General features: G+C 53.7%; 12 protein-coding genes and 1 long non-coding RNA gene across 25 annotated transcripts; 5 read left to right on the forward strand and 8 right to left on the reverse strand.

Moving 5' to 3' along the window:
• Nucleotides 1-3,146: 3,146 nt before the first annotated feature.
• Nucleotides 3,147-16,338, reverse strand: ZFTRAF1 (zinc finger TRAF-type containing 1). Its single transcript, XM_021676008.2, has 4 exons — nucleotides 15,741-16,338; nucleotides 6,341-6,579; nucleotides 5,557-5,768; nucleotides 3,147-3,987 (listed from the first exon to the last, which is right to left on the reverse strand). The coding sequence occupies exons 1-4, from the start codon at nucleotides 16,122-16,124 to the stop codon at nucleotides 3,596-3,598; spliced, it is 1,227 nt and encodes a 408-aa protein (XP_021531683.2). The 5' UTR covers nucleotides 16,125-16,338; the 3' UTR covers nucleotides 3,147-3,595.
• A 931-nt stretch (nucleotides 16,339-17,269) lies between these two features.
• TMEM276 (transmembrane protein 276) lies at nucleotides 17,270-20,194 on the reverse strand. Of its 4 annotated transcripts, none has more exons than XM_012473362.3 (3): nucleotides 20,145-20,194; nucleotides 18,256-18,539; nucleotides 17,270-18,059 (listed from the first exon to the last, which is right to left on the reverse strand). In XM_012473362.3, the coding sequence occupies exons 2-3, from the start codon at nucleotides 18,346-18,348 to the stop codon at nucleotides 17,574-17,576; spliced, it is 579 nt and encodes a 192-aa protein (XP_012328785.1). In that variant the 5' UTR covers nucleotides 18,349-18,539; nucleotides 20,145-20,194; the 3' UTR covers nucleotides 17,270-17,573. The 4 variants fall into 4 exon arrangements, with proteins under 4 accessions (XP_012328785.1, XP_064240793.1, XP_012328783.1 ...); XM_064384723.1 differs by lacking the exon at nucleotides 20,145-20,194 and adding an exon at nucleotides 19,469-20,031; XM_012473360.3 differs by lacking the exon at nucleotides 20,145-20,194 and adding an exon at nucleotides 18,828-19,046.
• Nucleotides 19,072-27,108, forward strand: KIFC2 (kinesin family member C2). The gene is made up of 19 exons (XM_064384107.1): nucleotides 19,072-19,137; nucleotides 19,374-19,889; nucleotides 19,941-20,019; nucleotides 20,141-20,292; nucleotides 20,384-20,522; nucleotides 20,678-20,823; nucleotides 20,908-20,973; nucleotides 21,051-21,179; nucleotides 21,522-21,599; nucleotides 21,725-21,839; nucleotides 21,914-22,023; nucleotides 22,449-22,557; nucleotides 22,666-22,823; nucleotides 24,933-25,037; nucleotides 25,129-25,250; nucleotides 25,351-25,474; nucleotides 25,584-25,713; nucleotides 25,802-26,058; nucleotides 26,150-27,108. Exons 1-19 carry the CDS (start codon nucleotides 19,072-19,074, stop codon nucleotides 26,405-26,407), a joined length of 2,859 nt encoding a protein of 952 aa, XP_064240177.1. The 3' UTR covers nucleotides 26,408-27,108.
• FOXH1 (forkhead box H1) lies at nucleotides 26,591-30,493 on the reverse strand. The gene is made up of 4 exons (XM_012473359.3): nucleotides 29,809-30,493; nucleotides 28,581-28,788; nucleotides 28,139-28,243; nucleotides 26,591-28,051 (listed from the first exon to the last, which is right to left on the reverse strand). Exons 2-4 carry the CDS (start codon nucleotides 28,752-28,754, stop codon nucleotides 27,230-27,232), a joined length of 1,101 nt encoding a protein of 366 aa, XP_012328782.3. The 5' UTR covers nucleotides 28,755-28,788; nucleotides 29,809-30,493; the 3' UTR covers nucleotides 26,591-27,229.
• A 5,284-nt stretch (nucleotides 30,494-35,777) lies between these two features.
• Nucleotides 35,778-52,279, forward strand: PPP1R16A (protein phosphatase 1 regulatory subunit 16A). The gene is made up of 11 exons (XM_021676004.2): nucleotides 35,778-39,773; nucleotides 46,691-47,640; nucleotides 48,982-49,052; nucleotides 49,127-49,272; nucleotides 50,247-50,350; nucleotides 50,418-50,542; nucleotides 50,639-50,764; nucleotides 50,842-50,917; nucleotides 50,997-51,126; nucleotides 51,289-51,454; nucleotides 51,682-52,279. Exons 2-11 carry the CDS (start codon nucleotides 47,382-47,384, stop codon nucleotides 52,063-52,065), a joined length of 1,587 nt encoding a protein of 528 aa, XP_021531679.2. The 5' UTR covers nucleotides 35,778-39,773; nucleotides 46,691-47,381; the 3' UTR covers nucleotides 52,066-52,279.
• Nucleotides 47,396-55,730, reverse strand: LOC110569339 (uncharacterized). Its single transcript, XR_010345656.1, has 5 exons — nucleotides 55,409-55,730; nucleotides 49,633-49,722; nucleotides 48,964-49,421; nucleotides 48,140-48,327; nucleotides 47,396-47,630 (listed from the first exon to the last, which is right to left on the reverse strand). It is a non-coding gene; the product is annotated as an uncharacterized LOC110569339 (long non-coding RNA).
• GPT (glutamic--pyruvic transaminase) lies at nucleotides 53,226-57,380 on the forward strand. Of its 2 annotated transcripts, XM_012473356.3 has the most exons (12): nucleotides 53,226-53,274; nucleotides 54,434-54,599; nucleotides 54,737-54,826; nucleotides 54,908-55,016; nucleotides 55,444-55,577; nucleotides 55,691-55,934; nucleotides 56,060-56,139; nucleotides 56,208-56,344; nucleotides 56,451-56,625; nucleotides 56,731-56,886; nucleotides 56,961-57,073; nucleotides 57,140-57,380. In XM_012473356.3, the coding sequence occupies exons 2-12, from the start codon at nucleotides 54,438-54,440 to the stop codon at nucleotides 57,228-57,230; spliced, it is 1,491 nt and encodes a 496-aa protein (XP_012328779.1). In that variant the 5' UTR covers nucleotides 53,226-53,274; nucleotides 54,434-54,437; the 3' UTR covers nucleotides 57,231-57,380. The 2 variants fall into 2 exon arrangements, with proteins under 2 accessions (XP_012328779.1, XP_064240794.1); XM_064384724.1 differs by lacking the exons at nucleotides 53,226-53,274; nucleotides 56,731-56,886 and having other exon boundaries at nucleotides 54,291-54,599.
• Nucleotides 57,381-59,293: 1,913 nt separating this feature from the next.
• MFSD3 (major facilitator superfamily domain containing 3) lies at nucleotides 59,294-61,418 on the forward strand. The gene is made up of 5 exons (XM_012473355.2): nucleotides 59,294-60,235; nucleotides 60,570-60,717; nucleotides 60,809-60,933; nucleotides 61,009-61,118; nucleotides 61,198-61,418. The coding sequence occupies exons 1-5, from the start codon at nucleotides 59,554-59,556 to the stop codon at nucleotides 61,369-61,371; spliced, it is 1,239 nt and encodes a 412-aa protein (XP_012328778.1). The 5' UTR covers nucleotides 59,294-59,553; the 3' UTR covers nucleotides 61,372-61,418.
• A 244-nt stretch (nucleotides 61,419-61,662) lies between these two features.
• Nucleotides 61,663-68,084, reverse strand: RECQL4 (RecQ like helicase 4). Of its 3 annotated transcripts, none has more exons than XM_064384727.1 (21): nucleotides 68,001-68,084; nucleotides 67,902-67,935; nucleotides 67,712-67,812; nucleotides 67,348-67,488; nucleotides 66,297-67,064; nucleotides 66,078-66,204; nucleotides 65,626-65,757; nucleotides 65,451-65,543; nucleotides 65,237-65,373; nucleotides 64,756-64,839; nucleotides 64,503-64,676; nucleotides 64,242-64,421; nucleotides 63,918-64,059; nucleotides 63,764-63,828; nucleotides 63,204-63,492; nucleotides 63,000-63,129; nucleotides 62,751-62,920; nucleotides 62,497-62,677; nucleotides 62,260-62,422; nucleotides 62,015-62,123; nucleotides 61,663-61,925 (listed from the first exon to the last, which is right to left on the reverse strand). In XM_064384727.1, the coding sequence occupies exons 1-21, from the start codon at nucleotides 68,082-68,084 to the stop codon at nucleotides 61,801-61,803; spliced, it is 3,429 nt and encodes a 1,142-aa protein (XP_064240797.1). In that variant the 3' UTR covers nucleotides 61,663-61,800. The 3 variants fall into 3 exon arrangements, with proteins under 3 accessions (XP_064240797.1, XP_064240796.1, XP_064240795.1); XM_064384726.1 differs by having other exon boundaries at nucleotides 63,566-63,828; XM_064384725.1 differs by lacking the exons at nucleotides 67,348-67,488; nucleotides 67,712-67,812; nucleotides 67,902-67,935; nucleotides 68,001-68,084 and having other exon boundaries at nucleotides 66,297-66,396; nucleotides 66,475-67,340.
• A 211-nt stretch (nucleotides 68,085-68,295) lies between these two features.
• On the forward strand, nucleotides 68,296-72,668 carry LRRC14 (leucine rich repeat containing 14). 5 transcript variants are annotated; one of them, XM_012473385.2, is made up of 4 exons: nucleotides 68,296-68,337; nucleotides 69,914-70,353; nucleotides 70,547-71,131; nucleotides 71,220-72,668. In XM_012473385.2, exons 2-4 carry the CDS (start codon nucleotides 70,025-70,027, stop codon nucleotides 71,785-71,787), a joined length of 1,482 nt encoding a protein of 493 aa, XP_012328808.1. In that variant the 5' UTR covers nucleotides 68,296-68,337; nucleotides 69,914-70,024; the 3' UTR covers nucleotides 71,788-72,668. The 5 variants fall into 5 exon arrangements, with proteins under 5 accessions (XP_012328808.1, XP_012328810.1, XP_012328811.1 ...); XM_012473387.2 differs by having other exon boundaries at nucleotides 70,000-70,353; XM_012473388.2 differs by lacking the exon at nucleotides 68,296-68,337 and adding an exon at nucleotides 68,691-69,283 and having other exon boundaries at nucleotides 70,000-70,353.
• Nucleotides 72,669-72,694: 26 nt separating this feature from the next.
• On the reverse strand, nucleotides 72,695-77,764 carry LRRC24 (leucine rich repeat containing 24). The gene is made up of 5 exons (XM_021676024.2): nucleotides 77,691-77,764; nucleotides 75,109-75,344; nucleotides 74,734-75,012; nucleotides 74,403-74,571; nucleotides 72,695-73,718 (listed from the first exon to the last, which is right to left on the reverse strand). The coding sequence occupies exons 2-5, from the start codon at nucleotides 75,283-75,285 to the stop codon at nucleotides 72,784-72,786; spliced, it is 1,560 nt and encodes a 519-aa protein (XP_021531699.2). The 5' UTR covers nucleotides 75,286-75,344; nucleotides 77,691-77,764; the 3' UTR covers nucleotides 72,695-72,783.
• A 320-nt stretch (nucleotides 77,765-78,084) lies between these two features.
• CUNH8orf82 (chromosome unknown C8orf82 homolog) lies at nucleotides 78,085-79,522 on the reverse strand. Its single transcript, XM_012473383.3, has 3 exons — nucleotides 79,367-79,522; nucleotides 78,712-78,760; nucleotides 78,085-78,530 (listed from the first exon to the last, which is right to left on the reverse strand). Exons 1-3 carry the CDS (start codon nucleotides 79,520-79,522, stop codon nucleotides 78,085-78,087), a joined length of 651 nt encoding a protein of 216 aa, XP_012328806.1.
• A 1,308-nt stretch (nucleotides 79,523-80,830) lies between these two features.
• On the reverse strand, nucleotides 80,831-225,894 carry ARHGAP39 (Rho GTPase activating protein 39). Of its 3 annotated transcripts, XM_012473364.3 has the most exons (13): nucleotides 159,318-159,386; nucleotides 158,143-158,315; nucleotides 142,721-142,880; nucleotides 124,636-125,067; nucleotides 104,819-104,902; nucleotides 97,397-98,759; nucleotides 95,480-96,041; nucleotides 87,319-87,411; nucleotides 83,451-83,524; nucleotides 82,549-82,748; nucleotides 81,790-81,881; nucleotides 81,155-81,324; nucleotides 80,831-81,071 (listed from the first exon to the last, which is right to left on the reverse strand). In XM_012473364.3, exons 3-13 carry the CDS (start codon nucleotides 142,798-142,800, stop codon nucleotides 80,877-80,879), a joined length of 3,345 nt encoding a protein of 1,114 aa, XP_012328787.2. In that variant the 5' UTR covers nucleotides 142,801-142,880; nucleotides 158,143-158,315; nucleotides 159,318-159,386; the 3' UTR covers nucleotides 80,831-80,876. The 3 variants fall into 3 exon arrangements, with proteins under 3 accessions (XP_012328787.2, XP_064240799.1, XP_064240800.1); XM_064384729.1 differs by lacking the exons at nucleotides 158,143-158,315; nucleotides 159,318-159,386 and adding an exon at nucleotides 225,855-225,894; XM_064384730.1 differs by lacking the exons at nucleotides 87,319-87,411; nucleotides 158,143-158,315; nucleotides 159,318-159,386 and adding an exon at nucleotides 225,855-225,894.
• Nucleotides 225,895-248,363: the final 22,469 nt, after the last annotated feature.

Consider the following 248,363-nt stretch of genomic DNA (forward strand, 5'->3'; position numbering starts at 1 on the left):
TCGTGTTCCACCCGCCTGGACCTCCCAAAGTGCTGGGATTACAGGCATGAGCCACGGTACCCAGCTGACAACCCAATTTCTCCTATGCCTATTTCCCCCACTGACCAGACAAGATACACGTGTCAGGCAGTGCTGAGCAGGGCTGCGGGCCCGAAGTAGATTGCCACAGGCTGGGGGCAGCAGGGAGGCCAGCAGAGCCCCGAAGGCCCAGCCGTGGGTCTGTCTTCTGGTAAGGAAACACAGACAGAACATGGTTTGGAATATTTTTTTAAACTACAGTTGTTACATACAGAAAATATCCAAAGAGAACGCAGACCACAAAAGTGACACGTAAGTCATTTCCAACAATGATAAAAACACTTCTTGCTCTGCTCTTTAAAAAATTATTTTTGGCCGGGCATGGTGGCTCACGCATGTAATCCCAGCACTTTGGGAGGCCGAGGCAGGCGGATCACGAGGTCAGGAGATCAAGACCATCCTGGCCAACATGGTGAAACCCCCGTCTCTACTGAAAATACAAAAAAACTTAGCTGGGCGTGGTGGTGCACACCTGTAGTCCCAGCTACTTGGGAGGCTGAGGCAGGGGAATCCCTTGAACCCGGGAGGCGGAGGTTGCAGTGAGCCGAGATCGCATCACAGCACTGCAGCCTGGGTGACAATAATAATAAAATAATAATAATAATAAAATAATAAAATTAATAAAATAATAAAAATTTAAATAATTTTTGAGACGGAGTCTTGCACTGTCGCCCAGGCTGGATTGCAGTGGTGCGATCTCAACTCACTGCAATCTCCACCTCCCGGGTTCAAGCGATTCCCCTGCCTCAGCCTCCCAAGTAGCTGGGACTACAAGCGTGCACCACCACGCCCAGCTAACTTTTGTATTTTCAGTAGAGACGGGGGTTTCACCATGTTGGTCAGGCTGGTCTCTAACTCCTGACCTCGTGATCCACCCGCCTCGGCCTCCAAAAGTGCTGGGATTACAGGCGTGAGCCACTGTGCCCAGCTTATTTGTATTACTTTTGTAAATGTCTCACTCTGGGCAAACAGAGATGTGGTGCTCACCAAGGGGTGGGGGTGAGACAAGCGAGGGAGAAAGGTGGGGACTAGCTTAGGCTCTGCCCCCCACATCTGCCGTGTCTGGACCCCCACACCCCCATCCTCAGAGACGACAAAGAAGCAGGTAGGGATGCAGAGATGACATGGTCCTGGAGACAGCCTTGTGTGTGGCAGCCCCATCACATGTGGAAGCCTGTGCTCCAGTCCTTGGTGGCCAAGGACATGCTGTGGTCCTCCCAGGTGCCTGGCTCCCCCAGGCCATGAGGCTCAGCTGCTGTACATCATGGTCACAGGGCAGACGCCGTGCCGAGGACCCTGGGCCACATTCGCAGACTTGCACCTCGAAGGGCCTTGTGTGGGCACTGCCCTTGCCCTTAGGCCGGCCCCTCCTGTCCTGAACTCCCACAGGGGTGACTGCCCCAGGACCACCAAGGTGGGGCTGCAGGAGCTCAACCAGCCCTGGGTTTCCTTTCTCCATGTGGCCCCGCAACCACACAGGTACATTCACCTGCAGAGATCTGCTGCCTCCAGGCCCCCAGCATCCCAGCCTGGCTGTGCCCATGAAGAACAAGCGTTCCCCCAAGACATGCAGGGGCCTGACCCTCCGCTAAGTCAGTCTCTCACACACACACCCAAACACAGGTGGACAGGGCAAGCCTGCCCCACCTGTGCCCCCAACTTCATCACCTTGGACCCAGAAACACTACACAACAGGGTATCTGACTTCTAAAGACACGGAGATGCAGAGTCATAGCCCATCCCTCTGTGCATGTGGGTAGAGCATGGGGGTGGGCAGCCCCAAAGCACAGCAGGATTCACCCTGGTGGTCCCCGAGTCAGAGGCAGCTGCTCCCGGGGATTTGCTGGGGGCTGGCTGGGGTCTTTGTGGGCAGCAGAAAACCAAATGTGAGGCCTCCCATGCCCTTGGTGGCCAGGCCACAGCAGCTTTGCAGGAGAAAAGGCTCCAGCAGCAAGGCACTCCCAGCAGGCCACACGCCCTGGCCTGGGAGTAGAAACCCAACAGGATTCTCAGAAACAGCCCCAGAAAATTTTGGCCTGTGAGGGGCAGTGCGGCTGCCTGGGAGGGAAGAGCTCTCCCAGACTGGGTCATGCTGGGCTGTGCGTAGCCACGCTCAGCAGCCCGGATGACTGCGCTTGCGTTCTGCCCCCAGCTCCTCCTCTCCATTCCTCAGCCCTTGATCTGTGGCCAGGAAAGCACAGGACAATGGGGGACAGGCCCTGGCAGCCAGGCGGAGTGGGTGGTGCTGCTCTGAGGCACAGTATTGCACCTGACAGGAAACCAGTTCTTTGGTATTGAAGCAACAAAAAGCTATGACAGAAGAGCCACATCTCCTAAGCAAGGGTGGGGGAGTCAAGCGCTACCCTTCCCAGTAACCCTGAGGGTCCCAGGGGAAGAAAGAACCAGGGCTCACCCCTCCAGGCAGGGTTCCTTCCCACCCTGTTAGGCCAGCCCAGCTCAACCACTACAGGGAGCATGGGGGAGGCAGCCAGGGTGAGGATGGGAAGGGCCCACCTCTTCCAGGTGAGAAGCTGGGCTGCCCAACATCTGACCTCTGCAGTGAGCACTGGATGCAGCGTCAGCAGTAGACCCCGAGAGCAGCACGGGGGCACCCCTCAGACTCCCACCCAGCCAGGCACCCAAGCACTGACCCAAGCTTTCCACACAGCCTGGGGACACTGGGCCCTCAAGGCTGAATCTACAGTAAATAGACTCTTTCTCACTAAAATTGTGTGACTTATCGAAGAGCCTGCAAGGAGTTTAATCTTTTTCCTGGGAAGAGACAATTTCACCCTGCTTTCCGAAAATGTCTGCTGAGCCTTGGTGGCCGAGTCCTGTTCTCACTGGGAGCGGCCGGTTGGCCAGGACAGCCCCGACCCTACCTGGATCTCCCTGCCCAAGCCTCAGTCTCGAGACACCATGACAAAGTGTAAGGGGAGGCAGTGTCTCTGAGTCTCTCCTTGGGGGGCATGTGTGGGCACAGAAATGGGGATGGGGCGGGCTCTGACCCCCAGGTCAAACACGCTGTCCATTCACAGCCATGCCTTCACCTCGAACAAAAGAGAAAGTATGAAACAAGGCTGCCTTTTAATCGCAATCAGATATTCGGAAATGCCGTCTGATGTCAGCAAGGCCCCTGCGCCCAGCCAGAACCGTGCAGGGACAGAGCAACACCGCCGCCTGGCTGTGCAGAAGGGCTGGGACAGGGTCGCTGTGCCTCTCAGCGGCCTCCTTGCTGCCACCGGTCTCTGAGCCTTGGGGCGCCCGATGCACCCCCTCCTCTTTGGGTCAGCCCAGCTTCTAGTGCCCTGGGAAGGAAGGGAGGCAGGGCTGCAGAGGGGCGAGCCGGAGGCGGGCCATTGCACACACATGCAGTCTTTCCCAGTGTTTGGCTTCGTCTGTTCTCCTCCTCTGCTAAAATGATCAGATAGTCATGTGAAGCAGCTGCCAGCCAGGTGGACAGGGCAGCGGTGCTGGGATGCTGCCCTTCGGCTCCTGGGGATCCCGAGGCCCCGCCCTACTTCTGTATCTGGAACAGGAAGAGCCGCAGGTTGATGTTCTTGGCGGCCAGCAGCTTGTTGCACTCCACGGAGTCAATGATGGGCAGCGGCACGTAGTCCGTCTCGTTGCTCTCGTTGGTGAAGACGAAGTGGTAGATGACGGGGCTGATCCTCACGTCGTCGTAGGGGCCTTTAAGCAGCAGGAAGGAGCACTCCAGGGGTGCCGTGACCTTGCTCTTGAGCAGGAGCTGGAAGGAGAGCGTGCGCTTGCAGGACAGGTTGGGGTTGCGCTCCGAGTCATTGACGCGAGCCTTCAGGACCCACGTCTGGTTCAGCACCGTGAACCTGGGCGTCTCGTAGTACAGGCGCGTGATGAAGTCGTCTGTGCGGTACGGCCGGAACTGGACCTCTGTGGAGACAGACAGGACCGGAAAAAGCCGGCCGTTAGTGTGGGCAAGGCTGGGCAGTGACGCCTTTCCCGACCAGGCCGAGGGCAGGCTCAGCCGGAGAGGAAGGCAACTTACCCGGACACCGAGCTCTGCTTGTCACAAGCAAGCCAAATGCAACTATGGCAAATGGAGGCGCACACAAGCTTGGGGGACTACAAACGGAATCAACACAGATTAGCTGCAGAGTCCAGAGGCTGCGCGTGTTGGCTGCACGTGTCAGGCCACACCCCAGGCGTGCCCGACCCACACTGGCCTCCCTCGTCACCCTGAGCCCCGGGTGTCCCCCAGGGCGGGGTAAGCAGACACACAGACAGGATGCGGTTCCGAGAACAAGTGCACTTTATTGGTTCTGATACAGAGCTGCCAGAAAAGCCAGCAGGCAGCTGCGGCACCCAGCCCTGCCCGAGGGGAGTGCCAGGTCCTTGGACTCCAGGCCGGATTGGGGCTGCCAGTCAGCAGGCAACCTTGCCTGCACAGTCCTCTTGTGCAGCCCACAGCCCGTGGCTGGCAAGTCCCTCTGCGAGGCGTGGGCTCTCAGGTGGCCAGTCTTTCCTGCACGAATGGGGCTTCCCACCTGGCCACAGCTGCAGCTGACCTCCATGAGGTCCTGGTATCTCCAGGCAGCTAAGGCTGCTACTCACCACGGGCTGTGGCTGCCGTGGAGGCCCCTGGCCCCTGGCCTCTCTGGCCTACTGAGGCCCACACACCCCACTGGGCCCAGTCCAGGCAGCAGGGTGGGACTGGCTGCCCATGACCGCCCTGCCTGCGCCATGCCTGGTGCTCTGAGCCAGCTGCCTGGTGTGGGCTGAGAGTAGCGGGACGGAGCTTCCTCCAGCGGCCCCAGCATCAGCACGTGCTTCTCGCTGTCCTCTGGACCAGGCTCTGGCCTGGCTCCTGCTCCCCGACATGTTCAAAGGCGGTGGTAGTGGCTGAGAGCCACGAGATCCAGTGGGCCTGGGCCTGCGTCCAGCCTGTGCGTCTGTGGGTGTCCGCTCCCAGTTCTACAGCTTTGAGTCGGGCACCCTCAGCTTGTTCTGCAGCCCTGTCCCTGAATGGCTTCGTGCCAGCCTTGAGAGGCCCACAGCTGGGGCAGTGACTGCCTGCGGGCAGTCCTCACTCAACAGGGTGCTTGTCTCACCCCACGCTCCAAGGGGCGGGCCCCTAGCTCCCAGCCCCCTGAGACCTGCCCACTTTCTGGTTAGACCTTGAGTGTCTGGAGGCTCTGGAGCCCCACAGTGAGGATGCCACCTTGCTGGGGTGGTGGGGCCAGGGTGGGGAGGACAGGTGGGCAGGGCTGCTGAGAGAGCCACATAGGTGTGCACCTGGGGTCGGTCTCGGCCCCTCCTTCCGCTCAGTCTCCGGCCTGTCTTCTCGCCCGAGGTGTCCTCCTGTCCACTGGGAGCTTGTCCAGAGCCTGGCCGTCCGGCGCAGTCAGTGCCCAGTGCCCAGAGCCTCTGCCCCAGGCTCCTGGCTGCCAGCCCCCCATGCCCACGCCTGTGTGGCATGCAGCAGGCGGCGGGGCGCCTCACCTGTGTAGCCGATCTTCTCAAAGCTGAGCAGGCTGAAGATGCTGTTGTATAGCTGCATCTCCTTGCGGTGGCTCTGGTCCATCTCATCTAGGATCTCCATCAGCTCGTTGCCTGTCTTGGTCGGGTGGGCACAGGCAGCCTCGTGCACTGTCAGCTCGTGGAAGGGGCCATGCCAGGGGCAGCCGATGCGTTTGTACTTGCACTGGGTTACCCTAGGGGAGGCAGGCACATCAGTCACGAGCCCAGAACAGGCAGCTGTGACAAGCTGTCCTCTCATATGGCTTCCATCCAGCTAAGAACCCCTTTCTGGGACACACACAACTGTGAGCCCAGCACCTAGGACGGGGTCAGAGTGGCAGTGTGTGGAGAGGAAGAGTGTGCGTTTGAGCCTGCGTGCCCAGAACCACGGCTCTGGTTCCCTCCTGTGCTTGGCAGCTGTGGCCCTGCACAACCTCACTCCAGGAGACTTGGTAGCTGCCTCCAGTGGCTGGGTAGCCATGGGCTCTTGCCAGTGTAGCCTCACACCAAGCTCCCCGAGGTCCCACGCTGTCCTGGGCCCTTTGAGGGGCTTCCCCACAGACACAGAGCGCTGGAAGGCCAGGGTCATGTCCTGAACAACTGGGTGCGGCACCCTCCCTGGGACCGTCACTGGGCTGCACGGGTGGTACCCAAGGCCCAGGCGGCAGGCATGGCCAGTTCACTCTGCACGGGCCCTGCTGCACCAGGGTGGGCTTCTAGCAGTCCTGAGCCGCATGGTGAGGCTGAGCCCCTGACCCTCGGTTACCTGTCCTGGCATTCCTCTTTCTGGTGCCTCTCCAGGAGGGAGCGGGGAAACTGGCGCAGGCAGAAGCCACACTCTGAAGGCAGCTCGCTCACGGCTTTCTCCACGGCCAGGTTCCGGCAGCAGAGGCTCTTACTGATCTCACAACGACAATTGGGGCACGTGGCCTGCTCCTCCTTCAGCCGGGCATCTGCTAGTAGGTGGATAAAACAGCCAGCGCACATCAAGTGACCATTAGTACACTGCGAAGAAGGAAAGGGAGACGAAGCTCACAGACCTGCGGGCTCGTGCTCACACACCCGCCCACGCCTGCCAGCTCCGGCCAGGTGTCCCGAGGGACTGCAGCTGGTGCAGAGAGGCGCACGTGCCTGTCCCTGCGTCGTGCTGGAGTGTAGCCAACACTGAGAGCTGCTCCAGAGGGGTGGGCAGAGCCAGCTTGGGTTCTTGCAGAGATCAGAGGTCCAAAGAGCAAGACCTCACCAGCTCACACAGTTGACAGCTCTCTCTGGCAGTGACTGGTTCAATCACCTGGGGCTTAAAGCCAGGCTTCTCTCCCAGGGGCCAGCGACTGCCCTGACGCCCCTACAGATCCAGAGTTTGGGAGCCCTCCAGGAACACTAGGGTCTTGGTCAGCACTGTCTGGTGGGGAGTGGACGCTGCTCCCACACTGGGGCAGGCATACTCTCTGGGCCTTTGGCAAGGCCGTTCACGCTGGATTGAGGACCTGGCTCAGGGTGAGCCCAGCCTGGCCCTTCTACTCCAGCCTTCCCCAGGGAGCCCAGGTGGAAGGAGGCAGCTGCCCCTATCCAGGGAGGTCGGCTACCTATAGAGGCCTCCTGAGAGCTGGGAGGCAGGAGCCAAGTTGGTCCAGGACAAGGGCAGGTGGTCAAACAGGGAATGCCTGGGGAGTGGGAGTGGAGGCTCTGAGTGGGTGCCAAGCCTGCTGGGGTAACCGGGGTTGGCAGGAGCAGGGTACCTCCCACTGGGCTCCCTATGTGGGCTGCTAGCACGCCCAGTGGTCCCATCCTGGCTCTCTCACTCCCTTGACATAAACCTCGAGCATCCACTTGGTGCCACTGAGACACAAGGCAAGCTTCAGTCCCAGCCTGTGGGGGCTCAACAGTGTGGGAGGTGGGAAGCTCAGACCAGAACCAAGAGGCACAAGAGCAAAGCCTTGTGTAGCTGAGCAGACATAGCTGCCCACATCCCTGGCTGGAGTGGAATGTGCAGGGCTGAGGCATTCCAGGGCCAGGCAGGAGTGACAGGGATGGGACGTGCCTCCCACCTAGGGACTCTCACAGCTCTGAGGGGAGCAGTCAGCAGTCACTCCTGTCCTGATGCCTCTCCAGCAGCTGGCCCAGGCTTGCCAGCCATGCAAACCTCCAGAGAGCCACTGGGCCACAGGCTTCCTTTGGGACTTGGCACCGTCTTGAGAATAGGATGTGGTGCAGCAGAGGGGCCTGCCCTGGTCCAGCCTCTCTACCCAGATGTGTGTCAGGGAAGGGACATTCACAGGGCCCTGCCTGGCAGTACTGGGAGGCCACCCCTGCACACGTGGGGCCCTGGTAAGCCTGAGGTGCCATCCTAGTGCTTCAGCGGCCCATGCACCCCAAGCTAAGGAGCTGCCAGACGCTGAGGCTACTAACTCAGGCCTAGGGTCTGGTGAAAGGACCTACATGTGGAGAACCAACAGTGGGGACAAAGCCCTCTTTCATGGAATCCACATCCCCATGAATGCCACCCATTACCTACATTTGATTCTCAAGTTCTGAGTCTGGTTAAAAATTAAAATTACAGGCGGTGGCTCATGCCTGTAAACCCAGCACTTTGGGAGGCCAAGGCAGGCAGGTCACCTGAGGCCAGGAGTTTGAGACCAGCCTGGCCAACATGGTGAAACCCTCTCTACTAAAAATACACAAATTAGCCAGGCATGGTGGTAGATGCCTGTAGTCACAGCTATCTGGGAGGCTGAGGCAGGAGAACTGCTTGAACCCGGGAGGCGGAGGCTGCAGTGAGCCAAGACTACACCATAGCACGCCAGCTTGGGAGACAAAGCAAGAGCCTCAAAAATAAATAAATGAAAATTAAAACATACACAGCCACCTGAGGCAGGGAGTGAGGCTGGCTCTGACTGGGGTGGGGACAAGTTGAGGCCTGCCCCCAGGAGGTGTGAAAATCTGCCAGCCCTGTCCAGGGGTCAGCGGTGGGTGGACTGTGGGCAGGGAGTGAGCACAGATGGTGTTGAAGCAGCTGCCCCATGGGAGGCACAGAGGAAGGGCCCACAGCACCACTCTCTCACAGCCCCCTACCCTGGAGCCGTGCCACTCCATGTGGACTGCTTTAGACACTTCCTGGCGAGACTGCCCGGGGGCCTTGGAAGGGGTTCCGGGCCCAGCTCTGCACAGGTGCCTGAGCACAGGCACAACAGTCCTCTTCCTGGCTGTGGCCCAGCTCCCAAGGGAGTTCCAGGCAGGGCTGGAGCACCTGATCCCACCCACCAAGACCACCTGGCCTCTCCTCCTGGCTCTGGGTAGCTCAGGAAGACCGAGGTGGAGTCCTGGGTCCTCCCAAGGGGCACTGAGGCTGCCAAGCACATCGCCACTTACCTCCCAGCACTGCCAGCCTCTCACCCCGAAATCCACCCCAGCTCCTGGGCCAGCCCCTGGCCATAGGCCCCATTCTTTTGGGGTCCTCCAGACCCCAGCATGGGCTCATTCAATTCCATACCATGGAATTGGCTCCCTCTGCTCCCTCTGGGCCTCCAAGAGGGCCTGCAAGCTCTGAGACGCAGGGCCACTGCCCCTTCAGCCCAGTGTCCTCACTCAAGTCAGAACACAGTGAGTCCCTGGGGTGCCCTGGACACACTGGCAACACCCACCCACAGACCCTCCCACTGGTCAAGGGACGCGCTCTAGGTGCACGCCCAGGGCCGACCAACACTCAGCCCAGGAGGTCTGTCCACAGCAGGACAGTCACATGCTCCAGAGCCTTCCCTGCCATCTGGGCCTCCTCAACCTGAGCGAGACCCTGGCTCTACACCAAGACCAGGCCACGGGCAGCTGAATCCTCGGCTCTGGCAGCGTCTGGCCAGATGCACTTGATTCTGACTTGTGTCCACCACCCACCAGAAGCTGGGCCCTGGAGGGCTCTGCACAGTCCAGGAGATGGCATGGTCCAAGGCCCCAGCTGCTACAGCACCCAGTCCAGGCCGCCTCTCACCACCAGCTGGGAAGACCCCATGGGAGCGGAGGGTACCCCACAATCACAATCCCCCAAAACCAAGGATGGCATCACAGGGGATGACATTAAGGGGATGACATCATGGGGTGGCATTGCATGGATGACATCACAGGGGCATGATACCATGGAGATGACATCACGGGGGTGACTCATGGGAATGACATCACAGGGATGACAATGCAGGGGAATGACATCACAGGGACCACCACCACGGGATATCACAGGAGAATGACATCACAGGGGAATGACATCACAGGGATGACATCATGGGGATGACATAACAGGGAATACCACCAGGGGATGACATCACATGGGGAATGACATCACAGGGGAATGACATCATAGGGGGTGTCACATGGGTGACATCACAAGGAATGCCATCGCAGGGTGACATCATGGGGGAACGACATCACAAGGTGACATCATGGGGATGTCACACACATGACATCACTGGGAAAGGACATCATGGGGATGACATCACAGGGGAATGACATCATGGGGGAATGACATTGCAAGGGAATGACATCATAGGGGGATAACATCACATGGGTGACATCACAAAGGCCACAGCAGGGTGACATCACGGGGGAACAACATCACAGGGTGACATCATGGGAATGACATCATGGGGGATAACTTCACATGGGTGATATCACAAGGAATACCATCGCAGGGTGACATCACAGGGGAATGACATGACAGGGATGATGTCACACAGATGACCACTGGGTAAGAACATCACAGGGATGACATCACAGGTGGATGATGTCACAGGGAATACCATCGCAGGATGACAGCACAGGAGAATATCACGGGGAATTACATCATAGGGAATACCATCGTAGAATGACATCACAGGAGTATATCACGGGGGGATGGCATCATAGGGGATGATGTCACAGGGATGACATCACAAGGAATGCCACGGTGGGCTGACATCACGGGGGATGACATCACAGGGCTTCCCAGACTGTCCTAGGGCAGATGGGGGCTTGAAGCCACAGTGATGGACTCAGACTCCAGCCCACAGGTCACCAGTAGCATGACCTTAGGCTCACACCATCCCTCTCGGGGCCGCAGTTTCTTCACAGGCACAGGTGATGAGTACAGGACCAGCTCCATTCTGTGCTGATGAGGTGGATGGGACAGGATGGCACTGCCCCACACCCAGCAGGCACAGAGGAAACACCACCACTGTGGGCAGCCATGGCAGAGTCCCTGGGGCTGCCAAAGCCAGCAGCCAGACCCCAGGCCCCTCTGCAGATGCTGATACACGCAGGTGGCCCAAAAATGGCCATCTGCACCTGCATCCTTGAGACAGCACCCAGCACTCCCCTCTGCCGGGCTACAGGCAGCTCACGTGACCCCCAGCCTGTGCAGACCCAGGGTCTCCACCTGAGCTGCTTCTTCCCTGGGGTTAGTGGGAGCTAGATGAACTGAACAGGCTCAAGAAGGCTCTGACGCGACTGAGGGCCTCCATGACTTCCTGGTGGTCCTAAGTTGCCTATGGTCAGCTGGCCTTGTAGCACCCCTTTCAAGCCTGGACTGCATGGCTCTCTCAGGCCCTGAGGACCTCCTGTTTCCCACCAGAGGATGGCATGATGCCCAGAACCATGGAAGCAGTGTCCTTGCTCACCAGCTGTCAGGGATCCACAGGCCCTTGACAGAGGTTGTCAGAGCCAAAATGCAGCCAAAGGGCTTCCCTGCGGCACAAAGCCCAAGAGCACTGCCCAGCCGGCTGAGGTCCCCATTCCTCTGCCGTCCGCACGCAGGCGATGCTCAGCCGGCTGAGGTCCCCATTCCTCTGCCGTCCGCACACAGGCGATGCTCAGCTGGCTGAGGTCCCCATTCCTCTGCCGTCCGCATGCAGGTGATGCCCCAGCAGGGCCAGTGGTGCCTCAGGGCACACCCCACATGCTCAGCCCTGACCAAACATGGCCTGTTCTCAGGCCCCAGAACAAACATGCGCCTGAGAGGGACTGGCACGTTGTCCAAGGCCACGCAGCTACTAAGTGTGACAGCAGGACTCAAACCTTCAGCCCAGGCTGGATCTGAAGTCCCTCGCCTGCTGCTGCTGTCAGACCTCAAATGGGGGCCAGTCAGGTCCCAGAGTTGAGCTCACATTCAGAACAAGGCTGCTTACATCTAAAAGTAACTCAAACGACAACCACAACAGAAAACAAAAATTCTTACCTAGCCAGAGATTCCAGAAACTCTTTCTTGCTCCCGTAAGTTTTAGATACCTAAGCAAACATATTTATAAGGCTCTTTCCTGCTACTTTTCTCACCTCAAAGAGCTAATCAGCTGCAGTCCTGCACTGCTGCCCAGGAGGCTGGTGAGGAGGGGCCCAAAGCTCCCTGGACACATGGATGGGGACTCCACCCCCACAGGATGGCACACTGTTGGGCCGGTGGGGGTATGGGGCTTGGGCAGAGATGGAGCCATCTCTGCTTCCTGGGCTGTTATCAATGGGACTGTCAAGATGTGGCACAGAGACATGGGCACTACAGGTGGGAGGGCATAAGCAAGTGACATGTCAACAACTGCAACACACACACCCCACCCACAGGACAGAGTGAACACACTCTGGTCAGATGGGGCCGGAGGGCATCCTTGTAGCAAGGTGAGTATAGTCTCAAAGTGGGGCCCAAGAGGTGTGCAGGGGCGGGGAGGACACCTCAGGCAGGAAGGCACAGCAGTGGCAGGGCACTGTGCAGGACTGCACTTGAGGGGCAGCTGGACCACATCAGATGTAGCCTGGACCACATCTGTGAGAGGCCCCTGCCTGACCCTTACACCCCAGCGAGCTTGTTTTTGCCTTAAGAATGCCCCACGAGGGGTGCAATGATGCACAGTTCCTTCCTCCAGGTGCCATCACCAAGGCTCAGGGCTTCAGCTGACATCAGCAGGAAGGGGCAGGGCCAGGTCTGTGTTATGGAGGACCACACTGGGCCTCGTCTGAACGGCTGTGCCAAAACAGAGGAAGGGAGGTCCAGGATGAGGCTGCAGCCGCAACGTTCTGGGAATCACTGAGGCTGTGTCTTCCCAGAGGAGGTGCCCCACGGGCAGAGGTGTCCACAGGACACACTGCCCTCAGGCCACAGAGCAGGGAACCGGCAGAAGCGACCTGACCACCTGCTCGGCCTGGACTGGCCAGAAGCTCCTGCACGGGTATCCCCACTGCCCTGCCACCCACCTGAGACTCCAGAAGGTGGCTGCACACCTTGTCAGGCCAGTCACCCAAGACACACCTAACACCCACAGAGAGGACATCAAAGCCGGTCTGCTGTGCTGGCTGCAGCCCCAACCTGCCGTGATGTAGGACACGGCAGTGGCAGAAGCCGTTCATATGAGGGCCACAGTCTGATGCCCGAGGAGTTTTCCCAGCCTGTGAGGAGCCATCGTGCAGGCACAGGCCCATGGGTCAGCCAGCCCTGAAGGCCCAAGGGCTCAGACCCAGGGGCAGGTGGGTGAACTGCCTGTGGGGCCCACATCTGCTTTTACCACCACCTGAGGCTTTCCTGCCAGCACTGGTGGCATCTGCTATCTGGATGACAAACTCTCAAGTTACTGAGGACCCAGCCAACTCCAGAGGCCCACGGAGTTGTCCCCTACAGCCCCAGTCCCAGGGACAACACCGGGCTCAGCATGGCCACTCCCCTCTTCTCCTCACCAGAGTTGGGCACTGAGTCAGCCCCCAAGAGCACAGCTTGGCTGGTGCCCACCCTGAGCCATGTGTCCTGCTGGGGTCAGGAAAAATATTCTAGTAGAACAGAGGGCGGAACGTGCTGCATTCCTGACGTCGGCCGCTAGAGACGGCCAATTAACACGGCTACCAAAGAAGGCCAGTAGAATACAGTGGGCTGAGCGCAGGCTGGGGTGATGGCCAACATGGGCCCCAGGGACACACAGAAGGCAGCATGTGGGGGCCCACACCATCTGTGCCCAGATTCTCCAGGGAGCAGAGCAAGCAAGGGCCCAGGTCTCCAGGTCTGTGTTGACCTTCCAGGGGCACCACCCATAGAAGAGAGCCACCCCCGGAGGTGTTCTCGGCAGTATTCGGAGAGGTCAGTGCCCACAGCACTCCTTGCTCAGCTGCTCTGTTCCCAGGGAAGCCACTGAGCAGAGCCCCCAGGCCGGGGAGGGCCACCAGCTAGGGCAGCCCTAGTGCCTTCAGTCTCCATTACACCTGCTCAGCTCCCTGCCTCTGGCCGCCCCGGGTACAACTCTGCTCTGCATAGCGCAGGCCGGTTTGAACCAGCCAGGCTCAGACGCCTGGTCACCAGGAGCTCTGGTCAGAAGCACCCCACCCAGCTGGGAGACAGGGTGCACCAGGGACCCGTACCACGTGGCCCATAATCACACCAGGCCCAGCTCCAGCCCACCCACCAGTGGGGAGACAAGGAGACTTCCCAGTGCCCCTGTGATCTTGCACTATTGGCTTGGCTCCTTGGAGTCTCCCTCGAGGCCCAAGAAAGTAAGTTCTGGCCATGCACGGCGACTCACGCCTGTAATCCCAACACTTTGAGAGGCCAAGGTGGGTGGATCACCTGAGGTAAGGAGTTGAAGACCAGCCTGGCCAACATGGCGAAACTCCATCTCTACTAAAAAAATATAAAAATCAGCCAGGCATGGTGGCGGGCACCTGTAATCTCAGCTACTTCAGAGGCTTAGGCAGGGCGAATTGCTTGAACCCAGGAGGCAGAGGTTGCAGTGAGCTAAATCCTGCCACTTCACTCCAGCCTGGGTGACACAGTAAGACTCTGAAAAAACAAAAAGCAAACAACAACAACTTCCGCATGTGGATGGAAGGTCGTGAGCCAGGAAAAAGGAGCTGGAGAGTGGGCACGTCTTGGAAGCCGAGGCACCGCCAAAGCCAAGGGGTAACTGCTAACTCTGGGGGCCAGTGGCTGTGAAAAGCGCTCCCCTAGCTGTCCCTGGTGCCTGACACCCAGGAGGGTAGGTGAGAGCCAGTGCCCCCTCCCCACCGGGGTCCTCCCAACAAGGTCATGGCAGAGCAAGAAGGACTTAGAGATCCAGAATTTGGGGAAACGACAACCCACACTAGCCCTATACCACCTGTTACAAAAGTAGTCTCTCATCCAGGCCCCCCAGCTTAAATGCAAGCAGGGAAACAAAGCTCCATTAGCTACTTGCAGCTCCTATAAGTGTAAAAGCAGCTGACAGAGAACCTGCTTCATTTCTCAAAGGCACTGGGGAGTTGAAAGGGAGGGAAAGAAACAGGGAAGGTGGGGCACTGTACTCTGCCTCTGGGTGTCAATCAGTCTGTCCCTACTGCTGCCTGGGAAGGGGCATGTCAAACCCACCTGGGCCACGTACCCTCTCTAACAGCCTTAGGTTGCTTAAGGGCTGAGTCCAGCTGCCATGCTGGATGTGAAGGTGGGGGAGGAGGGGTGGACCGGCCTCCTGGAGCACTGGTTGCCAGGAAGCCTGGCCTGGCCTGGGTGAGGTGGACAGGAGCCTAGCGTGGGGCATGGCAGGTCCAGTTGGATGCGGGGTTCGGCTGGGACTCGAGAAGGTACCCAGACTGTGGGACTTGTTGCAAGTGTTTCATCCAGACCAACAGCAATCCCCTCTCTCCTTACTGTTTTTCAGAATGAAGTAGAAATGGACAAAGTAAAACAATTCTTCCACCCAGGAGAATAGAAAAGGAAACGTCCGTAGGATGTTCAGGAGTGGAGGGACAGGCTTGGGGGTGTGGCTGCCAGAAGAATGGGGAAGGAGCTCTCGAGCATAGGACTCAGTCCAGGGAGCTTGGGGAGGGGGAAGCAGTTGTGGGGTAAGGGTCAGTTTGAGGGTGTGGATTTGAGGGGAGAGTGTTGAGAGGATAGTGGAGAAGTCTGGAAAAGAGAAGGGAGAGGTAAGCGAAAGACACGCGATTGAGATCGGGAAGTAACCTGGGTCAGAACACAGAAAAGAGGGGTCCCGAGCAGAAAATAATGCCCGGAGAGAAAGACAGCGAGGAGCTTCGGAGCAAGCGCTGGAGCCCCGCTGGGCGAAGAAGTGGCTGTAAGGGTCGGAGAGGGTTCCCGGCCGCCGGGGCCCGCGGGCCTGGCCTCCGAGGACACGCAGATCCTGGGGCCCCGCGGCGGGGGCTACAGGCCCGGGCTGGGCCGGGTCGGGGTCGGCCGGCGGCCCTACCTGGTACACGGAGGCCTTGGGCAGGTCCAGGCACACGGTGCAGCACAGCACCGAGTAGAGCCGCTCCTCCAACTTCCCGCTGCCTGCCGCCGCCGCCGCCGCCGCCGCCTCGGCCGCCTCGGCCGCCCGCAGCCGCTTCTTGGGCGGCGCGTCGGGGTCGCCGGCCGCCTCCTGCAGCTGCAGCTGCCGGGCGCCCGCCAAGCCCGCCTCGTCTGGGAGCCCAGGCCCCGCCGCCTCGCCTAGTGCCGCCGCCGCCGCCGCCGCCTGCCCGGCGGCCGCCCCGGGCCCGGCTCCGACCCCGACCCCGACCCCGACCCCGGCCGGCACGGCGCCCGCGGGCCCCGCGGCCGGGCCGACCCCGCTGGCCTCCTCGGCGCCGGACATAGCGGCCGGCGGGCCCGGCTGGCGGATGCCGGCGCGCTCCCGCGGCTAGAAGTTAGGGGCGCCGCGCGCTCCCGCCGCTCTCCCGCCGCCGCCGCGACCCCGCAACTCCGCTCCCTGCGCCGCCGCCTCAGTGGGCCCGACCCGCGCGTCGCCCCGCAGCCACTGCGGCCACCGACTCCGACACGGCCGCCATCTTTGTTTTCGCTGTGAGCTTCCCCCCGCCCCGCCGCCACCGCCCCCTCGTCTTCCCCGTCACGTGAGCTCCGCGCGGGGCCAATGGAAGCGCCGCTTGGGGCGAGACGGCGCAGGGATCAGAACCAATGGGAGCGCGAAGGCCCCCCGAGGGCCCGCCCCTGCAGAAGGTGGGCAGGAAGGGGGCGGGGCCCGGGCGACCCACGGAGGGACGTGCACCTGGAGCTGGGGAGGCCCACGCGAGCTGCGGCGTCGGCGCAGCACCCACGCTCCACGAGCCAGCGGCGGCGGAGCGTGCCTGCGTCTTTGTCCCCCAAAACTCAGGCTCGTGTCTTCTTCCCAGAGGGGAAGGGCACAAATGAAAAACCCCGCCGGCCACCCTTCTCTGTTCCGTGAGGGATCCGATAGGTCTCCACAGGACGCAAGCGGAGGGACTTCCGGGGAGAAGGGACTCCAGACCCCTAACCCACCGGAATCTAATCCTCTGCTCATCCGAACCCCTCCTCCTAACCCTAGGGTTGGAGGCTGAAGGGGTCCACTGAGGAAAATGAAGGTCTTAGGGAACAGGGCTGGCTTCCACAGGCCAGAGGCACACAGGAGGGCAAATCAGCCCTGGGAGGATGTGCGTTTCTGGAAATGGCTGTGGTATAGCCGTCCCCTGCCTCCACCTTAGCCGTCAGTCTCTGAAGATCACTGCCCCAGAGGGCCACCTGCCAGGCCAGGCCAGGCCAGGATATCTAGAACTTCACCATGTCCCAGGAGAGTAAGGGCCCAGGGCTAAGTCTTCTCGGTCCAGGGGTCCCAGACAGTAGTCAAAAGGAGACCAGGCTGGATGAGGCCCCATGCTAGTTCCAGCATATACGCTGTCAGGGTAACCAGCTGCTGCCCTGATGGCCTTTAGGAAGCTCACTGAAGGATCCCTCAATCCCTCTCAAAAATGGGCAGATTCCGTATTCCTGCAAAATTCCTAAGATTTATTGGAGACTAGGCCTCTTCTCTGGATCCACAACCATGTCCAGCCCAGAATCAGGCCCCCCAAATGTATCTGGGACCCTGTCCCTTTCATTTTGGTCTAGACAAATCCCCACAGATGGCCAAAGGACAGCACCCAGACTCTGCCCCTGATCAGTCAATGTGCAGCAAGGCCATTTCAGTGGGCAGGAGAGTCTACCCCTAGGGGAGAAAAGCGCCAGGAGCTGGCAGGTGGGAGGAGAAGTGGTCGGCAGGGCAGAAACCCTGCCTTGCTGTATCCAGCTGTCACTCCCATTGCAGGCGCTGTGTATGCAGGGCCCGGCAGTAAGCCCAGCTGCCTGCAGCCAGGGCCCAGCGACAGACATCCTCTTTCGGTAGCAGCAGCAGCCTGTCCTCCTCCAGCCGGCTCAAGAGGCCTGCTACACCCAGCATCGCACCCCCCCACATCCCGTAAGTGTTGGCCGTGAAGACAGCCACAATGAGGATGGTCACCGCGACCACCAACAGCATTGCCTGACCAGCCACAGAGCGGCCCTCAGGGCCGAGATGGCCGCCAGCCACTGCTAGCACCATGCCCCCTCCCAGGAGCAGGTTGGCAGAGGAGCGGTCCCCATTCACCCAGTGGAAATCGAAGGCCAGAAGGGGCAGGCCTATGACGGTGGCTACCCAGGCTCCAGCAAGACAGTCTTCATGTGTGCTCAGCCCTGGGGCCAGCATGGTGGCGGCAGCCAAGACCTGGAGCAGGAAGCCAGCAGCAGCCCCTCGACTTGCCTGTCAACACAGAGAAGGGAGGACATGAAGGAAAAAGAGGCCGGGGCCACCCTTTTAAACAGGAGAGGGTTTGGGGCTTCCTTGGAGACCTGGTCTTAGATTGACTTCCCACCAACCTCACCCTAATCCAGGAAACTAGGTCCTTGGGATTTGGGAGGAATGGGGATGCGCCCGTGCTCAGACCCAGTGTACTCACCTGGGCTGTGCTCGCGGCTGCGTGCAGAGATACCACTCCCAGCACCAGATGGGACAGGGCTGTGCTCCACTCAACCCCCGGCTTGGGGGCCATGGCACCTCGGGCGGTAGTAAGTTTGAGGACGTAGATAGGAGATATTCAACTTTGGAGACGAAGAAAGCGCAGAAGCCAGCGCCCTGGAGCCGTAAGCGCGGCACTCTAGTAGCCCAGGTTCCGGGGCCCCATTGCTAGTTAGGAGAGATTCAGTCCTCAATTTTCCGGATCCCTGAGGGCACTGCACACACCTGTGGGGAAGAAGAACCTAATTCAGCCGGGAAACGGGAAAACGGCTTAGGTAGGCTGGGTGGGGGGCGTGAGTCCTGGGGCCCTGGAGCCCAAATCGGAGTGCCGGGCCCGGGGGAGGGGGAGCGGCGGCCTCGGCCTACTCCCTGCGCTCTGGGAGGCGCCGTCCTGGGAGCCCGGGCGCTGGAGGAGCGATGGCGCAGGACTCCCGGCGTTCTGCCGTGCGCAGTTACCGGGCTGCGCGGTCCCCACGCAGCGGCTAGCGGGAGGCCAGAGCCTGCCCAACGCACCGCCCCCTGCCGTGGGCCCTGCCTCCTCGGCCAGGCCTCCGGTTGCGAGAGCGAGCTTGGCCGGGACCTTCCACCACCGAGAGGAGCAGAGGCTAGAGCGGGCCGGGGCGGGACTAGAGTGACTAGGGGCGGGGCCTGGGGGGTCGGTTGGAGGCCCTAGAAGCGGGTGGGGTTGGAAGGAGCTCGGGAACCAGAAAATGCTGTTTGGGTCGGTGCGTGGGCACAGCGGTTTGGAAGGAGCGTGATGAGGGGAGAAGAGCCTCGGCGGGGCTGCGAGGGGCGGGGTCTGGGCGGGGCCGAGAGGGACGAGGTGTGGGCGGGGCTGAGAGCGGCGGGTTTGCGAGTGGAGAATAGGCGGGGCTGAGGCCTGGGCGGGGCTCTGGGGGCGGGGCCTGGGCGGGGCTGCGGGGAGAGGTGGGGGGGGTCTGGGCGGGGCTCCGGAGAAGGGAGGGTGATTCCCCGCGTGAAACCGGAGAGATGGGGAAGGATTCCGAGAGGAGGGTCGCGGGAGCTGTGGGCGCTCTCAGCTCGGTGTCCGCGGTGTAGGGTTTGGGGCGCGCGGGACGGCGCCGTGAGAAGCGGCCGCTGTGCAGGTGCGGACGCAGGCACCTGTTTCTGGGACCCCCCGTCCCCGTGCGCGCCCTGCAGCCGTGGGAGCCGGGCCGTGGGGGCGGCCGTCGCGAGCATGCGCACCGGCACTGCGGCGGGCGGGCGCCGAGTCGGGGCGCGGGGACGCGGGGCGGCGCGAAGCGGGGCCCTCAGCCGCCCCGCGCTCCCATGTACGCCTTCTACTCGCTGCTCATCTACATTTTCTACAGCCTCTTCCGCAGAGATGGTGGCGCCGCGGCGGCCGCGGACCCCGGGGACCCCGCCCAGGTGAGCGGGGCCGGCCGCGCAGCCTGTCGCCCCCGCTGCCCGCCCCACCCCCACGCCGAGGTCCCCGGGGCGGGGGCGGGCGCGGGGAGCGGGGCGCGGGGCCGTGCTGAGGACCCTCGGCTCCGCTCCGGTGCTGCAAGCGCAGACTTCGGCCCCTACCCTCCGGCCCGGTTCGCGGAGGGAAGGGTCCACAGGCTGCCTGCCCCCTCCTCAGCGGCGCCCCTGCTCCCTCCCTAGAGAGCCCGCAAGTCCCGGGGTCGCCGGCGCCCAGACCTGCCCGCGCCAGAGCTGTGGACCGAGCTGACCGGCCTGGCCGGTAGGTGCGGGCCGGGAGCCCAGCGGTGCGAGGGCGGTGCCGGGACCTCCCTGGGAGGGGCGGAGGCCCAGGCTCCAGCACGTTACCCGAAATGCGTCCCGCCCCACTCCCCGAACCGCAGGCACCTCCGAGACTGAGGATGGGTCGGAAGGCGGAGCCGAGGGCCGCGCGGCCGCGGTGTCCCTGGAGGAGGCCCTCCTGCGCCTGGCCGAGTTCCTCTCCGTCCAGTTGGGGGCGGAAGAGGGCTGCGGGAGCCCGGCCGACCTGGGCCAGGTGAGCGCGACGGGGGGGCTGCCGGCAGCTGCCGCCTGCGCCGGCCTTCCTGGCCCTCACAGCGCTGCTCCAATTCTTGTCTCCTCCGCAGTCCGGCGAGGTGCCCCCACTGTTGACAGTGACCAGCCAGCTCTTGGCCCTTCTGGCATGGCTTCGGAGCCCCAGGGGGAGGCAGGCCCTGCTCCAGGGGACTCAGCCAGCTCCTCGGGTCGGGCCCCCAATTCCAGACGGTAAGTGAAGGGCAGTAGGTTGAAGAAGGGCTCAGGAGGGAGCAAACCCCGTTAGAACCTGGACGGCCTGGAGTTCGGGGTCCCAAGGCCAGCCCCGTTCCGGAGGATTCAGACCAGAAACCTTTTCAGTGCTAACTGGGTCCTCCCTGCTGCAGGATCCACATCCCAAGAAGAAAGCTCTTCCCGCCTCGCTGCAGTCCCAGGCGAGCCCCCAGGGGATGAGGCGCAGGGGCAGCAGTCCCTCCAGTTGGAGGAGGACCACAGGGCGTGGCAGCGGCTGGAGCAGCTCATCCTGGGACAGGTGAGGGCCCCAGGAACCAGCAGGGATTGGGAGCTGGGGCGCCAGAAAAACGAAATCCACTCTATCTCTCTCACTTCTCCCCAGCTGGAGGAGCTGAAGCAGCAGCTGGAACAGCAGGAGGAGGAGCTGGGTCGCCTGCGCCTGGGCGTGGTGAGGCTGCGGGGGACCGGGCAGGGCGGGGCTTGGCGGGCGGTTTCAGGTGAGTGCCTAGGCTTCCTCTCCACCAGGGGGCGACAGACTCAGAGAAAAGGGTTCAGCATCTGACCCTGGAGAACGAGGCCCTGAAGCAGAGCCTGAGCCTGACAAGGGATCTCTTGCTGCACTGGGGCCCGGGGCCCCCCACCAGGGCTTCACAGGTACCCTGCTCCCGAGCTGCAGCCGTTCCTGCAGCCTGGGGCTCCTGCACACCTGACATACAGCCACAGTGCCCAAGCCTCCTCGGGACCTCCCGGCGTGGCCTGTGCTGGGCAGCCCCATCAGGGAGGCCGATGCCTGTGGGAAGACCCCCCTCTCCATGGCCACTCTGAGTGGCTGACCCCAGGAGAGCAGAGGGACGGTGGAAAGGAGCTCTGCGTGGAGTTGGGAGGCATGGGTTCACAGCCAGCTCTGCCCACTTCATGACTTGACTTTCCCATCTGTGAAACGGTACCGCAGAACGCCCCTCTCTGAGTCCCCTCCTGGCCCCCACCCTCCCGCAGGAGGAGGCGGAGGCATTGGTGGAGCTCCAGGGCCGGCTTCAGGAGGCCCAGGACACCACAGAAGCCCTCCGAGCCCAGGTGGGTGTGGGGCCCAGGGATCTGTGGCTTGGGTGAGGAGGGCTTGGGTGCTGGGAGGGGCTCATCTGAGGCAGGGCCTGGTAAGTGCCTGTTTCCTCAGTGACGGGTGGGGTTGGGCGGGGCAGCTGGGGGTGCAGGAGGTGCAGCTGCAGGGCCTTCAAGGGGCCCTTCAGCAGCTCCAGCAGGAGACAGAGCAGAACTGCAGGCGGGAGCTGCAGCAGATGCACGGGCAGCTGGCAGGTAAGGTCTGGGGCTTGGGCTCACAGGAGGCCCTGGAGGCGGGGCCTTCCCATCCAATAGACCTCCCTCTCCAGGACTTCGGGCACGGATGGCCAGCCTGCGTCAGGGCTGCGGGGACCTCCGAGGATTGGTCAGCACCTTTACCCAGAGCTGTCAGGGTTCGCTGAGTGAGGCCCGGGGCCAGGTCAGGTCCCCTCCCCACCTAGCTCCTCCTCTCTGGGCAGCCTGTTCACTCTTCTTTTGATGGGGGTGCTCCTGGGGAGCTGGCTGTGCTAGGAAGTGGGGCTCTGAAACCCAAACAGCTTCTGTGTGACCCAGAGTATGATTTCACTTCTGGGCCTTGTTTCCATCCTGTGCAAACCTGGTTGACAGTGAAACTCTCACAGCATTGCCCAGAATCACAGAGGAGACAGATGATGTGGTGGCCCTATTTGTTATTCCTGGGCTTTATCCTGGGCTAACTGAATGACGTCCCCAGGGGCCCAAAGCCAGTGAAAATTGTGGGTCAGCACAGCTGGGTGGTCCTGTGGGGGCTTCTTGCTACTCTCAGCACCCCTGATCCCCTACCTCTGCAGCTGCTTGGCTGACTGTACATCCCTGTTTCCTCAGGTGTCCTGGGCCTTGGGGGCACTGTCATCTGGAGGGCCTGGCACTCAGCTCCCTGAGGGGCAGCAAGGGCCCCCAGCCAGATGCCCAGGGCGGCTGCCAGAGCTCAAGGGTATGGCAGGCTTGGGAGCCTAGGGGCAGGGAGGGCGGCTGGAGGAAGTGCAGCCTCTCTGTGCTTTAGGGTCTCAGAGGCATCTCGCTGACCTGATCCCTACTGCAGGAAATATCCGTGTGCTATGTCGCCTGAGGCCAGGGACACCCTCCAGCCTAGTGAGCGTGGAGCCGGGTCCAGGGGGCACCGTCACCACCTGCTACCGGGGACGCCATCGTCGATTCCGCCTAGACTGGGTCTTCCCTCCAGATGCCAGCCAGGAGGAGGTGACAGCCTGCCTTTGAACCTGTGCTGACCCTTTCTCAGAGTCCCCTGAAGAACAGGAGAGGCTCCAGTTTCCCCTTTCCAGTCTAGCTGCCTGTCTGGAGGAGGGAGGGTGGCTGGGCTGTAGTCAGGACGGAAAGGGAACCGAGGAGGCTGGGAGGCAGGACAGGCAGCCCAGCTTGGTGTCTCCTCCTCCCAGGCTTCACTGCCTGCCCACTCCCCTTTGCTGGGGTCCAGGGCCTGCCCAGCTGTGAGGGCAGGTGCCCCTCATTGCTCTGTGGCCCCGAGGCCTGTGGTGGGTGGCCGTGGGTGAGCAGCTTCTTGCCTTACTGTGCTCTCTCTGCCCTGCCTGGATCCCACTCTCCTTCCCTACCCTTTTCCTGCCAGACACCTGTGGAAAAGCAGGGGCTCCAGCCCCAGCCCACTCCATCTTCGCAGGCGTCTTCCTCTGCATGCACCCTTTTCTGCTAGATCTCCCACAGCAGAGAGGATCTGTCACTCAGGTTGTCATCTCAAGGGCCTGGCACTCAGTTCCCTGAGGGGCAGCAAGGGCCCCTAGCCGGATGCCCGGAGTGGCTGCAAGAGCTCAAGGGTATGGCAGGCTTGGGAGTCCAGGGGGCAGGGAAGGTGGCTGGAGGAAGTGCAGTCTCTCTGTGGAGAAAGGAGATGGTGGCTCAGAGCCAGGGGAGACTAGGTAAGGGGCAGAATGGCAGCGACTCACCCCCAGGTTACCTGCCAGCCTCACGGACAGGGTGATGACTGCCCAGCAGGTGGCCAGGGTCACCCTGATTCCTTCTTTTCCAACCACCTATCTCGTCATCCCACACATCTCTCTGGCCAAACTACAGCTCTGCACAGGGCATGCCTTGTGCACTGTCCTCTGGACAGCTGTCCTGGACAGGGCCCTCTGATTCGATGTGTCTGAACCAAAGGCTTCTGTAGCCAAGCCCCTCACCTGCGTTCCCACTTCTGCAGTGGTGCCATGATGCGCCCTCTGAATGTCATCCACAGCACCACCTCCGTCCAGTCATGGAATCTCAGTGACCACACAGAACGCAGAATTCTAGATTCTGGCCTCATGGCAGTCTTCAAAGAGAGCTGACAGCCTACCCTGTTACCAGTGACCTTCTAGGCATAAAAGCCAGCCATGCTGTTGCTCAAAAGATTGTTGGTGTCCAGTGCCAACGGGGTGAATGTCCCAGTGCTGTCTCTCTCAGCTGCCTCTGCACCTGTCCCTGCCACCTAGGCTTAGCAGGCCTGGCTGGCCACCATCCCCACACCTGTAGGTCCTTCCTGGGCTCACGCTTTGTGAGCCAGGTACTGCTCTGGCCCTCTAGGTGCACTGCCATGGGCATTCACAGCAGGTACCACTGCAGCCCTTACTTCCCAGAGGGGGAAACTGAGGCACAGGAAAGCCAATGAGTAAACTCCAATCATACTGGAGTGTGAATCGGGCAGTCAAACCTCAACATCTAGGCTCTTTTAAAATCTTTTTTTAAAACACATATATATATATGCACCTTTTTTGTTTTTGACAGTGTCACACTTTACCTTCACGCTGGAGTGCAGTGGTGCGATCTCAGCTCACTGCAGCCTCTGTTTCCCACGCTCAAGAGTTCCACCTCAGCCCACCACAGATGTGCAACACCATGCCTGGCTAATATTTTGTAGTTTTTGCAGAGACAGGGTTTCACCATGTTGCCCAGGCTGGTCTCAAACGCCAGAGCTCAAGCAATCCACCCACCTTGGCCTCCCCGAATCCTGGGATTTTTGTTCATGTCGGCTTCCACGTAAAGGACACCACACCTGGGCTCTTAGCTGCTGCCCCAGGCTCCTTGGTGGCCTTCAGGACTCCAGATCCTCCACATAGGCTGTTCCCTCTTCTCATCACATCTTTTCCTTCTTTGCCTGGCAAAGTCTTGCAAGCACCAGCTTCTCTAGAGAGACAGCGGTTCTCAGTAGGACACTTCCTCCCCCGTAGTCCCTGAGAGCCATCCTCCCAGGGACTAGGCTCACACCCTGCCTTCATGGCACACCCCGCCCCACCAAATAGGTCACAAACAGGCAACAGTAAGGGGGACTCAGAAACACTTTCTCCCACCTCCCCCCAGGTCTTCAGAGAGCTGGAACCTGCGGTGCTGTCCTGCCTCCGAGGCTACAGCGTCTGCATCTTCACCTATGGCCAGACAGGGACCGGGAAGACCTACAGCATGGAGGTGGGACGGAGCCCGCGCCCCAGTTGGGGAGGCCCTGGGGGCTCTGCATGACTTGGATGTGAGCCCACTGTGCACCCCACCCCACCCTCAGGGCCCTCCTGAGGACCCCGGCATAGCTCCCAGGGCGCTGCAGTCGCTGTTCCGGGAGATGGGGGCTGGCAGGCCACACCGGGTGACACTCAGCATGGTGGAGATCTACAACGAGGCAGTCAGGTCGGCTGCTCCCCACGTTGGCCTCCTCCCCACCCTTGGCCCAGGGCCCTTCTGGATTTCCAGAAAACCCTGGAACTAAGCCCTTCCTCTTTCTCACCAGAGACCTCCTTGCCCCAGGGCCTCCTGAACGCCTGGCCGTGAGGCAGGGCCCAGAAGGCCAGGGCGGGATCCAGGTGGCTGGCCTCACCCACTGGGACGTGCCCAACCTGGAGACGTTGCACCAGGTAAGGCTGCGTTGCACCAGGTAAGGCTGCCCCGCCCTCCGGGACCCCCGTGCTTCCACTTGGGGGCGGGGACCCTGCACCAGACCAGCCCTGTTGCCTCCCCTTCCAGATGCTGAGACTGGGGAGGAGCAACCGGGCCACCGCTGCCACCGCCATGAACCAGCGTAGCTCCCGCTCGCACGCCCTGGTCACGCTGACGCTGCGCGCGGCGTCTCCACCGCGCGCTCCCAGCACCGCAGGTACCGCGGCCCGTGCCTGAGCCCTGCGGAGTGTGCAGCGCACCCGAGGCCCAGCCTCCCCCCATGTCAGGCTCGCTCGCCCCTCTAGGCACACTGCATCTGGTAGATCTGGCGGGATCCGAGCGCGCACGGAAGGCAGGGGAGGCCGGCCCGTCGCGGGGAGACCCAGACGGCGCCCGGCGCCTGCGGGAGGCCCAGACTATCAACCGCTCGCTGCTGGCGCTGGGAGGCGTGATGGCCGCACTGCGGGCCCACCGGCCACACGTGCCCTTCCGCGACTCGCAGCTCACGCGACTGCTGCAGCCGGCGCTGGGCCCCGGCACCACCGCTGTGCTGCTGCTGCAGGTGGGCGCCGGGGCGGCACAGGCGTGGGGCGGGGCTGTGCATCCCGGGCGCTGCCCACCCGGGCCCGCCCATCCGCGCCACTCACCCGCAGATATCCACGCGGCCGGAGGATCTTGGCGAGACAGTCTGCTCACTCAAGTTCGCCGAGCGAGTGGGTCAAGTGGAGCTGGGGCCAGCCCGGCGCCGCAGGGTCCCGCGCTCCTCCGGGACACCCTCCTCCCTCAGTACTGACACTCCGCTCACCGGGACTCCCTGCACCCCTACGCCGTCCCCTGGCAGCCCTCCAAGCCCCAGACCTGACAGCGGGTCCGGCTCGGCCCTTGCGCCCGCAGAGAGTCTGCCCCTGTAGCCTTGGGTCGCGGCCCTGCCCAAGGGGTCTCAGGCTAGGTCTCTGCTGGCAGAGGCGGTAGTAAAGTCCCTGCACCCCGTCTCCCAGGGCACAAGCTCCTTGGCCTCTTTGGGTCCACTGCCCCCCAACTCCCAGCCAGTACGGTGTGTTGTGCCTGGTGAAGTGACCACACCCCCGCCCCCAGCCCCGCATCTGGCAGTAGGCCTTCTTCCTCCTTATCACCATTTGCTGTTATCAGGGCACACAGCAGGGAATCCCGACCCCCCACCCCCACCCCAAGTGGTTATCCAGATCACCACTCCTGACCCAAAAATCAGGCATGGCATTAAAACGTTGCAAATTCCTTTACTGTTATCTTCCCCACCACCAGGATCACGGAGGGTCCAGTCTTTTTACTCCCTAACCCCTTTCCTGAAAAAGGTGCTACCTCCTTCCCAGACAGATGAGAGAGGGCAGATCCACCATTAGGCTCTCCCTCCCCCAGCCTGGAGCAAGGGAGGGAGGGGAAGTGATGGCCAGAGAGGATGGATGGGTGGTGGGCTGAGAAGAGGAAACTAGGAAGGGCTATTCCAGGCTCAGCCCTGCCCCTGCAGCTTTGCCTCTGGGTGTAGGGAAACAGGCATGAATGACTAGGGCGAGGCCTGTGCCCAGGTGGGCCATGGCCACGCATCAGGTAGTCCAATAAATGCCGTGGACGCCCAGCAAGGCTGCTGCCTGATGTTTTGAGGCTGCTGTGGTCGCAGACACCCCACTGGCCTTGGCTCCTTGTCAACAAGCCCAGGGTGGGAGCAGGAGGGAGGAGCAGCCCCTGCCTTAGGAGCCTCACAGGCTGCACCAAGAGAGCAGCCAGCCTGGGGCTGGGGCTGCCAGGTCTCGAGGGTGGCTGATCCAAACGTCATAGATGCTTTTGTTGGGTGGCACCCCCTGGAAGAGGGTGTCTAGATCCCAGAGCAGCCCTGGGGGCCCTCGGGTTTCAGGGGTCACACCCCAGTAGGCAGCGCTGGTTGACGGTGGACACTGGGGACAGGAGGTGGGCGGTGGTGCCAAAGGCATTACCACATTGGGAGTGTAGATAGGCAAATATGAGGTAGGCAGCTGCCCCCAGAGGGAGGCCCTGTGTCCCCCACTGGACAGCCCCCCAGGAACTGAGGTGCCCTGTAGTAAGTGGAGAGGCCAGGCCCTAGGCTCTGGGGAGAGGGTGGAGGGCCCGATGGCTCCCCCCTGGGAAGCCTCCCCCTCCACTCTCGTGGGGCCCGGAAGGGGGCAGAGGGGCCACAGAGGCCTCTCAGAGGAGGGCAGGGGTGGGGTGGGCACGGCCTCTTCCCCAGTATTCTCCATGCCTGTAGGAACTGGGCTGCTCTGTGGAGCTAGCCCCGGCCAGGGTGCCCCCTCCCGGGAGCCCCCTAGCAGGGACTTGATGCTGAAGCCCTCGCTGGGTGGCGGCGGGGGACTGGGAGGCCGATAGGGCCGGCCGTGCAGCACGTAGGGGCCCAGGTCCTTGGCGAAAGCTCCTCTTGCACCCCCGTTCTGCCAGCGCCTGCACAGGGCCGTGTTCTGCAGCCGTAGTGCCTCGGCTGGGATCAGGCTCACGTCGACCGCCCAGAAGTTGCCCTTGGCCTGGGGCTTTGCAGGGTCCTTGGGCACCTGGGTGTGGGGGTCAGACATGGGTGGGGCTGCCCGACCCCGGATGCTCAGGACTTCCGCGTGCGCCCCGCCCCCGCCCTGCCCCACCTTGCGGAAGCATCGGTTGGAGGAAAGGTTGTGGCGAATGGAGTCTTTCCAGCCCTCGTAGTCTTCCCTGAAGAAAGGGAACACCGCCTGGACCTGACGGATGATCTGAAACAGCCGGGTGACCGGCCAGCACGGTGAGCCCGGATGGGGAGGGGGCAGTGCCCCACCCCTCCCCCACTCCTGGGCTCAGAGGTGCACGGGTGTCGGCCCCCGTTCTTCCCAAAGAAGAACATTTTTGCACCAAAGGACGACAGAGGGGACAGGGGGCTCCCGGAGAAGGGTCGTGCCTCAAGGCCCTCAGTTCTCAGGACTGGTCCCACTGGCTGGGTGAGCTAGGAAGGGGTAGGGGCCAGGGCTTGAGCCTGGAAGTAGGTGGGGAACGGGTCTGGGGAAAGGTCCAGCCACGGAGTGGAAGGGAGAGTAGGGGCCAGGGCCATCTCACCTGGGCCAGCTTCAGCCTGCGGGAGGGTGCGGCCTGAATCACCAAGGCAATCATGGCCAAGTAGGTGTAGGGGGGCTTGTCATGTCGCAGGTACCTCTTCTTCCTCCTCTTGGGGGGCTGGGAGGGCGATTCTGCCTCTGGGGGCCGCAGGCGGGAGCCACTGCAGGGCCCCATGCAGGACTGTAGACAGCGTGGGCAGGGGCCTGGCCTGGTGGAGGGCGCAGGGCAGTGGGGCAGTGTGGGAGGCAGGGCCGGGGCCTGAGGCCGGGTGGGGGCTGGCTGGCTGGGCCCTTTATCATTCGGATGGAAAGGGGAGGGGAGGGAAGGGAGAAAGAGGCCGTGGGGGAGGGGAGCCTGCCGAGGGCTGCCACAATTAGCAGGTTTTGGTTAATCTGGAAGGGAGGGGCAGAGAGGATTCTAGTGGGTACTTCTCCTGAGGCCTTAGTCTCCACCCCTGAGCTGCCTTTGGGTGGCCAGGCTCCTCTTGGAAGGGTCTGCGATGACACATGACTACTTTATTCCATCTTCCCTGGCCGGGTCACAGGACCCCACTTAACAGATGGGGGAGTAATTAGCCCATGCTAAGCTCCCAAGGAAGGGTGTCCCTGGAGTTCAAGACCTAGCAGCTAGTAGGCCTTGGGCTATGGGGGCTGGATACCGACCCAGGACATGATCAGGTGGGGCTTTCGGGAGGAGAAGGCCACGAAGCCCCCACCCTAGGAACAAAAGCGAAACACATGGACCCAAGTGATTTCCTGGGAGCTGCTTCAGGAGTCCAGGTGGACCCGCCACCTCCTCCTCCCTAGCCATCTGATCAGCGTCTCTGCTCCTCCATCCAAGCAAGGCTGGTGTTAGGTACTCTGCCCCAAAGCCCGGGTTCTCCTCCCTCACGAGGGGCAAGTTTGCCCGAAAGGATAGTAGCTCTGGGCACTAGCAGCAGTGGTTGGTGCTGGCACCAGAGCTAAGGGCCTCCAGACACACAGGGGCCCAGGGACACGCTTTTGCTCTTTCTGAGAATTCAGCTTTTCTTGTACAGCCCCCACCATGATCACCTCAAAAGGCTGAAAATCTGCAGCATATGGTGGAGCCCATCACAACCCAAGGCGTGGAGGGGAGGGACAGGCAGCGGGTGTCCTGGAGGAGGAGGCTGGGCTGGACAGGACCTTGTCTGTGGGGTGCCACCCTGCTACTGCTCCTTTTCCGTCTCTCTCCGACACTCCCCTCACACCTCACGTGGTTTCCCGCAGGACTCCGGTCAGCACCTTGACGCTGAGGCCCTCTCTGGCATGTTCCCTCGGCTAAGGCTGCAGAGTCCTGTACCTCAGGAGGCTACGTACGTGACCTCTTACCCCATTCGGTCAGCAAGGCGTCATTCTTTCCCACAAGTCTTTGTTGTTGTTTTGAGACAAGCTGGGCTCAGTGCAGCCTCCACCCCCTGGGCTCAAGCGATCCTCCCGCCTAAGCCTCCCGGGACTGCAGGTGTGCACCATAGCGCCCGGCTGATTTCTCACTTTTTGGTAGGGACAAGGCCTCCCTACGTTGCCCAGGTTGGTCTCCTGGGCTCAAGCGACCCACCGGTCTCAGCCTCCTCCCAAAGTGCTGGGATCACAGACGTGAGCCACCGCGCTGGGCCTTTCCCTTAAGACTTAAGGCACCCCTCTCCACGGGGGTCTCCTTGGTGGGGCGCTGGAGGCTCTCCGAGTTCTGACCTCTCCTCTCTGACCGCAGTGTCCCGGGCCGAAACCACCCCCAAAGCTGCCACTCATTCCGCCGGCGTCCATTCGGTTGCCAACGATGACTCGGTTTTTTCCACCACCGTCCCAGGAGCCTTTGAGCACTCGCCGTCTCACCCAAGGCCCGAGGAGGTCGCAGCCGCAGAGGGATCGCTTGGCCGCCCGCAACCGACCCCGGCAGCCCCATCCCCTGACCGTCCCTCCTCAGGCCCCGCCCCCGATGTCCCGCCCCCGGCCCCGCCCCAGGTCCCGCCCCCGGCTCCCACGGGGCACTGCGGCTTCCGGCTGCAGGTAACGCGGGCCGGAAGTGTAGCGTTGCCATGGCGAGGGCCGGGCGCGGGGCCCGCCCCCGCAGCGCCTTTGGAAGCGCGGGGCCCAGTGACCCGCGGAAGCCAGCGGACCCAGTTGCGCGGCGGCCGGTGCGGGGCGCGAGGTGAGGCCCGGAGTCCTGGGTTCTGTGGCGAGAGCGGAGCGAGGGAGAGGGTGCCCGGCCGGGCACAGCGGTGGCTGGCCGGGGAAGAATGGGCACTGGGTCGACATCGAGAGAGGAGGCCGGGCCGGGGAAGGATGAGGCGCAGGGGAGGGAGGGAGGAGGCCGGGGAGGGGCCCTCGGGAGACGCGGCTGCCGGCACGCGGGCGCCCGGGGCTCAGGTCCCGCCTGGCCGCCTTGGGCGTTGCTGGCTGAGTCCCACGGCAGCAGGTGCCAAGGGTCAGGAAAGGCTGGGAGCCGGAGGCTGCCGGTGGGCGCTTCGCATTTTGTTCCAAGGTAAAAGTGTGTGGATTCTCCGCAGCCCGCCGGTCAAGTAGACAACTCCGGAATTATCTCCATTTTCAGTTGAGGAAATCAAGGCCGCAGAGAAGGGACTTACCCAAGCTTTGTGGGGGCTTTGGAGCTAGGCTGAACGAGAAAGTGGAGTCTCTCTGAAGGGAGTTCCTTCAACTTTCGGGGATTCCAGTGACCTCACTTGTAGTGCTGGGCGCCCGGACCACCCCTCAGGAAATGGGATCAGGGCAAGAATTAACTAGGCAAGCACCCCGCCTGGGAGGGAGTGCCCAGGACTGGCGTGGGCTCCTGTCTGTACCAGAGCGGAGGCCCCGGGCACGATGGGATTAATTTCCATGGGTGCAGAGAGGGGTGTGTACAGAGTCATTCTAGGCTTAGGGGAGCCAGAGCAAAGCTGGCCCTCCCCAAAGCTCTGTGCCTTCCTTTTAATCCTGGATCCCTACTTGGGGGTGGAAGTGGAGGCGGGGGTACCGCTGCCTTTTTCAAAGCGTGTCTACCTCAGCAGTGAGCCCTCCTGGGTGTCTTGGCGCCCCAGTTGCTTCCTGGTAATATTGGGCTTTCCCTGGGAAAAGTCTTGCCTGCAGTACCCTGGGCCTCCGGAAGAGGCCTTTGGCTGCGCTGCCTGATTCACCTCAGGGACCCAGAGCCACGACAGACCCAGAGAAGCTCTGGCGGCGTGGCGCTGGGTTGCCTGAGGGGCTGGGGGCTGCCTAGTGGACCTGCACACCGGCTGACTCCATGCTTGTCCCTGTGGTGGACCTTCAGAGCTCTGCAGGGCCAGCTGCCTGCTCCTGCCCCAAGTCCCCCAGCCTTGAGTTGGGATGGGGGAGGCTTTAGGGGTCCTTTCCCTTCCTGGTGTTTGAGCTGGATTTCCTCCCTATTGGTTGGGGCCATCCCTCCTGTCTCTTGATTGTCCTGGCCTGGCCTCATCCCTCACCTGCTTGGGATGTATCTGGACTCCACTTTGCCCCGAGGGTTGCCTGGGTTAGCAGGTACCTAGCAAGGGGGCTCCTCCTGTATGTCTTCACTTTGGGGGTCTATGTCCTGGGGATTTTTGAACCTCTGGTCTAAATGAACAGCCAATTGATACAACTCTCCACTGCATGCAGTTTAGGAACCTGTCTCAGCTGATCCCACAGACCACACCAGCCCCCCAGTTCCACCCTTGTTCTGCCTCCAGCGTGTCCTGTCCTGCCCTAGCACTGTGCCACATCTATTCGTTGGCCAAAATGAGAACTGGGTAGCAGTTCCAGGTTCTTCCCTCTCTCATGCCGAGGCTCTGCTGGCACTGGTGCACGCACACCTAAGTGAGGCCTTTTCATCAGACTTGCTCAGCCATGAGCTCAGAGCCTCCCATGTCACATCTGGTGCTGGGACCCCTGTGCCACAGGCTCCGTAGCTGTTCACCTGTTCAGCCCATTGCAGTTACTGAGTGTGAGTGCTTCCTATGAGTCAGGCACTGGCCACGTTCTGAGGATGCAGCAGGTAAACAAACAGTAAGTGACGTGTCAAGAATTAAAACAGGGCAATGAGGTAAGAGAATAACAAGGTAACCACAGAAGAACTCTGAGGAGGTCACACTTAATATGTGATCCGAGTCCCAAGAAGGAACATGCTATCCTAAGATCTGGTGGAAGAACTTTCCAGACAGAAGGAGCGGCTGATGAAGGTGGGGGTGATGATGAAGCTGGTAGCACCAAATAAATGTGCTAGATCAGGGGTTGGCCAGCTTTTTCTGTGAAGGGCTAGGTAGTAAACATTTTAGGCTTTGCTAACCATGTGGTTTCTGGTTTTTTGTTTGTTTGAGATGGAGGCTCATTCTGTTGCCCAGACTTGAGTGTAGTGGCGTGATCTCTGCTCACTGTAACCTCTGTCTCCCGGGTTCAAATGATTCTCCTGCCTCAGCCTCCCCAGTAACTGGGATTATAGGTGCATGCCACCATGCTAGCTAATTTTTTTTTTTTTTAAGACGGGGTTTCTCCATGTTGGTCAGCCTGTTCTCGAACTCCCGACCTCAGGTGATCTGCCCAACTCGGCCTCCCAAAGTGCTGGGATTACAGGCATGAGCCACACACCCAGTCTTTTTTTTTCGAGATGGAGTCTTCCTTTGTCTCCCAGGCTGGAGTCCGGTGGCGTGATCTTGGCTCACTGCAACCTCCAGCTCCGGGGTTGAAGTGATTTTTCTGCTTCAGCCTCCCCAGTAGCTGGGACTACAGGCACGTGCCACCATGCCCAGCTGATTTTTGTATTTTTAGTAGAGACAGGGTTTTGTCATATTGGCCAGGGCGATCTTGAACTCCTGGCCTTGTGATCCACCCTCCTCGGCCTCCCAAAGTGCTGGGGTTACAGGCGTGAGCCATGGCGTTTTTGTTTGTTTGTTTGTTTGTTTGTGTTTTAAGACAGAGTCTGTCTTGCCCAAGGTGGAGTGCAGTAGCGGGATCTCGGCTCACTACAACCTCCACCTCCTGGGTTCAATCGATTCTCCTGCCTCAGCCTCCCGATTCTCCTGCCTCAGTTGTGACTACAGGCGTGTGCCACCACGCCTGGCTAATTTTTGTATTTTTAGTAGAGAAAGGGTTTCACCATATTGGCCAGGCCAGTCTCGAGCTCCTGGCCTTGTGATCCGCCCACCTCGGCCTGCCAAACTGCTGGGATTACAGGCGTGAGCCACTGCACCTGTCCTGACCATGTGGTATCTATCAAAACTCCACAAATCTGCCGTTTTGTTAAAAGGCAGCCACAGATAATATGTAGGTGAAAGAACCATGTTGCAACAAGACTTTCTTTATGAACACTAAAATTTTTTTTTCTTTTGAGACAGAGTCTTGCTCTGTTGCCCAGAAGATCTCTGAGGATCTGGAGTGCAGTGGGACCCTCGGCTCGCTGCAGCTTCCACCTCCCAGGTCAGGTGATTCTCCAGCCTCAGCCTCCCGAGTAGCTGGGACTACAGGCACCTGCCACCATGCCAGGCTAATTTTGTATTTTTAGTACAAACAGGGTTTCACTATGTTGGCCGGGCTGGTCTCAAACTCCTGACCTCAGGTGATCCGCCCACCTCGGTCTCCCAAAGTGCTGCGATTATAGGCCCTAGCCACCGTGCCTGGCCTGACCGTGTGGTTTCTTTCAAAACTCCTCAACTCTGCCGTTATGTAAAACAGCCACAGGTATCTGAGTCACAGCACCAAAAAAAAACAAAACAAAACCGAGCCACAGATAATGTATAGGTGAAAGAGCTGTGTTGCAACAAAACTTTCTTTATGAACACTAAAATGTAATTTCATATCCTTTTCATGTGTCAGAAAGTATTCTTTTAGGTATATCTCACTCATTTAAAAATGTAAAAACCATTCTTCCCAGCACTTTAGGAGGCCAAGGCTGGGGACAGGGGCTGGATCATGAGGTCAGGAGTTAGAGACCAGCCTGGCCAATATGGTGAAACCCCGTCTTTACTAAAAATACAAAAATTAACCGGGTGTCGTGGCACATGCCTGTAATCCCAGCTACTCAGTAGGCTGAGGCAGAAGAATTGCTTTTACTCAGGAGGCAGAGGTGAGCTGAGATCATGCCATTGCACTCCAGCCTGGGCGACAGAGCGAGATTCTGTCTCAAAAAAAAAAAAATTACAGTGCAGGCTATAGTTTGCCCACCCCTGTGCTAGACATCAAAAATGCTATGCATATTAACTAATTTAATCCTCCCAGGAATTTAGACCAGGCACAGTGACTGACGCCTGTAATCCCAGCACTTTGGGAGGCCAAGGCCAGCGAATCACAAGATCAGGAGTTCAAGACCAGCCTGGCCAACGTGGTGAAACCCCGTCTCAACTAAATGTACTTAGCTGGGTGTGGCTACACGTGTCTGTAATCCCAGCTACTCGGGAGGCTGGGACAGGAGAATCACTTGAACCCAGGAGGTGGAGGTTGCAGTGTGCTGAGATTGCGCCACTGCACTCCAGCCTGGGCGACAGAGCGAGACTCCGTCTCAGAAAAAAAAAAAGTACAGTTTGATGGGTTTTGTAAACACAGTTATAATCCAAATATAGAACATTTCCATTACCCCCAAAAGTACTGTTATAAAAGTTCTTCCATAGTCAGCCATTTGCCACACCCAGCCCAGCAACAGTGGTCTGCTTTCTATTACTATAGGTTCGCTGTCCCTTTTTAATAATTTCACGTGGGCAGGTGAGGTGCCTCATGCCTGTAATCCCAGTGCTTTGGGAGGCCGAGGCAGGTGGATCACGAGGTCAGGAGATGGAGACCATCCTGGCTGACACACTGAAACCTCGTCTCTACTAAAAATACAGAAAATTAGCCCGGTGTGGGTGACACACGCGTGTAGTCCCAGCTACTCTGGAGGCTGAGGCAGGAGAATTGCTTGAAACTAAGAGGCGGAGGTTGCAGTGAGCCGAGATCGTGTCAGTGCATTCCAGCCTGGGCGATAGAGTGGGATTCTGTCTTAAAAAAAAAAAAGGAAAGTCGAGCCGGACACGGTGGCTCACGCCTGTAATCCCAGCACTTTGGGAGGCCGAGGCCGGTGGATCACGTGGTCAAGAGATCGAGACCATCCTGGTCAACAAGGTGAAACCCCGTCTCTACTAAAAATACAAAAATTAGCTGGGCGTGGTGGCGCACGCCTGTGGTCCCAGCTACTCGGGAGGCTGAGGTAGGAGAATTGCTTGAACTCAGGAGGCGGAGGTTGCGGTGAGCCAAGATGGCGCCATCGCACTCCAGCCTGGGTAACAAGAGCGAAACTCCATCTCAAAAAAAGAAAAAAAAAAGTCACATCAATGGAGTCATGGAATTAATACTTTTGGGTCTGATTTCTTTCACCAGATGACAATTCGAGATTCAGATGGTTATGTGTAACCGTAGTTGATTCTCTTTGTCTTTTTTTTTTTTTTTTTGAGATGGAGTCTCCCTCTGTCGCCCAGGCTGGAGTGCAGTGGTGTGATCTCAACTCACTTTTTTTTTTTCTCCTCACTTTTTTTTTTTTAAGTAGAGATGGGGTTTCACCATGTTGGCCAGGCTAGTCTCGAACTCCTGACCTCAAGTGATCTGCCTGCCTTGGCCTCCAAAAGTGTTGGGATCACAGGCGTGACCCACTGCTCCTGGCCAGTTTGTAGTTTTCTTTTCTTTTTTTTAGACAGTGTCTTGCACAGTTGCCCAGGCTGGAGTGCAATAGCACCATCTTGGCTCACTGCAACCTCTGCCTCCCGGGTTCAAGCGATTCCCCTGCCTCAGCCTCCCACATAGCTGGGATTACAGGCACCTGCCACCATGGCCAGCTAATTTTCTGTATTTTTTTTGTAGAGACAGGGTTTCACTGTTGGCCAGGATGGTCTCAAACCCCTGACCTTGTGATCCACCTGCTTCGACCTCCCAAAGTGTTGGGATTACAGACGTGAGCCACTGTTCCCGGCCAGTTTTCTTATTTTTTATATTTATTTATGTATTTATTTTGAGATGGAGTCTCGCTCTGTTGCCCAGGCTGGAGTGCAGTGGCACAATCTTGGCTCGCTACAACCTCCGCCTCCCAGGTTCAAGCAATTCTCCCTGCCTCAGCCTCCCGAGTAGCTGGGACTATAGGCACGTGCTACCGTGCCTGGCTATTTTTTTGCATTTTTAGTAGAGATGGGGTTTTGTCATTTTGACCAGGCTGGCCTTGAACTCCTGACTTCAGGTGATCCACCCCCCTCGACTCCCAAAGTGCTGGAATTACAGGTGTGAGCCACTGCACCTGGCCCAGTTTTCATTTATTTTTCATATGTACCCAGAAGTAGGATATGCCTTTATTTTTACGTTGTGTGGCTGTTGGACTTACATTCTGTCTGTAACCATAGTTCACATGTCAACCTTTCTATCTACAGAGCCAGATAGTGTGTGTAATCTAGGTTTCCTCATCTGTGGGTCCAGTGTCCCAACTCCTGCCCCCCCACAGATAACATTCTTGGCCAGCTTCAAGTTCAAAGGCTTTCCTCCTGTTTCGTGCATCATCAGTCTCCTTTATCATGTCGGGTTTTTTTTTTTAACTTTGTCATTCTATGTGTTGTGTCCTTCTGTTTTCTTTCTTTCCTTCTTTCTTTCTTTTCTTCTTTTCTTTCCTTCTTTCCTTCTTTTCTTCTTTCTTTTCTTTCTTGTCTCCCTCTGTCACCCATGCTGGAGTGCAGTGGCACGATCTTGGCTCACTGCAACCTCCGCTTCCTGGGTTCAAGCGATTCTCCTACCTTAGCCTCCTGAGTAGCTGGGACTACAGGTGCTGCCACAACTGGCTAATTTTTACATTTTTAGTAGCGACGTGTTCACCGTATTAGTCATGCTGGTCTTTAGCTCTTTACCTCAGGCCACTGCCTCCCAAAGTGCTGGGATTACAGGCATTAGCCACCAAGCCCGGCCTCTTTTTTTTTTTTTTTTTTTTTAAGAGAGAGTCTTGCTCTGAGGCTCAGGCTGGAGTGCAGTGGTGTGACCAGAACTCACTGCAGCCTCCAGCTCCTGAGTTCAAGCATTCCTCCTGCTCTGGCCTCCCAAATGCTGCGTACAGGTGTGAGCCGCCACGCTCAGCCCTTCTGTTTTTTTTTTTCTTTAGCCACCTTCCCCTGCTCATCTCTCTGCTCTGCCACCTCCTACCATTCTTCCTTCCAGCTCCCAGGAATGTGCTAGCTGGCTGTGCGCTCTCTTTCCTGGGGATGCCCTCCTCACTCTTGTCTTTGGTTTACAGGAGTCTCGGTGGCTTACCGTGGCACCTGTGCGCCCTCAATTGGTTGTCTAGACCCCACACTTCTCTTGTTCTAAGGCTGGGGACCCTCGTGGTCCCTGTGGTACCTCCTTCCATACTTGCAGGCCCTGTGCCACTGGCACACCCTGTCCGCAGGTCCCCTCCCCAGCACCCCACCAGACCAAGGGTCCGTGTCTCTGTCAGGGAGTGAATGCTGAGTCAGAGCAAACCCCCAGGTACACTGCTGACCCCTCCAAAGGGGTTTCCTCACCATTGTACTTGAGAGACCTTAGCTGCCATATCTGCTTAGTGGGGGCTGTGGCCTGTTAGTGCCGTGAAGCTAAATGAGGCTGTTCACAGGGAAGGGTGCCTATGGCCCTGGCTTCTAGAAAGGTGTGATTCGCAGGGGCAGCTGGAAGCCCTCCCTGCCCTCTCTTCCCTCTCTTTTGCTCTAGGGCTGGCTTTTATCTTAATTTTTCATTGAGTCTCTTTTCAAATGCAGGGGCCTCAGGCTGCCAGCTTCTTTCATTTAGGCATCTGGACCTTTGACACCTTGCTGTGAGTTAGTTTATTAGATTTATTTTGGAGCCAGGTGGCGAGGGGAAAGGAAATTGAAGAGGGAGGTGCAGTGCTTCCGCTGATTTCTGGGGAGAGGCCTTCCCCGATTCTCCAGCCCCGGACAGATATTGCGTGAGAGCTCACGGTTAGTGGGCCAGTCCCTGGTGGGTCCACAGGAATCTGCAGTCCCGGGCTGGAAGCATGATGTGTGCAAACATCCCAATCACCGGGTCTGCCCTCCCTCACAGCACTTGAACCAGGCACCTGTTAACGAGGTAAATAATGTTTCATGTTTGTAGATCAAAAATAGTGGAATCGCTTCAATGTCGTATGGTTCTGCTGCTAAGTGTTATGCAGGGGGAGGCTGAGGAGCATTGACATCACTGAGAAAGAAGCCGGGCGCGGTGGCACATGCCTGTCATCCCAGCACTTTGGGAGGCTGAGGAGGGCAGATCACCTGAGGTCAGGAGTTCCAGACCAGCCTTGCCAACATGGTGAAACCCCCTCTGTACTAAAAATGCAAATATTAGCTGGGTGTTGTGGCACATACCTGTAATCCCAGCTACTCAGGAGGCTGAGGCAGGAGAATCATTTGAACCCAGGAGGCTTAGGCTGCAGGTGCTTTGGGATGAACTTCCTAGGTTGGGCTGGGAGAAGGTGAGTACACATTGTGCCCTGGAGGACACTCATATCCTCCCTGCCTGACCCCATCACCACTCAGTCATCCAGCCACCAGTTCCCCTAAACTGCTGCTGCTTTGAAACAGTCCATTCCCTGTATGTAGGAAGCTTGCTGCTGGGGCCTCCCTCCCAGAGCTTCCTTTGGTTGCAGAGGCCCCTCCAGGGCCTCTTCTGCCCTGGGTGCCCCCATGCCTCCCGTGCTGACCGAAGGTGCTGATGCGCACCTGCAGCTCGGCTCCAGTCCCCAGACGCAGGCTGCGTAAGGGCAGGGTCTGCCTCCACTGCCCCTCCCCACGCGCAGCCAGACAAGCGCAAATAGAGCCTCCTCTCCAGAAGCCACTAACCCGCTTTGCGGCTGGTGCTGCCCTTGTCACATTTTGGGAGGTCTCTAGGCATTTGGCTTCTTTTCAGAATGGACCATGCAGGCCATAGGGAGCCTTGGGCCTGAGCTTGTCTACTCCTTGGCCACACTGAGCTGTGCCTGCCTTGCCAGCATCTGCCTGGCTGCCTCGGTCCTTCACAAAGACTCACGAAGGCCCCTCTTCCAGGTGCTGGCACACGGGCAAGGAGTCCTAGAAGAGAGGCCTGTGGACTCTGCTCTCAGCAAGCCCGTCGCCTAGCAGAAGAGACTGGCCGGAACACACACCCCCACGCGTGGATGCCGCTGTGGTTGGCGGCAGGGCTGGAGAGTGTGCTGTCAGGCACACGAATGGTCGAGTCTTCAAAGGTGAGCTGCTGGGGCTGGGTGCGGTGGCTCACGCCTGTAATCCCAGCTACTGGGAGGCTGAGGTGGGAGGGTGGCTGGAGCCCAGAAAGCTGAGGCTACAGTGAGCTGTGATTGCATCATTGCACTCCAGCCTGGGACGGAGCAAGACCCTGCCTCAGAAAGAAACACACAAAACAGAATCAAATAAATAAGTCTGTGTATGTAACACCTTTCACTGGGGTTCTGGCAGCCTCTGCACCACTGCCAACATGTCATAGCCCTTCTCCCATGGACATTGAGACCTACCTACTCTTGTTAGCAGATGTGTATGTATAGATGTTATTTATTAATTATTATTATTATTATTTTGAGACAGAGTTTCGCTCTTGTTACCCAGGCTGGAGTGCAATGGCGCGATCTCGGCTCACCGCAACATCTGCCTCCTGGGTTCAAACAATTCTCCTGCCTCAGCCTCCCGAGTAGCGGGGACTACAGGCATGTGCACCATGCCCAGCTAATTTTTGTATTTTTAGTGGAGATGGGGTTTAACCATGTTGACCAGGATGGTCTCAATCTCTTGACCTCATGATCCACCCCCCTCGGCCTCCCGAAGTGCTGGGATTACAGGCATGAGCCACCGCGCCTGGCCTGTTTATTTTTTGAGACAGGGTTTCACTCCTGTTGCCCAGGCTGGAGGGCAATGGGGTGATCTCGGCTCACCACAACCTCACCTACCGGGTTCAAGCAATTCTCCTGGCTCAGCTTCCCAAGTAGCTGGGATTACAGGCATGCACAACCATGCCCAGTTATTTTTGTATTTTTAGTAGAGACGGCATTTCTCCATGTTGGTCATGCTGGATTCGATCTCAGGTGATCCATCCACCTCACCCTCTCAAAGAGCAGGGATTACAGGCGTTAGCCACCACGCCCAGCTGTATAGATGTTATTTTACAGACTGGCGACATATTTGTTTCCCAGAACGATGGGCATCTAGGTAGTTTAGCATTTTTTTGCCCTGTATCTCAGATATTGCTACAAATAGAATCAAATCTGGCTGGGTGTGGTGGCTCATACCTGTAATCCGAGCACACGGATCGCTTAAGACCAAGAGTTCCAGCCCCGCCCAGGCAACATAGGGAAACACTGTCTCTACAAAACAAAAAGATTAGCCAGGTGTGGTCGTACCCACCTGTGGTCCCAGCTTGGGAGGCCAAGGTGGGAGGATAGCTTGACCTTGGGAGGTGCAGATTGCCTTAGCTATGATTGCACCACGGCACTCCAGCTTGGGCAACAGAGCGAGATCCTGTCTCTTGAAAAAATAGTAATAAAAGGCTGGGCACGGTGGCTCACGCCTATAATCCCAGCACTTTGGGAGGCTGAGGCGGGCGGATCACGGGATCAAGAGATCGAGACCATCCTGGTCAACAAGGTGAAACCCCGTCTCTACTAAAAATACAAAAATTAGCTGGGCGTGGTGGTGCGTGCCTGTAATCCCAGCTACTCGGGAGGCTGAGGCAGAAGAATTGCCTGAACCCAGGAGGCGGAGGTTGCGGTGAGCTGAGATTGCGCCATTGCACTCCAGCCTGGGTAACAAGAGCGAAACTCCGCCTCAAAAAAATAATAATAATAATAAAAGATAAAATAAACAACAATAAAACAACCAGGTCTTTTGGTTATAAGTTACAGGAACCAACTCCAGCAAGCCTAAGCATAACAGGGATGTAAAGCCCCTGGAACCAGCTGCAGGGCAGAGTGCAGGGGCGCCGGGCCAGCCTGGCACTGCTGGGGCTCCCGCGCTGACTGCCCGGTTGCTGCCCACTGCACTGTGGCACGGGGGCTTTCGCCCTGTGATGTGCAGCCAGAAGGCAGGCAGGCTCACTTCTCTCTGCCTCCACAGCACCCTCAGTCCCTCTGGCTGACTAGCCCTGGGGGTTTTAGTAGGGTGGGGTCCTAGAAGTGGGGCTGTCAGAAGATGCAGATTTTACGTTTGGAGGTGTGCCTTACTCAGGTGCACTGTACCTGTATGCCTGCGAGTGTGGGAGCCTGCGGCAGATCCCCGGCCCTCCGCTCTGCCTGCAGAAGCAAGCTTGCAGCTCCCCATCCTCTTTCTGCGTTTCTCTGAGACTCTTCCTTCCCCTGCCCCTTTCTTCTCTTTTCTTTCTCTGAATGGCATACAGCCTCTGCCTGTCCCTTGTCCTCGTCTCTGGGTGAATTGACTGACGCCACCCCTCAGGCTCTGGGCTCGTCTTCCTGTGGACGCTGGGAGGTGGGCACTGTGGGGGAGTAGTGACTGGACCAGCTCTGGGTTTAGGCTTGGCCTGGGTCTCCCCATGTGTAAGATGGGGGTGACGGCAGGGGGTGAAGGGCAAGGGTCATGGCTGTAGAGAGGGCACTGAGGCTCTCGGGTCTGGAGCTGCCCTCACGGGGGCTGCTGGGAGGTTTGGCTGGGCCTCTGTGTAGGGTCCAGCCCTACGGGGTTGTGAGTCCCTCCTGGCTGGTGCGGAGACAAGAAATTATAGAAATAAAAGGCACAAGACTCAGAGATCGAGAAAAGAGAGTTTGGGCCCAGGCGTCCACTGCTACCCAGATCGCGGAGACCAGCAGTGGCCCCCGAATGCCAGGACACTCTCAATAATTGAGTTGCAAATCTGGGGGTAGGGAAGGTAGGGCGTAGGTAGGGTGTGGCCTTGGTGGTTGGTGACTGGGGGCAGGGTAAAATAGGGCATGGCATACAGGTGGGGGCTCAGGAATTTTTGGCACCTGAAGTGAGGTAAGGAGCATAATGCATCAGCACTTTTTCCATACATATCAAGAAAGAACTAAAACATTAAGATTTATGTTACTATTACTGATTATCTTTTCTAAGAAAAAAGGAGCCAGGTGCAGAAGCAGAACATGAGAGTGGACATGGACCGTGACCGCTGAAGCACAGCATCACATAGAGACAGTTAAGCCCCTGATGTCTGTGGGCCTCCTGACAGCCGTCAGGCCTTACCTCAAGAGCTTGGAGAAGCGGAGTTTTCTCCTAACTTCCCCGTGAAGGAGACGTCTCAGCCATCTTGGACGTCTCCTTCCCTAGCTGGCTAAACAGCGGGACATTCCCAGCGCTGGCGCTGCCGCACAGCTGGGGCGCCCTCCAGCAGCCCTTATGCGGGCATGACAGAGGGCTTAGGGCAGCTTGCCTTAGGATCATTCCTTTCACAATGTCATCCCAGGTTCACACTTCCGACCTGAGAGGCGTTAGTAAAGGAATTAAGATCACCTATGAATAACTAAGATCACACATGAATAACTAAGATCACCTATGAATAACTAAGATCACACATGAATAACTAGAATCACATATGAATAACTAAGATCACACGTGAATAAGATCACCTATGAATAACTAAGATCACACGTGAATAACTAAGATCACACGTGAATAACTGAGATCACCTATGAATAACTAAGATCACCTATGAATAACTAAGATCACACGTGAATAACTAAGATCACACGTGAATAACTAAGATCACCTATGAATAACTAAGATCACCTATGAATAAGATCACATACGAATAACTAAGATCACACGTGAATAACTAAAATCACACGTGAATAAGATCACCTGTGAATAACTAAGATCACACGTGAATAACTAAGATCACACGTGAATAACTAAGATCACACATGAATAACTAAGATCACCTATGAATAACTAAGATCACACATGAATAAGATCACACGTGAATGACTAAGATCACACGTGAATAAGATCACATGAATAAGATCACCTATGAATAAGATCACACACGTATAACTAAGATCACACACGAATGGCTAAGATCACATATGAATAACATCACATATGAATAACTAATAACTACTACGGTTATGTTTCTAGTTACTTTCTTCTTCATTATTTATATAGACATAGTCTGAGGCTTTTTGCTCCTGCCTCAGTGCTTATGGGGTCTTTTCCCTACACCTCTGTGCCCTGTTGGGCCTCCCTTCCTGAAGCCACGTGGCCCAGGGGTATGCAGGCTGTGATGGGACAGTGGCCAGGATCCTGCATGGAGTTCCTCCCACCTGAGTCCCACATTCACATGCAGCTGGCCTGGTCTTTTAGCTGAGAACTGGAATGAACTGACCAGGTTATCTGTTTGACATTCCAGGGAGGCTTGGGGAAAGGTTTATGGAGTAGAGGGAGCCGCCCTGACCGGCCTCCTCAGCCTGGGTGTGTCCATCTGTTGGGACTACAGAGCCGGCCACCCAGCCTTCATGGCTCAGCCGAGGGGCAAGTCTTCTCAGCTCTGTTGGGCTGTTCTGTTCATGATTGTCTTATGGCAGGGAGGAGTGGACAAAGCTTGGTGAAGATTCAGGTAGGCGGGAGACAGCCTTTCCTCCTGGAGCCCTCAGGCCACCGCTGCATGCCTTCGGCAGGCCCCTTCCTTCTGAGGCTGGCTTCTGGGCAGGGAGGCCAGAGGGGTGGATGCTTAGGGGTCAGTTTGAGGGGAACTGGGCACTGGGATACCCCTTGGCATGGGGTACCCACTGTGGGGGGCCCTGGGACTTCTTGGGCTCACTTTGGGTACCTCATTTTCTCTTAGAGGAGGCAGTTGGGCCCTTGAGCAGGGCAGGAACCTGGCCAGGGTCCCACGGAGACTTTGGGCAGCTTCTAGCTAGGAAGGTGGGCCTGCCAGGGTGGGGGCCAAGTGCCCTGTGAGCCTTGGTGGGGTGGGGGAGGTAGAGCCTCCCAGCCTGTGAGCTTCCCTCTGCAGCCAGAGGGGCTGGGGGCGGGGGCTCCCATTGTCCAGATGCTGTTCTCTGACAAATTTTCACTGATGTGCCTCAGAATGAGAGAGACAGGCCTTCCGTCAGAAGCGCAGCCACTGTGCTCAGGCTTACTCTTCTGTAGGACACAGGCATCAGAACATCTTTTCTTCCTTTAAAAAATTTTTTTTTTTTCCTCTTACATTATTTTTTTTAATTTATTTTTTCTCTGACATTATTTTAATTATTTTTAAATAATATAAATTGAGATGGGGTCTTGCTATGTTTCCCAGGCTGGTCTTGAGTTCCTGGGCTCAGGTGACAAAGTGCTGGGATTACAGGTATGAGCCACCGTGCCCGGCACATCTTTTTTTCTATAAAATGCTGGGGACTGTAGGTCTGTTAAATCTTTTTTTTTTTTTTTAGACAGGATCTTGCTCTGTTTCCCAGGCTGGAGTGCAGTGGTATGATCTCAGCTCACTGTAGCCTGTACCTCCCAGGTTCAAGGGATCCTCCTACCTGACCCTCCCCATGAGCTGGGACCACAGGCGCACACCACCATATCCAGCTAATTTTTAAATTATTTTGTAGAGACAGGGTCTTACTCTGTTGCCCAAGCTAGTCTTCAACTCCTGGGTTCCAGTGATCTTACTACCTTGGCCTCCTAAAGTGCTGGCATGAGCCACTGTTCCCTGACTGTTAAATCTTCTTAATCTTTCCTTCCTATGGCTGGAGAGAGGCAGGGGGCCGGGCAAGGGCAGCCTCCATTGCTCTTGGCTTGTGATCGCTTTGAGTTGCGGTGGGGGTGAGTAGCTATTGCCCAGGTGGGTTCTTGGCAGGTCCAGAGATGCCAATGACAGAGAGGTGAGGATCTCACTTTGCCAGCCCTGTTGGTAAGAGGATGTGGGCTGTGGGTGGCTGGCAGGGAGGGATGGCTCCATGCCAGATGTGGTCTGCCTCCAGTCCTTATGGATGGGAGCCGGCAGGATGCCTGCAGGACTGGCTCTCCCGCCTCTCTGGTACCCATGCTGTGTCTCTAGAGGGCAAGGGGAAGACCTGGGAGCCTGGGCAGGGAGTCTGGCCAGTGTGTACGTGCTCTGGCCTCTGCAGTCTACAGATCTGGCCAGGATTGGGAGCAGCTTGCTCGGAGGGAGAGTCACTGCTTGGAGAAGTGCTTTACTGGCAGACAGGAAGCCAGGCTGGGGCTCCTGGCCTTATTGGCCATGTCCTTAGGAAGCCTTTGAGGCCAGGCTTGCAGAGGGGGACTGTGTCTAGACGGGGCTAAACCTGTTAAGTGGGGCTCCCAGATAAATTGGGGGCCCTTGAGCGGGAAGGACCTGACTGGCTTAATCTGACCTGGCCCAGGACAGTTCCCTTCCTGGAAAAAGGGGGCAGTCTCTCAACCCCCTGGCTGCAGGTCCAGCAGTGGAGTTGGGTCAGTGTGCGAATGGCAATGAGGCCTGGCTGGGTGGAGAACGCAACTCCCGGCAGGCATCCTGTGCAGAAGACGAACGCTTTCTGAGGTGCGGCCCATGGCCAGCCCAGCAGCCACACTTGGTGTATTGGGCAGGACTAGGGCCATAGCGGGTGCACAGGCAGGGTCGTGTCCCAGCCAAAGCTGCCTGCCTGCCTGTCCCCATAGGCATAAGCCAGGCACCCGGCGGGGGCTTTTACTGCAGCCCAGGACGGCTGAGGCATTGCGGGACCCCAGCGAGGAAGAGGTCTAGACGCAGGGCAGCGAGGCTGGGGTGCTGGTCAGGACAGGCTGAGGCCCGGGAGGCAGGGCCTGCACTTGAAGGCAGTAGCCTGCAGAACTCTCACGGTTGTCTCAGGAGACTCGCCCTGCCCAGCCTGAGGGCAGTGCCTGGCCCTGGAGGAGCAGCCTAGCAGTGACTGCCTTGCTGAGATGGGCAGCCCCTTCTGGAAAGGGTGGGTGGGAGGAGCCTGACATGCCCTTCCCCACCCCTCTGAGTGTGGGGCAGGATGGGGCAGAGCAGCTCCCAGTATCCCCAGGATTGTTGCCCTGCAGTGCTCTCTGCGGACAGAGGGTGGGCCTCACACAGGGCAGTGCCTGAGACGGCTGGAAGCCTGGTCTCACCTGAGGCCCAGGACAGGTGCTCCCCTGGGGCCGCCCTGCCCCTAGCTGGCCTTGATAATGTGCTTCCTTGTTCCCCACTTCCCAGGTGTGCAGCTGCCGGAAGGGGAGGTGCTCGTGAAGACGCTGTGGGCTGGCCCCTGGGCCCTGGGGCCAGAACTCCAGGACTCTGACCACCTGCCCTCCCGCGGCCTCATTAGCACTGATGCTAGTACTGATGCACTGATCTCGGGACACAGGGGACACAGGGGACACAGCCGGGAGGCGTTGCGGGGCTGGGCCATGGCTGCTCCCAGGCCCTACCCAGGCTCCTGAGCCTAGAAGGTGAAAATGGGGCTCTCAGGGGCTCGCTGCTGATTGGCCCTGCCCTCCCTTCCCCTCAGCAAGGTGCCAGGAAGCTGGAACTTTGTTATCTGGGTAATTAGCTTCAGACCCTGGACTGAGGCCGGCCAGGTCTCGGGGCCGCTTCCCACAGGCTGTGCACCCTGACCCCTGGAGGGAGGCGAGGCGCTGCTGGCTGACAGCTGGAGACCGGCCTGGGGATCAGGTTCGGGGTGCCCTCCCAAGCTGCCCTCCCTGCCCCGGCCCACACCCGCAGGGCTGCCTGGGCCTGGTTATCGTGTGGGGCCTCCTGACCCAGCCAAGAGCACGGAGCTTTGGGAAGGGGATGCTCCCGAGGGTGTCAATCCAGTCAGCTGCCCCACCCCTCAGGCCCAGCCTGGCCCCCAAGCTCCCCACTCTGGTGCCCCGAGCAGCCCCGTGGGCAATCAGCCCCCACCATGGCCGAGCACCTGGAGCTGCTGGCAGAGATGCCCATGGTGGGCAGGATGAGCACGCAGGAGCGGCTGAAGCACGCCCAGAAGCGCCGTGCCCAGCAGGTGAAGATGTGGGCCCAGGCTGAGAAGGAGGCCCAGGGCAAGAAGGGTCCTGGGGAGCGCCCCCGGAAGGAGGCAGCTGGCCGAGGGGCCCGGAAGCAGGTCCTCTTTCCTCCCAGTGTGGTCTTTCTGGAGGCTGCTGCCCGCAATGACCTAGAGGAAGGTGAGTGTGGTTGAGCCCCAGGGCAGCTCCCTGAGGGCAGCCTGCTCCCTGCCACCGGGTGCCATCTCACGCCAAGGCTGGGGGCTGGGCCCGTCCACAGCTCCTGGGCTCCAGCCCCCAGATCTTGCCTGGTCTCTTCAGGCTGGGTGGCCCAGGGTCCCCCTGTCAGGCAAGCAGTGGGCAGCCCCGAAGTCGGCCCGTGCTGAGACGGCTGTCTTTTAGGTGGGGGCTGCATGCAGAGGGGGTGAGGTGAGGTGAGCCAAGGCCATGGAGTGGAGCCCCAGGAGCCAGCAGAAGCCCCCAGTGTGGGCTCCAGCAGGAGCAGGGGTGGCCGGTAGTCATTACTGCCTCTTGCGAGGCTGCTGGGATGCTCAGGAGAGCCCTGGTCTCCACCACCCGCCTCTGGGTTAGAGAGCCAGGCCTGGGTAGGCACAGAGCCCATGCTGGTGGGCTCCCTCTCAACGCCTGCCCCAGGCTCTGCTTTTGACTCTGTCCTCACCTGTGTCCCACGCTTCTTGCAGCCCCAGCTGTGTGGGTTCCACTTCTGGTGCTGTGGGGTCTGGGAGGAAGAGGCACTGTGGTGGCCCTTGAGATGCCTTCCTGCCTCCCTCCAGGGCAGAGAATAAGGAGTAGCTGGCAGTTCCTGGCCTGCATCTTCCTATGTGGACAGGAGCCCTTCCGGGAGGCCTGGAGGCAGAGGGAAGAGGCAGAGGGGGCTGTGGTGCCACAGGGAGCCGTGGGAAGGCGCGGAGCCCTCCTACTGCACCCCAGGCACCGTCAGGGAGGACACTGGTGACTTGAGCGAGAGCCTGGGCCTGAGCTGGCATCTCTGAAGGGGATGGGAGCAAGAGCAGGCATGTGCTTTGGTGGTGGGGAGCCTCGGGTCAGGTCCTGGAGGACCGGGGGAGATGGCGAACACAGGGCTGGGCTGGTTGTTGGGGAAATGCCGAGGGAGCTACTGATTCATGTGAACGATGCCTCCCCAGCCCATGCACTGCCTGGCTGTGATAGCCTTGGGGCAGGGAGCCCTTCTCAGGTGGAAGGGAGGTGTGGAATTGTTGGGGGGGCTCCTCTCACACGGGAGGAAGGCCTGTTCTGGGGGTCGGAAGGTTGGAGCACGTCCACAAAGGGCCTGCAGGTGGTTGGAGGCAGAGGGCTTCTGGGAGTGCCACTGGCCTGGGGCAGACAGATGCCTGGTGCTCCTGCCCCACCCCGGGATCTGGTGGGCCTCCTGCCTTGTCCTTTCCCAGGTCCTGGGCTGAAGCGCAGCTGACTACGGTACTGTAGGCCCAGGCCTGACCAGGGACAGCACCCTGTCCTCACCTCGCCACCATTTTGCAGTCCGCCAGTTCCTTGAAAGTGGGGTCAGCCCTGACCTGGCCAATGAGGACGGCCTGACAGCCCTGCACCAGGTCAGCCCGCACTGGGGGTGAGCGGGGCAGGGGTGGCCCCAACGCTCCGGCCGCTCACGCCGCATGGTTTGCAGTGCTGCATCGACAACTTCCAAGAGATGGTGCAGCAGCTCCTGGACTCAGGGGCCAGCGTCAATGCCTGCGACAGCGAGTGCTGGACCCCTCTGCATGCTGCGGCCACCTGCGGCCACCTGCATCTGGTGGAGCTGCTCATCTCCAGGTGGGGCCGGCTGGCGCCTGTGGCACGGAGGGGCTTCTCTCAGATGGCAGCTCGGGGGACTCCTCTTGGGCAGTATTCTTGGCTCAGCCTCCTGTGTTCCCGCCTTCACTTTTGCTGACCCTGCCTGTGTCCTGCATGGAGAGCAAGGCCTGGGGCCCCAGGGAAATGAGCATGTGCCCGGGGTGGCGTTGCCTACCCAGCATGCGTCGTCCCGCAGAGAGGGCAGGCCTTGGGCCCCCACGGGGTGTGCACAGAGAAATGCTTTGGTCAGTGAGGAGGACAGAACTGGTAAGGAGGGAAAGGGAGTGAAGCCAGGTGGCTCGGGAGGAGAGGGCACATGGGCACAGGTAGGGCCTTTACCTTTAACACAGAGGGAGGCAGAGCAGGGAGGGTGGTGGCGTCACCGGGGTCCGCGAGCCTCCTTGCTTCCTTCCGCTTCACTCCAGGCTTCTGTAGTGGGAGAGAGGTAGGGGCTGCAGTCGCTCTCGAGCGTCCCTGTGGGGCAGGCGGGGATGTGGGCTGTGCACAGGCAGTCCTGTTCCTCCACTGCACACGGGCACGCCCTCAGTGTCCTGGGCTCCCGTTTGCCGCCCTCCTTCCCTAGGTCATGTTTCCTGCAGCTCTGCAGCCCCTCAATGTGGCTGCCTGGTCCTGTGCCCCCACCACTCTGTGCTCCCTAGGGTCCCTGCTCCCCCAACAGGCAGGCACATAGCGCCTGTTTACGTGGGCACTGCTGTCCCTGGAGGCGCCAGGAACCCGGAGGCCGGATGGGTACAGACTGCAGGAGGCCTGTCTAGGACTAAGGGGCAGCCGATGGGCTCCAAGGCCACCTCTCCCAGCAGCAGGTGGACCTGGTGCCTTCTCCACGGCTGCCCCATGCCTCCTGAGGGGCAGCCCTGGGGACCTCTCCAAGTGAAGAGCCTGGCGCATGGGGAAGGGCCCTGTGCCCAGCACTCCGTGCATCTTCCTTGCAGTGGTGCCGATCTCCTGGCAGTCAACACTGATGGGAACATGCCTTATGACCTGTGTGATGATGAGCAGACGCTGGACTGCCTGGAGACTGCCATGGCCGACCGTGGTAGGTGCGGCACTGTGGCTGCGGGAGGGTTCCCGGGCGCGCTCCCTCTGAGCCTGCCGCCTCGCAGGTATCACCCAGGACAGCATCGAGGCCGCCCGGGCCGTGCCGGAACTGCGCATGCTGGACGACATCCAGAGCCGGCTACAGGCCGGGGCAGACCTCCACGCCCCCCTGGACCATGGGGCCACACTGGTGAGGGCTGGGGGGTGAGGGGCGCAGGGGCCTGGGGGCCTTGCTACTTGGGAGTCGGGGCATGGGGCTGAATTCAGGCCGGGCACTTGCCTGCAGCTGCACATCGCAGCAGCCAACGGGTTCAGCGAGGCGGCTGCCCTGCTGCTGGAGCACCGAGCCAGCCTGCGCGCCAAGGACCAAGACGGCTGGGAGCCGCTGCACGCTGCGGCCTACTGGGGCCAGGTGAGTGCAGGCGGGAGCAGGTGGGAAGGGGCTTCCTGGAAGCGCAGCCTTCTCCAGCTCCCGCTGGCCCCCCACAGGTGCCCCTGGTGGAGCTCCTCGTGGCGCATGGGGCCGACCTGAACGCAAAGTCACTGATGGACGAGACACCCCTTGGTGAGCTTGTGGGGCCCATCTCCACCCGGGGGAGAGGACAGGCGGGGAGAGCGCCCTGACGCCTGCGCCCACTTCTCAGACGTGTGTGGGGACGAGGAGGTGCGGGCCAAGCTGCTGGAGCTGAAGCACAAGCATGACGCCCTCCTGCGCGCCCAGGGCCGCCAGCGCTCCTTGCTGCGCCGCCGCACCTCCAGCGCAGGCAGCCGCGGGTGAGCGCCGCCCCCAGCAGGCCCCGCCCCCAGCAGGCCTGTCCTCGAAGATGTCAGCCCCCCTGGGCGAGTGCCAGCTGAACTAGGGGCAGAGTCCAAGGGGGCAGGCAGGGCTCTCCCGGCACTCTCCCTCCCCTTACCCCCCTTCTCCCTTCTCCCCAGGAAGGTGGTGAGGCGGGTGAGCCTGACCCAGCGCACCGACCTGTACCGCAAGCAGCACGCCCAGGAGGCCATCGTGTGGCAGCAGCCGCCGCCCACCAGCCCGGAGCCGCCTGAAGACAACGATGACGGCCAGACTGACGCTGAGCTCAGGCCGCCGCCCCCAGAGGTGAGCGCCCGTCCCTGCTCTGCCCAACTCAGGGATGGGCCTGGCTCTGCCCTGGTTCTCTCTTGGGTTGTACGTGGGCCTCCTGCCTGTTAGGGATGGTGCCCTGCAGAGGCTAGCTCCTGCCCCACCTCTCCTCTGACCCTGCATGACCACACAGCCTGATCCCAAGGCAGGAAGGGGGAGGAGCCCCTGGTGGCCTCTGGGACCTTCACTGCCCCTGCCCGCAGGACGACAACCCCGAAGTGGCTAGGCCGCACAATGGCCAAGTAGGGGTTTCCCCAGCCCGGCATCTGTACTCCAAGCGACTGGACCGGATTGTCTCCTACCAGCTGAGCCCCCCAGACGGCGCCACCCCCCACACCCTAGTCCACAACAAGGCCCACCACACCCTGGCTGACCTGAAGCGCCAGCGAGCTGCTGCCAAGCTGCAACGAACCGCACCTGAGGGGCCCGAGAGCCCCAAGGCCACTGAGCCCGGCCTGCCTGGTGACACGGAGACCCCCCAGCCTGACTGTGGCTTCAGGGCAGGTGGGGACCCACCCCTGCTCAAGCTTACGGCTCCGGCGGTGGAGGCGCCTGTGGAGAGGAGGCCTTGCTGCCTGCTCATGTGAGGCCATCGCTCAGTGTGCAGGGGCCCTGTCCCAGGCACGGCCCAAGGCTGCCTCCCCACGGTGTGTGGCCCGGTGCTGCGGGAGGGCAGCACAGAGCCCCAGCTTCTGGGCAGGACACTGGCCGCTCTCAGGGCAGAAGACATGCCTGGGGGACATCTGGCTGCAAAGACTACTTTTATCCTGCAACTCTTGATAAAGGGCTGTTTGCCATGGAGCCTTGTTGCGTGTCTCAGTTGGGCCACGGTCCCACGGTGGGGAGTGGGTTGTGCTGTTTGGTTGGGGCGCCACCCGTGCTGTGAGCACAAGGCCTGTAGGTGCATGCCGGGGCATGTGGTAGCCCCAACCATGTGGGAGTGAGGCCCACGGCCACTGGGCCGGAAGCCCGGACCTCACCCACTCCCTCCCGTGCTCAGCCTCCTGGAGTCTTCTCCGTAACCCTTTGCTTTCCTGAGAGGAGCAAGGTGCTTTGAAGGAGCCTCCATGGTGGCCAGGGCCGAGGGTGTCTGTGCTAAGCGGGCAGAGGGTGGGGGTCCCAGGGACCATGGCCCGGAAAAGGAGGTGGTGTTTTCCACAAGACTCTTGTTCCAGAGCCAGGCGGGCAAAACAAGCACCAGGCTGCATCAGAAGCTCCCTGGGGGGAGGGGGTTGTGGGTCCCCAGCTCCTGGCATGCAGCCCTGATCCTGGGGCCTGGCTGCCAGCTTCCGCCTGAGCTGGCATAGGGGACATGCAGTTGGCCACTCTGGCTCTGAGCTGGCTGGGCACAACGTGTCAGGGTGAGGGGGGCCCTTAGGGGCCTCAAGCAGGAGGGCTGAGGGCACCACCAGCTAGTCTATTGGTGGGTGGCTTTGCGTGGCACCAGTGCTAGGTGGTGTGGGTTTGACCTGTTCTCTCTCCTGGCTCAGCACGGGCCCGAGAGCCCAGTGTCCTTCAGGCCTGCCCTTCCTGGAGCATCTCTGGTTGGAAGGGTGTCTGCACAGGGCTGTAGGACGGTGGGGCTGGCTGCTGGTTAAATTTAGTGTGGGGGGTGGGGCAGCTCCCCAAGGTCCACCTGCCATCAGGGCTGCCACTTGGGCTCCACTGCCAGGGGGCGGGCAGGGGCTGGCTCTGCCTGGGGCCAGGCCCATATTAACCTGTGCTCCAGCCTGGGGGCCAGAGGGCCAGGCCTGCGCCGGGGTGGCCGTTGTGGCAGTGGAGCAGAGAAGTGCAAGGTGAGAGGCCTGGGGGCCGGCTGTCCGGGGTTCCTTAAGGCTTTTCTCCCAGCCAGCAGGATCAGAGGAGCCAAGGCCCCCCTTGGGCCTGACCAGCTGCCCACAGCCCTGCTCAGAGGGCCAACTCCCTGACCCCCGTGGTTCAGGTTTCACTGTGGGCCGCTGGGGTGGGCCAGCGTTGAGCATGGCCTTTCAGCTCCGCAGGCCTGTGGGGGTGGGGCTCTGGCGGCCTATCACGACTGGCTTCCTACTCTCTCCTCCAATCGGGAACAAGAGGGACGGAGAACTCAGGTCACCCCTAGCCTGGGGTGTGTCCCAAGGGCAACCCCAGGCTGGTGCCTGGCAAAAGGGCATGACAGCAGCCACGGTGTGAGGTGTCACAGGGCCCAGGGCTAGACTGCCTGGCTCCAGCCCCTCCCCTAGCCCCTTACAGTGCTCATCAGGGACTAAGGTCCAGATACAGCCCTTGCTGCCTCTGGACCATGGCTGCCAGCCCTGCAGGGGCCAGATGGAACCCAGAGCCTGAACACCCCTCCCCTCCCCCAGCACCCCCTGGATTCCTGAGGTCTGGCTCAGTTACTAGGAGACAGGCCCGCAGGCCCAAGCAAAGATTCAGGTGCCACGAGGCCGAGGCCTCAGCCGAGTCCTGCTAGGGTAAATCCCAGCAGCCCAGGCTGCAGTCTTGCCTTGGGGGTACCTCCTTTCCAGCTCTGCCAGCCCCTTAGGGCTGCCAGGCACCCACTTCACCCCCTGAGCAACCCAGGCACTCCGCCTTCTCCCCTCCCCCCATGCCTTGTCCCTCGGAGCTGACGTCTGTACCTACCCCCCATGTGGGTCTCCTGCTCTCCCTTTGTGGGGACACTGGGCAGGCACTGGGCCTCGCCCCAAGCCCCGCCTGCCACCTCACCCACTGCCTCTGCCTCCCTGGGTGGGGCGGGGCCCAGACGGGTGGGGCGGGGCCCAACCGTCCCCAGCTCCTTCAGCCCTTCCTGTCCCTACCAGTGGGGCCAGCTGCGGTGAAGAGGGTGCCCTCTTGTCCAGAGTCCCCCTGCTACGGCTGCCCCTCCCAGCCCTGGCCCACTGAGCCGGACCCAGCTGTCCCCATTCCCACTTGTGGTCCTGCCATTGCCTGAGCTGCCCTCCCGCCTGGTCTGGGTAGAGTCATGGCCTCAAGCACAGTTGACCAGAGCCAAGTGGCAAGGAATGGGCTTCGGGAGAAGGTGCTGACGCTGAACAGCATGAACCCGAGAGTGCGGAGGGTGGAGTATGCAGTGCGTGGCCCCATAGTGCAGCGAGCCTTGGAGCTGGAGCAGGAACTGCGCCAGGTACGGCCCAGGGCCCCCGCTGCCCTCCAGGTCACACTGGTGGTGGGTTGGCCCAGCCCCACTGACACATGGGACCAGGGCTGAGGGCTTAGGTAGGGTACAGCCTCCCTGCCTCCTCCCCTCCCCTCTCCTCCCAGGGTGTGAAGAAGCCTTTCACCGAGGTCATCCGTGCCAACATCGGGGATGCACAGGCTATGGGGCAGAGGCCCATCACCTTCCTGCGCCAGGTGAGGCTCCTGCATTGCCTGACACCACCCCCCCAGCCCCGTCTGCCTATGTGCCCCTGCCTCAGCACTCCGTCCTCCCAGGTCCTGGCCCTCTGTGTCAACCCTGATCTTCTGAACAGCCCCAACTTCCCTGATGATGCCAAGAAAAGGGCGGAGCGCATCCTGCAGGCATGCGGGGGCCACAGCCTGGGTGAGAGCCAGGGCCAGAGGAAGCAGAGAGGGCAGATCTGCCCGCTGGAGGAGGGAAGTCCCTTGGGAGGGCTGAGGAGAACTTTTTTTTTGAGGAAGAGGAGTCTCACTCTGTCCCCAGGCTGCAGTGCAGTGGTGCGATCTCGGCTCACTGCAACCTCTGACTCCCTGGTTCAAGCGATTCTCCTGCCTCAGCCCCCTGAGTAGCTGGGGTTACAGGCATGCCCCACCACGCCCAGCTAATTTTTGTCTTTTTAGTAGAGATGAGGTTTCACCATGTTGGCCAGGATGGTCTCGATCTCCTGACCTCGTGGTCTGCCCGCCTCGGCCTTCCAAAATGCTGGGATTACAGGTGTGAGCCACCTTGCCCGGCCTGGCTGCAGAGAACCTCACCTGTGCCTCCCATCCTGCTCTGCCCCTGGGTTCAGGGGCCTACAGCATCAGCTCCGGCATCCAGCTGATCCGGGAGGATGTGGCGCAGTACATTGAGAGGCGAGACGGAGGCATCCCTGCTGATCCCAACAACGTCTTCCTGTCCACAGGGGCCAGCGATGCCATCGTGGTAGGCCGGACCAGGGCAGGAAGACGTGCCTGACACTACAGAGGGGGCACCCAGGGTGGGGGACGGGTGCAGCACTAGGCCCCGCCAACCCTGCCTTCCCCTCCTCCCTGCAGACGGTACTGAAGCTGCTGGTGGCTGGCGAGGGCCACACACGCACGGGCGTGCTCATCCCCATCCCCCAGTACCCACTCTACTCGGCCACACTGGCAGAGCTGGGCGCGGTGCAGGTGGACTACTACCTGGAGGAGGAGCGTGCCTGGGCGCTGGACGTGGCCGAGCTTCACCGCGCCCTGTGCCAGGCGCGTGACCACTGCCGCCCTCGCGCGCTCTGTGTCATCAACCCCGGCAACCCCACCGGTGCGTTCCCTGCCTCACCCTGCCCAGCTCTGCTCCTCTTGCACCCGTGCCGGCCCCTGGCTGCCCATTGGAGGGCAGCTCCCTCCCCGGGCTCATCCAGCCCCGCTGCATCCCCCGCACCCCAGGGCAGGTACAGACCCGTGAGTGCATCGAGGCCGTGATCCGCTTCGCCTTCCAAGAGCGGCTCTTTCTGCTGGCTGACGAGGTGCGTGCCATGGCGGGGGTGGGAAGCAGGGCAGCAGCTGGCCCCCGTGACGCCTCTCGCCCTTCCAGGTGTACCAGGACAACGTGTACGCGGTGGGCTCCCAGTTCCACTCCTTCAAGAAGGTGCTCATGGAGATGGGGCCGCCCTATGCTGTGCAGCAGGAGCTCGCCTCCTTCCACTCCACCTCCAAGGGCTACATGGGCGAGTGCGTGCAGGCGAGGCGGATGGGGGCCCCCGTGGCACGGCTTGGCCCACTTCATGCGCTGGGCCACCCCTCCCCGCCAAGCCTGGACATGCCCCTTGCCTGGCAGGTGTGGGTTCCGCGGCGGCTACGTGGAGGTGGTGAACATGGACCCTGCGGTGCAGCAGCAGATGCTGAAGCTGATGAGTGTGCGGCTGTGCCCGCCGGTGCCAGGCCAGGCCCTGCTGGACCTGGTGGTCAGCCCGCCTGCACCCACTGACCCCTCCTACATGCAGTTCCAGGCTGTGAGTTGCAGGCGCTAGGGGGTCCAGATGACCTAATGGGGGTGGGCTGCCGGGCCGGGGATGCCAAGTGCCCTGCCCTGATGGGCCCTCCCTCGGCGGCCACAGGAGAAACAGGCAGTGCTGGCAGAGCTGGCGGCCAAGGCCAGGCTCACCGAGCAGGTCTTCAGTGAGGCTCCTGGCATCAGCTGCAACCCGGTGCAGGGCGCCATGTACTCCTTCCCTCGAATGCAGCTGCCCCCGAGGGCGGTGCAGCGTGCTCAGGTCAGGCGGGGGCAGGGCCGTCGGGGCGGGCGGCGGGGGCTGGGTATTCCTCCCTGACAGCTGCCTGTCCCCAGGAGCTAGGCCTGGCCCCCGACATGTTCTTCTGCCTGTGCCTCCTGGAGGAGACCGGCATCTGTGTGGTGCCTGGGAGCGGCTTTGGGCAGCGGGAAGGCACCTACCACTTCCGGTGAGCCCTGGCCCTCACTGCCCGTCCCCCCACCCCGGCCCTTCGCTCACCGTCCACTCCTTTCAGGATGACCATTCTGCCCCCCTTGGAGAAGCTGCAGCTGCTGCTGGAGAAGCTGACCAGGTTCCATGCCAAGTTCACCGTCGAGTACTCCTGAGCGCCCCAGCTGGGGCCAGGCTGGGCTGCCCTGGACTGTGTGCTCAGGGCCCTGGGGGCCTTTGGAGCCCACTGTACTTGCTCTTGCTGCCTGTGGGGGCTGGGCCCCTGCCTCGCTGCAGGTCCCTAATAAAGCTGTGTGTTAGTCCGACTCTGGGGAGGCAGCACTGGCAGCCCGTGGTCCCCCCGACATGCCTACCCTTCTTGCCGGCCTGGGTCCCTGAGCAGACACTAGTGGCGTCTTCAGACAAGGGGCCTTCCACCGCTATCACCTACGTGTTCCTCCTAAACTACTACTGTGGGTAGGTCTTCCCCGCTGCCTCTGATTGTGGGGCAGAGCCTGTCATGATCACACAGAAATGGACTGAGAGTCCGGAGTGTGAGGAAAGCCAGGCCCTGCACCCCTTTGTGGAAGCCCCCAGAGCTACTGGGGTGGGGACGGGGCCCACCCGAGGAAACACAGCCTTTCCTGAGGAAGGCGCAGAGAGCTGCCTCCTTCCTGGCTCCCTTTCCAGTGCAGTCCGTCTTCCCTGGGGCGCGGGGAAATGCTACATCAGCATGGCGCTGGCTGGATGGGGTGACTGACAGCTCACGGAGGAAATCTTGGTTCTCTTTCACCTGAGGCAGCAGAGGTGGTGCCACTGTCTGGGGGGCCAGAGACCACCCTTGGTATCATTGTGTGGTGTGAGGCACGGCTGGGTGGAGTGGGAGGCAGAGGGAGACAACACTGCCAGGGGAGGGCTGGGGCTGGAGGAGGCAGGGGCAGGGCCGCGCGGCGGTGGGGAGTGCTGTGTCCTGGCCTGGGGAGCGTGGCCAAACAGCTACCAAGTGCAGACACTGCGGGGGGTCACTCACTCTGCACTGACGGTCTTTTGAGGTAGCCATGATAGTCCCCATTTGATAGATAAGAAAACCTGGGCCCTATGAATCTGCTGAGCTGATGACACACCCCCTCAGAGGCCTCAGCAGCTGGAAAAATGCATTGGGTCCAGTGCCCTCAAGTCCCCCAAAGACGGGGCTGGCTTTAGAGACTCACAGACTTGGAGATGGGACTGGCCAAGGGCCATTTTTGTTCATTCTGGAGATAGTTTTTACCACAGGCCACACTTCACAGCCTCATGTGGGCCTCGGGAGCCCCAGAGGGCACAGCTCTGGGCAGGGAACAGGCAGGTGGGCCCCTCCCTCGGCGGGGCGGGCTCGTGTCAGGCAGGGCGCTCCTAGTCCTGTTATCAGACACTGAAGGGCGTCACGGGCAGTGGCTGGCCGTGTCCCGGGCTGACCTGGGCCCTGACCTTTCACACTACCCTCCTGCCTTCCATGCCTCTGTGGCTGCCTTAGAGAGGGATTGAAGCCACAGACACAGCAAGGTGAGGGTCTGGTTTCAGAAGTAAGGAGTGGAAGACGGTGGAACTCTTAAGCGGACGCCTTCATGGGGGCGGCTGGAAAAGACGGGCTGGGCACTGTAGCAGCCAGACTCCAGGTCAGACACCAGGAAGGACGCACGCCTGGCGCAGATCCGAGATTCCTGGGAGGGATTAGGGCTGGCCGCGGGAGCAGGCTGCTTCTCACGTTCGAGGCCGGCCCAGCTCTGCAGCTTCCCTCTCCGGGCCTCTCACTCGCGCAGCCCCTCGGTGGGAGCGCGCACGTGGCGGGGCGGCCGCGGGCCCGAACCCGGATTGGCCACCGGGGGCGCCCGCGAGCCGACGCTCTGGCCCGCTACGGAATCTCTGGTCCGCCCGACCTTCCGGCCCAGCTGGTGGCCGCCGGACTCCGGCGACGCCGAGTCCGCGCACCGTGTGACCCGTACTCCGCTTTGTGGCTCCGAGGGGCCGAGAAGCTGCTGAGAGTCCGGCCCGGCAAGCTGCTGAGAGTCCGGCCCGGCCGGCGGTGCTGGGCGCGGGCAGAGGGCCACGGGAGGCAGCGGCCCCGCCCCATTCACCTGCGGCCGCGCAGAGCATGCTGGGAGCCGCGGGAGGCAGCGTCCCCGCCCCCTTTACCTGAGGCCGCGCAGAGCAGGCTGGGAGCCCCGGGAGGCAGTGGCCCTGGCCGCTTCCCCGAGGCCGCGCAGAGCATGCCGGGAGCCGCTGGCTGCCCATGTCCGGACCGCTCGTCCCCGTTTGGTTCCGGGTTCAGTTCTTCTGGGGTGTGGGTACCCCCAAGGCGTGAGAGCATGTGTCCAGACTCCAGCCTGCCTGTACGACGCTGACTCCGCCCGGTCCCAGAACCAAAGCCATGCCGGGGTGTAGCCCCTGACCCCACGCGGACGCCTTGCGGGACCCCACCTGGAACTCGACCTCCCGGCCTCGCAACCGGCCTGAGCCGCCATGCGCGGAAAGCTGCTGCCGCTGGCCGGCCTCTACTTGGTGCAGGGCCTGCCCTACGGGCTCCAGTCCGGCCTCCTGCCCCTGCTGCTGCGCGCCCGCGGCTTCTCTCTGACGCGAGTGGGGCTGGCCAAGGCTCTGTACGCTCCGTGGCTGCTCAAGTTGGCGTGGGCCCCGCTAGTGGACGCGCGGGGCTCGACGAGGGCCTGGCTGACGCGCAGCACAGCGGGCCTGGGGCTGGTGTGTGGGCTGCTGGCCGGGCTGCCCCCGCCTGGAGCTGGCCAGGCCGGGCTGCCGGCCGCCGTGGCGGGACTGCTGCTGCTGCTGAACCTGGGTGCCGCCGTGCAGGACGTGGCCCTGGACGCGCTGGCCGTGCAGCTGCTTGAGCCGGCAGAGCTGGGGCTGGGCAATACCGTGCAGGTGGTCGCGTACAAGCTGGGGGCCGCGCTAGCTGGGGGAGCTCTGCTGGCTCTCCTGCCCACCCTCTCGTGGACGGGGCTCTTTCTGCTCCTGGCTGCCACCTACTGGCTGGCCGCGGCCCTGGCCTGGGCTGCACCGGCCCTGCGGCGGCTCCCACGGCCGCCCCCCTCCGAGCAGCGTCCCCGCACCGTGCACCTTCTGCGGGACGTGCTGGCCGTGCCGGGGACTGTGTGGACTGCAGGCTTTGTGCTCACCTACAAGCTGGGTGAGTGAGGCCTCGAGCCAGGCAACAGCAGAGGTGGGGCTTCCCAGACAGCTCCAGGCGTGTCCCCGGGGGCCTGCAACCCATTACAGGTCCACTCTCTTTCTGGGGTTTGACCTATACGACCTGGCCCTGACATCGAGGGCTCTACAGCTGGGCCTTGGGTCGTGTCCTCCCCCAGCTCTAGCCACAGCCCTGAGGGCTCTCTCGGGCTGCTCCACTTCTCCAGCACCTGCAGCTCAGGAACACTGAGGGCAGGGCAGGACTGAGGCCCTAGTGGGGAGAAGAGAGGTAGATATAGGACCTCCCTTGCTCACGGCCCACCTCCGTACCCCAGGTGAGCAGGGTGCCAGCAGCCTGTTTCCTCTTCTCCTGCTGGACCGCGGCGTTTCTGCCCCAGAGCTGGGACTGTGGAATGGTGTGGGTGCCATGGTGTGCTCCATCGCTGGCTCCTCCCTGGGTGGGATATTGCTGGCCAAGCACTGGTGAGCCCTCCGCAGTGTGCCCCACCCACCCACTTGTATCCAGCCTGCCCCCAATCCCCTAAAGTGCCCAGTTTCCTCACCCCCACCCCAGGGAGCTGCTGCCTCTGTTGAAGTCGGTGTTGCGGCTCCGACTCGGGGGCTTGGCCTTCCAGACTGCCTTGCTCTTCCACCTGGATGCCCTGGGTGCCAGCTTGGGCCCTGGCACAATCTTGAGAGGTGAGGGGCTGGTCTTGGGGAGGGAGGAAGAGAGGGGCCAGGAGCCTGGGGCACTGCTGACCTCTGCTCTCCCAGGGGCAGCCTTGCTAAGCCTATGTCTGCAGCACTTCTTGGGAGGCCTGGTCACCACAGCCACCTTCACTGGGATGATGCGCTGCAGCCAGCTGGCCCCCAGGGTCCTGCAGGTGAGCATACGCAGCAAGGACACAGAGGGACTGCAGGACTGGGGGTGCGTGGGCCTGACCCTGACCTCCACACCCTCAGGCCACACATTACAGCCTTCTGGCCACTCTGGAGCTGCTGGGGAAGCTGCTGCTGGGTGCTCTGGCTGGAGCCCTGGCCGATGGGCTGGGGCCACATCCCTGCTTCTCCCTCCTGCTCATTCTCTCTGCCCTGCCCCTTCTGTACCTGGGCCTAGCACCCAGCACCTTGCTCTGAGCTGGGTGGCTGGACAGCTCAATAAAGCCACCTGTGCTTGTGACCCAGATGTCTCTCTGCCTGGAATATGTTAATGTGCGTGTCCCCAGGCTGTGGGGGCTGCCTCATTGGACAGGAGGGCCCATAAAAACAATGTAAGCAGCTGGGTGTGGTGGCTTGTGCCTGTAATCCCAGCTACTTGTGAGGCTGAGGTAGGAGAACTGCTTGAACCAAAACCTGGGAGGACAAGGTTGCAGTGAGCCGAGACCGCGCTCCAGCCTGCGCTACAGAGCAAGACTCCATCTCAAAAAAGAAAAAAAAGTAAGCACTTTTTATTCTGCTTTTTAAGCCTCCTCGTTCCATGCCCTGTGGCAGGTTTTACCCAGGGCGCAGTCATTGTCCTTGCCGCTGACAATCCCAGCTCTGCCCGACATCCTCCACGTGCTGCAGTCAGCGGCCCACCTGCAGCAGCTCTTCTGTGGCCAGGCGCGCCAGGGTGTGGAAGCTCAGGTGCAGGTATTTTCTCCAGAAGCGCCGGTCCTGCCCGAACACCTGGGCTGGGTAGCAGGGGCTTCCTGCAGTGGAGCCGACACAGTCATGAGGACCGCCCTGGCCCTGGCCCCCACCTCCGGCCTGTTATCAGGTGGAGCCCCCCAGTCCTCACCGATGCCGTGGAAGATGCGGGCCACAGCCCTGCCCGAGAATTTCTCCTCTGGCCTCAGGGATAGGAGCTGGCGGATGTCGCGGCGGACCTGGTCCTCCCAATCCTGGAGCTGTGCGTGGACAGGCACCTCAGGCTTCCTCTGAGCTCCTGTGGCACCGTGTCCACACAGCAAGCCCCATGTGGCCCAGGGAACCTACAGCTCTGGTGTGCCTGCATGTCCCCGCCTGGCCTCTCACAGCACTCACCCTGGCCTGCCCTGGCTCGGGCTCCTGTGTGTCCCCCATGCCCCCGGGCCCGTGTGCTTCCTCTTCCACCTCCTCAAAGTAGCGGCTGAGCAGATCTTTCAGCCTGGTGCTGCGCTCGTCATCCTGCTGCTCCAGGCAGGGCCCGCAGCTGGGGAAGGCTACGCTGTGGAGGGGAGCCTGTCACAACTGGCCACTGCAGGAGTGGATGGTCCCAGGCCATGCCCACCTCCTCCCAACCTGTGAAAGGCCTGGAAGGCTCTGTGCAGATGGGCCAAGGCCTGGTGCTCCCGGGCCTGTACACGGCCATACAGGAAGTCACAGATCTGGTCCTTCTCCTCAGCGGTCAGGTCACCTGGGCTGCGAAGGTGGAAGGCCAGCTCCCTGAACTCCACAAGCACCCCTGTGCTCTGCCACATACCTGCCGGCAAGAAATGTCAGATGCAGGCAGGCAGCATCCAGGGCGGGGTGGGGAGGGGTGGGGAGCGGTGTACCTGTCCGGGGTTCGTGGTCCCACTGCAGCTGGCAGAGAGCCCGCCGCACACAGGCCAGCTCCCAGCCCATGGAGTCCACCAGCTTGACCATGTCAAATTCTACTGAGCTGCTGCCTTGCCCTGGGTCCTCCGGCAGCTGCTGGGCCAAGCACACAGCCAAAGGGGGACACCTGTGCCAAAGACAAAGGAACATGTGGCCAGCAGCCCTGACTCTCCAACCTTATCCCTGCTCAAGGCAGGGCGTCTCACCTGTGGGCCAGGGCCTGGAGCTGGGCAGGGCCCCCAGAGCAGTGCAGATGGCAGTGGGTATATGTGGTCGCCAACAGCTCCAGCCAGTGCTGTGGGTGCAACTCCAGGTAGCACAGCAAAGTCTCGATGGCTGGGGGCAGAGCAGGGCTCAGGCGACGCGGGGCTGGCCCACCCACACCCCCTGGTTTACCCTGGGTTCCTCACCCTCCTCTGGCATGTCCAGGGCCTGCACGGTTGGCTGCACTGGGAGTGCCCGTTCGTGGCCTACGCAGGCCCTTCTAGGTCCTAGGGCTGCTTGGCAGCCAGCGAGCTGCTCTGCCTCTTGAGGGGGGGACCCGGCCACAGGCATCTCCCCACCCCTGGCCCCCTCCTGTTCTGGGGGCAGCCTGGCGCAGGTGCAGGATGGGAATACGCGCTGCACCAGTCTCTTCACGGCCCAGAAGTCCATGCCGTTGGCGTGCACGTGTCTGCGCAGCTCTCGCAGGTCTTCCCCCTGGAGTGCGACAGTCATGAGGGTGGGACGGGATGCTGGGGTCCTGAGCGCTGGTGGTTGGGGGGATGCCCACCTCGGGCTGCAGGAAGAGGTGGCAGTGGGCAGGCTGCCCATCACGCCCGGCCCGGCCCACGGCCTGCACGTAGCTCTCAAAGCTTGGGGGCAGCCCCAGATGCAACACAGCCCGCACGTCTGGCCGGTCTAGCCCCATCCCGAAGGCCACTGTGGCTACCACCACTCGCAATTGGCCCTGCATGAAGGCCCTCTGTACCCGCTGCCGTTCCCGGCTGCACATGCCTGCGTGGTAGGCCTCGGCCGTGGTTTTGGGGGCACAACCTTTGAGGAAGACAAGCAGATAGTCAGTGGGATGGGGCATGTGTGCTCAAGGTGGGTCCATGGGGGCACCAGCCCTGTCCACGCCTCACCTTTAGGCCCTGGGCCCTGGGCTGGACGCAAGCAGGTTCGGAGAAGCGCAGCAACCCGCTCTGTGTCCTCCCGCCGGTTGCAATAAATGATGATGGAATCCAGGTTTCGAAAGCGTTCGCCTTGCAGCAGTGTCAACAGAGCCTGAAGAGGAGCGGTCAGTCGGGAGTGAGGAGCGGTCGGCGGGGGCGGTCGGGAGCGAGGAGCAGTTGGCGGGGGCGGTCGGGAGTGAGGAGCGGTCAGCGGGGCAGTCGGGAGCGAGGAGCGGTCAGTGTGCGCAGTTGGAAGTTGGGGCCCTGTGAGGTCCCCAGAGCACGCACACCCACCTGGTCTGTGTCCCTGTCCATGGACACGGAAAGGTGTAGGTTAGCAGGAACTGGGGCTGGCCCATGGAGGCCAGGCTCTTCGGCCACAGCCAGGTGCTGGGACACGTCACTGGCTGTGCGGCGTGTGGCTGTGGCTGTGAGACCCAGGAAGCAATGCACGCCCATGCGCTCCCGAAGCACCTGCACCAGAGGACATGGTGGTGTGAGGCCACCGAGCCTACCCTGGTCCTAGCTGCCCACCCCACTTCACACACAGCTCACCCTACAGACACGCAGGTAGCAGGGCCGGAAGTTGTGGGACCACTGGGAGAGGCAGTGGACCTCATCGATGCAGGCAAAAGCCACTGGAGGCAGCTGTGTGGCTGAAGGGAAAGCCCCGGTTCCCACCAGCGCCTCAGGGGTCAGCAGCAGCACGTGTACCTGGCCTGCCTGAACCTGAAAGCAGCAGGATCAGGGGCACAGCCCAGGTGCCCGCCCGCTGCCTCCCTCACCCCTAGGCCCATGAGGCCCCCACCTTCTGCAGGACAGACTCCTGTTGCTTCCTGGTCATGCCTGAGTGGATGCAGGCTGCCTTGAGACACGGGGGCAGGCCAGACACCTGCGGATGCAGAAGCAGGGGCCGTCATAGGCCAGCCCAGTCCTGGCCCTTCCCCAAGTCATCCCAGAGGTGCTAACCCAACAGCTGCTGCTGCCTCCATCCTAGGCCCTCTGGGGAGAGGAGAACCAAGCCCTGGGTCCTAGGGCCAAGGGTTCAGAGCCACCTGTGGGCCCTGGCCCAAGGGATGGCTGCCTTCCCAGCACAGCTCCCGTGGGGGTAGCCATGGTGCCGGTGGAGCCAGGCTGCCTCAACCTGCTGCCAGGACTGGGACTGCAGCCACAGACTCCTTGAAGCTCCCATGGGAGGGAGTGGTTTGGAGACAAGCAGCAGTTGCCTTTGGGAGTCACAAGTGCTTGTTCTCAGCTGTGTACGTGTGCCCAGCACCCTGTGTGCACACCTGGTCATCCATGAGCGACAGCAGGGGAGAGATGACCAGCGTGAGGCAGGGGCTGCGCCGGGCGTAGAGCAGTGCTGGAAGCTGGTAGCACAGGGACTTGCCAGCACCCGTGGGCAGCACCAGCAGCGTGGAGATACCTAGGTGGGGCAGGAGTTAGTGGCAAGGCTCTGCAGCCCAGCCTGAGCCCGGCCTCAGCCCTGGCAGCCATGCTCACCAGACAGGATCCGCATGACCGCACGCTCCTGCCCGGGGCGGAAGGCTCGGTGCCCCAGCTGCTCCAGGGCATGGAACACCTCGGCTGGCGTCTCTGCAGACACAGCTGTTGATTAGCATGACTGAATCACCTCAACCCCTTGGTAAAGGCTCTGGGCCAGAAGCCGACTGCTCACCTGCCACCTGCCCCGAGGGCCCCAGGGAGTACAGTGGCAGCACAGTGGGGGCCAGGCCAGGCACCTCAGGCACAGGCTGTGGCGCAGGAACCAGGGGCTCAGGCCCAGCAGGGTCTGTGTCTTCCTCATTCGCTGGGGTCAGGCAGGAGAGAGTGGAGTTTGAGTTCCAGTCTGGGCTGAGGTAACACCGGCAAGACAGCTGCTGGCCACAACCTTCCCTTCCCCCAGAGGAGGCTGGCAGCAGTGCCCTTCCTCTGGCCTACTTCTTCCAAAGCAGAAGGGGCTGACAGCCATCCTCATCCCTGCCACACTCCTTTGGGGGAGACAGGCTATGGCCTGGACCGCGGGTACCTGGAAGGGCCTTTTGTTTGGGACAGAAGTGTTCCCCAAAAGAGCACCTTGTTCTCTCCAGTGTTGTCTGGACCAACCCCCGTCCAGGGCAGATGTCTCACCTGGCTGGGGACACTGCGCTGCCCTGTGATCAAACTGCTCATTCAGGAAACAAGACTCCTTGATTGTGACTGTGGCATCACCACCGCCAAAACACTCACTTTTCTTCCGCCACTTCTGCTTCCATGCCTGGGGGGGCCACATAGGAGTGTCACTGGATGGGAGACGCCGGGGTTGAGAGAAGGGAAGGGAGCACCTGTCCCAGCCTGTCGCCATCTCACCTGCTTGCGGAGGAGCCTGCCACGGAGTGCCCGGCCCCGCACATAGCGTTTCTGCTTCATGTTGAGCCGTACGTAATTGCCCCTGTCATGGCCAGCCAGCCTAGGGAAAATGTGCAAGTGGGCTATGCCCTCAGCCTTCTCTGCCCTGGCTTGACTGGAGGGGCTGAGTCTGTGGTACCTGGGGGTCGACTGGCTGCCGCAGGGCTGAGGTGGCTGTGCTGGTGCAGGTTCCCCTGGAGAGTCTTCCTCAAGTGCTATGGCCTCAGCTGCCTCAGACAAAGGTCCAGCCTGGCTGCTCTGATGCTGGACCTGTGTGGGGCTCCCCCAGGGCACCTCATTCCGTCTCCGCTTCTCGCGTCGACTGCTGCTGGGTTGGGAGCTCCCTACACCGATGCTGACTTCTGAAGCCTCTGGGCCCTGGGAGCCAGCACCAGGACCAAGGACAGCAGACTCACCTGCGGTCAGAAGTTGTGATTCCTCTGAGCCTGGGCCAGGCCTGCAGGGTTTGGGGGCCCCCAGAAAGTCTGGGACCCCACTGTGACACCGCTGCAACCAGCCAGGATCTAGGGAGCCCAGCCGTAGGCTCAGGGATGCCCGCAGGTGCTGGAGCCATCCTGGCCTTGGCCAGGGCCCAGAAGGCTGTGGAGGCATATCACCGACTTTTTCTGCAAAGGTGGGGACAGGTCCTGTGCCTGGGAGCTTTGGGGTGGGTGTCTCGGATGAGGATCTTCCTGGAGGCCACGGTCTGTGGCCCAGGGCTGGGCTGGCCTGGGAGGCGAAGAACAGAATGGCAGCAGGCACTCAGGCCCCTAGGCTGCTGTAGACTCAGAAACCAGAGTCCCCACTTTCAATCGTTGGGCAGGCTAAGAAGCACTGGGCTAGACTAGAAAGGGAGTCAAGAGCAGAGGTCCCCAGAAGCTCCCAGGAGAGTGGTGCCCTGGTTGGCGTCGGAGCCTGTGCCTGTCTGTGTGGAAAGAGTGACAGGAAGGAGATGGGTGGCCCTGCCACGCTGGGTCTAGCATAGACGCACTGCTTGCCCACCGGTCGTCACCTGCAAGGTGCCTTTCAGATTAGCCTTGAGTCGCTGCCCATAGTCCCGGAACGAGCCCTGACAGCTCCGCCCTGGGGCAGGTTGTGGACTCTGGGTCGCAGCCCGATTCAGGTGGGGCCCCCAGCAGCGTGGCTCTGGCGCCTGCAGGAGACAGTAGGAGCAGAAGCCACAGAAAGGCCGGTGTGCGGGTAGAGGCGCTCCCAGCCACCCCTCCCACACCCGGAGCGAGGCCCGGCCTTGCCGCACTTTGTCCAGTCCTCCTCCCAAGTTCTATGCCCCACGGAGGCCTGGCCACGACTCCGTGGCTCCCGCCGCTCCGCCAAACAGGAAAGTGGAGGAGGTTGGGGTGGCGGGGCCTGGGTACCTCCTCGGCCGCCGCGGGGAGCGACTCCCGGCTGCAGGGCCCGCCGCCGCCAGCGGACTGACGCACTGTCCGCTTCAGAGTCCTGTATTCCCGGTAGAGCGCTGCGTGGGTGGGCGGGAGGCGGGGTCAGGGTGGGGCTGGGACCCACCGATACGGCGCCACCCCGCCCCGCCGACCCGCGCGCGCTCACCGCGGGTCTCCTCCGGCGCCGCCTTCACGTCGTCCTGTAAAAAGAACGCGTCAGCAGCGGGCCGCGCCCTCAGCCCCTCGGTCCCTGGGCAGTCCGCACCTGGCTTGGCCGCCGCCCGTGCTGCTGCCGGAACGCGCGCTCCCACGCCTGCAGCCGCTCCCGCACGTCCCGCAGCCGCTCCATGGCGCGCCCGCCCGGCCTCTGCGCCCGCGGCAGGCCAACTAGTCTCCCGCGCTGCAGACGCTGGGGCCGACAGCCAATGTGGGCGCGCGGCGAGCCGAGGGCGGGGCCATCGTGCCCTGACAGCCAATCCGCCAGGCCCTGGACAAGCAGCCAATGGGAAGCGTCGGCGTCATCGCGGGGCGCCACGGCGCCGGGCGGGACGCGACGGACAATCGAGGCGGGGCTGGAGGCGGTGGCTGCGGCTGCGGGACTGGTGAGCGCTGGCCGCCAAGAGGGGTTCTGAGCAGGGCGGCGCGCGTCCCTGGCCCTGTCTGGCCTAAAGGGGCGGGGCGCCGATCGCTTGGGGCGGCCCAGCTGAGGGAGGGAGTGGCTACACTTGGGAGTCCCCGGCCGAGGCCGGGAGCCCTGGCGGCGCCACCGCGGGCGGCGAAGGACTGGAAGTTCCCGGGCAGGTCGGAGCGGCGGCAGGCCCTGGTGGGAGACGCACCGGGCCCCGCCCGGGAAGTGAAGGAGCGGAGCGTCCAGCGCCTCCCGCAGCTCGAGGCCCTGAGGAGCCGGGCGGGGGCGTCTTCGCGAAACGCTGGCAGGCTAGGACCAACGCGTTCCCTGCCGCCGGCGGGAGGGGCGGAGGCGTCGCACGGAGTCCCCTGCCTCCCTTGGTGCCAGGCTGGCTGCTTTCGTGTCCTCTCGTGACAGGCGCTCGGTTGGTCTGTGCTGTCAGAGCGAGGTATGATCGTCGACATTTCGTCCACGGGCAGAGCGAGGCCGAGGGTTGGCGTCTGGGACTTTTCAGGACCCGGTGCCTTAAGGACTTCTTTGTATGTGGAAAAGTCGGCAAAAACAAGGGCTCTGGGACCAGAGTGTCTCCCCAGCTCCCTTCCCTGGCTTGTCACTCGGGCTGACCTCGGGCTAGGCATAGGCCTTCATTTTCTAACCTCACAAGGAGATGGCCGCGATTTCGTTCTGACGGTGCTAGAGTCAGTGGCCGGGCTGGCACCCCGTGTCACAGGCACCTCGTTTCTTTGGTAGTGTTTGTGTGCATCTGCCTCTTGGATGCTGCTTAGGAGCTTTCTTTCCTTTGTCTGAGCAATGTGTAGCCTTGCACCTTCCAAACCTCACATACTGAAGATCTGGGTCTTTCCACAGTGGCTCTCCAGGAAAGAGGGAGAGGTCTAGACCAGTGGTAAGGGCCACCAAAGGTGAGAGTTGCTTTCTGACAGGGGTTTCCGTGCTTGGTGACACTCTGGACAATAGTAATATTTTGGGGATTTTATATTGAAGGCTTGGATTTCGTTGGCCACATCACCTGGACTCAGTGTTCCCTGGGTCTGTCTTTTCAGCCTGCCCTGTTGCTTACGAAGCTATATGTGTGTGTCCAGCTCTTCTTTGTTGTTTTGTGGAGTCTAAGGGTAACCCTGCAGACCCTCTGTAAGGAGGGGAGGGAAGGGAACTGTGATGTGACCGCTTGACCCCTTGGAGTGTCCAGTCAACACTAATGCTGATGAAAGTTGGTGGGGAGTGGTCTGGGCTTTATTCGGGTTTCGAAGAAGGCTTTGTGAAGCAACTTTGTAATTTGGGAGGCCCGAAGTACCCATGGGGGGCCCTGTTGCCTTCAACAGTCATCTGTCAGAAGCACACCGAAGCAAGTGAGTTGTCAAAGACGCCACGCCGCTTGATGCTTGGTTTTCCTGAAGCGGTCCTGTGCTTCCGGAGGGCTGGGGCTGAGTTGTGTCCTTGTCTGCTAGTCCACTGCACCCAGCCCAGCACTAGGCATCTAATAGGTGCTTTTCTAATAGGTGGTTCTCTGCTAACTGCTGACTTTGTTCCAGGCACTATGCTGGGCTTTCCTACCAACTGTGTGTGGCTTGGTAGTGGCCTAGGGTCTCTCCGCCCTGCTGAAGTCCCTCTCCTGCAGGTGGCTGTCTGCCTGGTCCAGCGCCATGCACACGCTTGTGTTCTTGAGCACGCGGCAGGTGCTACAGTGCCAGCCAGCTGCCTGCCAGGCCCTGCCCCTACTGCCACGCGAACTCTTCCCCCTGCTGTTCAAGGTGGCCTTCATGGACAAGAAGACGGTAGTACTGCGCGAACTGGTGCACACGTGGCCCTTCCCGCTGCTCAGTTTCCAGCAGCTGCTACAGGAGTGTGCCCACTGCAGCCGTGCCCTCCTACAGGAGCGGCCTAGCACTGAGAGCATGCAGGCCGTGATCCTGGGGCTGACTGCCCGGCTCCACACCCCAGAGCCTGGGGCCAGCACACAGCCCCTCTGCAGGTATGGACTTACCTGAAGGGTTGTCAGGCCAGGGGTATATAAGTGGGTCACTGGAGGAGGGTCTAGGCTTGGGTCATAAAGTTAGCAGGAGCTCACGCAGGAGCAGGCACATTGCTCCTGTCCCATGGTAGCTGGGAGGGGATATGTATGGGCCCTGTCCTTGACCCCTTCCTCAGACCATTCCTACTCCCAGGAAGCACGTGCTGCGGGTGCTGGACATGACAGGCCTCTTGGATGATGGTGTGGAGCAGGACCCTGGCACCATGAGCATGTGGGACTGTACTGCTGCCGTCGCCCGCACATGCATCGCCCAGCAGCAGGGTGGGGCCGCGGAGCCTGGCCCAGCCCCCGTCCCAGTGGAGGTGCGTGTGGACCTTCGGGTAAACCGGGCCTCCTATGCGTTCCTGCGTGAGGCGCTCCGAAGCAGCGTGGGCAGCTCACTGCGGCTCTGCTGCCGGGACCTGCGAGCCGAGGACCTGCCCATGCGCAACACTGTGGCGCTGCTGCAGCTTCTGGATGCGGGCTGTCTGCGCCGCGTGGACCTGCGCTTCAACAACCTGGGCCTGCGTGGCCTGTCTGTAATCATCCCGCACGTGGCCCGCTTCCAGCATCTCGCCAGCCTGCGGCTCCACTATGTGCATGGGGACTCAAGGCAGCCCTCTGTGGATGGTGAGGACAACTTCCGCTACTTCCTAGCCCAGATGGGCCGCTTTACCTGTCTGCGCGAGCTCAGCATGGGCTCCTCGCTCCTTTCCGGGAGGCTGGATCAGCTGCTCAGGTGAGCGGGCCCCACCACTGCCCTGCCCCTCCCTTCAGTAGACACCCTCCCCACCTCTGCCTGTCTGTGACCCCTGTGTTCCCTGTAGCACCCTGCAGAGCCCCCTGGAGAGCCTGGAGTTGGCCTTCTGTGCTCTGCTGCCTGAGGACCTGCGCTTCTTGGCACAGAGCCCCCATGCTGCCCACCTCAAGAAGTTGGACCTGAGTGGCAATGACCTGTCTGGCAGCCAGCTGGCACCCTTCCAGGGTCTGCTGCAGGCATCAGCGACCACACTGCTACACCTGGAACTGACTGAGTGCCAGCTCGCAGATACCCAACTGTTGGCCACACTACCCATCCTTACTCGATGCGCCAGTCTCCGCTACCTTGGCCTCTATGGCAACCCACTGTCCATGGCCGGCCTCAAGGAGCTGCTGCGGGACTCAGCGGTGCAGGCTGAGTTGCGTACTGTGGTGCACCCCTTCCCTGTGGACTGCTATGAGGGCTTGCCCTGGCCGCCACCTGCCTCTGTCCTGCTGGAGGCCTCCATTAATGAGGAGAAGTTTGCCCGTGTAGAAGCAGAGTTGCATCAGCTGCTTCTAGCTTCAGGCCGTGCCCATGTGCTCTGGACCACGGACATCTACGGGCGACTGGCTGCGGACTACTTCAGCCTATGATGAAGTAGCTCTGGGTGAGACACAGGCCGTCCTGCAGTCTCCTTGAGTAGGCGGGTCCTTTGCTGGGACCCTGCCCTGGAGGCCTGTCACAAAAGAACTTGTTTCTGGTTTCCTGCTGGGTCCACCTTGCTTCTGGGCACACGTTGAGCCCCTCCTGCTTTCTGCAGTGCCCCATGTGATTTGCCCTGCACTTGCTCCATAATTGGCTGTCTGTGGGCCCCAGGGCTGGGTGTCAGGCCTGCATCATCACCCCGCTCAGTTTGGCTGCCCTCTAGAGTCCTGATCCTTTGTGCAAATGCTTTGGGATCCCTGTTGTGAGTTGAGAGAGATGACAGTCTCTCTGCGCCTTTCCCATCCCCTTATGGAGAGCTCAGTGTTCTGGGGTTGAAGTTGGAAAGAGGCCTGCTTCAGGGAGGCGGGGGTCCCCAGGCACTCAGGCCTCTTATGTGTTCCCTGCCCTGCCACCCAGCCACCCCACTGGGATGGGCTTGGGCTGGAGGGAGTCATCAAGGTGCAAGTGTGCCTGGAACTTTAATTTGTGGCTGTTTTTTTATGTCCAAGTTGGTCACCCTTACCCTTATGTCTGCTGTCACCCCCAGCATGGCCACTGAGCAAAAACTGCCTCCAGCCTATCGTTCCGCCCTTTGCGGGGCAGCGCCATCGGCACTGCCTGCCAGTCCTTGCTCTTCTCCACCTTTTGGAGGCCCAAGATCTTACTGTGGTCGGCCAGGGCTGGTGAGCTGCCTTCTGCAGAACCGGAGGTTGGGAGTGATGTCTTTTCGCAAGAGCTTCAAGTGAGGTGTTGGGGCTACCTGGCCACCTTCCATTGCTACCCCAGAACTCCCAAGTGCAACGCTCCCGGCCTGGCGCCCCGCGCCCCGCGCCCCACACACGGCTCGGCGCACAGTGCGCGGCTTCCACCTTTACTGACGGAGCATGCGCGAGGCGGCGCCGGCCAATCCCCGGTGCCCACGTCATCCGCGCGCGCCCGCGGACCTAGCAGTGGAGCTCGTAGGCAACTGGCGGGGGCACGCGGAGCCCCGGCGTTGTCCCTTCTGCCGGGTCGCAGTCTGCGGGCGCCTCCGCCGGACCCTCGGCGAAGAGGGGCTTGGAACGGTTGATGACGAACATCTCGTGACCGCGCTCGTCGCGGAGCTCCTCGAGCTGCGCGAACGTGCAGGGGCCGTCCAAGTAGTCGTTGACGAACAGCGCGCCCTCCCCTGGCGGCCCCCGCGACTTTTTCCGCCTGCGGCGCCGGCGACAGATCATAGCGGCTAGGAGCACCGCCGTGAGCGCCAGCAGCGCGATGGCCGCCGCGATGGCCGTCTGCGTAGCCAGGCCCAGGGCGCGGAAGGCCATGCTGCCCGCCACCGGCCGGGGCTCGCGGCCGGCGGGTCGGGCGGCCGGGGGCGGCGGTTGCGCGGGCTGCTGCGGCTGCTGCCGGGACGCGTTGACCAGGAGCCGGAAGGGCACGCGGGCGGCGCCGCCGGCGTTGGAAGCCTCGCATTCGTACTTGCCAGCGTGCGCCAGCGTGATGTTGCTGAGGAAGAGCATGCCGCTGCCCGTGTCGGATGCCGAGTGCCCGCCCAGCACCGGCGCCCCGCCTTCTAGCTGGGCCTGGGCTCGTGGCCGGCCCTCGCGTGGCTGGGGCACCTTTCTCCAGGTCACCAAGGGCTGCGGGTAGCCGGAGGCTTGGCAGGCAACCCGCAGGTCCTCACCCAGGTTAGCTGTGAGCTCCAGCGGCTGCACGTGCACAGAGGGCGGAATGCAGATGAGGCTGCTATGGGATATATCCAGGAGACTCTGGAGCGCCAGGCGCGGGGGCTCTGCACACATGATCTTCCTGTCCCTGGAGCTGAGCAGCCGCTGGCCACCCTCCTTGATCCAAGCACCCAGCCAGTGCAGGGCGCAGTCACAACGCCATGGGTTCTCTGTGGGAGAGCAGCGTCAGGCAGGTGGCTTGGAGGTAGTGCTAGAACACAGCCTGTGCAGTTGGAGTTCTGCAGGCCAGGACGGGGCCTCTTTTCCACCTCCTACAGCCTTTTCACACGGAATCCATGGCCCCTGCCACCCGTTCCTTGATCCCAGTCTCATGGCGGTGGCGCCAGGCCCTCCACCCCACTCCCCCCATTAAGCTCTGTGATGCCTGCCTATTACAGATCTTCTCCGCTGGTCTCTGAGAAAGCACCTGCTCCTCAAGTCTTCCTGAAACAAGTCCCACAGTTTTTGGGAACCTGGGGATCCACATGGACATCGCACCGACACTGAAACTTTGCCCTCTCCTGGGGACGTCCCCAGTCCTGGTCGGCTGTCTCTCTCCTTTCCAGTTTTTGTCTGCCTGCCCTCTCATAGCTGAAAAGTGTACAAAGCCCTTAATTCTGTCAAGTCACTCTGTGGGGTGCCTGTCTTTTCTGTCTTAGGCAGGGTGCCTGAGCTGTGTCCCCCAGCACACCCATTCCCGCAACCCTCCACCGTGGCTGCAGGTGGTGGTGGGGCCCTCCAGACCTGCCCGGTTGCCTCCTGTCAGAGCCCCTCCACACATCAGCCTACCCCCTACTGCCAGAACCATGGCCAAGACAGTACACAAGGCAGAGATGCTTTAGGGGAAGAGGTACCTGTGAGGCGCAGGACTTGCAGACTGGCCAGGGGCTGCAGGGCCTCTCGGCTGATGGTGCCCAGCTGGTTCTTGCTGAGGTCCAGCAGTGCTAGGGAGGACAGCCCCGCTAGAGCCTGGTCCTCCAGCAGCTCAATGCTGTTTTCTTGCAGGTGAAGCTCCTGCAGTCGCTGAAGTAGGGACAGCAGATCGTGAGGAAAAAAGGACGCCGAGGTTGGGGGCAGGTCCCCTTCTTACCAAGCTAGACTAAGTTGCCTCTTCTAACTACTCCGTCCCTACAGGGCGAGGGGCCATAATGGAGTATCCCGCCACTTTAGACCCGAGGCGCTCACCGGCAGGTGCAAGAAGGTGAAATCCAGTAACCGCGCTAGCTGGTTGCCCGCCAGGTAGAGCACGCGCAGCTGGGCAAGGCCTGCGAAGGCGCCGCTGCGCAAGCCGCGCAACCGGTTGCTGGTGAGGGCCAGCTCGAGCAGGCGCGGCTGCGCGCGGAAGGCGCCGGCCTCCAGGGCGCGCAGGCTGTTGTTGTGCAGGTAGAGCCGGCGCAGAGCGGCGAGCGGCGCCAGGGCTCCCGGTTCCAGGCGCGCGATGTTGTTGTCCTGCAGGAACAGCGTCTGCGAGCGGAGGAAACAGGAGGCGCTTACTCCGCCGCGGGGGTCTTCCTCTCCCGTGGGGCACCCCATCCACCAGCAGCCTCACACGGTGCCCACCTGCGTTCCTGGCGGGATTCCCAGCGGGACGACTCGCAGCCGCAGGGCGCCACACTCCACCGTCGCGCTGTAGCAGCGGCAGGCGACCGGACAGCCGGCGGCGCGGGGCGGGAGCCCGGGCGGCGGCGCCAACAACAGAAGCAGCAGCAGCGACAACGCGGGTCCCCCTGGGGCCATCTCCCGAGACTCGGCTCCTCACCGGCCCCCCCGCGGTCCAGCCGCGGACGCGTACCCTCCTGAAACACAGGGCGGCAGGCCAGTCTCGGCAGCCGAGAGCCAGCCGATAGCAGGCATGGGGATGGGGGCCTGCATCTGCGTCTGTTTTTTTTTCAGACAGAGTCTCGCTCTGTCGCCCAGGCTGGAGTGCAATGGCGCGATCTCCGCTCACTGCAACCTCTGCCTCCCGGGTTCAAGCGATTCTCCTGCCTCACCGTTCCGAGTAGCTGGGACAACAGGCGCGCGCCACCACGCCAGCTCATTTTTGTGTTTTTAGTAGAGACGGGGTTTCACCATATTGGATGTTCTCGATCTCTTGACCTCGTGATCCGCCCGCCTTGGCCTCCTAAAGTGCTGGGATTACAGGTGTGAGCCACCGCGCCCAGCCGGGGCCAACTTTGAAGCTATAAATCGGTTCAAGAAACTAATAAAACGTCGTTTCTTCCCTTGACAAAAACATTTTCTTTAAGATCTGGGGCATCAGGTTCAAATTTAGAATTCCTCGTGTCCTTAGTCTCTTCACAGGATGTGGCCATGTAGGGAGAGCCACCCAGCCCCGTCCCCTTCTACTCCTACTCCACCCATGCCCAGGAGGTTAGGAGCTTCCTGTTCAGGACGTGGATGTTCGGCCCTTGCTGCCCCTTACTCTACCCCCAGGCAAGTGGCTGCTGCTTGGTTCTAGGGCGCAAGAAGCTGGAAGTACAGGGTATGGGTTTGGGAACTTTGCTTAGGTGACAAAACCGAGGGCCCCATTGCCCAAGCATGGCTAGGAGGGGGAGAGCAGGCCTGGGGGCAGACACGCCCCCTTGTTTTCCTGTGGGGGCTGGCACGCGACCTCCTGAGGCCCAGAGCAGAGGTCCCTTTGTGCCCCCAAGACAAAGTCCAGAGCCCCACTTGACCTTAACCCATGTCCTTTTGTCCCTGGAACTCATGCTCTGCCTCCCATCCTGGGGTTCCTCTGTCATGACTTGATGGGGGCCCCCGGGGAAGAGCTGGCCTCAGAGGAGCTATGAGCTCCAGGGAAGTCGAGGCACAGCTTTATCCAGCACCTGTTCCTGCTGGCCTGGGTAGCTTAACTAAAATTGGGGCTTTTTCTCAGGTAACCTGTCAGAGAATTGAGGATGAGGTAAATAATAGGAAAGTCGGCTCAGGAGCCAAGGTCTGTGCTTCCTATGCTGGTCCTCAGAAAGATGTCCTGTCTTTGAGGATAGATGGGGCCCTGGGAAAGCTGGGCTGTGACAGGGAAGCCTTGGGCTACCATCTGGGTTTCTGGCATGGCTTCCCCAGTGGGCTCTGGGGGCAGTGTGACCTCCTGAGATCAGGAAGGAGCATGGAGTATGCTGGGAACCATATGTGTGCACTTGTCTTAAAGAAATGGGAAAGCTGGGGTCTGGTTTCAGGCACAAAGAGCCCAGTTTTAAAAGTAGGGATCTGGGCTGAGAAGCCAGCCCACCCAATGCCAGGTGAGACGAGGCTGCAGGTGTCCTACCTCCCAGCGTCATCAGGCCTCCCTCCCTGAACATCTGCCTGTCCACCAGCTCTTCCTCCTTGCCCAGTCACGTGGAAAGGGACCAAGTGGCCTTGGTGTTTAATTCTTGCCCCAAATTGTAACTCACATGATTATTTAAAGTCAGTAGAGATTAGTAAGCACAGCAATAAAGTTTTAATGGAATAGCTTTGGCCCAGGCAGAGGCAGTTCCCAGATGTCTCAGGACGTGTGTGAACCCCAAGAAGTTGGGGACATTATCTGGGCCCTTGGGATCCATTTCCCTGGATATAGAGGTGGTACATGGCTCCAGGCCTGGCCCAGTCAGCCTCCAGCAAGAAGGCGTCTTAAGTGGAGAAGAAGCCTCCTCAGAACTCAGGGCGCTGCTGCTCACGCTGACCCCGCTAGATGCAGCTCTGTGTAGTAGGGCCGGCCAGGGCCCCAGGCTGGAGGAAGCCCAGAAATCCTTTTACCAGAGGACAACCCCTAATCCGCTGGGCAGGGGCGGGCGTCACATGCAGGATTCCGCGACGACTGTCACTGCCTCCTGGGCGCCCCTCTATGCGGGAGGGGTGGAGAGAAAAGGATGGAACGCCCTGTGCCTCCCTCTGGCCAGTGCAAGGCCCAAGCCAGGGTCTCCGGGCGGCCCTTGCGCACCTCTGCAGCGCTGCGACCCGGTGTCTGGAAGCCCCACGGCCTCCTCTGCGACCCCTGAGCGCCGGTGGTTTTTCGGCCAAGCTCAGGGAGGGCGTGGCCTCCGCGTTCCCCATCCCCCTCCAGGACTCACGCCCTTCTCGAAGCGCACCAGTGTCAGAGCGGGGATGGACCCCGAACCCCTCCCCCCGCACGCCTGGTGACCTTGGGTCGGGCGTCCCCTCACCTGACGCTCCCGCGCCGAGCGGCTCCCCCGCCGTGCAGGTGGCTGCCAGGCCGGAGCCGCGGCCGGGCTGGGAGGGGGCGGGGGACGCTCGCGCACGCGCACCAGAGCCCCGCGCCAACCGCGCCCGCCGCCAGGGCCTGACGTCTCGAGCGCGGGCCAATCCAGAGGGCGCCCGAGCTGGGTGCGCGGGGGGGCGCGCGCCGTGGGGAGCAGAGGGTCCGCGACGGCCGGGCCGCGGCAGCACCAAGGACAGAGCTGGGGGGGGCGGGGCCCGCGGCGCGCAGGCGCACTAGGCTTCCGCGAGTGCCAGTGGCGCCGGCCTTCCGGGGCGCGGGCTCCCGGGGGAGTAGGGTGAGGGGCGCCCGCGGCCTCCCCCTCCTTCTCCCGCCCCTGCTCAGGGCGGCCGAGCCGCGAGCAGCAGCGGGGCCAGATCCATGGTGAGGGCGAGGCGGTGGCCCTGCCAGAGCACGTGCGAGGGCAGCGCGGGCGCGCCGGGCCCGTACTCGAAGCAGGCGCTGAGCTCGAAGGCCAGGGTGGAGCGCACCAGGCCCACGCCGCCCGCTCGCTCCGGCGCCGGGTGGTACAGGCGCCCGTTGGCGGCCAGGGGCAGCAGGCGCGCTGGCTCGAAGGGCACAGCCAGGGCCTCGCCTCCGCCGCAGTAGGAGAGGCGCGGGGGCCCGTGGCCCACGGTCAGCAGGTGCGTGAAGACCACAGGCCGGTCCTCGCAGCGCAGGAAGTTGCGCTCTCTGCCGCAGGGCGAGAGAAAGGGGAAGGAGGCCTCGTAGCGCCCGCTGCGGTTGGGTCTTAGGCGGGAGAAGAAGGTGACCAGGAACTGCGGGTCTGGGGGATGAAGGGGACGGGTACTCAGCGCGCTGGGCTCCCAAGGCCTCCGGGCCCAGGACCACACTGAGGGCAGACGCTCACTCCTTGGCGCGCTGGGCCCATCGGCAGAGTCAGGGAGCCCATCCGGGGCTGCCCTGAAGGGAGAAGGAAGGGGCAGGGGAGGGCGGCACAGCAGTACCTTTGAAGCAGGTGATGAAATTCTTCATTTTGGAATCATCCAGGAAAAGCTGCGGACAGAGGGCCGGGCCGTGATGAGTCCCAGCCGGCAGGTGGGGCGGGGAAGCTCGGGCGGGCCTGAGCCGGCCCGAGCCCAGTTTGCCTGCTAGTCTGAGCACACCCCATGCAGGGAGGCGCATGCAAGGTAAACTTGGGGGCCCTGCCGCCTTCTCCTCATCTATGCGCACCTCTGCTCCCGGGTCAGGCAAGTCTTTCTCGTAACTTTTCCCTCTTAAGTTTGTAATCAGTTGCGCCACCTCCGCGGAGGCTGCCTGGCCTGCTGACTCCCGGACAAGCCGAATGCCTTAGACAGGGCTTCCAATAAAGGAGGGGCGGCCCGGGTGTCTACCCGATAGCGGCAAAAATTCAGCGCCGGGGGTGGGGGCTTGCAAGTCAGAGTCCGGAGCTGCACAGCGTAGCAGGGACGCGGCCCGTGTAGGAGCCTCGGCCCAGATCGACCCAAGTTCCCGTCTTTCTAGCGCGCGCTGCTCCAGCTCTGCGGCATTAGGGTCGCCCACCGCCCAGGTCCCGCCCACCTACGTGCGACTTCTCTCCGGCCCCGCCCCTCGAGCAACGGCCCCGCCCACAGAGACCCCGCCCGCGCTGCGCCCGCCCACCTGGCCCTGGTGGTCCACGTAGTAGAAATACTCGCGGGTCCGGGGCTCGGGACTCTGGCCCTGCGTGTAAGAAACGCCCCCGTCCACGCTGCAGGCTCGGGCACCCCACGACCGCGCCAAGGCCAGGGCCCGGAGCGCCCTGCACGGCGGCCACATTGTCCTCCCGCGCCGGAAGCGGCCAGCAGGTCACGCTGGGGGCGGTGCTGCGCGAACTCGCGCCCGCCTCCCCGACTCGGGCCCGGCGCTCGTCCCTCTCCCTCTGGCCTTCCGAGCGGCGAGCGCCGGTGCGGCCCCTTCTGGTCGGGAGGCCCCGCCGCGCCCCGCCCCCGGCCGCGCCCCGCCCCCGGCCGCGCCCACAAGGAACTGGAGGCGGCGCAGGGTCCATGTGCACTTTATTCACGCGAGTCGTCGCCTCTCGGTCCATGCATCGGGACGAGCGCCTGCGGCCGGGCCGGGCCGCGAAGGCCCGGAGACCACCCGACTGAGGACGCCGCCTGGGCCTCGGCAGGGCTGGGCCTTTTGTTTTTAATAAATAAAAACGGAACTCTAAAAAATATATATATAAAAACTGGGGAGAAATTAAGTTTTACAACAATTGGAACTGAAAATTCCAAAATGGCAAATGTACAAGCTCGGTCCCCCGGCAGCTCTGGCCTCGAGGACAGGCAGTCCTGGGCCCGGCGCCTTCCCGCTCGTCTGCCGCAGGTCTGGGATGGGGATGGGGTAGGGCTTGGGTTTTGGTCAAAAGCCAAGAAAAAAGATTGGAGAAAAAAAGAAGGAATGACATCAACTTGCTCTGCACGGAGGACGGGGACGGCTCAGAGATAAACAGCATTTGGGTTAAAACTATGTCATTAGCAAATTTAGTTCTCATATCTTTCCCTCTATTTATAGCTCTATACACAGGTGGGCTGCGATGCAGGATAGATTCTGGATTTATAGTTACACCAAAAAAAAATACTCTCGCCCCTCCCCCGCCCCAGACGACTTTGGCTTGGGGGCTCCACCCCACCCACAGAGCGCCTGCCAGGCCCTGGAGTCCCCAAACTCCTGAGCAGTCCCCAGCTGGGGACCGCAGGCCGAGGAGGGGAAAGAGGAGGCGGGGACAGGTCGGGAAGCTCCCTCGGGGCTGGGAAGAGCTGCAGGCCTGGAGGACAAGGACTGGAGAAAGGGAAGGAGAGACGGGGGCGGCCGGGCGAGGCCCAGGCCAGGGCGCGCAGGAGCCACAGGGAGGCAGCCCGGCCCCAAGGCGGGCAGTGTCGCTCGGCTCCAGGACACAGAAGGCACTTTCTCGGAGCTGACCCGCGGCCAGCGGAGGGCGAGGCGGTACCCGCGGAAACTGGCCGTGAGGTGGGGGGCCAGAGGCGCCCTCCCCGTCGCTGCTCTGCCCTGGCTGCACCCTCAGACCAGGTAAAAGACCTGGGGAGCGCCGGGCCGAGGGCCTGGGGAAGAGGGGAGGGGGGCTCCGGTGCCGGGCCGGGCGATTCGGGCCCCTCTGGGGGCGGCCCCGCTACAGCACGCCCTCCATGAAGCTGGTGTCCAGGTGCTGGATGAGCACGCGCAGGAAGGACATCTCCTTGCGGGTGTTCTCGAAGATGACGCGCGGGTCGTCGGACTGGCAGCGAAGGCAGTTGGGCGCCATCACCATGGCCAGGTTGCTCACGTCCATCTTGGTGACCGCCACGTTGGCCGGCTGCACGAACACCTGGCGGCGGAGCGAGAGTGGGCGCGGGGCGCGGGAAGCAGCGGGGACCCGGCGGGGGGAAGCCCGGCGGCCCGCCTGCGTACCTGCAGGAAGCGGATGAGGTAGCAGAGCACCACGCGGTTGATGCGGGGCAGGGCGTGCACCACGGCCACCGCCGCCTCGGGGCTGTCGTAGTGCGCAATGCACTGCTCGTAGAACTCGTGCGGGATCAGGGGCTCCTCCAGCTCCCGGTACCACAGCTTCAGCAGGGACGCTGGGGACACAGCACGGGGCTCAGCTGGCCTGCTCGGCCGGCACCCCGGTGGCAGACACGCGTGGAAAGGTGCTGTGGGTGACAGGCTGGACCCGGACCCCAGGGGGCCCTCCAGCTCCTAGGGGCCTGAACTTGATCCTGGAGGCATGGGGGATCATACCCGCAGGAACGTGCACAATAGGACTTTTCTCAGGAGGAGCCTCTGCAGCTGCCGTGAGGGGTGTCTGCACAGCAGGCATGGCTGAAGGGCACCGGGCAGAGAGCAGCAGGCTGGGAGTGGGCTGGCCTGCAGTGTACAGGCACAACTCGGGGTGCCTCGAAGACACCTGGGGAGACTGTTCAATGGGCAGGAGGACGTCTGTGCTGGGGCAGGATCAGGGTGGGCCCCAGAGGTGGAGACAGGGGCCCCTTGAAAACCACTGCCTGAGCTAGGCTCCTCCCCTGCAGAGCGTGCCGAGGACTCACCGGGGACGTGGGGGTCTTCCAGGCCCGTGGGCACCTTCCACTGGTCCACCTGCAGCTTCAATGCATTCACCTCATCAATGTCCCCGGGGACCCTGCAGGGCACAGGGCAGGTCTCAGGCTACAGGAGCCTGCGCCCGGGCTTCCTGATTCTGCCTGGACGCTCGATCCTGCTGGCCCCTGCTGACCCGGGGAGGGGAGCAGAACCCCAGGTCCCCTGCCACCCCACCACCCCAGCTGGCCTCTTTCCCATGAAGATGGGTGGGTGGCACTCTTCAGGATTCTGCCCCCCACACCTGGGTCTGAGTGTGGTTTCCCCAGGTCCACTATCCTCCCTGGACCGCTGCTGGCTCCGTGTGGATGCCCTCTCTAAAGGACCACTGGGGCTCAAACCCGCAAGCCTCAGTTTCCCCAGCTGCCCCTCTGGTGAGTCAGAGGGCTGCCTGTCATCTCTGAGGCTGATGCCCCGGGCTGCCCATGGCTGGTGTCCAAGCACGCTCCAGACCCCTTGTGGCCGTATCTGTAGGGGCACCCTCCCTCGCTGGCTGTGCTGCCTCTTCAGAATGGGTCCTGCCCTCTCTCCTGGCCTGCACACCCTCGGGGTCAGCTTCCACACTGGGGCCCCAAACTTCCACCTACTCTCAGGTAGGGGTGCAGAAGCAGCCCAGTGGGCCTGAGGCTTAATGGCCCCTGCACCCCAGAGATGCATGGATGACACAGGGCTGTGGCCCCTACACCCGGCGCCCGGGGTTGCCACGGCACCTGAAGATGCCCTCTGTCTGGTCACCGTTGAGTGCCAGCACCTCCTCAGAGAGCCGCGTCTGCACCCAGGGCAGCTGGCGCTCGGGGTAGCGCTCCCGCTGCATGCCCATGACCTCCTGCAGCGAGCTGCCAAACATGGACGGGCTGAACACGGCGTTCCTGGCATGCCGGATCTCCTCCACGTTGGGCTTCTTTAGCCCCTGTGAAGACAGTGGCTCCGTCCTGGTCTGGCCTGGCTGCCCTGCTCCCAGCCCTCCTCGTCCCCCAAACCCTAACTCCTCCTAGGCTGCCCCTAGCTCTGCCTCCCACTCCTCTCATCCCTGTGAACTCCTGGCTCCAATTAGACCAGGGACCAGCCCAGCTCCCTGGCCGGAGTCACCGCCTACAGCACCAGCTCTTGTAGTCCCTTGGGAAGGTGTGAGTGACTTCTGGGCTAGCCAGGGCTGTCGGGGAGCACAGCAGGGGCCAAGCCGGCTGATCTGGGGTGAAACATCCGGAAGTCTGTGGCAGGGCTGAGTGCCCCGGTGTGATGGGAGCAGCGCATCAGGGAAGAGGATGTGGGGAAGGGGCCAGGATCTTGGACACGTCCAGGGGTGCCTGAGGGACTTCCCGGGTATAGGCGCTGTACCTGGCTTGGGAGGACAGGATGCCATGTGACTGAAGCCCTTTGTCTGCCCTGTTCCAAAGCTGGGGGTCTGGGCCTGGGGAAGAGCCCCCGGGGGAGGGTGCAGCCCAGGAAAGCACAGGGTCTGCCTGGCACATCCCGCCACCTGCCTAGGTGGGCTCTGTGTGGCACCCTCTGGACTGCTGCCCCACACCACTGCAGGCTAGGCCCCCAGGCTGTTCACCAAGGGTCCCCGTGTCCACAGCTGCCCTCCCCGGTCTCCCAGGCGCGCTCCTACCTTCTTGGCCCCGGTTAGGGCCGCCTTCTGCAGCTTGTGGTAACAGTACTTGGCATATGTGCTTATCGCCACCCCTGGAAAGGAACGGGGCGCGATCAGCCTGGTGTGGATGTGTGAGCATGGGGCCAGGAGAAGGGTGAATAGATGCAGCTCCTTCAAGGGCCCTGGGGGCGGGGCTGGGCTGGGCTGGGCCCGGCCACCCCCTGCCCAGTGCAGCAAGTCCTCATGCTCTCCCAGGCAGTGTCCTTTAGAGCAGAGTCCCAAGGGGCGCTTCCCCACCTCCAGAGGGACAGTCTGGGGAGGAACCGCTCTGGCAGCCCACCCACCCCTCCCATGGCCACGCAGGAACAGGAAGGGCAGGATCTAGGTCTGAGGGCCTCTAGACCCACTCCTCTCTCCCCGGGCCTGACCCAGGAGGCTGTCCAAGTATTTGGCTATTCTCTGCTTCAGGCCCCTCCCTGGCTTTGGGGCAAGAGCCCCTGGAGGAGTCATTTCCACCTACCCTGCACCTGGGGCCAGTGCTGGGGGAGACAGGCACTTGGCTATTTGAACAGCAAGCCCAGCTCTGCTGCAGCCCTGGGTCTGAAACATCACATCTGGGCTCTTCTCAAGGACTGAGGCGGCAATGAGGGCTGTCTCCTTTCTCAAAGGAGGGGCTTTCTAAAACTCAGCCCTGACAGCAGGGACACCGCTGATGGTCCTTGAGGGGAGGGGCAGTGTGCCTGAGTCAGCACCTGGGCAGGGACTCCGGGACCTCAGCCTGGAGAGTCTCCAGACGCAGGGCCCAGGGGACGGTGTGGAGTGGAGAGGATTCCCAGGCTGGGTCTGGAAGGCGTAGCACCTTCCCGCTCCAGGTCGGGAAGCAGCAGATGAGAACACACCAGGAGAAGCCGTCCTGGGCCAGGGGAGCCATGGACCTCGGACAGGACCCTGTGCTTCTGGACATGGGAACTGCCCCAGCGCCTACCACCTGCCAGGGTAAGGGGGCCTCTGGATCCTGACCCCCGATTGGAACGCCTTTGTCTTACTTGACGGAGCAGTTTCTGGTGGACAGCTGAGGACACAGGGTCCTTGAACCCAGGTTCAAAAACACAGACGTGTCTTGAGTCCATGAATGCCTTTTCATCTCCAATTATCACAAAACGGTTGACATGTAATTGCTAAGGAGATTCTTTCTTAGAGTAACCAGAAGGAAGAATTTGTTTTCATAGATGTTTAGGTCCTAGAAAATCTGCCACGGTCCTTGGGACAACAGGGTCCTCGCAGAGGATCCGGCCCCAGCCTCCAGCATGGAACCTTCTGCCAAGGGCCCCGTCGGACTTTTGGGCAGGCTGTGAGGTACCCTTGTTTTTCTAGAATGGATGGTGCCCACACACACTGGACCCAGGCTTCAGAGCCCCAAGGAGGCAGGAGGGAGCAAGCTTTGCAGGAAGGCGGCAGAAACCCAGGGCCTCAGCTCAGCAGCTGGGACATGCAGCCACTAGGCAGCGGGGGTTTGGAGCAGATGGCAGGGCCAGGCCTCCTGCTTGCTGTCCCCAGCCCCCTGGTGGGACAAATACCCGGGCCTGAGCCTACTTGGGACTAGTACACCCTCCAGCACTCTGCCTGGGATACCCTGGGGCCACCATCTCTCAGCTGGTGATGGAGGGCGAGATGCAGTATCTCTGTGCTTCAGTTTACTCCTCTGTAGAATGGGACCATGACAACGCCTGTCTCATGCAGTGCTCAGCCAGCAGCTGCTGGTGTCATGACCGTGGTGGGTAGGCCAGGACTGAGGCCCTACTCCTCAACCTGCAAACTTCACTCTGGGGGTCAGGCCGCCTGTGCCTCAAGGTCTAGGATGCTGGGATGACTCCTGCTCACGCCACCATCAGGCACACGGCCAGGCACCAACATGTCTGTTGACCTGTGGTGGAAGAGTGGGCAGTGCCCATCCAGCCCAGGAAGACCCTCACCTGTGTGGGGTGCTCTGCTCTGAGCCCACTGCCCTGATCATCTCCATCCCGCTCTGGCTGCAGGCAAGCCCAGGTGTGATGGCCGCTGACAGAGGGGCCAACAGCAGCAGCTCTCCTATGGTGCGTGATGCTCTGCTAGGGGGCCAGGCCTGCCCCGGGGACCCCAGAGCTACAAGACCAGGTCACAGGCCTCCCAGGCCGCCGGGTGTGGCCAGGGCCTCCCCACCTGACATCCTTGGGCTGCAGTGTCCCACTGGGCCCTGCTCCAGGCACAGGATAGTCTGCTCCCCGATCCGCCTGGCTGCAGCCAGGAGACTCTTACGGCCAGTGGTGTGGGTCCGCTCTCAGGCCACCGGACGCCAGCTCAGGCAGGAGCGCAGAGTTCCTTCTACATTGCCCAAGATGGAGTGGTCTGATGACCTCTGTGGCCAGGAATCCCACCCCTAGATTGCAGCTGGCCCTCTTCTCCCATGGTCCTGGGTGAGGCCAGGCTGTTGACCTCAGATTGGATCAGGGGCCCCTGGCACAGACCTGCTGGTGGCAGCCTTGGAGGCACCAGGATGAGGACAAGTCCCCATCCCGGCAGATGCCATCCCGGCATTCCCCATGAGGGCCCTTCATGCCCCTATAGCCTCCTGCTGGCCCTGAAGTTTGCCCTAAGCAAACCTCATCCACAGAAAGCTCACTAGCTTTGTTCTGGGCCTGCATGGGCAGCGTAAAGTCTGAGATGACATCCTGGAGGAAGGGGTGCCTAAGCCAAGCGGTCTCAAAGGAAGTGCAGTGGAGCAGAGAGGTGAGTGGCAGAGCTCCGGACAGATGAGTGGGTGAGGCACAGTGTGGCAGGACCAAACCACTGCAGGAGTGGGCAGGATGGTTCCAGAAGCCTTTGTGTGCAGGTGCGTGTGTGTGCAGGTGTGTGTGTGCATGCAGGTGTGCGCGCGTGTGCAGGTGTGTATGTGTGTGCAGGTGTGTGTGTTTGTGTAGCTGATTTGATAGCACATCTCAGCTGGGTGCGGTGGCTCACGCCTGTAATCCCAGCACTCTGAGAGGCCGAGCGGGGCAGATCACGAGGACAGGAGTTCAAAACCAGCCTGGCCAATATGGTGAAACCCCGTCTCTACTAAAAATACAAAAGTTAGCTGGGCATGGTGGTGCACACCTGTAATCACAGCTACTTGGAAGGCTGAGGCAGAACTGCTTGAACTGGGAGGCAGAGGTTGCAATGAGCCAAGATGGCACCACTGCACTCCAGCCTGGGCTACAGAGCAAGATTTGGTCTCAAAAAAAAAAAAAAAGGCACACCTCTCAAAAGGGAGGGCACAGCCCTGGGTTCACAAGGCTTTCCTGAGCCAGGGACTTGGGGGGAGGGTGGAGAGGTGAGAGCTGGGTGAGAGAGTGCATGGGAAAGCCCTCCTTTGGCTTCTGGGGGCTGTGCTGGGGGCACACCATCAAAGGGAGGACAACTCCTTGCTGATTCCGAATGCCAGGCTTGGCTCTTGTGGCTCAGGGCCAGCCGTGGGCTGAAAGACAGGGCTGAGGGGTGCTTGTCTGCAGGGCACCACACACCCCTCCACCTGCAAATTTCACTCTCAGGGTCAGGGCCAAACACTCACCTGGGGGCGCCTCCAGTAGCCCTCAGCTGGCAAGTCCTCACGCCTCCCCCCCCATCAAGAACCCAGTAAGCAAGCTGGAAATGGCTCCGGGCACCACCCAGACAGGTGCGGACAGGCTTGGCACCTAGGGGTCCAGTCGGTCACCTGGGCCCTCCACCTTGCTCAGGAGGCCGCAGGCCTGAGGTTAGTGGCCCCATGCCCCTGCCCAGAAGTGGTTAGAGAAGAGAAGGCCAGGCGGCCAAGGCTGGAGAGCAGAGCTGTGCAGACGCAGCACCCAGGGGCTGCGGGGAGAGGCCCTACCATCCGGCTCTTCAACATAAGGCTTGGGTTTCTTTCTCAATTTGGACTTCTTCTTAGTGTTTCTTTCCAGAAGCTCTTTTATGTGCTGTGTCACTGGGGAGCAAAGAGAACCATGAGGACCGCAGAACACAATGCCAGGAGCCAATGCCCACTCAGCTCCCGCACTTGGCTGCTGAGGAGGCCCCTGGGCCTGTTGGGGGCTGACCCTGTGCAGCTGGGGGCGGGGCATGTCTGGGGGGACGTGGCTGTGTGTGTGAGTGAGAGAGGTGACAGGGGCCCTTCTGAGCATTGTGTGGGCCAGGAAGCTGCTGTGCCCATGCTGGGGCAAGCGGAGGTGCAGGGAAGGCACCCAGGTGGGAGGGGAGCGGGCAGCTCCTGCCCTCTGGCTGGTGGCAAGGCTGGGGCGGCAGTAGGCCTGGACTCCCTGCAGGCTGGTGAGAAAACCAACAGAAACAAGTGGGCCAAGGCAGCTGGCCCCAAGCCAGGCACTGCAGTGAGAGCAGAGGGGAGCTCCCCTCAGGCTGACCTGGGCCTGCCTCCTGCTCTGGACAGCACAGCTCGGCACTGCTGCCATGCGCCGTGACGACCTGGCTGAGGCCGCGGCTGGCAGGCTTGTGTGAGGCGCCACCTTTTCCCGCTCTGTGCCACACTCTGGGAGTTGCCACTGTGCCCGGCCCACACCTGAGGGGTGGAGTTAGGCTCCAGCTCCTGGACGGTGGACATCTACATCAATTATTTGTAATTATTCTGCACAGATTTGTCTATTCCTATCTATTGAATCATTCATTTGTATCAGTGTAGACTTACAGATTTTTTTTTTTTGAGATAGGATCTCAGTGTGTCGCTCAGGCTGGAATGAGTGGCGCGATCTCGGCTCACTGCAACCTCCACCCTCCGGGTTAAAGCAACTCCCACCTCAGCCTCCTGAGTAGTTGGAATTACAGGCATGCACCACCATGTCCGACTAATTTTTGTATTTTTGGTAGAGTCAGGGTTTCACCCTGTTGGCCGGGTGGGTCTTGAACTCTTGATCTCAATGATCTACCCGCCTCGGCCTCCCGAAGTGCTGGGCTTACAGGTGTGAGCCACTGTGCCCGGCCCACTTAGGGGTTATAATCCAATGGGTCTTTATCTTGTTGCTCAACTTGCTCCAGCTTTGGCCACTGGGAGCTCGTTCCACCAGCTCCGCTGTCCCAGACATCACCCCCACCTCTGGCACTTCCTCACTTCTGACATCTTGTATACGACCTGCACCAGCCCTAGAATCACCCATTTCTCCAAGGAACTCTGAACTCTGAATCCTTTTGTTTTTCTGTTTGAGATGGAGTTGTGCTCTGTCGCTAAGCTGGAGTGCAGCGGTGCGATCTCGGCTCACTGCAACCTCTGCCTCCTGAGTTCAAGTGATTCCCCTGCCTCAGCCTCCTGCGTAGCTGGGACTACAGGCGCATGCCACCATACCCAGCTAATTTTTTGTATTTTAGTAGAGAGGTGGTTTCACCATGTTGGCCAGGAAGGTCTCGATCTCCTGACCTTGTGATCCACCCACCTCGGCCTCCCAAAGTGCTAGGATTAGAGGCGTGAGCCACCGCGCCTGGCCCTGAATCCTTATAATGGAAAATGGTATTTAGAAAGCAGGATCTGAGTGTGAGATGTGGTTTCTGCTGTTGGGAAATGATTGTCTGCAGGCAGTGAGGAAACGCCTGTGTGCACATGAGCTCCTGTTCACAGCACATCTGTAGATATTTCTGTGTGTGACCATCTGTCTCCGCATCAGCTAAACGTGGCCTCTAACTTTACTCTACTACTGCCGCTTGTCACGCAGCCTTCCTCCTCCTGCGTGTCCGTAACTGGTGGATCTTCTCATTCTTTTAACAGTCTTTTGCAGGAGACTTAATTTTGATGAAGTCCAATTTATCAATGTTTTTCTTTTATAGATAGTACTTTGGAATTACATATAAAAATCTTTGCCTCACTCAGGAAAGCAAGCATTTTCTCCCGTTTTGTTCTAGAAGTTTTATAGTTTTACGTTTTATGTCTTGGTTTACGAGTGATCCATTTGCAGTTATTTTTTGTGTATACTCCAAAATATGCATTGAAATTCATCTTTTGTTTGCAATTGCATATCCAGTTTTCCCAGCCCCCAAGAAGGAAATGACTATCCTTTCTTCGCTAAGTGGCCTTCTCAGCACTGTGGAAAGCTGAGGCATGCATACATGGGTCTGCTTCTGAACTCGCTATTCTGTTGCACTGACCCGTCTACCTTGAAGCCACTGCCACACTCTCTCGATGAGTCTAGCTTTATAACAATCAGGTGGAGTAAGTCCTCCAACTTTGAATTTTTTCAAAGGGGTTTTGGCTATTCTAGGTCCTTTGCAATTCCTATGAATTCTAAAATCAGCCTGTCAATTTCTAAAATAAAGAAACGTAGTAAAATTTGCATTCCAAATTAATCTCTGGATGGATTTGGGTAGAACTCACAGCCTAACAGGACTGAGTCTTCTGATTCATAAGCAGAGCAAACCTCTTCATCTACTGAGACCCGCTTTAATTTCAGGAATCGTTTACAGTTTTTACTGCAGGGGCCTTACATGTCCTTTGTCAGATCCATCTCTAGGTATGTCACATTTTAAAATGCTACTGCAGGCAGGCACAGAGAAGTTGAGGCAAGAGGATGGGAGCTCGAGCCCAAGGGCTGGAGGCTACAGTCAGCTGTCACACGCTGCACACCACCCTGGGCAACAGAGTCTCGAAGTAAGTAAATAAATGTGATTAAAAATGTACGAAAAAATAAATAAAATAAAAATAAATGTGATCGTACTCCACCCTGGAGACCCTGTCTCTAAATAAATAAATACATGCAATTGCAAATGGCATTTTAAAATACCACCAGTTTCTAATAGTTTGTTGCTAGTATATAGAAATATACACTAAGGCTTGGTGGCTTACACATGTGATTCCAGCACTTTGGGAGGCTGAGGTGGGAGGATCCCGTAAGCCCGGGAGGTGGAGGCTGCAGTAAGCAGTCAGGGCACCGTTGCACTCCCCTGTGCATACAGTGAGGCCCTGTCTGGAAAAAAAACAAATAAATAGTTTATTTATTTATTTATTTGAAATGAAGTCTTGCTTTGTCACCCAGGCTGGATTGCAGTGGCATGATCTTGGCTCACTGCAACCTCCGCCTCTGGGTTCAAGTGATTCTCCTGCCTCAGCCTTCCAAGTACCTGGGAATGCAGGTGCATGCCACCATGTCTGGCTAATTTTTCTTTTTTTTTAGTAGAGACAAGAGTTTCATCACGTTGGCCAGGCTGGTCTTGAACTCTTGGACTCAAGTGATCCACCCGCCTCAGTCTCCAAAAGTGTTGGGATTACAGGTGTGAGCCACCACACCCGGACTGCTTTGCTTCTTAAGCAGAGTTTGAACCAATCCTTTTGTTTTGAGCTTCAGGGTCACCCTCTTCCCCCTCTGCTAGAGGAATCCGGCTCTACCCACTTCTGAGCTTCTAAGGGTTTGCTGTCTGCTTCAGCTCTTCACTCTCCCGCCACCTGCCCAGGACTCACTGTTCTCGGCCCACAGGCTCCAGCTGCTAAAGCAGCTGTCCTTCCTTTCCCATTTTCTTTCTCTTTGTGAGTTTTTAAAGTTGTGGTAAAATACATGTAACATAAAATTTACCACTTTAACCATTTTAAAATGTACAGTTCTGTGGCATTAAGTACATTTACACGGTTGTACAACCATCACCAATGTCCACTTCCAGAACCTCTTCATCTTCCCAAAGTAAACCTCTGTCCCCATTAAACACTCATCCCCACTTCTCCCCACCAGCCCTTGGCACCCACCATCCTGCCTTCTGGCTCCAGGAATCTGGCTACTCTACGGACCTCATACAAGTGGAATCATATCATCTTTGTCCTGTGACTGGCTTCTTTTCTTTAGCATGACGTCCTCAAGGTTCATCCATATGCATGTCAGAATTTTCTTCCTTTCTTTTTGAGACGGAGTCTTGCTCTGTCCCCAAGGCTGTAGTACAGTGGCACGATCTCAGCTCACGGCATCCTCTGCTGCCCGGGTTCAAGCCATTCCCTGCCTCAGCCTTCTGAGCAGCTGGGACTACAGGCGTGCACCACCATGCCCAGCTAGTTTTTTTGTATTTTAGTAGAGATGGGGTTTCACCATGTTGGTCAGGATGATCTCCATCTGACCTTGTGATCCGCCCGCCTTGGCCTCCCAAAGTGCTGGGATTACAGGCGTGAGCCACTGCGCCGGGCCAATTTCCTTCCCTTTTAAGGCTGGAAATAATTTTCCACTTCATGGCTGGATACATTTTGTTTCTCCATTCAGCCGCTGATGGATCCTTGGCCTGTTTCCACCTTCTAGTTATAAGCATATGCTGCTGTGAACATGGGCGCATGAGTAACCAGCAGAGTCCTTGCTTCCAGTTCTTTTGGGTAATTCCAGAAGTGGAACTGCTAGATGACATGGGAATTCTGTTTTTAATTATTTGAGGAACTGCCTACCAGTTTCCATAGTGGCTGTACCATTTTACATTCCTTTGTGGGTTTTTTCCTTCCTTTAAAAAATTCCTTCACTGTCGTTTTAGTGAGTTCAAGGTAGAGGAGAAACAAATGCACACGCTCAATCTGCCATCTTGAGCTGGAAGCCAGGAGGCCTTGCTGAATGCATGAAGTGAGCAGTGAATTAAACCTTTAAGGGTCTCCAGCCTTCCAAAATACAGAAGTGGAGCAGGTGGGAGGGTGGGGGAGCTGAAGGCTACATACCCACTGCCAGTGTGCCTCGATGTCTGTGTTGAGAACTTGTTGAGGGAGGTCCCAGGGACCGGCCAGGAGACCCTCTGCTCGTATGAAAGTTGTGACCACACGTGACACAAGGCTAAGCTGGGGACATCACCTTGGGGGGCCTCAGTCCCTGAGGGTGGTGGCCACACAGTGCAGGTCACACAGATGCTGGTAGACGAGTCAATCAAAGGCTCCTGGGGCTGAGGCAGGAAAGGTGCTCAGGGTGATGCACCAGGCTCAGCTCTGCCCCTCACTGAGGGTCCCCAGCCGGGTGCCCCGGCCTGAGGTTCGTTTCCTTTCTCTAAGAACTGTGCCACAGCCGAGCTGGCCCTCCAGAGCATAAGCTACATCCTTCTGGGCTAATAGGGTCTGCGTTTCTTTCTTGCTGCTTGCTTGCTTTTAAAGACAGGGTCTTGGCTAGGCATAGTGGCTAATGCCTGTGGGAGGCTGAGGCAGGAGGATCACTGAGGAGTTTGAGACCAGCCTGGCCAACATGGTGAAATCCCACCTCTACTAAAAATACAAAACTTAGCCAGGTGTGGTGGTGTGCACCTGTGGTCCCTGCTACACAGGAGGCTGAGGCAGGAGAATCACTTGAACCCAGGAGGTGGAGGTGCAGTGAGCCAAGATTGCCCACTGCATTCCTGCACTACAACCTGGGTGACAGAGCGAGACTCCATCTCAAAAAAAAAAAAAGGCGGGGGGAGGGGTCTTGCTCTGTTGCCCAGGCTGGAGTGCAGTGGCTCCATCGTGGTTCACTGCAGCCTTAACCTCCCGGGCTCAAGCAATCTTCCTGTCTCAGACTCCCAAGTAGTTGGGACCACAAGCAGGCACCACCATACCTGGCTAATTTCCTTTTTAAAATTTTTCATAAAGACAAGGTCTCACGGCCGGGTTGTGGTGGCTCATGCCTGTAATCCCAGCACTTTGGGACACCGAGGTGGGTGGATAATTGAGGTCAGGAGTTCGAGACCAGCCTGACCAACATGGAGAAACCCCGTCTCTACTAAAAATACAAAATTAGTCGGGTGTGGTGGTGCATGTCTGCAATCCCAGCTACTCAGGGGGCTGAGGCAGGAGAATTGCTTGAACCTGGGAGGTGAAGGCTGCGGTGAGCCTAGATCACATCATTGCACTCAAGCCTGGGCAACGAGAGCGAAACTCGGTCTCAAAAAAAAAAAAAAAAGACAGGGTCTCACTTTGCTGCCCAGGCTGGTCTGAAACTCCAGGTTCAAGGGATCCTCTTGCCTCAATCCAAAGTGCTGGGATTACAGGTGTGAGACACTGCCTGGCCGGGCCTCTTTCTGAGCAGCAGCCAGCACCTGCATATGAAAAGTGGCACCTCCTAGGGACAGGAGGCTGGCTGGAGATGGTGTGAGGCCCATTTGGACAGGGATGGCCACCTTGTATATAGAGGCCTCTCTTCAGGGCTCAGGCCAATCACGGACCCTGACAGAGGAACCTAGGAGTGGATCTTGGGGCTGGAGATGGCGTTCTGGCTGTGAGGGTGGCCATGGTACCACAGCCTAGATGTGGGCCACCTGCCAGTTAGGACCACACAGGTCCCAGGCCACTGTCACTCCAATAGGCCTTCCTTGGCAGAGCTCTGAAGCCATGGACGCCCAGGCTGGACCCCGATTCCCTTTTTCCATGCAGGCTGGGAGACCCCGCAGGGGCAAGACACGAGGGCAAAAGCACACCAGCCTGTGTGTGAAGGGCAGCAGCCTGGGGCACAGACTCCCAGGAAGCCCCAGCCACACACTGGCTAGTCAGCTGGCCCCAGGTGGGCCCCAGGAACCTCAGGCCTTTGTCTGGCTGTCTGTCTCCTGGCCCTTCTCTTCCCTACTCTCGGGTACCCACTGCAGCTGCATGCTGTGCTAAGCAGCGGAGGCTCAGCTCCACAGCCTCCAGTTCAGGCACGACATTTCCAGGCCCCTTTGGAAGAGACCGAGGAGATGAGCTATGATGCTAATAGGAACACAGTCCCTAGGACTCCATCTGCTTCTTGAAGGGCCCAAGAGCAGGGACGGGGTTCACCGGCCAGCCCAGCCTGCCTGGCTCCCTGCTCTGGTCCTCTACACACCAGGAGCCCGGGCCACCTGCCAAGCTCTGCCTTTGCTGTCATCTTGTGTTGAAAAGTCCATGTCAGGTGAAACCACACGGCTTCCAAAATCTCCCCACAAACAGTTGACGGGCCGGGTGATGCCTATACCCAACACACTGTCCCCAGGACCCTCCCACTGCCCTGTGGCCCCCACCCTGCCTCTGTGTGCCCACAGCAGCATTAGATTTCCTCACCTGGGCTGGGTGTGATGGGGTAAGGCCCAGCAAGGCCCCGATCAGGAGCTCAATCTCTGCAGAGGCAAAGGCCAGACCGGGGTGGGCTCTCACTGGCACAGGGCAGAGTATGGCATGTCTCACCTGGAGTACGTGCACGTGTGTGTATGTGCATGCATGTGCGTGTGTATATGTGTTCGTGCACGTGTATGTGTGAGCGTGTGCCTGTTCGTGCGTGTGTGCCCGTGTTCGTGTGCACACGTGTTCATGTGCGTGTGCACATTTGTGTGTGCACGTATGTGTGCACATGTTCATGTGCGTGCATGCACGTGTTCATGCTCGTACGTGCCTGTATATGTGTGAGCATGTGTGCCCAGATATTCGTGTGCATGCGTGCGTGCATCTGTGTGCACTTCTGGACATCGGTTTTGTGGCTGTGCCCTGCAGATACCCACGATGTGAGGTAGAGGGTGGCTTGCTGCAGACACAGGGCTGCCCAGCTGATGGCACCATGGCCTGGGCCCAGGACACCTAAAGTATCGCCTTGGAGAGCCCTGGGCACACTCTGGCCTCCCATGTTGCCCCAGCTCAGGTGCTGTATGACCTGCGTGTGAGCTGCCGCCATCACTCCTGCCTGCTCACAGGAGCCTTCTGCCAGGCCCAGGCCCAGAACAGGCAGCCTGGGTCTTGCCAGGGTAGTAACCCCTCCAGGCCACGGATGGTAGAAGGCAGGTTCAGCAGGCATGCAGGGGCCTGATCGCAGCTGCTCTGTCCTTAGCCTCTTTGTGCCTGCTTTTGCCAGGGAGCGGGACTGGCCATGGTGGGTTCGGTGCAGAGTGGATGCAGCCATCGAGGCCCCATGCTTCATGTCTGCCAGGGCCCCAGGGCTCTTCACCTCAGTGCATAGGTGGGGCTCCAGAAAGAGGCCCACATCCAGCGGAGGCCCAGGGTGTATAGTGTTTCAGATGTGTGTGGAGCCATAGCCCTGTGCTGGGGGCTGCCAGGGACTCACCAGGTGCTGCCCAGCATAGCAGGCACCCTCTCCACTGCCCTTACCTGAGTGGGTGGCAGAGCCTGAGCAACGCCTTACCTTTGGTGTCATTGACTGGGTCCATGTGCCGGTAGATGTAGCCTTCCAGGTAGGAGTGGAACTTGGGAGTAGGGGGGAAAAAGGCCAAGCAGATGGCCATGAGCTCCCAGCCACGGGCCAGGCTCTCCAGGCGGAAGTTCTCCGTGGTCTGCCGGCACAGCTGGATGTAGAGCTCGTCCCGCAGGCCCTGCACGCTCCAGCCCTTGGTGGCGACCTCCAGGGCCACGTGTAGCGGGTCGGCCTTGGCCCGTCGGTCGCCCATGTACATCTGGATCAGCTTGAAGAGCTCACAGGCCTCCTTCTTCACGTGCCGGTCGCTGGTCACGATCATGGGCTTCTTGATGGACTCGCTGCTCCAGGCCAGCATGTTGGCGATGGACACCTTCCGCCGGAAGAGGCCCTGCGTGTGCTTGTTGAAGTGCTTGGAGGCCCAGTTCTCGATGTCGGTCTCCGAGGAGGGCTTGCGCAGCGTGAAGGTAGGGAAGACGCAGCTGGAGCTGGGCATGCCGCTGCGGCTCTGCCGGCTGCTCTCAAACTGGGCACAGGCACCAAGGTCCTCAGACTGAGAAGGACAAACGGGGCTGGGCTGTTGGGGGAGGGAGAGGGCCAGGCAGATGGGCCCACTGGGCCACAGCCCCGAGAAGAGTGAGCCGGGACCCCACCAGAGCCAGCCAGGTGAGAGGCACCGTCTGCTCACCACAAGGCTGCCTGAGGTGGGAGACCCAGGGGAGCCCTGCCTGTCCACAGAGGCGGCCAGGGCACCAGAGCCCTGCACTCTTGGGGTGAGGCAGGGCGGCTGGAGCAGCACGGCTGTTCGGTGACCGAGATGACCCGGCTGAGGGTGAGGTGGGAGGAAGGAGAGCACCCACTGGCATCCCCGGGGGGCTGACCTCATTCTGCTGCCCCCCAGGGAAGTGTCAGTGTCCTCGTTCAGACACGGAAGGCTGCAGTTCACACCAGGTGAAGGTGCCATCTGGTTCCCAATCCCTCACTCCTGGACCCCAGGCCCTTACTCCAGCCTTCACCCTAGGCCGACCTCCAGGAGGCCCCTCTCTGGCTGCTGCTCTCAGAGGACCCTGCTCTGAGCCCCAGGCCTCTCTGCCCTCTTTCCTGCCTGTCCTCTTGTCCTCCTGCATCTTGAGCAGTGGACAAAGGCATGGACTGGAAGCTGCCCTGAGCTCTCCACCCTGGAGGCCACGAAGGCCACGAAGGTCACGAAGGCCACCCAGGTTCTTGAGGCCTCCCCACCGCAGGCAGCTCCCTGGGTTCTTCCTCCGGCCCCTGGCCCTCAGACGCTAGGCCTGCCCTCTGCCTTGGCTTCCTGTGTCTGCAGCAGACCAGTATGAAAGGCCAGGGTTGGGAGGGGAGGCCAAGTGCCCGTGGCCTCCGTGGGATTCAGCCTCCACCAGCTCCAGCCACCCGGTGGGGAACCGTCAGAGGCCTTGGGCTGTGTGCAACATCCCAGAATTCCTGGGGCGTCCGTCCTCTCAGCAGCTCTTCCTACCAGAGGGAGTCTTGGGGACTGGCTTTAAGAACCACCAGGGAGCCCCTGACACCCTGTCTGTCCGCTCCTCAGGAGCCCAGGCCACAGCACTGGTGGCCACGACCCTCCCAGTCTGTTGAGGCCTCCTCTGTTCTATGGCTTGAGTCAGGGCGTGGCCTCCTGCTCCCAGGTGCCCCGAGAATGACGAAGGCACTGCCAGGGCACCCCCAGAAGCCCACACCCCACAGGGGACTCCTTCTGGACTCCCGGCTGCACCCTGACAGCCTGCTGGAGTGCCCAGGCCGAGACACGGGGCTTCAGAGCTCTGCGTGCACGCCCGCAACACCAGGTCTCCTCTGCCCAGCCCATGGGGCCCACCCGGACCCCAGGCTGGCCGCAGGCTCTCCAGCTTAGCCCACCCGCCAGGCCCTCACCTGTGAGGGGTGGAGGTAGGGCTCCGGTGAGGCCAGGTTGGTCTGCACAGAGACGCTCTTCTCCAGCAGGATCTGGGGGAAGCCAAGTTTCTCGAAGGTGCCCCTTCTCCAGTGCTTGTTCTCCTGCTGGGCCAGCGCCTCGTCCTCGCTGAAAGCGCGCACCACCGGCCCGGGCATGGGCAGTGGCAGGGCGCCGTCGCTCTCGTAGCCAGAGCCGTCCTGCTGGGAGTCCCAGCTGCTCCTCTGCTTCATGTGGAAGTGGGCCTGCTGCGCCTCCCAAGCCAGCCGAGCCTGCGCCAGGAAGGGCTCGGCCGCGCCCCGCGCCCCATCGGCCTCACCGTCCGCTCGCTTCACCGGGGCGAGGCTGGTCCCGCACGGGGGCTGTTCCTCGGCCAGCGGCTGCTCGCCAAGCAAGTCCCCGGGGCCCTCGGTGGGGGCGGCGCCGGGGGCCTGGCACAGGGAGGGCTTTCTGCTCTTTCGCTTGCGCGTGCCCGGGGAGCAGCCTGTGGAGGACAGAGTGTCCTGCTGGCTGGACCAGGACATGGCGTCCTCCTGGGCCTGTGGCAGCGGCGTGGGCGGCTGGCCGTGCCGCAGCTCGGGCCCCTCCATCGTGCTGTAGTCTCCGGACTTGACGCCCAGGCGCTGGTCCCTCAGCAGGCAGGGGCTGGGCTGCAGCGAGTAGGAGCCGCCGCCGGGGTTGGGCGCGTACTTGTGCCGAGGGCCGGCGCGCAGCTTGGGGCTGGAGCCCGCCTGCTCCACGTAGACCAGCTGCCGCACGTACTCCTTGCCCGCGGGGCTGTACTCCAGGCTCAGGAAGCGCTCGGGGCACTTCTGCTTGGTGAGCACCAGCTGCTGGCAGGGCGACGGGGGCCCCTGCTTGTTGGGCTGAAGGAACGGCCGGGGCTTGCGGCCCGGCGACCGCTGGGGAGAGCCGACCTGGTAGCCCCCGCCTGCCTCGAACTGCACGTCCATGGGGGGCTCATCATAGATGGGGGCCTGGTACTCTACTGGGGGCTCCTCGTAGAGCGGGGGCTCGTAGCCGTAGCGCGGGGAGGAGGGCTGCGAATCCCCAGAAGGCTTTCGCGGCTGGGCCAGCAGCGGGGAGCTGCTCCCGGGGAGCTCGGCCCTCTTCAGGAAGGGTGACGGCCTCCGCTCTGGGAAGAAGATGGTGCCGTCAGCCTCCGGGGCGAAGGTCTGCAGGCTGGGCGAGTGCTGGCTGCCAGAGGGTCTGCGGGAGCGGACCCCGGATGGGCCGTCCGGGGTGTAGCCATTGCCCTGGGCGGCGAGAAAGCTGGGCTCGCGGTCAGCGACCTTGATAAGCATGCGCTCTTTGGCGCCTGAGTTCCACCGCAGCGAGGAGGTCCTGCAGGGGGTGGACGCGCACAGGTGACTGACTACATGCCTGCTGCTTCTGGGCACGCCCCACCCTTTCGGGGGCTGCAGGTGGCGGCTCCCACGAACCCTCTGCGGTACACCTTCCACGCTGGGGCCCTGTGCCCTGGAGCCCCTCACACCTGCCCGGCCCCAGCCCCTTAGCCCTCCCTCTGGGGCTCTCCTGCCTGGAGCTGCCGCCCACGACCAGGCATCTGTCTGCTCTCATCCCAGCCCCTGACCAGGCACAGAGCTGCTTCTGAAACTAGAACCCAGGGCAGCCCTGCCAGGGCCCTCTTACTGTGGATGCTGGGCAGATGCCTCCTGAGCTGCCTGAGCCGCAGGGCAGGCCTGGGCCCTGTGTTCCTGCTGAGTGGTGGCACTGGACCAGTCTCAGCGGGTCCAGGTGAGCCCACCAGGAGCAGGGTACAATACCAGCGTCCCAGGGCCCCATTTTCCAACCGGGGGCTCCTGTGAGCTCCAAAAAGACTAACTGTCCTCCCTGACCCTGCCCCAGTCACCACGCTCACTCCAACATCTGCAGGTGTCCCACTAACACCCGCACCTGGCCAAGGGCACCACAGGCCTTGGAGTCATGCTGTCTGTGTCCTCACCAGTCCCCTCAACCCAGTGCACGAGCCCCACTCGCTTATCTGCAACACGGGAGACCCTACCCTGGGCTGCAACACAGGGCGGGTATGTGGACGTGATGCCCACACATGCTCTGCCCCGGCGGCCCAGGGAGAGATGAGGGGCTCCTCTGCCACCTTCAGTCTCCCGGAGACCCCTTGGGTGTGGTCCTCTATTTGGGATGCACAGCACTTCCTACATCTGCAGCCTGACATCATCTACAATTTCCAAATGTCACTGTTACCCTGTCCCCTCTCCTCTCTTCTGGGAATCCAACTGCAGTCTTTCTCACTGCACATCACGTGGTTTTGTTTTGTTTTTTCGAGACAAAGTCTTGCTTTGTCACCCAGGCTGAAGTACAATGGCGTGATCTCACCTCACTGCAACCTCCGCCTCCCAGGTTCAAGCGATTCTCCTGCCTCAGCCTCCTAAGTAGCTGGGATTCCAGGGTGCACCACCACGCCTGGCTAATTTTTGTATTTTTAGTAGAGAGGGGGTTTCACCATGTTGGCCAGGCTGGTCTTGAACTCCTGATCTCAGGTGATCTGCCCGCCTCGGCCTCCCAAAGTGGCAGAATTACAGGTGTGAGCCACTGCGTCTGGCCCCACTGGTTCTGACGCTGTGTTCCACAGTTCCCATCGCTTGGCAACTCCATACTTCAGAGTATCTTCTTCTGAACTACCTTCCAGTTTACTACTTTTCTCTTCAGCTGTGTTTAATCTGCTCTTAAATGCACTGTCTTAGTCTATTCAGGCTGCTACAACAAAATACTACAAATGAGGTAGCTTAAAAATAGGGAATGGCCGGGCCTGGTGGCTCACACCTGTAATCCAAAGGACTTTGGGAGGCTGAGGCAGGAGGATCACTTGAGCCCAGGGGTTCAAGACCAACCTGGGCAACATAGCAAGACCTCATCTCTACAAAAACAAACAAAAACCAATTAGCTGAACATGGTGGTGTGCTCCTGTAGTCCCAGCTACTCAGGAAGCTGGGGTAAGAGGATTGCTTAAGCTTAGGGAGGTCAAAGCTGCAGTGAGCCATGATCGCACCACTGCTCTCCAGCCTGGGTGACAGACTGAGACCCTGCCTAAAAAAACTAAATAAATAAAAATAAAAAGAACCCCAGGAATTTGGCCAGGCATGTTGGCTCACATCTGTAATCCCAGCACTTGGGCAGGCTGTGGCAGGAGGATCACTTGAAGCCAGGAGTTTGAGACTAGCCTGGGCAACACAGTGAGACCTCATCTCTAAACAAACAACTACAAAAGTAGAAACCCCACACATTTTATAAGCCAGTTGCGTCCCTCTGATTGAGGTGGGGTCCTTCTGGACAAGGCCACACTCCCCATTGCCTGGGGGGTTGGTGAGGTGAGGCCAGGAAGACATGGGACCCCCTGACCTGCTGGCCATGGTGCGATCTGTTTCAGAACGCCGGGCCATGGGCCCGCTTGGCATGGGCATAGCACCCAGGTGAGAAGTCAGGGCAGCAGCCGGGGGCAGAGTGCAGGTGACTGTTCCTGGATTTCTGCCTATGGCTGCTGGAGGTTGCTCCCAGCCTGACACCAGGGACCAGCCAGGCAGCATGGACGGTGGCAGCCAGTGTGGCAGGGGCCACCAAGCCCTGAGGGCCAGGTGTGGAGTCAGCCCCTCCATGGCCTGGGACGCTAAACAGTGAAGGGCTCCGGAGTTCGGGAGCTCTGGGGCTGAACTCCAGTCTGTTGCTCTGGCTGCAAGACTTGGATTTCACTTAACATCTTTCTGCCTCGGTTTCCCCCTCAGTTATGATGAAGGTCAACAAAACAACGTGCATGTAGTAAGGCCGTGAGCTCAGCACTGACACAGAAAACCTTCGGTAAATACAAAGCATTAGTTCTGCAATCTGCGCTTCTTTTTACCTCTTAACAGACACGCCTCAGGCCTGGGCAGATGGCCTCAGCACAGGGTGCCCTGCCATGGCCCTAGGGAGCCACTTCTCCACTGCCAGTTGAGGTTTGCTGAGGGAGGGCAGGGGGCTGGCAGGCTGCCAGGAGGGTGGGGTGAGTGTGAGGAGAGGTGAGAGCAAGGGAAAGGCTTGCTGGTCAGATGTGACCTCACATTCACCTGTGTCCCCTCCAGGCCTGACCCTGCCAGGCTGCCCCCGCTGCCATCCCTGCTGCTCTAGATGTGGTCTCTTGATACCCCTGAGTGCTGGTATCAAGCTGGTGAGGTTTCTTTTTCTATCTCAATACAGAGAACACCGGAAGCAACGTGCTTTCCCCAGGCTGCGAGGGAGTAGTACACCTTCACTGTATCTCAGGGCTGGGTCAGCAGCTCCCTGGCTTTTGTTTATAATTTCTTTTTTTTTCTTGAGTGAATTGAGTTCATGTAGTTTATTTCACAGGGACTTTATTTCTTGCCATCCCACATGGCATCACACTGGTCCATTATGCTGGTGGCACACTTGTGAAAGGAAGCACCAGGCATGCTCTGGGGGCAGAGTGGGGCTTCCAAGGCCTCCCGAGCCCAGCAGGCCTGGCTGGCTCGCATCTGTTTTTTTTTTTTTTTTAAAGATGGAGTCTTGCTCTGCCACCAGACTGGAGTGCAGTGGTGCAATCTCAGCTGACTGCAACCTCCGCCTCCTGGGTTCAAGTGATTCTTCTGCCTCAGCCTCCCGAGTAGCTGGGACCACAGGCGCGTGCCACCATGTCTGGCTAATTTTTTTGTATTTTTAGTAGAGACAGGGTTTCACCATGTTGGCCAGGGTGGTCTCGATCTCTTGACCTTGAGATCCACCCACCTCAGCTTCCCAAAGTGCTAGGATTACAGGCGTGAGCCACCGCGCCTGGCTGCATCTGCTCTGCTCGCAGCCTCTGTGGGGCTGGCGTGGGGCTGGCCACCAGCTCTCCTCCCACTTCCCAGAAGCACCCACATGGCTGTGGCAGCTCACACCCAGGCCTCCAGCATGTCCAGAGGGAAGCTTCACTCTGGACATGGGAGTCCAGAGTGGGAGTGCAGGTTGGTTGAGGGCGGGACCTCCTAGGAGCGGCTACAGTGGGACCCTGGCACACTCAGCACTCCACCCCAGGAGATGTCAGCACCATCTGTAATTGTGCCCAGCTTGCTGCATGGCAGGTCCTCTCACTGGCTCCCCAAGGAAGTTAAGTTCCTTCTTTCCAGAAGCCCTAGATCACAGGAAGAACTGGCTTGGCAGATTCAGCGGGGCGCCTGCTCTTAGCCAGCTGAATCCACAAGTGTCAATCTGGTGAGCTTGAGTCCCCCTCCACATATCATTAGAACACACAGAGTTGGCAGCTTTCAGCAAAAAGGACAGAGAACGTCTCAGGACAGGGTCCAGCTGTCCACTTCCCCCCACTGCTCCACCCTCCCAGCTAAACATGCAGGCACCACCCCAGGGCACAGAACCCCTCGGAGGCAGTGTCCTGCTGCTGCACACTGGCAGGCCTCCCTCATCCCCCTGTGGGTCCAGCCTCCTCTTCCAGACACCACTGGACCTCCGTCCCAAGGTCACAGCGACAGGATGACAGTGACAGGTGAGGGACGTGAGGAGGGGCTGAGCTGTCTGGTGTGAGGCAGCCCCCAACAGGTCGCTGGAGGAGGCCAGGCCACCACCACCACACTGGCCAGGGGCCACGGATCACCCTCAGGGATGCACTGCACCACTCAGAACAGTCGCTGGCTTGGGCCGGCCGATGAGTGGCAAGGCCTCTCCTCCCTACCAGGTGCAGAGGGGGCCTGATGCCCCCACACAGAGCTCATGTGGGCTGTCTCCTCCCAGCCATTAGCCTACGGCCTCGAAGTACAGCTGCTGGCCCTGTGTCAGGGGGCCTGGCCAGCACGTGGACGCACCCATGGTCTGAACAGGGATCTTCAGCGGCTGAATCGCCGGCCAGCTGAAAGGTGCCAGCCTGAGAGGGGCTAAAGGCACAACAGAGGCAGCAGCCACAGGAAATGCAGCCACTGGAGGGCTGTGGGACCTGGGGACCTCCCGGAGGATCCTTGGACCTTCGTGGAGACCAGGACCTGATGTGTCAGCTCATGTGGCCAAAGGTGGCCGAGCCACCGGAGTATCCCTGCAGGTGTGAGGAGCAGGGTGCTGGGGCGGGCTTACCTTGGCGACCCACCCCCCACCTGACATCCCCAGAGAGACCCAGAGGGTCCTCCTCACCACATGTGGGACACCTGTTTCCCTGAAAGCTCTGTGGGGGTCGAAGATGAGGTCAGAGTTACCGCCAGTGAGTCAGGCCCTTGATTCTGGGGGAGAATGGCGTGGCACCCTGGGGATGGTGGAGCTAAGGCAGTGCTTGGCAACCAAAGACCAGGTGGTCACGTGCCACCATGAAGATGCAGTCGTGTTGGTCTGCTAAGCACATGCTGGGTCCACAGGAGCTCCGAGGCTGTTGATCACAGCCGGGACCTCATCTGCCACAGTGGGGTGGTCCTTCCGACTGTGGCTCTGTCACTTTGCAGTGACCACCGAGTCAGCTGCCTAGACCGTCCCACTGATGGGGAAGCGGAAGCTCGGAAAGGCTATAAAACCTGCCCTCGATAGCTGACTTCTGTCTCAGAATTAAAAAAAAAAAAAAAGGAAAAAAAACCTGCCCTCCATTAAACTGCCACACTGCTGGGACCAGGGCAGGCTCTGATTCCCTCCCACAACCGTAATGTTCAGCAAATACAAACGTAAGAAACAAACCACTTCCAAGCTCCGGCTGTTCAATCATCTGTGAAAACTGCCAGAGCCCCCACAGGCCTTCTAGTTCCTCCCCAGCACCATGGTGCTCCTGGGTGTCCATGCTGTGGACACCCACCCCCTACAGAAACAGCAGCTGGCCCTGGTCCTGCAACCCCCACAGCACTCTGGTCACCACCCAGCCAAGGAGGAGAAATCCAGGTGCCTGCCCCTCCCTAGACATCTGGTAGGACGGAGGAAGGGCCCTGCCCACCCAGCGTGAAGGCAGTAGGGTCTTGATGGGGGTCTCCAGAACCTTCCAGCAGTCTGTGAGGCTGACCCAGGACTACTGGAAGCCAAAGCCCACCCCTCTGCTGTGACTAGTGCCAACCTTCCAGATGGGTCTGGCAAGTGCTTTGGCACGTGTGGCCTGAGCTGCCAGGGGTGGACCTAACTGAGGACCCTTCAGCACTCTGCTGCTCCACCAGGGGCTGAGCGAAGCGCCACAGGCTCCAGGCTGCCTAAGCCAGGCAGAGACAAGGTTCCCAGACAGGGGCTGCCAGTGGGCCTCAGGCAGCTCTAAGGGGCTTCTGCCCAGGCCCCTGGCACTGCAGCCTCCATGACCTTTCCAGCTCTAGGTCCATGGCATTGCCCCCGTGTGCCACACACCTCCCACTCGCAGTTAACCCAGCTCACTGAGGAAGCCATCCTTCCATGAGCAAACCAGGCCACACCTGAGAAATGAGTTCTACCTGTAGTGAAGAAGCTGGCCATCCGCACTGTAATCCCGGTAAATCTCATAGTCCTTCTCGAGGAACACTCCTGGTGGTGAAGAACTGAAATATGGTAAAATGAAAGAGGTATGAACATAAGGGCAGTCACTGAAACATAGGGTGCATTTACAATAACCAGCCTTTCCCTGACTTAAGAACATGGCATTGCCACCTCAATTTCCTGGGAATGACCTGCTTCCTGCCCACAGGCTGTGCTCTTCATCTTCTGCCCTGAGCCCACCTCCTTCCATCAGGGACACACCACTGTGGCCCATCCAGAGGTCAGGGGGCAGCTGGGACACCCGGGTTTCAGAGGCTTGAACCACTGGAGCTGGGCCTACTGTTCAAAGGGTACAGAGATGGGGCTGGTAAGTATCACAACTTCAGCCTACAGAAAATGACGACCTGGAAAGGAAGCACGGCTAAAAATACCCTTGGGGACTGTGACTGCTGAAGGTTAGAGGCTGGAACACAACACGCACCTGTGAAATGAACGACTGAGGAGGTGATCATCCTGACAGATATTCACAGGCACACACCTGTGAAATGAACGACTGAGGAGGTGATCATCCTGACAGATATTCACAGGCACACACCTGTGAAATGAACGACTGAGGAGGTGATCATCCTGACAGATATTCACAGGCACACACCTGTGAAATGAACGACTGAGGAGGTGATCATCCTGACAGATATTCACAGGCACACACCTGTGAAATGAACGACTGAGGAGGTGATCATCCTGACAGATATTCACAGGCACACACCTGTGAAATGAACGACTGAGGAGGTGATCATCCTGACAGATATTCACAGGCACACACCTGTGAAATGAACGACTGAGGAGGTGATCATCCTGACAGATATTCACAGGCACACACCTGTGAAATGAACGACTGAGGAGGTGATCATCCTGACAGATATTCACAGGCACACACCTGTGAAATGAACGACTGAGGAGGTGACCATCCTGACAGATATTCACAGGCACGCACCTGTGAAATGAACGACTGAGGAGGCGATCATCCTGACAGATATTCACAGGCACATACCTGTGAAATGAACAACTGAGGAGGTGATCATCCTGACAGATATTCACAGCAATGTGATCAAACTGATAAGTATTTATGATAACAATTCTCAGTAGTCCAGAAGTAGGAGAAAATTTACTTAATCTAATTAAGAATATCCAAATTAAACTCAAGGCCTTAATAGTATTCAGTATCAAAAAGCTAAGCACACCCATTAGTCCGGATAAGAATTATCCTTACCACCAATATTTAATACAGTTTTTGAAGTGTTAGTCAATGCAATCGGACAAGAAAAAACCCCACAAAATATTCCAATATTTGTAAGAGATAAAAATTATCATCAGTTGACAGCCTAGAGAAACTAAATCAACTGAGAACCTAGCAGCAGTGCTGAGAGACTTCACTTACGTGCCACTTGCCATCAGAGGCGGTGCTGTGTGGTGGTGACAGCTGGAAACCAAGCTCACCTTTAGTAAAGCAACAGTAACAACAAAAGTACTAGGCACAGATTAGTAAGGAATGCGTTGTATCAATATGAATAAAACTGTAAAGTTGGGCGCAGTGGCTCACGCCTGTAATCCCAGCACTTTTGGAGGCCAAGGTGGGCGGATCATGAGGTCAGGAGTTGGAGACCAGCCTGACCAACATGGTGACACCCCATCTTTGCTAAAAATACAAAAATTAGTTGGGTGTGGTGGCGGGCGCCTGTAATCCCAGCTACTTGGGAGGCTGAGGCAGGAGAATCTCTTGAACCCGGGAGGCAAAGGTTACGGTGAGCTGAGATGGCGCCACCGCACTCCAGCCTGTGCCACAGAGTGAGACTCTATCTCAAAAAAATTAAAAATAAATAAATAAATAAAACTGCAAAGGCTCGCTGAGAGATATAAAGGAAGACTTTAATATATAACCGGGAAACACACTCCTGGATGGGAAAACTCAATACACATGAAGATACGACTTCTTTCTAAACTAGTTAATATGCTTAATGTCTTTTTTTAGGAGGCGGGGACGGAGTCTTGTTCTGTCGTCCAGGCCGGAGTGCAGTGCTGCAGTCTTGATCTCGGCTCACTGCAACCTCCACCTCCTGGGTTCAAGCGATTCTCCTGCCTTGGCCTCCAGAGTAGCTGGACTACAGGCATCTGCCACTACGCCTGGCTAATTTTTTTATTTTTAGTGGAGATGGGGTTTTGCCATGTTCGTCAGGCTGGTCTCAAATTTCTGATGTCAGGTGATCCACCTGCCTTGACCTGCCAAAGTGCTGTGATTACAGGTGTGAGCCACCGCACCCAGCCATGTAATTCTAATAATAATTTCATTCAGCGGTGACAGCAGGGAGCTAAAAAAACGTTTCAGCAGGAGTGCTTTTAAACTTAAGAATGTTTGATATGTTCATTCCCCACTCTGCCCCCTGCAAAAAGCCCCATGTAAAAAGAGCCGAGAAGTAATCCAGAAAAGATGATATAAACGGTAATATAAAGCTACGTAATTAGGCTGGGCACGGTGGCTCATGCCTGTAATCCCAGCACTGTGGGAGGCTGAGGCGGGTGGATCACATGAGGTCAGGAGTTCAAGACCACCCTGACCAAAGTGGCAAAACCTTGTCTCTACTAAGAATACAAAAACTAGCTGGGTACCGTGATGCATGCCTGTGGTCCCAGCTACTCGGGAGGCTAAGGCAAGTGAATTGTTTGAATCTGGGAGGTGGAGGTTGCAGTGAGCTGAGATGGCGCCACTGTACTCCAGCCTGGGCAACAGAGCAAGGCTCTCAAAAAAAAAAAAAAGTTTTTAAATAAGTTGTATAAACAAATGGCAAACAGGCTGGGCGCAGTGACTCATGCCTGTAATCTCAGCACTTTCAGAGGCCAAGGTGGGTAGATGACTTGAGGTCAGAGTTTGAGACCAGCCTAGCCAACATGGTAAAACCCATTTCTACCAAAAATACTAAAAGTAGCCAAGTGTGGTGGCAGGCGCCTATAATTCCGGCTGCTTGGGAGGCAGAGGCAGGAGAATCACTTGAATCCAGGAGACAGAGGCTGCAGTGAGTTGAGATCATGCTACTGCACTCCAGCCTGGGTGACAGAACGAGACTCTGTCTGAAAAACGAAACACAATAAAAAAACAAATGGCAAATGTTAAAGTTGGCTGGTGGTCAGTATCTTCAAATACCTAATTATGGTACAGAACAATAAGAAATACAGAAAACCATATAGGCAGACACATTTATAATACTGCTGTATCTATATCAGAGCATCATTCCTGTCATTTCTGACTGGCCACCGAAAGATGACTGAGGTTCTGCAAGTGGGCCTTCAGCGTCATGCTCTTGAGGACCAGCAGAGTGTGAGTTACTCTGTTATTGAATTAGATGAGTATTGTGTTCCTTAGGCAGTAATGCTATAGCTGTGCTAAAAGAACATTTTGTCAACATTACTAGAGCAAGTACTCATCACAATAGACTCAACTACTGAGTACTATTCAGTAATAGTACTCAACTTTCAAAAATGTCAGAAACATTTTAAACAGAAACTCTGAAATGGAATATTTCATCATAGCAGAGTTAAATTACTTTACAAAAATGAAAATGACCCTTACACTAATATAAGTTCTAAAGTGGCTCACTTCTTAGCCAACCAAGGAAAACTGTTCACTGATGGGAAGTTAAATTACATTATATTGATTACAGCATCTAAAACTCTGTGTCAAGAGATGATAAACTTGCTTAAGACTATTAGCCTTTTGGCAATAACAGTTGCTTGAGGAGTTGAGGTCAGTAAGAGAAGCACAACAGCCCCAGGACTCCACTGGTTTCCATCCGACTCACTCCAGTGGTTTCCATCGGACCCCAGTGGTTTCCATCAGACTCACTCCAGTGGTTTCCATCAGACCCCACTGGTTTCCATCCGACTCACTCCAGTGGTTTCCATCAGACTCACTCCAGTGTTTCCATCAGACTCACTCCAGTGGTTTCCATCAGACTCCAGTGGTTTACATCAGACTCTAGTGGTTTCCATCAGACTCTAGTGGTTTCCATCAGACTCCACTGGTTTCCATCCGACTCACTCCAGTGATTTCCATCAGACCCCAGTGGTTTCCATCGGACTCCAGTGGTTTCCATCAGACTCACTCCAGTGGTTTCCATTGGACCCCAGTAGTTTCCATCAGACCCCAGTGGTTTCCATCAGACTCACTCCAGTGGTTTCCATCGGACTCCAGTGGTTTCCATCAGACTCACTCCAGTGGTTTCCATCAGACCCCAGTGGTTTCCATCGGACCCCAGTGGTTTCCATCAGACTCACTCCAGTGGTTTCCATCGGACTCCAGCGATTTCCATCGGACCCCAGTGGTTTCCATCGGACTCCAGTGGTTTCCATCAGACTCACTCCAGTGGTTTCCATCACACCCCAGTGATTTCCATTGGACCCCAGTGATTTCCATCGGACTCACTCCAGTGGTTTCCATCAGACCCCAGTGGTTTCCATCAGACTCACTCCAGTGGTTTCCATCGGACCCCAGTGGTTTCCATCAGACTCACTCCAGTGGTTTCCATCGGACCCCGTGGTTTCCATTGGACTCACTCCAGTAATTTCCATCGGACCCCAGTGGTTTCCATCGGACTCCAGTGGTTTCCATCAGACTCACTCCAGTGGTTTCCATCGGACCCCAGTGATTTCCATCAGACCCCAGTGGTTTCCATCGGACCCCAGTGGTTTCCATCAGATTCACTCCAGTGGTTTCCATCAGACCCCAGTGGTTTCCATCAGACTCACTCCAGTGATTTCCATCAGACCCCAGTGGTTTCCATCAGACCCCAGTGGTTTCCATCAGACCCCAGTGGTTTCCATCGGACTCCAGTGGTTTCCATCAGACCCCAGTGGTTTCCATCGGACTCACTCCAGTGGTTTCCATCAGACTCCAGTGGTTTCCATCAGACTCCAGTGGTTTCCATCGGACCCCAGTGGTTTCCATCAGATTCACTCCAGTGGTTTCCATCAGATTCACTCCAGTGGTTTCCATCAGACTCCAGTGGTTTCCATCAGACTCCAGTGGTTTCCATCGGACCCCAGTGGTTTACATAGGACTCCAGTGATTTCCATCGGACTCACTCCAGTGATTTCCATCAGACCCCAGTGGTTTCCACTGGACACACTCCAGTGGTTTCCATCAGATTCCAGTGGTTTCCATCAGACTCCCGTGGTTTCCATCAGACTCCCGTGGTTTCCATCAGACTCCAGTGGTTTCCATAGGACTCTAGGGGTTTCCTTGGCTCTTGATGAGCTGACAGATGTTACTGCTGCTGCTGTGTTTGAAGGAGTCAATGTTGAGCTTGAAGTGACCAAAGAATTAGCTTCTATCACTTGCCTCTGTGGAACAACTAGAGCACACAGTATTTTCAAATAAGTTGTGAAAATACTAATTCTGTATGAACTGAAGTGGAATCTACTAAGATGAACTACAGTTGACCATGTGAAGAATATACATGGATCAGAAAAGGGTTAGTTAGACAAACTCACAAAGCTTATGAAAACGAAAGATAATGTGAAAATATAAGCCTATGGTTATTGTGTTACTCATTAGCAGCTACTTTGTGAAAAATATTTCAATCTATTATGAGTTACTGAAACAGTGGTGTCAACACGAACTTCATGCACTCTCATGATTTAGCCATCATTAGTTCCATGAATTTTTGTCAGAAATCGATGATGAATAGTTTCACTTTCCTGACCACACAGAAGTTCAACAGCTTAGCAATGGCATAGCTTTACTGTCATGTTTCAGAAAACTCAGGACGAAGACTAACATCTTTTGAATGAGAAAAACTTCCCTCAACCACTATTAAACATTGAAAAGGGCTGGGCACCATGGCTCAGGCCTAAAATCCCAATGCCTTAGGAGGCTGAGTTAGGAGGATCACTTGAGGTGAGGCGTTCAAGCGAGACCGTATCTCAAAAAAAAAAAAAAAATTAGCTAGGCACAGTGGCATATGTGTATAGTCCTAGCAGCTCTGGAGGAGGCTCACTGGAGCCCAGGAGTTCAAGGCTGCAGTGAGCTATGATTGCACCACTGCATTCCAGCATGGGCAACAGAGTGAGATCCTGTCTCTAAAATAATAATAATAATAATAATAAATGCAGAATTAATGACTTTGGAAATTAATTTTTGTTGCAGACTTGACAACATTTTTTCATGAATTCAACCTAGCACTACAAAGCAAATAGTGCTTATATGCGAAACTTATATTGCAGTAAAGTTATTCTGATGACAACTAATGTCTGAATCATAAGTAATGTCAAGCTGCTTTATCTACTTCCCATGCTGTATAAAATTAAAAACAAGAAGTGAGATTTCCATTCCCACACAAATTTGCAGCAGATATATTTTCTGAGCTCAAAATACAGATCCAGCAGAATTTGATAAAAGCCTTCCAAATCATATGCTCATGGATTAATATCAGTATTTGGCAGTACCTATCTGCGTAAAAAGACATTTTTGCAGATGAAGCATGTAAAATGTCATCACAAATAACAACAGATGAACATCTGCAGTTGGTTCTGACAGTCAGGAATGCCAACTCCTTTTGGTTTCTCTGAGCAGCAGCACTGGCCCCCGTTGTTCCCTGAGCACACCAAACGCTCTTCCTTCTTGGGATGTGCACTTGGTGCTGCCTCTGCTGGGTTAGCTTCCCCTCATGCACCACACAACTTTTGCTCACAAGAGTTAAGTTCTTGCTCAAAATGCACTGTATCTCTACCAATAACTTGAAGATGGAGAAACAAAGGGAACTGTAACAAGAAAACTAAATCAATTGAACCCAACCCCAAATTGACACAAATAGAAACAGCAGAGAAAGTCGTATTCCATATGTTCAAAAGGCTAGAGAAAAGACTGAACATGTTAAGTACAGACATGAAATATACAAAAGAGAAAGAACCCAATCAAAGTTCTAGCGATAAGCATTACGACATCTGAAATGAAAAATACACTGGGGCTGGGCATAGAGGCTCATGCCTATAATCCTAGTGCTTTGAGAAGCTGAAGGTGGGAGGATCACTTGAGGCCAGGAGTCTGAGACCAGCCTGGGCAACATAGTGAGAGCTCTTAAAAAAAAAAAAAAAAAATTGGTCAGGCGTGGTGGCTCATGCCTGTAACCCCAGCTCTTTGGGAGGCCGAGGCAGGCAGATCACCTAAGGTCAGAAGTTCAAGACCAGCTTGACCAATATGATGAAACCCCGTCTCTACTAAAAAATACAAAAATTAGAGCCAGGCATGGTTGCATGTGCCAGTAATCCCAGCTACTCAGGAGGTTGAGGCAGGAGAACTGCTTGAACCTGGGAGGCAGAGGTTGCAGTGAGCCAAGATGGCACCACTGAACTCCAGCCTGGGCAACAAGAAACAAGAGCGAAACTCTGTCTCAAAAAAAAAAAAAATCTATCTATCTATCTATCTATCTATCTCTCTCTCTCTCTCTCTCTCTCTCTCTCTCTCTCTCTCTCTATCTATCTATCTATCTATAAAATAAATTAGCCAGGTGTGGCGCTGTGTGCCTGTAGTCCCAGCTACTTGGGTAGCTGAGGCGACAGGATTGCTTTGTTCGGGCCCAGGAGGTTGAGGCTGCAGTGAGCTGAGGCTGCATCACTGCATTTCAGCCTGGAATGTCTGCATTCCAGACAAGGCAACAGCAAGGCCTTGTCTCAAAACGAAACAAAACCCACCACTAGAAACAAAAAAAGGTTAGTGAATTTGAAAGCACAACAACAGAAACGATCCAGAATGAAACCTACAAGAAAACAAAGAGGAAAAATAAAGAAAATAAAGAAAGTGGGGTCGGCACCGTGGTTCACACCTGTAATCCCAGCACTTTGGGAGACCAAGGCAAGCGGATCACTTGAGATCAGGAATTTGAGACCTGACTGGAAAACAGGGTGAAATCCCATCTCTACCAAAAATTAGCCAGGTGTGGTGGTACGTGCCTGTAGTCCCAGCCACTCAGGAGGCTGAGGCAGGAGAATCGCTTAAACCCAGGAGGTAGAGGTTGCACTGAGCTGATATTGTGCCACTGCCCTCCAGCCTGGGTGACAGAGCAAGACTCCATCTTAAAAAAAAAAAAAAAAAGAAAAGAAAGAAAAGAAAAGAAAAGAAGGAAAGTGGAAATCCCATGGAGTCAGAGAACTGTAGGATGACTTCACGTGACCTGGAGTCCTAGGTGGGGGTATGGGCACACACACACAAAATCTAAAGAAAGGCCAGGCACAGTGGCTCACACTTGTTGCACCATGGGAGGCTGAGGTAGGAGGATCGCTTGAGCCCAGGAGTTTGACACCAGCCTGGGAAACAGAGAGAGATCCCATCTCTACCAAAAAAAAAAAAAAAAATTGGCTGGGCATGGAGGTGCGTGTACTCGTGGTCCCATCTATTCGGAAAGCAGAGGTGGGAGGATTCCTTGAGCCCAGGAGGTTGAAGCTATCATCATCTGTGACTGTGCCACTGCACTTCAGCCTGGGCTACAGAGCAAGAACCTGTCTAAAAAAAAATTTTGGAAGAAAAAATGAAAATTTCTCAAACAAGATGAAGACTATAAACTGATAGGTCCAAAAAGCTACATGAGCCCCAAAGCCTATCTTAAGCAAATTGCTTAAAATGAGCAAACTGGAGAAAATAAAGGAGCTAGATCCAGGTGTAGTGGCTCACTTCTGTAAACCCAGCACTCTGGCGGCCGAGGTGGGTGGATGGCTTGAGTCCCAGAGTTCAAGACCACCCTGGGCAACATGGTAAAACTACATCTCTACCAAAAACACAAAAATTAGCTGGGAGTGGTGGTGCACGCCTGTAGTCCCAGGTGCTGAAGTGGGAGGATGGTTTGAGCCTGGGAGGCAAAGGGTGCAGTGAACAGAGATCATGCCTTTCCACTCCAGCCTGGGTGACAGAGCCAGACCCTGTCTCAAAAAAAATAAAACGAAATTGGCTGGGGGTGTGGTGGCTCATGCCTATAATCCCAGCACTTTGGGAAGCCAAGTTGGGTAGATCACTTGAGGTTAGGAGTTTGAGGCCAGCCTGGTCAACATGGTGGTGCACGCCTGTAATCCCAGCTACTCGGGAGACTGAGGCAGGAGAATTGCTGGAAACCAGGAGGCAAAGGTTGCAGTGAGCCAAGATCATGCCACTGCACTCCAGTCTGGGTGACAGAGTGAGACTCCATCACAAAAAAAAAAAAAAAAAAAAAAAAAGAGAAAGAAAGGAGCTAGAGTTAAAAGACGCATTATGTAAAGAAATACAAAGATAAGAATGACAGCTGATTTCTTGTTAGAAATAGTGCAAGCCAGAAGACAATGGAGTGGAAAAGGAATAAATCTTAACCTAGACCCAGCTAAAGTAGCTTTCAAAAATGAAGATGAGGCCGGGCACGATGGTTTACACCTGTAATCCCAGCACTTTGGGAAGCCAAGGTGGGCAGATCACCTGAGGTCAGGAGTTCGAGATCAGCCTGGCCAACATTGCAAAATCCCATCTTTACCAAAAAAAATACAAAAATTAGCCTAGTGTGGTGGTGCACGCCTGTAATTGCAGCTACTTGGGAGGCTGAGGCAGGAGAATCACATGAACCTGGCAGGTGGACGTTGCAGTAAGCTGAGATCGCACCAGTGCACTCCAGCCTGGGCAACAGAGTGAGACTCTGTCTCAAAAAAAAAAAAAAAAAGATGGAAGACTTTTTTAAAAATACAAAAGCTAAATGAAGTCATTACCAGCAAACTTGCACTTTAATCAATGTTACATGAAGTCTTTCAAGCAGAAAGAAATGCCACCAGATGGACACAAATCTGGATCCACAGAAGTAATCAAGAGCACTGGAGGCAGGAACTGTGTGGGCTGATGTAAAAATGTTTTCTTGGTATTAAAATCTCTTTAAATGATAACTATTTAAGTAAGGTAAAAATAATAACAATGTATTGAGACACTGATTACATGTAGTAAAATAATATATTTGACAGCAGCAGAACAAAATTTGAGAGAAATGCAACGTAATGTTGTTAGGTTCTTACACCATTTATGAAGTGGTACAATATCATTTGAAAGTCAACTAAGTTAATCTAAGATAATACATAAACCCTAAAACAATGGCTAAAAAATAGCCAAGAGCCATAACTAAGAATCCAACAAAAGGAGATAAAGTTGAATTTTAAAATGCTCGATTAATGCAGAAGAAAAAAAAGGAGGAAAAAGGGAATGAAAACAAATGAGACAAAAAATTAAGCAGCCAAGACGACAGATTCAGCCTGACCATGAAAACAATCACACCGTGTTAATATCACACCATGTTAATATCACACCGTGTTAATGGTCTGGATCCCCCAACAGATTCAGCCTAACTATGTAAACAATCACACTGTGTTAATGGTCTAGATCCCCCAACAGATTCAGCCTAACCATATAAACAATCACACTGTGTTAATGGTCTGGATCCCCCAACAGATTCAGCCTAACCATATAAATAATCACACCGTGTTAATGGTCTGGATCCCCCAACAGATTCAGCCTAACCATATAAATAATCACACCGTGTTAAAGGTCTAGATCCCCCAACAGATTCAGCCTAACCATATAAATAATCACACTGTGTTAATGGTCTAGATCCCCCAACAGATTCAGCCTAACCATATAAACAATCACACTGTGTTAATGGTCTAGATCCCCCAACAGATTCAGTCTAACCATATAAATAATCACACCGTGTTAATGGTCTGGATTCCCCAACAGATTCAGCCTAACCATATAAACAATCACACTGTGTTAAAGGTCTAGATCCCCCAACAGATTCAGCCTAACCATATAAACAATCACACCGTGTTAATGGTCTGGATCCCCCAACAGATTCAGCCTAACCATATAAATAATCACACCGTGTTAATGGTCTGGATCCCCCAACAGATTCAGCCTAACCATATAAATAATCACACTGTGTTAACGGTCTAGATCCCCCAACAGATTCAGCCTGACCATGTAAACAATCACACCGTGTTAATGGTCTGGATCCCCCAACAGAGTCAGCCTGACCATATAAACAATCACACCGTGTTAATGGTCTGGATCCCCCAGTAAACAGGCAGAGATGGTCAGACTGAATATAAAACCGTTACCTAACAATATGATGCCTATAAGAAAAACAATAATAAAGACAAAATAATAGGTAGAAAGTAAAAGGTTGACAAAAGCGATGTCACACTAACACGAATCAAAAGAAACCTGGAGTGCCAATATTAATGTAAGTAGATCTCGGAGCAAAGAAGGTTTCTAGAAAAAAATGTTTATGTACCTAACTACAGAGCTTCAAAATACTCCTCGTATTTCTCTAAGAGAAATAAAAATGTATGTCCAAACAAAGACTTGTACCTGAATGTTCATAGCAGTTTTATTGTAATAGCCCAAAACTGCAAACAACCCAAACGCCCATCAAAAGGTCGTACATCCATACAGTGGTATACTGCTCAGCAGCGAAAAAGAAATAAACTACTGATAGTGTAACAACATGTCAAAACAATTATATGGAGTGAAAGGTGACAGACCAAAAAAGAAGAGTGCATACTGCTTGAGTTCTTTCAGGGAAATTCTACAAACACGAATTAATCTATAGTGACGGAAGGAGATGAATGGTTCCGTGGGAAAGTGGGGGGTCGTGCAGAGATAGGTGGGAGGGGAACAGGGGGACAAGGAGACTTCCGGCACCAGTGGAAAGTGCACTACCTTAATTGTGGTGATGGTCATGGGTGTATACATGCATCAAGACTTATCAAAATGTATGCTTTAAACATGTGCGATTTATGGCTTCTCAGTTTTCCTTCCATTAAGCTGATACACTCGGAGAGACAGAAACATCAGAGCAAGGGCAGGAAGACATCCATCCAAGTGTTAACAAAAACACACAGAGTAGTGGGTGTAGGGAAAATGAAGACAGAGAGAGCAACAGAAAAGCTTATAAGCTGAGGCCGGGCACAGTGGTTCATGTCTGTAATCCCAGCAATTTGGGAGGCTGAGGCGGGCAGGTCACTTGAAGTCACAAGTTTGAGACCAGCCTGGCCAACATGGCAAAACCCCATCTCTACTAAAAATACAAAGTTAGCTGGGCATGGTGGCGCGCCTATAATCCCAGCTACTTGGGAGGCTGAGGCAGGAGAATCGCTTGAACCCGGGAGGCGGAGGTTGTAGTGAGCCGAGATTGCACCATTGTACTCTAGCCTGGATGACAAGAGTGAAACTCTGTCTCAAAAAAGAAAAGCTTAGCTGGGCGCAGTGGCTCATGCCTGTAATCCCAGCACTCTGGGAGGCCAGGGTGGGCAGATTACCTGAGGTCAGGAGTTTGAGACTGGCCTGACCAACATGGAGAAACCCTGTCTCTACTAAAAATACAAAATTAGCCAGGCGTGGTGGTGCATGCCTATAATCCCAGCTACTCAGGAGGCTGAGGCAGGAGAATCACTTGAACCTGGGAGCTGGAGGTTGCGGTGAGCCGAGATCACATCATTACACTCCAGCCTGGGTGAGAAGAGCGAAACTCCATCTCAAAAAGAGAATAAAAAAGAAAAGAAAAGCTTATAAGCTGAGCAGAACATGAGATGACGAACTAAACTCTTGTTGTATCGGTAATCTTGTTAATAACTGGAACAATCCTGCCTAACAAAAGACATGTGTTTGGACTAGATTAAAAAAATAAACCAAACAGCTATACATCATTTACAAGAAATAGACCAGACAAAAAAAGGAGGCAAATTCTAATCAAAGAGAAACAATGGCACCACAAACTCTAAAAGTTGACACAAGGCAAGAACACTGTGAGGGGTAAAGAGGATCAGACAATGACAACAGGGAAAGTGGCAGGAAAATGATTCTAAACTTAGGAGCAACCAACCCATAGCTTCAATACATAAGTGGAGGGCCCGGCAGGGTGGCTCACGCCTGAAATCCCAATACTTGGGGAGGCCGAGGCAGGCAGATCACGAGGTCAGGAGATGGAGACCATTCTGGCTAACACGGTGAAACACTGTCTCTACTAAAAATATGAAAAACTAGCCGGGTGTGGTGGCGTGCACCTGTAATACCAGCTACTCAGGAGGCTAAAGCAGGAGGATCATTTGAACCCGGGAAGCAGAGGTTGCAGTGAGCCCAGACTGTGCTGCTCTCCAGCTGGGTGACAGAGTGAGACTGTCTCAAAAAAAAAAAAAAAAGGAAACTGACAGATTTTAAAGGAGAAACAAAAACGAACAAATTCATCTATTCCAGGAGGAGACTTTAACTCTCAGAATGGAGAAAGCAGGTAGGAAAAAAAATAGGATGAAACTTGATTTACATAATGAACAGATTTGATTTAATTAACATATGCAGAACTCTGGGCACAACAAAAAGGAAATGGAAATTATTCTTTTGAAGGAGTCAAAATCATTTACAAAAATTTATGAGTTAGCTCACAAAGCAAGACTCAAAAAAATAAGAAAATCATGCTTTCCTTACATTGACAATCAAGAATAAGAATGAAAAATAAACTGTAGTTTTAGAAATGAAGACATTCCTAAATTACAAATGAGTCAAAGAATAAATCATAATTAGGCTGGGCGTAATGGCTCATGCCTATAATCTTAGCACTTTGGGAGGCTGAGGCAAGCAGATGACTTGAGACCAGGAGTTTGAGACCAGCCTAGCCAACATGGCAAAACCCCATCTCTACTAAAAATACAAAAATTAGCTGGCTATGGTGGCATCCACCTGTAATCCCAGCTACTCAGGAGGCTGAGGCACAAGAATTGCTTGAACCCAGGAGATGGAGGTTGCAGTGAGCTGAGATCACACCACTGTACTCCAGCCTGGGTGACGGAGCAAGAATCTGACTCAAAAAAAAAAAAAAAAAAAGGAAGAAACTGTAATTAAAATTTGAAAATATTTAAAAGTGGGCTGGGGCCGGGTGTGGTGGCTCACGCCTGTAATCCCAGCACTTTGGGAGGCCGAGGCGGGTGGATCACAAGGTCAAGAGATTGAGACTATCCTGGTCAACATGGTGAAACCCCGTCTCTACTAAAAATACAAAAAATTAGCTGGGCACGGTGGTGCATGCCTGTAATCCCAGCTACTCAGGAGGCTGAGGCAGGAGAATTGCCTGAACCCAGGAGGCGGAGGTTGCGGTGAGCCGAGATCGCGCCATTGCACTCCAGCCTGGGTAACAAGAGTGAAACTCCGTCTCAAAAATAAATAAATAAATAAATAAATAAAAGTGGGCTGGGCTAGTTGCAGTGCCTCACACTGTAATCCTAGCATTTTGGGAGGCCAAGGCGGGAGGATCACTTGAGGCCAGGAGTTCCAGACCAGACTGGGCAACATGACAATAGCCTGTATCTACAAAAAATAATTAGCTGTGTGCGGTTGTGCACACCTGTAGTCCCAGCTACTTGGGAGGCTGAGGTAGGAGTATTGCTTGAGTCTGGGAGTTAGAGGCTGCAGTGAGCCATGATTGTGCCATTTCATACCATCTTCACACATTGAGGAGACTTTGCCCAGTCATGCATCACTTAACAACACAGGCATGTTCTGAGAAATGCATCATTAGGCAGTTTTGTCACTGTGTGAACATCACAGGTATAGTTATACAGACGTAGGCCATAAGGCCTACTCCACACCCAGGCTATATGGTGTGCCCTGTTGCTCCGAGGCTACAGACCTCAGCATTACTGTGCTGAATGCTCTGTGCAACTGTAACACAATGATGAGTATCTGTGTGCCTAAACATACCTAGACATAGAACGGGTACAGTACAAATATGGCATAAAAGATTAAAAAACAGCACACCTGTGTACAGGGTACTTACGTGAACAGAGCTTGCAGGACTGGCAGTTGCTGTGCGTGGCAGTGAGTGAGCAGCCAGTGAGGGTGGAGGCCCTGGACATCACTGCACACAACTACAGACTGGTTAACCCTGCACACTTAGGCTACACTCAATTCATCTAAAACTTTGTCTTTCTTCAGTAATAAATTTAGTTTATTCTAGTGTTTTCACTTTATAACCTTTTTAGTTTCTTTAAACTTTGAGTCTTCTATACCCTTAGCTTAACATACACATTGTACAACTACACAAAAACACTTTCTTTACATTGTTATTCTATAAGCTTTTTTAATTTAAAATTTCTTAAGTTTACTTTTTGTTACAAACTAATACACAAACACACACACTAGCCTAGGCCTACGCATGTCAGGATCATCAAAACCACAGTCTTTCCCTCACCACATCGTGGCTTCAGTGCAGTAACACGCGTGCAGCCATCATCTCCTGAGGTAATAGCGCCTTCTGGACACTTCCGAAGGACCTGCCGGAGGCTATTTCCAGTTAACTTTTTTTAAGTACATGCTAAATGATAAAAACTATAGCATAGTGAATACATAAAGCAGTGACATAGTCATTTATCATCATGATCGAGTACTACGCACCGTTCATAACCACACACACTGCTCCTCCGTACAAATGGCAGTGCAGCAGATCTGTTTACACCAGCGTCACCGCAGCCACGTGAGTACAGTGTTGCACATGACCACGCTGGGTCACGTAAATTTTCCAGCTGCGTTATAATCTATGGGAGCACCCTCATACATGCACATGACCACGCTGGGTCATGTAAATTTTCCAGCTGCGTTATAATCTATGGGAGCACCCCCATATATGTGGTGTGCTGTTGACTGAAATGTTATATGGCACGTGACTGTATCATAAAGACGTCTATCTACGCAAACTAATCCACAATTCAACATGATTCTAGTCAAAATCCCAACATAGCTTAATACTGGCCCCAACAGCCCCACATCATCCCAGAATACCCAAGGTATTTTTGAAAAGGGGACACTCCAGTCCCCAGAGAGTGGCCTTGATCCATGGGTGACAGGGGAGGGCTCAGGCCAGACCCAGGGCCTCTCTGGGGAAGAAAAGCCCTGCCAGTGTGGGTGACTGACACATTTTGAAAATAGAATCATAAAAAGAAACCAATTCCTTCACCTAATTGCAGAGATGAGTCAAAACTAATAACAAATTCAAAATGATTACATCCGATAAAAATTCTCTGAGAAGTTAAGTGCAGCCCCGAAGCTGTCTGTTCTATTCAGTGAGAGGAAACAGGAGATTCTATGCGCTGTAGCACAGCACGGGCTCTCGAGGGAGAGTTATTTTTAAAAATGTTAACACCAAGCCTGCTCGTCCATTTGTTTCTAAAATGATTCATGATTCTCAAAATCTGGCTTCGACTTGTACAAGATGAGCCCCTGCCCTTTTCTGGCTGGGAGAAGTTGCTCTCCAGAGGGATGACAGGATTTAACTGCTGTCAGTATTTACAGCAAACCAAGAGGTTCGTTTTTCACTTATTTCTTTGAAACCATAAACAAGATGCTGCAGTCACCTTCCCATGGAGCTCCACCTGCACACGTCATGAATGTCCTTTAGTTTTTAACCTCTGCAACAGTCTAAATTATCATTTCCTTTGGGAACTTCTGCTGGAGGGCCAAGGACTCCTGGCCTGCTCCGGTGTGTTTAACCAGAAGCCTGAGACTGTTCCCGTGGGTTTCATGGATCACATGAATGCCCACACAGAGGTTCTCTATTTTTCGAATGTGTGCAGGTGCTGCTGTGACAACTGGAGTACCCCCTCCAGGATGGTTCAACACGAGGCCCAGCAATGTAACACACCACACTGACAGACGGACTGAAGGGGAAACCACATGATCATCTCACCAGCTGTGGAAAAGGCATTTGACAAAATCCACGTGATAAAACCACTGGGAACACAGAATAGAAAGGAACTTGCTCAATAGAAAAAGACTGGAAGCTTTCCCCCTGAGATCAGGAACAGAACAAGAATGCCTCTTTCAACACTGCCATTCAACACTTCACTGGAAATTCTACACAGAGCAATCAGCTAAGAAGAAGAAAAAGGCATCCAAATTGGAAAGGAAGATGTAAGACTATTGCCAATCACAGATGACATCGTCCTATATATAGAAAATCCCAGAGAATATAAAAGAAGGTTACTACAGCTAATAGAGAAATTCAGCAAAGTTGCACAATATAAGATCAACACACAATCAGTTATGTTTCCATACACCAGAATGGACAATCCGGAAGGACATAAAAAAGAAATTCCACTTACAATAGCATCTAAAAACATAAAATACCTAGGAATAAACTTTACCAGAGAGGTGAAAGGATGGTACACTAGAAAATACAAAACACTGCTAAGAAAAATCAGACGTAAGCAAATGAAAAGACATCCTCTGTTCATGGATTAGAAAATTAATATTGCTTAGGTGAGATACGACCTTCCAGATCCAACACGATCACCCACACAGATGCAAAATTCCAAAGTTTTCTTTTTTTTTTTAAAGAAATGAAAAGGCCAATCCCCAAATTCATATGGAATTGCAGGGGGCTCCAAATAGCCAAAACAACCTTGAAAAGTAGAACAAGGCTGGAAGACTCACACTTTCCAGTTTCAAAACTTTGATCACAAAGCTACAGTGATCAAAACAATGTGGTGCTGGCACAAGGATCAATGCAGGTCAACCGAGAGGCCAGAAAGAAACCACAATCTATGACTGGTCAATTTTTTTTTTAATTTTTATTTTTGAGACAGAGTCTCACTCTGTCACCCAGGCTGGGGTACAATGGTGCGATCTCAGCTAACTGCAACCTTCACCTTCTAGGTTTAAAAGATTCTCCTGCCTCAGCCATCCAAGTAGCTGGGATTACAGGCATGAATGATCACTCCCGGCTAATTCTGGTACTTTTAGTAGAGACAGAGTTTTGCCATGTTGGCCAGGCTGGTCTCGAACTCCTGGCCTCAAGTGATCTGCCCTCCTTGGCCTCAAAAAGTGCTGGGATTACAGGCGTGAGCCACCTTTCCTGCCAAAATTAAAAACTGTATTTTGGCCATGCGCGCTGGCTTGTGCCTGTGATCCCAGTGCTTTGGGAGGCAAAGGTAGGCAGACTGCCCGGGCTCAGGAGTTGGAGACCAGCCTGGGCTACATAGTGAAATCCCATCTCTACAAAAAAAAATTACAAAAATTAGCCGAGTGTGGTGGCGTGTGCCTGTAGTCCCAGTTACTTGGGGGGCTGAGGTAGAGGGTCACTTGGGCCTGGGAGGTCAGGGCTGCAGTGAGCACAGATCACACCACTGCACTCCAGCCCCAGGGACAAAGAGAGACCCTGTCTCAAAAACAAACAAATCAACAAAAACAACAAAAATCTTTGTTTTTCAAATGATACCATCAAGAAAGTGAAAGGAGGCTCGAAGTCATTAGTCATTAAGGAAATGCAAACCGAAACTACAATGAGACACTTCTCAGCCGCTACAATGGCTAAAAGAAATCAAAAAAGCAAAGTGAGTAGTGTTGGCGAGGCGGTGGGTAACTTTAATGCTCGTATTTGCTGGTGGGATGTGAAATGTAAGCCCTGGTCCCCTTTGTGCCTGCGTCTGCACCGCCCACCCACGGCACATCCAAGCCTCCACTGCTCAACCTGCCCTGAATGCCCCAGTGGCCCCTCCACACATGACGTGCCCCACCCGCTACCAAGTCTGCAGCAGGCTCCATCCCTGGCCTCCTTCTCCCTTTCATCCTGCTGGCTGGGTCCAGGGGGTGAACCTGCTGCCCGCCTCCCTCTGGCCTGCAGCTGGGCAGGGTGGGATGGAAGCCTGCTGTCCTCTGAGCTCTGGCTCTCGCTCAATCCTTCCTCTGAAGCCTCAGATGAGACCAGCAGTCTGACAGGTTCCTTGCCACCTCTGCAGAAAGTCCCTGGGCCTCAGCTCCCCTGGCAACCTTGGCCAAGCACTTAAACTCTGGTACTGGGGGAGACCAATCCCCTGCCTTTCTCTCCCTGGGGTCTAGCCTCTCCTCTGTCCTCTCCAGAGGATCCTCCAACTGCTCCTGCAGGGGCCAGGCTTCTGTCTGCCCTGGGCCACAGCTTGGGCTCTGGGAAGCCCTGCCTCTCATCCCTGGGCCAGTCTTACCTTTGCCATCTATGACCCGATGGGACCCCAGAGCATCCCCTGCAGCCGCCGTGAGACACTGGGGGGCACTTGTCTCGCTCAGCCCATCCCCTGCCCACCTGCCACCTGCCTCAGCTCTTCCCCACTGTCCTCTGTGGGACTCGCTTCCTATGGGCCACTCCCGTCCGGGCCCTTTCGCTCTACCCTGACCTCTTCCTACTTCTGAGGGCAGGGGTCTCCTTGGCTCCCACCAACACAGGCTGTGCTCCTTCAGAGCCACTGTGACTCTAGAGGGCCACCTCCAAGCCTGCTGAGACCCCTCAGCTGTGTCCAGTATCCACACTGACCTGCAGCCCCCAGGCCCACACCTCTCACATCCGCACACTGGTCCCCACATCTACATCTCCCATAAGCAGAGAGAGCTGGGGTAACCCCTCAGACACTGCCCTTAGGAACCACCACCTGCCAGAGGCTGGGCCAGCGAGGGGCAGGGTTGGAGGGCCCAGAGACCTCTGAGGCTGAGCACCGACTCTGCTGCCCAAGGAGACAAGAAAGTGCTCACCTGTCCTGCCGGGGACGGCGGTGGTAGTTGCCACAGCCAAGGACTGCAGATGACGCTCCAGCCACTCGCAGGGACACTGAGTCCCACCCACCGCCCTCATCGGGCCCCGCCTACCACACCTGACTTACTCCTTACCTGGCCTTGCCCACCACCCTCACCGGTACCACTCTCACCCGGCCCCGCCCACAGCACCTTTCCCCCCCTCACCTGCCGCTCTCCTCCTTCAGGGCCCCAAACGCCACGGGCCGCCCAGTCCTCGCCGGCAGCTCCTGCGCCTTCTCGGCGTCGGGCTCGGGCTCCAGGGAGGAGCTGGTGCTGCCCTCGCGGCTGACGCTGCTGCCGTGCCCGGGGCTGCTCTCGGCCGAGGCGCGCGGGGACTCCGTGTTCTGCTTCAGCGTCTGCAGCTTGGCCAGCGGGATGATGTCGCAGCCCTGCGGCCGGTGCCACACGGTGCGCTGCGTGCCGGCGTTGTAGTAGTAGAAGCGGGACGTGTTGGGGTCGAACAGCTCCCACCACTGGTTCTCGCTGGTGCGCTTGATGCGGACGCCGGCCGGCGGGTCCCACACGCACTCGCCGGTGACCAGGTTGGCGTACATGCGCTCGCGGGTACGCGGCTCGATGATCTCCACCCACTCCAGCCTGGGGAGAGACAGCGACAGGGCGGCTGAAGCCACGGCGGCCTAGGCCCACGCCTCCCGCCCCGCAGGGACCCTGCCCCCCCCCCGGCTCCAGCCCCGGCTGCAAAACCCAGAAATCCCGTCGCAGAGGAAACCAAACCCAAGCCCACAGCACCTGCACCCGGGAGCCCCGGGAGCCCCCGGAGCCGCCAGCGCCCCAGGGTGGTGCAGCCCCCTGGGGATCGTGGGTCCCAGGTGGTGGGGGGAGGGACATACTACCTGGCCCCTGGGTGGTGCAGCCCCCTGAGATCGTGGGTCCCAGGTGGTGGGGGGAGGGACATACTACCTGGCCCCTGGGTGGTGCAGCCCCCTGAGGATCCTGGGCCCCAGGTAGGGGGGTACATACTGTCTGTGGTGACAGGTTCCTGACCTCATAGGCACCCAGGCCACAAATGCACTGCCCACTGCTCCATCCCGCAGGATTGTGGCATGGCCTGCGGGCCACCCCTGCACACCTGCTCAGCAGCCCCTCCACTGCAACTGGCCCAGCACCGCCACACTGGGTGGGGGTCCGGGGGGGCCTCAGGTCCAGCTAAGTGCTGCTGGGCTCCCAAGGTGTGTTCTTCCAAGGCCTCCCCAGCAAGGCCAAGAGCCCAGCCGGCCCTCAGATCCCCACTCGGGGTCACAGCCTCCAGCTCGGTAATATTTCTCAGGGTGCATCCATGTTTCTACACGGAAATAAAAACCCCTTAGAGGTGCAGAGCGCTTCCTGGCATGGACACTGCCAGGAGGCCTTGCTGTGGGCCTGTGCATCTGCTGTGTCCTAACCGTGTGATGGGCCTGGTCCTCACCATCACCAGCAGGTGAGGGGTCTTGTTTCCAGGGAAAAGGCATTGATTGATCCCAGGGGTTCAGCAGATGGGGAGGTGAGTAGGGAGGGCAGAGGGCCAGTGGACACCAGGCCCAGACACAGGCCAGTGGGGGCTACCTGCGGCTCCCCCAGGTGAGGGACAGAAAGGGCCCCCGTTGCTTCTGATGGCCAAATCTAGGCAGCACCTTTCAGTCCTGAGGAAGCTGTACCACTCTTGATACCACGGATCATGTTCTCTTCCTTTGATTTTTAAAATTTTAACTTTTTGTTTTATAATTTCATTATTTTCAAAAAAGTTAAAAAAAACAGCCTTCACCCAGATTCCCTGCATGTCGCCACCCTGAAACCGCAGCAGGAATTGATGCATACACTGTTGGGGAGGGGGCAGCTCAAGAGACACCTGCTGGGCACACGGCGGCACAGCTGGGTCTGCCCATGACCCAGGTTCCCCACTGTAGCACCCTCCACTGTCCCTGTAGCTATGGGGATCCCGTGGGGAGTCTCCTGCACTTTCCCCCATGACTTTTAGCATCGTGGACACTTGTTGCTTTCACACGCCACCAAGCTGGCCAGCACACTGTCTACCCTTGCTGGCTGGAATTCTATCGTAAGAGTCGCACAATAAAGAATTTGTCAGGTTAGCACTGCTGCTGTGAGGTGGTAGGTTACAGTGGTTTCTGTTTTTCTGTATTTTCCAAGTGTTCCACAATGTTCACAAGATTACTACTGTCATTGGGGGAAAAAAAATTAGAACACATATTATCTTCCTATAAAACAGCGCATATTTCAAGCATGATATGCAATGAATCTTGCCAAATGCCAAATTTTAAAGATTTAGTGGGCAATGTTTCCATGAAGTATCTGCACTTTTTTTTTTTTGAGACATAGTTTCACTCTGTCGCCCAGGCTGGAGTGTAGTGGCATGATCTCCGCTCACTGCAACCTCCACCTCTTGGATTCAAGCGCTTCTCCTGCCTCAGCCTCTCAAGTAGCTGGAATTACAGGTGCCCACCACTACACCCAGCTAATTCTTTGTATTTTTAGTAGATACGGGGTTATACCATGTTGGCCAGGCTGGTCTCGAGCTCCTGACCTCAGGTGATCCACCCGCCTCAGCCTCCCAAAGTGCTGGGATTACAGGCATGAGCCACCCCGTCTGGCCAATTTCTCCTCTTTTGACATTTTTTTTTTTGAGACAGAGTTTCACTCTTGTCGCCCAGACTGCAGTACAGTGGCATGATCTTGGCTCACTGCAGCCTCCACCTCCTGGGTTCAAGCAATTCTCCTGCCTCAGTGGGATTACAGGCGCTTGTCACCATGCCTGGCTAATTTTTTGTAGTTTTAGTAGAGACAGGGTTTCACCATGTTGGCCAGGCTGGTCTCAAACTCCTGACCTCAGGTGATCTGCCCACCTTGGCCTCCCAAAGTGCTGAGATTACAGGCATGAGCCCCACACGCAGCCTCTATTTCGACATTTTTAAAGAAAACTTCCCTACTTCGAGGTCACGGATATTCCCTTATAAGTTGCTTTTCACATGGAAGTCATTGATGTGCCTGCCCTGATTTTTGTTTACTGTGTCAATTTCATTTTCCCATATGGACAGACAGGGCTCGGCAGCCTGCTGAATAGCACTGTTTCCTCAGTGACAACAGCAGCTCTGTCTTAAATTTAAATTGAGTTTCTGGGTGGGCGTGGTGGCTCATGCCTGCAATCCCAGCACTTTGGGAGGCTGAGGCAGGTGGATCACCTGAGGTCAGGAGTTTGAGACCAGCCTGGCTAACATGGTGAAACCCTGTCTCTACTAAAAATACAAAAATTAGCCAGGCATGGTGGTGGGCGCCTGTAATCCCAGCTACTTGGGAGGCAGAGGCAGAAGAATCACTTGAACCTGGGAGGTGGAGGTTGTAGTGAGCCGAGATCGTGCCACTGCACTCCAGCCTGGGCAACAAAGCGAGACTGTCTCAAAAAAGAAAAAGAAAAAGAAAAAATATTGAGTCTCTATAAGCATGTCTGAGCTCCCAACTGGCTTTGCTGATCCATCCATCTCTGTCTCTGCCTGAGCAGTGTCTTAGTTACGAGGCTTTGTAAAGTTGCTTCCAAAGCCAAACACTCCTCCCCTCCCTCAGGCATATGTGGAGGCCATTCTTGACCCTTGGTTCTTCCCAGTGAAATTTAGAATCAGCTTGTCAACTTCCATTCACGGCCCCACTGGCCTCTCTGTTGGCTCTGCACTGAGCCTGTGGATGGATTTCAGGAGAACCAGGCATCTCGGTGGAACTCTGGTCTCCACTCGGAGCCTGTGGACGGATTTCAGGAGAACCAGGCATCTCGGTGGAACTCTGGTCTCCACCCGGAGCCAAGGTGTCTCCTTCCACTCATCTAGATCTCTGAAGGGCTTGGACGCCTTCTCTCGATTGCCCCTGTGTCCCTCTCTGCTTCCACAGGACCACTAAGGGAACCCTGCGGGAGGAAGGGCTGGGACTACCCCGAAGCCTCTGCAGGTCCCAGCCCCAGATGCAACGGCAGACTCACTCTTCTTCCTGGGGCCTCACCTCTGTCTTCCTTGCTTCTCTCCACGGACATTCCAGATCACCACGCCACAGAGAACCTGGAGGGGCCAGCCAGGGGCTCCCGGCACCGGCTCCCAGAGAACCTGGAGGGGGCCAGCCAGGGGCTCCCAGCACCGGCTCCCAGAGAACCTGGAGGGGCCAGCCAGGGGCTCCCGGCACCAGCTCCCAGCAAACCTGCAGGGGCCAGCCAGGGGCTCCCAGCACCAGCTTCCCCTTGTGCACTCTCCCACCCTTAGCTCCAGGGCAACTCTCCTTGGAGACCTTGACCTCAGCCCAAGATACAAAGTGTCAACGTCTCCCATTGTTAGAAACATAGTGACACCAATATGGCGCACCTTGAACTCCTACAGCTCAGCACTCCAGGGAGGGAGGGTTGAAACTCCGGCCCACAGTGCCGCGCGCTGCAGCTTGGGCCTTCTGAGGATGGCACTGGTTGTGGTAGTCCCATGCACACACCATGCCTTAAATCTCAACCCTCATGGGCCCCTACAGGGCCCACAGTTTAAATGGGAAAGAGAATCCTAGGATCACACAAATAAACAAAAATGGCAAGTGTTGAAAGGAGGCGGGTAGGTGCCCTGCCTTCCCCCTGGAGCCCGGCTGTCCCTGAGGGGCCAATGGGGCATTCCTGCACCCCCGCTCCCATGGCCCACCCAGGCTCTCCACTCTTGTTACCTGACCCCCGTGCCTCAGGGAAGATTTTTTTTTTTTTTTGAGATGGAGTCTTGCTCTGTCACCCAGGCTGGAGTGCAGCGGTGTGATCTCAGCTCACCATAACCTCCACCTCCCAGATTTAAGCAATTATCCTGCCTCAACCCCCCAAGGAGCTAGGATTACAGGTGTGTGCCACCATGGCTAATTTTTTTGTATTTTTAGTAGGGATGAGGTTTCACCATGTTGCACAAACTGGTCTCGAACTCCTGACCTCAAGAGATCCGCCTGTCTTGCCTTCCCAAAGTATTGGGATTACAGGCATGAGCCACCGGGCCTGGTCTCAGGCTGATTCATACCCAGCAGTGGCCACGATGGGACTGACTTCCTTCCATGACGTTTCTCACACTGCTGGAAACACAATCGGCTCAACCCTCTGCCCAGAATCACTCCCGGCTTTGGGCCACACCCTGGTGATGGGATCCACTCTCCTCTGCCCCAAAGGGTACGCCCGGGACACCCCAAGTGTCTTCCAGTCTTATCCCTCCCATGGCTGCAGTGTGGAGGACAGCTCTCTCCCCAGGATGCCAGGCCCCATGCGGTAGTCCCAGGCTCCCCTAACCCATAGTGACAGCCTCAGGAGCAGCCTCTGAGTGTGGCTGATTCACAGACACTGGGCTTCAAACTGGGGCAGTGGCTAGAACACTCTGGTACCATGCCCACTTCCAGGCATCGGGTCCCATGCTGACACCAGGCTCAGTGCCTGCCCAGGGAAAAGGGCCTGGGTGATGGCTCAAAAGCAGGAGTGTCCCAAGGATGGGTTCCCTCTGCCACTGGCCAGCCTGGGCTGCTGTCGGTCTGCTCTGCAGGACAGCAGCCTTCAGCACCCCACACAGCGGCATGCTCATGTCATATACCAGGATGGGCTGTGTCCCCACCCAAATCTCATCTTGAATTATAGTTCCCATAATCCCCATGTGTCATGGGAGGGAATGAGCAGAGATAAGTGAATCATGGGGGTGGCTTCCCCCATCCTGCTCTCATGATAGTGAGTTCTCATGAGATCTGATGGTTTTATAAGGGGCTTTCCCCTTCACTGAGCTCTCATTCTTCTCTCTCCTGCCCCCAAGTGAAGAAGGACTTGTTTGCAGCCTCTTCCACATGACTGTTTCCTGGGCACCCCCCAGCCATGTGGAACTAGAAGTCAATTAAACCTCTTTTCTTTATAAATTGTCCAGTCTTGGGCAGCATGAAAATGGGCTAATATAGGCATAAAATAAGAAATGACAGTCAGGCAAGCGAAAGGAAGAACCTACCAAAAACCAAGAGAGAAGGAAAGGGGCTGCAGCAGCAGACCCTCAGGGGACCCGGGTTCAGAGCCAGCACGCGTAGAATGCAAACTGCCTGTGACTGACGTTCATGACACGATGAGTTTCTACAGATGAAGGAAAACGTACAGCATGTGTAAAGAATTAAGTGGAAAATCTTCCTCTAAGGTGACACGAGAAAATAAGAAAAAAAAAGAATTAAGTGGAAAATCTAAAATGTAAAAATAAATCCCTGAAATTAACATGTTACACAGGTTTAAGAACAAGCGAATGCAGAAAGACGGAGGGACTGAGCACAGGACGGGCAGAGGACAAGGCCTGGCAGCACGGGGCGATGCCTGGAGAGGCAGGACTGGGAGCGGGACAGGGAAGGCCTGCTGGGTCCATGCCAGGAAGAGTGAGGGACAGAGAGACAATTTTTTTTGTTTTTTGAGACAAAGTCTCCCTCTGTTGTCCAGGCTGGAGTGCAGTGGCGCAATCTCAGCTCACTACAACCTCTGCCTCCCGGGTTCAGGTGATTTTCCTGCCTCAGCCTCCCAAGTAGCTGGGATTATAGGCACCCACCACCATGCTCGGCTAATTTTTGTATTTTTAGTAGAGATGGGGTTTCACCATGTCGGCCAGGCTGGTCTCGAACTCTTAATCTACCTGCCTCAGCCTCCCAAAGTGCTGAGATTACAGGCGTGAGCCACTGCACTTGGCCAGAAGAAACATTTTTAGACAGATCAGCTGCCAGTCTCTGCAGCTAGAAGAGGGCACCCACCACCATCAGGGGAATGCAGAGCTTGGGACACCGAGGAAAACCAGCAAGGGTAGAAGGAGCTGGTGGCACCACTGGCATGCACACGGGCTGGCCATGTGTACTGGATGCCACTGCCCTGAGCCTATAACTTAAGACCTGGCAGGAACGAGAGAGAGGGTGCACAGACCCAAGAAGACAGAGCAGAGCGGCCCTGAGGGGTCCTGAGCACGCAGGCCACACAAGGGTACTGGGCAGGGGCCTGCAGGCTGTGGGGTGCATTGAGACTCACGGACGCACAAAACCAACGGTGATGCCAAAGGCTGCCTCCCTGGTGAGCAAGGCGTGAGCCTGCGCTTCCTTGAACACTTTTCTGCACACACGTGTGTGAGCTAACACGTTTGTAGAGAAAGAGCAACGTGCCTCACGCTGTGGGGTAGGCGGCCCTGAGCAGCCACATGCGGCAGGGACAGAGCTGCAGGGATTGCGGGGACCGGGAGTGAGGAGTGACTAGACTGGGTGGGGGGCAGGTTCTCGCTGAGCCATCTAGAGAAACTCCGCCCAGGGCCCGATGAAGGGGAGGGTACAACCCAGCAGGGCTGGGAACCCAGGCTGGCCGCCTGATGCCCATGCCTGACTCTGTCAAACCCCGTGAGGGTCAGACTTGCAGCCGAAGGCGGCATAGGGACGCACAGAGCAAAGCCTCAGCAGCCTCGGCTGGGTGGCCTCAGCCACCATGGGCAGGACTTGTCTGTACTCACCACACGATGGGAGTGGCACGTCACCTCTGTGGCCCTCCCAGCGAATTGTGGTAACAGTCAGGCACGTCCAAGCAAGGAGTGCACTATGCAATGCTGGGCCAGCCCTCCTCCAGGCCACGCAGGTCACCAAATGCCAGGAGAGGCTGAGTCCAGAGGAGCTATGGGGACGCCAGGATCAATGTCATGCGGGACCCGGGGACAGAAAAAGGACATCAGGTGCAAACCTAAGACCCTGAATACAGTTGGATTCAGTTAATAACAGTCACTGCAGGGGCTCGTCAACTGTAAAGGCGCCGGCAGTGCAATGGTGAAGGTGTCAGTGGTCAGAGGACCCTGGGGACACGGAGCCTCCATGCTGCCTGGGCCATTTCCATGTAAATCTAAAACTGTTCTAAAATAAGAAGTTTACTTTAAAACAGTAAGTAGTCTCCACATTTAAAAATGTTAATTTTATACTCCATAAATGATACAAGCAGCACAGTCGGCCTCACTTTACAGCCAGCAGCTGCTCCTCCCTGCAGCCTGTCCTGGCAGGGCCGACCCTGGGGCAGGAAGTCACGGGCCAGCGGGGCTCGGGGACAGGAGCGCCCAGAGCAGGGCAGCAGGAAGCTTCCTGGGAGGGTGAACTCCTCCCACACTAACAGGGTGGGGCAGAGCTCCACCTCCTCTTCTTGAGGACACTGACTCGGTGACCACGAGGAAGCTTTGGCAAAACCCAGGAGAGCCCACCACCTCCCCAACTAGGCCCCCTGACCCTAGGGATTCCCATGACCCCATAATCCACGGGCAACCAGGTTCTGGTAGGGGCTGGTGCGCAGGGCAGAGGGCAGCTCCCACACGTGCTGGCACACGCCACCATCCTACTCAGGCACCTGAAGCCAGGTCCATCTCTATGGCCTGTGGCAGAGACACCCAAGATGAGCTGGAGGCCTCCACACTGATTCCAGTGTGAATCAGCAGCCCCCGGCACAACCCAGGCGTCTGCAAGGTGGGGGCTCAGGCCAGGCCCTAGCTCCTCCAGAAGCCTTGGGAAGAGGAAGGGACAAGGGCTGCAGGCTGAGAGACACAGAGGTGCGTGAGGAACCTACAGAGGCTGAGACACATGGGAGCCCCACCCACAAGAGGGGAACAACACGTCACTGCTGCCTTGGGGCCTGGGCCCACAAGGCCCTAACCCTGGTGCCAACTTCTAGCCCTCCATGCTCCCAACTGACATGAGGCCACCGGGAGTCTCTCGCCTGTCATCCTGCAGAACACAGGGCCAGCCTGGTGAGGTCACCAGGGACAACACGTGGCACATGGGACAGAGGTCAGAGAAGGCTTCCTGACAGGGCCTGACAGAAGATGCCACCCACACTGTCGTCAGGACACGGCCATCTCCGGAAGACGCCATCCACACTGTCGTCAGGGCACAGCCATCTCCAGAAGATGCCACCAACACTGTCATCAGGACATGGCCACGTCCAGTGACCTTGTATAGCGGCCCTTACAGGTCACTTGTGTTTTCCCACCACTGGTGATGACAGTTTGGATGCTCGTCCCCAAACCTCAGGTTGAGATATGATCCCCAGGGTCGGAGGTGGGGCCTGGTGGGAGGCGCTTGGGTCGGGGGCAGGCCCCTCACGGCTTGGTGCTGTTCTCTCAAGTGAGAGTGAGTTGTTTGAAGTGTGTGGTGTCTTCCCTGGCCCTTGCTCCTGCCTTGCCGTGATCAGAAGCTTCCTGAGGCCTCCCCAGAAGCTGAGCAGAAGCCAGCGCCATGCTTCCTCCACAGCCTGCAGAACCATGACCCAATTAAATGTCTTCTTCATAAGACACCCACCATCAGGTGTTCATAGCAATCGAGAACAGCTTAGCACAAGTGACCACAAGGCCAGTCTGCAGAAGGCTGGGGCAGCAGCGGTCACCGTGTGACATCTCAGCACGGGCCAAGGGTCTCCTTCAGCTCCAGAAACACTCCAGCCCCCACCCAACCCAACCTGCTGCCCAGCCCTGCCTGGGCACGGAGCCAGCATGGAGACCCCAGCCAGGGCCGAGGCTTGTCTCCTGCTGGTCCCCGGCAGTGAGCCTTGTCAACACCCCCAGGGCCCAGCCAGAGGGTCGGGTCACCCTGACCCTCAGCCCTCACCCCTGCTCCCTTGGTCTGCTGCTCTGCCCCGTCCAGGCCATTCATCATGCTGAAGATAGAAGGAACTCCCAAAACTGCGACCTGGTCACTGTACCCTTGACACCTTCCACAGCTGGCACTGGCCCTGGAGTGGGGCAATTCCTGGCAAAGCCCCCATCCCCTCTCTACTCCTCAACCTGGCCAGGCTCTGTCACTTTTGCTCCATGACCTCCCAGAGCCAGGCAGCTGTGTAGGCCTCAGGTGCAAGGCCAGAGGCTCATGGTCACCCAGCAGGCACCTTCCCTGTGCAGACACCTCCTCTCCCCAGCTGGAAGGAGACTGGAGCCTGATGGACAGCTGCTCTGTGCTCCCGTGAGCACAGACCTGGCAGGGGAGGGTGGAGAGTGTGAGGGGCACCTGCTGGGATGCTGAAGAGGACAACGGCAGATGCAGCAGCCTCAGGGCACCCGAGGAACAGGAAGCTCCTCTCCGGGCCTGGGGGGCATGGGGGCAGCAAGGCCACCAGGAAAGGCCTGAGGTCTGGGCTCACCTGACCTAATTCAGATAAATGGACCCTCCTGGCTGGTCCACAGGGAGCAGGATGAAGGCTCCGGAGGCTATTGGTGTTGGGGGGCAGAGTGTGTGCCAGAAGACAGGTGAGGGGCAGGGGAGCGGAGCAAGGAAGGGCAAGGTTTTTGGCCCGAGCACCTGGAAGGGTGGGGCTGTGTCAGGTTTGGGGTCAGAACTCAGGGTGCACACTGAGGACAGGACCACGTGGACCCAGTTCAAACGTGGAGAGCAGTGAGGTGCCCTCGGCATCAGCACAGCCTTCCTGCCCAGAAGGCACAGGCCCCACGTGCCAGCGCGGCTGGCGGCTTCCCCTGGATGGCGGCGTCGCCTCATTCCTCCGGGGAGCGCTGCCTGCTCTCCTGCTGTCTCCTCGCTTATGTTAGATTTTAGCAGAACAAAGTTGAGATGCTCCCAAAATAGATTTTCTGAGCACAGAGAAGCTCAAAAGCAGAGAATCGAACATTCTATGCCCTAAAAGAAGCAATACCAATTGTTATTTTTGTTTAAAATGCATTTTCAAACGAATGTAATGGGATAATTCGCTCTCAACAAAGAATAGCATTTTATTCCCTTTTTAGTGCACTCTGCATGCGTGTGGGCAGAACACCAGCTTCCTCAGAATACTCTGGGCACCTCCTAGGGGATAGCATTGAGCCCAGACCTTCAGGGAACCTGAGGGCAACAGTAGCATGGAGGATGCTAGGCCTTGGGGAGTCACTGCCCTGAACAAGTCACAGACTTCAGAATGCAGAGGGTGGCCTGGCCTCAATGATCCCACAGACTGGCTGGAGCTGGACTGCAAGGGTGGAGGGGGTGCAGCTGGTGGCCCTGCAGGCTGGCTCTGCATAGGGCGAGGTGGGGAGGACAGCATCATGTGGATCAAGGAACTCGTGCCTCGAGCCTCTACCACAGAGGGTCAGCAGCAATCCACGGATGCAATCTGAGGTGTGTCGGAGGAAGATTTATTTGGCAACAGTATTTAAAATGAATTGGGAAGAGAGAATAAGTCATTTGGTGACAGAGGTGGGGGAATGCAAGAGGTCTACGATCCCCAGCGGACTGAGGGCGGGGAAACCCCGAGTGCTGCCATCAAGGCAGAAGCAACCTTCCTGCAGCTCCTGTTTCTTGGAGGTGTCTGTTTGCAGACAACGATCTGCCCACGTAAGCCTTTTCTGATGAACGTAATGAGTGCCACGTGCATGCCAGACAGTTTACCAGGTGCTAAGGACACAAGCGTGAACAAGAACATTCCCTACCCTGCAGACTTATGCAAGGGTGTGGAGCCCACTCAACGGGGAAAGGAGAGTCTCTTCAACAAACGTGTGGGTGGACGTCCACCTGCAAACAAATGCAGCCAACCCCTGCCTCACACCACACACAAGCATTAATCCAAAGTAGATCAAAGGTCTCAAGGTAAGAGCTGAAATGATAACACTCTTAGAACAGACAGGGCGACGCTACACGACCTCGGATATGGCAATGGAATATGAGCTATGACATTAAAAGCACACACAATAAGATAAACGACGGAAAACTAGATTTCATCAAAATTAAAACTTTTGTGGCCACCAACGAGAGAGTGAAAACACAGCCGCAGGATGGGAGAGAACACCTGCAAATCATCAACGTGATGAGGAACTCAGATACACAAAGGACTCTCCTAATTCAATAATAAAAGGGTAGGAGCCTGGGAGGTGGAGACTGCAGTGAGCCCTGATCTACTGCACTCCAGGTCTGGTTGACAGAGTGAGATCCTGTCTCAAAAAGAAAAGAAAAAAAAGATAGTCCGGGCACGGTGGCTCTCATCTGTAATCCCAGCACTCTGGGAGGCCAAGCTGGGTGGATCACCTGTCGGGAGTTCGAGACCAGCCTGGACAACATGGAGAAAACCTGTCTCTACTAAAAAACAAAAATTAGCTGGGCATGGTGGCAGGCACCTGCAGTCCCAGCTACTCGGGAGGCTGAGGCAGAGAATCGCTTGAACCTGGAAAGTGGAGGTTGCAGTGAGCTGAGATCGTGCTTTTGCACTCCAGCCTGGGCGACAGAGTGGGAATCCATCTCAAAGAAAAAAACAACAATGAAAAAACAGTTTAAAAATAGGTACCTGAACAGACACATCTCCAAAGAAGATACAAATAGCCCATCTACATAAAAAGATGCTCATCATCATTAGCCATAGGAGAAATGCAAATGAAAACCACAAGAGACACCATCTCAAACCCACTGGAATGGCAATAATAATAACGCAAAAACCATAATAACAAGTGTTGTTAAGGATGTGGAGAAACTGGAGCCTTTATACATTGCTGGTGGGAAGCGGGAACATTAAATGGTGTGGCCATTGTGGAAGAAAGTTTGGTCGTTCTTCAAAAAGTTAAACATACTGGCTGGGAGCAGTGGCTCACATCTGTAATCCCAGGACGTTGGGAGGCGGAGGCAGGCAGATCACTTGAGGTCAGGAGTTCAAGACCAGCCTGAGCAACATGGAGAAACCCGCTCTACTAAAAATACAAAATTAGCTGGGTGTGGTGGCATGCGCCTGTAATCCCAGGTACTCGGGAGGCAGAGGCAGGAGAATCGCTTGAACCCAGGAGGCGGAGGTTGTGGTGAGCCTAAATAGTGCCACTGCACTCCAGCCTGGGCAACAAGAGCAAAACTCTGTCAAAAAAAAAAAAGTTAAACATACAAAAATCAGCCGAGTGTGGTGCCACGCACCTATAGTCCCAGCTACTTGGGAGGCTGAGGCCTGGGAATCACCTGAATCTGGGAAGCAGAGGTTGCAGCCAAGATCGTGCCACTGCACTCCAGTCTGTGCAACAGAGTGAGGATTTGTCTGAAAAAAAAAAAAAGAAAAAGTTAAACAGGCCAGGTGTGGTGGCTGTAATCTTGGCACTTTGGGAAGCTGAGGTGGGAGGATCGCTTCAGCCTGCGAGTTGGAGGCTGCAGTGAGCGGTAATTACACCTCTGCACTCCAGCCTGACAAGCACCAACCTTTGTCAATAATAATAATAATAATAAAAAATGTTAAACACAGAGTTACCACCTGACCCAGCAATTCCACAACCAGGTAATGAAAATGTGTTCACGCAGAAATCTGCACACCAACGTTCGTGGCAGCATGACTCATCATAGCCAAAAAGTGGCAACAGAGCAAATGTCCTTCACCTGACGCAAGAATAAGCAAATGTGGCCCATCCCTACAAGGGAATGAACAGCCCAGGGAAGTCCAGAGGGCGCCCGGCATGGCCTCAAAGGCCGGACAGCTGCGGGGCCCTCTCTGCACTGTGTGTAAAGGAGAAACCTGGAACCCAGCCGTGGGTGTCAGTGGAGCAATACTGAGGTGCCACATGAGGACACATGAACCACAGGGAGGCTGGGAAGGAGAGAAAAGACCCTCGATGAGGCAGGTGTGGCCGGGCACAGGACAGGAGGCCAGCAGGACCAGACGGATGGGCAGAAGCAGGCCCAGCTCCTTACAGAGCCCAGGACGTGAGAGATGTGGTGCCCCTCACAGAGCACAGGCAGCCTCCATGGCCAACCTGACTATACAAAGATTCATAACCTTTTACATGCAAAAGCCACTACAAATAAATTAAAACTGATTTTGGCTTTTTGGACACATTTAGTGGAACATTTACAATATAAATTACAGACAAAGAGCTCATGTCTTTAATATACAAATTTGAGCACGAAAAGATAAAAAAAAAAAAACTATAGAAAAATGGGCAAAAGATAAGAGCAGGCAATTCACAAAGTGTACAGTAACACATCAGCGATCATAAGAGCCCCAAAGCCCAAGCTGCCCAGAAACCCCAGGCACACGCCCAGGGATCTGGCGAGGGTAGCGGTCGACAGGCCCCGATGGCCGAGGTTGGTGCTGCTCGCAGGAACCCCAAAGACAGCACAAGCATCAGGCCAAGGCAACCTTCGACCTAGCAGTACCTCATCAGATGCACCTCCCAAAACACAGAATTACACAAGCAGACTGCAGCATTACTTGTAATTGCAGAATATTCAAAATTACCCACAAGGCCAACACAAGACTGGGGCACACACACACCAGAGGCCCAGGAAGCTTCAAGAAAGGAGGAGGACAATCTCGATGGTCTGAGAGGAAGTGATGTCGGGGAGACGTTTTCAGTGGAAAAAGCAAATTGTGCAAAGAACACATAAACCAGGATACCATTTGTGTAAGAAGGAGAATAAGAAAACATACCAACATCTGTTTATTCTTACAAACAGAAACCCAGGAGATAAACTGAAAACAAGACGACTTTCTGCCTGCAGCAGGCAGGCGGGGGCCCTGGCTGTATGTGCCTGTGTATGGTTGGGGCTCTGGGGGCATGCGGATGGCCTATATATTTAAAAGACGAAATTATAGCCGGAAGAATGGGAAGGTAGAGAAAAAATCTCTAACTGAAAGTAATGAACCAATGGATGTCAGAACCATAATGAAGAAAAGAGACAGAGCTAATCTAAACAACTTATGAGCACAGGCCGAGTCTCTCCTGCATTCCTGAGAGAAATGTGCATGTGAGGGAATGCAAATGAACCCTGACTTTTTTTAGTGCATATATTTTTGTAGTGAAATGGGTGAAGTAATTCTGAAACAATTTTAGACAAATTAGCAGATGAGCAAGTGAGTAAACGTGCTGGTGTTCTTGGGAGCCAGGAAAGAAAAGATGTGACGGAAGAGGAGACCACGGAGCAACTCCCTGTGGGAGGAACGGGACTGCAGCACCGTTGTGCTCAGTGCTCAGCATTTCCAGGATGCGTGTGTGTAGAGGCGTGCATACGTGCTCGTGTGCCCGTGTGCATGTGTGTGGAGGTGTGCGTGCGTGCTCGTGTACCCGTGTGCACGTGCGTGGAGGCGTGCATGCGTGTGTACCCGTGTGCATGTGCCTGGAGGTGTGCGTGTGTGCTCGTGTACCCGTGTGCACGTGCGTGGAGGCGTGCGTGCTCGTGTACCCGTGTGCATGTGTGTGGAGGCGTGCGTGCTCATGTACCTGTGTGCACGTGCGTGGAGGCGTGTGTGCGTGCTCGTGTGCCCGTGTGTGGAGGCGTGTGCGTGCTCGTGTGCCCGTGTGCACGTGCGTGGAGGTATGCGTGCGTGCTCGTGTACCCGTGTGCATGTGCGTGGAGGCGTGCGTGCGTGCTCGTGTACCCGTGTGCACGTGTGTGGAGGCGTGCGTGCTCGTGTACCTGTGTGCACGTGCATGGAGGCGTGCATGCTCGTGTACCCGTGTGCATGTGTGTGGAGGCGTGCGTGCTCGTGTACCTGTGTGCAAGTGCATGGAGGCGTGTGTGCATGCTCGTGTGCCCGTGTGCACGTGTGGAGGCGTGTGTGCGTGCTTGTGTGCCCGTGTGCACGTGCGTGGAGGTGTGCGTGCGTGCTCGTGTGCCCGTGTGCGGAGGCGTGCGTGCTCGTGTACCCGTGTGCACGTGCGTGGAGGCGTGTGCGTGCTCGTGTACCCGTGTGCACGTGTGTGGAGGCGTGCGTGCTCGTGTGCCCGTGTGCACGTGCGTGGAGGCATGTGCGTGTGCTCGTGTGCCCGTGTGTGGAGGCGTGCGTGCTCGTGTGCCCCTGTGCACGTGCGTGGAGGCGTGCGTGCTCGTGTGCCCGTGTGTGGAGGCGTGCGTGCGTGCTCGTGTGCCCGTGCGTGGAGGTGTGTGTGCGTGCTCGTGTGCCCGTGTGCACGTGCATGGAGGCGTGCGTGCGTGCTCGTGTACCCGTGTGCACGTGCGTGGAGGTGTGCGTGCTCGTGTACCCGTGTGCACGTGCGTGGAGGCATGTGTGCGTGCTCGTGTGCCCGTGTGCATGTGTGTGGAGGCGTGCGTGCTCGTGTACTTGTTTGCATGTGCGTGTGTACGTTTGTGTATCTGTGTGTGGAGGCATGCGTGCATTCTCATGTACTCACGTGTGTGTAGACATGTGAGCACTTGTGTACCTGTGTGAGTGTGTGTGGAAGTGTGTGCACGGAAGTGTGTGCACTTGTGTACCTGTGTGTGCCTGTGTGCGTGGAAACGTGCATGTGAGCTTGTGAACCTGTGTGTATGTGTGTGCCTGGAGGTGAGCATGTGTGCTTGGGTGCCTATGTGTGTACATGTGCACACTCCTGCATGATTTTCTAGTTCTGTGTGCTTAAGAGGCCAAAAAGCAAATCCACTGCAGTAGTACTGAGTGTTCTAAGAATCCAGACCTTGTTCTCTAAGACTGGTCGGTATTCCCTAAAAGAAACCAGCACTCCCCAGACAAACAGCTGATTCCAGGGCTGCACAGGGCAGTTGTGCCAGGAGGAAGCACTCAGAGGAATGAGGACGTCATGGACACAGGAGCCAGTGAGACGCTCAGGGGCCTATCTGGGCACATGGGCACCAAGCCAGTGAAGGGCAAGAGCAACATAAACCCCGAAAAAACCCAACGGAGCTCAGAGCCCACACCAATGAACAAATGAATGAATGAATATATGCCCTCTCTCAGGGCAGCACTGAGAGAGCAGTACTCCTCAGGTCAAGGCCGAGTGCTGATCGCAAGTGTGGAAGGTGCGTGGGCTCTGGGAAACAAGGTTATGCAGAGTCCTGGAAGGACCAACCATGCAGAGAGGCACAAAGCACCAGACAGGGAGCTGGGGCCAGAGCGCCTGCAGGTGGCCAGGAGGCAGCAGCTGCACCGAGGAGAGCACAGACGAGGCTTCCGTCGGGGTCAGAGGTCACGCTGCCAGGTGAGGGGCAGATGGACAGCAGTGTCTGCAGATGCAGGGCCCAACACCACCTGCGTAGTATACTCCTGAGAAACTGTCAGACAAACTCAAACCAAGGAACTCTCTATTTTATTTATTTACTGTGACACGGAGTCTCACTCTGTCGCTCAGGCTGGAGTGCAGTGGTGTGATCTCAGCTCACTGCAGCCTCAACCCCTCGGGTTGAAGGGAGATCTCCTCACCTCAGCCTCCCGAGCAGTTGAGACCATAGACACCTGCCACCACGCCTGGCTAATTTTTGTATTTTTTTTAGAGATGGGGTCTCACTAGGTTGCCCAGGCTGGAATGATCTATTTTAAATAGGGTGACTATTGCCTTAAAAATATCAACGTGACAAAAGGTGTGGAATTCCTCCAGATTGAAAAAGGCTAAGGAGCCAAAGGCAGCTGGGGCAGAGCCGGCCTGGAGGCACGGGGTGCTGGCTGAGCTGGGACGGGCCGGATTTACTCTTGGGCCGGCCTGGAGGCACGGGGTGCTGGCTGAGCTGGGACGGGGCCAGATTTACTCTTGTGCCGACCTGGAGGCACGGGGCGCTGGCTGAGCTGGGACGGGGCCAGATTTACTCTTGGTAACAAGCGTCCTCAGCTACCCAGAAGACATCCTGAGGGAGCACACGGTCTCAGGCCACAACCCACCCCAAAAGTATTCACAGGCGACAGGAGCAATGCTAGCCACAGGGTCTCTGGGCAAGGGCACTTGAGTAATCATGGGACTGTTCTTATTCTTGCAACTTTTCTAGAAGCATGAAATTATTTCCAAGCAAAAGTCTACAAATTAGGGCTGAGCAGTGGCTTACGTCTATGAGCCTAGCACTTTGGGAGGTCTTGGCCTCCCAAAAGGATTACTTGAACCCAGGAGTTTAAGACCAGCCTGGGCAAGACAGAGAGACCTTATCTTTATAAAAAATTAAAAATCAGCTAGATGTGGTGGTGCATGACTGCAGTCCCAGCTAGCTGGGAGGCTGAGGTGGGAGGACTGCTTGAGCCCAGGAATTCAAGGCTGCAGAGAGCTATGATCGCACCACTGCACTCCAGCCTGGGCAACAGAGTGAGAGACCCTGTCTCATAAATAAATCAATGAATAAATTAGAAAGTCAAAAATTAGAAAACTAAAAACAATGAATCATGGAGACCTGCATCTGCAGGATTGTGGGCCAGAGCCCTGAGGGCGGCGCTGTGCACAGGTGGCACCCGCCATCTGGGCCTTGAAGTCAGCGACTCCACGGAGAATCTTGCACCCACACTGCTCTGTGTGCAAGAAGGACTTGTTCCACCCACTCCTGTGGCCCAGGCAGCTCCGTAGGTCGGCTGGCTCCTTACCGAGTGCTTGACCCCGGAATCCTCGCCTCTGGCAGGTCGACATTATGGCTCCTGCACTCGTAGTCCTGTGTCTGGGACATCGCTGTCTGCTTCCTCGCCGAGGTGGGCCGATGTCAGTGGATCATCGGGACGACTCCAGCTTAGACAGGAAGGTGCCACACTGTGAGAAGGGAAAGGGGGAAGCAGCACTGCTGATTTGGAAAATGCCTGATCACACCCACCACCGAGCCCGTCGCCGCAGAGTGGCAGGACAGAATGAAGATGGACTCCGTGGCACCCATCAACTGCCCCCGGGCAGCCAACCCCATTCTCCAGTGCTCCTGCTGCCTGGCCCGAGTTGCAGCAAAGCCTGGCTAGCCTTCCACGCAGCAGGGAGCATGCCCACCAGCCAGGATCCAGCCCACACCAGCCTGAGACAGACACCCCCACTCCACGTGGGGCCCGGGCAGGTATAAGCCAAGCATGGCGGGACCGTGGGACCTGAGGACTGGGAGGGTGAACAGGACACAGGACCTGCTTCATCCTCTCTCAGCCCCACGTCTGAGACTCACAAAGGCGACACCTGCTGGCAGTCACTGGGGAAGGACATGGGACTGCATGTGCAGAACGTGCACAGCCATGGCACAGGGCAGTGCCTGGGAGCAATCCTGTTCACACCTGACTTCTGAAAACAGTGCTATGTTCACCAGGTATACAGTCCATCCTTGAAAAACACTGGTCTGAACTATTAGGGTCACTTATACATGGATTTTCTTCCTCCTCCGCCTCCCCTGAGACAGCACAACCAACCCCCTTTCTCTTCCTTCTCCTCAGCCTACTTGATGCGCAGGTGACGAGGATGAAGATCTTTAGGATGGTTCATTTCCACATAATGACAGTAAATATATTTTATGATTTTCTTAATACTATTTTCTTTTCTCTAGCTGACTTTACAGGAAGAGTACAGTAGATATTACAATAACATACAAAATACATGTGAATTGACTGTTACGTTATCCGAAGGCTTCCCGTCAGCAGCAGGCTGTTCATAGTTAAGAGGAGAAGGATGCGGCAAAAGAAAGACATGGGTTTTTGACCACCTGGTGGGGTCATTGCCCCTAAACCCTGAGTTGTTCAAGGGTCAAGTTTGAAAAAAATCAACCTTGTCCTCTAGCTCATCCAATCCCGTACGTAAAACTTAACTGTAGATACACTATAGGTCTAAATGTTAAAAGCAAAATAATAAAGCTTTTGAGGCTGGGCGTGGTGGCTCACACCTGTAATCCCGGCACTTTGGGAGGCCGAGGCGGGCGGATCATGAGGTCAGGAGTTCAAGACCAGACTGGCCAACACGGTGAAACCCCGTCTCTACTAAAAATATACAAAAATTAGCTGGGCATGGTGGCTCATGCCTGTAGTCCCAGATATTTGGGAGGCTGAGGTAGGAGAATTGCTTGAACCAGGACCCGGGAGGCGGAGGTTGCAGTGAGCTAAGACCACGCCACTGCACTCCAGCCTGCGCTACAGAGTGAGACTCCATCTCAAAAAATAATAATAATACATAAAATTTTAAAAATAAAGCTTTTGGAAAGAAATGTAGGAGAAAATCTTTGTGGCCTCAGAGTAGGTACAGATATCTTTATTGGACACACACACACAAAAACAGCACACAAAAGAAAAATTAACAAATTGGACTATATTAAAATTAAGAACATCTGTTTATCAAGAAACCATTAAGTTAAAAAAAAAACCACATCCTAAGTGGGAGATACTTGCTACACCGAACATGTAAAAAGTTGCGTGTGTGTGTACTGACAAAGGACCACATCCAGAAGATATTAAAAACTCCTACCGGTAAGTAAGGACATCAGCCGGGTGTGGTGGCACGTGTTAAAAACTCCTACCGGTAAGTAAGGACATCAGTCGGGTGTGGTGGCGCGTGTTTGTGGTCCCCGCTACAAGGGAGGATGAGGAGGGAGGATTGCTTGAGCCCAGGAAGTCGAGGCTGCAGTGAACTAGGATCGCGCCACTGCACTGCAGCCTGGGTGACAGAGTGAGACCCTGTCTCCAAAAAAGCCAGACACAACTGAATGCACACAGTACAGTTTCCTTTCATGAAGTTCAAGGTCAGGCAAAAGCAGCCTCTGCTGTTAGAAATCAGAACCAGCGGCCTCTCACCCGGGTGGTGACAGGGAGGGACCAGTGGCTGTGTGGCTGCTCCTAGCCCTGGTGCCGCTACACCCGCAGTGCTGGCTCACAGAAGCCACAAGGCCTCAGGCACGTGCTGCCACACTTCACAGTCTGCAGAACCGAGGCAGGGTACCGCCGTGGTGGCCACTTGCCTCCTTGTTCCCTGATGCCCCAGCTGGTATCAGTACAGGACCCCCTGAGAAGAGGCCATTCCATAGATTCTAACTGTGCTAACTCAAGGGGAAATAAAAAAGACTCAAGCACCAGCAGAGTGCACAGCCAGCAATGGGGCCCAATGGGAAGAGACACTGCAGGTCAATTGGAAACTTTCTCCAAGCCCCAGACAGATTGTGGGGCCACAAATCCAACCTACACTCACTCCACTCACAAGCAGGGGAACCACCTCCTTAGAGGAAACACACTTTCTGTCACTTAAATCTCCTTCCTACCATTTAAATCTCCACATAACTATTTATTTAAATGCTTGAGACTGCTAGGAATGCTATTTTTAAAAATGAAACTCAGGCCGGGCGCAGTTGCTCAAACCTATAATACCAGCACTTTGGGAGGCTGAGGTGGGCGTATCATTTGAGGTCAAGAGTTCAAGACCAGCCTGGCCAATACAGCAAAACCCAATCTCTACTAAAAGTACAAAAATTAGTCAGGCGTGGTGACGCGCGCCTATAATCCCAGCTACTTGGGAGGCTGAAGCAGGAGAATCATTTGAATCCAGGAGGCAGAGGTTGCAGTGAGCGGAGATCATGCCACTGCACTACAGCCTGGGCGACAGAACAAGATTCTGTCTCAAGAAAAGGAAAAGAAACTCAAATTTTTAAAATCTCTTGCACAGCTTCAATCTTTTTGAAAAGTTTAACAGCGCATCAGTGAACTTCTGAAAAGCTGAAAAGCATCCGCCACAGCCCGAGAGCAACCTCGACCAGCCACTTCCCCTGGGCACCTGCCTTCCGTTCTCCGCCCATCCTTCCGCCGTGAGTTCCAATACGATCACTGACCTCCTCGTCCTTTTAGACTCAACTCAGGCACTACGTCTCAAATACACCAGGTCTGCCATCGGGTACTGTTAGTCCCCAAACTTTGCTTTTCATTTTGGAAGTTGTTTTAATTATTCTAGGTCCTTTGCATTTTTTTTTTTTTTTTTTTTTTTTTTGAGACGAAGTTTCGCTCTTGTTGCCTAGGCTGGAGTGCAAGGGCGCAATCTTGGCTCATTGCAACCTCTACCTCCTGGGTTCAAGCAATTCTCCTGCCTCAGCCTCTGGAGTATCTGGGATTACAGGTGCACGCCACCATGCCCGGCTAATTTTTGTTTAGCAGAGATGGGGTTTCTCCATGTTGGTCAGGCTGATCTCAAACTCCCGACCTCAGTTGATCCACCTGCCTTGGCCTCCCAAAGTGTTGGATTACAGGCGTAAGCAACTGCAGCCTTTGCATTTCTATATGAATTTCAGAATCAACTTCTAAATTTCTATAAAATAGCCTGCTGGGATTTTGACTGCAGTTATGTTGTATCTGTACATGAGTAGGGGCAAAACTAATATCTTCTGATCTGCAGCAAAATATATCTATCTAGTTGGGTCTACTTCCCTACAGCAACATTGCATAGTTTTTAGTGTACAAATCTTGCACATATTAGGTAAGTGTCACCCTAAGCATTTCATATTTATAATGCTAACAAAATATAATTTCCAATTTTTTGTTGCTAATACAGAAAAATTGTTACTTGTTTTTATAGTTTGCTCTTGTAACCTTGATAAATTCACTTATTATATCTAATTCCTTTTTGTTTTCGCAGATTAAGTTTTCTGTACAGATCATCATGTCAACAGTGAATAAACGTTTTCTTCTTTCTTTTTAAACTAGATTCTTTTATTTTTCTTGCACAATCGCACTGGGAAGAACCTGCAGTATATTACTGAACACAGTAAGAGTGAATGTCTGTGCCTTGCTCCTAATCTTAGGAAAGCATCCAGTCTTTTACCATTAAGTGTGATGGTGACTGTAACTTTTTCATGAATGTCTTCTGTAAGGTTGAGGACGTTCCTTTGTATTCTTAGTTTGCCAAGTTATTTTTAAAATCTGGAATGGATGTTGGATTTTGTAAAACACTTTTACTGTATCTAGTGAAATGATCACACGGTTTCTCTTTTTTAGTTTGATAATAGTTGAGTCCTATCAATTAATTTTCTAATCTTAAATCAATTACGTATTCCTTGTACAAATGCCAATTGGTCACAATGTACTGTCCTTTTTATATATTCTCAAATGTGATTTGCTACAATTTTATTAAGAATTTTTACATCTATATTCACATTCCTTTTTGCATCTATTTTCTTCTTGTGACATCTTTGGTTTTGCTATCAGGGTAATAACCAAATGAGAAGTATTCCCTCCTCTCAAACTGCTATTATTTCTTCCTTAAATGTGTGGCAGAGACTCCAGTGAAGCCAGATGGGCATGCTGTTGCTTTGTGGGAAGGTTTTCAATTACACATCAAATCTGTTTAATAGATACAGAGCTCAGCAGGTTCTAAAAATTTCTTCTTATGTGAGTATGAATGGTTTGTGTCTTTCAAAGAACTTGTCCATTTCATCCAAAATTAATCACAGTTATTGGCATAAGTTATCATACCACACTATTGCTTTATATCTTCTTAAAAGCTACAGATTCAGCAGTGATGCCACATTTTTCATTTTTGATACTGATATCACAAATGTTTTATTTTTTTCACTCTTTTTCCTAATCAATCTGGCTAGAAGCCTATTTTACTGACTGCCTCAAAAAGTCAGCTTAATCAGTTTTCTTCCATTTTTCTGTTTTCATTAATTTCCACTTTGAGCTTTGTTTCCTTTCTTTTGCATCTTTTAGACTTAATTTGCTTTCCTTTTCTAGTTTCCTAAGGTAGAAGCAGAGTTCAGTGATTTATACGCTTAAAAAAATTTTAGGTATAATGTTATAAAACTGTCCTCCGAGTATAGCTTTCATGACATCCAACAAATTTGGATATGCTGTATTTTCATTTTCATTCCATTAAAAAAGCTTTTTCTTTTTTTTCCTTTTTTGAGATGGAGTCTCACTCTATCGTCCAGGCTGGAGTGCAGTGGCGCGATCTTGGCTTGCTGCAACCTCCATCTCTCGGGTTCCAGCGAATCTCCACCTGAACCTCCCCAGTAGCTGGGATTACAGGCATGTACCACCACACTCGACTAATTTTTTTGTATTTTTAATAGAGATGAGGTTGGCCAGGCTGGTCTCAAAATCCTCAGCTCAGGGGATCCTCCCGCCTCAGCCTCCCAAAGTGCTGGGATTACAGGCACGAACCCTGTGCCCAGCCTCAAAAAGCTTTCTAACCTCTCTTTTGATTTCTTCTTTGACAAATGGAACATACACTTAGTAACTAATCATCTTCCAGATATTTTTTATTGGTTTCTAACTATATTTTTCTCAGAGAACATAATTTATATGATTTGAATTTGCTCAAGTTTATTGAGACTTTTTATGGCCCCCCCAAAATGGTCTATCCTGGTGACTATCCCACAGGCAGTGGAAGGGATGTGCTGCTGGGTGGCGTGCTGTAAAGCCAGTCGGGTCGGGACGGTTGATAGGAGTGCTGTGTAAAGCTAGTCAGGTCGGGACAGTTGATAGTGCTGATACTCATTTCTGGTCTAGTTGTTCTATAAGTCAGTGAGAAACAGGTAATGAGAGTCCCAACTACAACTGTGGATTTGACCATTCCTCCTTGCACTATCAGTTTTTGCTTCATGTATCTTATAGCTCTTTTATTAGGTGCATACACATTTACAGTGTCTTACTGATGAATTAATTCCTTTATCATGAAATATCTTTATCCTAGTAGTTTCCTTTGCTCTGAAATCAGTACATTTGATATTATAGCAACTCTAGATTGCTTTCTGTCAAAAGTTAGAATTGTGTAACATTTATCCTTTTTTTACTTTTAACCTATTTATTTGTTTAAAGTTAAAGAGGGTGGCCACGCACAGCAGCTCATGCCTACAATCCCAGCACTTTAGGAGGTTGAAGCAGGAGGATACCTTGAAGACAGGAGTTCAATACCAGCTTGGGTGACATAGTGAGACCCTGTCTCTCAAAAAAAAAAAAATAAATAAAAATTAGCCAGGCATGGTGGTGTGCACCTGCAGTCCCAGCTACTCAGGAGGATGAGGCAGGAGAATCACCTGAACCCAGAAGGCAGAGGCTGCAGTGAGCCGAGATCACACCATTGCACTCCAGCCTGGGTGACAAGAGCGAAACTCCATATCAAAAAAAAAAAGGAGGATGAGGCAGGAGAATCCCTTGAACCCAAGAGGTCAAAGTTGCAGTGAGCCATGATTGCACCACTGCACTCCAGCCAGGATGATAAGAGTGAGATCCTGTCTTAAAAAAAAAAAAAAAAGAAGCTAAAAAGGAATGTATTTTAGCCAGCATATATTTGGCTATTGATATTTTTATGCAATCCGACTATCATGCCATGTGCTACTTGTTCTATCTGTTCTTTGTTCCTCTTCTCCTTTCTGCCTTTTCTGGATTATTTTATGTGGGTTAACTTTATCTCCACTGTTCACTTATCAGCTGTAATTTGTTGCTTTTTCAGTAAATGCTTTTGGGTTTATAACGCACATATATAATTTGTCATACTCTGCCTTCAAGTGCTATCATACCACCTCAAATATACGCGTTTCTCGTTTTCTTCTCTCCTGGCCTTTTACTTTTGCCATTTTTGTCAAATATTTTATTTCTGTGTATATTATAAATTCCTCACTCTGTTACATAGTTACTATTCTTAAAGTTATATTTTAAAGAAATTCAAGTAAGTATCACGTATTTACCCATGTAGTTACCATTTCCAGTGTTCAATTTTTTGTATAGATTCAGATTTCCACACGGTTTTGTTTTCCTTCAGCCTAAAGCATTTCTTTCAGTGAAGGTCTCATGGTAATGAACTATTTCAGCTGTTGTATGTTTGAAAACATCTTTATTTCACCTTCACTTAAAAGATATTTAGGCACAGAATTCTTGGTTGACAGATTTTTTTCTTTCTTTCAGCATCTTAAACACACACCACCATTGTCTTCCCACTTGCATTGTTTCTCATGAGAAATCTGCTGTCATCTGTGTCTTTGCTCTTTCATACATATAAGCCCTCTCTCCCCTGACCCCTGGCTGCTTTTAACAGTTATCTCTTTGTAACTGGTTTTGAGTAACTTATGATGTGCCTTGTGTGATTTTCTTCATTTCTTGTGCTTAGGGGTCATTAAAGGCGGTCAAATCATGTGACATGAATCCACTGGTCAACAAAGAAAAAAGAAAAAAAAAAGATGGTCAGATCTAGGTTTACAGTTTCCATCAAACTGTAAAGCTTTTCAGCTATCACGTCCTCAAATAATTCTTTTGTCTCTTCCTTCCCATTTAGGAACTCCAATTGCATAATCGTTAGGCCTCTGAAAGTTGTTCAACAGCTCAATGATGCTCATTTGTTTTAAAGTATTTTTCTTTTCCTTGTTTCAGTTTGGAGAGTGTCTACTGCTTCGATTTTAAGTTCACTAATCTTCTGCAATAACTCATTTGCCATTAATCCTACCCAGTGTATTTTGTACTTGGACATTTTAGTTTCAACTCTAATTTGGCTTTTAAAACACTTCCATGTCTCTACTTAATGTGTTCAATCTTTCCTTTTGCTCTTTGAACATATGGAATACAGTTATAATAATTAATAACCTGTTTGCTAAATCTAACACTGATGTCAGTTTTGCATCAGTTTTGATTGATTTTTCACTCCAGTATGGGCTCTATTTTCCTGTTTCGCTCCATACCTGATAATCTCTGGTTGGATGCCAGACATTATGAATTTTACCTCCTGGAAAGCTACATATTTTTTGTATGCCTGTTACTATTCTTTTTGTTTGTTTGTTTGAGATGGAGTTTCACTCTTGTAAACCAGGCTGGAGTGCAATGGCACAGTCTTGGCTCACTGCAATCTCCGCCTTCCAGGTTCAAGTGTTTCTCCTGCCTCAGCCTCCCGAGTAGTTGGGATTACAGGCACCTGCTACCATGCCTCACTAACTTTTGTATTTTTAGTAGATAGGGCTCATCATGTTGGCCAGGTTGGTCTTGAACTCCTGGTGTCAGGTGATCCAGCTACCTCAGCCTCTCTAAAGTGCTAGAATTACAGGTGTGAGCCACCACACCCAGTCTGTTACTATTCTTGAGCTTAGTTTTGGATCTAGATATTTGAAAATTGAAAATATTGATTATTGCTTCTAAAATTTGTCACGCAGCAGAGTAGCATTTATTCTAGGGCTAACTATTCTCCACTGAGGACTCCATCACATGCCTTTTGAATTACCAAGTTTCTCAGTCAGCCTGCTGGCAACAGGCACTTTTCCTACTGTTTTGAGAGCTCTGAGTACTTACTGTTCCCTCTAATCCTTCTACCAGTGACTTTTTTCCGCTGGTTTCTGGTAGTTTCCTCATATGAATGCAATGATCAGTGTGATGCTGAAAACCAACAGGAATCCTCAACACAACTCTGAGCTCTCTCTGTTTGCTGCTCTTCACTTTCGTACCATTTCTTGTAAACTCTAGTCACGTTGGCCACCGTGGACTCAAAACTTCACCTCCTGAACTCAGGGAGTTTGCAAGGGTATGCCTGGGTTTCCCTCTTTGAAAGATAACCTGGAAGGTCTCCTGATGTGGTAATCTGGGGAAATCATTGAGCTCACTTGATTTGATACTCATCTCACAGGAGCCACTACACTGTTGCTTCATGCCCAAAATTTAAAAAACCATGGTTGCATTATGTTTCATCCAGCTTCTTAATTTCTTCAGATGGGAAGGTAAATCTAATCCCTGTTACTCTATTCTGTCCCTATGTGGAAGTCCCAGCATACTTGTTTAGTATTATATAGTTACACAAACACACAACTTGTACTGTGATATTTATCTCCTCCACTATAGGGTAAGCCCCATTAAGGAAGAGACGGGCGGAGTAAGCAATCAGACATGTACTAAATAAATAAACTCCTTAATCCACATGGAATCTATTTTAGTATACTGGCTAACTTAAAATAATTGTTTTAAACTACATGCCATATGCTTCAAAGTATATATATTCTGGGAAAGACAACACTATATTGATGGTTAAAAGATCATGGTTCTTTTACCATTTAAGGGAAGGAGAGAGGGTTAAATGGGTGAAACACGGGATTGTTTAAGAGAGTGACATCATTCTGTATGATACGGTAATTGCGGATACTTAACATTATGCATTTCTCAAAATCTACAGAACTTTACAACACAAGAAGTGAACCTCCATGTAAACAAATTAAAAGAAAACCATTAAGAGTCAAGGAGTCTCAGAATGGAACACAAAATACAACAAAATAATCCAACTGTATTAAAATGTATGAAACAATCTCAATAAAGGGGTTGCAAGAAAAAGATGTTGGCCTAAGTAACTTTGGAAATAAGTGGAGTCAAGAAGACTAAAGGCAAAAAAGAAGTTACATAAAACCAGTGTAATCTTTTTTTTTTGAGATGGAGTTTAGCTCTCTCACCCAGGCTGGAGTGCAGTGGCATGAACTCAGCTCACTGCAACCTTCACCTCCTGGGTTCAAGCGGTTCTCCCTCCTCGGCCTCCCGAGTAGCTGGGATTACAGGTGCCCGCCACCACATCCCACTAATTTTTGCATTTTTAGTAGAGATGAGGTTTCACCATGTTGACCAGGCAGGTCTCAAACCCCTAACCTCAGGTGATCCACCTACCCCGGCCTCCCAAAGTGCTGGGATTACAGGCATGAGCCACTGTGCCCAGCCTAACACTGCGCCTGGCCTAACCACTGTAATGTAGTTGATAAAGTTGTTTCCCATGGGAGTATGAGCTAACTATTCTGACACTCCTATGTATGTACATTGGGATTGAACAATTAAGTAAATGAATGACAGATGGTGGGATCCAAGAGCATGGAAGAACAAGCAAGGGGAAGAGTCTAGAATGATCCACATGGTAGTAGATTAAGGCTGGAGGCATCAGTATGAACTCACGTTTAACATAACATGTGTCTACATATAGAAATACTTACAGACATGCACATGCACATAGGTTAGTATACACAAAATATTTATTTGCTGTCAGCTGAGAGCGTCTAGAGGCATCAGCAGCCCATAAGAACACACACACCTATAGTCCAGACCTTGATTCTGACACTGTTCAACAATAAAAGGAACCAGCAATCCTTGAAGAAATGACTGAAATGACGGGGCAGAAAAAATACAAGGTGAGCCTGGAGCATCCTGCACAGGTAGAGAGGAGGACGGGCTAAAACAAAAACTAAACTCTGGTGGTGATGGAGTATGTCGCAGAGGTAGAGAGGAGGACGGGCTAAAACAAAAACTAAACTCTGGCGGTGATGGAGTATGTCGCAGGGACATGAGAGCCGAATGGAGAGCTTCAAGGACCAAAGCTGGAGCAATCTCAGCAGCAGAATGAAGTCCTTTTGGATTATAACCCAAAGCATACATATCTATGAATCCATATTGATATAAATAAATGACCAAATAAATAGGTGGGAGAATAAGACAAATACTGCCCTGAAAAAAACATCTACGTAGACTGGTTTGAGAGCTCGGAGGACTGTTCCTGCCCTCAAGGACGCGGAGCAGAACTTCCCACTCCTAAAATGTGGCTGGACACAGTGACTTCTTTCCAAACAGCACAGAAAAGCAGGGATGGGAAGGAACGTGAGAGCAGAGGAATCTGATGAGCATGGCCTCTGTCAGGGGATCAAGGTCCACCAGCAGTAAGTCATATTCACGTGTACCTTGGATATGAGGTGATGAAAATGGCACTTTGCCTCTGTGGCTCTTTTCCACAAACCTCTAACTCCAGTCTAATCATGAGGAAAACATATTTGACCACTATTCCACATACAGACTGTACATTTTAAAGGTTATTCCTCATTATTTTTTTGTTTCTATAATTGTAAATGGGATTTTTCGAAGTTACATTTTTGTTTTTTCCAACATGAAAGTTATTGGGTTTTAGATATTTATTTGGTTACTTATTATTTTTATGACAATCATATTGTCCTGTGCCAGGAAATTTTTCCAACATTTGTAACCATTATTTCTGTTTCATACCCAAATGCAGAGACAAAAATGTTCAGAATGATGCTAAAGTCATGAGAGTAAGCATTTCTGTTTTGTTCTCAATTTTAGTAAAAATGATTAAAGCTTACCCTTTTAATTTTTCATTTTATTCACCTTAGACATTTATCTACCAACACGCAGCTTTGAAAGATAAGGGCCGTGGGTCTATACTTCCAATTCTAATGCCAATTTGTTTTCTTATTAATTTTACATTATCAATGTCTTAAATTATTATAATCTCCTCTACTTTGTGTTTTTTGAGACAGAGTCTCACTCTGTCGCCCAGGCTAGAATGCAGTGGCGTGATCTTGGCTCACTGCAACCTCTGCCTCTCAGGTTCAAGTAATTCTCCTGCCTCAGCCTCCAAAGTAGCTGGGACTACAGGCGCTCACCACCATCCCCATCTAATTTTTGTATTTTTTGTAGAGGGAGGGTTTCGTCATGTTGGCCAGGCAGGTCTTGAACTCCTGACCTCAAGTGATCCACCTGCCTTGGCCTCCCAACCTGCTGGGATTACAGACGTGAGGAACCGTGTCTGTCCTATTATTAATATTCTCTTCTGAACCACAGCTTTCAGAGTTGTTCAGCCTCAGAGTTATCCATTCTCTGCCTTTACACACTGGGGTTTCCCATCATCTTGAAAGCTGGATTCCATGAGTGCTGCCCTGAGGCTGTGTGTCCACAAATGCTTTAGTGTCACACTGCACACAGAGACAGCAACTTCAGCTTAGCGTGAATTCTTGGACGACACTCTTCTCATCCGTTTCCGAATCCCCCTAGCATAGCTCTGCTGCCTTCTGAACCAGATTGTTCACTGCTATGAGTGGGGCGGGCTGGGTCTACACAAAGGGCTCCTCCTTGCACACTCAGGGGATTGAGCAAGTCCTACCATTTTGTATCCAATTCTTCTAGGAACGTGACACCTCTTCTGTCGTGCAAACTCAGGCCTTCCTTTATTCCAGAGAGGTTTTCCTTTCTTTGGTCTTCCCTCACACCTGTGTGTGCTGTTTCTTCTCTGTGCTTCGTTAGAAACCACTGTCTACACCGGGTCCCTCACTGGCCCTTCTGCTCAACACCTTTTCTGTGACTTTCCATTTTTCTCTACACAGCACATTGTTTTCAAGTAGCCGGTCCTCTAGGCGGCTGATTCTTTTTCCGCAGCATCCACGCCATTTCTTGCTGTGGAGGATGTGGGTCTGACATCGGTGATGGTTTTCCTATCTACTTTTCTCAGCGTTGCCAGCTCACTTTATCTCCTGTTATCTTGTCTTATGTTGTCTTTAAACTTTTTAAAATCTTTATGTTTTGAATTTTATATTTACTTATATTATATATTACACATAAAATATATATTAAAAATATATATTACAATATAATATCTATATTATAAATACTATATTTATTATATAGAGGAGATTCCACATAAAATTTCCTAGTTTCCTGATTAATGCTTCTGAATGTTTTCTTCATCCACTCTTTTAACCATGCTCTTTCCCTCTTTTTCTTTCTTTTTCCTATTTTTATTTTTGCAATAGAGTCTTGTTCAGTTGCCCAGACTGGAGTGCAGTGGCGTAATCGTGGCTCACTGTAGCCTCGACCACCTGGGTTCAAGGGATCCTCCCACCTCAGCCTCCTGAGTAGCTGGGACTACAGGCATGTGCCACCATGCCTGCCTAGAGACAGGGTCTCATTACATTGCTCAGGCTGGTATCGAACTCTTGAGCTCCAGTAATCCTCCTGCCTCAGCCTCCCAGAGTGCTGTGTTTACACGTGTGCACCCTGCGCCCAGCTGCTTTTCTCCTTTCATGTCACATAAGGGTCGCGTCATTTCAAGCAAGGACAGGGACAGGACTGAGGGCAGGCTCAGATCAGATGTATCATTCCAGAACACTCCACTGCCAAGCCTTCTCACAGCCTCTGCTCTGGATGTTTCTGATATTACCACGTTTTGGTTCCAAGGGACACAGACCCAACTGAAACTGAAGAGAGATCTGTGGCTTCATCTAACACAACCGTCTGGTCTCAGACCCCAGGACTCACTCTCGCCTCATGGTTCTGCTTTGCTCTGATTGGATGGGCTTTGGGACAGGATCTGTGTGCTGTTGGCAGCTGACTCAAGATCTACCAACACCAACACCTCCGACCACCACCAAGAAGTTCCTCTCCTCCCAGTTCTAGCAAGAAAGCCTCGTAAAGGTTTCTGAGCAACCACTATGGGCTCTGTCCCTGGCCTGGTGCCACGAGAGAGGGTCTATGTGGACTAGGAGGAATAAACTTTGCCATCCCCAGGGGAAAGGGCCTGATAGGCAGAAAGGCTCCTCTCAGGGAGAGCTGATCCTCAGCTGAATGTCCCAGGGGTCTAAGGGCCCCAATGCCTCTAAAGGTCCAAGTCTTTTTGTTTGTTTGTTTGAGGCAGAGTCTTACTTTATTGCCCAGGCTGGAGTGTGGTGGCCTCAGCTCACTGCAACCTCTACCTCCTAGGTTCAAGCTATTCTCCTGCCTCAGCCTCCCAAATAGCTGGGATTACAGGTGCAGGCTACCACACCCAGCTAATTTTTGTATTTTTTAGTAGAGACAGAGTTTCACCATGTTGGTCAGGCTGGTCTTGAACTCCTGATCTCACGATCTGCCTACCTGGGCCTCCCAAAGTGCTGGGATTACAGGCGTGAGCCACTGTGCCTGGCCAGGGTCCAAGGCTTATAGCTGGAGAACTTACCTGCTGAGGTAGCTCATGCAAGCTAAGCCACAGAAGAGAGACCCCGTCTTAGCCCACACAGCCAGCCAGTGACAGATACGAGGAAATGCCAGAGAGAACAGCTCCACAGTGAGTTTCAAGGAGGGAAGTAGAATAAATAAGTCTACTCAGCCGTCATTTCCTTCCCCATTTCACTCCTTAAGGGTTTGGATCTTGCCAGGTGCAGTGGCTCACGCCTGTAATCCCAGCACTTTGGGAGGCAGAGGTGGCTGGATCACCAGGTCAGGAGTTTGAGACCATCCTGGCCAACATGGTGAAACCCTGTTGCTACTAAAATACAAAAAAAAAAATTAGCCAAATGTGGTGGTGCGCGCCTGTAGTCCCAGCTACTTGGGAGGCTGAGGCAGGGGAAGTTCTTGAACCCGGGATGCGGAGGTTGCAGTGAGCCAAAATCACACCACTACACTCCAGCCTGGGTGACAGAGCAAGACTCCGTCGCAAAAAAAGAAAAAAAGAATCTGGATCTTGCGGGCAGTGGCTCATGCCTATAATCCCAGCACTTTGGGAGACCAAGGTGGGAGGATTGCTTGAGCTCAGGAGTTCAAGACCAGCCTGGGCAAGATGGCAAAACCTCATCTCTACCAAGAAATACAGTAATTAGCTGGGTGTGGTGGCATGTGCCTGTGGTCCCAGCTACTCGAAAGGCTGAGATGGGAGGATCACTAACCCAGGAGGTCGAGGCTGCACTGAGCTATGATTGTGCTACTGTGCTCCAGCCTGGGCAACAAAGTGAGACCCCTTCTCTAAAAATAAGAAAATGAAAGTCTGGATCTTACAGAAAATAAAAGTGAAGCATGTGGCCTTCTGCCTCACCTTGCCAGATGTCTGCCTATCCTCGGCTCCCCTCAGCCACAGCCCCATTCTTTTAAAATACTCATCAATGCTATCTCCAAAGCCCATTCTTGTAAAACAAAAACCCAGCCTGCTGGAGACCTGATGTGGCTGTCACTGCTTCCCGTCCGGCCAACACCCTCCTTGGCTATGGCTATTCCTTAGGCCCATTGTGGATTAAATCTTGTTCCCTATTTTTCATTCTCTTTGTTCACTGCAGTGGGTTTCAAGGAGGGAAGTAGAATAAATGAGTCTTTACTCAGCTGTCATTTCCAGAAGGCCCAAGTTCCATTCTCAATGCTGTTTTTAGTTTTCCCAGTTCTGAACAATGAACCCAGTCTCATGCTCTGAAAGCTCGGCTGTGAGCTGGAGACACAAGGCCCCATTCTCCCCGCCCAGTGCCTGGGCCAGGCTGGGCACAGACGCGACCCCAGTGAGCAGCACAGGCACGTCCGGCATTTGCCGCCCCTTCAGCAGCTGTGCTCACCAAGTCCGCCCGCTCCAGGACGGGCCACGTTGAGGGGTTTGGATCTGTGATCCAGCCCATCAGCAAGCCACGGAATGGACTTGGGAGGTCAGGGCCAGCTTCTTCACTTTCTGGGAGAGGAAAGGAGGGTCAGGCACACCCCACATGGAGAGGACGGTGCTGGCTGGAGTCACCTGGATGCACAGAAAAAGAATTTCTTACTGTGGCGCAGACGCTGCAATGCTTGAAAGCCACTGCCTGGCCCCAGGGCTGGTGTCACACCTGGCTCTGTCTGCGTGTGACAAGGTCCTGAGATGGGCAGTCTGGAGGGGCCTCTGTACTTTCCAGATGCACAGACCTGCCTGGCAGGACAGCCCCTTCCTGGCTTCCTTGTGTCCATGGTCAAAAGAGACCTGGTCTGTGACCTGGGACAACCACCCCCTACAAAAGGGTCCTGGCTTATTCATTAATTCTGAATGAGTTTGGCTGCGGGCTGCCCTGGGCTTTTTTTTTTTTCTTCCTGAAACAGAGTCTCACTTCTTCGAATGGCACAATCTTGGCTCACTGCAACCTCCACCTCCTGGTCTGCCTCAGCCTCCTAAGTAGTTGGGATTACAGGCTCCCGCCACCATGCCCGGTTGATTTTTGTATTTTAGAAGAGACGGGGTTTCACCATCTTGGCCAAGCTTGTCTTGAACTTCTGACCCTGTGATCCACCTGCCTCGGCCTCCCAAAGTGCAGGGAGTACAAGCATGAGCCTCCATGCCCAGCCTGCCCTGGGCTTCAAGAGAGAAATGAGAAAATCCATGGAAGGGCTTTATAAATACAGGAAACAGAGGCTCAGGCACTACAAGAGTAGTACTAGAGGTCATGGTGGGCGCGGGTGGGGCACAAGGCAGGCAGGCAGAGCCCCCTGGACACGCCTCAGCTGTGCGCCCTCCATCCCCAGGCCCAGGGCCAGCCTTGGCAACCTCCCCCAAGAGGCCAGGTGCAGGAGGCAGCTTCTCCCAACGCGGCGCCTGGCTCCTTCGTGAAGGGTGCAGTGCTGAGCTTCCCAGAAGCAAGTCCTGCTGGAGCCTCCCCAGCCCCTGGCACTGGCTACCTCCTCCTGAGGCCCTATGGCAGGGCATGAGCAGGACCACGGGCATGCAGCCACCATGGCAGGCAAAGGTGCGCACTGGTGACAGTGGCCTCACCTGGTTCTTCCCATAACTCTACGAGGCAGGTGTGCTCCGTCCTCGATCTGCAGATGTGGGTCCCCCAGGGCCTCTCATGGTGGTCTCCGTAGCAGTCAAGGCCACCGCCCAGCCTGGTCCACAGCGGACACAGGGAGCAGAACAGGCCCAGGCACCAGGCGCGTCACAAGGGCTTCCCGCCCCCACCCCGCACTGCCGGAAAGTTCCGGTCATGAGTGGGTGACGGGCGCTTGCTTCCAACGTCCCACGCTGAATCTGGAACAGAGGACACTCTGTGCCAGCTCCAGACGGAGTCTGCTGGGAGAGCAAGTGCGGAAACAGCATCTGCCTGGGCTGGTGATGCCCGCCACAGACCAGGGTGCCAGAGGCCCCTCGCTCCAAGAAGTGCAGGTCCCCCAGCCCCGCTCCAGGGCGGGCATGTGGCATGCGTATGGGCCTGTGTGTCCCTGGGAGAGCATGTGTGTCTGTGTGAGTGTGGGCCTGTGCGTCCCTGAGAGAGTGTGTCCCCCCGTGTGTGGCCATATACCTGTGAGCCTGTGTGTCCCTCGGAAAGTGTGTGTGTCCATGTGTGTGTGAGCCTGTGTCCCTGAGAGAGTGTGTGTCCATGTGCGTGTCAGCCTGTGTGTCCGAGACAGCATGTGTGCCTGTGTGCGTGAGCCTGTGTGTCCCTGATACAGTGTGTGTCCGTATGCGTGTGAGCCCGTGTGTCCCTGAGAGAGCGTGTGTGTCCATGTGCATGTGAGCTTATGTGTCCCTGCGAGTGTGTCCGTGTATGTGACCTTGTGTGTCCCTGAGAGTATGTGTGTCTGTGTGTGTGTGAGCCTGTGTGTCCCTGAGAGCATGTGTGTCCATGTGTGTGTGGGCCTGTGTGTCCCTGAGAGAGTGTGTGTGCCCGTGTGCGTGTCAGCCTGTGTGTCCGAGACAGCATGTGTGCCTGTGTGCGTGAGCCTGTGTCCCTGATACAGTGTGTGTGTCCGTATGCGTGTGAGCCTGTGTGTCCCTGAGAGAGCGTGTGTGTTCATGTGCATGTGAGCTTATGTGTCCCTGTGAGCGTGTCCGTGTATGTGACCTTGTGTGTCCCTGAGAGTATGTGTGTCCGTGTGTGTGTGAGCCTGTGTGTCCCTGAGAGCATGTATGTCCGTGTGTGTGTGTGGGCCTGTGTGTCCGAGAGAGTGTGTGGCTGTGTGCCCCGGAGATGGTCGTGTGCGTGTGAGCCTGTGTGTCCCTGTGTGTGTCTGTGTGCAAGTGAGCCTGTGTGTCCCTGAAAGAGCGTGAGCCTGCAGGCATGTGTGTGTCTGCATGCATAAGCCTTTGTCCATGAGAGCATGTGTGCCCACGTGTGTATGTGTGCCCAGGTGTGTGTGAGTGCATGGCCACTGCCCAAGCAGCCCTGCCATCTGCCAAGCTTGAATCCTCCACAAAAGCGATGGCTCCAGACCCAACTCAGGTCCAGACCGCCCTCTCTGGCCCCTGACCTGCTGGGCTTCCCTGAGCTCAGCCTGTGCCCCGCCTGTGCCCATCTACCTGCCTCTCCAGGACAGACGCCTACATCTGAGCAGAAGATAATGGGTCAGGCAGGGACTGTGAGGACAGAAGAGGGGCTGTGAGGACCGGCAGGAATCCCTGAGGCCAAGCTACCAAGGTGGTTACTGTGCCTTCAAGGTAAGGTGCTGTGAAGGAGCTGGGAAACTGAACAGCAACTGGAAACCCCAGGCACAGGCCTGTGCCTCGGAAGCTCTGCTGTCACCAGCTTGTGAAGGCCCACTTTGCGGGAGGCACATGACTGGAGGAGGCCAGACTTACCACCCAGAGCCCCAGTTGGAGGCTGAGCTGGAGCTGTCCTAGCTCCTATCACAGGGTGGCCCAAGACCCCGCCTGCAGCTGCCCGCCCTGTTGGCATCACATCACATAAACTCTGAACAGTTCCTGCCTTCAGACTGAACCCTGCAGGCTGACGAGTGCCCTCTCAGAAGTCATGAAAAGGGACAGCAGGTGGGCCAGCAAAAGCTGTATCCTGCCCAGGTCTCCCTGATGAGGGCTCTGGGCTCTAGAACAGAAACTGCCCACTTCCCAAGTTTTCCAGTGCCCCCAGGACTTCCAGGCCAACAGAGGCTCTCAAATATGGCTTGCCAGTTCCCAGGGGCAGGAAAACCAAAGACCCCAGGAAGAGGCAGTCCCGTGGTTTCATATCAACAGGGTCTGGAGACAAGACACCACACAGAGAAGAGGTTCTGAGGCGGGAGGCGGGAAGGGCTGTGGGGCAGGGCCTGGCAGGTGGGAGGAAGACAGTGGTGAGTATAACTGACCACTGGTTAAAAGCTCCTGTTCTTGGGAGGCCGAGGCAGGCAGATTGCTTCGGCCCAGATGTTCAAGACCAGCCTGGGAAACATAGTGAAACTGCATCTCTATGAAAAAATACAAAAATCAGCAAGGCGTGGTGGCATGTGCCCACAGTCCCAGCTACTCAGGAGGCTGAGGTGGGAGGATGTCTCGAGGCCCAGAGGGAGAGGATGCAGTGAGCCAAGATCTCACCACTGCCCTGCAGCCTGGGTGACAAGAGTGAGACCCTATCTCAAAAAAAAAAAAAAAAAAAAAGCTCATGTTATCATAAGGGGATAAAACTACAGTTTCAGGCACAAAAGATGTGGTCAACTCAGTGCAGGCCACACACACTGCGGTATTCCTCAGAAGAGCTGAGTGACTGTGACTTCGGTAGGAAGACTCACAGAGCATGCATGCAAGATACAATGCTAAGGGTGGCCTAGAGAATCACCAAATCCATGGGGAAAATATATAGGAGGAGAAACTTTCATCTACCCCACAGAAAGCAGGAAAGAAACAAATGAGCAAAGGGACAGACAGAAAACACACATTAGACTGAGCCCCACACAGCCTCGTGCCAGCAGCAGGACAGGCTGAGCCACCTCCGTCTCACTGGGGTCTGCACAGGCCCAAGGTACAGGGGGCCTCGGGGTGCCACAGGAGCGCAGGCTGAGTGGCCAAGGCTGAAGTGAAGCCCCTGCTGCCTCTAGGGGGAATCACTTCCAGTTTCTCAATGTAGGTTCCAGAAAAACTTCAGACATGTCTTCACACCCCTGTGGCCATATAAGCAGCTCCACCTGCCACGGGCTTCCTTCTGTGAGGCCTTCAGCCAAGTCCAAGGCTAAACCACAGCAAGCAGGGGAAGGCGTGGCACCTCCAGACACTCCGCGCTCTGCCACAGTGACCCAAGGGCCAGAGCGGCTATGCCCGGAGCCATCTTCCTAGGAGAACAGTCCCATATCCTGGAGGGAGAAACACACTCCTACCTTAGGCACGAGCCCAGCCCGCAGGAGTCAATGTTTTCAGAATGCACACTTGCGTTCTGTCAGAGTAAACTACACAGCTTTGACCAGCCCTCTAAGGAACAAATAAGCACTACTACCAGGTAAGATATACTTGTAAAAACTTTCAAAATCCATCAATGGGTTGGCAAGAAAGTTCCAAACCTTAGAGAACGAAAACTAAGTAAAAGCAGGGCCCTGGAGACGTGAAGGCCCCGTGCAGGAGGGTCCAGGCCTGCGCTGGCTCCTTTCACAGCTTTGCAGAAGTCAGGGGAGAGAGGAGAAAGCCTAATCCAGGTGCTGGGCCAGTTACTGCAGGGGTATCACCCGAAGCTGAGACTGGGAGGGTTTAGATGAACAAGGAAGAAAGCCAGCATCCAGCCCTAGGGAAGCTCGCATCAGTCCTCCTGGCCCCACGCAGTCAGGACCCACAGACACAGCGTGCTACAGGCGGCGACGGGGAGGGGCACGTCCTGTGTGGACGAAGTGCCCAGAATAAAATGTTCCCAGATCCCTAAATCGTTTGGAGGAGGGCAAAAATACTAATTTTAGACTTCGACAAATTAATTCTGCATGTTAGAACATCCAAGACAACCACTATAAAGCCAAGTGAGCAAATTCCAACCCAGTAGAGAAGAAAAAGAAACAAAAATAATCTAAAAGAAGTCAAGAAACGAAAAAGCAACCTGGTCCGCAGTAACAAACAGAGTACAAGGAAAGAAGGTGGAAATAAATTTAAATATAATAATTACAGTAAACATAAATGGACCAATAGTCTAGTTAAGACGAAGGCTGTCAGGCAAGATTTTAAACATCCTGATAAAACGTCTGTAACAAACACATCTGAAGTGTAAGGGCAGGAAATTCTCAGAGTCAAGAATGGAAGAGACAGAGCTGGTGCGGCTCCAGCGGGGCTGGCTCCGTGGAAACAGGGCTCCCCTGACTGGTGAGGCGACCCAGATGTGACATGTGGCCTCACAGCACAGTCACAAAACAGGCAGAGGTGTTCCAGGCGGACCCCGACGTCTGCGACGACAGAGGACGGGGCACAACGAGCTGGGCTTTACCTTGTAGGCGTGCAGAACGCCGACCCAAGAAACAAAACACAGTCTTTCACCATCCGGGGAGTGTCTCTGACACTGACCAAGAGCAAGGCACGGCACAACATCCGGGCAAATGTCAGAGGCCACAGCACCCAGGCAGGCCTCTGTCAGGGCACCGCCCAGAATCAGGGATGAGAGAGGCCGCTGGGCAAGTGGGCACACAGAGTAGAAAAAAGCCTCCCAGGGAAGGACTGGCAGTGAGTGAGGTGCTCTGTGTCCGCATCCCTCACTTGTTGGCGTGACAACAGCGTCCCAAATGCAAAAAAAAAAGGCCATGACTATGCTCCGAGTCAGCAGCAGCCTTGGGCATCCCAGCTAAGACCTGGAGAGCTGATGGAGTAGCCTTGTGCTACAAACAAGCTGGGACCCTCTGCCCATCAGAGGGAGGCCAGACCTCACCAACAGGCAGGCCTCCCAAAGAGAAGCTTCATTCTAAATAACCCAGGAGCCATATGAGGGCGGCCCCATAAGCCACCCCCTCCTGCATGGGCACCTGCCGCCGTGTTAGCCCCAGTGACTCGGCCGTGCCGACAGCCATGACAGGCGTCTCTTGCACTAAGCGTACAGTATACGATATACTTTTTGGCTTGGACAAAATAATGAATCATAAAAATATATCAAACAATCATGATTTCAGGAAATAATTTTACATGAATAGAGAGGAAACAAGAGGAAGAAGCATGAAATCGACAACCCACTGGGCCTGAGCGTGAACTAGAACGCATCGTTTCTCTCTGATCAGTCACTCCCCAGTCTTCTTGTAAAGGCCAGCGGAGACCCACCTGTGTGGTAAGGCTACCTCTAACCCACACATCTGCACTGGTACAGCTGGACAAGGAGCAGAACCTCAGCAGCCTCTGCCCCGGCAGCCCTGTTCACTGAGCACTGGCTGCACGCTGCAGCAGGCCCAGCAAAAACCTTGCCAACACCACTGGCATCTCTTCCTGAGCCCTGACTTCCTCACTTACAAAGCGGACCCCCAAGGCCCATCTCGAAGACCAAGGTCTCACCTCCTACTGGGGACAAGCCCGTGGCTTTGCCGGGCAGCTCCCCCGTCCCATCCTCTGCTAGAGACCCCTCTTTCTGAAGTTCCCCCTCCTGACACTTGAATGGGGCTCCCCACAGATGTGTGGACACGGGACAGGCACAGCATGGAGGCAGCCACATTGGGGTGGGACAAAAGCCCTGAAACTCCTGCTGGGATAAGGTCCGTGGCCTGCAGCTGTAGGGGCCATGTTTGTACCCCCTGGGGAGAAGATCCCCCTAAAAACACCAGGAAGGCCAGGCGCGGTGCCTCATGCCTGTAATCCCAGCACTTTAGGAGGCCAAGGTAGGTGGATCATGAGGTCAGGAGATCGAGACCATCCTGGCCATGGTGAAACCCCGTCTCTACTAAAATACAAAAAATTAGCCAGGTGTAGTGGTGCACGCCTGTAGTCCCAGCTACCCAGGAGGCTGAGGCAGGGGAATCATTTGAATCCGGGAGATGGAGGTTGCAGTGAGCCGAGATCGTGCCACTGTACTCCAGCCTGGTGAAAGAGCAAGACTCCGTCTCAAAAACAAAAAAACAAACAAACAAAAAAAACCGAAGAGCAGAAATGAAAAGCAAGAAAAAGAAAGAAGACCACGTGGCACTGGATCCAGCCCCTCACAGAGGAGCCGGGTCAAGGCTGGGCTGTAGCTGCCTCTGCTGTTCGGATCCGACCCCCCTCCCACTGCCATTTAACTCCCAGTGTCTGCTGCTGCCAGGGACCGAGGAGGGGCCTCCAGTGTCAGCCTTCATTTTCAGCTGACTGACCTTCCAGGCCACAGCACAAGAAAGTAAGGGGTTCACAATTACCTCAAACAGCTGCTGCCAACTGGGCACGGGACGCACGCCTCGGTCCCAGCACTTTGGGAGGCTGAGGTAGGAGGATCACTTGAACCTGGGAGGTTGAGGCTGCAATGAGCCAAGATCGTGCCACTGCACTTCAGCCTGGGCAACAGAGCAAGACCCTGTCTCAAAAAACAAAACAAAGCAGCTGCTGACTTCACCAGCCATGAGGCAGGTCGGCTCACGGAGGCCTCCACGCACTCTGGACCCCTTGACCTCCTGGCCACAGCACCGCTCTGCCAGGCACGCCAACCACTGGCTCTGGAGCCGCCAGCAGAGGAGACTTGGCCCTGCCTCAGAGCCAGTGGGAGGGCCGCTGCAACTCAGACTCTGGCCCAGCCACATGCAGGCTGACGCAGTGGCCTGGGGGCCGTGTTCCCCAGGAGGCTGGCACTGCCAGTCCTGGACCTGCAGGACAGCCGCGGCTGGCATTCGGCACAGCAGCCATCATCCCACATTCAGTGGCCGACACAGGCTCTCACTGAGGGTATCTTGACACAAACTCATCACCAAGGGGATGGCTCAAGCCATTCATAAGGGATCCGCCTCCAGGATCCAAACACCTCCCGCCAGACCCCACCGCCAACACTGGGAATTACGTTTTGACATGAGATTCGGGCAGGAACAAATATCCAAACCCCATCACCAGTCTACGGCCCTTTGTTCCAACAGCAGGAATGGACAGGGCACCATTTCTTGCCTGTCTTTCTGCCCTTCTTTCTGGAGCGCTGCGCCCTCGTCACCCATCCTCCAACACTCTGGAGTTCTCATTCCCACCATCACATCTTTAACTGCCAAGCATTTCTTCTGTTCTCTGAATATCCCTTTCTTTACGACATCTGCCCCTTTCACAGGTGTGATATCCTCTCATTTCTGAGGATAATCGCCATATCTGATGCTCTTCTCTGCGAAGAGTCTCTATCTCCTGCAAGCAGAAGGTTGTCTGTGTCTTTCCTGTTGGAAGTTTCACTCTGATGGGGCCAGGTCAGTGCAATGCAGCTGGGCCATCTGCTGGGATCCCTGGTGTAAGCACCTCTGGTTCTCCCTCAGTGGCTGGATTCCCCAAAGCAGCCTGTGCAGAGGGAAAGGCCTGGCCGCCATCCCTTTCTGGGCAGGGAACTTCCAGCCTCACCTCGGCCAGAGCCCCAGTTCCAACATCTCCTGTTTTCCTGCAACCTTTTTCCAAGGAAAAGGCCTCCACACAGGGGCGGGGCAACCGTCAATGCCAAGAACCGAGAGCAAGACTCTAGGGACCCAACTGCTTTTCAAACAGCTTGTGACTGAGCCTCCGTATCTCAGTTGCCACTTCTGAGAAAGCCGGGGTTGTGGATTCTGAGCCCTGAGGGATGTTGGTGCATCGTGGTCTGGTTTTCACCCTGTGTGCCCCTTGCCACCATCCTGCCCTCCTGGGTCTGCCAAGACCATCACTGCCCCTCCTGGAGCTTCTGGCCCCGAAGTGCTGATTCTACTTTCTTCTTTCCACCCAAGTCACATCCTGATGAACTGTTCTTTCTAAAAGTTTCGCTGCAGTATAACTTGCACACCTTAAGATCCACACACTGTGCGTACACAATTCAGTGACTGCTGTAAGTTTACAAAATAGGCACTGTCGCCCTCCAGAAGAGCCGAGGAGCCTACTCCGTCACTTGTCCAGAGCCTGCAGCTCCTCTTCCAGCTGTACTGGAGCAGCCTATGACCGATCAGCCTCAAAGCATGTCGATACGTCCTCACTGCCTCTGCCTGGCCACCTCTGCCTGGCCACCTCAGCATGCATGAGGGCTGAATGCCCATGAGTGGTGGGCTTGCCTGGTGGAACTGGAGAATCAAGAGGTACAGTGGGCTGAGCCATTAGGCAGAGCCTGGCCTGGGCAGTCCCCTGCTCCAGGGGTTCCGGTGGGCTCAGGGGCAGGTGCCTCACCCAGACGGGGCAGCAGGATTGACACCAACTGGCCAAACACGCTCTCCAAAGCACTATCTCCTCAGGCAGCGCTGCCTGTCAGGTGACAGCCCCACAACCACCCAATCACCCTAAGCCTGAGGCCGGACGGTAGGCGGGGACTCCACATATTTCTCCCAAATCCATACCCACACTCTAAAAATACTGTCAAAGAGAAAATCCTCCAACAATCATGTTTCATGATCAAGATATGTTTCACTTAGTTTTCATTTAAGAGGTGAACTAAGAATCCAGCTCAAGAAATCTTCGAGCCACACTCAGGAGATCAAGACCAGCCTGGGCAACATAGTGAGACACCATCTCTATAAATTTCTTTTTTTAATTAGCCAGGCATGGTGGCTTGTGCCTGTAATCCTAGCTCCCTGGGAGGCTGAGACAGGAGAATCACTCGATCCTGGGAGGTGGAGACTGCAGTGAGCCGAGATTCCACCACTGCACTGCAGCCTGGCAACAGAGAGATTCTGTCTCAAAACAAAGAAAAACTGGAACATCCAGTTGGCAAAAAAAAAAAAAAAAAAAAAAAAAAAAGGAAAAAAATCTTCGATAATGCCTGGAATTTCAAAGACCAGCTATTAATTCAAAATTAAACGCTTTGTAGTTAACTATGAATTTCATAGAGTTTACTTTCTTTTTATTTTTTTATTTTTATTTTTTTTGAGACAGAATCTCGCTCTGTCTTCCAGGCTGGAGTGCAGTGGCACAATCTCAGCTCACTGTAACCTCTGCCTCCCGGGTTCAAGCGATTCTCCTGTCTCAGCCTCCTAAACAGCTGGGATTATGGGTGTGTGCCACCACACCTGGCTAATTTTTTGTATCTTTTTAGTAGAGACAGGGTTTCCCATGCTAGCCAGGATGGTCTCAATCTCCTAACCTTGTGATCCACTTGCCTTGACCTCCTAAAATGCTGGGATTACAGGCGTGAGCCACCGTGCCCGGCCTAATTTTTGTATCTTTAGTAGAAACGGGGTTTTACCGTGTTAGCCAGGATGGCCTCGATCTCCTGACCTCATAATGTGCCTGCCTCGGCCTCCCAAAGTCTGGGATTACAGGCGTCAACCACCACGCACGGCCTATTGAGTTCACTTTCAAGTCACACTGCTTGTTGTTAAAGTGGTCCTTCATAACATGGACTATGAGAACAAAAAAATTTGAAATTTGGGCCCACTGAATCTTAACAGATAGTCTTGCTCTGTCACACAGGCTGGAGTGCAGTGCTGATGGCAGCTCACTGCAGCCTCGACCTCCAGGGCTCACTCCCATCTCAGCCCCCAGAGCACCCAGGACTACAAGCACATGCCACGATGCCTGGCGAACATATCACTGAGTCTTAAATTTAATCTATAATCAGCATACAACAGGAAAAGCTGCCTCTCTACGTGAAATTTAAAAAGATAAATGAATACAAGTTCTGCATTCACTTGTAACAAACCACAGAGAGGAAAACAAAACTTCTTACTCAACGAATGGAAAGAAGAAACCAAATATAAAGATGTCATCAGTCAGAAAGCAGCCCCGCATACCCACTAAGGCAGCCTAATCAGCACCGTTCAGCCCCTGAACCACTGAGCCCTGTCACTCCAGGGCCTCTGCAGCTGTAGTCTCCACTCTGGTCTGGAACACTCTTCCCTGCACGTTCTGGCCGTGGGTAACTTCTGTCTACCCCTCAGGACTAGGCTCCCACGTGCACTCCTCTGGGAAACATTCTGAAATCTCTAACCTACACGTTCCCATAAAGGACACTGGTGACACTGTAAAATGTGTACTTGGTCTTCATCCTGCCCTGGCACACGGCTTCGAAAACGCTTAGAGTCTCCATAGCTATGCTGTTTTGTACACTAATGAGTTGACTGAGGGCTGCAGCCCCTGAGTGGCTTGAGGATGGGGTAGGTCTCCAGAAAGACCAAGGCAAGATTAAAGGGGTAGGATTTTCGGCCGCACTCCCCACCTCTGAGGAGGGGAAAGGGGCTAAAGATTAAGTTGGTCACCAGTAGTTTCAGCATCATGTCTATGTATGATGCTTCCATAAAAACCCAAAAGGACAGGGTTCAAGAAGCCTCCAGACAGCTGAACACATGGAATCTCCTGGAGAACAGTGCACCTGGGGAGGGCATGGAAGCTCCAGGCCCTTTTCCCACACCTCACCCTACGCTTCTCTTCATCTGTATCCTTTGTAATATCCTATGATAAAACAATCAATGTAAGCTTCCCCAAATTCTGAGTCACTCTTGAAAATTAGTCAGACCCAAGGAGGGGGTGTCTCGGGTGAAACATCCCGGGGCTTGCAATGGGCACTGGAAGTGGGGGTGGTCTTGGGGGGCTGAGTGCTTACTGGTGGGATCTGAGGCTACCGCCAGGTAGACAATGTGAGGACTGACTTAGAGAACACCCAGCTGGTGTCCGCTGCAGGACTCATCTGTGGCTGGTATGGAGAGACCCCCAAACCCTTCTCGGTGGCCAGAGGTACAGAATTCTTCTGTGTTGATTCCTGTGGGGTGAATGCTGAAGAAAACCTTTATTTATTTATTTATTTTGAGATCGAGTTTTGCTCTTGTTGCCCAAGCTAGAGTGCAATGGTGCGATCTCGGCTCACTGCAACCTCCGCCTCCCGGGTTCAAGGGATTCTCCTGTCTCAGCCTCCAGAGTAGCTGAGATTACAGGCGCCCACCACTACGCCCAGCTAATTTTTTTATATTTTTAGTAGAAACGGGATTTCACCATGTTAGCCAGGCTGGTCTTGAACTCCTGACCTCAGGTGATCTGCCTGCCTCGGCCTCCCAAAGTACTGGGACTACAGGCGTGAGCCACTGTGCCCAGCCCGAAAAAACTTTTTAAAATTCAATACCCAGCTAATTTTAGTGGAGGATTAGCAATGAAGAGTGAGAAAGGGTGGGGAAATGTAAACTCACAACTGAACTGCCTAGGCTGGTTTGCTTTGTTTTACTGAGGGACTGGGGGAGGAGTACAGAAGGAATAAGAAAGGTGACAAAAGGAAGAAACTGTGGGGCTGCAGGAACCCTACACACAGGACAAGCTCCGGATAGCCCTGATCCTCCTCTCGATGCAGGTGATGTGAACGCACCTGGGAGGGTGGGACGCCTGGTACATCAGAGCAGATGCTGACACAAACACAACATTACCAAACCCCACTTTCACTTCTGCAGAATAAAGTATGCATAACATCTGCTAGCTCTGCACACTTGCATCTTTAGCCAATATAGCCTTGTACATGGTTTAAAGGACCAAGGTGGTTCCCAGCCCTGGCGCATCCCCAGCGCTGGGGCGCCCCTCACTGCCACAGGCCAGGGTGACACTCTCGCACCCATGGCTCAGCACCCTCCATTTATCACCTTGTTTTGGTGAGAAACATTTCATTCACTTCCAGGAAAAAGCAGCATGGGAGGTAAATTCTAAAGCCTTTGATAGTTTCAACAGGTAAAGAATACTACATTGGCAATCACTTTCAATCAGAATTTTGAACTTACTGCTTCACAGACTTCCAAACTCCAGAACCGCTATTAAGAAGTCCAGAGTTATTCTGACCTTCAATCCTGGAATGCAATCTGTGTCTTTCTGAAAGCTTTCTGACTCTTCAACCTATCCTCAAGGTCTAGGATTTCCAGATGCCATGCCGTTGTGTCTTTGTACCAGTCTGTTTGCACACAGTGTGGGGGGGTGTCTGGTAGACTCTGGAACATTTTGTTCAGTGACTTTATCTCATCGATGTCTCTTCCATCTCTTTTTTTTTTTTTTTTGAGACAAGAGTCTTGCTCTGTTACCCAGGCTGGAGTGCAATGGTGTGATCTCAGGTCACCGCAACCTCCGCCTCCCAGGTTCAAGCAGTTCTCCTGCCTCAGCCTCCCGAGTAGCTGGGACAGGTGCATGCCGCCACGCCCAGCTAATTTTTTTTTTTCCGTATTTTAGCAGAGATGAGTTTCATCATGTTACCCAGGCTGGTCACGAACTCCTGTGCTCAGACAATCCACCTGCCTTGGCCTCCCAAAGTGCTGGGATTACAGGCGTGAGCCACAGCGCCGGCCTTTCCATCTCATTGCTAAAAGTTTTATTTTCCAGGTACTGGACTTCCTAGACTGGCCCTTTAATATTCTTCTCTCCTATTCTCCAACTCTAAAATTTTGCTCTATTTTTTGAGAGATTCTCGACTTTATCTTGCAGCTCATGCTGCTGTTTAGTCTTTTTATTCTTTTGAATCCTACAAAGATTATTTCATGGCCAGGTGCAGTGGCTCACGCCTGTAATCTCAGCACTTTGGGAAGCCGAAAGGGAGGGGATCACGAAATCAGGAGTCTGAGACCAGCCTGGTCAACATGGTGAAACCCTGTCTCTATAAAAATACAAAAATTAGCTGGGCATGGTGGCGCGCGTCTATAATCCCAGCTACTTGGTAGGCTGAGGCAGAAGAATTGCTTGAACCTGGGAGGTGGAGGTTGCAGTAAGCCGAGATCGCACCACTGCACTGCAGCCTGGTGACAGAGCGAGACTCTGTCTCAAAAAAAAAAAAAAATATTATTTCATGTAATGTTTATAGAGTTAGAGATGTGTTTACATTTTGCTAACCATTTCTTTTTGCATCTCTCTCTTTTTTTTTTTTTAACAGATGATCTTGCTCTGTTGCCCAGGCTGGAGTGCAGTGGCGCCATGATGCCTCAAAGCAACCTCAAACTCTTGGGCTCAAGTGACCATCCTGCATAGCTGGGACCACAAGTATGTGCCACCAAACCTGGATATTTTTCTTTTTCTTTCTTGTTTTTTTTTTTTAGAGATGGGGTCTTGCTATGTTGCTCAGGCTGGTCTTGAACTTCTGGCCTCAAGTAATCCTCCTACCTCAGCCTCTCAAAGTGCTGCAATTACAGGCATGACCCACCACCCCAGCTCATTCTTTCCTTTAAAAAACATTTTTCCTTCTTCTTGAATCCTATCTTTTAGAAATGTCTTTAATGACGGTCTGTTGGTAGTAAACTCAGTCTAGTTAAAAGATAATTTTGTTAGATGCCCAAGTCTAGCTTGATAGGTTCCTTCTCCCAACAGTTAAGATGAATCCCACTGTCTTCTGGCTTTCACTGCTGCTGAGAAGGCAGCTGGCCATCAGTACTGCTGGCACTGCCCTGGATGACCTCTCTCTTACCTCTGGTTGCTTTTAAAATCTTCTCTTGGTCTTTGGTGTTTTGGCGCTTCCCTTTGATGTGTCTCCACGTGGATTTCTTTTATTTAACCTGTTTAAAATTTACTGCATTTCCATTCCCTAGGGATTCAAGTCTTTCATCAGTTACAGAATATCCTTCAGCCAACGGCTCTTTAAATACTGGCTCTTCTCCATTCTATTTTCCCCTCCTGGGGCTGAAATCAAATGTCTCTTAAACTTCTGCATTCTATCCTCTGTGTCTCAGTCCACTGCTCTGTCACCTTTCCTGTTTTTTTAACTCTTGGCTGCACTCTTAAAAACTGTCTTCCAGTTAGTTCACAAAGTTTCTCTCAACTGCACATAATCTGACATTTAACCTATTGGTCTCTGATCACTCCTGCTGACCTCTTGTTTTCTGCTCATCTCCATGTTCTTCCTTTTTTTTTTTTTAATTATTATTTTTATTTTTTTAAAGACGGGGTTTCACCATGTTGGTTAGGCTGGTCTTGAACTCCCGACCCCAGGTGATCCGCCCGCCTTGGCCTCCAAAGTGCTTGGATTACAGGCATGAGCCACCACGCTCAGCCTTGTTCTTTCTTTTATACTTTTTAAGTCCCTAGTACTTCAACTTTTCGAGCCTTTGAGTATTCTGTAGCACGGACAGGATTAATCCTTAGCTTTCCTCATTGCCGACACAGAATCTGGCTTTCTTGGATCTACTAAGTAAATTATCACTCACCCATCTGCTTTCCAGCTTTCAGAACTTCACTACTGTCTTCTCTCCCACTTCTCCCCATTCCCTGTGAGTCTGACTTCTTAAAACATCACTTTGTTGCTCACTTAGCAATGGCTTGAGACAGAGGGACACTGCATTCCATGCGTTTACTCTGCCACCCTTACCTGGAAGCCAATATGCCTTTTTAAAAAATTACCTTTGGCAACCCTTCAAAAAATTAATAAATCCAGGAGCTGGTTTTTTGAAAAGATCAACAAAATAGACTACTGGCCAGATTAATAAAAAAGAAAAGAGAGAAGAATCAAATAGATGCAATAAAAAACAATAAAGGGATATCACCACCGATTCCACAAAAATACCAACTACCATCAGAGATTACTACAAACAACTCTATGCACATAAACCAGTAAACCCGGAAGAAATGGACAAATTCCTGGACACTTGCACCCTCCCAAGCCTAAACCAGGAAGAAGTCGAAACCCTGAATAGACCAGTAACAAGGGCTGAAGTTGAGGCAGCAATTAATAGCCTACCAACCAAAAAAAGCCCAGGTCCGATGGGTTCACAGCCAAATTCTACCAGACATACAAAGAGGAGCTAGTACCACTCCTTCTGAAACTATTCCAAACAATCCAAAAAGAGGGAATCCTTCCCAAATCATTTTATGAGACCAACATCACCCTGATACTAAAACCCGGCAGAGACTCAACAAGAAAAGAAAACTTCAGGCCAATATCCATGATGAACACAGATGCAAAAATCTTCAATAAAATACTGGCAAACCGATTGCAACAGCACATCAAAAAGCTTATCCACCATGATCAAGTAGGATTCATCCCGGGGATGCAAGGCTGGTTCAACATACACAAGTCTATAAATGTAATTCACCGCATAAATAGAACCAAAGACAAAAACCACATAATTATCTCAATAGATGCAGAGAAGGCCTTCAACAAAATTCAACAGCCCTTTATGCTAAAAACTCTCAACAAACTAGGTATCGATGGAACGTATCTCAAAATAATAAAAGCGATTTACGACAAACCAACAGCCAGTATCATACTGAATGGGCAAAAACTGGAAGCATTCCCTTTGAAATCTGGCACTAGACAAGGATGCCCTCTCTCACCACTCCTATTCAATATAGTACTGGAAGTTCTAGCCAGAGCAATCAGGCAAGAAAAAGAAATAAAGGGTATTCAAATAGGAAAGGAGGAAGTCAAATTGTCTCTATTTGCAGAGGACATGATTGTATATTTAGAAGACCCCATCGTCTCAGCCCAAAATCTCCTGAAACTGATAAGCAACTTCAGCAAAGTCTCAGGATACAAAATCAATGTGCAGAAATCACAAGCATTCCTATACACCAATAACAGATTTAAAGAGAGCGACATCAAGAACTGCCATTCACAATTGCTACAAAGAGAAGAAAATACCTAGGAATACAACTAACAAACGATGTAAAGGACCTCTTCAAGGAGAACTACAAACCACTGCTCAAAGAAATAAGAGAGGACACAAACAGATGGAAAAACATCCCATGCTCATGGTTAGGAAGAATCAATATTGTGAAAATGGCCATACTGCCCAAAGTAATTTATAGATTCAATGCTATCCCCATCAAGCTACCTATGACCCTCTTCACAAAACTGGAAAAAATCACCTTAAACTTCATATGGAACCAAAAGAGAGCCCACATAGCCAAGACAATCCTAAGCAAAAAGAACAAAGCTGGAGGCATCACACTACCTGACTTCAAACTATACTACAAGCCTACAGTAATCAAAACAGCATGGTACTGGTACCAAGACAGAGATATAGACCAAAGGAATAGAACAGAGGCCTCGGAGGCAACGCCACACAGCTACAACCATCTGATCTTTGACAAACTTGACAAAAACAAGCAATGGGGAAAGGATTCCCTGTTTAATATATGGTGTTGGGAAAACTGGCTAGCCATGTGCAGAAAGCAGAAACTGGACTCCTTCCTCACACCTTACACTCAAATTAACTCCAGATGGATTAAAGACTTAAATATACGACCTAACACCATAAAAACCCTAGAAAAAAGCCTAGGCAAAACCATTCAGGACATAGGCATAGGCAAGGACTTCATAACTAAAACACCAAAAGCACTGCAACAATAGCCAAAATAGACAAATGGGATCTAATCAAACTCCAGAGCTTCTACATAGCAAAAGAAACATTCATTAAAGTGAACCAGCAACCAACAGAATGGGAAAAAAAATTTGCAATCTACTCATCTGACAAAGGGCTGATATCCAGAATCTACAAAGAACTAAAACAGATTTACAAGAAAAAAACGAACAAACCCATTCAAAAGTGGGCGAAGGATATGAACATTTCTCAAAAGAAGATATGTATGAGGCCAACAAACATATGAAAAAATGCTCATCATCACTGGTCATTAGAGAAATGTAAATCAAAACCACATGGAGATACCATCTCACGCCAGTTACAATGACAATCATTAAAAAATCTGGAGACAACAGATGCTGGAGAGGATGTGGAGAAATAGGAACACTTTTACACTGTTGGTGGGAGTGTAAATTAGTTCAACCATTGTGGAAGACAGTGTGGCGATTTCTCAAGGACCTAGAAATAGAAATTCCATTTGACCCAGCAATCCCATTACTGGGTATATATATCCAAAGGATTATAAATTGTTCTATTATAACGATACATGGACGCGTATGTTCATTGTGGCACTGTTTACAATAGCAAAGACTGGGGACCAACCCAAATGCCCATCGATGATAGACTGGACAGGGAAAATGTAGCACATATACACCATGGAATACTATGCAGCCATAAAAAACGATGAGTTCGTGTCCTTGGTAGGGACATGGATGAACCTGGAAACCATCATTTTCAGAAAACTGATACAGAAACAGAAAATCAAACACTGCATGTTTTCACTCACAGGCGGGTGTTGAACAATGAGAACACATAGGGGAGCATCACATACTGGGGTCTGTTCGAGGGGGTCTAGGGGAGGGATGGAGGGGTAGAGAGTTGGGGAGGGATAAAATGGGGAGAAATGCCAGATATAGATGATGGGGATGAAGGCAACAAACTACATTGCCATGTATGTACCTATGCAACAATCCTGCATGTTCTTCACATGTACCCCAGAACCTAAAGTGCAATTTTTTATATATATATATATATGTATGTATAAAGAAAAAATTACCTTTGGCATGGGCCCGGAGCTGTGGCTCATGCCTGTAATCCCAGCACTTTGGGAGGCCGAGGTTAGGGGAATCACTTGAGGTCAGGAGTTGGACACCAGTGTGGCCAACATAGTGAAACCCCATCTCTACTAAAAATACAAAACTTAGCTGGGCATGGTAGTACATGCCTGTAGTCCCAGCTACTTGGGAGGCTAAGGCAAGAGAATCACTTGAGCCTGGGAGGCAGAGGTTGCAGTGAGCTGAGATAGCACCACTGCACTCCAGTCTGGGTGATAGAGCAAGATGCTATCTCAAAAAAAAAAAAAAAGAAAGAAAAATATTTTTGAATTAATTTAAATTTCATTTCTATCACAAAAATCATTTCAAAATACAAAAAAAGAGCTTCCTTTTTTTTTTCTTGAGACAGAGTCTTGCTCTGTCACCCAGGTGGAGTGCAGTGTTGCAATCTCGGCTCACTGCAACCTCCACCACCCAGGTTCAAGCAGTTCTCTACCTCAGCCTCCAGAGTAGCTGGGATTACAGGCACCTACCACTATGCCTGGCTAATTTTTATATTTTTAGTAGAGACGGGGTTTCACCATCTTGGCCAGGCTGGTCTTGAACTCCTGACTGCATGATCCACCCTCCTCGGCCTCCCAAAGTGCTGGGATTACAGGCGTGAGCCACCACCCCTGGCCAAAAAACGAACTTCTTAAATCCTCATGTATTAACATTAACCATATTACAGGCACATCCCACAGACGTCTCCCTGGTCAACATTTCTTGGTAGAGCATCTTTTTATTTTTGACAGTTTATAAGTTCATAAACCATATGATTCTTCCAATATGTATTCTTGTCAGTGGTTACAGGGGTAAATTTCATATTTACATCAAAAAACAAATCCAATATTTTAACAAAATAAAGTGCAGGGGAGGAAAAAAAAAATCCTAAAGTTACATTACAACTAGAAGACGCCACAATCACACATGTGGGTGTAAGCAGGGCATGTGCTGCCTGGATGGTGCTGACACAAACAGGCCTCTCAGTGTCACCCTGGGAAAAGCAATAGTGAGAGCTTCTCGGCTTTCCAGTGTCTGGAAGCCGCCTTTAAAACATTAACATCCTCACACAATAGGCTGTTTCTTGTATAAAAGGTGTTTGTGACACAGATGTTTTGGTTATGTCTTAGGAAACTGGTTGCACTGACACATAATAAGTTCCTAATTTTTCCTATTTAATATGAAAAAGAGCATTTTCATGCAAAATGTCTGGTTTTCAGGAATGGGTTACTAACGTAAGAACCACCTGAACATTTGCTCTCTGTAGGATATATTACAAGCAATATGCAGAAAATATGAAAAACCATTTCTGTCAAAAGGCAGATCAAGTAATCTATGCTATTTTTGAAGCTCCATGACACCAGGGATTGGCTAGACACAAACAAGTTCAAACAAGCACGCACCCGTTTTTGGACTCTCGTGTGGCTCAGTGTCATGTGGCGGGCTGACAGTTTCACGGCACGTGACACGGTTCAGCTCTGTGTCCCCACCCAAATCTCATCTTGTAGCTCCCATAATTCCCACATGCTGGGAGAGTGACCTGGTGGGAGATACTTGAATCATGGGAGCGAGTCCTTCCTGTGCTGCTCTCGTGATAGTGAGTAAGTCTCATGAGATCTGATGGGTTTAAAATTGGGAGTTTCCCTGCACAAACTCTCTCTCTTTGCCTGCTGCCATCCATGTAAGACATGACTTGCTCCTCATTGCCTTGCACGATGATTGTGAGGCCTGCCCAGCCATGTGAAACTGAGTCCATTAAACCCTTTTCCTGTATAAATTACCCAGTCTCAGGTATGTCTTTATCAGTAGCATGAAAACAGACTAATACAGCACACTTACAAAGCAACACTTCAATGTAGATTTAGCAGAAACAAAACATGTCGCAGCACTGCAGTAAAGAACAGTGTTTTCCCGATTAACACCCATTAGGTATTAGATAAGCATCCCACAAAATAGTGTTCAAAACGAAGGCAAGTTTTTCGATTCATACAGTTGTCTATTTTAACCTCTCTAAATGCTCTGTTCTGGTTGCTTTCATTTCATCATACCCTAGTACAGAGAAATTAACATCGTGGTGGTCTCGTTCTTCATCTACACAGACATTACTTTATTTCTTCTTTCTTACAACAAAAAAAATGTACACTCAACTGATATTTTTATTTCTCATCTGCCTGGGCCCATCCCAGTACCAGCTCTTGCAGAGGTGCTCTAGGAGGTGACATCAGAAAGGTTCCATCTACCATCTACCTGTCCCACCACAGGATCACAGGGGAAAGATCACACCTGCTTCCAGTTCTCGGGTTCTAGTCTATGGCATATGGGGCCCTGGGGCACTGGGCTCTGGCCCTCAAGGCACCAGAGTAGGGGAAAGGAGAGGAAGAAACTATTACATTAACTCTTTATGGAATGAAAATTAACTCTTTATGTGGTAACTGGCTGCTACTATCTGTCAGGCAGAAACAAGAGAACATGGAGATGCAGACAGGCCGACGATGGGCTAGTAAGGCAAAGCTGAGCTCCCATCAAGGAAGAATACAGCGGCGCCCAAGCAGCCAACTCCTGAGGCGGAGTTCAGGCAGAACCCTGGCAGCACCACCTGGCCTATCTCCTGGCATCCCCTCAGCTCTTCTCTGTTCTGCCCATTACGCTACCCCAGGACCCCGTCCTCCCACACCTCTAGACTTCCAGGTTAGACTCAGCCTCTGATGGCCTCCGCCAAAAGCAGAGGTTGAGACGAGGATGTGGATTCAGGGGCTCTATTTAGGAGGGGAGCTCAGGAAGAAGAAACGCTGACCCAGGATGCACCGAAGCGCCTGTCACACAGTCTGAGCTGGCCTGTAAGGAGCCAAGAGTGTCCTCTGAGGCCAGAGCACCCATTCCACCACAGTGCAGCCACAAGGAGGAGTGGTACCTGCCACAAGCTCTGCGTGGGCCACTACAGCCACCCATCACCTCATCCTCGGTCCCTCAGCACACCCACCTGCAAACCCAAACCTGGAGAGACAAAACTCTCAGAACCACACCCAGGCTACACAGATCTGTGAGTGACAGATCTATGTTGCTTTAAGAGGCTAAATTTGTGGTGGCTTGTTATGGAAGCAATAGAAAACTAACACAGATGTGGCTCACACCTCTAATCCCAGCACTTTGGGATGCTGAGGCGGACTGATTGCTTGAGCGCACAAGTTGAAGACTAGCCTGAGCAACATGGCAAGACCTCATCTCTATTAAAAACCAAAACAAATAAAGATAAAAATTAGGCTGGGCGTGATGGCTCATGCCTGTAGTCCCAGCAATTTTGGAGGCAGAGGTGGGTGGATCACCTGAGATCAGGAGTTCAAGACCAGCCTGACTAACATGGTGAAACCCCTGCTCTACTAAAAAATATAAAATATTAGCTGGACATAGTGGCACACACCTGTAGTCCCAGCTACTCAGGAGGATGAGGCAGGAGAATTGCTTGAGCCTGGGAGGTGGAGGTTGCGGTGAGCCAATATCACACCACTGCACTTCAGCCTGGGTGACAGAGTGAGACTCCGTCTAAAAAAAAAGGAAAGATAAAAATTTTTTTAAAAAGCCGGGCTCGGTCAGGAGTTCGAGACCAGACTGGCCAATATGGTGAAACCCCATCTCTAAAAAAAAAAAAAAAATTAGCCAGGTCATCTGGTGTGGCTCTGCATCCCCCCCCAAATCTTACCTGGAATTGCAATAATCCCACGTGTCATGGGAGGGACCTAGTGGGAGGTCACTGAATCATGGGGACAGGTTCTTCCCTTGCTGTTCTCATGATAGTGAATAAGTCTCACGAGATCTGGTGATTTTCTAAGAGGGCAGTTCTACTGGACGCACTCTCTTGCCTACTGCCATGAAAGACGTGTCTTGCTTCCCCTTTGCCTGCCACCATGATGGTGAAGTCTCCCCCACCATGTCGAACTGTTAAACCTCTTTGCTTTAAAAATTACCCTGTCTCGGGTATGTCTTTATTAGCAGCATGAGAACAGACTAATACACCAGGCGTGATGGCTCATGCCTGTGATCTCAGCTACTTGGGAGGCTGAGGCAGGAGGATCCCTTGAGCCCAGGAGATTGATGTTGCAGTGAGCCAACGTCACACCACTGCACTCCGGTCTGGGTGACAGAGCAAGACCCTGTCTCAAAAAAGCAAACAAAACAAAAGTAACAGCAAACTATCACCAAAGTCTTCCTCCTCCGCAGGAAGCTTCTGCTGTCAATGATCCCTTGTCTCTTCTTTAGAGTAGCCTTCCCTCTGCCCACTAGCCTTCCCGTCAGTATTTAAACACGTTCCTATCTACCATATTAAAACTAATCAGCCAAATGTGGTGGCTCACGTTTGTAATCCTAGCACTTTGGGAGGCTGAGGCAAGTGGACTGTTTGAGACCAGCCTGGGCAACACGGCAAAACCCTGTCTCTATAAAACAATTGCCAGGCCTGGTGGCACACACCTGCAGTCCCAGCTACTAGGGAGGCTGAGTGAGAGGATTGCTTGAGCTGGAAGGCAAAGGTTTCAGTGAGCCGTGATCGCATCACTGTACTCCAGCCTAGGCAACAGAGCCATACTCAATCTCAAAAAGAAAGAAAAAAAAATTTTTTTAAATCACACAGAGAGACTGGTCCCCCAGCTCTCTGCCCCTCCAGCCACGACTTTGGTCCTCACCCCGCATGTCCCCACAGTTCCTCTGACGTGGCCTCCATCTCCTCACCTTCCTCTGGGGCCTCAACTCTGACACTCTGGTCTACGCCTCCACTCAACTGAAGTCTGCAGTGACTTCCAGGTCACTAAACTGAATCTAGAGGAGTGTGCTTGATGTTATTAAAGGATCAAGACTTCTTAGTTGACAACCAAAGGATGTGTGATGGAAGAACACAACAGCAAAACAGACTTTCTATCAAAACTCAAAACCTTTGTGCTTCAAAATATACCATTAAGAAGGTGAAAAGACAAGCCAGGCATGGTGGTTATACATGTAATCCCAGCACTTTAGGAGACCAAGGTAGGAGGATCACTTGAGGCAGGGAGTTCAAGACCAGCCTGGGCAACTCAGACCTCCATCTCTATAAAACAAAACAAAAAATTAGCCGAGCATGGTTGTATGGCTGTAGTCCCAGCTACTCGGGAGGCTGAGATGGGAGGATCATTTGAGCCTGGGACATCAAGGCTGCAGTGCGCTACGATCACACCACTGTACTCCAGTCTGGGTGACAGAGTAAGACTCTATCTCTCTTAAAAAAAAAAAAAAGAAAATGTATGTGAATCATGTATCTGATAAAGAACTTCTATCTATAATATAAAGAACTCTTAAACTCAGTAACAAGAAGTAAAGCAACCCAATTAAAATGTGGGCAAAGGATCTGAATCAACATCTCTCCAAAGAAGATATGTGAATGGACGATAAGCAAATGGAAAGATGTTTGGTATCACCGGCCATCAGAAAATGCAAATCAAACCCACAACAAGACATCATTTCTCACCCAATAGAATGGCTAGGGAAAAAAGTCAGATGATGTTTTAAAACGGAGAAGAAAAGTCACACAAAAGTATTGGTGAGGATGTGGAGAAACAAGAACTCTCAAACGCTGCAAGTAAGAAGTAAAATGATAAAACCACTCTGTAAAACAGTGATTTGTTGTATGTAAATTATACCTCCATAACTGAAACACTGACAAACAGACACCAGCTCGTCATGGCGCCCCTTCCAGCTTCCACCATACATTTCTGAGCTCCGAGCCACCTGAAGCTGGCATCCGAGGCCTTCTCTCACTACAGTCCCTTGGGGACAGTGCAGTCTCCTGGACTTCATTGTCAACCCAAGCCATAGCACGTCCCTGTCCATGACTTCACACCCGGCCTTTCAGCACCAGGTGTCTGCACAGCTCTTGGCTGCACCTGCACTCTGAGTCATCGCAGGCACCGAACCCAAGCCCTGTACCTTCACTCTACACCTGAGCCCCTTCCTCAGGAGCTGCGCTGCCTGCTCAGAACTCAATTTCATCCCACCAGACTCCGCCCCTAGCGGGTCCTCTGCCCTGTGCTGCCACACCCTGCCCAGCGCGCCCATTCAGGACAGAAGTCAGTCCTTGCAGGCTTGTCCCTGGGTGGTGGGTGACAGGCACTGTATCATGGCAGTGATATGTCAACCGCAGTCCCCGTGTTACCCAGGAGGAAGCAAAGAAAACACAGCGTGTCCACAGTAAACAGCAGCTCTTTAACAAGAAGTGGGTCCTAAGCCTGTCTCTGCACAGCTCCAAAACCCCATCTCTCTCACACACAGAGACGTAGACGCCAGTGCGACCACGTGGGGAAGAAGCTGGATAAAGTCACAGCCACGAAACTCAGGCTGGAAGCTCTGAGACACGACATAAGATGAAGGCACAAGAAGGAGTCCAGGTGTCAGGGAGAGGCCGGCCATGAGCTCACATGCCCAGGTGGGAACCAGCCCTGGGACACCATGCTCTCACTGATGGGCTCCATGAAGGTGGAGCCTCCCCGCCTCACTCTGGGTCTCTCCCGGCACAGAGTCCCATGAATGTCATTGTCCAGATGTGTTAGGAACTGAAGGCATGACATGTAAAGTGGAAATGTGAGGGATTCTTATCCTCTAGATGAAACCATCCCTAAAGCCAGACGTGCTCTCGGGAAGCAGAGTGATAGACCTTGGGCAGCAGAGGGTCACTTTGTGTGGAATCCCAATAATCAGGAGTCATAACCAAAGGGGCTGCCAGAGTGAGGCCAGGGCTGCAGGGGGAGCTGGGGCCAGCAGGGAGGATGGACCCACCTGCAGATGCTCCCGGATGGAGCTGGCCTCGCCTGGGTGCTGGTGCAGGGTATGCGTCAGCAACACCATCTTTAGGATGTCACTGCGTTAACAACAGGGTAATCCCCAAATGACCCAGGTAGCTCTGTGGCCGAGGCAGGACAGCTAGAGGAAGGTACCCACATTGAACACAGCACCCCCATCACCAGCAACCACCTGCTGGGCGTCCCCCGGGGGCTGCACTGGCCACCGCTACCCACCAGTGGCACCCAAACGTTCACCAGTAAGGACGGACACATCCCGAGCTCAGAGCCCGCTGGAGGGAGGGCACAGGCCACCGGAGGAGATATGGATGTCCTCCCTGTGCCGACAGGGAAACAACCGAACACGGTCAATAGGGAAGAGCACGTACGGACCATGCCAGCACGGGGCCCCAAAGGGGAGTGAGAACAAGGGCGCTTGTGTCTGTTTAATCTGCAATAAAAGTGGTACTGGGAGTTGGCAGGAACGGCCGGGGGGAGGGGAGAGGGTGAAACTTCACAGCACACGCCTTCTTGGCTTCTGTTTGTATTTAATCCTGTGAAAGTATCAATATCCAAAAAAACTGAATTTTTAAAAATTACCAAAAAATACGTGGAGAAAATATAAAGAAAGGAGGAACAGCAGGGAACCAAAAAAAGGAGCTAAATCGGCTGCCTCTGGGAACAACTAGGGTGGGCACAGGCAGGAGGGCGTGGAAGCCTTGTCCCTTCTGCGCCACTGCACAACTGCTAGAGCTCTGTGCCTGGGCTACCTTCCTTGAAAGTGAAGTTCCTTTTCAGAAACCAACCTGAAAGCCTTGATTCTAAGAACAAAACACCTCTGTGAGACAAGGGCATGGGAACCTGCAGCAGATGGCCCAGTCCTGATGAGACCCTCCCTGAGCCCAGAGTCCAAGGGGGCCGTGGCCCTGGCCCTGCATGGAAGGAAACAAGGCCCTGGGTTTCTCTAAGTCACACTAGCTGCAGATGAGGCTCGGGGACCAGACATGCCCAGAGGGCCCCGCGCCCTGTGATCGAGATGACGTTTCCTTCTGTCTCCCTCCCTGACAGGGCACAGCTGGAGGCATCTGCTCTGACCCTCTTAAAGCTCGAGCATGAGGCCCCAGTAAGGGCAGGGAAGGGACAAACAGCCCATCCTCACATGAAATACCCAGACTGCTTTTTCAAGGTGGCATCCCTGTTCTTACCCTCACCTAGTTACTTTTGCACAGCCCCTGAGACTTCCCCACAGGCACCATGGGCTTGAGCCCTGAGCTCACAATGTCCACTGCCTGAGAACATTCCCACAGGAAAGGCTATCAGCAGCCTGCAGTCACCCACCCTGTTGCCCACACTGCCCTGTGCACTGCTGTCAGCCTCACCTGAACAGAGAGACTCTCATTCTTACCGAGGAGATGAAAACAAAACAGCAATGAAAATGACTTTACACCACATCATGTCAGGACCTTTGGTGGGTGAGGGAAGGAATGATCAATCCAAGACAAGAAATGTTCAGAAGCCGGGGGACAGTCCTGGAGATCCATCCAAATGCAGAGAAACGAAGCAAGATACCGTGCCAGGGAGGGATGTGTCGTGATGTGTCCACAGGGACCCCAGAGAGGGAACCAGAGGGAACGATGGGGAACGGTATTTCAGAGCAAAAGTGTACCCATGTGCCAAGTACTACACATAAAACAAGTCCATATCCAGACTCGTTGCCCTGAAGGACTAAAAGCTACCAGAGACAAAAGCCTGGAGGGCTGAAAAAGTGTACAAATTCCTGGTACAACTTCTACAAAAAGGTGGAGAGTCGAATTCCCCTTCCTCTAGCATAGGTGGCCCTAATAACTCACCCCGGTACACACAATGTGGGAGAAGTGACCTGTGACCTGAGGGGTTGGGCTGGAAAAGGGGGTACAGTCTTCAGAGCTCTGAGCTGCCCTACCCTGAGGACGCTGTGCTAGAACACCCACAAGAAGGTGGGGCGCCAGCTGCTCCTCCAGGTCCCCAGCTGCTCTGGTTTCCCCAGCAAAAGCACCAAGACATGCCAGTAAGATGGCTCACCCCTAGCTCCCCTCATGACTATAGCCTCAGGAGATCCCATTCCAAGCTGCTCCTGAACTTCTGTTCCACAGAAACCAGGAGAGAGGATCATATACAACTATTTTAGGCCCCCACATTTTGGGGTAATTTGGTATCCAGCAAAAGTAACTGGAGCAATCTCCTACAAGGAAACAACAGCTGAAGTTGTATCCAACTGCAGCACTCACAGACCCTCACTACAGAAACTATTGAAGGGCTCGTTTCAGAAAGAAAACAGCCTAGGGGGAAACCATACGAGCAAGTGTGATATCAGACATTGGCAAACTCAATTACTGGCTGTTTAAAAACTTTCTATACTGAAAGGTAGAGCAAGTTCCACTTGACAACAATAAAGATGACCGCCAAGAAGGCTGCTCAGCCAGCGCCGCCGGGGAGAGAAGGCAAACGCAGAGCCACTCCCAACCCTGGCTTCACAACGAATCTCTTGCAGTGTTAAGAGGGAAATTCATAGCACTAAATGCCCACATTAAAAAGTCAGAAAGAGCTGGGTGCGGTGGCTCACACCTGTAAACCCAGCACTTTGGGAGGCTGAGGCGGACAGATCACAAGGTCAGGAGATCAAGACCATCCTTGCTAACATGGTGAAACCCCGTCTCTACTAAAAATACAGAAAAAATTAGCCAGGCGTGGTGGTGCACACCTGTAGTTCCAGCTACTCGGGAAGCTGAGGCAGGAGAATTGCTTGAACCCAAGAGGTGGAGGCTGCAGTGAGCTGAGATCGCGCCACTGCACTCCAGCTTGGGCGACGGAGCGAAACTCTGTCTCAAAAACAAAAAAAATTAGAAATATCTCAAATTAATAATCTAAAATTATAACTTAAAGAATTAGAGAAGCAAGAGCAAATAAATCTCAACGCTAACAAAAGACAAAAAATAACCAAAATCAGAGCTGACCTGAGGAAATCGAGACACAAAAGACCATTCAAAATATCAATGAGCAGGAGTTGGCTTTTTGAAAACAAGCTAGATAGGCCACTAACTAGACTAATAAAGAAGAAAAGAGAGAAGATCCAAGTAAACACAATTAGAAATGACAAAGGTGGCTGGGCGTGGTGGCTCACACCTGTAATCCCAGCACTTTGGGAGGCCACGAAGGACTGATCACTTGAGATCAGGAGTTTGAGACCAGCCTGGCCAACATGGTGAAACCCTGTCTCTACTAAAAATACAAAAACTAGCCAGGAATGGTGGCGCATGCCTGTAATCCCAGCTACTAGGGAGGCTAAGGCAGGAGAATCACTTGAACTCAGGAGGTGAAGGTTGCAGTGAGCCGAGATCACACTGCTGCACTCCAGCCTGGGCAATAGAGTAAGACTCCGTCTCAGGGAAAAAAAAAAAAAAAAAATTTCTGGACACATACACCTTCCCAAGACTGAACCAGGAAGAAACTGATTCCCTGAATAGACTAATAACAAGCTCCAAAATTGAATCAGTAATAAATAAATACCATCCAAAAAACGCCCAGGACCTGATAGAGTCATAGCCAAATTCTACCAGATATACAAAGAAGATCTGACACCATTCCTACTGAAACTATTCCAGACAATTGAGGAGGAGGGACTCCTTCTCAACTCATTCAATGAGGCCAGCATCATCCCGATACCAAAACCTGGCAGAGACACAACGACGAAAAATATATATATTCAGGCCAATATCCTTGATGAATACTGATGCAAAAATCCTCAACAAAATACTTGCAAACTGAATCCAGCAGCACATCAGAAAACTAATGATCCACCACAATCAAGCAGGCTTCTTCCCTGGGATGCAAGGTTGGTTCAACATATGCAAATCAATAAATGTAATACATCAAATAAACAGGACTAAAGACAAAAACCACGATTATCTCAATAGATGGAGAAAAGGGCTTTGATAAAATTCAACAACTCTTCATGTTAAAAACTCTCAATAAACCAAGTATTGAAGGAACATACCTCAAAATATGAGCCAAGCATGACAAACCCAGAGCCAACATCATACTGAATAGTAAAAGCTGGAAGCATTACCCTTGAAAACCAGCAGAAGACAAGGATGCCCTCTCTCACCACTCCTATTCAACATAATAATGGAAGTCTTAGCCAGAGCAATCAGGCAAGAAAAAGAAATAAAGGACATCCAAATAGGAAGAAAGGAAGTCAAACTATCCCTGTTTACAGATGACATGACTGTATATCTAGAAAACCCCCCAGTCTCAGCCCAAAACCTCCTTTATCAAATGAAGCTGATAACTTCATCAAAGTTTCAGGATACAAAAATCAATGTACAAAAAAATCACTAGCATTCCTACACATCAATAACAGCCAAGCCAAGAATCAAATCAGGAAGGCAATCCCATTCACAAATGAATAAAATATAAAAGAATAAAATACCTAGGAATACAGCCAACCAGGGAGGTGAAAGATCTCTAAAACGAAAATTACAAAACACTGTTCAAAGAAATCACAGAAGACAAACAAATGGAAAAAACATCCTATGCTCATGGATAAGAAAAATCAATATAATTTAAATGGCCATACTGTCCAAAGCAATTTACAGATTCAATGCTATTTGTAACAAACTACCAACGACATTCTTCACAGAACTAGAAAAAAAAATTTTTTTTAATTCATATGTGGCTGGGTGCAGTGGCTCCCCCCCATAATCCTAGCACTTTGGGAGGCTGAGGTGGGTGAATCACCTGAGGTCAGGAGTTTGTGACTAGCCTGGCCAACATGATGAAAGCCTGTCTCTACCAAAAATATAAAAATTAGCCGGGCATGGTAGCATAGGCCTGTAATCCCAGCTACTTGGGAGATGCAGTGAGGCAGGAGAATCACTTGTACCTAGGAGGCGGAGGTTGCAGTGATCTAAGATCACATCACTGCACTTCAGCCTGGATGACAGAGCAGACTCTGTTTCAAAAAAAAGTTTAAAAATAAATAAATTCATATGGAACCACAAGAGTCCAAATAGCCAAGGCAATCCTAAGCAAAAATAACAAAGCTGGAGGCATCATGTTACCTGACTTCAAACTATACTACAGTGCTACAGTATCCAAAACAGGATGGTACTGGTACAAAAACAGGCACCAACAGAACAGAATGGAGAGCCCAGATATAAGGCCGCGTACCTATGAACAACTGATCTTCAACAAAGCTGACAAAAGCAAGCAACGGGAAAAAGACTCCCTATTCAGTAAGTGGTGCTGGGATAACTGGCTAGCCACATGCAGAAGATCGAAGCTGGACCCATTCCTTACGCCATATACAAAAATCAACTCGAGATGGATTAAAGACTTAAATGTAAAACCCAAAACTATAAAAACACTGGAAGACAACCTAGGCAATACCATCCTGGACATAGGAACAGGCAAAGATTTCATGACAAAGATACAAAAAGCAACTGCAACAAAAGCCAAAGTTGATAAATGAGATCTAATTAAACAAGCTTCTGCACAGCAAAACAAACTATCCACACAGTAAACAGACAAACTACAGAATGGGAGAAAATATTTGCAAACTATGCACCTGACAAAGATCTAATACCCAGCATCTATAAGAACTTAAAAACAAATTTACAAGAGAAAAACAATCCCATTAAAAAGTGAACAAAGGACATCAACAGATACATGTGGCCAACAAGCATATGAAAAAATGCTCAACATCACTGATCATTAGAGAAATGTGAATCAAAACCACAGTGAGATAACTAACACCTCACACCAGCCAGAATGGCTATTACTAAAAAGACAAAAAAATAACAAATGCTAGTGAGGTTGTAGAGAAAAGAGAATACTTAACACTGTTGATGGGAGTGTAACTTAGTTCAACCACTGTGGAAAGTGATATTCCTCAAAAAGCTAAAAGCAGAAATACCATTTGACCCAGTGATTCCATTACTGGGTATATACCCAGAGAAATATAAATCATTTTACCGTAAAGATACATGCATGTGAATGTTCACTGCAGCACTATTCACAATAGCAAACACATGAACGTCCATCGACGACAGACTGGATTTCAAAAATGTGGTACATAAACACCGTGGAATAGCCATAAAAAAGAGTAAGACTATGTCCTTTGCAGGAACATGGATGGAGCTGGAGGCTATTATCCTCAGCAAACTAACACAACAACAAAAACCCAAATACCACATGCTCTGACTGGTAAGTGGGAGATAAATGATGAGAACTCATGAACACAAAGAAGGAACCAACAGACATGAGGGTCTACCTGAGGGTGGAGAGTGGGAGGAGGGACAGGAGTAGAAAAGACACCTACTGGGTACTGGGCTTAATACTTGGGTGATGAAATAATCTGTATAAGAAACAAAACGTTTGACTCATGTCATAAACTGACAAACCTTCACACGTCACAAACCTTCACATGTACCCCGATCCTAAAATAAAAGTTCAAAACAAGGAGCCAAGGGTAAGTCCAATTTCTCAGGATTTCAGTACAATTTTAATGTGCGCCAAGGTTGAAAATTACTGAAATATGAGGCCAGGCACAGTGGCTCATGCCTGTAATCCCAGCACTTTGGGAGGCCACGATGGGCAGATCACCTGAGGTCGGGAGTTTGAGACCAGCCTGACCAACATGGTGAAACCCGTCTCTACTAAAAATACAAAAGTAGCCGGGTGTGGTGGCACGCACCTGTAATCCCAGCTACTTGGGAGGCCGAGGTAGCAGAATCGCTAGAACCCAGGAGGTGGAGGTTGCCATGAGCCGAAATAGTACCATTCTACTGCAGCCTGGGCAACAAGAGTGAAACTCTGTCTCAAAAAAGAAAAAAAAATTACTGAAATATGAAATAGAAACTCAGGCAAAAAACATTAAAAGGAAATCACAAACTACAAATAGTAAAAGGAACAGACCATCAAGTTATAAACATGCACAACACCATGCCTGATGTTTACCTGCTTGGGAGCTGCTGAAATGATGGGAAAAAGAGGCCCCTTCAACGGAAGCACAAGCTCCTCTATCTTCCCGCCAGGCACTTGCTTGCACGAGAACCCCATAAACACTAGCCATCAGAGACTCTGAGACACCCATGCCTAACCCTCTCGATCTCATCAAACCTGCAGTTAAGGCCACTCTGCAGAAAACAGATCTAGAAGAATTGAAGGACCTTCCTTATGGTGGAGAGGGAGCCAGAGCGTGGGTCACGACAGGGACTGGACTTGTCCTCCTGTTGTAACAACTAGAAATTGTACAAATGTGAAAAAACTGGTGCTGAAAAGGGAAACAAGGTGAACCCCCACTTCCCGTCTGGCTCTGCGCAGGCACTTTCCAGACCAAGCAGACAGAGCTGTGCAGTCCGGGCAGAGCCCACCGCTGGGCGTGAGCACTGAAAGGAAGAGACACGAGTGAGCCTGAAGGTGGCCAATGGAACTATCCAAACGACAGCCAAAAGACTAGGAAGGTGAACGCTGACCTAGAGGGATATGAAGCACCCGAACAAATACATAACTGGAATGCCCTTACCCAAAGTAAAGGGAGAAGACAGTAAAAGTTGCTGAAAAAATAATCAAAATTTTTCCAAATTTGAGGCCAGGCACGGTGGCCTCACCCTTGTAATCTTAGCAGAGACCGAGGTGGGTGGATTGCTTGAGCCCAGGAGTTTGGGACCAGCCTGGGCAACATGGCAAAACCCTGTCTCTACAAAACATACAAAAATTACCTGGGCGTGGTGGCATGTGCCTGGAGTCCCAGTTACCTGGGAGCTGAGGTAGGAGGATCAACTGAGCTGGGGAGGTGTAGGCTGCAGTGAGCTATGATCACACCACTGCATTCCAGCCTGGGTGACAGATCCAAACCCTGTCAAAAACAATTTTTCAAAATTTGATGAAAACTGCTGGCCAGCAGTGGCCACTCAAGACTGCCTGCCGCTGCCATCATGCTGGCTGCAGTAGGGAGGCGTGGCCAGGGTTGCATGCTCCATGGAGCTGGCTCCTCGCAGAAGCCCCACCCCTTCTGGGTTGGGGTGGGAGTTCCCCAGGTACTGCTGCAGCCGCCCAAAATGCTGCTGCAGACCTGGGCTCCCTGCTCTGTGGAGCAGGCAGAAGCCTTGCCCTCCTGGACGGCACTGCAGCCACCCAAGTTGTGGCTACAGATCTGAACCTCCCTGTGTTCTTGGGGGACTGGGAGCAGGCAGGAGCCCTGTCCTCCCAGGTGCTGCGACAGCTGCCCAAAATGTGGCTGCAGACCCAGCCTCCCACTCCACAGAGCAGGCAGGAGCCCTGCCCCGCTGGGCACAGCTGCAGCTGCCCAAACCACACCTGCAGACTCAGGCATTCCTGCACTCTTGGGGGCCCAGGAAGACCACTCCCATCCTTGTAGACTCGGAAGTGCCCACTTCCACTGCCTGGCTTCTCCCTGCTGTCAACTACCACTCCAATCTTGGAGCAAAGTTGTGTCTGAGCCCAGGTGCCATGAACAGCAGCAGGAGGTGGACAGATGCCTGGGTGGAAGGGGGCAGGTCCCTGGTGAGGCCTCACCTCAGGCCAGGGAGGGCATGAAGGCTGGGGGCTGGGCTGCCAGTCCCATGGACTGGAGTGGGAACTTGTGGTGCCTTTTCCAGACCCGCCCATGACCACCCTTGGCCCAATCAGCATGCACTTCCTCCCTTCTGAGGCCCATAAAAGCCCTGGGCCCGGTCAGAGCTGAGCAGATAACAGGACAACCAGCTAAAGAGAAGAGCTATCCTTTCTACCTTGAGCTTCAGAGACCTGCAGAGACATTGGGACTACCGGCTGCAAGAGGACCAACCCAATCCAGGGCTTCCTCTCTGCTAGGAGCTGGGCAGATGCAGGGATGACCTGAACACTCATCAGGATGACCTGCCAGCAGAGAGGAGCCATCCACTCCAGGCCTCGTCTCTGCTGAGAAATGCAGAGGGGATGACTTGCCTACAGAGAGGAGCTGCCCACTGCAGGTCTCCTCTGAGCTGTTCTAACACTCAGTAAGGCTCCTCTTCGTCTTGCTTACCCTCCACTTGTCTGTGTACCTCATCCTTCCTGGATGCAGGACAAGAACTCGAGCAAAGGTGCCACCAGACACAGAGGTTTCTGGACACAAAAGCACACCCCAAAGATCCCGTAACACTACAGATTTGAGAAACTTGATGGATGCCAAGCAGGAAAACACCAGACCAAAGTTCAGTATTATCAAATTGCTAATATCAGAGAGAGAAAACCTCTTGTCAAAAGCAATGCACAAAAGAAGAAAAGGAACAGCATTTCTAAAATGCGAAATAAAAATATCAATCTAGAATTCCATGCCCAGTTAAAATGTTCTTAAAAAATGAAAACAAAAACAAAGATTCTTTTCTTCCTGAGAAACACAAGTAAGAGAATTAGTTGCCAACAGATCTATACTAAAAGAAATATTAGGCTGGGTGCGGTGGCTCATGCCTATAATACCAACACTTTGGGAGACCAAGGCAGGTAGATCACGAGGTCAGGAGTTCAAGACAAGTGTGGTCAACATGGTGAAACCCTGTCTCTACTAAAAATACAAAAATTAGCAGGGTGTGGTGGCACAGGCCTGTAATCCCAGCTATTCGGAAGGCTGAGGTAGGAGAATTGCTTTAACCCTGGAGACGGACATCGCAGTGAGCCAAGATCATGCCATAGCACTCCAGCCTGGGTGACAGAGTGAGACTCTGCCTCCAAAAAAAAAAAAAAAAAGAAAGAAATATTAAATGAACTTATTCAGGCAAAAAGATAATACTGGATAAAAACTTGAATATATGAAATATAATGAAGAGCACTAGACATAGCAAATAAAAAAAAAAAAAAAACGGGCCAGGTGTAGTGGTTCATGCCTGTAATCCCAATACTTTAAGAGAGTAAGGCAGGAGAATCGCTTGTGCCCAGGAGTTCACAACCACCCTGCTAAACATAGCGAGACCCCATCTCTACAAAAATTAAAAAAATAAAAAACAAATGTTTTCTCATTTTAAAATGTATGTGATTAAGAGGGTCAATTCATCAAGAACATGTAACAATCCAAAATTTGTGTATGCCTCTAATAACATAGCTTCAAAACACATGGGAAAAAAGTATGGAACTCAAGAAGGGACAAATTAAAACGTGAACCTAAGGGGCCAGGCACAGTGGCTTATGCCTATAATCCGAGCACTTTAGGAGGCCGAGGTGGGAGGATCACTCACTTGAGATCAGGAGTTCGAGACCAGACGACAACATGGAGAAACCCCGTCTCTACTAAAAATATAAAAAATTAGCCAGGCGTGGTGGCATGCACCTGTAATCCCAGCTACTTGGGATGCTGAGACAGATGAATCCCTTGAACCCAGGAGGCAGAGAATGCAGTAAGCTGAGATGGAGCTACTGCACTCCAGCCTAGGTGACAGAGCAAGACTCTGTCTCAAAAAAAAAAAAAAGTTAGTCTAAGGGTATATAAGACTGGATCTCTATCAATCCACTTTAACTGACATTTATAAAATGAGTTAAGTACATGAAATGGATAAATTCCTTGAAAAACACAAACTACCAAAAATCACTCATGAAGAAATAGATAACTTGATAGTCAATGTATCTATTTAATAAATTGAATGTGTAGGTTAAGACCTTCCCACAAAGAAAACTCCAGGCCAAGATGACTGCACTAATGAATTATACTAAACATTTAAGAAAAAATAATTTTGGCCTAGCATGACAGCTCATGCTTCTAACTCCAGCACTTTTGGAGGCCAAGGCAGATAGACCATTTTGAGCCTGAAAGTTCAAGACTACTCTCTAAAAAAAAATAAAGGAAAATAAAACAGTATTAATAAAAGAAAGAAAAGAAAAAAGAGTAAAGAAATAAAAAATTAGCTGGGCTTTGTGGTATGCGCCGATATCCCAACAACTCAGGAGGCTGAGGCAAGAGGATGACATGAGCCCAAGGGGTTGACGCTGCAGACAGCCATGATCACGCCACTGCACTTCAGGCTGGACAACAGAGTGAGATCCTGTCTGGAAGAAGCATTTCTCAACTCATTTATAAAGCCGATAGTATATATCATATGCTGATCTCAAAACTAGACAAAGGCATTACAAAGAAAACTACAGATCAATATCCCTTATGACCATAGATACAAACATCCTTAAAATTTAAAAATTTTGGCCAGGCGTGGTGGCTCACGCCTGTAATCCCAGCATTTTGGGATGCTGAGGTGGGTGGATCATGAGGTCAAGAGATCAAGAGCATCCTGGCCAAAATGGTGAAACCCCATCTCTACTGAAAACACAAAAATTAGCTGGGCATGGTGGCGTGCACCTATAGTCCCAGCTACTTAGGAGGCTAAGGCAAGAGAATCGCCTGAATCGGGAGGCGGATGTTGCAGTGAGCCGAGATTGCACCACTGCACTTCAGCCTAGCGGCAGAGTGAGACTCTATCTCAAAAAATTAAATTAAATTAAATTTAAAAATTTTAGCATATTGAAAGGATAACACAATCATACCCACGTGGAGTTTATCTCACTAAAAAAATCAATCAGTGTAATTCACTAGATTAACAGACTAAAAGAGAAAAATATATAATCTTCACAAAAGAGGCAAAGAAAGCAGTTCACAAAACCCACCGTTTAGTCTAAATAAAAACTCAAAGCAAACTGAAAATTGATGGAAACTCCCTCAGCCTGGTAAGAGGTGCAAATCCAGCCCTCCACATCCATGAGTTGAACCAACTGGTGATTGAAGATGCTTCTTAAAAAATTAAAATTTAAAAACCCAATATAACAATAAAAGGTAATACAAATGTTTAAAATATAGCGTAACAGCTATTTACATAGCATTACCACTGCATTAGATGTTATAAGGGATGATCTACAGTATATGGGATGATATGCATAAGTTATATATCAATACTACAGCATTTCTGGGGTTTTATTTTGAGACAGAGTTTCACTCTTGTCGCCCAGGCTGGAAGGAAATGGCGCAGTCTTGGTTCACCGCAACCTCAGCCTCCCGGGTTCAAGTAATTCTCCTGCCTAAGCCTCCCAAGTAGCTGGAATTACAGGTGCCCACCACCACGCCCGGCTAATTTTTTTTTTTTGAGATGGAGTTTTGCTCTTGTTGCCCAGGCTAGAGTGCAATGGCACGATCTCGGCTCACCGCAACCTCTGACTCCAGGGTTCAAGTGATTCTCCTGCCTCAGCCTCCTGAGTGGCTGGGATCACAGGCATGTGCCACCACGCTGGGTTAATTTTGTGTTTTTGATAGAGATGGGGTTTCTCCATGTTAGTCAGGCTGGTCTCTAACTCTTGAGCTCATGTGATCTGCCTGCCTCAGCCTCCCAAAGTGCTGGGATTACAGGCGTGAGCCACCATGCCTGGCCTTTTTCGTTTCGCTCTTGTTGCCCAGGTTGGAGTGCAATGGCACAATCTTGGCTCACCACAACCTCCACTTCCCGGGTTCAAGCAATTCTCCTGTCTCAGCCTCCCGAATAGCCGGGATTACAGGTATGTGCCACCATGGCTGGATAATTTTGTATTTTTTAGTAGAGATGGGGTTTCTCCATGTTGATCAGGCTGGTCTCAAACTCCCAACCTCAGGTGTTCTGCCTGCCTCGGCCTCATGAAGTGCTGGGATTGTGAGCCACCACATCTGACCTAATTTTTGTAGTTTTAGTAGAGTCAGGGTTTCACCATGCTGGCCAGGCTGGTCTCAAACTCCTGATCTCAGGTGATCTGCCTGCCTCAGCCTCCCAAAGTGCTGGGATTACAGGTGTGTGCCACTGTGCCTGGCTACTACAGCGTTTTTCAATCAGGGACTTGATCATCCTTGAATTCTGGTATCCACAGATGTCCTAAAACCAATCCCCCATGGACACTGAGGGACGACTGTGTATCACAACAAACAGTGAAAGACTGACTGCTTTTCCCTCACCACTCTTACATGACATACTACTGGAGGTACTAGTCAGTGCAATAAGGCAAGAAAAAGAAAAGGTAGAAGGATTAGGAAAGAAGAAATAGACTGGGCGCAGTGGCTCACACCTGTAATCCCAGCACTTTGGGAGGCCAAGGCAGGTGGATCACAAGGTCAGGAGTTCGAGACCAGTCTGGTCGACATAGTGAAACCCCATCCCTACTAAAAACACACACACAAAAAAAAAAATTAGCCAGGCATGGTGATGTGCGCCTGTAGTCCCAGCTACTCAGGAGGCTGAGATAGAGAATTGTGTGAACCCGGGAGGCAGAGGTTGCAGTAAGCCAAGATCACACCATCACATTCCTGCCCAGGCAGCAGTGCAAGACTCTGTCTCAAAAAAAAAGAAGAAGAAGAAATAAAATGATTACATATGTAAAACAATTAAAACATTAAATATTAATGTTTAATATTGGGGTAAACATTAAATTTAATATGTTAGAAATAAATTTGGCAAAATACATGGCCTGAGCACTGAAAAGTACTGATGAAAGACTTTTAAAAGTACCTGAATCCTGGGGAGGTGTACCAGGTTCATGGATGGGACAGCCCCATGGGGTTAGGGTGTCATGGCTCCACTATCTTCCTTTCCAATCCTATTCCCTTCACTCCCTCCACAGGTGCTAATCCCAAAAGCAGTCCCCAGTAAACTTCCTAAAGACAAAATAAACTCAGAGTCCGCTTCCCAGAGAACTCAACACAAATAGCAACTAATAATATACATTGTATGCCTGGCGAAGTGGCTCACGCCTGTAATCTGAGCACTTTGGGAGGCAGAGGCAGGTGGATCATGAGGTTAGGAGTTTGAGACCATCCTGGCCAATATGGTGAAACCCCATCTCTACTAAAAATACAAAAGTTAGCTAGGCGTTGTGGCACGCACCTGTAGTCCCAGCTACTCAAGAGGCTAAGGCAGAAGAATTGCTTGAACCCAGGAGGCAGAGGCTGCAGCGAGCCTAGATCGTGCCACTGCACCCTAGCCTGGGTGACAGAGCGAGACTCCATCTCAAAATAACAATAATAATAATAATAATATACATTGTAAAGGATGTAATTATTGTAATCAAAATGGCAGGCAGCTAGATAACCAGCAACATGCTGACCAGAGCCATTTACCTACCACAGCCTAACCACACATTCACACACTGAAGGCTTGGAGGAAACACCTGGTTACTCCAACACGTGCTGGGAAGCTGCTCATTTGAAGAATCCTTCTTAACACAATCAGATATGATCATACGATGTTGCCATCTTCAACAGCTTTTGACCTACACAAAACTAAAGTTTCATGTGTTCAACTTTCTACTTCCATTGAGTCCTATCTTAACCCAACAAAACATCTCTGAAGCCAATGAGTACCCACTTTTCGATCACACCATCTCTCTGATCTAAGAGTGGAGAGACGTGTTATTTCTAAGTCAATGTTCCAAGTTTAAGCCTAATTGGAGGACATTTTCTAGAATATTTCATGGGACCTAAATATAGCAATCAGAGAATCCCAAACAATTTTTTGCCAAATTCTCCGACCTTGGCTCATTAACTGGCTCTGATGCTCTGCCACCCCTTCACAGCTCACTGACCCACACTCTCTCCAGAACTAAGCTAACCACTGCTTCTATCATCCCCATTCTCTGGCTGTCTTGAGGGCTCCACTTCTTCATGCTCCCCTCCAACTGCGGGACACCCCAAGACGCATTACCCTCTACATGCTATCCTTTGAACTCCTCATTCTCTTCCCTCAGTTTCCATTATAATCCCTCTGTAGCTAAGTCCCAATTCTCTACCCTAACCACCTCTCTCCCAAATGCCAAGTTTACCTCACTTTACAAATGCCAGATGGATATTCCTTGGATGGGGTTCCCTCACCTCAATCACAGTGGTACTCTCCTCTCCAAATCACTTTTCCCAATCTCCACATGCACTTGCATTGTGCATCTATTTCTGTCCGCAGCACATGCCATTCTGCCCTCGACCCCCAGGTCAGATATGGAATGCTCCCAGGGTCCCCTCCTCATGGGCCCCAGGTCTCCACCACCGTCCATCCCATCCAGGGCACCTCAGCGTCAGCTCTGCAGCACCTGTTCCCACAAGCCTTAATGGCCTCTTACAAATTCAAGGCTGATTTCCCTCTTGCTGGCCTCTGGTTAAATAACATAAGATTATTCATGCTTTCAGCCTTTCTTCCCCTAACCTTATCTCACCCTACTACCAGATTCAGGAATCTCCCAAAAAGCCAGCCAAGGTCACATCACTTTCATTGTGGTAAGCATTCAGTGGTGCCCTTGAATAAAGGGACACTCCTTGCACAAGCACGTTCCCTGGACCCGTACTGTGCAATGCATGAGTCACTTGTCACTGTGGTTATTTAAATTAATTAAAATTGAGGAACATTTAACACTCAGTCTTGCTAGCCATGATTCAGTGCTCAGCAGCCACACATGGGACAGCAGGCTCCAGAACACACTTCTCTCAGGATCTTGGTCCAGACTGGCTTCCTACGTCTTCTCTGTTCCAGTAAAAAACACTGAGGCTGTTCACAGCATCAGAGTAGAACTCAGACCTCATTTTAGGTTCCACATTCAACCAATTTTCCTTTGTCTCCAGCAACAGTGTTGCTCACCATTCCTTTTCCAGTCAAACACGGGCGACCCTATGATCTGCCTGGAGTCCAAGGCCCTGCAGCTCTTCCTACCAGCTCCACCTCAGGGACAAGACTGCTCAGAGGACACCCCTGGGGTGACACCAGCCCAATCCTATGCATCCCCCATCATGGCTGCACGCAGCTCTCTCAGCACTGCCGTGAAAACACAAGCAGTCCAACACAGGGTCCCAGCAGCTTCACTCACTCCTAGACCACCAGGGCCCCTTCACACACATGGAGTGTGGATCAGATGAGGCCATTCCACTCTACACACACGAGGCTCCCAAAGCTCTGAGAGCAAAATCTCAGCCTCTCCCCGGCTCCTCTTTGCTCGTCTTCATGCACGACATTCCTGCTAGGCCAGCACAGAGGCGGGCTCCACACGCCAGCCCCTGGCCTCAGGCTCTTTCCTTCTAACAGGAATAGCACACTCACTCCTGTGATATTCTCAAATCTCTCAGGCCCATGCTTACTTGGCAAACACCTGTGGTTAACCTAGCACTCCCCATTCCACTCCTGCTGCTAAACACACCCAGAGGAAAACAGCCTCTAACCAGCCTTCCCTTTCTCCCCTCCCAATCGTCACACCAGCCCAAGGCCTAAGGCCACCTGGCTACCCCAACACCCTCCCCAGCCCATTTCACACTTTGTCTGCAATTTCCAGCAACTCCTCCTCCATCCTCAGCTTCCACTGAGAGCCTGCCTTCTTCTTCCCTGAAAACAGCTTCAGAAGGGAACTTCCACAGATCCCAAGGACCACACATGCCCTCTCCTGCCTGCCGCCCTGCACTCCCCAGACACAGCCCAGCAAACCTCTCAGAATTCTACATGACTCTTCCTTCCCCTCTATGATGAGTCCCATCGGCACCAAACTGGCCACCATTTCTTGTATCTTAAAAAAATATGTGAACAAGTGGGGCACGGTGGCTCATGATGGTAATCCCAGCACTTCGGGAGGCCGAGGCGGGTAGATCATGAGATGAGGAGATCAAGACCATCCTGGCTAACACAGTGAAATCCCATCTCTACTAAAAAAAATACAAAAAATGAGCCAGGCGTGGTGACACGTGCCTGTAGTCCCAACTACTCAGGAGGCTGAGACAGGAGAATCGCTTGAACCCGGGAAGTGGAGGTTGTGGTGAGCCGAGATCGCGCCACTGCACTCCAGCCTGGGCCACAGAGTGAGACTCTGTCACACACACACAAAAAGGTGAACAAATAACTTCTATTGCCCCTTTGCAGCAAATACCCTTAAAAGCAGCATCTGTGCTGCCTTTACTTTTTTGGTTCCAATTTCTCTTAAATCCATTCTAGTTGTATTTTACACTCTCCACATCTGCTCTTCAGATCACCAGTGACCCCGACAATTAGCCCCCTGCAGTTTCCCTCTGCTTCCCTGAACTCACAGTAGACCAGACCACTACCGTTCCCCATTACCCACCTTGGACCACTCCCCCTCCCCATTATCCACCTTGGACTGCTCCCCTCTCTCCATTATTCATCTTGGACCGTTCCCCGATCCCCATTATCCACCTTGGACTGCTCCCCTCTCCCCATTATCCACCCTGGACCACTCCCTCTCCCCATTATCCACCTTGGACCGCTCCCTCTCCCCATTATCCACCTTGCACCGCTCCCCTCTCCCCATTATCCGCCTTGGACCGCTCCCCTCTCCCCATTATCCACCTTGGACCGCTCCCTCTCCCCATTATCTGCCTTGGACCACTCCCCTCTCCCCATTATCCACCTTGGACCGCTCCCTCTCCCCATTATCCACCTTGGACCGCTCCCCTCTCCCCATTATCAACCTTGGACTGCTCCCCTCTCCCCATTATCCACCTTGGACCGCTCCCTCTCCCCATTATCTGCCTTGAACCGCTCCCTCTCCCCATTATCCGCTTTGGACCGCTCCCCTCTCTCCATTATTCATCTTGGACCGTTCCCCGATCCCCATTATTCACCTTGGACCGCTCCCCTTCCCCATTATCCACCTTGGCCCACTCCCCTCTCCCCATTATCCACCTTGGACCGCTCCCGCTCCCTCTCCCCATTATCCGCCTTGAACCACTCCCTCTCCCCATTTTCCGCCTTGGACTGCTCCCCTCTCCCCATTATCCACCTCGGACCGCTCCCCTCTCCCCATTATCCAGCTTAGACCGCTCCCCTCTCCCCATTATCCACCTTGGACCACTCCCCTCTCCCCATTATCCACCTCGGACCGCTCCCCTCTCCCCATTATCCAGCTTAGACCGCTCCCCTCTCCCCATTATCCACCTTGGACCACTCCCCTCTCCCCATTATCCACCTTGGACCGCTCCCCTCTCCCCATTATCCACCTTGGCCCACTCCCCTCTCCCCATTATCCAGCTTAGACCGCTCCTCCTCCCCATTATTCACCTTGGACCATCCCTCTTCCTTGGTTAACCTTCCTCACTTGGCCTCTTGGTCACTAAAGCCTCTGTGTTGCTATAAAAGAATACCCGGATCTGGGTAAATTATTATTATTTTTTTTTTGAGCCGGAGTTTCGCTCTTGTTACCCAGGCTGGAGTGCAATGGTGCGATCTCGGCTCACCGCAACCTCCGCCTCCTGGGTTCAGGCAATTCTCCTATCTCAGCCTCCTGAGTAGCTGGGATTACAGGCACGCGCCACCATGCCCAGCTAATTTTTTTTTTGTATTAGTAGAGACGGGGTTTCACCGTGTTGACCAGGATGAGTCTCGATCTCTTGACCTCGTGATCCACCCGCCTCAGCCTCCCAAAGTGCTGGGATTACAGGCTTGAGCCACCGCGCCTGGCCGTAAATTATTTTTTTTAAAAAAAGGTTTATTTGGCTCACAGTTCTGCAGACTGTACAGGAAGAACAGCACCAGCAGCTGCTTCTGGGGAGGCCTCAGAAAGCTTCCACTCCTGGCAGAAGGGAATGAGAGCTGGTGTGCAGAGATCACACAATGAGAGAGGGAGCAAGAGAGAGACGGCTCTCGAGGGAACTGAGTGAGAAGTCACTCCTGAGAGAACGGACCACGCCACTCATGAGGGAGCCACCCCATGTCTTAAACACCTCCCACCAGGCCCCTCCTCCAACACAAGACTTGGCGGGGCTGAGCAAACTGTAGCCAACTACAACGGCCTCCTTCCTGCTCCCGGACCTCACGTGTGACAGGAGGCTCCATGCTCAGCCCGGGGCATCCTCTCCAGCTACACTCATTCCCCGGGAGGTCTCCCCTAGGCTCAGGCGGGCCCTTTATCTCTACGCCCAGGACTCCCCAACTGACACTCCACAGACAACTTCTCCTGACCACCATCTCCAATGCTTCAGGCTTGTAAATGCAGGATGTCCAAACTGAACTCCTGGGCTTCCACCAGGAAACCTTATTGCTTAACTTCAAAATAGGTCCAGAAAACTCAATAAGCAAGATTAAAATAAATGAGGAGCCGGGTGCAGTGGCTCACGCCTGTAATTCCAGCACTTTGGGAGGCCAAAGTGGGCAAATTACTTGAGGCCAGAAGTTTAAGACCAGTCTGGCCAACATGGTAAAACCTCACCTCTACTAAAAATACAAAAATTAGCCGGGCATTGGGGCATGTGCCTGTAGTCCCAGCTACTTGAGAGGCTGCGGTGGGAGGATTGCTTGAACCCTGGAGGCAGAGGCTGCAGTGAGCTGGGATCGTGCCACTGCACTCTAGCCGGGTGACAGAGTGAGACTTTGTCTCAAACACACACACACATAAAAACTATTTCCAGATTCTAACAGCCTATCACCTCCACCACTGCGACCTGGGTAGAGACTGGGCGGCTGTGGTCAGCTCGTAACTGGTCCTCTCCTCCCTCCCTCCACACAGCAGCCAGCAGGATCCTTTTAAAACAGGCAAGGCAGCAGTTTTCTCTGGCTTTGGGTAGTGGCCACTGCCCAACTTTGGCTTCCATTCCACGGAGGGCGAGGCCACGTGAACAGTTCCCCCAGGACTCCGCCACTTCTCGCCTCATGACATGGCCGCTGGCCCCAGAGCCGGGCCATCCAACATGTGGTGGTGGGAGATGGAGCTGCAGGGCTCAGCCACGGTGATATAGTTTGGCTGTATCCCCACCTAAATCTCAATTTGAATTGTATCTCCCACAATTCCCAGGTGTTATGGGAGGGACCTAGGAGGAGGTAATTAAATCACATGGGCTGGTCTTTCCTGTGCTATTCTCGTGATAATGAATAAATATCATGAGATCTGATGGGTTTATCAGGGGCTTCTTCCTCATTTTCTCTTGCCACCACCATGTAAGAAGTGCCTTTCGGCCGGGTGCGGTGGCTCACGCCTGTAATCCCAGCGCTTTGGGAGGCCAAGGCAGGAGGATCACCTGAGGACAGGAGTTCTAGAACAGCCTGACCAACATGGAGAAAACCCATCTCTACTAAAAATACAAAATTAGTCAGGTGTGGTGGCACATGCCTGTAATCCCAGCTACTGGAGAGGTTGAAGCAGGAGAATCGCTTGAACCCAGGTGGCAGAGGTTGTGGTGAGCCGAGATCAGGTCATTGCACTCCAGCCTGGGCGACAAGAGCAAAACTCCATCTCAAAAAAAAAAAAACGTGCCTTTCACCTCCCACTATGATTCTGAGGGCTCCCCAGCCATGTGGAACTGTAAGTCCAATTAAACTACTTTTGATTCCTAGTCTTGGGTATGTCTTTATCAACAGCATGAAAATGGACTAATACAGTAAATTGGTACCCTTGAGTGGGGTGTTGCTGGAAAGATACCTGAAAATGCGGAAGTGACTTTGGAACCGGGTAACAGGCAGAGGTTGGAACAGCTTGGAAAGCTCAGAAGAAGACAGGAAAATGTGGGAAAGTTTGGAACCTCCCAGAGACTTGTTGAATGGTTTTGACAAAAATGCTGATAGTGACAACAATAAGGTCCAGGCTGAGGTGGACTCAGATGGAGATGAGGAACTTGTTGGGAACTGGAGCAAAGGCGACTCGTTATGTTTTAGCGAAGAGATCTGTGGAACTTTTTTTTCTTTGAGACGGAGTCTTGCTCTGTTGCCCAGGCTATAGTGCAGTGGCACGATCTCAGCTCACAGCATCCTCCACCACCCGGGTTCAAGCGATTCCCCTGCCTCAGCCTCCTGAGTAGTTGGGACTATAGGTGTGTGCCACCATGCCTGGCTAATTTATTTTTGTATTTTAGTAGACACGGGGTTTCACCACGTTGGCCAGGATGATCACGATCTCCTGACCTTGTGATCCGCCCACCTTGGCCTCTCAAAGTGCTGGGATTAAGGCGTAAGCCACCGTGCCTGGCCGATCTGTGGAACTTTGAACTTGAGAGTGATAATTTAGGGTATCTGGTGGAAGAAATTCCTAAGCAGCAAAGCATTCAAAAGGTGACTCAGGTGCTGTTAAAAGCATTCTGTTTTAAAAGGGAAACAGAGTATAAAAGCTAAGAAAATTTGCAGCCTGATGATGCAGTAGAAAAGAAAAACTCATTTTCTGAGGAGACATTCAAGTCTTGTATAAGTAGCATGAAGCTGAATGTTAATCCCCAAGACCGTGGGAAAAATGTCTCCAGGCCATGTCAGAGACCTTCATGGTATGCCCTCCCATCACAGGGCCGGAGGCCCAGGAGGGCCAGGCCCAGGGTCCCGGTGCTGTGTGTGGCCTAGGGACTTGGTTCCCAGGGTCCCCAGCCTCTCCCCCTCCACGGCTGAAAGAGACCAACACAAGGCTCAGGCTGTGGCTTCAGAGGGTGGAAGCCCCAACCCTTGGCAGCTTCCATGTGGTGCTGAGCCTGCAGGTGCACAGAAGTCAAAAATTGAGGTTTGGGAACCTCTGCTTAGATTTCAGAAGATGTATGGAAATGCCTGGACGCCCAGGCAGAAGTTTGCTGTAGGGGTGGGGCCCTCATAGAGAACCCTTGCTAGGGCAGTGCAGAAGGGAAATGTGGGGTCGGAGCCCCCACACAGAGTCCCTACTGGGGCATGGCCTAGTGGAACTGTGAGAAGAGGGCCACCATCCTCCAGACCTCAGAATGGTAGATCCACCGACAGCCTGCACCGTGTACCTGAAAAAGCTACAGACACTCAACACTAGCCTGTGAAAGCAGCTGAGAGGGAGGCTGTACCCTGCAAAGCCACAGAGACGGAGCTGCCCAAGACCATGGGAACCCACCTCTTGCAGCAGCGTGACCTGGATGTGAGACCTGGAGTGAAAGGAGATCATTTTGGAGCTTTAAAACTTGACTGCCCTGCTGGATTTCAAACTTACACGGGACCTGTAACCCCTTTGTTTTGGCCAATTCCTCCCATTTGAATGGCTGTATTTACCCAATGCCTGTACCCCCATTGTATCTAGGAATTAACTAGCTTGCTTTTGATTTTACGGGCTCATAGGCAGAAGGGACTTGCCTTGTCTCAGATGAGACTTTGGACTGTGGACTTCTGGGTTAACGCTGAAATGAGCTAAGACTTTGGAGGACTGTTGGGAAGGCATGACTGGTTTGGAAATGAGAGGACATAAGTTTTGGAGGGGCCAAGGGTAGAATTATATGGTTTGGCTGTGTCCCCACCAAAATCTCAACGTGAATTATATCTCTCAGAATTCCTACATGCTGTGGGAGGGACCCAGGGGGAGATAATTGAATTATAAGGGCCGGTCTTTCCTGTGCTAATCTTGTGACAGTGAATAAGTCTCATGAGATCTGATGGGTTTATCAGGGGGCTTCCACTTTTTCTTCTTCCTCATTTTCTCTTGCCGCTGCTGCTGTGTGAAAAGTGTCTTTCACCTCCCGCCATGACTGAGGGCTCCCCAGCCATGTGGAACTGTAAGTCCAATTAAACTTTTTCTTTCCCGTCTTGGGTATGTCTTTATTAGCAGCATGAAAATGGACTAATACACATGGCTAAGGAGATCAGTGCTGGACAACACCTGGAATGCTCTCACTCTCACAGCAAGTCCCCAAGACAGTGCTCAAAGCAACCTGAGCAGACCTCTGCCCGCCTCCTGTGAAAAAGAGGAAGAGAAAATGCCTGCTGAGGGAAATGTCCAAGCGTCTCCTCCTTGGTCCATCCCTTGGAACCTTTGTACACTTTGCTTAAGAAACGGTGGAACCTTCACACTCAAAGCCAAGTTTCTGCTACAGATTAATTTTTCCATAAAACTGTTTTGAACCAATCAATAATTTTAAGGTTTTGTTTACTCTAAATATAAGAGTTCAGATTCACATTCTATTAAAATTTATCCCTAAAGGGAAAAAGAAACAGACAAGGCAGATGCAGGACCCCGATGCTCCAAGCCCACTGCATCCCCACTGCCTGTCCTCTGGCTGCCCGGACGCCCTCCTGCTCCTGCCTCACAGGCTGCCCTCCAGCACTGCAGGATCCCTCTGACCTCCCTTCAGTCTTTGCACTAGCCACTTCCTCTGCCTGCAATCCTACCCCCACAAATGGTTTACTTCCTTCACCTGCCCAAATGAAGGGTCTTTGTGACTGAGGCCCATCTGATCCCGCCCCCTTCCCAATGCCTGGGCCCTCCTTCATCCTATCTCTGCAGCACTGACACTACCAACTACTGCCGACATCACATGTCACGTGTCTGCTTTTCCCTGCCCTGGGAGAACATAAGGTCCAAGAGAGCAGGGGCTTGGCCTGTCGTCTTCCCTGTGACGTCCCAGCACCTGGGACAGCTTCTGTGTACACTAAGTCTCAATAAGCAAAGTGTTACACCCTGAGGTCAGGGAGATGACAGGACAGGAGAGGAAGTGTGACTGTGGTGAAGAGGAGACTGTGGCTCAGGAGTCAAGGCACCTGGACTTGAATCCTGGCTCTGCCCACTAGTTGTGTGACCCTGGCGGGTCACAGCCCTCTCCAGCCTTGGTTTCCTCATCTATTAAATAGGACCAAGAGCACCCACTGCATGCATTGCTCCGAGGTATAAATTATATAAAAACACAGAATGTGTTCAGAACATACACATCAGATTACAGCAACAATGCTAACAGCAATGAAAATGGGCAACATTTATCTTCAAAACATTTTTCGGCTTGGTGTGGTGGCTCACACCTGTAATCCCAGCACTTTGGGAGGCCAAGGCGGGTGGATCATGAGGTCAGGAGTTCGAGACCAGCCTGACCAACATGGTGAAACCCTGTCTCTACTAAAAATACAAAAAATTAGCTGAGCATGGTGTTCCATGCCTGTAATTCCAGACACTCAGGAGGCTGAGGTAGGAGAATCGCTTGAACCCGGGAGGCAGAGGTTGCGGTGACCGGAGATCACGCCATTGCACTCCAGCCTGGGCAACAAGAGCAAAATTCCATCTCAAAACAAAAACAAAAACAAAAAACGTTTTTCCTAGATGTTATGGACAGTGACGGTTTCTTCTGACAAGGCAATGTTCAAACCATCGAGTGAGCTGAAAATGCCAGTATGTGCTTCATGGAATTGTGTTCACAGCCTTTTTTTTTTTTTAACCTCCATTCGGGACTCAAAAAAGCGAGTGAATTCTTGGTCCCCTAAAAACTGGCACACTAGAGGACAGAACAGAAGTTATATTTGTTTCCTCCTCATTTTTTCAGAAAGGAAATGTTAAGGCCAGGTGTAGTGGCTTACACCTGTAGTCCCAGCACCCTGGGAGGCCAAGGCGGAAGGATCACATGAGCCCAGGAGTTCAGACCCGCCTGGGCAACACTGCAAAACCCTGTCTCTACAAAAATACAACAATTAGTTGAGCACGGTGGCATGCATCTGTAGTTCCAGCTAACTACTCAGGAAGCTGAGGTGGGAGAATAGCTTGAGCCCAGGAGGTTGTGAATCAAAATCACACCACTGTACTCCATCATAGGTGATGAGTGCATTGAGACTGTCTCAACACAAAACAAAAAATGAAAACAAATACTTAGCAGGAACAGAAGTATTTTTTTAGAAGACTCATTAGCAATGAAAAAACCTGAAAATAAGATTAAGAAAACAATTCCATTTAGAATAACATCAGAAAGAATAAAATATTTAGGAATCAATTTAACAACAGAAATGCACTTATATACTGAAAACTGCAAAACATTGTTGAAAGAAATTAAAGAAATTCTAAATAAATGGTAAAAACATCTCATGTTCATGGAATGAAAGATAACATTAGTAAGATGGCAGAACACTCCACACTGATCAACAGAATTCAACAGATCCTTATCAAAGACAAGCTTGCTGCATAAAAAAACAAACAACAAAAACTGTTGTTTCTGTTGTGGGATTACAGGCATGAGTGCAGTGGCTCAAACCTGTAATCTCAGCACTTGGGAGGCTAAGGTGAATGGATCACGAGGTCAGGAGATCAAGACCATCCTAGCTAACACAGTGAAACTCTATCTCTATTAAAAATACAAAAAAGGCCGGGCGCGGTGGCTCAAGCCTGTAATCCCAGCACTTTGGGAGGCCGAGGCGGGTGGATCACGAGGTCAAGAGATCGAAACCATCCTGGTCAACATGGTGAAACCCCGTCTCTACTAATACAAAAAATGAGCTGGGCATGGTGGCGCGTGCCTGTAATCCCAGCTACTCAGGAGGCTGAGGCAGGAGAATTGCCTGAACCCAGGAGACGGAGGTTGCGGTGAGCCAAGATTGCGCCATTGCACTCCAGCCTGGGTATCAAGAGCGAAACTCTGTCTCAAAAAAAAAAAAAAAAATACAAAAAATTGGCCGGGCGCGGTGGCTCACGCCTGTAATCTCAGCACTTTGGGAGGCCGAGGCGGGTGGATCACAAGGTCAAGAGATCGAGACCCTCCTGGTCAACATGGTGAAACCCTGTCTCTACTAAAAATACAAAAATTAGCTGGGCATGGTGGCGCGTGCCTGTAATCCCAGCTACTCAGGAGGCTGAGGCAGGAGAGAATTGCCTGAACCCAGGAGGCGGAGGTTGTGGTGAGCTGAGATCGCGCCATTGCACTCCAGCCTGGGTAACAAGAGCGAAACTCCGTCTCAAAAAAAAAAAAAAATACAAAAAATTAGCCAGGCGTGGAGGCACGTGCCTGTAGTCCCAGCTACTCAGGAGGCTGAGGCAGGAGAACCTCTTGAATCCAGGAGGCGGAGGTTGCAGTGACCTGAGATCATGCCATTACACTTCCCACTCTGAGATCATGGGAAGACTCCTGGCCTCAAGCAATCTTCCCACCTCAGCCACCCGAAGTGTTGGGATTATAAGCCACTGTGCCTTGCTGACATTTCTATCTTCATACATTGTTTTATACCGTCTGATATACATTTAGGTGTTGATCCATTCTGAGTTAGTTTTGTTCATGTGTGAGGTAGCGTCCTGCTTTGCTTTTTGAATGTGGCCGCCTGGCACTAGGTGCTGGAGAGACTGTTCTGTCTTTGTGTCACTGAATTGTCTTCGCACCTTTGTCAAAAATTACTTGATTGTAAATTTAAGGGCTTATTTCTGGACTCAATTCTGTGCTGTTGTCCTCATACCCAAGCCGCATTGCCTTAATTATGGTAGCTTTGTGATAAGTTTCAAGTCAGAAGCTATATCACACTTTGTTCTCTTTTGAAGATTGTTTTGGCTATTCTAGGTCCCTTGAATTTCCATATTAATTTCAGATCAACCTGTCAATTTCCTCAAAAAAGCAAGCTCAGGTTTTTTTGGTTTTTTTTTTTGTTTTTTATTTTTTTGAGACAAGTCTCACCCTGTCAGCCAGGCTGGAGTGCAGTGGCATGATCTTGGCTCACTGCAACCTCCACTTCCCAAGTTCAAATTATTTTCCTGCCTCAGCCTCCTGAATAGCTGGAACTACAGGCATGTGTCACCACACCAAGCTAATTTTTTATATTTTTTAGTAGAGGTGGAGTTTCACCATATTGGCCAGGCTGGTCTTGAACTCCTGACCTCATAATCCACCCACGTCAGCCTCCCGAAGTGCTGGGATTACAGGCATAAGCCATCGTGCCTAGCCAGGAGTAAATCTTTTTTTTGTTGTTTTTTTTTGAGAAGGAGTCTTAACTCTGTTGGCAGGCTGGAGTGCAGTGGCTCAACCTTGGCTCACTGCAACCTCCACTTCCTGGGTTCAAGCGATTCCCCTGCCTCAGCCTCCCGAGTAGCTGGGACTACAGGTGCGTGCCACCACGCCCAGCTAATTTTTTGTATTTTAGTAGAGATGGGGTTTCACCATGTTGGCCAGGATGGTCTCGATCTCCTTACCTCATGATGCACCTGCCTCGGCCTCCCAGAGTGCTAGGATTACACACGTGAGCACCATGCCTGGCCAGGAGTAAATCTTTATGATGTTGGGTTAAGCGATGGTTTCTTAGCTATAACATCAAAGTACAAGCAGCAACAACAACAAAAATAAATTACTTTTATCAAAATTAAAAAGTTTTGTGCTTCAAATGATACCATTAAGAAACATAAAAATGGCCGGGTGCGATGGCTCATGCCTATAATCTCAGTACTTTGGGAGGCCGAGGCAGGTGGATCACAAGGTCAAGAGATCGAGACCATCCTGATCAACATGGTGAAACCCCATCTCTACTAAAAATGCAAAAATTAACTGGGCGTGGTGGTGTGCACCTGTAGTCCCAGCTACTCAGGAGGCTGAGGCAGGAGAATTGTTTGAACCCAGGAGGCAGAGGTTGCGGTGAGCCGAGATCAAGTCATTGCACTCCAGCCTGGGTAACGAGCGAAACTCCATCTCAAAAAAAAAAAAAAAAAAGAAAGAAAGAAACATAAAAATTACAAGGCCTTATGTACTGTAAAAAATAAAGGAAAAAAGCCCCACAGAATAGAACACATTTGTAAATTGTATTTCTATATGGCACTTGTATACAGAACACATAAAAAACACACAAATCAGTCAAAAAGATTAATAGCCCAATTGAAAAACGGGCAAAGGATACGAATAGACATTTCTCCAAAGATGACGGACAAATGGTCAGCAAACACAAGAAAAGATGTTCAACATCATTAGCTACTGAGGAAGTACAAATCAAAACCACCATGAGATGCCACTTCACATCCACTGAGATGGCTTTAACCAAAAGGATGAACAATAACGAGTATCGTCAAGGATGTGCAAACACTGAAACCTTACGTATCACTGTAGGAAGATAGAATGGGGCAGCTGCTTTGGAAAACAGTTTGGTATTTCCTCAAAAGTAAACAGAATTACCACATGACCCAGCAACTACACAAATATTCGTAATAGTCAAATGTGGAGACACTCAAACGCCCAGCAATGGATGAAAGTATAAAGGAAACGGGGTTGACCCGTACAATGGAACATCCTCAGCAATAAAAAGCACTGGGGCTCCGATGCATGCTACAGCACGCTGAGACCAGCTGGCTGTGCCGGGGCTCACCATACCCCTCCCATCATCCTCCCTACTGGGCCCAGTGAGCCTCTCAACCCCAAACCTCTGCCATCTCCCCAAGCCTCAGCCCCACTGTCATTCACCTGAACCACAGGTGGCTCAACCATTTCTGTATTTCCTGTCAGTCTCCTTGATGTGTTCCTGACACAAAAGCCTGGGTGATGCTTCAAGAAGACTATTTTGGGTGGGCCCCTGGTGCAGTCTGGCTGGCTGCCTCACTTGTCCCGCTTCCTGCCCTGCTCTAGGCTCCCTGGGCTCTCACCATAAGGTCCTGCTACCCCAGGGCTGCCATGTGAGCTGATCCCCACCATCTTCTGCAGGCCCCAGATTCAATCTCCCTCCTGGAGGCTTGCCTTCATCTCCTCATCTAAACAAAGCTGTATCCCCGTTCTTCAGAGCACACAGCGCAGTTGCCAACTGTGTGTATCTGTTCCCTGCTCTAGACTCTGAGCTTCAAGAGACAAATGCTTTACCCCTGCACTGCCAGCCCCAGCACCACTGACCGGTGCTCGGTTATGCACGGAATGGGTCAGAAAGGCACGGCCACCCGATCCAGCTCTGACAAAGCCCCCTGGTGCTGCTCCCTCCTCCCACACCAAAGACTCAACCACCCACATGTGCTCACACTCAGGACATGCAGTGCTTCCAGGCCTCGGGGCAGTCGGGCTTCTCCCAATACCCAACCCGGGCCTTCCACAGACCAAACACATGCTAATTAACTCCAGTCTGTAAATCCTAATGTTGGTTCTCCACGTTAGGTGTCTCATCCTTGCAAGAGCCACAGCTGTACGGGGCCCGTGCCAGGCTCTGCAGCATCTCCCAGCCAGTGGCAACGGGTCATCAACAGGCAGATTCTGCAAATGACTTTTTGCCCAAGACTCAGCTGCCAATACCCCTCCTTTCCAGACAAGATACCCCTTCTCCAGAAAGCCTACCTGAACTCCACATCCCTCCTGGCCAGCCACCCTAGGGTTCTCCCTGCGACCCCAGGCACACGACCACCTCTGCTGTCCATAGGATGTTAGCACAACTCACTCCCATGTCCCCCACCAAAGGCCTGGTCTGTCTCCTCCCTGTTGGGGGTATCTAACTGGCAAGTGGCTGGCACAAAAGGCAACAGGAGAGACAGGAGTGAGATGAGTGTGGGTGGGCTTGGCAAACACAGGACCAGGCATGAGAGCCCTGCCAGAGCAATGGAGGCAGGCTCTGCCCAAGTGAGGCTCATCCTAGGCCCCAGTGGCCTTGGGCAGAAAGTCCCACACTGTTCTCGAACCCCATCTGCGATTCCTGCACATGCTACAAGCAAGGGTCTCAGGGACCTTGCAGCATTACCCCCTCCCAGAGGTAGGAATTTTCACACCACAGGTGAATTCTGAATAGAATATAAAAGGCCAACGCAGCTGCAATTAAACAGAAACACAGCACCTAGAGGTTCAGAAGCTGCTCCCGTTTATCAGCAACACACCCAGCAGGCAGTCAGATGTGTAAGTAACAAGAGACCTGTGGGTCGGGAAAACTTCCACTGCAGAGACTTCGGCACAGCCCTGAGTGCCAGGAGGAACACACAGGCCACCACTCTAATTCCAAGGAATGCCTGAAGGAACTATAAGAGAAAACCACTAGGAGTATCTCATGGCAAATAGGAAACTCAAGCCATGAAGGAAGCATCAGCCACTCTGTCTGGATGGTGTTGGGGCCTCTAGTAGTTCAAAGAAATAATCAAGTGAAAAAGCAGGCAAGATGAAAGGAGCATGGCAAGAAAGGAAAACAGACTCAAACGCTGTTGGCCAGACAAGGAGTTCTGGAGCCTGTGTCCAGCATGCTGGCTGGCAGGAGCTGGGGAGACAGTGGTGCTCCCACACCTCACGCGTGTTTACACTGCCATCAACTGTACTCTGAATGGGTTGTCTTAGACCAGCCTGCAAGAGGCTGGTTCATCAGCCTCCTAGCGTTGAAATTAATTTTTTAAACTATTATACACAAATAACACTCAGTAATTTACAGAACCCACTGAGACTCTGCCATGCTTCAGCTTCACAACAACCTTGAACAAATAAGCAGGGCAAGCATCTTATCTACAGCTGAGAGCTCCAGTGCTTAACTGACTTATCTGTGCTCAATCACACAAGCAGTGATTAAGTCAAAGTCTAACTCAAGTCTTCTGCATGGAGACCAGTGTAGCATCTGCTACCATCTGAAACCTGACACTGAACGGGGCCAGGTACAGTGGCTCATGCCTGTAACTCCAGCACTTTGGGAGGCAGAGGCAGGAGGATCACTTGAGCCCAGGAGTTCAAAACCAGCCTGGGTAACATGGTAAAATCCTGCCTCTACCAAAAATACAAAAATTGGCTGGGCAGAACAGTGGCTCATGCCTGTAATCCCAGAACTTTGGGAATCCGAGGCGGGAGGATCACAAGGTTAGGAGTTCGACACCAGCTGGCTAATGTAGTGAAACCTCATCTCTACTGAAAATACAAAAACTTAGCCAGGCATGGTGGTGCACACCTGTAATACCAGCTACTCAGGAGACTGAGGCAGGAGAATCGCTGGAACCTGGGAGGCAGAGGTAGCAGTGAGCCAAGATCATGCCATTGAACTCCAGCCTGGGCAACAGTGTGAGACTCTGCCTCAAAAAAGAAAAACAAGTCAGGCAAGGTGGCTCACGCCTATAATCCCAGCACTTTGAGGGACTGAAGCAGGTGGATCACTTGAGGTGACCAGCCTGACCAAAACAGAGAAACCCCATCTCTGCTAAAAATACAAAATTAGCCGGGCATGGTGGCACATGCCTGTAATCCCAGCTACTCAGGAGGCTGAGGCAGGAGAATCGCTTGAACCCAGAGGTTCAAGCAACAAGCAACAAGAATGAAACTCCATTTCAGAAAAAATAAAAAAGCATTAAAAAAAATTAGCTGGGCATGGTGACATGCACCTGTTGTCCCAGCTACTTGGGAGGCTAAGGGAGGATCACTTTAGCCCAGGAGGCCAAAGATACAGTGAACAGAGATCATGCCACTGCCCTCCAGCCTGGGTGACAGATCGAGAACCTGTCTCAAAAAAAAAGGAAAAAAGAAAAGAAACTGATCAGGGACTCATCACCTTGCCACAGCCCCCAGGAACACATCTGCACCAAGGCCCTCTGCAGGAATAGAGCCTTCTGACCCTCACCGTGGAATGCTCTCTTCTGAAAAATTCTAGTCAGTCTTGTTTTTAACAGCTTCATTGAGATAGAATTCACGTTACATGCAACTCACGCAATTCAAGTGTACAATTTAAGGTTATTTTTAGTATATTCAGATATGTGCAACCTTCACCACAGTCAATTTTAGAATATTTTCATTATGCTAAACGCAATTCAATATCCCTTGGCTGCCATCCCCCAGCCCTTGACAGCCACTAATCTACTTTCTACCTCTACAGATTCACTTCTTCTGGACATTTCACATAAACAGAATTGTCACGGGATCCTTGGGGTGTCACTTCACCAGCCAGAAACTTCTGTGGCCAGTGGTGCCTTCTGCCTGAGTACTGCTCACGCCCACTGGGTTCATTCTGCCCACTCAGCCTGGCAGGCTGCATTCAGCTCACACTACTGGCCCAGATCCTACACCTGCCAAGTGCAAGCCAGGCACAAAGTGACAAGGGGTGTGTAAGCAAGCAAGTGCAGGGTTAGGCCACTGTGCACAGTCAGGCATGCCAGCTGTGGCGGGGCAGGCTACTCCAGGTGCCGGCTCTGTGAGAGGCTGCCACTCGACCAGATGTACTGCACATGGCTTCTGCTGTGGGCCCCTGCATCTGGATGACGGGAACACAGTGGTATCCAGAAGCTTGGAGATGCCAGGAACCACAGAATCCCAAAGGGGGTATCACAGCCCTGGCTTGAGGAGCTCCTAGGTCTGGGCTCCCCACAGGGCTGCAGCTCTTCTCTCCTTTTCATTGCCTGCAATGTGGCAAGTGCGGGGAGGCCTGGGGGGTGCATATTTCAGCCCTGTTTGTGTCGCAGCTCATTTAGTCCTACCATTCAGCAGGTCCCAAGTGCTTGTCACGTGTCCAGGAAGAATGAGGTACTCAGACAACTGGAGGGTGAGCATGGTGAAGAGGACTTCGCTGAGTGATAGAACAGTTCTCAGGAGACCCACAGTGGGCAGCTCCTTTCCACGTGCAGGTTGTCCCGATCATATGTCCAGCTCTCAGCGGAGAGGACACCTGGAGTGGGTGGCTCCTATCCTATCCGTAGGCAGGTCGTCCTGTTGTCTGCCTGAGTCTGGCTGACTCTAGGGTTTTTATGGGCTCAGAGGGAAGAAAGTACGTGCTGATTGGTCCATGGGTGGCTATGGGCGGGCCCAGAAAAAGCATCATAAGCTCTTACTCTGGCCCATGGAACTGGCAGCCCAGCCCTCAGGCTTCAGGCCATCCCTGACTTGAACACGGGGCTTCACCAGGGACCTGCCCCTTTCCACCCAGGAGCCTTTCTGCCTCCTGCTGCCATCAGCCTGCTGTCCATGGCACCCAGGCTATTCATGCTGAGGGGCTCCTGCAGGCCTGTGCCAAGCTGTCCTCAGCCCCCCTCAGGCTCCCTCCTGTGCTCCTCGGTGCCCAAAGTCCAAAGGGGGCCAAGAAGGCAGGGGGCTAGTGTGTCAGTGCTTCCGCAAGCAAATGCACACCTAGCCAGTTTGCAATAGTGCCTGGGCTTGGCCTCAACTTTGTTCCAAAATCGACGTGGGCACCAGGAGCAGGGAGAAGCCAGGCAGCGGGAGCAGGCACTTCTGAATCTGCAGGGGAAGGGGGGCTTCCTGAGTCCCCAGGACAGCAGGGATGCCCGGGTCCATTGCCACAGCTGGGCAGCTGCAGCTGCACCCAAGAAGGCCAGGCTCCCACCCCTCCAACTTGGAAGGCGGTGTGGCTCCTGCCTGTTCCCAGTTCCCACTAGCTCCATGGAGCATGCAGCCTCGGCCAGGCATCGCCCATTGCAGCCAGCATCATGGCAGCGCCCGCTCCAGACAAGCTACCACTGCCATTAGAATCACACAGTATGTGTCCAGCTTCTTTCATTCAGCATATATACATGCATGCATACACACACACACACACACACTTTTTATACGTAGTCTTGCTCTGTCGCCAGGCTGAAGTGCAGTGGTGCGATCTCAGTTCGCTGCAACCTCTGCCTCCCAGGTTCAAACGATTCTCCTGCCTCAGCCTCTTGAGTAGCTGGGACTACAGGCGCACATCACCACACCCAGCTAATTTTTATATTTTTAGTAGAGATGAGGTTTCACCATGTTGGCCAGGATGGTCTTGATCTCTTGACCTTGTGATCTGCCTTCCTCGGCCTCCCAAAGTCCCAGGATTACAGGTATGAGCCGCCATGCTCGGCCAGCATATTTTTTAAGGTTCATACATGTTATAATATGAATCAGTAACTCACATCTTTTTACTGCCAAATAATGTTCCACTGCAGGGACAGACCACATTCCACTTGTCCATTCATCAGCTGATGGACATTCGGGTCGTCTCCACTTTCTGGCTGCCGTGAACACTCACTGACAATTTTCTGGGTGGACGCGTATATTCCCAGTCACTCAACTTAAGAACACACCAAAGGTGAACCCGTTTCCAACTGAGACATTCATTTAATTTGACCTACTATGTTATTTAAAATAAGAGAGATGAAATAATTAGGAGAAATAAATGACCAAAGAAAGTGCAGAAATAAAGACATTAAGAGACAAGAGCAAACCCTGATGTGACAGAATAAACAGTGACTGAAGAAAGAGATGCTACTGCTACGAATGGGTCCTGCAGGTACATTTGCAAAACACTGCCTACAGCCTTGTTCATGACTGCACAAAACTTACACAGCACCTCCATAAAGAAGAACATAATGCAGCTATGGAAAAGAATGTACTAGAAAATGTACTGATATGGAAAGACTCCTCAAACACAGTTGAAAAAGGCAAGGTTCAGAAACTTTTTAAAAAGAAAAGGGTAAGGAAAAAAAAAGAATACATATACTTATTTGCTAGCAAAGTTACAAAGTATCTCTAGAAGGATACTCAAGAAGCTGGTCCAGCAAAGCTTCCAGGGGAACCAGGTCCCACGGTGGAGACTGGGGTCCAGCAAAGTTTCCAGGGGAACCAGGTCCCAGGGTGGAGACTGGGGTCCAGCAAAGCTTCCAGGGGAACCAGGTCCCAGGGTGGAGACTGGGGTCCAGCAAAGCTTCCGGGGAACCAGGTCCCAGGTTGGAGACTGGGGTCCAGCAAAGCTTCCGGGGAACCAGGTCCCAGGGTGGAGACTGGGGTCCAGCAAAGCTTCCAGGGGAACCAGGTCCCAGGGTGGAGACTGGGGTCCAGCAAAGCTTCCAGGGGAACCAGGTCCCAGGGTGGAGACTGGGGTCCAGCAAAGCTTCCAGGGGAACCAGGTCCCAGGGTGGAGACTGGGGTCCAGCAAAGCTTCCAGGGGAACCAGGTCCCAGGGGGGAGACTGGGGTCCAGCAAAGCTTCCAGGGGAACCAGGTTCCAGGGTGGAGACTGGGGTCCAGCAAAGCTTCCAGGGGAACCAGGTTCCAGGGTGGAGATTGGGAGCCTTCACTAGCTCCCTCTGTACTTTTGGACCATGCATATTATCTGCTCAAAAATATTAGTAAACAAAATTGAAACTTTCTAGGAAGCAAAACCAAAGAGGATCTGTGTGAACCAAGACATTTATACTTAGGAAAGCAAGTTATGAGAGAGGCCCAGGAAGCCGGAAGCAGCCAACACGGGAAACGTGTCAAGGAGTCCCTCCCACTGCCAGGCCACCCATTCCCTGAGGGCAACTCCGCATCCTAACCCCAATCATCTTTACTGAAGTCAATGCTCAGGGAAACGTTACAATGTGCAGCAAGACATTAGGAATGCAAATAGCCAGGTGCAATGGTTCATGTCTATAATTCCAGCACTTTGGGAGGCCAAGGCAGGAGGATCACTTGAGCCCAGGAGATGGAGGCTGCAGTGTGATCACACCACTGCACTCCAGTCTGGGTAATCTACCTTGACTCTCTCTCTAAAAAAAAAAAAAGAAAGAAAATACAATACAAATGTATCTCTTGCCCTCAAGGACTTCCCAGTCCAGGAGAGAAAACATGTGATTGTACAGTGATCAAAAGCACCACCCGGAGCACTACGGGAGCGGGTGGAGCACCTGAGGACAAGGCAGGGACCCAGGAGCACTACGGGAGGGGGTGGAGCACCCGAGGACAAGGCAGGGACCCAGGAGCACGACGGGAGGGGGTGGAGCACCCAAGGACAAGGCAGGGACCCAGGAGCACGACGGGAGGGGGTGGAGCACCCAAGGACAAGGCAGGGATCCAGGAGCACTACAGGAGGGGGTGGAGCACCCGAGGACAAGGCAGGGATCCAGGAGCACTACGGGAGCGGGTAGAGCACCCGAGGACAAGGCAGGGACCCAGGAGCACTACGGGAGGGGGTGGAGCACCCGAGGACAAGGCAGGGACCCAGGAGCACTACGGGAGCGGGTGGAGCACCCGAGGACAAGGCAGGGACCCAGGAGCACTACGGGAGGGGGTGGAGCACCTGAGGACAAGGCAGGGATCCAGGAGCACTACAGGAGGGGGTGGAGCACCCGAGGACAAGGCAGGGACCCAGGAGCACTACGGGAGGGGGTGGAGCACCCGAGGACAAGGCAGGGACCCAGGAGCACTACGGGAGGGGGTGGAGCACCCGAGGACAAGGCAGGGACCCAGGAGCACTACGGGAGCGGGTGGAGCACCCGAGGACAAGGCAGGGATCCAGGAGGTCCTCCCACAGATACTGCCTGAACCTGAGTCAAAGGGCTAAGGGAGCCAGTGAGCTTGGCTTGGTTTTGGAAAGAGGGACGCCAAGCAAGCCTTGGCCTGTGACCACATGACAGTTTTTCTGGAGAGCAGAGTAGGTTAGGGTCATGCAGGGCTGTGGAGTATAGTCCAGGAGGCACTGGGGAGCCAGAGAGGAGAGCCAGGCAGCAGAGTCACTCGCCCAGGTGCTCTGAGTCTGGCGCCATGCTGTGCACTATACGGTTTCAACAGCATCCCTGGCCTCCGCAAATCCCTGGCCACCCCCTCCTAGTCGGGACAAGCAAAAATGTCTCCAAACATTACCAAATGTGGCAGGCGGGCAGGAGGTGGTGTCGGAATCAACCCTGGGGAGACCACTGCTCTGTGCACATCACCTGAACAGCTATGTGGCAGAGACAAGGGAGAGTCTGAAGGCTAGGGCAGGGGAGCCCTAGGAGGCATAGCCTAGTGCAGGAGGGACACGGCGCAAGCCCCGCTCAGGCAGGGGTTCTGGTGACATAGGAAGGCTGGGTCTCATCACCGTTCATGGGGAACTAGCAGCAGGACCTAGGAGCTGTACCATATGGCAGCTGAGGGGAGGACCCAGCATGCTGAACTTCTAAGTGGTGACCAAGTAGATGGAGGTCCCAAAGCCCAAAGGTTGAAGTCAGAAGTGAATGTGGGAGCTGAGTCTGAGCCGCCTCGGGGGCTCTTGAGCACGGAGGCCGGCTCCAGCGTCCAGTGTCTGAGGCTGAGGGGAGATGTCCAGCTGTACTGTCAGCCACGGTGAGACAGCCCAGACAGCAGGTGCAGGCTCTTTAGCCTTATTCAGCACGGCGTCGGACAGGGGCTTGCGCTTCCGCACAGAAGGCTGTGTGTCCCACCCTGCTTTGGCCCATGGACCCTGAGACACCAGTCCAAGGTGATGCTGGAAAAGACACTGAGTTTCTGCCACTCCCTTGCCATAAAAACAGCATGTGCCAAATAAGGACCGGTCCTGGGTCTGGAAATGACGACTCTTGGAAAAGAGTCACAAGCAAATGAAACGTGAGCAGAAATTGGCCTCTGCTGCTGTAAGCGCTGCAGTGCTGAGGTTGCTACTACAACTGGTCCTAGAGAAAGCTGTCCAATAAACTCCCGGATTTGGATTTCTTCCTTCACCAATCCATCCTACAAGACACTGCCAATTAAATCTCCCTAAACCATTAATCAGGACATCCCCTGCTCACAAAGCTGCCTATGGTAGCTCCCTGTTAGCTAGAAAATTAATATCTAAAGCCTTTAACTGGAATTCAAAGTCTTTCTCATTATGATCCTTATCATTATGACCCCCATTATGACCATTATTTCTTACACAACCTTTAAACCTCTAGAAACCACACATAACCGCCGGGCGCGGTGGCTCACGCCTGTAATCCCAGCACTTTGGGAGGCCGAGGCGGGTGGATCACGAGGTCAAGAGATCGAGACCATCCTGGTCAAAATGATGAAACCTCGTCTCTACTAAAAAAAAAAAATACAAAAAAAAAAATTAGCTGGGCATGGTGGCGCGTGCCTGTAATCCCAGCTACTCAGGAGGCTGAGGCAGGATAATTGCCTGAACACAGGAGGCGGAGGTTGCGGTGAGCCAAGATCGCGCCATTGCACTCCAGCCTGGGTAACAAGAGCGAAACTCCGTCTCAAAACAAAACAAAAACAAAAACAAACAAAAAAAAAAGAAACCACACATAACCAACCTTCTCACCTTTGCTCCCAAAATGTGAAAATACTTCTGTCTGCCGTACTATGTCCCTACTCTTTCATCTTCACACCCCACTGAGTATGGTTCACCTAGAAGACCGCCTCACCTAGAAGACCACCTCATCTTGAAGTCTCCCTTCACTGCTGCAGCCCCCTGCAATTCTCTCCCCTTTAAACTTCTAAAGCAAATTTTCTGTAAATGAGCCAGATAACAAAGGGTTTAGGTTTTGTGGGCCACACAGCCTCTGCACAAGGAGTCAGTTCAGCCAAAGCAGCCATGGACAATACAGAAATAAACAGGTGTGGCTGTTGAATAAAATCTTATTTACAAAAACAGGCAGGGGGGTCTGCCAGTGGGGCTGTAGTTTACTGACCCCTGGTCTGGAGCACAGGTTAGGCCTTTAGTCACAGAAGGACTCACATCTGTAGCAGACTTTTTCTTTTTAAGCCCCCTAAAGCGTGTCTGTAGCGCTACAATGTAGGTACAACTGAGCATAAATTCAATGTTCAATTTTAAAACTATAAAACAATGCTTGGAAAACACTTGCACAAAAAATTGAAAAAATATTATTAATGCTAAATATTATGGTTTTCCCACAGAATTCCAAAAACTCAAAAGGAGGGGAAAGCCACACCAATGCTGAACCAAGAAAAACTCAACCCAATGGAGCATAATAGCGGCCACTAATCTCTTTTCACAACACACACAGAAGTGGTAGAGGAATTGGCGTGCAGACCAGCTGAGGAGGAGGACCACAGCAGGTGGAAACAGTGTGGCCAGAGGATGGAAGTCAGGGTCAGCTCAATCTCAGGGCAAAGGGAAGACGTGTCAGATAAACTTGGAAGCGAGGCTTAGAGGCAGGTGAAAGACACAGCAAGGCGAGCACAGGGCAGTGGAGACAGCCAATGCCAGAGGGTGAGGATTTTCACCTGCTGAAGCAAGACAGGTAACAAGAAGGGACAGGAGACACGCCAGGCAGTGTAGTCCAGCTCCACGAGGGAGTCTGCCAGCCCCAGCACTGTGCTCCACAGGCCGCTCTTCTGAGCCATGCCTTGTGGTGTCCTTACAGGACACCCGCAAAGCTAACTGTGAGACAGAGCGCATAAGGTCTATGACACAGGACCATGAGTCAGCGAAGAGGCACAGCAGAGTGGCTTTGCTAGTAGAAGTAGGTGTCGCGATATAAGACCGTATTTCATGGACTGTTTCTCAACAGCACCAAAGAAACCAGTAGAAGCCTACTAGGAAGCTGCATTCTTTGAACTACTGTGGACAAACTGTTTCAGAACGTGCAACTCTCCATGCAGTGTGCAGCTTCCAGTGCCCACCCCAGCACATGTGCAGGAGATAAAGCTGGGGTGGGCATTTAAATATCTACCTTAGGCTATTTTTGCTGCCACTAACTAAACATTATTCTCACCTAAAATGTCACAAATCTCAAAACACTCTACTAAAGGTAGAAGGGTTTTACCTAGTCTTTGTGTCACACAATATAAAGGGGATGAGATGCAATTTCCTAAGGTAAAACTAAGATACAGAGGGAAGAGGTGACCAGACCTGAGGAGGAGAACCATCTCCTTGGAAAACATGGAGAATCTTCCCATCATGTTCTGAAGCAAGTTAAATCTTACTTCTTGCAACAGCTTAGCAAGGCAGAATGTTACACTGCTGGTGATTCCACCTTCTCACTTTGTTATGTCCTCCCTGTCACTTAAAGTTTATTTTAATAAATCACCTTTTCTGTCGCAAGGATAACACTGAGAAGAATGACAACAGCAGGCTGAGTGCAGTGGCTCACAGCCGTAATCTCAACACTTTGGGAGGCCAAGGACCGTGAATCACTTGAGCTCAGGAGTTTGAGACCAGTCTAGGTGACATGGCAAAACTCCATCTTAAACAAAAAAATTAGCCAGGTGTAGTGGCACACACCTGTTGTCTCAGCTACTTGGGAGGCTAAAGTGGGAGGATGCCTTGAGCCCAGGAGGTCAAGGCTTCTGTGAGCCATGATTGCCCCACTGCACTCCAGCCTGGCCAGAAGAGTGAAACCCTGTCTCAAAAGCAAAAACTGGCTGGGCACAGTGGCTCATGCCTGTAATCCCAGCACTTTGGGAGGCCGAGGCAGGTGGATTGCCTGAGGTGGGGAGCTTGAGACCAGATGAGTAACATGAAGAAACTCCGTCTCTACTAAAAATACAAAATTAGCCAGGCGTGGTGGTGCATGCCTATAGTCCCAGCTACCTGGGAGGCAGAGGCAGGAGAATAACCTGAACCCGGGAGGCGGAGGCTGTGGTGAGCAGAGATCGCACCATTGCACTCCAGCCTCGGCAACAAGAGCAAAACTGCATCTCAAAAAAAAAAAAAAAAAGCTTGGCAGTTTAGTTCAGAGAACATTACTTTAAATCTTACTTCTGTCAACAACAACCCTATATGAACCCAAGAACGATAAGTGCCAAGCTTTTTCCTCTAAGAATTTTTCTTTTCTATCTTTTTCTTTCTTTTTTTTTTTTTTTGAGATAGAGTCTCTCTCTGTCGCCCAGGCTGGAGTGCAGTGGCATAATCTCAGCTCACTACAAGCTCCGCCTCCCGAGTTCCAGGGATTCTCTGTCTCAGCCTCCTGAGTAGCTGGGACTACAGACGTGAGCCACCACACCCAGCTAATTTTTGTATTTTTAGTAGAGAAAGGGTTTCACCATGTTGGCCAGGCTGGTCTTGAACTCCTGATCTCAAGCGATCTGCCTGCCTCAGCCTTCCTAAGTACTGGGATTACAGATGTGAGCCACCACGCCTGACCATTTTCCTCTAAGAACGTCTTAAAACAATCTTACATAATAATTCATCCAATTATATGAAACTTGTTTCTCTTTTACCTTTATAACATGTGTTCATCCAAACACGACCTCAGCTTACTTGTGTTAGAAACCATTGCCACAGACTTCCAGTTTAACATAAACTAGAAGTTTACATTACACTGGCAGTGCCGGGGACAACTAGAGGCCCACTGACTCAGCACGTGCATCCTGGCAGCACCAAACTTACTCTAACCCTGGGGGTACCATCTTGGCAGTAATAACAACTCCTAACTTCTTAAAACACAATGTGACAGGAAGAAAGTGTTTTACAAGTCTTAATTCACTGAGTCCTCACAACAACACTACGAGACTAATATTATTCGTGTTCCCATTTTACAGGTGAGAAGCCAAAGGCACAGAGACCTGGCCGAAGACCACAAAGCCAGTTAACAGGAGTCGCGACTCCAAGGCGGACAGCCTGGCTCCAGAACCCGCCCTCCAGTGTACTCCGCTCCCTGCCTCTCAGCAAGACAGCTGGCTAGACCAAGTGCAGGGAGCGAGCGAGGCGCCACCCCCATTCATTCACTCCAAGCATTTATGGCTTCAGAGCCTGCGCCCAGGACGGTTTGTGGGATGAGTCTCCTCGCTTTACAGCCACACCTCTCGAATCGCCTTTCTCTCCCCTGGCACGAGAATCGCACCTTGCTCATTGTGGATTGGGCGCCGCCGACGGAACCACCTGCTGTGTATAGAGGGCACCTAGGATGCAGTGTCCAATTCCTCTCACTGGCTTCAAAAGACAAATCTCCATATTGTTGCACCAGGAGGCACGCGAAGCGCCACCACTGTAGGTTTTTCAGCAGAGGTCACTGGAGGTCTGGCTAAACCCGTACAAAACCGAGGGGGAGGGGGCCGGCTGCGTTTACGAAGCTGCGCAGCGCCCACAGCAGCTGCTGGTGGGAAGCGGCTCGGAACACACCCACAGCTGCCGCGGAGCCGGCTGCACGTTTTAAAATAAAAAACGTCCTGGGCCCCAAAAATGCACAACCTGCCTCGCTCGCGCCCCTCAGCACGGAACGCTGCCTCCACCCACAGCACTCCAGCAACTGCAAAGCAACCGAGGGAATTCCATCCAGCTCTGGGAGCAACGGGGAGTCGAAGGCTCCGAGCGCCGGAGATCCAGCCCGAGCGTGCCGCAGAGGCGAGGCCGCGGAGCCCACCCGCAGGCAGCCATGACCCCACCTGGAGACGCCCAAGCCCGCTCCCCGCGCCCCGGGGACAAAGCCGGAGACTGCACCGCAGCGCACAGCAGCCCTGCACCCGGGCCGCCCTTCAGGCAGCAGCCCCGGCGGGCGCCCACCTGGTGTCCACCCCGACGGCGCCCGGGAATGCGGCCGGCGCCCCGAGCTCAGGCTGGCACACTCGCACTCACACCCGCCTCGGGCGGGGCCCCTCCCACCCACCTCGGGCAAGGGCGCACCCACACCCACCGTGGACGGGGCACACTCACACCCCCTCGGGCTAGGCACTCACACCTACCCTGGACACGGACACACTCTCACCCCCTCGGCTGGGCACACCCATAACCCCCCCGGGCAGGGGCACGCTCACACCCACCCTGGACAGGGGCACATCCACACCCACCCGCGCAGGGACACAACCCACCCTGGACGGGGCGCACACACCCACTTCGGGCCGGGCACACGCGCACTCACCACCCTCACACCCCCGGCCTGGCCCCTCGGCGCGCACCCGGGCACCGCGCGGCCTTGGCCTCTCACGTCGCGGCGCCCCCCGCCCGGCCCGGCCCGCACACTCGCGGCCCCTCCGTCCACGGCCGGGTCACCGCCCCTCCCGCCGCTGCAGTCGCCGTGGGCCCGGATTCTTCTCGCGGCCGGGCCTGGCGCCTCCGCGGAGGCTGGGCCAGGGCCACGGGGACCGCAGCGCCGGCCCTCCGCCATCTTCCCGGCCCGCGCCGCCCACCGCCCGCCGCCGCGCTCTCACCGGCCGGCTGCGCGCGGGCCGCGCCACCACAGTCCCTCATCCCGGCCCGCACGCCGCGCGTGAGCCGCCCGCCGCTCCCCGGCGTATCCGCTGCTCTGCTTCTGCTGCCGCCGCCGCTGCCGCGGCAGCCCGCGCTGTCGGCGTCCTCCGCCGCCGCCGCCGGCCGAGTGCGCGGCGGCCGCGCGTCCTCCCGTCACCAAGCGCAACCCCCCGCCTCCGGCTCCGCCCCCGCGGCGAACCCCGCCCGCCGCCAGGGGGCGCTGTCTCGCGAGGCCTCAGAACGCAGGAGCCGGCGCGCGGCCTGCCGGGAGCCGGAGTCTCGACCAGGGTGCGCGCGGCCTGCCGGGAGTCCGAGTCCCGCCGAGAATGCGCGCGGCATGCCGGGAGCCGGAGTCCCGCGAAAGGAGCGGCAGGGGCAGTCCTGAAGCTGAGTGGCCCGCCCTCCCCGCACCGCCGCCGCCGCTCCTGAGGCCGCCCGGGAGGACCCACCCTGTGTGCTCGCTGTGTCCTCCCGTCTCTTCTGGTGCAGAGCAGTTACCATCTGACACGTCTCGGTGTGGTTTGGTGTAATTTTACCCCCTCAAACCACAGGCTTCCCGAGTCTGAGATACCTCTTTTCTTCGACTCTGGAAACGCAGCCATTCTCCCTCAGTCTTCCTGTGGCGGGCTCGTGTCTCGCAACCTCCTGTGATTTCACCTTTTCAGGCCTCTCACCTGTTCTCGGTGATTCACTCAGCATTTTCTAATCTGCGTTCAGCCCGGTCTTCTAGATTCTCTTAGTGCATTTCTGGAAATTGTACGTGACTTGCATTTACGGAGAAGCCGAGGCTAAACAGCCTGGAGCTTCGGCAGTAGAAGACAGGCGCGCGCACCGGTCCGTCCTAGACGTGCCCTGGGTCCTCACCGTGAGAAGCCGCGAAGGGCTGAAAGCCCCCATCAAGTCTCCGTGGAGCCCCACCTCCCGCCCTGCCGCGGGCTGTCTCAGGCCGGTCCCACTGGGCCGTCGTCACTCTTGACTCCATACACAGGAGACAAGGCCGTGCTTTTTCGCCTTCGCCTCCTCCCACTCACTCTCCACTGTATTCACTGAGAAAAACCCAACTGGGGGAGCCCAACCCTTCTCCTCCATGACTGCTGGCGAAAATCACACATCCAGGCTAACTGCCTTCACCTTAAACCTGTGACACTGGCCGGACGCGGTGGCTCACGCCTATAATCCCAGCACTTTGGGAGGCCGAGGTGGATGGATCACAAGGTCAAGAGATCGAGACCATCCTGGTCAACATGGTGAAACCCCGTCTCTACTAAAAATACAAAAAAAATAGCTGGGCATGGTGGCGCGTGCCTGTAATCCCAGCTACTCAGGAGGCTGAGGCAGGAGAATTGCCTGAACCCAGGAGGCGGAGGTTGCGGTGAGCCAAGATCATGCCATTGCACTCCAGCCTGGGTAACAAGAGCGAAACTCCAGCTCAAAAAAAACAAAACAAAAAACTGTGACACTTAAAATGAGCACTTTCCACCCCGGTGACCACACCCTAGCAGCGGGCACTTTCCACTCCCGTGACCACATACTTACAGTGGGCACTTTCCACGCCCATGACAACACACTAGCAGTGGGCACTTCCCACTCCTGTAACCACACACTTACAGTGGACAGTTTCCACGCCTGTGACCACACACAGTGGACACTTCCCACTCCTATAACCACACACTAGCAGTGGGCACTTTCCACACCCGTGACCACACACTAGCAGTGGGCACTTCCCACTCCTATAACCACACACTTACAGTGGACACTTTCCACGCCTGTGACCACACACTAGCAGGGGGCACTTCCCACGCCTGTGAATACACACTAGCAGTGGGCACTTTCCACACTCGTGACCACACACTTAACAATTACAAATTTTGTAATTAAAAATATACAAAATATTTATAGAGTACACAATTTTTTTTTTTGAGACGGAGTCTTGCTCTGTCAACCAGGCTGGAGCACAGTGGTACGATCTCGGCTCATTAAACCTCAAGCAATTTTCCTGCCTCAGCCTCCTGAGTAGCTAGGATTACAGGTATGCACAACCACACCAGGCTAATTTTTGTATTTTTAGTAGAGATGGGGTTTCACCATGTTGGCCAGGCTGGTCTCTGTAGAAAATAAAAGTAAGTAGGAGTTCCTCTTCAAAGCTTTCTTCTTAGCTTATTAAGGATGAATAATAGCTTCTTCAAAGATGGATTTACTCTAAAGCCTTTTGTTAATAATCCTAAGTAGCTGTTAGTTATAATAAAGATATAGGCATATTCTGAGTTCCTAGTTCTTTTTTTTTTGTTTTTGGAGATGGAGTCTCGCTCTGACACCAGGCTGGAGTGCAGTGGTGCAATCTTGGCTCACTACAACCTCCACCTTCCAGTTCAAGTGATTCTTCCACCTCAGCCTCCTGAGTAGCTGGGACTACAAGCATGCACCACCACGCCTGGCTAATTTTTGTATTTTTTTGGTAGAAAGAGGCTTTCACCATGTTGGTCAGGATGGTCTCGATCTCTTGACCTCGTGATCCATCCCCCTTGGTCCCCCAAAGTGCTGGGATTACAGGCGTGAGCCACTGCACCTGGCTGAGTTCCTAGTTCTTTTTTTTTTTTTTTTTTTTTGAGACAGTTTTTTTGCTCTTGTTACCCAGGCTGGAGTGCAATGGCTCCATCTCGGCTCACTGCAACCTCTGCCTCCTGGGTTCAAGCAATTTTCCTGCCTCAGCCTCCCAAGTAGCTGGGACTACAGGTGTGCGCCACCATGCCCAGCTAATTTTTTTGTATTTTTAGTAGAGACGGGGTTTCACCATGTTGACCAGGATGGTCTCCATCTCTTGACCTCGTGATCCACCCGCCTCGGCCTCCCAAAGTGCTGGGATTAAAGGCGTGAGCCACTGTGCCCGACCTAAGTTCCTAGTTCTTATACTGTAGCCCAGATATTTGCCCTGACATGTCTGGACAAGCCCAGGCAGGCCTCAGCCCATAGTTAATTCCCCTTCCTTGTTTGGAAATGTTATTGCTTCTTTAAGTCTTTCATAAGTGACTTCCTCTTTTCCTTTGTTTCTCTTGCCTTCACCCTTTTAGGAAAAGTTTTGAGTTATTAGTCAATCGGTATAGTTTAGATTGTGAGGCCCAGCTCCAGCCAATGGAGGCAGGGCACAGCAGTAGGGGCTAGTCTGTAAGGGATAAATATGCCTACCTTTTCTTTTTTCAGTGTATTCTCATGGCAAACTGCTGGTGAGTGTACCCTTTCTGCAGAAAGTAAAGTCACCTTGCTGAGAGAAAATTTATATTCAAGTGCTGCTACTTTTGTGGCACCAAAAATTACAAATAACTGTCTCCAATTCCTGACCTCATGATCCACCCACCTCAGGATCCCTCCCAAAGTGCTAGGCCTACAGGCGTGAGCCACTACACCTGGCTGCAAGTTTGACTTTTTCAGAAGCCACCACACCATTCCCAGCAGCCCTCACGAGTCGCAGGTTCTCCATGTTCTCACTAACACCTGCTGTGGCCAGTCTTTTGGTTTTCTGGGTATTTTTGTTTTGGTTTTTTTTTTGGTCTTTAAAATACATAAAATTTACCATCTTAGCTATCTTTTTTTTTTTTTTTTTTTTTTTTGATGAGACAGAGTCTCACTCTATTGCCCAGGCTGGAGTGTAATGACATGATCTCCACTCACTGCAACTTCCACCTCCTGGGTTCGAGCGATTCTTCTGCTTCAGCCTCCCAAGTAGCTGGGATTACAGGCACCTGCCACCATGCCCAGCTAATTTTTGTATGTTTAATAGTGACGGGGTTTCACCATGTTGACCAGGCTGATCTCGATCTCCTGACCTCTCCATCCACCCACCGTGGCCTCCCAAAGTGCTGGGACTACAGGCATGAGCAACCATGCCTAGCCGGAAAGTAAGACTTTTAATGATGGTCTTGCAAGATCAGGTGTCTGGTAGGTAGGCGCACCAAGCAGTCACAACAAGCAATTTACCCCCTGGTGTGCAGGCCCAGCCCCCAGTCCCTCAAAGGCTGAGCACTGTGGAGTCACGACCTTCCTGGACGTTGCCTACTAATTGTTGGGCAGGGGCTTTAGGTTTTTTTTAGGGTTGTCTTGCTACATTTTGTTGTAGCCCACAATGCATTGCAATCCTAGTCAGCTCAGAGCTCTTTAAGTATACGACCTAAGTAGCTAGAAAGGCTGATAAGAACAGACAAAGTGAGCTATTTTGCAGGCTAGTAAACTTTCATCTTAGACTAAACTTCTTTGGATCAGGTGAGGGCAATTAAGCAGTGGGGGCATGGGGCAGGAGCGGGGAAGAAGCAGGCATTGGCTATCCAAGCAGGGGCCTAGTATATCCTGTTTCTTCTGTAGTTTGCTGACCTAAACCAATTCAAGTCACTTTGTCTTGGAAACGGACTACTGTATACATTATTTCCTTCACAAGTGGAAGCTACACGGGCTCCTAAAAGTGAAGAGAACTCACTGGAAGCCATGGGAGCTTCTTACAAGCAGATGGCATGAGGCTGACAAAGGGCTTGGAAAGGGCTGGCTCTGCTCTCTCCCCACAGCCTCTGGCTTCCTGCTCTCTCTCTCCACTCCCCCAATTCCCTCTTTCTCTCTGTCTCTCTCTCCTCCTCCCTGTCTCTGTTTCCTTCCCTCCCTCCCTCCCACCTCCTCTCTCTCTCTCTCTCTCTCTCTCTTTCTCTCTCTCATCTGGCTGTTCTGCTTCTCCATGCAGGGGCTCCCCCACCCCCTACCCCAGCTCTGTGGGGTCTCTCCACACCAACCCTGGCACTAAATGGTGTATGTGTTACTAGCCTCAGGAGGAGTGAGGGTGGGATCTGTCTCTTCTGGAGACAGACATCAACCCCTCAGCTGTGCATCCACAATCATCTGGTCCAGTCAGCATGGCCGGGGGGCAGCCCCAGCACAAGCACAGGGACCAAGGCTGGTCCTGCAATGAAGCAATTACTTGCTTAACTATAAATCCTCCTCAAAGCCATCCCCAGTTCCTGCTCCTAGACATGACATCAGGGACCACTGAAAAAGGTGCTCATCGGGTGCTGTGGCCCACTGGCTCTTCACACAGTGACTGTGTCACTCAGGGCTGGGCCTGCAATCCACTTCACCAGTAATGCTCTGTTCGGCCCCATAAGCCAAACTCAGATGCATGGACTAGCTAGCACCATTATAAAAACACTAGGGAGAGAAAATTAAAAAAAGAAAAAGACTTAAGATAACCTGATTTAAAAAAAAAAATGGCCGGGTGTGGTGGCTCACGCCTGTAATCCTAGCACTTTGGGAGGCCGAAGTGGGTGGATCACCTGAGGTCAGGAGGTCAAGACCAGCCTGGCCATCATGGTGAAACCCTGTCTTTTAAAAAATAAATAATAATAATAATAAACAATAGGGAGAGAAGAAAATGTGTATTGTAAAATTCTGTTTTTGTTGTTGTTTTTTTGTTTTTGAGACAGAGCCTTGCTCTGTCACCCAGGCTGGAGTGCAGTGGTGCAATCTTGGATCACTGCAACCTCCACCTCCTGAGTTCAAGCGATCCTCCTTCCTCGGCTTCCCAAGTAGCTGGGACTACAGGCATGTGCCACCGTGCCTGGCTAATTTTTGTATTTTTAGTAGAGGGGGGTTTCACCATGTTGGCCAGGATAGTCTTGAATTCATGACCTCACGATCCTCCTGCCTTGGCCTCCCAAAGTGCTGGGATTACAGGCATGAGCCACTGCACCTGGCCATAAAATTCTTTAAGAGATTTGTTTCCCAATGAAAGTAGCTTTTTGTTCTGGTTTTAGTTATTGAACAAGTCCTTACTGATCACACACTGGTTTAAGCACCAGGGGTACAGCACTATATAGAAAAGGAATGTCCTGCCCTCCAGGAGTTTACATTTAGAAAGAGTTTGTGGCAAAGACAACAAATAAGCGTGTCACAGAGTGCTGCCATATGGAGCCAAGAGCAGTGGGGACAAGTCAAACAGAGGAGGAGGGAGACGGGGAGGCTACAGAGAGGAGGTCTTTGCAGACAGCAGAAGGAAGAGGAGGGCTGAGCCAGGCAAATAGTGAGGGCAAAGGAGAAAGGCAGTGCAGGAGCCCTGAGGCGGGAATGTGGCCAGAGGCCCAGCAAGGCCTAGCACGAGGAGAAAGAGCGGACTCCATGTTCAGAGAGGTGAAGGAAGGGGATGGCGAGGGTCTTGTGAGTGGAGGGGTGGGGTGACGGACTTGTGTTTTCAAGGAAATATTCTGGTTGTTATGAGGAATAGGCTGCATGGGGCAGGGGCCAGGTGGCAGCAGGCTTGGGGGAGCAGCGAGAGCTGGAGCTGAAGGGAGGCCAGCCTTGGCGATGCAGCAGCGTAGGTGGCTGCAGGGCCACCGGTAGGTTGGGTAATGAACGTTCAATGTTTCCACTTTCCCTGCTGCAATGTGCATTCCTGGGTCCTAGCCTGTGCACCGGGTCTTGTTTCTATGGATGTCCCAGAGTGGAACGGCTCAGCCCAAGAACAGGTGTATTTGTAAATTTCATAGATGCTCCCAAATTGCTTTACAAAGTGCCTGTGAAAATGCACCTTGCAGGCTGGGTGTGGTGGCTCACACCTATAATCCCAGCACTCTGAGAGGCTGAGTCGGGTGGATCCAGACCTCCTAACAAGGTCAGGAGATCAAGATCATCCCGGCCAAAATGGTGAAACCCCGTATCTACTAAAAATACAAAATTTAGCCGGGCGTGGTGGCACATGCCTGTAATCCCAGCTACTCGGGAGACTGAGGCAGGAGAATTGTTTGAACCAAGGAGTCGGAGGTTGCAGTGAGCCAAGATTGCGCCACTGCACTCCAGCCTGGCAACAGAGGGAGACTCTGTCTCAAAAAAAAGAAAATGCACCTTGCCACCAGCTGCGTGTATTACACGGTTCCTCCGCTATATGAGTCAGCTTTCGCTGAGCTGTACACTAGTAACAACTCCCAGATCTCAGTGGCTTTCAACATCGGAGGTTCAGGCCTTAATTGCGTTATGCACCTGCTCTTTAAAGATCTTCATGCTGGTATCAGCACTGAAGAGTGCCTGTCCCAGACAGGCTGTTTTCATAGCAGTGCAGCAAAAGCCATGCTGGAATCTCATGATAACTTTCATTGATCAAAGCAACATCATCAGTATGGGAGGCCTTCTCCTTCCATAGGGAGGGACACTGCAAACCTCGTGGGTGGGCAGAGATGTTGTAGGCAGGAGTTATTGCAATGGAGTACAGTCAATCAGCACCAAGTGCTATTGCTTTTTACTTTTTTTTTTTTTTTTGAGACTGAGTCTCGCTCTGTGGCCAGGCTGGAGTGCAATGGCTTGATCTCAGCTCACCGCAACCTCTGCCTCCTGGGTTCGAGTGATTCTCCTGCCTCAGCCTCCTGAGTAGCTGGAACTACAGGCACATGCCACCATGCGCAGCTAATTTTTGTATTTTTAGTAGAGATGGTATTTCACCATGTTGGCGAGGATGGTCTTGATCTCTTGACCTCGTAATCCACACACCTCAGCTTCCCAAAGTGCTAGGATTACAGACGTGAGCCACCGCGCCCGGCCGTTGCTTTTTACGTTTTTGCCAATGTGATGAGTGAGAAGTGACAGCTCACTGTTTACACGTAGCTTTAAGTTGCCCATGGATTAGTGAGGTTGAACATCTTTTCATGTTTATTGGCCATTTGGATTGTACCATCTATCATCCATGCATTTTAAAATCTATCTTTTAATTGTATTTTTAGACTTTTAAAAATTAAATTTGTCTGGACACTGTCGCTCACGCCTGTAATCCCAGCACTTTGGGAGGCTGAGGCGGGTGGATCACAAGGTCAAGAGATCGAGACCATTATGGCCAACATGGTGAAACCCCATCTCTACTAAAAATACAAAAAATTAGCTATGCATGGTGGTGCATGCCTGTAGTCCCAGCTACTTGGGAGGCTGAGGCAGAAGAATCACTTGAACCTGGGAGGCAGAGGTTGCAGTGAGCTGATATCGTGCCACTGCACTCCAGCCTGGAGACAGATCGAGAGTCTGTCTAAAAAAACATTACATTTATAGAGTACTTTGTATATTATTAATAAGTGAAATAATGATAGGTAACTACAGCACCAACTACACCAAGCATTGTTCTAAGAACTTTCTATATACCATTAATTCATTTGATCCTCACCATGACCCTGTTTCATTGATAAAAAGACCCAGGCCCAGGGACGGTCTCTTCTGGGTGACTTCTGAAACTGTGAGAGCAGAGCCAGACAATGCATGTACCAGCCACCGCGTTAAATTCTGCCTCCACTTTGCTCTGCTGCATGTCTTCAATACCTTTTTTTTGCCCCAATTAAAAAAAAATTTGTTTTTGAGACGGAGTTTCGCTGGTTGCCCAGGCTGGAGTGCAATAGGGCAGTCTCGGCTCACTGTGATCTCCGCCTCTCAGGTTCAAGCAATTCTCCTGCCTCTGCCTCCCCAGTAGCTGGGATTACAGGCATGCACCATCACGCCCAGCTAATTTTGTATTTTTAGTAGAAATGGGGTTTCTCCATATTAGTCAGGCTAGTCTCGAACTCCTGACCTCAGGAGTTCGCCTGACTTGGCCTCCCAAAGTGCTGGGATTACAGGCGTGAGCCACCGTGCCCGACCTCCAGAACTCTTGTACTGTGTAAAACTAAAACTGTCCCTATTAAACAGTAACTCCCAATTCTTCTTGCCACTGCCCCAGTCCCTGGTAACCACCATTCTACTTTCTATCTGCCTGGATTTGAATGCTCTAGGTACCACGTGTAAGCAGAATTATACAGAATTTGTCATGACTGGCTTACCTACTGCTCTGTTTTTAATTAAGGAAATATTTCCATATATATGTTATGAGACATAGTACAACTTTAATTTCTCCTGAATGTATTAATGATCCTTAAATCACTGAACTGAAATGCTGCCTTTGTGTAACAGTAAATTCCCCTCTGTTTTGGGGTCATTTCTGGGATCTCCATTTTAGTCTCTGATCTTTTTGTCTATTTTTAGACTAATTCCACACTGCTTTGTTTTCACAGGATTTACAGACTAGTTTAATCTGGAAGGCAAATCCTCCTTCCTAATCTTTTATAATTTCCCTGGCTAGTTTTGAAAAATTTTCTTCCATATATACATTAAACTATATCCCTTAAAAGATGCAACTACTGGATGTCAACTTAGAGATATGTTAACTGTATACAATTTTCAATATATTTGGAAATAATTTACTTTTTGGAATATTAAGTCTTCCCATCCGAGAATGTGGACATCCTTTTTTTATGTCCTCCAATATTTTATATTTTATAATTGATTACATTTTACTTTATAATTATTAAATATTATATTTTATAGTTTTTGGTGCTACTGTGAATGAGCTATTTTCTCATTTCCATTTCAAGTTGGTGATTATTAATTAATGATTATTAAGGAAAGCTACTGAGTTTTACATACTTATCTTGTATCCAGCAACTTTAACAAACATTCATGTTAATCCTATTAGTGTTTTCTATTCAGACAATCCTATCATCGCCCAAAAAGAGTCAACGTCTTTTCTTTATCAGCATATATACAAATCATATTCTTTTTGTTTTTGTAAGAATTACCAAACAATGTTGTATTAGTCTGCTCAGGGTGCCATAACAAAATACCACACACTGGAGGGGTTTAAACAACAGAATTTACTTCTTATGGCTTTGGAGGCTTAGGTCCCCAGTCAAGGTGCTGGCTGATTTAGTTTCTGGTGAGGGCTCTCTTCCTGGCTTGCAAATGGCCAACTTCTCACTGTGCTGTCACATGGCGGTGGGGGGAGGGGGGAGAAAAAGAGGGAGGACTCTGATGTCTCTTCCTCTTCTTAGGGCATCAGTCTTATCAGATCAGAGCTCTACTCCATGCCTTCATCTGACTTTTTTTTTTATTTTTGAGATGGAGTCTCACTCTGTTGCCCAGGCTGGAGTGCAGTGGTGTAATCTCAGCTCACAGCAACCTCTGCTTTCTGGGTTCAAGCAATTCTACTGTCTTAACCTCTCGAGTATCTGGGATTACAGGTGCCTGCCACCATGCCCAGCTAATTTTTGTATCATTAGTAGAGTCGGGGTTTCAGGGTTTCACCATATTGGCCAGGCTGGTCTCGAACTCCTGACCTCAGGTGATCCTCAGGCCTCAGCCTCCCAAAGTGCTTGGAATATAGGCGTCAGCCACCGCACCCAGCCCTCATTTAACCTTAATGACCTCCTTAAAGGCTGTTATGGACTGAATGTTTGTGTCCTCCTAAAATTCATTATGTTGAAGCTCTAACCCCATTTGTAATCCTATTTGTAGATGGGGCCTTTGAGAGATGACTAGAATTAAAAGTCATGCGGGTGGAGCCCTCATGATGGGATTAGTGCCCTTATAAAATGACACACTAGAAATGAGATCTCTCTGTCTTTCTCTATGCCACATGAGGACAGAGTGAGAAGGCAGCTCTCTGAAAGCTAGAAAAAGACCCATGCTGGCACCCTGATCTCAAACTTCCAGCCTCCAGAACTATGAAAAAATAAATTTCTATTGTTTAAGCCACCCAGTCTGTGGTCTTTGTTATGGCAACCAGAGTAGAGTAAGACAAAGGCCCTATCTCTGGTACAGTCATATGGACAGTTAAAGCCTCCAATATGAATTTTGGGGGAACATAATTCTGTCCATAGCAAATATAGAGCAAAAATGATTTAAGTTGGTGTCCTGGTATTATTCCCGATTTTAAGAGCAATAGTATTTTTTTTTTTTTTTTGAGACAGAGTCCACTCTGTCTCCCAGGGAGGAGAGCAGTGGTGTGATCTTGGCTCACTGAAACTTCCACCTCCCAGGTTCAAACAATTCACGTGCCTTAGTCACCCAAGTAGCTGAGATTACAGGCATGCATCATCACGCCCGGCTAATTTTTGTAGAGACACGTTTTCACTATGTTGGCCAGGTTGGTCTTGAATTCCTGGCCTCCAGTGATCCACCTGCTCGGCCTCCTGAAGTAGTGGGATTACAGGCATGAGCCATGGCTCCTGGCCTGAGTAGTAGCTTTAGTAAATATATCTAATCTGTTGTTTATAGCTTCTGAGTTGCCTGTCATGGTTACAAAGAATTCCTCTGCTCTACTCTGTACATATGATATCCTAAATTTTCACTAAGATTTTTATTGCTGAGTTTAAAAATTTTTTATTGTGGTAAAATTTACATAATATAAAATTTACCATCTTGACCTATTTTAGTTGTACAGGCACAGTGGCTTATGCCTGTAATCCCAGCACTTTGGGAGGCCAAGGCAGGTGAATCACTTGAGGTCAGAAGATCGAGACCAGCCTGACCAACATAGTGAAACCCCATCTCTATTAAAAATACAAAAAAATTAGCCAGGCGTGGTGACATGTACCTGTAGTTCCAGTTACTCAGGAGTCTGAGACAGGAGAATTGCTTAAACCCAGGACCTGGCGGAGGTTGCAGTGAGCTGAGATCATGCCACTGCACTCCAGCTTTGAGTGACAGAGCAAGATCCAGTCTCAAAAAAAAAAAAAAGGCCGGGCGTGGTGGTTCAAGCCTATAATCCCAGCACTTTGGGAGGCTGAGGCAGGTGGATCACGAGGTCAAGAGATCGAGACGATCCTGGTCAACAAGGTGAAACCGCGTCGCTACTAAAAATACAAAAATTAGCTGGACATGGTGGCGCGCGCCTGTAGTCCCAGCTACTCAGGAGGCTGAGGCGGAATTGCTTGAACCCAGGAGGCGGAGGTTGCGGTGAGCCGAGATCGCGCCATTGCACTCCAGCCTGGGTAACAAAAGCGAAACTCCATCTAAAAAAAAAAAAAAGTAATAGCTTTAGCATATCATTTTATAAATGATGCTTGTTCTTGGAGTTTCTAGTTAATAATTTTTAGCATATTTAAGTCATTTTCATTCATTTTTATTTTCTTTGAAATTTCACTCAGAATGGCTCCAGAATTTTACTCAATGTTACTTACCATATGTTGATGGAATGCTGTTTTCTTTTTTTTTGAGATGGAGTTTTGCTCTCATTGCCCAGTCTGGAGTGCAGTGGCGTGATCTCGGCTCACTGAAACCTCCTCCTCCCAAGTTCAAGCGATTCTCCTGCCTCAGCCTCCCAAGTAGCTGGGATTACAGGCGCCTGCCACCACGTCCAGCTAATTTTTTGTATTTTCAGTAGAGACGGGGTTTCACCATGTTGGCCAGGGTGGTTTCAAACTCCTGATCTCAGGTGATCCATCCGCCTAAGTCTCCCAAAGTACTGGGATTATAGGCGTAAACCACCATACCCAGCCTATTGTCTTAATTTGTCGAGCTAATGAATTGCAATGGTATGGAGGTATCTTTGTATTCCTGAAATAAACCATACTTGGCCATGGCAATATTATTTTTTGATACGCTGCTTGATTCTGTTTTCTACTGTCTTATTTATAATTTGTTCTTTAATATTAAACACAGAGATCTGAGTCTATAGATTCTTGGAGCTCTATCATTTTGGTGTGTTAAGATTTGCTATGGTTTGGGTGTTTGTCCTCCCAAACCTCATGCTGAGATTTGATCCCCCATGTTGGAGGTGGGTGCGTGGTGGGAGGTGTTTGAGTTATGGGGTGGATCCCTCGTGAATACGTGGGGCCCTCTTCATCGTAATGAGGGAGTTCTAGCTCTATGAATTCCCCCAAAGCTGGTTGTTTAAACAAGCCTAGCATCTACCCACCCACTCTCTTTCTTGCCTCTTCTCTTGCTGTGTGATCTCTGCACACCAGCTCCCCTTCATCTTCCACCGTAAGAGGAAGCAGCCTGAGGCCTCACCAGTAGATACTAGTGACATGCTTCCTGTGCAGCCTGCAGAACTGTGAGCCAAATAAACCTCCTTTCTTTATATCACCTAGTCTCAGGTGTTCCCTAATAGCAACACAGACTTAGACAACTTATAGACAGAGGCCTCATAACATGAATTGAGGTTTTTCATCTTTTTCTGAGGCTTGGAGTATCGTAATTAACTTTCAAATTATCTGATCTCTAAAGGTTGGTGAGAGCTCAGCTGTGAAGCCATCTGGAGCTTTCTTAATGGTAGCTTTTTAATCACCTCTCTAATCTCTTTTTTTGGCAATTAGTTAATTCAAGTTTTCTACTTTGGCTCAGCTTTATTATTTTGCTAGGAACCTGTTTGTTCCATCCACGTTTTCTTGGCTTTTCCTGGCCTGCATGGCACAGTCTGTACTGAGAGGAAGAAGGCCATTTCCACTGGTGTCCTTGGCCGTGAGTGGGTCAGGACATCTCCTTGTTGGCCTGGGAAGCAGGGAGGAGTGGAAAGAGAACGAGCTTCGCCTCTAAGGCTTCAGAAGGCTTCTTGCAAAGAGAAGGCCACCCCTCCCTTGGGGGTCCAAGATGTGAACAAACGTTCACACCTGCAGCCTGCAACCCCGGTGGGTGAGAAGACCCCAGCCGTGTCTCTCCCTGTAGTGGCCCACCTGTAGCATTCTGCCTAAAAAAGCAGGGTCCTGGAGTTCGAGGGCTTCTCAGTGTACAGGGCGCGGGACACACCTCTTGTGTCTTGGGAAGTACCGGGGGCCCAGCCTCTCAGGTGCCAGGAGATGCAGCGGGTGGGGACTGGCGAGGGGAGGGGAGGGGCGCTGCGGGGCGGGGCGGTGTGGAGGATTGGGGGGTGCTGCGTTGCAGGGCAGGGCCTCGGGGCGGGGCGGTGGGGAGGATGGGGGTGGTGCGTTGCAGGGCAGGGCCTCGTTTTCCCACGAAGGCGCGAACTTTCCAGACTCTCGCCGGTCCTCGACAGCACCCGTTCAGTCTCCACCCCTGGAGATCCCAGGCCGTACTCACGGCCAGAAAAGGAGGCGGATGCGACCGCGGTGTCGGGTCCTCCCTTCTCCTGAGGGAGCCGGGCGGGGAGCGGGGAGCCACCGAGGCCTCGCTCTTCCCGCGTCCTAGAGCGGCTGGGTGAGCCTCACTTCCGGCCTGTGTCCTGCTGACCCGACCTGTCCTCGTCCCACCAGTCGGGCGGTGAGTTGGACGGACTGGTGGCCCCTGGCACCGGGCTCTTCCCCGCGGGCAGCGGAGCTGGCCGACCAGGGGTGGGGACCCGCGAGCGACCCGGAAGGGGCAGGGTAGCGGAGCGGACCCCCGTGGGGGCGGGGTCACCGTGCTCCTGCGAAGGGCCATCGGGAGCGGAGTCCATCAAAGGTGCGGGGGCGTGGTCACGGAGCAAGGCCTATAAAAGGTGCAGGGTCGCAGGCCGGTGCCTATGAAGGGCGCGAGGTGTGGTCACAGGGCGGTGTCTACAAAGCGTGAAGGAGGTGAGGTCGCGGGCGGAGTCTATAAAGGGCAAGAGGCGTGGTCACTGGGTTGGGACCTTGAAGGGTGAGGGTTGTGTTCCTGGGGTGGGAGTGTTAGTGAGGGATGAGGAGCGTTTTTCCGGCGTGAGAGACGGTGAAGGGTGAGGGGCATTTTCCCGGCTTGAGGGTCTGTGAAGGGTGAGAGCCGTGTTGCGGGTCTGTGAGGGGCGAGGAGCGCGTTCCCGAAATGAGGGTCCGTGAAGGGTGAGGGGCGTGTTCCTGGCGTGGGGGTGTTTGTGAAGGATTAGGGCCTGTGAAGGGTGAGGGGCGTTTTCCCGGCTTGAGGGTCTGTGAAGGGTGAGGAGCCTGTTTCTGGAGCAGGATATGTAAAGGATGAATGACGTGGTTTCTGGGTGAGGTTAGTGCAGGATGAGGGAAGTTGTGGCGGAGCTGTGTCCTCTAGGGTAGGGGGCGTGGTCTCCGAGCAGGGTCCGCCATTTTGTCTGGCGGAGGTTGGAAATGGAGGGTCTAGGGACAAGCGAGACTCCCACCTCTGGCCTTATCCTCAGCTCTGCGTTTACCCCACTTGTACTGCCAGAAAGCTGAGTGGTGGCAGTCACTTTAGGATTCTTCCTGAGACGATCCACCAATATGAAGTAAACTCAAGGAGGTGAGATGAAATCATTCGTTCGTTCATTCCACTCAAGGGTCACCCAGGGCTCCTCTCTGAGCTCCTCTTTTCACATCCAATGCCCCACAAGATATCTGGGAGCCGCTCTCCTGTCCCTGCATGGCTCTTGGGCCGGAGCGTGCTAGGAGTGGTGGGGGCCAGGGAATGGCATAAAGAGGGAAATGGGGAGCAGAGCCTGGCTCTGTGCAGGACTCTCCTCTCAAACATGAATGGCCATGGGGTGGTGATGACAGGTGGTACCTATGACTTAGTGGACGTGGGGCACCGAGATAGGAAAAGGCCACTGGACCCCACTGCACCTTGGAACACAGGTTTCCTCCCCTGTCCTCTCCTGCCTCCAGACTGCCTGCTGCAGGCAGCCAGAGTGAAGTCTTCTACTGCTGCTCTTTTAATTTTGAGAATGTTCAAATCCAACGAAAAGTACTATGAACACCATAAACCATTTAGATTCTACAGTTGACATTTTGCCACACTGACTGTATCTTTGAATATATTTACTTTTTATTGCTGAAAAGTAATTTGAAAATACCGTTGAACCTTGAGTAATACAGAGATTGGAGGCACTGACCCCTGTGCAGTTGAAAATCAAAGCATGACTTTTGACTCCCCTAAAATTTACTAATAGCCTACTGGTGACTGGAAGCCTTATGGATAATATAAATAGCCGGGCGCGGTGGCTCACGCCTGTAATCCCAGCACTTTGGGAGGCCGAGGCGGGTGGATCACGAGGTCAAGAGATCGAGACCATTCTGGTCAACATGGTGAAACCCCGTCTCTACTAAAAATACAAAAAATTAGCTGGGCATGGTGGTGCGTGCCTGTAATCCCAGCTACTCAGGAGGCTGAGGCAGGAGAATTGCCTGAACCCAGGAGGCGGAGGTTGCGGTGAGCCGAGATCGCGCCATTGCACTCCAGCCTGGGTAACAAGAGCGAAACTCCGTCTCCAAAAAAAAAAAAAAATATATATATATATATATATATATATATATATATATATATGTAAATAGTCGACACATTTTTTAATGTTATATGTATTATATACTCTATTCTTAAAAGAAAATGGTATTCAGAAAATCATAAAATATATTTAATATTCACTAAGTGAAACTGGATCATCGTAAAAGTCTTCATCCTCATTGTCTTTACATTGGGTAGGCTGAGGAGGAGGAGGAAAAGGAGGGTTGGTCTTGCAATCTCAGGGGTGACTGAGGTGGAAGAAAATCCAATTATAACTGATCCTCAAAGTTCAAACCTGTGTTGTTCCAGGGTTAGCTGTAATTTGCAGACATCATGACATTTCTCCTTAGATACTTCAGCCTGTTTTCTAGCAGTACCTTATTTCAACTGAGAAAATTAACAATAATCCCATGGTCACATAACTCTTAATTCTCCAATTGTCTCTAAAATGCCTGCATAGCTGAATTTTTCCCCTCTAAGTCAGAAGCGTATCAAGGTTGTACATTGCATTTAGTTGTCTCTCTTCAGCTTTTTTTTTTTTTTTGAAACAAGGTCTCACTCTGTCTCCAAGGCTGGAGCACAGTAGTGTGGTGATGGCTCATTGCATACTCAACCTCCCAGGCTCAGGTCCTCCCACCTCAGCCTCTTAGTAGTTGGGACTACAGGTGTGTGCCACCATGCCTAGCTAATTATTTGTGTTTTTTTTTTTTTTTTTTATAGAGACCAAGTCTCAACATGTTGCCCAGGCTAGTCTCAAACTCCTGGACTGAAGGGATCTACCTGCCTTGGCCTCCCAAAGTGCTAGGATTACAGGCCTAAACTACCGTGCCCTGCTGGCTCTTTTCATCTGGATTAGCTTCCCTGCTTTTTGTTTCTCTTTAGGACATTGACTTGTGACCACGTGTGGCCATCTATCTGTGTTACACCCCATATTCTGGGTGTAACCTGGAGCCCACACAAATTAACACTCTCTGCCCTTCATGCTCCACTGGGTGGAGTCTTGGTCTCTGCTGTCCATGCAGCAGAGGTGGTTGAGGTGACATGTAGCCAATTATGGGCTGCCCCCCACCCCTTGGGGCCCACCCGGCTGGGGAGAGATCCCTGCTGACCACCTTTCTTGGGTCCAGCTCAGGCCATGCCCCTCCACCAGCAACTGCAATGCCATAGTGGCTTCTTTTGTGGTGGGTTCTTTAGAGGGGGTACGGGGGGCTGCAGAGCTGAGACCTCAAGACAGACATGGCTGTGGGCCAGGGGCCTGGGGAGGAAGCTGATTTATAAACCCGAGTCAGAGCAGTGTGAGCCAGGGGCCAGCAGAGACTGGGAGGCCAAGGACTAGGGTGTTGATTGGGGGCAGGGGCTTGGGGGGGGTGCCCTGGCCTCAGGCAGAGGTGGGGGCAGCTGGGGAGGAGGGGAGCAGGTGGAGGAGTGAGCCCCTGCCCCATGCCATTCCTAGCCTGGGGCCTGGGGCCTGGTGCTGGCTCTACCGAAAAGCATTTTCTCCAGGCCCATACTGTAGGTCCTCCTGCAGGCAACTGAGAATGCACACCCCTCCAGCATGACTCCAGCCCCTCTTGAGCATGCCTCACCTCAGCAAGGCACTGATTTGAGGTGCTCTAGGGAGGAGGGCAAGCTAGAGATCTGAGGGAGCCTGCAGTGGACCTGAATTCCGGGGGTGGGAGAGGGTATCAGGGAGAGGTGTTGCCAGGCAGGGTCGGGGTCAGGTCACATCCTCTAGACTCTAAGCAGCAGAGACACAGCATCACCCTTGAACCTGAATTCAACAGCTCCACAGCAGCACTAGGCCCAGGTGAGAAGGTCTTAGGTGCAGGTGCCCTTTATGCTGAAGGAAATGCAGTCACCAGCTCCTAAGACAGCTTGTGACCTGGGGCCACTGCAGCAGGCAGGTCTGTGGGGCAGGGGCTTGCCCTTCTGTGTCTTCCTTCTGATACCCTGCCTCTGTTCTTCCTAGGAGGAGCCCAGCCATGGTGGCTGAGCCCTAGGTGAGCTGGTCTTTGGGGAGCAGTTGCTGCCCAAGGCCTCTCCGCCTCAGCCTGGAGCCCCTTGCCCAGCAGATCCTTGGGCCTCTGAGAACAGAATCTCCCTCCTTAGATCCAGGCCCACCCGCTGGCTGCCCCTTCCACAGAGCTGAGCAGAGTACAGGGTCCTGAAGGGAGAACACAGTTTTGAGGGTTCTGTCTCCTCTTCCCTGCCCAGCCTACCCCTAGCTCTTTTCCTAAACATCTGCCTGGAAGGCAGGGAGATGCATGCAGAGCCTCTTGCTAGAAACTCAATCCAAGCTGCAAGGTGCACCTGCCCTTGGGCAGAGGTGAGGCTCTCTGGGCAGTAAGCATCCATGATTCCAGGGCACAGTGATGTTTGAGGTGGTGGCCTTCTACTTCACATGGGAGGAGGGGTAGCACCTGGGATCCCCTTAGAGAGCACTGTAGCAGAATGTGATGCTGGAGAACCACTGCATCCTAACAGCTCTAGGTAAGCATCGCATAGTGGGCTTCAGGTCCCTGCTCACCATCCCCAGGTGGTTGTTCCCCTGGGCTCTCTTGACTCATAGACCAAACATCCCCAGTCCCTGCTGGGTACCCATGTCCCAGCAGGTAGTGCCCAATGGTCTCATCACCCATAATTTCTTCTTGAGACTTCCTCTGGATCCCCCTCCTTTTGCAGCCTCTCTGGCCCTCAGCCAGGGGCAGCTCAGATGTTCAAGCATTGACTATTATCTTCTTGATAAACAGGTTTTCCAGTGTCCACACTCAGGGTTATCTCCCAGCTGGAGCAGGGAAAAATGCATGGGTCATTGCTCTGCCAGGACCTCCCTGCACAGGTGAGTGATGAGGTAGGTGTCTCAGGGGAAGCTGTGATGCACTGTGTATGTGTGCTGTGGGAGTGGTGAGGGGGTAGTTCAAATGGCTAGCTAAGAGACCCCTGATTGTCTATTCTGGTTCCCTTCCTGGCTCGATCGTCCCTCTGAAGGGAAGTTCAAGTCCATTGTGCTACTCCATGTGCAGCCTCTCGGGTGGACAGCCATTTTCTAGTGGTGACCAGGCTTCCCTGATGAGGCGATTAGCATTTTTTTTTTTTTTAAGACAGGGTTTCACCATGTTGGTCAGGCTGGTCTTGAACTCCCGACAGGTGATCCGCCCGCCTTGGCCTCCAAAGTGCTTGGATTACAGGTGTGAGCCACCACGCCCGGCTGGTGATTAGCATTTACATGTCAAACAGAACTCCACATTGTGGTCACATTGGAGCATGCCCCCAGTACCCTCTCCTACTTCCACAGTTTGCATGCGACTTGCATGCAGGCATTCTTCTAGGTGCTGGGCTTAAGTATAAGCAAAACCAAGTCCTTGTCTTCAGGAAGTGTGGATTTTGGTTTGTGGAGAACATCATAGTTTGGGGAAGAATTATTTATCCTGTCCTGATGTCCTATCATATTGTTGGTCTCCACATTAGAATGTTAATGGACAGGGACTTCATTCATTCACCAAGTCCCTGGTACCTCAAGCAGTGCCAGGCACATGGGAGGTACCTGGCACTGTTGGAATGAATCCCTAGTTCTGTAGTTGTCACTTCCTGCTTTGTGCACTGCGCCATTAAGGTGCTGCAAGGACTTGTGTTAGAAGGCATTTGCCCTCAGAATTTCATAGTCCAGTCAGAGAGAGATGGACACATACAACTAAGCATGATACAAAACAAAATGGAATAAAATAATTAACAGAAGGGAATATAAAACTCAGGCTGAGACGTACAAGCTGTACAGAAATTTGCTTTGGCTCAATCATAAGACTCCTCTCTTCTTTAACAGAGAAACTTTTAATTTCCATTCTTTGTTTCAGATTCTCAGGTCAAGACAAAGCATAAACAAGCAACCCCAACAGAAAAATCTTCTGAAGAACAATTACAAGGAGTAACTCTCAAGAAATTTTCCCAAGAGGCAATCCAGAGGAGTTTGAGTTTCGATCAGCTTGTGGGAATGAGACAGTAGCAGAACGTTACTGGAAAAAATTCACAATAAAGAGCAGGATGAAGTTATTTTCCCAAAAGAGAGGTTTGAGGCAAGTGGTCAGCTCCTGCTTCAAAACCAATGCAGCAGAGAAATACCAGGAATGTAACAGATTGGAGAAAAGTTTGTGTCTGGGCACAAAACCTGTTGTACCTCTAAGGGACAGGCCAGGAGATAGAGCCAGTGGATGGAGGTTGGGTGGCTGAAGCTTTCCATGTGAGTCATGTGTGAGTAGACAACAGGCAGTTACCAGTGGGTCAAAGCCCCATGGATGTCATGTGTCTGGGAAATCTTTCAACAAGAACTCACACCTTACTCGGCATCAGATAATTCATACTACAGAGAAGCCCTACGTATGTATCGAATGTGGGAAAAATCACAACTCAAGCCTTACAAAAAAATCAGAAAATTCACTGTGGATGGTGAAATCCCGTCTCTACTAAAAATACAAAAATTAGCTGGGTGTGGTGGTGCATGCCTATAATCCCAGCTACTCAGGAGGCTGAGGCAGGAGAATTGCTTGAACCAGGGAGGCGGAGGGTGCAGTGAACTGAGATTGTGGCCTTGCACTCTACACTGGGTGACAGAGCAAGACTCCATCTCAAAAAAAAAAAAAGAAAAGAAAATTCATGGTGGAGACAAACCCTCTGTGTAGTAATGTGGCAAGGGCTTTAGGGAGACATCAAAGCTTGTTAAATATCAGAGAATTCATACCGGAGAAAAGCCTATAGGTGGAATGAATGTGGCAGAGCCTTTAGTGGGAATTCACACCTTATTAAATACCAACTGATACATATTGGAGAGAAGCCCTAAAAACGTAATGAGTGTGGGAAAGTCTTTAATCCGAAAGCAAATCCCATGCAGTATCAGAGAATTCATACAGGAGAGAAACTTTTTTTTTTGTCTTTTTTTTTTTTTTGGTGCCACAACTCGGATACGAAGAGAGAAACTTTTTGAATGTAAAGAGTGGAAAAAGTTTCAACCAGCCATCACACTTGATTCATAATCAAAGGCTGCATTCTTTTTTTTTTTTTTTTTTTTTTTTTTGAGGAAGAAAAAAGAGAAAGAGAAAATGGGGAGGTGGAAAAAGGAAGAGAAAGAGAGAGAGAGAATGGGGAGGAGGAAAAAGGAAAAGAAAGAGGGAGAGAGAATGGGAGTATTGCTTTCTTGCCCAGGCTAGAACGCAATTTAGAAATGGTTATTAAAAACCTCTTTTATAATGATAATTATACTTAATGATGTAATCAGGAAGGAATAAGGGAAGAAGATAACAAACAAACAGCCAACCAATATTTCATTTAAACCTATGAAATGCTATGCGATTACTCAGGAGTGATTTACTTCCAATTATATAGTCACTTTTCTAATAGGTGTGAGGTGGTAATGTATGTTTTGTGTATTTGAAGTGGAGAGTTCTATAAATGTTTATTAAGTTTACTTGCTCCAGGTCTGAGTTCAAGTCCTGGATGTCCTTGTTAAGTTTCTATCTCATTGATTTATAGAATCGTTAGCTCTTCTTGTTACATTGATCCTTTTACCATTATGTAATATCCTTCTTTGCCTCTTTTGATCTTTGTTGCTTTAAAGTCTACTTTATCAGAGGTGAGAATTGCATCTCCTGCTTTTTGTTTATTAGTTTATTTTTACTCTCTGTTTGGTTGGTAAATCTTCCTCCTTCTCTCTGAGTCTTTGTGTATTGTTGCATGTAAGATGGGTCTGGATGCAACATACCGATGGGTTTTGGCTTTTTATCCAATTAAAATATATATAAGTTTAATACTGGCGTTTGATGCTAGCTGGCTGTTTTGCCCATTAGTTGATGTAAATTTTTCATTATGTTAATGTTCTTTTCTTTTTGATATATTTTTGGAAAGGCTGATATTGGTTGTTCCTTTATATGTATAGTGCTTCTTTCAGAAGCTCTCGTAAAGCAGGCCTGGTGGTGGTGAACTCTCTAAGTACTTGTTTGTTCGCAAAAGATTTAATTTTTCCTTCACTCATAAAGCTTAGTTTGGCTGGATAGGAAATTCTGGGTTGAAAGTTCTTTTCTTTAAGGATGTTAAATATTGATCCCCACTCTTTTCTGGCTTGTAGGGTTTCTGCTGAGAGATCTGCTGTAAGTCTGATAGATTTCCCTTTATGGGTAACCTGACCTTTCTCTCTGGCTGCCCTTAGTATTTTCTCCTTCATTTCAACCCTAATAAATCTGGCGATTATGTGCCTTGGGGTTGGTCTTCTTGAAGAATATCTTTGTGGTGTTCTCTGTATTACCTGGAGTTGAATATTACCCTTCCTTGCCAGGTTGGGAAAGTTTTCCTGAATGATATTCTGAAGAGTATTTTCCAACTTGGCTTCATTCTCTTCATCACATTCAGGTACACCTATCAAACGTAGATTAGGTCTTTTCACATAGTCCCATATTTCCTGGAGACTTTGCTCGTTCCTTTTCATCCTTTTTTCTCCATTCTTGTCTTCTCGTTTCATTTCACTGAGCTGGTCC

Source organism: Aotus nancymaae, unplaced genomic scaffold (assembly GCF_030222135.1).
Source record: "Aotus nancymaae isolate 86718 unplaced genomic scaffold, 86718_ANA_hifiasm-v0.15.2.pri h1tg000036l, whole genome shotgun sequence".
In the NCBI taxonomy this organism is placed as follows: domain Eukaryota; kingdom Metazoa; phylum Chordata; class Mammalia; order Primates; family Aotidae; genus Aotus; species Aotus nancymaae.

Excerpts from the sequence above, each read along its gene's own strand:
- PPP1R16A (XM_021676004.2), top strand. The coding sequence starts at position 47,382 with ATGGCCGAGCACCTGGAGCTGCTGGCAGAGATGCCCATGGTGGGCAGG. Across the intron at positions 49,053-49,126 it reads GCCTGACAGCCCTGCACCAG|TGCTGCATCGACAACTTCCA; the intron begins GTCAGCCCGCAC and ends CATGGTTTGCAG. Across the intron at positions 50,918-50,996 it reads GATGGACGAGACACCCCTTG|ACGTGTGTGGGGACGAGGAG; the intron begins GTGAGCTTGTGG and ends CCCACTTCTCAG.
- CUNH8orf82 (XM_012473383.3), bottom strand. The coding sequence starts at position 79,522 with ATGTGGCCGCCGTGCAGGGCGCTCCGGGCCCTGGCCTTGGCGCGGTCG. Across the intron at positions 78,761-79,366 it reads ACGTGGACCACCAGGGCCAG|CTTTTCCTGGATGATTCCAA; the intron begins GTGGGCGGGCGC and ends CTCTGTCCGCAG. Across the intron at positions 78,531-78,711 it reads TTTCATCACCTGCTTCAAAG|ACCCGCAGTTCCTGGTCACC; the intron begins GTACTGCTGTGC and ends TTCATCCCCCAG.
- FOXH1 (XM_012473359.3), bottom strand. The coding sequence starts at position 28,754 with ATGGGGCCCTGCAGTGGCTCCCGCCTGCGGCCCCCAGAGGCAGAATCG. Across the intron at positions 28,244-28,580 it reads GCAGGCTGAAGCTGGCCCAG|ATCATCCGTCAGGTCCAGGC; the intron begins GTGAGATGGCCC and ends CGGCTGTTTCAG. Across the intron at positions 28,052-28,138 it reads CCAACCGATGCTTCCGCAAG|GTGCCCAAGGACCCTGCAAA; the intron begins GTGGGGCAGGGC and ends CCCCACACCCAG.
- TMEM276 (XM_012473362.3), bottom strand. The coding sequence starts at position 18,348 with ATGGCCCCCAAGCCGGGGGTTGAGTGGAGCACAGCCCTGTCCCATCTG. Across the intron at positions 18,060-18,255 it reads CAGCCGCGAGCACAGCCCAG|GCAAGTCGAGGGGCTGCTGC; the intron begins GTGAGTACACTG and ends CTGTGTTGACAG.
- ZFTRAF1 (XM_021676008.2), bottom strand. The coding sequence starts at position 16,124 with ATGTCCGGCGCCGAGGAGGCCAGCGGGGTCGGCCCGGCCGCGGGGCCC. Across the intron at positions 6,580-15,740 it reads CCAAGGCCTCCGTGTACCAG|TGTACTAATGGTCACTTGAT; the intron begins GTAGGGCCGCCG and ends CCTTCTTCGCAG. Across the intron at positions 3,988-5,556 it reads TGAGAAGATCGGCTACACAG|AGGTCCAGTTCCGGCCGTAC; the intron begins GTGAGGCGCCCC and ends CTGTCTCCACAG.
- LRRC24 (XM_021676024.2), bottom strand. The coding sequence starts at position 75,285 with ATGGCCCCAGGGGGACCCGCGTTGTCGCTGCTGCTGCTTCTGTTGTTG. Across the intron at positions 74,572-74,733 it reads TCACCTTCTTGCACCTGCCG|CGACTGCAGGAGCTTCACCT; the intron begins GTGAGCGCCTCG and ends TCCCTACTTCAG. Across the intron at positions 73,719-74,402 it reads GCAAGTCCTGCGCCTCACAG|AGAACCCATGGCGTTGTGAC; the intron begins GTACCTCTTCCC and ends GCTCTCCCACAG.
- LRRC14 (XM_012473385.2), top strand. The coding sequence starts at position 70,025 with ATGCACACGCTTGTGTTCTTGAGCACGCGGCAGGTGCTACAGTGCCAG. Across the intron at positions 70,354-70,546 it reads AGCACACAGCCCCTCTGCAG|GAAGCACGTGCTGCGGGTGC; the intron begins GTATGGACTTAC and ends TCCTACTCCCAG. Across the intron at positions 71,132-71,219 it reads AGGCTGGATCAGCTGCTCAG|CACCCTGCAGAGCCCCCTGG; the intron begins GTGAGCGGGCCC and ends TGTTCCCTGTAG.
- KIFC2 (XM_064384107.1), top strand. The coding sequence starts at position 19,072 with ATGAGGGGAGAAGAGCCTCGGCGGGGCTGCGAGGGGCGGGGTCTGGGC. Across the intron at positions 20,824-20,907 it reads AGCAGCTCATCCTGGGACAG|CTGGAGGAGCTGAAGCAGCA; the intron begins GTGAGGGCCCCA and ends ACTTCTCCCCAG. Across the intron at positions 25,714-25,801 it reads GCGCGCTCCCAGCACCGCAG|GCACACTGCATCTGGTAGAT; the intron begins GTACCGCGGCCC and ends TCGCCCCTCTAG.
- MFSD3 (XM_012473355.2), top strand. The coding sequence starts at position 59,554 with ATGCGCGGAAAGCTGCTGCCGCTGGCCGGCCTCTACTTGGTGCAGGGC. Across the intron at positions 60,718-60,808 it reads ATATTGCTGGCCAAGCACTG|GGAGCTGCTGCCTCTGTTGA; the intron begins GTGAGCCCTCCG and ends CCCCCACCCCAG. Across the intron at positions 60,934-61,008 it reads CCCTGGCACAATCTTGAGAG|GGGCAGCCTTGCTAAGCCTA; the intron begins GTGAGGGGCTGG and ends CTGCTCTCCCAG.
- ARHGAP39 (XM_064384729.1), bottom strand. The coding sequence starts at position 142,800 with ATGTCCCAGACACAGGACTACGAGTGCAGGAGCCATAATGTCGACCTG. Across the intron at positions 104,903-124,635 it reads CTGAAGGAGGAGAGCGGCAG|TTCTTCACCACCAGGAGTGT; the intron begins GTGAGGGGGGGA and ends ACCATATTTCAG. Across the intron at positions 81,882-82,548 it reads CAGACAGAGGGCATCTTCAG|GGTCCCCGGGGACATTGATG; the intron begins GTGCCGTGGCAA and ends TGTGCCCTGCAG.
- RECQL4 (XM_064384726.1), bottom strand. The coding sequence starts at position 68,084 with ATGGAGCGGCTGCGGGACGTGCGGGAGCGGCTGCAGGCGTGGGAGCGC. Across the intron at positions 64,840-65,236 it reads TGTCGCTCATGGATGACCAG|GTGTCTGGCCTGCCCCCGTG; the intron begins GTGTGCACACAG and ends CTGCATCCGCAG. Across the intron at positions 62,423-62,496 it reads GCCTTCCAGGCCTTTCACAG|CGTAGCCTTCCCCAGCTGCG; the intron begins GTTGGGAGGAGG and ends TCCCCTCCACAG.
- GPT (XM_012473356.3), top strand. The coding sequence starts at position 54,438 with ATGGCCTCAAGCACAGTTGACCAGAGCCAAGTGGCAAGGAATGGGCTT. Across the intron at positions 54,827-54,907 it reads CCATCACCTTCCTGCGCCAG|GTCCTGGCCCTCTGTGTCAA; the intron begins GTGAGGCTCCTG and ends CCGTCCTCCCAG. Across the intron at positions 55,017-55,443 it reads ATGCGGGGGCCACAGCCTGG|GGGCCTACAGCATCAGCTCC; the intron begins GTGAGAGCCAGG and ends CCCTGGGTTCAG.